Source organism: Pongo pygmaeus, chromosome 20, assembly GCF_028885625.2.
Source record: "Pongo pygmaeus isolate AG05252 chromosome 20, NHGRI_mPonPyg2-v2.0_pri, whole genome shotgun sequence".
NCBI classification, from domain to species: Eukaryota; Metazoa; Chordata; class Mammalia; order Primates; family Hominidae; genus Pongo; species Pongo pygmaeus.
The window spans coordinates 2,938,107-3,203,557 of record NC_072393.2 but is presented as its reverse complement, the minus strand read 5'-3'; the positions used below and the strand labels follow the sequence as shown (position 1 = coordinate 3,203,557).

The 265,451-nt window shown below is 54.2% G+C and overlaps 6 protein-coding genes and 2 long non-coding RNA genes across 28 annotated transcripts; 2 read left to right on the top strand and 6 right to left on the bottom strand.

Annotated features, from left to right (window-relative positions):
• Nucleotides 1–26,920: 26,920 nt before the first annotated feature.
• On the top strand, nt 26,921–37,577 carry LOC134738820 (uncharacterized). The gene is made up of 3 exons (XR_010124936.1): nt 26,921–26,997; nt 30,793–31,034; nt 37,332–37,577. It is a non-coding gene; the product is annotated as an uncharacterized LOC134738820 (long non-coding RNA).
• CELF5 (CUGBP Elav-like family member 5) lies at nt 37,303–111,843 on the bottom strand. 17 transcript variants are annotated; one of them, XR_008495623.2, is made up of 13 exons: nt 111,558–111,816; nt 84,002–84,084; nt 61,018–61,069; nt 58,964–59,092; nt 56,549–56,628; nt 53,288–53,434; nt 52,349–52,490; nt 52,118–52,264; nt 49,660–49,722; nt 48,596–48,679; nt 43,961–44,063; nt 40,852–41,019; nt 37,303–39,278 (listed from the first exon to the last, which is right to left on the bottom strand). XR_008495623.2 is itself a non-coding variant. In XM_054461779.2 (13 exons), exons 1-12 carry the CDS (start codon nt 111,814–111,816, stop codon nt 40,892–40,894), a joined length of 1,458 nt encoding a protein of 485 aa, XP_054317754.1. In that variant the 3' UTR covers nt 37,303–39,278; nt 40,852–40,891. The 17 variants fall into 17 exon arrangements, 15 of the variants coding, with proteins under 15 accessions (XP_054317754.1, XP_054317757.1, XP_063513849.1 ...); XM_054461779.2 differs by having other exon boundaries at nt 43,961–44,104; XM_054461782.2 differs by having other exon boundaries at nt 43,961–44,104; nt 61,021–61,069; nt 111,558–111,790.
• Nucleotides 111,844–126,986: 15,143 nt separating this feature from the next.
• NCLN (nicalin) lies at nt 126,987–150,886 on the bottom strand. Of its 4 annotated transcripts, none has more exons than XM_054463093.2 (15): nt 150,271–150,886; nt 143,874–144,064; nt 143,174–143,318; nt 140,261–140,355; nt 137,573–137,653; nt 134,911–135,014; nt 132,716–132,804; nt 132,416–132,555; nt 131,809–131,987; nt 130,533–130,620; nt 130,381–130,419; nt 130,146–130,309; nt 129,318–129,371; nt 129,100–129,178; nt 126,987–128,940 (listed from the first exon to the last, which is right to left on the bottom strand). In XM_054463093.2, the coding sequence occupies exons 1-15, from the start codon at nt 150,452–150,454 to the stop codon at nt 128,881–128,883; spliced, it is 1,692 nt and encodes a 563-aa protein (XP_054319068.1). In that variant the 5' UTR covers nt 150,455–150,886; the 3' UTR covers nt 126,987–128,880. The 4 variants fall into 4 exon arrangements, with proteins under 4 accessions (XP_054319068.1, XP_054319069.1, XP_063513872.1 ...); XM_054463094.2 differs by having other exon boundaries at nt 130,146–130,306; nt 150,271–150,867; XM_063657802.1 differs by lacking the exon at nt 137,573–137,653 and having other exon boundaries at nt 150,271–150,611.
• A 3,792-nt stretch (nt 150,887–154,678) lies between these two features.
• On the bottom strand, nt 154,679–157,825 carry S1PR4 (sphingosine-1-phosphate receptor 4). Its single transcript, XM_054463092.2, has one exon. It carries the CDS (start codon nt 157,695–157,697, stop codon nt 156,543–156,545), a length of 1,155 nt encoding a protein of 384 aa, XP_054319067.1. The 5' UTR covers nt 157,698–157,825; the 3' UTR covers nt 154,679–156,542.
• A 10,251-nt stretch (nt 157,826–168,076) lies between these two features.
• GNA15 (G protein subunit alpha 15) lies at nt 168,077–197,537 on the bottom strand. Of its 2 annotated transcripts, XM_054465728.2 has the most exons (8): nt 196,975–197,062; nt 188,461–188,558; nt 184,497–184,681; nt 182,932–183,086; nt 181,332–181,460; nt 177,807–177,936; nt 173,946–174,099; nt 168,077–169,053 (listed from the first exon to the last, which is right to left on the bottom strand). In XM_054465728.2, the coding sequence occupies exons 3-8, from the start codon at nt 184,641–184,643 to the stop codon at nt 168,827–168,829; spliced, it is 942 nt and encodes a 313-aa protein (XP_054321703.1). In that variant the 5' UTR covers nt 184,644–184,681; nt 188,461–188,558; nt 196,975–197,062; the 3' UTR covers nt 168,077–168,826. The 2 variants fall into 2 exon arrangements, with proteins under 2 accessions (XP_054321703.1, XP_054321702.1); XM_054465727.2 differs by lacking the exon at nt 188,461–188,558 and having other exon boundaries at nt 196,975–197,537.
• Nucleotides 197,538–201,999: 4,462 nt separating this feature from the next.
• On the bottom strand, nt 202,000–202,716 carry LOC129020323 (large ribosomal subunit protein uL29-like). Its single transcript, XM_054464498.2, has 2 exons — nt 202,589–202,716; nt 202,000–202,261 (listed from the first exon to the last, which is right to left on the bottom strand). Exons 1-2 carry the CDS (start codon nt 202,714–202,716, stop codon nt 202,000–202,002), a joined length of 390 nt encoding a protein of 129 aa, XP_054320473.2.
• Nucleotides 202,717–210,375: 7,659 nt separating this feature from the next.
• On the top strand, nt 210,376–212,728 carry LOC129020217 (uncharacterized). Its single transcript, XR_008495783.2, has 2 exons — nt 210,376–210,875; nt 211,069–212,728. It is a non-coding gene; the product is annotated as an uncharacterized LOC129020217 (long non-coding RNA).
• Nucleotides 211,478–241,370, bottom strand: GNA11 (G protein subunit alpha 11). Its single transcript, XM_054464263.2, has 7 exons — nt 240,944–241,370; nt 225,498–225,682; nt 222,368–222,522; nt 220,710–220,838; nt 216,918–217,047; nt 216,612–216,765; nt 211,478–214,474 (listed from the first exon to the last, which is right to left on the bottom strand). Exons 1-7 carry the CDS (start codon nt 241,077–241,079, stop codon nt 214,284–214,286), a joined length of 1,080 nt encoding a protein of 359 aa, XP_054320238.1. The 5' UTR covers nt 241,080–241,370; the 3' UTR covers nt 211,478–214,283.
• Between the last annotated feature and the right edge of the window lie 24,081 nt (nt 241,371–265,451).

The window sequence follows — 265,451 nt, the reverse complement described above, 5'->3', positions numbered from 1 at the left end:
ATGGTGAAACCCCATCTGTACTAAAAAATATGAAAATTAGCCGGGCGTGGTGGCAGGCACCTGTAATCCCAGCTACTCGGGAGGCTGAGGCAGGAGAATCGTTTGAACCCAGGAGGTGGGGGTTTCAATGAGCCAAAATCGCACCATTGCACTCCAGCCTGGGAGACAGAGTGAGACTCCGTCTCAAAAAATAAAAAAAGAAAGAAAGAAAGAAAGAGAGAGAGAGAAAAGAAAGAAAAGAAAAGAAAGAAAGAAAGAAAAAGAAAAAGAAAAAGAAAATGGATAGAAATGCATCGGGTAAATAAAAGGGAAAAGAAAGGAACCGAAGAATGAAAATCACAGGATAAACCCTTCAATAATTTGAGACGGCCATGGAAGAAGATGTCATGGTCATGTGCTTCCCTCTAGTGACAACCACAAGTATCGCGGCCATTCATCACAAATTTCAGAGGGCTGCCCATCAGAATGGCTAATACTCAAGCGCGTTTAAATGCTGCAGTGATTTATTGCACGGATGCATCGCTTACAAAAAAGAAAAAAAAAAGAAAAGTGCCTCTCAATGCTTATTCTGTTTATTTCCAGTATTTTCCCACCACAAACTAGGTGGCGCTGAATATTCTTTTTTCTTTTTTTTTGATGGAGCCTGGCTCTGCCCAGGCTGGATGGAGTGCAGTGGTGCGATCCCGGCTCACTGCAACCTCCACCTCCCAGGTTCTAGCGATTCTCCTGCCTCAGCCTCCCGAGTAGCTGGGATTACAGGCGCCCGCCACCACACCCAGATAATTTTGGTGTTTTTAGTAGAGATGGGATTTCGCCATGTTGGCCAGGCTGGTCTCAAATTCCTGGCCTCAGGTGATTCACCCACCTTGGCCTCCCAAAGTGCTGGGATTACAGGTGTGAGCCACAGCACTCAGTCTTAATATATATATACACATATATATATACACATATATACATATATATGTATATATATATATTTATTTAATTTTGAGACAGAGTGTCACTCTTGTCACCCAGGCTGGAGTTCAATGGCATAATCATGGCTCACTGCAAACTCTGCCTCCCAGGTTCAAGTGATTCTCCTGCCTCAGCCTCCCGAGTAGTTGGGATTACAGGTGTGCACCACTATGCCCAGCTAATTTTTGTATCTTTAGTAGAGACGGGGTTTCACCATGTTGACCAGGCTGGTCTCGAACTCCTGACCGCAGGTAATCCACCCGCCTCGGCCTCCCAAAATGCTGGGATTACAGGCGTGAGCAACTGCACCCCATATTTATAGAGCCACGATCTCACTATGTTGCCCTGACTGGTCTTCAGCTCCTCGCCTCAAGCAGTCTTCCTGTGTCAGTCTTCCAAAGTGTTGGGATTATCGGTGTGAGCCACTACACCTAGCCTTATTGTAGTTTTAACTTGAATCTACCTTCCTATGAATCAGGGTGAACATTTTCTCATATATTTTAATTAATTTATTTATCTATTTTTTATTATTTATTTTTGAGACAGGGTCTCTCTCTCTGTTGCCCAAGGCTGGAGTGTAATAGCGTGATCTCGACTCGCTGTAACCTCTGCCTCCCGGGTTTAAGTGATTCTCCTGCGTCAGCCTCCCGAGCAGCTGGGACTACAGTCATGAGCCACTATACCTGGCTAATCTCTGTATTTTTTATGGAGACAGGGTTTCACCATGTTGCCCAGGCTGGTCTCAAACTCCTGAGCTCAAGGAATCCTCCCAACTCGGCCACCCAAAGTGCTGGGATTACAGGTGTGAGGCACTGTGCCCAGCCATTTTCTCACAGATTTAAAGTCCATTTTTATTACTCTTAGGTATTTTCTGTGGTGATGTGTTCATATCCTTTGCATATTTTTTTCAGTTGATCTTTTCTTATTGATTTGTAGGAACCGTTTACATATTTGTTGCCTAGTAAAATTCTTTTGCAAGTACATTGCAAATATTTCTATAATGTTTGCTGTTGTTGAGGATATATATATAATGTGTTTGTGTGTACACATAATTGGATTAGAAACCAAAGTATAACATTAATCTGTACAAATCCATACTGATAGAGATTGTTGTTTTTAGATGGAGTCTCACTGTTGTCACCCAGGCTAGAGTGCAGTGGCACGATCTTGGCTCACTGAAACCTTCACCTCCCAGGTTCAAGTGATTCTCCTGCTTCAGCCTCCCAAGTAGATGGGATTACAGTTGCCTGCCACCACACCCAGCTAATTTTTGTATTTTTAGTAAAGACGGGGTTTCACCATGTTGGTCAGGCTGGTCTCAAACTCCTGAACTCAGTTGATCTACTTGCCTCCGCCTCCCAAACTTCTGGGACTAGAGGTGTGAGCTACTGCACCCGGCCATTCAGTGCCAATTATGAGCCATGCCCTCTGATGAGGGGTGCTAGAGGCCCTGAGAAGGCTAGGACAGAAGTATCTCCCTCCTTGCAGTTGAGTGAGGAACAGAGACACCTGCCAAGTCACATACAGAATGATTGCAATGTGTGTGTGTGTGTGTGTGTGTGTGTTACGTTCACAAGAATGGGGCCGGGTTAGACACTACAGCAGGAGGACCTCCTTTAGTTGGGGGAGGGGTGTTCTGGATGCCATTTGAGTTGAGGCCAGATGGAGGAGGCACAGCCAGTTTGTCTAATGGGAGGTGGAAGGGCATCTTGAGCAGAAGGCACAGCCTGTGCAAAGGCCCTGGGGCAGGACCATGCCTGGCATGTTGGAGGAACAGCAAGGAGGCCTGCGTGGCTGGAACAGAGAGAGTTAGCAGGGAGAGAGGGAAGAAGGGAGGGCAGCGAGAGGATGGGGCAGGTCATGTGGACCATGGGGAGGACTTGGGCTTTGACCCTGAAGGAGGCAGGAACCATGGAGGGTTGTAGGTAGAGGAGGGACAGGACCTGATCCAAGTGCTCACAGGCGCCCTCTGGTGGCTGCTGTGGGGAGGACAGACTGTGGGGGGTGAGAGCAGAGGGAACTGGACTGGTCCAGGCACACAGTGACGGTATTAAGTGAATTTATCTCATTCCTAGGGGCCTCAGTGACCCCCTCCCTAAAATGGGGATGAACATCTTGCTGGCATTGATTGGCTTATTTTGAGAATTTGAGGACCAGATTCAACCCTGTGCCCAGTACATAATAAAGGCTCAGTAAATACCAGTTCACCCACAATTGTTCATTTAATCCTCCCAACAGGGGCCCAGCGAGATGGCTCATGCCTGTAATTCCACCCTTTGGGAGGCCAAGGTGGGAGGATCACTTGAGGTCAGGAGTTCGAGACCAGCCTGGGCAACATAGTGAGACCTCCCATCTCTACTAAAAAAATTAGCCAAGCATGGTGGCATGCACTTGTAGTCTCAGCTACTTGGGAGGCTGAGGTAGGAGGATCGCTTGAACCCAGGGAATTTGAGGCTGCAGTGAACTGTGATCGTGCCACTGCACTCCAGCCTGGATGACAGAGTCACATCTTGTCTCTAAAAAAGAAAAAAAAATTCTCCTAACAGCCTTATTTTACAAATGAGGAAAACAAGGCACAGAGAGGGAAAGTGACTTCCCCAAGGACACACAGCTAATGTGGCAAAGTGAGGTTTTGCTCTCAAGGCCTCCAGGCAAATAGGATTATAGATAAGGGTGGTTGGATACTTCTGATGGGATTTGACCTAGTCCAGGAGGGCTTCCTGGAGGTGATGACATTGGACCTGAGACCTACAAGATGAGCTGGAGCCATCTAGCCAAACTGAGGGAGAAAGGACGTCTCAGCAGGGGCCACAGGGGTGCAGGGGTCCAAGTGGGTTCATCTCCAGAGCTCAAGGTCATCCCTTTGCCTGCCTAAGCCCTCCCCAGCCTTGCCATCACTGCCACCCTCTGGCTTTGTGGGCTGCACCCCCTCTCCCAGGGACCACCCCCTCCTGCTCAGATTGGGTGGCTGGTGAAGACCCCCCACCCCCCCACCGCCTCCAGCTGGTAACAATCCCCAGAAAGGGATCATTAAGTGCCCGGCTGAAGCCGCCGATCACCAGTGCACAGGCACTATTTTAATTTTCCACTGATTTGTCTGCGGTAGGCCCCCCAGAGCTGAGCCATGTGTGTGTGTGTGGTGGGGTGTGGGGGGGGCGGGGATTTCAAGTCCCAAAGCCATTTATGGGGAAGAGGGGTAGAGGAAAGGACTTGGGTGGGGAGGCCTCACAGAGAGGCAGTTACAGGGGCAACTGGCACAGTTCCTGCTCCCTCCCCAAATCTCCTCTTCCTGGCCCTGATGTGGGGGCTTCCCAGGGCTGTGCCTTTGCCTTCACACTCAGGGCAGCCATTTCTGTCTTCAGGCTCCACCTACCCATTGATCCACCCACACATGCAGCCAACCAACCATCCATCCATCTATCCACCACTCCCTTCATCCCTTTATCCATCTATCCATCCACCTCCCCATCCGTTCACCCATCCACCCAGCCATCCCTCTACCCATCCATCCATCCATCCATCCATCCATCCATCCATCCATCCATCCATCCCTCTACTCATTCATCCATCCATCCCTCTACTCATCCATCCATCCATCCATCCATCCCTCTACTCATCCATCCATCCATCCATCCACCCATTCATCCATCCGTACATCCATCCCTCTACTCATCCATCCATCCATCCATCCATCCATCCATCCATCCATCCATCCATCCATCTGTCCCTCTACTCATCCATCCATCCATCCATCCATCCATCCATCCATCCATCTGTCCCTCTACTCATCCATCCATCCATCCATCCACCCATCCATCCATCCCTCTACTCATCCATCCATCCATCCATCAGTCCAACACTCCCTTCATCCCTTTATCCATCTATCCATCCACCTTCCCATCCATTCATCCATCCTTCCCTCTGTTCATCCATCCATCCATCTATCCATCCATTCATCCATCTACCCATCCATCCATCCATCCATCTATCCACCACTCCCTTCATCCCTTTATCCATCTATCCATCCACCACCCATCCATCCACCCATCCACCCATCCATCCCTCTACTCATCCATCCATCCACCCATCCATCCATGCATTCGTTCATCCATGCATCCATGCACCCATCCACCTACCCATCCATTTGCCCATTCGTCTGTCCATCTATCCATCCATGCATCCATCCATCAGCCCATCCATTCATCTCTCCACTCATCCATTCACTCACTCAGCCATACACTCATCCATCCTTCCATTCATCCACTCATCCATCCATCCATCCATCCATCCATCCTCCATCCACCCACCCATCCATCCATGCATTCATCCATCCATTCATCCATGCAACCATCCACCTACCCATCCGTTTGCCCATTCATCCATCCGTCCATCCATCCAGCCATTGATTCATCTCTCCACTCATCCATCCACTCATCCATCCATCCATCCATCCACTCATCCATCCATCCAACCATCCAACCACTGATCAATCCATCCATCCATCCACCTCCCTCCCATTCACCCATCCATCCATCCATCACTCTACTCATCCATCCATCCACCCACACACCCACCCACCCACCCACCCATCCATCCCCTTATCTAGCCATCCACTCATCCATCTGTCCACCTATCAACCCACCCACCTATCGACTCCTGCCTCCCTCCCTCCATCCAATTCACAAGCAGTTACTGATCGCAGATGTTCTAGTCATTATCTTAGACTCCAGCAATCTCTCTCCCTTATTCAGCTTCTTCCAGGACATTCCTCAAGGTCTCCAGACTCAACGTCTTCCTAAACCCCCTCCTCCTTCCATGTCCCCATCTCAGGGACAATTCCACCATCACTCCCCATCCCTGAGTTAGGGATCTCTGGCATCAGCTCCATCTTCTCCCTCCTCCTGGCTCCCCATAGTCTGTCCATCCCAACATCTGCTCACTCTCCCCTTAGATCCTCTCTCCCATCTGTCCCCCGGTCCTGTTCACTCAGACACCTCCCATGGCTCCCTATTACCCTAGAGAGAAGGCCCCACCTCCACAGCCTGGCATTTAAGACCCACCCATTACAGCCTGGCCTTACATGTCTCTCTTACCTGTCTCCCCAGCCCCTGTTTTAGCTCTGTCACACCCGGGCACATTCACACCACCACACCTTTGTCTGAGCAGTTCCTTCTGCCAGGAATGCCCTCCCTGCTACCTTCTTGTGTTGAAAGCTTTAGCATCCCTCTGGGCCTGGCTCAAATGCCACCATCTCCAGGGAGCCCCTAGCCAGTGACTTCTCTCTGCCCAGTGGGTTTCTATCAAAGGACAAGGTGCCTCCGCCCTGCTAGGGGGTTCATGGAACCTTGCAAAGTCACCAGCTGCAAAGGTGGGCAAAACCACGTGGCCAGGCAGCTATGAGGACTTAGCTGTGGCTGGGGTGGACACACGACACCTGGGTGATGTGACCCCTGGTAGCCATGGCTTCATATCACTCCCCATCACAAGTGGCAGAGTGACAAGTTGGTCCCTCTGCTCAGCTGATCCAGAGAGTGGCCACATTACCTTGGTCGCTTCCCAGCTACCTCCTGCAGTGGCTGCCCCTTGCAAAGCCTCAGTTTCCCCATCTATAAAATGGTGATAATAATAGTTCCTTCCCTATCAACTTGTTGGGAGGATTGAAGGAGATACAACATGGGAGGCTCAGCCGGCTGTGACTCTAATTGGGCGTTATCTCAGGAATTGTTCGGGGCTCTGACGTTACGAGAATTTGCTGTGTGACCTTGGGGAAAGTACTGCCCCTCTCTGAGCCTCAACTGTCCCTTCTCCAGTGACTTCTGGGGTGAGCAGTGGCTGAGCTCTGCCCTTCTCCTGAAGGGACAGACTCAGTGGCTTGCAGGGGAGGGTGTGAACGCCTTGCCATTTATCTGCCCTGGGGAAGAAAAGAGTGAGGAAAGACCTAGGTCGGATACGAGGAGGGACTTCCAGATGGTAGCGGGAGTGGTAGGAACTGGAGGATGGGGTCTGGTGGGCTTCAGCATGTTCTACTTGATCTGTGGCTGGGATGGGAGGCCTGGCTGGGTGGAGTGAATGAGCCTTCATTCACTCACTTACAAAACCCATTCATTCATTCATTTATTCATTCACTGAGTTCCCGCTGACCTCTTTGCTTGCTCAGGCAAGCCCCTGAGGTCTGTGGCCAGGAAGTCTGGGTTCGAATCCCAGCGCTGCCTCTCCGAAGCCCTGTGGACACAGAAAGTCGCCTTGCCGCTCCGTGCCTCAGTTTCCCCATCTGTAAAGCGGCGGCATCTTGGTGGCCCCTCTCTGGGGTTGAGGGTGACAATGATTCTGCGTCCCTCGCGTGGCGGTGCCCACCGCCTCGGCCCATCTCTCTGAGTCTCCCCACCCTTCCCTTCCTCACCGCCGACATTCCCAGCCCGGCGCTCCGGGAAACATTCCGTGGTTTGCGGCAGACTGTCCGGCTCCTAGGCGCCTCAGATGTGGGCAGAGTGGGCGGCGGCCGGGCGGGCGCAGGCCAGGGGGCTGGGGAGACGAAGCATCTCGCGGCCCCCCACCAGCGCCGGGCACACAGAGGGGGAGGTGGCGGGTGGCACTCACGGATGGGCACAGGGAACCACTCAGTGGATGGGGGAGGCCTGCTCTGCCCACAACCCTCCATGGCTCCCTAGGGTTTCTGGTCCCAAACACCACATCCACCCCGGAGCCCACAGTGCCCTGCACAACCTGCCTATCCCCTCCCTGCCCTCCCCTTCTCCCTCTCTCTCCCTCCTCACTCTGCTCCAGCCACGTGGGCCTCCTGGCCGTTCCTCTAACACACCAGCCCAGTCCTGCCTCAGGGCCTTTGCACGGGCCATGCCCTCTGCCCCCACCAAGACTTTGTGTCCCTTGAGATGGCTCAGGCTGCAATGTCACCTTCCTGGCCCACTGGCTGCCTTTTCTAATTTCTTCACCATCCTCCTCTCAATTTAAAATTATCTCATGCATTATTCATTTTCTCTTTTACTGTTCTCCATGCCGGGCCAGGAGCCCAGGAAGGGCAGGGCTGGGTCTCTCTGGTTCACCACGGACTCGTAATAGGCACTCACGGCATATGTGGAGCCACCACGGAAGTCCTTCTGGAATCTAACCACAATCTCTCCTGCTTTATCTTTGTGACTATTACTCAGTTCCTGACCTGGGCAGGGCCCTTAACAGTTTGCAGGATACCTCCATGGTCATCAGCATATTGGATTTCCCACAAAGACCCTACTGGGGGGAAGGGCGGCTCTGCTGTGCATACCTCCGCCTGCTTTACAGACGAGGAAACTGAGGCACGGAGAGCTGACGTGACTTGTTCTTTTTCTGTTTTTTTTTTTTCTTCTTTTTTGAGATGGAGCCTCGCTCTGTTTCCCAGGCTGGAGTGCAGTGGTGGGATCTCGGCTCACTGCAATCTCCGCCTCCTGGGTTCAAGCAAGTCTCCTGCCTCAGCCTCCTGAGTAGCTGGGACTACAGGCACCCACCACCACCCCTGGCTAATTTTTGTATTTTTAGTAGAGACGGGGTTTCTCCATATTGGCCAGGCTGGTCTCGAACTCCTGACCTCGTGATTCACCTGCATCGGCCTCTGAAAGTGCTAGGATTCCAGGCATGAGCCACCGTGCCTGGTCTCTGTGTGTGTGTGTGTCTGTGTGTGTGTGTGTGTGTGTGTGTGTGTGTTTGTTTCTAGAGACAGGGTTTCACTCTGTTGCCCAGGCTGGAGTGCAGTGGCACGATCGTGGCTCACCGTGGCCTCAAACTCCTGGGTTCAGGCGATCCTCCCACCTCAGCCTCCTGAGTTGCTGGGATTACATGCATGTACCATCACGCCTGACTAATTTTCATATTTTTTTTTTGTAGAGATGGGGTTTTGTCATGTTGCCCCGGCTGGTCTCAAACTCCTGGGCTCAAAGGATCCTCCCATCTCAGCCTCCCAAAGTGTTAGGATTACAGTTGTGAGCGACTGCCCTGCCACGACTTGTTCTTGGAATGAATGAACAGATAAATGAATGAACTTAGCTACATTATGATTTTCCCAGGCCCAGGGAACTTTTGCTTTTGTGGGCTCTTTCCTTCATAAAAAATAGAATTGTTTAAAATGATCTTTTATGGGCTGGGTGCAGTGGCTCACGCCTGTAATCCCAGCACTTTGGGAGACTGAGGCGGGTGGATCACCTGAGGTCAGGAGTTCAAGACCAGCCTAGCCAACATGGCGAGAACCCATCTCTACTAAAAATACAAAATTTACCCAGGCGTGGTGGCGGGCACCCGTAATCCCAGCTACTCGGGAGGCTGAGGCAGGAGAATCGCTTGAACTGGGGAGACAGAGGTTGCAGTGGGCCGAGATTGCACCACTGCACTCCAGCCTGGGCGACAGAGCGAGACTCTGTCTCAGAAAAAAACAAATTTCTCTTTTATGGCTGCATGAGCACACAGATGAATAGAATCCAGGCTGGATGCATAACCATGTATTCATTATTATCACAGTTATACAATACATTAAAATAGGAATATTTTCATGAGCCCTAAAGGTCTCGGGAGCCTTGTGCTGTGCCTCCTGTGGTTCTGGGAGATGTTAACTCTGCCTTGGGATTTGGAGGCTAAGGCTGAATGCCTGCCCAGTATCCTCTCTCTCCATCCAGCTCCACATTTTGAACCCTTCGTGGATCCTTCATTCACCCTGGGAGCCTGGCTGCTCTGAATGTAAAGGCATCTTTTGAGAATCACCTGGTCCACTCTATTTAAAAGAATGGAGGCTGGGGCTGGGTGCAGTGACTCACGCCTGTAATCCCAGTACTTTGGGAGGCTGAGGTGGGCGATCACCTGAGGTCAGGAGTTCGACACCAGCCTGTGGTGTGCTGGCTAACACGGTGAAACCCTGTTTCTACTAAAAATACAAAAAATTAGCTGGGCGTGGTGGCAGGCACCTGTAATCCCAGCTACTCCGGAGGCTGAGGCAGGAGAATTGCTTGAACCCGGGAGGCGGAGGTTGCGGTGCGCTGAGATTGTGCCACTGCACTCCAGCTTGGATGAAAAGAGCAAAACTCCGTCTCAAAAAAAAAAAAAAGAATGGAGGCTGGGTGCAGTGACTCATGCCTGTAATACCAGCACTTTGGGAGGCCAAGGGGGCAGATCACCTGAGGCCAGGAGTTCAAGGCCAGCCTGGTCAACATGGTGAAAACTCATCTCTACTAAAAATACAAAAATTCACCAGGCATGGTGGTGCATGCCTGTAATCCCAGCTACTTGGGAGGCTGAGGCAGGAGAATCGCTTGAACCCAGGAGGCGGAGGTTGCAGTGAGCCGAGATGGTGCCACTGCATTCCAGCCTAGGCAACAGAGTGATACTTTATCTCAAAAAGAAAAAAAAAAAAAAAGAATGGACTTTCCACCAACAGAGGCTTGCATGCCTCCTGTGACGGATGCCTCATTACCTTTCACACACTCAGGAGAAAGCACTTACGGAGGTCAAGCTGATCCCTGCGGAGGCCAGGCTCTGCCCTCTGCTCTCTTTAGCTTCTTCTGCCTTAGGGCAGCCCTGCCTAGGGAGATTTTGAGACCTGACTCTTGGGTCCTGCTGCTTCAGCTCTTGTGTTTGGGAACCCCCTGCATGTGCGGTTGATCCTGTGGGAGGGCGCAGGTGACCCAGCTCTGAGCCAATGCCAGAGAAGTGTCAGGGAGAGCTTGGAGAGCTGAACTGAATTCCACCCCTAGGCATCTTCTTTTCTTGGGCTAAAGCCCTGAGTCTCTCAGTCTTTCCCTGAAGGCTGCCCTATCCGCTTTCCCTTTCTGGACATACTCCAGTTTGATACCTCCCCTTGACTAATGAGTGGGTCCATAACTTTCCCTATACTGGGGCTTCTATCTCTATTGATAAGACCTCAAGTTTGCACTGAAATGTTCTCTTTTTCTCAAACTGCCAGTTCTGCTTGGCTCGCTAAGGACTCAGGAGATGGAGATGAGGAAGGGCTCCCCACCTCCCCCGCCTCTGACCTCTGGCCTCAGGCCCTTCTCCCACTCCCAGCTCTGTTCTTCACTTGCTGGATGACTTTGAGCAAATCACTCAACTTCTCTGGGCCTTCAGTTTAATTGCCAAGTCCCAGCCTTTTTTCATCTGAAACCCGCTCCCTTCCCTGCACCTCCAAGTCCCCATCATCCCTCGCCTAGAAGCCGCCTCAGCCTCCCCTGGTCTCTGGCTGCCACATCAGCCCCCCAGCCACCCTTTCTCCCCACAGAAGCCCAAGGAAGCTTTAAAAATATAAAATAGGTCCCGTCCCTCCTCTGCCTGCAGCCCTCCGTGGCTCCCACCTTCCTCGGTGTCACAGCCCAAGTCCTCCCAGAGGCCATCAGGTCTGCATGACCTGCCCTGTCCCTTCCCTGCCATCTCCTCCTCCCTTTCTCCCCCTCCTCACTCTGGTCCAGCCACACAGGCCTCCTCGCTGTTCCTCCAACAGGCCAGGTGCGGTCCTGCCCCAGGGCCTTTCCACATGCCATGCCCCATGCCTGGAACTCTATTCCCATTTCTCTTATCTGAATGAATTCTGTCATCCACCAAGTCTCAGTTCAGATGTCACCTCCTTAGGAAAGCCCTCCCAGATTGCCTGGGCTCACTCAGGCCCCCAGCGCCTTCTCACTGCTTCCTCCTACAATCGTAGTTCACTCCTACTTTGTGCACAGATATTTTTATCATCTGTCTCCCGCTCTGGGACATTTGCCTCAAGAAGGCAGGGACTTTTTTTTCCTGTCTGGGTCACTGCTGTGTCCCCCGTATGGAGAAATGGGGCCTGGGGTACAGCGAGTACTCAAATGTTGGTTGTATGAAGAATGAAAAGTGAAACCAATGCAGGACACTCCCCAGGGCTGTGGGAAAGGTCTCTCTCTCCTTGTAAACCCGGAGACTTTGGTGCTTAGAGACTAAGGAAACGACCCCAGATGCTCTGACCCCACCTGAAGCAGACACACCCCACAGACAGCAGCTATGAGAGGTCACAGCAGGTCATGAGGTGCCATGTCCCACCTCGAGGCCCAACTTTCCTTGGTGACCCACAGAGCACCTGCCATGAAACCCGAGAAGTCTAGGCCGCACACCATTTCCCTGATGGGAGAACCTGTGGGCCAGAGAGGGTAAGCCACTCTCCCAAGGTCACACAGTAAGCCCAGGTTGAGACACACGTCTGTGTGATGCAGAACTGTGTTGACGGGTTTTCAAGTTCCCCATGGATCACCAGCCAGCTCCCAGACAGCTGGACGGACTGACGGACTGAGAGGCGGACAGTGTGACAGTCTCACGCGGACCCCAAGGGCCGTGGACACTGGCCCCCAGCCAGGCTCCATAACTGTGCCCTGTCTTATACCCAGAGCTGCCCCGGAATTGCTTCTTACCCCATCCGGCTGGGTCCCAGTTTCAAGGGACGTGGCCTTAATCGCCCCCCACCACCACCACTGGAAGCTTCCGGAAGGGTGCCCAATCTTAGGGGTGAAGCCATAGTCCTCCTCTGGGCCAAAGCAGGCGACAGCCCCACCCCACCTTCCCTCGGCCCTTGGCCATCATCCAGCCAGAGCAAGGAGGGTGTCCACCCCGTTTTCTGGGACCACAGGGCACAGAGGCAGGCGGGGGCTTGGCCGGGGTCACACAGCAGCCCAGACCCTGGGCCTCACACTCCCCAGCCCGCTGAGACCTCCCCACCCTCAAAACATCCCATCACAGGCCCTGGGCCCAGCACAAGCATCTCCAGGACCACTGATCCTCTGCAAAACCGTCCAAGGGAACGGCCACCCTGGTGCCCTCGTGGGCTACAGAAACAGGCACTTTCGGGCCCTTAGCCCTGCCTGGGCAGCCCCGGACTCATCTCCAGGTGGAAGATGCAGGAATTATTCTGCTCTCCATGGTCTGGGCTCGGTTTCACCACCTCAGACCACCTTCCCCGACTTCACAGCTCCCCAGTGAGGGGGTCACCGCCACCCACAACCACGCCTGGCTGGAGAAGCCTCCTCGGCCGCCGGCCACCCCCTCCTGCCCCCGGCCCCGGGCCACGGCGGGCCCCGCTCCACTCACCATCCACCACATTTTAGCCGTCGTGTCGTAGCACAGTTGCCATTTGACCGAGGTCTCTCCCGGCTTGCTGGACACGGGGGGTCCGGGCACCTCCATGCTGGGGCGGACGAAGAGGGCGGCCCCGAATCGCCTTATGGGGACCGGAGTGCGGGCTGGGCCGGCCGCCTGGGATGCAGGTCCGGGCACCGGGCTTCCATGCTGCCGTCACACAAGGAGCTTTTCTCTGGGGAGTCGCAGGAGGGTGCCGGGGACACTGGGAGCTGGAGAGCATAGACGAGAGAGTGAGAGAGAGAAAGAGAGAGAGAGACAGAGAGAGAAGAGAGAAGAGAGAGAGAGAGGCAGGAGGGCTTGGGATGCGTTAATCTGAGACACACCAGACCACTCAACTAAGTGACCACCCACAGCCCGGCGAGGCTGTCACAGGCCGTGTGTGTGTGTGTGTGTGTGTGTGTGTGTGTGTGTGTGCAGCAGCCGTTGGTGCAATCAGACGGGGCCATGGATTTGTGAATGAAGCTCAAGCTCTGATTGGAAAATCCCCCCTCCCGCCTCCCGGAAGGAGCGTGGCTTCTCCCGCCTGCCCACCACCTCCATCAGGGACAGACGGATGCGCAGGACCCGGCAGCCTGGGGCGGGAGGGGGAACCCCCCCCCACCGACCCCACCCCCCCCAACCCCCACCCACCTCCGCTTCCCAGATGCCAGCCGGGAGGGTGCCCCTGTGAGCATGCTCCAAGGCCTCCGTTAGCTCCGGGCAGAGCTCAGCTGTCTTCATGGGACCCTGGAGGGGTAAGTCTTTTTTTTTGGAGACAGAGTTTCACTCTTGTTGCCCAGGCTGGAGGGCAATGGCGCAATCTCGGCTCACTGCAACCTCTGCCTCCCAGGTTCAAGCAATTCTCCTGCCTCAGCCTCCTGTGTAGCTGGGATTACAGGCACCTGGCCACCACACCTGACTAATTTTTGTATTTTTAGTAGAGATGGGGTTTTGCCATGTTGGCCAGGCTGGTCTCAAACTCCTGACCTCAGGTGATCTGCCTGCCTCGGCCTCCCAAAGTGCTGGGATGACAGGTGTGAGCCACCGCGCCTGGTCAAATCAAGGTACAAAGGGTAAGTCTTGAGAAATGAGATAGGAAAGGGTCTCTCTGCATGCAGGAAGGGGCTGGAGTATGAAGCCCCTGGGTTTGGAGAGAGGAGGCTTGGTGTTGGTGTTCTGGCTGCGTGATCTCGGATGAATCGCTACATATCTCTGGGCTTGAGTCTCTCTCTTGAAAATGGTAAGAAGGCCAGGTGCAGTGGCTCATGCCTGTAATCCCAGCACTTTGGGAGGCCAAGGCGGGAGGATCACTTGAGCTCAGTTTGAGACCAGTCTGGGCAACATGGCAAGACCCTTGTTGCTACAAAAAATAGCTGGTTATGGTGGCTCACGCCTTGCTACAAAAAATAAATGTATAGCTGGTTACGGTGGCTCCTAGCACTTTGGGAGGCCAAGGCGGGAGGACCACTTGAGCTCAGCAGTTTGAGACCAGCCTGGGCAACATAGCAAGACCCCTGTCTCTACAAAAAATAAATGTATAGCTGGGCGCGGTGGCTTACGTCTGTAATCCCAACACTTTGGGGCAGCCGAGGCGGGCAGATCATTTGAGGTCAGGAGTTTGAGACCAGCCCGGCCAACCCATCTCTACTAAAAATACAAAATAATTAGTCAGGCATGATGGCGCTTGCCTGTAATCCCAGTTACTTCAGAGGCTGAGGCACAAGAATCATTTGAACCCGGGAGGTGGAGGTTGCAGTGAGCCGAGATTGCACCACTGCACTGCAGTCTAGGCAACAAGAGTGAGACTCTGTCTCAAAAAAATAATAAAATAAAATAAATAAATAAATGTATAAATAATTTTAAAAAGAAAACAGCAAATAATCACTGAGAACAAGGGTGGGACAAGATGTAAACCTCACAGAAGGAGATATGACTGTCACTATTTTTTTTTCCTGAGGTGGAGTCTTGTGCTCTGTCACCCAGGCTGGAGTGCAGTGGCGGGATCTCGGCTCACCGCAACCTCCGCCTCCCGGGTTCAAGCAATTCTCCTGCCTCAGCCTCCTGAGTAGCTGGGACTACAGGAGCCTGCCACCACCATGCCTGGCTAATTTTTGTATTTTTAGTAGAGACGGGATTTCACCACCTTGGCCAGGCTGGTCTTGAACTCCTGGCCTCGTGATCCCCCCGCCTCAGCCTCCCAAAGTGCTGGGATTACAGGCGTGAGCCACTGCTCCCAGACTGACTGTCACTATTTTATCTTCTCCTTCCTTCTCCTGGCCTCCAAGCAGAGACAAGTTGTGGGGTTCGGGTGGTGGGGGGCGGGGGGGTTCCTTTTGTTTTATAATGTAACAGTCGCTGTGCATTTATGGAGGATGAAGTGTATGCCCAGGTAAGGTGAGAAGGGGCTGGTCACTGGTGTGTGTGTGGGGACTGGATGTCTTGGCCCGCAGGTAGCAGGAGGGACTGCAGATAGACTGCAGGAAGAACTTCCCTGGGGAGGGACTGCCCCTTAGCTCTGAAATGGCAATGACAGGGCCTGCCCGGAACTCTTCTGGCCTCCGCTTTTCTGTGTCCTCTCTGAGTGCTCGGAGGAAGTGGAGGCTGAGCAGCTGGTGTGCGACGTGAATGAGGACCAGGCGCCTCGCTGTGGAGTTGGGGCTGAGGATGGGGTGGCGTGCTAGGGAACGTGGCTGCCCCAGTCTCATCTCCTCTGCTCAGTCCCCAGCACCGTGGGGGAATCTTCCTAAAGTGCAGCTGTGGCTGGTTTCCTCCTCTCTTGGCCTCCCTTCGTGGTCTCCAACATAAGAACCCAATGGAGACTGGACCCGGCTTCCCACTCGTGCCCGCCTCTCGCTAATGCATCTCACCTTCCCACTTCCTGATGATACCACGTTCTTCTACAGCTCCGAGCCTTTGCTTCTGCCTGGTACGCTTTCCTCTTTGCACCACTTAGCGACTCCTATGCATCCGTCAAAACCCAGCCCCGACATTGCCCCAACCCTTGAGGACAGAGACAAAGGGAAACAGAGATACAGAGACAAACGGAGGGACAGAGATAGAGGGACAGAGACGGGGAGAAAGTTGGAGAGAGACAGAGAGAGGAAGGCGAGACACCCAGCCATGCCACGCCCACTGTCTGGGCCACAGGCTCTGAGCTCCCACCCTGAAAAGCCTGGATTAGCAGTCACATTCTGCTCGATAGGAAGGTTCCCACAAGACCCAGCCCTAACCCCAAGGGCTTGAGATTATCTGCATCCAGTACAGCCTCCCCCAGCCTGGGGGGCTCCTGGAGGGCAGGACCCGGGTCTGAACCCTCACTGGGACCCCAGCGTTCCCTGGGACTCCAGCGTTCCCTGGGACTCAGCTGTGAGCACAGTAAGCACCTACGATGCTTGACAGGGCAGGTGTATGGGAGAGACCCTATCATTTGAATAGTCGATATTAATAGCAATGGCTTGGCTGGGTGCAGTGGCTCACACCTGTAATCCCAGCACTTTGGGAGGCCGAGGCAGGTGGGTCACTTGAGGCCAGGAGTTCGAGACCAGCCGGGCCAACATGGCAAAACCCCATCTCTACTAAAAATACAAAAATTAGCCAGGCGTGGTGGTGCATGCCTGTAATCCCAGCTACTTGGGAGGCTGAGGAAGGAGAATTGTTTGAATCCAGGAGGCAGAGGTTGCAGTGAGCCAAGATTGTGCCACTGTACTCTAGCCTGGGTGACAGAGCGAGACTCTGTCTCAAAATAAAAATAAAATAAAATAGCTGGGTGTGGTGGCTCAAGCCTGTAATCCCAGCACTTTGGGAGGCCGAGGCAGGCGGATCACGAGGTCAAGAGACAGATACCAACCTGGCCAACATGGTGAAACCCTGTCTCTACTAATAATACAAAAATTAGCTAGGTGTGGTGGCACGCACCTGTAATCCCAGCTACTCAGGAGGCTGAGGCAGGAGAATCACTTGAACCCAGGAGGCGGAGGTTGCAGGGACCTGAGATCGCGCCATTGCACTCCAGCCTGGCGACAGAGTGAGACTCTGTCTCAAATAAAATAAAATAAAATAAAATAACTCCCCTGGGCCCCCAAGGTTGCTTTCCTGCTTTTTCTTCAAAGCGCTGATGACTATTCCCTATTTCTTGCCTGTCTCCCCCAGTGGGGTGTTGATTTCAGGAGGGCCGAGAATTATGTTGGTATCATTCACTGCCTGGGCCTCAGTGCCTGGAACAGTGCCTGGCTCAGAGCAGGCGCTCAGTAACAGATCTGTTGAACGCGGGAATGTATGCATGAATAGAAAGTCAGGGTTTTGCAAATATTGGAGTTTCCTGCTGATTTTCGCAAAAGGCATTTTCATCCTGGCACTAAAGATGGAGGCCTGGCAAAGGACTGGCTGGTGTGTGGGGAGGGGCGAGGGGAAGGGCTGGGCGTGAGCTTTCCTGGCCCTAGTGGGGCCATGCCTCGGCCATCCTGCCCAGCTGAGGCCAGCAGAGCCCGGCCCAGCGGACGCAGTTCGCCCACATGGAGGCCCCCGCCCCGTAACTATAATTTGCCTCAGTACCTTGTGGTCGTAGGAGACAATTACCCCACAGATGTGCGGTTGGAGTCAGGCATTCAGACGGCGGGTCAGAGCCCGGGCCTTGGCGGAAGGCAGATGTGGGAGGCAACCTTCAAACGGGAAGGGAGAGAGAGAGAGAGAGAGAGAGAGATGGAGACAGGGAGACAGAGAGAGAGATGGAGAGATGGAGAGAGAGAGATGGAGAGATGGAGAGAGAGAGAGAGAGAGAGATGGAGAAAGAGAGAGATAGAGAGAGAGATGGAGAGAGAGAGATAGAGAGATGGAGAGAGATAGAGAGATGGAGAGAGAGAGAGATGGAGAGAGAGAGAGATGGAGAGATGGAGAGAGAGAGAGATGGAGAGATGGAGAGAGAGAGAGAGATGGAGAGAGAGACAGATGGAGAGATGGAGAGAGAGAGAGATGGAGAGATGGAGAGAGAGAGAGATGGAGAGATGGAGAGAGAGAGATGGAGAGATGGAGAGAGAGAGATGGAGAGGGAGATGGAGAGATGGAGACAGGGAGACAGAGAGAGAGATGGAGAGATGGAGAGAGAAAGAGATGAAGAGATGGAGAGAGAGAGAGATGGAGAGAGGGAGAGAGAGAGATGGAGAGATGGAGAGAGATGGAGAGGGAGATGGAGAGATGGAGAGAGAGAGACGGAGAGATGGAGAGAGAGAGTTGGAGAGATGGAGACAGAGAGAGATGGAGAGGGAGATGGAGAGATGGAGACAGGGAGACAGAGAGAGAGATGGAGAGATGGAGAGAGAAAGAGATGGAGAGATGCAGAGAGAGAGAGAGAGATTGAGAGAGAGAGAGATGGAGAGAGAGAGAGATGGAGAGATGGAGAGAGAGAGAGATGGAGAGATGGAGAGAGAGAGAGATGGAGAGATGGAGAGAGAGAGAGATGGAGAGATGGAGAGATGGAGAGAGAGAGAGATGGAGAGGGAGATGGAGAGATGGAGAGACAGAGATGGAGAGATGGAGAGAGAGAGAGACGGAGAGATGGAGAGAGAGAGATGGAGAGATGGAGAGAGAGAGAGATGGAGAGGGAGATGGAGAGATGGAGACAGGGAGACAGAGAGAGAGATGGAGAGATGGAGAGAGAAAGAGATGGAGGGAGAGATTGAGAGAGAAAGAGATGGAGAGAGAGATGGAGAGAGGAGGGAGAGAGAATGAGAGAGGGAGAGAGATAAAGGAAGGGAGGGGAAGAGAGGGAGGGAGGGAAAGGGAGAGAGAGATGGAAGGAGGGAGGGAAAAGGGGGAGAGAGAATGAGAGAGGGAGAGAGAGATGGAGAAATAGAGATGGAGAGAGAGATGGAAAGAGGGAGAGAGGGAGGGAGAGAGAGATGGAGAGACGGAGACGGGAAGATAGAGAGAGAGATGGAGAGATGGAGAGAGAAAGAGATGGAGAGAGGGAGGGAGAGAGAGATGGAGAGAGGGAGGGAGAGAGAATGAGAGAAAGGGAGAGAGAGGGAGAGAGATAGACAAAGGGAAGGAGGGGGAGAGAGGGAGGGAAGGAAGGGGAGAGATGAAAGGAGGGAGGGAGAAGGGGGAGAGAGAATGAGAGAGATGGAGAGAGAGAGAGATGGAGAAATGGAGAGAGAGATGGAAAGAGGGAGAGAGAGATGGAGAGAGGGAGGGAGAGAGAGATGGAGGGAGGGAAGGAGGGAGAGAGAATAAGAGACAGGGAGATGGAGAGAGGGAGAGAGAGATAAAGGGAGGGAGGGGAAGAGAGAGGGAGGGAGGGAAGGGGAGAGAGATGAAAGGAGGGAGGGAGAAGGGGAGAGAGAATGAGAGAGAGATGGAGAGAGAGATTGACAGAGATGGAGAGAGATGGAGAGATGGAGAGAGAGATGGAGATAGAGAGATGGAGAGATGGAGAGAGAGATGGAGAGATGGAGAGATGGAGAGAGAGATGAAGAGAGAGATGGAGAGAGATGGAGATAGATGGAGAGATGGAGAGATAGATGGAGAAATGGAGAGATGGAGAGAGAGATATGGAGAGAGGGATGGAGAGAGGGAGGGAGAGAGAGATGGAGAGAGGGAGGGAGAGAGAGATGGAGAAAGGGAGGGAGAGAGAGATGGAGGGAGGGAGGGAGAGAGAATGAGAGAGAGGGAGATGCAGAGAGAGAGAAAGGGAGGAGGAGAGAGAGGGAGGGAGGGAAGGGGAGAGAGAGACGAAAGAAGGGAGGGAGAAGGGGAGAGAGAATGAGAGAGAGATGGAGAGAGAGAAAGAAAGAGATGGAGACAGGGAGGGAGGGAGGGAGAGAGGGATGGAGGGAGGGAGAGAGATAAAGGAGGAGAGAGAGATGGAGGGTGGGAGAGAGGGATGGAGGGAGGGAGGGGGAAGAAGAAAAGAGGGAGAGGGAGAAAGGGAGAGAGGGAGGGAGAGAGAGGGAGGGAGAGAGAGAGAGGGAGAGAGAGAAGAGAGAGAGAGGGAGAGAGAGAAGAGAGAGAGAGGGAGAGAGAGAAGAGAGAAAGAGAGAGGGAGGAAGAGAAAGAAACAGAGAGAGACATCATGGAAAAACACAGAGATGAGAGGCAGAGAAACAGAGACATGCGCAGAGAGGCCGGGAAAGACAGAGACACACAGAGACATGCAGAAAGAGTGAAAGAGACAGAGGGGAGAGAGACAGAGACAAAGATACAGAGACAAGGAGAGACAGCAAGATTTAGAGGGAGATAAACGGTGATAGAGAAAGACAGAGACATAGAGATAATGAGACAGAGAGGGAGAGAGTTAGGGAGAGAGAGAGGCAGTGAGAAAGACAGATGGGAAAGACAAGCCACCCAGCCGTGCCCAGTCAACGGGGTGGGCTGTGGACCGTCCACTGTGTAGCATAGCCTATGCCCCCACCAGAGACACCCGGTTGACCAGCCACATTTTCCACTCTGAGAACTGAGGCCCAAGAGGGTCAGCCCAGTGATCAAAACTGCAGCAGCTGCTGAGCTGGGCCAGCACCTGGATCTTCGTGAGGATCCTCCATCTGCACCACACCCTGAACCCCGGTTCCTGTCCCCCAGTACCAAGGACAGAGGGCCCAGGTCTACATGGTTTTTTTTTGTTTGTTTTTTAGATGGAGTTTCACTCTTGATGCCTAGGCTGGAGTGCAATGGCATGATCTCGGCTCACCGCAACCTCCACCTCCCAGGTTCAAATGATTCTCCTGCCTCAGCCTCCCAAGTAGCTGAGATTACAGGCACCTGCTGCCACACCCTGCTAGTTTTGTATTTTTAGTAGAGATGGTGTTTCGCCATGTTGGCCAGGCTGGTCTCAAACTTCTGACCTCAGGTGATCCACTTGCCTCGGCCTCCCAGAGTGCTGGGATTACAGGTGTGAGCCACCGGGCCTGGCCTGGTCTACAAGTTTTTACCCACTCCATGCCTCTGTTTCCCTAGCTGAAAAACCAACAAGCCAGATTAGGACAGCCTCTCAATGCTGTCACTCACAGAGAACCCTTCTCATTTTATCTGTGTCCAAGTATTAGTGAAGATTTTTCTTTGGATCAAACTGTTTGTTTTAAAAGACTTAGATATATTTAAAGAGAAAAGAATAACGCCTCCCTGGCACTGTAGTCTGCCGTGAGTCAAGGGCGGGTCCAAAGATAAATGTAATAAAAACCTCCTCAACCTTATCATACTCTAACCAAACACCAAGCCCAAAGTCTGCTCTGTTTGTAAAAAAGATAAGCAAGAATTAGAGAGGTGTTAAAGACAGGTTAGGAGTATCCAAGAGCCGCAGGCGAAGAGCAAGTGATCTAACATAGGTATAATTGGAATCCCAGAGGAGAAGGAAGAATAGGGCAGCTGAATGTTTTCACAGAGAATGGTCAATAATTTTCACAGATCCAGGAGGCTCAGAAAACACCAAACAGAATAAATATCCTCTAAGAGACATACCCAGACATATATTCAAAACGCAGAAAATTAAAAATAAAGAGAAAAACAATTTTTTTTTTTTAGATGGAGTCTCACTCTATCACACAGGCAGGAGTGCAGTGGCACAACCTCAGCTCACTGCAACCTCTACCTCCTGGATTCAAGTGATTCTCCTGCCTCAGCATCCTGAGTAGCTGGGATTACAGGTGTGTGTCACCACACCCAGCTAATTTTTGTATTTTTAGTAGAGATGGAGTTTCACCATGTTGGCCAGGCTGGTCTTGAACTCCCAACCTCAGGTGATCCACCTGCCTTGGCCTCCCAAAGTGCTGGGATTACAGGTGTGAGCCACTGCACCTGGCCAAAAATAGGGAGAAAATTCTCTCTCTCTCTCTCTCTTTTTTTTTTGTCAAGACAGAGTCTCGTTCTGTTGCCCAGGCTGGAGTGCAGTAGTGCAATCTTGGCTCACTGCAACCTCCACCTCCCAGGTTCAAACGATTCTCCTGCCTCAGCCTCCCAAGTAGCTGGGATTACAGGCACCCACCACCATGCCTGGCTAATTTTTGTATTTTTAGTAGAGACGGGGTTTCACCATGTTGGCCAGGCTGGTCTCAAACTCCTGGCCTCGTGACCCACCCACCTCAGCCTCCCAAAGTGCTGGGATTACAGGCATGAGCTCCCACACCTGGCCAAAAGAAAATTATTGGAGGCAGCAGAGGGAAAAAAAATGACCCACTGCATTCAGAAAAAGAAAAGAGAGTTGGGAGAGAGAGAACAACAGGTTAGGTGTGCTGTAATCCTGACAACACTTTGGGAGGCAGAAGTGGGAGAGGATTGCTTGAGGTCAGGAGTTTGAGACCAGCCTGGGCACCATGGCGAGACCCCACCTCTACAAAAGCTTTTAAAATTATCTGGGCATGGTGATATGCACCTATATAGTCCCAGCTACTTGGGAGGCTGAGGTGGGAGGATCACTTGAGCCCAGGAGGTCGAGGCTGCAGTGAGCCGTGATCATACCATTGCACTTCAGCCAGGGTGACAGAGCAAGACCCTGGAGAGAATTAGAGAGAGAGAGACAGTGAGAAAGATAGACGGGAAAAAACAAGGCATCCAGCCATGCCCCGTCAATGGGGTGGGCTGTGAACCTTCCACTGTGTAGCATAGCCTATGCCCCCACCAGAGACACCCGGTTGACCAGCCATGTTTTCCACTCCAATAACTGAGGCCCAAGAGGGTCACCCCAGTGATCAAAACTGCAGCAGCCACTAAGCTGGGCCAGCACCTGGATCTTTGTGAGGATTCTCCGTCTGCACCACACCCCCCACCCTGGTTCCTATAATACTAAAAATGCTAAAATGCCAAAAAAAAAAAAAAAAAAGAAAGAAAGAAAAAGAAAAAGGAAAAGGATAACAGCAGACTTCTCATCTGAAACCACGCCAGTAAGTAGACAACGGAGTAACATTTTTAAAGTATTGGCAGAAAGGCCAGGTGCGGTGGATCACGCCTGTAATCCCAGCACTTTGGGAGGCCGAGGCAGGCAGATCATGAGGTCAGGAGATCGAGACTATCCTGGCTAACACGGTGAAACCCTGTCTCTACTAAAAAATACAAAATATTAGCCAGGCATGGTGGCGGGTGCCTGTAGTCCCAGCTACTCAGGAGGCTGAGGCAGGAGAATGGCATGAACTTGGGAGGCGGAGCTTGTAGTGAGCCAAGATCGCACCACTGCACTCCAGCCTGGGCGACAGAGTGAGACTCCGTCTCAAAAAAAAAAAAAAAAAAAGTATTGGTAGAAAAAAGACTGTCAACTCAGAATTCTATACCCAGTGAAATCATTCACAAATGAAAGAAAAATGGAGACTTTTTTTAGCAAACAAAAACAGAAAATTTATGATTAGCAAGAAAATCACTTTAAATATAAATATATCAATAAGTTAAAAGTAAAAGAAATGGCCAGGCATGGTGGTTCACGCCTGTAATCCCAGCACTTTGAGAAGGCAAGGCAGGCAAATCACGAGGTCAGGAGTTTGAGACCATCCTGGCCAACATGGTGAAACCCTCCCATGGGTGCCCTTCCATATGGGTGCCCAGCCCATATTCTTTAATTATATTCACTAAGATAAGCCAGAAAACAAACCTTAATACATTTAAGAGCATTCAAATCATCTAAATTATGTTCTCTAACCATAATAAAATTAAATTAGATGTCAATAACAAAAATATAAGCCCCTCCATCCTTTCCCTTGCTTCCCACCCTCTCCCCTCACCTCCCCCATGCTTTTCCCTCCTGGCACCACCTCCCACCCTTCCCTGGTCCCATCCCTCACTTTCCGCCACCTTCCCATTCTCTCTCTTGTTCTCCTGTTTCTCCCTCCACCTGCTCCCTCATTTTATCCTCCTGGTCCCTCCCACCCTCTTCTCCCCCATCTCCATCCTCTCTTTTGTTACCTCCCCTTCCACTTGCCCCCTTGCTTCTCTCCTCTGCCTCCACCCACCCGCTTCCCACCCTCTTTGTCCTCTCTCTTGTCTCCCCCTCACCCTCCCAAATAATAAGAAGAAAATAACAAAAATATTATGTAAAAAGGCCAGGTGTGGTGGCTCACACCTGCAATCCCAGCACTTTGGGAGGCTGAGGCAGGTGGATCACTTGAGGTCAGGAGTTCGAGACCAGCCTGGCCAACACTGTGAAACCCCGTCTCTACTAAAAATACAAAAATTAGCTGGGCGTGGTGGTGCATGCCTGTAATCTTAGCTACTTGGGAGGCTGACTGAGGCTGGAGAATCGCTTGAACCCAGGAGGTGGAGGTTGCAGTGAGCTGAGGTCGTGCCACTGCACTCCAGCCTGGGCAACAGAGAGAGACTCCGTCTCAAAACAAACAAATAAACAAACAAAACAAATATATATATACACACACACACACACACACACTTACATATATATATGTTAAAAAAATCTCCAAATATTTGGGAATTAAACAAATAATTCTTAATAACCTAGATCAAAGAACTCATAAGAGAAACAAGAAAATACTTTAAATTCAATGATAATAAATTAAATATTATACATCAAATTTTGTGAGATGCAGTTAAAACAGTGTTTAGAAGAAAAATTATGGCATTAAGTGCTTATTTTATTTTTTAAAGTCTCAAATCAATGATCTAAACTTCTACCTTAAGAAACTAGACAAATGGCCAGGCATGGTGGCTCACACCTGTAATCCCAGCACTTTGGGAGGCCGAGGCAAGAAGATTGCTTGAGCCCAGGAGTTTGAGACCAGTCTGGGAAATATAGCAAGACCTCGTCTCTTTAAAACATAAAAAAATTTAAAAAAGATTAAAAATGTAAATGTGACTGCCCCCTCTGCTCCAATTAAAAACTCTCTTATAGGCCGGACGTGGTGGCTCACGCCTGTAATCCCAGCACTTTGGGAGGCCAAGGCAGGTGGATCACGAAGTCAGGAGCTCAAGATCATCCTGGCTAACATGGTGAAACCCCGTCTCTACTAAAAATACAAAAAAAATTAGCCGGGTGTGGTGGCGTGCACCTGTAGTCCCAGCTACTTGGGAGGCTGAGCCAGGAGAATCGCTTGAACCAGGGAGGTGGAGGTTGCAGTGAGCCAAGATCACGCCACTGCACCTGCACGCCAGCCCAGGCGACAGAGCGAGACTTTATCTAAACAAACAAACAAACAAACAAAAAACCTCTTATGTCTCCCTAGTGCCTTTGAGATAAAGACCGATGTCTTCACCTGGTACCTGCAGCCTATGACACTTTTGCAGTCAGACCTCTGTTAACTTCCCACCTCTGTTCACCCCAGACTGTCCTGTGAGTGGAAAGGGGGTGGGAAGAAGTTTGCAGGTTTTGAGGAACAACAAGGAGGCCCGTGTGGCTTCAACAGATTGAGTGATGGGGAGAGAGGAGGCGGGCAGGGCAGCGAGGAGACGGAAGGTCTTGCCGGCCTTACAGGTCACAGGGAGTCTCTGACTCAGAGGAAGTTGGGAGCCATGGAGTGCTGTAGGCAGAGGAGGGACAGGCCCTAACTCGGGTGCTCACAGTCCCCCTCTGGTGGCTGCTGCAGGGAGGACAGACTGTGTGGGAGGGGGTGGAGCCTAGGACCAAGGCAGAGGCAACTGCACAGGTCCAGGTGGGCAATGATGGGGCTGGACCCAGGCAGAGGAGCAGGAAGAAGTGAGCGTTTGAGGATGGAATAGTGAGGGCACGGGCAACAGGACCTGCTGATAGACTGGAGTTGAGCAAGAAACAAAAGATCCAGGATAGCATCAATGTTCGGCTCCAGCACCCAGAAGAATGGATCTGCCGGGCCGGGCGCGGTGGCTCACGCCTGTAATCCCAGCACTTTGGGAGGCCGAGGCAACGGATCACGAGGTCAGGAGATCGAGACCATCCTGGCTAACATGGTGAAACCCCGTCTCTACTAAAAATACAAAAAATTAGCCCGGCGTTGTGGTGGGCACCTGTAGTCCCAACTACTCGGGAGGCTGAGGCAGGAGAATGGCGTGAACCCAGGAGGCGGAGCTTGCAGTGAGCTGAGATCACGCCACTGCACTCTGGCCCGGGTGACTGAGTGAGACTCCGTCTCAAAAAAAAGAAAAGAAAAGAAAGAACGGAACTGCCATCAGCTGAGATGCAGACAACGAGGGAGGAGCAGGATTGGGGACAAAGGACAGAGTTTTGTCCTGACTAGCAACCCCTTAGCTGTCAGAGATTAGGGCTGGGTTCATTTGAGGCTTTGATGGAGGACAGACAGGCAGAGAAAGCTCAGACCCTTGTCCCCAATGATCCTGCATGGGAGCCCCTGCGACCAGAGCCGGGAGCTGTCCGCGACCCCCGGTGCTGAAGCTCCCATTCTAAGCAGGAACTCCGGAGCCCCCGCTGGAGTAGTGTCTGGCATGGAGTGAACGCTCAAAACGTATCCCTGAATTTCACCCAGGGTGGCAAAGCGATTTTAGCGTCATTGTTCTGCGCTGGTTTCTATGTCCTGCACGCCCCAACCTGCATTTTACGGACATGCAAACTGAGACCATGACAGGTTGCTGCACCTTTAAAAATCACGCAATGCATCACTTTATTATTATTATTATTTTTGAGATGGAGTCTGGCTCTGTGGCCCAGGCTGGAGTGCAATGGCACGATCTCGGCTCCGCCTCCTGGATTCAAGTGATCCTCCTGCCTCAGCCTCCTGAATAGTTGGGATTACAGGCGCCCGCCACCACAGCGCCCGCCACCACATCTGGCTAATTTTTGTGTTTTTAGTAAAGACGGGGTTTCACCATGTTGGCCAGGCTGGTCTTGAACTCCTGACCCCAGATGATCCGCCCGCCTCGGCTTCCCAAAGTGCTGGGATTACAGGCGTGAACCACTGCGCCCGGCTACGTAATGCATCACTCTTGACGTCACAATCAACCAGGCTCTGAAGACAAATCCGAGTTCAGGCTGTGGATTGGCTGATCCCTCATGAATATGTAGATTACTCTCACCTTCACCTCGCTCTGGTAGATTCAGAAAAGTGAGGGGGCGGAGAGGAGGTGGGGCTGGGGGCGGGGCTGGAAACTGTTCCTGTGAGGGTTGGGGCAAGTAGTGGGGCGGGGCGAGGCACTGCGGACGTGGTCAGAATTTTTGTACATTTCGTTCCCTGCCTTCTCCCCAGTACCTTTCTACAACAGCTCCTAGTACCCAGTAGGTGCTTCATAAATGTTTATCGACTCTGGAATCCAGTAGGAGTGATGCCTGAGAGTTCACTTTTCTGAACGGGGAGGAAGTCCTATTTTGCATATAATGTGATAGTATCATTGGTATCATTCATCTTGATCTGCTCAGTTCTGGATGTTTTCATAATAACCTGAGCCCAGGCTGGGCGCGGTGGCTCACGCCTGTGATCCCAGCACTTTGGGAGGCCAAGGCGGTTGGATCAGGAAGGCCGAGGGGGGCAAATCAAGAGGTCAGGGATTCGAGACCAGCCTGACCAATATGGTGAAACCCTGTCTCTATTAAAAATACAAAAATTAGCCGGGTGTAGTGGCACACACCTGTAATCCCAGCTACTCGGGAGGCTGAGGCAGGAGAATCTCTTGAACCTGGGAGGCGGAGGTTGCAGTGAACTGAGATCACGCCACTGCACTCCAGCCTGGGTGACAGAGTGAGACTCCGTCTCAAACAACCAACCAACCAAAAATTATGTGTATATATATATATATATATATATATATGCACACACACACACATATATACACACATATACATTATATATATATACACACACATATATACATATGTGTGTGTATATATGTGTGTGTGTGTATATATATATATATCGTGAGCCCCGTCTTACAAATGAGGAAACTGAAGCTTGGAGAGAGAATGCAAGGCTTAAGGGCATGCACGTCTTAGGTCAATCAGCAAATATTGAGGACCCAGAGGTGAGCAACTCCAGTTCCCTTGGTCAAGGGACTCAGCTCCTATTTGGCCCTCAGTTTTACCCCCACACACCCTGCTTCAGTCCTCTGTGTGGTTTCGAGGCCACAGTTGAGGGGCTCTCTGTTTGCTAACTGGGACCTAGGTAATTCCTACTTCTTTTTTTTTTTTTTAAGATGGCGTTTCGCTCTTGTCGCCCAGGCTGGAGTGCAGTGGCGCAATCTCAGCTCACTGCAACCTCCACCTCCCAGGTTCAAGCGATTCTCCTGCTTCAGCCTCCTTAGTAGCTGGGATTACAGGCATGCACCATCACGCCTGGCTAATTTTGTATTTTCAGTAGAGACGGAGTTTCTCCATGTTGGTCTGGCTAGTCTGGAACTCCCGACCTCAGGTGATCCGCTCACCTCGGCCTCCCAAAGTGCTGGGATTACAGGCGTGAGCCACCGCACCCGGCTAGTAATTCCTACTTCTACACCCACCTTTGCTAACGCCATGCCCTGTGCCTAGCAGGTCACGGGTGTCCCCATCCCAACCCAGCATCTCCGACCTCCAGGGTGGGAACGGAATGTTCCAGGCTGGGGAAACCGCACGTGCAAAGGCCTGGCAGCCGAACCACATTCAGTTACTGGAGAGAAGAGGGGAGGAGGCGCGGGGCCGACCTTGCAGGCTAGAAAGTTTGCACGGGGCAACTTTTGCGTCCCAGGAGAGAAGCCAGGGAGTCCCCTCACCGTCTCCCTCCGAGCTCAATAAATCCTGCACATTTCAAGCCAAGGCACAGAGGCTGAACGAAGGCATGGGTTTTTGCTGTCCCCTGCTGGTCGCTGGAGCGAAAGCATCCGGAAAGTAATTAAAAAAAAAAAAAGAGTCGTTCTGTCGCCCAGGCTGGAGCGCAGTGGCGGGAACTCGGCTTACTGCAACGGCCGCCTCCCGGGTTCAAGCGATTCTCCTGCCTCAGCCTCTCGAGTAGCTGAGATTACAGGTGCGCACCACCACACCCGGCTAATTTTTGCATTTTTAGTAGAGATGGGGGGGGGGGGTTGCCATTTTGTCCAGGCTGGTCTCAAACCCCTGATCTCAAGTGATCCGCCCGCCTCGGCCTCCCAAAGTGCTGAGATTACAGGCGTGAGCCACCGCACCCAGCCGGAAAGTGAATTTTTAAGGGTTGATTTATTTTAAAACTTCTGCAGTGCTTTCTCCGGGCCAGGAAGGACTTTATACATATTAACGCTTTGTGGGCTGGATTGGCCTTGTTTTCCAGAGAGAGAGAAAAACTGATCCCCAGAGGATTCAGCTACTGGCTCAAGGGCACACAGCCATTAAATGTTATAACCCGGTTTCGAACCTGGGACAGTCTGGTTCTAAACTTAACCATTATGCTTTTAGTGCATTTATTAATAGTAAGCAGGTATCATGTGCTAGGCAACAGGGAACAGAAAAACAAAACTCAGCCAGGTGTAAGGGCTCATGCCTGTAATCCCAGCACTTTGGGAGGCCAAGGCAGGAGGATCGCTTGAGCCCAGGAGTTCGAGACCAGCCTGGGTAACATGACAAGACCCCGTCTCTACAAAAAATACCGAAAAAAATTAGCCAGGTGTGATGGCATTCATCTGTAGTCCCAGATACTTCGGAGGCTGAAGCAGGAAGATTGCTTGAGCCCCGGAGTTGGAGACTTCAGTGAGCTATGATTGTGCCACTGCATTCCAGCCTGGGTGACAGAGGGAGACCCTGTCTCAACATAAAAACAGGCTGGGCGCAGTGGCTCAAGACTGTAATTCCAGCGTTTGGGAGGCTGAGGCGGGTGGATCAGCTGAGGTCAGGGGTTCGAGACCAATCTGGCCAACATGATGAAACCCCATCTCTACTAAAAAAAGACACACCCACCCACACACACACATACACACACAAAAATTAGCTGGGCATGGTGACCCATGCCTGTATTTTCAGCTACTTGGGAGGCTTAGGCAGGAGAATTGCTTGAATCCAACAGGTGGAGGTGGCAGTGAACAGATACTGAACCACTGCACTCCAGCCTGGGCGACAGAGTGAGACTCTCTTTCAAAATAAGTAAATAATTTTGAAAAAAAAAAACCCACAACATTAAAACAAAGCCAAACACACTTACTGTGCACTCATACCATCCCATCATGAAACCCGCCAGGTTGTGTTGGGTAGACAGACATCAAACAAGCCAGCGCATACATAAGCAGGGGGTTATAACTGTGATCCCTGCAGTGAATGAGAAGGGAGGGGAACCGAGGCAGGAGTTAACGGGTCACAGGTTCAAATCCTGGCTCCACCACGTACCAACTGTGTGGCCTTGGGTTTTCCTCTCCACAAACCTGCCCCTCCGTTTTCTCATCAGCAAAGTGAGAATTATAATCAAAACCTACGTTGTTGGTTGGTTGTGGTGAGGACAAAAAGAGTTGATCACAAGCTGCACATAGCGGGTATTCAATAGACGTAAGGCTTTACTGTGTGGCTGTAGCATGCTTTGGGGGAAAAGGAAGCTACCAGAGTTGTAAAGAGTAAATGTTTGCAGTGGGCACAGCGGCTCATGCCTGTAATCCCAGCACTTTGAGAGGCCCAGCGGGGAGGCTTGCTTGAGCCCAGGAGTTCGAGACCAGCCTGGGCAATAGAGTGAGACCCCGCCACTACAAAAAAATAAAAGAATAAACTGGGTGCGGTGACGCACACATTTGTAGACCCGGCTACTCAGAGGGATCTCTTGAGCCCAGGATTTCAAGACTGGACTGAGCTAGGATAGTGCCACTGCACTTCAGCCTGGGCAACAGAGCGAGACCCTGTCTCAAAACAAACAAGCAAAACGTCAGTGCAGTCTCTCTTTCTCTCTCTCTGTCTTTTGGATCACACTCCAGGAAAAACCAGCCGCCATGCTATGAGGATGCTCAAGTAGCACTATGGAGATTCACACGTGGCGAAGAGCTGAGGCCTCCCACCAATAGCCACGTGAGGGAGCCAGAGTGGGAGCGGCTCCTCCAGCCCCAGTCGAACCCTCAGATGTGACAGCCTTGGCTGCTGACAGTTTGCAATCTCATGAGAGACCCTGAGCCAGAACCACCCAGCTAAATCAGTCCTGGACTCCTGATCGACAGAAATGGTGTAGGTCAGATAATAATGTATGTTTTAAGCTGACAGACTGGGGGGGTGGGTAAATTGTTATGCAGCAACAGCTAACTAATGCACCCTATATGTCACTTAGCCTATGCCTCAGATGAGCACTTATAGCATAGCTAGTGTTCCTCTGTCCTAAGCACATCCTCGCTCATTCTTAAGGAGACACTCAGTGGTAGAATTGGTGTATTTTATTTTATTTTTATTTTTTAATATTTATTTATTTATTTGAGATGGAGTCTTGCTCTGTTGTCCAGGCTGGAGTGCAATGGCACAATCTCGGCTCAATGCAAACTCCACCTCACAGGTTCAAGTGATTCTCCCGCCTCAGCCTCCCAAGTAGCTGGGATTACAGGTGCCCACCACCATGCCTGGCTTATTTATTTATTTATTTGTTTGTTTATTTATTTATTTATTTGAGATGGAGTCTTGCTGTGTCGCCCAGGCTGAAGTGCAGTGGCGCGATCTCGGCTCACTGCAAGCTCCGCCTCCCAGGTTCATGCCATTCTCCTGCCTCAGCCTCCCAAGTAGCTGGGACTACAGGCACCCGCCACCACGCGTGGCCAATTTTTGTATTTTTGGTAGAGACGGGGTTTCACCGTGTTAGCCAGGATGGTCGCAATCTCCTGACCTCGTGATCCACCCGCATCAGCCTCCCAAAGTGCTGGGATTACAGGTGTGAACCACTGTGCCCAGCTAATTTTTATATTTTTAATAGAGATGGGGTTTCACCATGTTGGCCAGACTGGTCTCGAACCTCCTGACCTCAAGTGATCTGCCTGCCTTGGCCTCCCAAAGTACTGGGATTACAGGCATGAGCCACTGTGCCCAGAATTGGTGTATTTTAAGGGTGCACATTCTAAATGTTTAACAACATTGGATTAAATTAAAAGCTTATATTGGCCTATTTCAAACAATAACCTGAATTCTAATCTAATACATTTGATTTTGGGCCACTACACAGCAGCTAAGAGAATGCCAGAGAGCCAGGGTTTAAGTACTGATGTGCAGCTTCAGGCGGGTCCCTTAACCTTTCTGGGCTTTCATTAACTTGTAAAGTGGGGATAGTATTAACACAACATACCTCAGGGAGTAGGGGCGGGTTAAATGAGTTGAGTTATATAAAATGCTTAAACCAGGCTGAGTGTGGTGGCTCATGCCTGTAATCCCAGCACTTTAAGAGACCAAGGCCAATGGATCACCTGAGGTCAGGAGTTTGAGACCAGCCTGGCCAACATGATGAAACCCCATCTCTACTAAAAATACAAAAATTAGCTGGGCATGGTGGCAGGTGCCTGTAATCCCAGCTACTCAGGAGGCTGAGGCAGGAGGGTTGCTTGAACCCGGGAGGCGAAGGTTGCAGAGAGTTGGAGGTTGCAGTGAGCCAAGATTGTGTCACTGCACTCTAGCCTGGGTGACAGAGCGAGACTCTGTCTTAAAAAAAAAAAAACAAAAACAAAAATAAAAACCCTGTCGGGCGTGGTGGCTCACGCCCGTAATCCCAGCACTTTGGGAGGCCAACGCAAGTGGATCACGAGGTCAGGAGATCGAGACCATCCTGGCTAATAAGGTGAAACCCCCCATCTCTACTAAAAATACAAAAAAATTAGCCAGGCATGGTCGTGGGCACCTGTAGTCCCAGCTACTCAGGAGGCTGAGGCAAGAGAATGGCGTGAACCCGGGAAGCGGAGCTTGCAATGAGCTGAGATCACATCACTGCACTCCAGCCTGGGCGACACAGCGAGACTCCATCTCAAAAAAAAAACAATAAAAAAAAACCCAAAAAATAAAACATAAAATGCTTAAACCAGTATTATATGATTGAACATTCTTTTTTTTTTTTTTTTTTTCGACAGGGTCTTGTTCTGTTGCCCAGTGGCGTGATCATAGCTCACTGCAGCCTTGACCTCCTGGGCTCAAGCGATCCTCTTGCCTCAGCCTTCTGAAAAGCTGGGACCACAGGCCTGCACCACCACACCTGGCTAATTGTTTGATTTTTTTTTTTTTTTTTTTTTTTTTTTTTTGAGATGGAGCCTTGCCCTGTCACCCAGGCTGGAGTGCAGTGATGCAATCTTGGCTCACTGCAACCTCCACCTCCCGGGTTCAAACGATTCTCCTGCTTCAGCCTCCCAGGTAGCTGGGATGACAGGCGCCTGACACCATGCCCAGCTAATTTTTGTATTTTTTAAGTAGAGACAGGGTTTCACCATGTTGGCTAGGCTGGTCTCAAACTCCTGACCTCATGATCTGCCGGCCTCAGCCTCCCAAGCTGTGGGATTACAGGCGTGAGCCACTGCGCCCAGTCTGTTTGATTTTCTTTTGTACAGACAGGGTCTCTCTTTGTTGCCCATATGGTCTTAAACTCCTGGGTTCAGGCAATCCTCCCGCCTCAGCCTCCCAAACGGCTGAGATTACAGGCATGAGCCTTGGCGCCCAGCCTGGTTCAACATGCACCACAGCAAGACCCCGTCTTTACAAAAAGAGTCTAAAAAATTTTGTGGAGGATGGTGGCGCATGCCTGTAGTCCCAGCTACTTGGGAGACTGAGGCAGGGAGATCACTTAAGCCCTAGGAGTTCGAGGCTGCAGAGAGCTATGATTGTGCCACTGCACTCCAGCCTGGGCAGTAGAGCAAGACCGCGTCTCTAATCAATCAATCAATCAATCTATTGTGTAGCAACTGTGGGTGAAGGTATGGACCAATCGGAACCCTCATGAACAGTCCGTGGGAATGTAAAATGGTGAAAATGCCGCTGTGAAAAACAGTTCGGCGGCTGGGCGTGGTGGCTCACACCTGTAATCCCAGCACTTTGGGAGGCCAAGGTGGGCAGATCACCTGAGGTCAGGAGTTCAAGACCAGCCTGGCCAACATGATGAAACCCAGTCTCTACTAAATACAAAAATTAGCTGGGTGTGGTGGCGTGTGCCTGTAATCCCAGCTACTCGGGAGGCTGAGGCAGGAGAATCGCTTGAACCCGGGAGGCGGAGGTTGCCGTGAGCTGAGATCGTGCCCCTGGACTCAAGCCTGGTGACAGAGCAAGACTCCATCTCAAAAAAAAGAAGAGGAAGAAGAAAGAAGAAGGAGAAGGAGAAGGAGAACGAGAAGGAGAAGGAGAAGGGGAAGGGGAAGGGGAGGAAGAAGAAAAAAAGAAGAAGAAGAAGAAGGAGAAGGAGAAGGAGAAGGGAAGAAAAGAAGAGGAAGAGGAGGAGGAAGAAGAGGAAGAAGAAGAAAAGAAGAAGAAGAAGAAGAAGAAGAAGAAAAGAAGAAAAGAAGAAGAAGAAGAAGAAAAGGAGAAGGAGAAGGAGAAGGAGAAGGAGAAGGAGAAGGGAAGAAAAGAAGAGGAAGAGGAGGAGGAAGAAGAGGAAGAAGAAGAAAAGAAGAAGAAGAAGAAGAAGAAGAAAAGAAGAAGAAGAAAAGAAGAAGAAGAAGAAGAAAAGAAGAAGAAGAAGAAGAAGAAAAGAAGAAGAAGAAGAAGAAGAAGAAGAAGAAAGAAGAAGAAGAAGAAGAAGAAGAAGAAGAAGAAGAAGAAGAAGAAGAAGAAGAAGAAGAAGAAGAAGAAGAAGAAGAAGAAGAAGAAGAAGAAGAAGAAGAAGAAGAAGAAGAAGAAGAAGAAGAAGAAGAAGAAGAAGAAGAAGAAGAAGAAGAAGAAGAAGAAGAAGAAGAAGAAGAAGAAGAAGAAGAAGAAGAAGAAGAAGAAGAAAGAAGAAGAAGAAGAAGAAGAAGAAGAAGAAGAAGAAGAAGAAGAAGAAGAAGAAGAAGAAAAAAGAGAAGAGGAAGAAGAAGAATTATTATTATTATTTGGCAATTCCTCACAAAGGTCAAACATGGAGCCACCATTTGACCCAGGAATTCCACGCCTAAGAGTCTACCCAGGAGAACTAAAAACACACGTCCATGCAGGGACCTGTCCATGAAGCTCAGAGCAGCAGGCTCCTAATAGCCAAGACGTGGAGGCAACCCAGGTATCTACCGAAGGATGGATCAGGACAGCATGGCCCGTCCACACACTGGAATATTACTTAACCATGAAAAGGAAGGGGCCTCTGACCCAGGCCACAGCGTGGATGAACCCTGAGGACCTCGTGCTCAGTGAGAGAAGCCAGACACGAAAGGCCACGCAGTGTGTGATCCCATCTTTCTTTCTTCTTTCTTTCTTCCTTTCTCTTTCTTTCTTTCCTCTTTCTTTCCTTTCCTTTCTTTCTTTTTCTTTCTCTCTTTCTTTCCTTTCTTCCTTTCCTTTCCTTCCTTCTATTTCTTTCTTTCCTTTCTTCCTTTCCTTTCCTTCCCTTTCCTTTCCTTCCTTTCCTTCCTTCCTTCCCTCTCTCTCTCTCTTTCCTTCCTTTCCTTTCCTTTCCTTCCTTCCTTCTCTATTTCTTTCTTTCTGTCTTTCTTTCTCTTTGAGATGGAGTTACACAGTCTCGCTCTTCTTGCCTAGGCTGGAGTGCAATGGCGTGATCTCGGCTCACTGCAACCTCCACCTCCCGGGTTCAAGCGATTCTCCTGCCTCAGCCTCCCAAGTAGCTGAGATTACAGGCATGCACCACCAAGCCCAGCTAAATTTATATTTTTAGTAGAGACGGGGTTTCTCCATGTTGGTCAGGCTGGTCTTGAACTCCCGACCTCAGGTGATCCACCCACCTCGGCCTCCCAAAGTGCTGAGGTTATAGGCGTGAGGTACCACACCCAGCCACATGATCCCATTTCTGTGAAATGTCCAGGACAGGTGGACCCATAGGGACAGGAAGAGGATGTGTGGGTGCTGGGGGGTGAGGAAGGGGGTAGGAAGTGACGGCTGATGAGGACAGGATGTCTTTTGGGGTGATAGGCTGTTCTGGAATTAGAGGTGGTAGTGGCACCACATTGTGAATGCACTAAAAACCGCTGAAGTGTACACTTTTAAATGGGTAAAATGGTAAATGCTGGCTGGGCACAGTGGCTCGCGCCTGTAACCTCAGCACTTTGGGAGGCCGTGGTGGGTGGATCACTTGAGGCCAGGAGTTCAAGACCAGCCTGGCCAACACGGTGAAACCCCATGTCTACTAAAAATACGAAAATTAGCCAGGTGTGGTGGCGCTCGCCTGTAATCCCAGCTACTTGGGAGGCTGATGTAGGAGAATCGCTTGAACCCAGGAGGTGGAGGTTGCAGTGAGCCAAGATCGCACCACTGCACTCCAGCCCGGGCAACAGAGTGAGATCCTATTTAAACAAAACAAAACAATAAATAAATAAAATGGTAAATTCTGTTATGTGAACTTTACCTGCATTTTTTCAAAATTGTATAGTTTATTCTATAGTATCTCTCTGCCCCACTGGACTGTCTCCATGAGGGCAGAGACCAGAGCAATCTTAGTTAAACAACTGCTGGCTGTGGGCCGCGGCTCACATCTGTAATTCCAGTGCTTTGGGAGGCAGAGGCCAGAAGATCACTTGAGCCCAGAAGTTCGAGACCAGCTTGGGCATCATAGTGAGACTCCATCTCTACAAAAAATATAAAAATTAGCCGGCTGTGGTGGTGTGTGCCTGTAGTCCCAGCTACTCAGGAGGCTTAGACAGGAGAATTGCTTGAGTCCAGGAGCTTCAGGCTGCAGTGAGCTGAGATCATGCCACTGCACTCCAGCCTGGGCGACAGAGCAAGACTCCATCTCAAACAAACAAACAAACAAACAAACAAAGCTGTACTATGATCAAGAAATGCATCTGGCTTCAGCAGACAGATCCCAGATACCCAATCATTAGAGCCGGTATCTTTTTTTTTTTTTTTTTTTTTCGAGACAGAGTCTCACTCTGTCACCCAGGCTGGAGTGCAGGGGCGCGATGTCCAGCTCACTGCAAACTCTGACTCCCGGGTTCAAGTGATTCTCATACCTCAGCCTCCCGAGTAGCTGGGATTACAGGTGTGTGCCACCAAGCCTGGCTAATTTTTTTGTTATTGTTGTTTTTTGTATTTTTAGTAGAGGCGGGGTTTCACCATGTTGGCCAGGCTGGTCTCAAACTCTCAACCTCAGGCAATCCACCTGCCTCGGCCTCCCAAAGTGATAGGATTACAGGTTTGAGCCACCACACCCGGCCCCTGGTATCTATATCTATATGTGGTTTCTCTGAATATCCCCTCCTTCAACCCCTCACCCTAGACCTGAATTTCTCTCCAGCTCAGGTGCTGGATGGGGCCAGATACACTTGGTCTGTGTGGATGACAGAGAGAGGAAAGAAAGAGGAGAGTCAGCCTTTTAGCAAGTAAAACTTTTATTAAATAAATTTTTAGTTGTTTTTTTTTTTTTTTCCAGACCAAAGAGAGGCGTTTTGGACATTAAGACGCTTTGCTGCTTCTCACCTGAAACACGTAACAGGAACACCAACCTCTCCAGCCACGGGAAATCTTCTTTGACACAAAACTCAAACCAAGTCAACCCAAAGTTCCAAGTTCTTTGCTTTCTTTTCTGTGTGTGTGTTGGTTTGTCCCAAAAGTCAGTTTGCAAGTTGAAACTTCATGAAATTACTCGTAGCAGAAATAAAGTACATTGTACAAATCACGCAGGTTTGCGATGTGGAGTATAAAAATGGTATTTACAGCCAGTAAACATGGACCAGAAAGACACGTACAACTGCACACCAGCACACACTCCCAAGCAGGCCCTCGGGGGCCTCGGCGGGCGCCGCGGACACGGGTGGGGCCCCCTCGAGGCAGATTGGCACACACTTGCACACGGGGACACACGGAACACAGGCACGCTAGAGGAGAGTCTCGAAACAATTATCAAACTCTGGAATATCGAAACAAGTTGGTTCAGAAGATTTTTTTTTCTTTTCTACTTTTTTTCTTTTTTCTTTTTTTTTCTTTTTTTTTTTTTTCCTGTGTGGTTTCCCCCACCCCACCACCCCCCCTCCGGGTCAGTCAACACATTTTGGTAGAAAGAAAAGGAAATGCTTGGTTTTTTTTTTTTTTTCTTTTTAAATGTTTTTTTTTCTTTTGAGCTTATTAAGTTATCTGGCGCCTCATTTGGTAAGAGGCCTTGCCGGATGTCCAAACGATCTTGATTCTGTGCTTTGACATGGGTGTCGCGGATTGGGCAGCTGTACAGAGGCATCCCCACAAAGACCCCCCATCCCACCCCACTCCCAACTAGGAAACAAAAATCCATTGTGGTTTGATTTTTCCCCCCATCTTTTTCTTCTCTTTTCTTCTTTGTACCTGCTCAGAAAGACCGGAAAAAAAGAAAAAAATCTCTGTAGAGGTATGAAGGTCATTATCAAGTTCGTCTCCAGTTAAAGGGGTGCTTGGCCGGTCCGGGGTAGGGTCTTCCGCTACGCTTGGCAATCCTGGTTACAAGACCTTAAATTCGAGGCTGGTGATTCGAAGGCAGGGACGATGGCTGCCTGGCCTTGGGAGGGGGTGGTGAGGGGCAGGGGGGCTCCCCCCAACCCTGTCCGCCCCCCCCCCCCGACGGAAAGCTAAGGGCTATTGGTCACATGAGTAAGGCTATGACTCGGGTAGGGGAGCAGAGAAGGGCTGAGGCAGGCCAGAGCGTCTCTGTTGTACCTATATCCATCCGGGAGGGCAGGGCTCTGGGACGAAGGGGCAAGGTGGGGTCTGGAGGCTGCAGCTAGGACCAGGGACACTGAAGCTGGCAGAGCCCAACGGCCCTGGAGAATCGGTGGTGGGGGGTGCCAAAAGTCCTGGAGGTATATTGTGTTGGTGGGTTTCTGGTGGGATGTGCCAGCCGGGAGGGGGTGGGGGTGGGGGTGGGGCACCTGGTACGTGTTGTCCGGGGTCCCGCCAACCTCAGCCCTTCCTGTGTCCCTGCTGAGTGACTGGCCCAGGGTCACTCTACTCGGATGGGAGGAAGTCGGAAAAGTTTGGTCCCATGATCCGTACTCAAAATATATATATACTGTCTATAGATCTATATATATATGCATATATATATATAGGAAAAGGTGTGATTTCGTTTGGGGAAGTCACCAAGTTTTGTGGGAAGAAGCGAGAGCGTTTCCCAAAGCAGGGGGCGTGTGAACACTTCTGTCCCCGATTCAGGAGCCTCCCTCCACCCCCGCGCCTGCCCCAGGACAGACCCCAAAGGCCCCTCCCCACTCCGGTGGCCTCCAGTAGAGGGGCGGGGCAAGGGGAGAAGAGGGGAGGAAAGGGCTGGTGTCCAAAGAACGGTTGGAATTTATGGGAAAGTCCTGGATCGGTTGGAAGCAGAAAACCCTCCTGGGATGGGAAGGCCCCTCACCTGGGGGAGAAGGGACGGGCGTTAGGGAGTGATAACGGGGCCACACAGGTGGACACCACCTCCCCACCCTACTCCACCCGGCCAGGCTGGGATCTAGGAACCAAGGGGCTCCCATCATTTCCAAAAGAACAGATCCCACAAAGGCCAGAGTTCAGAGGCCAACAAACCCAGCTTTCAAAGAACTTAATGTCACCATCACCAAGCCCGTTTCCTCCTCCTCTGGCAGCTGGGGACAGATATTTCTGTTTATTTTCTATCTCTCCTTCCCCACCCCCTGCCATCTGAGGCCCGTGAAGGGGGTTTCTCTCCTGTCCCCCATCCCCCATTTCTGTTCATTCACAGCTGCGTCCCCGAGCACTGGAACAGTGCCTAGCACATAATAGATGCTCAGTTAAACAAACAAAAAAAAAAGGTGCAGACTGAGAGTTAAAAATGAAGGGATCGCAGAGAGCAGCTTTGGATTTTGCTTCTGGTTGGCAGTTCCTGAAGGTGCGTTCTGTGCAGGTAAACACTCCCAAATCTGTGTGTGCTGACCCGGGAGAATGTGAAAAGGCCAGACAGCTTCTAACTGAGCACCTACTCTGTGCCAGGCCCTAGGCGAGGCTCTTTGATGACGACGGCGATGGTGATTTAAAAAAAAAAAAAAAAAAATCACAACGAATCATCCAGAACTCTTTAGGTGGTGGGTTCTGGGCTCGGCTGTGAAAAGATGCCCCACTCCGTTCCCTAGGTAGACCGTTTCCGCCATCTCTGGGGAGATGACTTTCTTGAGCCCATTTTACAGATGAGGCTCATCAAGGTTTGAGACCCACGGTTAAGTTTCCACAGTGGCCCCACAAGGTTTACTATTCATCCCCCCGCAAAAAAATGTTGAGAAAGTGGTTTGCCCTGATGGCAAAATACACTCTGGGTTTTGTTTTGCTTGTTTTTCTTGCGTGATGGTGGGTGGGGCACGAATCCCACTTTTCCATCAACTCATTGGGTAGGAATGACACCCAGTGAGGGGCTGCTTGTCCCAGGGGAACTGGTGGAAATGGAGCAGGGACACTGGAAGCTGTCAATGTCAACTGGACTGGGCCCTGAGCACTGTCCCCACCTTCCACACTCCAGTCCTGGTTCCGAGTTGGGGTCCAACCTTAGGGTTTGGGGTCTGGGGTGGGCACTTGGCATTTCCGTCTGGTGTTGGGTTTTTCAGCAGGGAAAACAGATTCATAGGACAGAACAGAACCCCCTCCCCACCGCATCCCCACCCCCAGAGCAAAGCTGGCCTCTCAGGTGAACTTCTATTCATCCCTCAAAGCCTTCTCCGGGAAGGATTCCCTAACCGACCTCACTGGGCCCTGGCTCACCTCAGTCCCCACCCCACTCCCACCCTCTGCTCCAGCCCCAACCACAGGGGGATTGGGGGTGTCTACATCCAGCTCTGCCCCCACCAACCCAACCCGGAGGTTTCTTGTAGCCTCTCGAAGCATCACCCCACCTGGGGAGGGTTTGGAGCATGAAGTGGGCCACGGGAGGGGGTTTCAGACAAGACGGGGGGCTTGGGCAGGGGTGGGGCCGCCTGGCGGCTCACCTGGGCCATGCCTACAGCCTCAGGGCGGCTGTGGGCGCGGTCAGTAGGGGTGTCCCGGGTCTTTAGGCCGCTTCAGCTGGACTTTGAGCCTCTTCATGCCGATCTGGAAGCCGTTCATGGCCTGGATGGCTGCCTGGGCGCTGGCCGGGTTATCAAAGCTCACGAAGCCTGCAGAAACCAGGGTGGACCTCCATGGTTGGTGCTGCGGGTGTCCTCGGCTTGTTCCTATGCTGTGGCCCTGGCTTCCCAGCTCACAGGGTCCTGGGCAGGCCTGCGTGCACACCTGCACAGGCCAGGGTGTGTATGGTGGAGGATACACAGCAGCCCTGGCTTTGTTCTGACACCTCTGGACTTGTATACCTCTGAGGACGGGGCACTCACTCCTTATCTTGGGGTCGGCTGTGCTGAGACTTCCCAGCTGGTATAGGGGTCAGGTGGGGCTTCCGAGGGTCCTGGAGGGCCACCTTCTCCCCGTCTTCCCTCGAGAGCATGCCTGCCTCCTTCCAAGCCCTCTGTCCAGCCAGGATCTGTGTCTCCAGCTGACTCTGTGTGTCTGCATCCTTGTCTCTCTCTTTTTTTTGCAGAAGGGAGAGGGGACAGGGTCTCACTCTTGTCACCCAGGCTGGAGTGCAGTGGCGCAATCTCAGCTCACTGCAGCCTCCACCTCCTTGGCTCAAGAGATCCTCCTGCCTCAGCCTCCTGAGTAGCTGGGACCACAGGCCCGTACCACCACGCCCAGCTAACTGTCTCTGTTTCTCTCCCCCCTCTCTCTGTCTCTCTCGTTCTCTATCTGTCTTGAGTCTTTTCTTCCTCTCCCTCTCCTTCTGTCTCATCTCTGTCTGTCTCTTTCTCTCCACCTCTGTCAGCGCCTCTGCTCCAGTCTCTGTCCAGAGGCCATCAGAAATACTCCACCCCATGGCCAGGCGTGGTGGCTCACGCCTGTAATCCCAGCACCTTGGGAGGCCAAGACGGGCAGATCACCTGAGGTCAGGAGTTTGAGACCAGCCTGGCCAAACCCTGTCTCTACTAAAAGTACAAAAATTAGCTGGGCATGGTAGTGTCCACCTGTAATCCCAGCTACTCAGGAGGCTGAGGCAGGAGAATCGCTTGAGCCTGGGAGATGGAGCTTGCAGTGAGCTGAGATCGCATTGATGGCGCAAGACTCCATTTCAAAAAAAAAAAAAAGTTAAGGGCTGATCCTTTAAACAGGACAGTGTGAGGTTAAGAGTCTGGTCTTCGGCCGGGCGTGGTGGCTCACGTCTGTAATTCCAGCACTCTGGGAGGCCGAGGCGGGTGGATCACCTGAGGTCGGGAATTTGGGACCAGCCTGGCCAACATGGTGAAACCCCATTTCTACTAAAAATACAAAAATTAGGCAGACGTGGTGGCGGGTGTCTGTAATCCCAGCTACTCGGGATGCTGAGGCAGCAGAATCACTTGAACCCGAGAGGCAGAGATTGCGGTGAGCTGAGATCGTGCAATTGCACTCCAGCCTAGGCAACAAGAGCGAAGCTCTCTCTCAAAAAAAACCAAAAAACAAAACAAAAAAAAGAGTCTGGTTCTACTCTGGGTTCTTCTACCTCTTTCCTGCTGTGTGACTTTGGACAAATTGCAGCCCTTTTCAGAGCCTTAATGTCTTCTGTCTTTGGGTACAAGGAAGTCCTCCCTGAGGCCCACAAGGCCCTGGACACCCTCCCCTGTCCCCTCTCCATGTTCCTCCTCCTCCCTCTCTCCCCCTCCTCCCTCTGCTCCAGCCACATGGGCCTCCTCACTGCTCCTCCAACACATCAGGCACGGTCCTGCCTCAGGGCCTTTGCATGGGCTGTTCCCTCTGCCTGGGACACTCTTCCCCCAGATTTCCCACGCCTGGTGCTCCTCATTCAGGTCTCAGTTCTTTTTTTTTTTAGTTGGAGTCTTGCTTTATCGCCCATGCTGGAGTGCAATGGCGCGATCTCGGCTCACTGCAACCTCCACCTCCACCTCTTGGGTTCTAGTGATTCTCCTGCTGCAATCTCCTAAGTAGCTGGGATTACAGGCACCCGCCACCACACCCGGCTAATTTTTTTGTATTTTTAGTAGAGACGGGGTTTCACTGTGTTAGCCAGGATGGTCTCGATCTTCTGACCTCGTGATCCGCCCACCTCAGCCTTCCAACGTGCTGGGACTACAGGTGTGAGCCACCGTGCCTGGCCATTTTTGTTTTTTATATGAGACAGGGTCTTGCTGTGTTGTCTGGGCTGGAATGCAGTGGTGTGATCATGGCTCACTGCAGCCTCGACCTCACGGACTCAAGGGATGGTCCCACCTCCATCTCCCGAGTAGCTGAGACTACAAGTGTGCACCACCAAGCGTGGCTAATTTTTTTTTTTTTTTTGTATTTTTTTTGTAGAAATGGGGTCTTGCTATGTTGCCCAGGCTGGTCTTGAACTCCTGAGTTCAAGCAGTCCTCACACCTCAGCCTCCTGAGTAGCTGGGACTACAGGCACACGCCACTAAGCTCAGCTAATTAAAAACATTGTCTTTTGTAAACACATGGTCTCATTATGTTGCCCAGGCTGGTCTTGAACTCCTGGACTCAAGCAATCCGCCCACCTCAGCCTCTCAAAGTGCTGGGATTGGCCGGGCGCGGTGGCTCATGCCTATAATCCCAGCACTTTGGGAGGCCGAGGCAGGCAGATCAAGTGGTCAGGAAATGGAGACCTTCCTGGCTAACACTGTGAAACCCTGTCTCTACTAAAAATACAAAAAAAAAAAAAAAAAAAAAAAATTAGCCGGGCGTGGTGGCGGGTGCCTATAGTCCCAGCTACTCGGGAGGCTGAGGCAGGAGAATGGCGTGAACCCGGGAGGCAGAGCTTGCAGTGAGCCAAGATTGCGCCGCTGCACTCCAGCCTGGGCGACAGAGCAAGACTCTGTCTCAAAAAAAAAACCAAAACAAACAAAGTGCTGGGATCACAGACGTGATCCACTGTGCCCGGCCACATGCTGGTTCTGATTGTGAATGATTATTTCAGCACAGCCCCGTCCCGAGGCTGACCAAAACCCTCCCCTTCCCTGTCAGGGGGCAGGCGAGGGAGGTGGATGGGGAGGGGTGTCGTCGGTGGCCACTCACCGAAACACTTGCTCTGGTTGGTAGCTCGATCCATAAACACCTTGGAGGAAATGATATTGCCGAAGGGTAGGAACATCTGCGTCAGCTCCGTGTCTCCAAACTCCTGGGGGAGGTGGTAGATAAACAGGTTACAGCCCTCGGGACCTGCAGGTGGGGGAGAGAAAGACATAAAGCCCCCAAGGAGAGGAGGCGAACCCCCCCGGGGGAGGGGCACAGGTCTGGAGCCCGCATCTGGCTTCTCCAGCTGTCGGGAGAGGAGTGCCTCAGACACCCAGAAAGAAGGGGCCTGGGCACGGGCTGGGGAGGGAGACGGAACACACCCACCCCTTGCCTGCACAGTGCCATCTCACACTGGGTACTCCTCACCAAAATGGTCCTCAGACTCCAGGTAACTGACAAGACCCAGGGGATCCCCTGCTCCCCAAAGCCCAGATCAACCCTCAATCTCTGACCCCAGATACCTGCAAACCCCGAGGAAGGCCACCCTCCAGAAAATCCCTCCCTAAACTTCAAACTCCGGATCATTTACAAAAGTCAGATGAGCTGGTTGTGGAGAATAAGGAAACTTGGTAATATCTTTGCAATAATAATAATAAGTCTCTAAAATAAAACTCATTTGTAGAACTCTGGTGTTCAGCCACCATGCCTCGCTAATTATTTTTTATTTTTTATTTTGAGACGGAGTCTCACTCTGTCGCCCAGGCTGGAGTGCAGTGGCGCAATCTTGGCTCACTGCAACTTCTGCCTCCTGGGTTAAAGAAATTCTCCTGCCTCAGCCTCCCAAGTAGCTGGGACTACAGGTGCCCACAACCAAGCCCGGATAATTTTTATATTTTTAGTAGAGATGGGGTTTCACCATGTTGGCCAGGCTGGTCTCGAACTCCTGACCTCAAGTGATCTGCCCGCCTTGGCCTCCCAAAGTGCTGGGATTACAGGCATGAGCCACTACACCCAGCCTGGCTAATTTTTGTAGAGGTTTCACTATGTTGCCCAGGCTAGTATGGAACTCCTGGGCTCAACCGATCCTCCTTCCTCAGACTCCCAAGGTGCTGGGATTACAGGGGTGAGCCACTGCGTCTAGCCAAAAAAAATTTTTTTTAATTTTCCTTTCTCAAACTCCAGCTAGGGATAACTCCCCAGACCTTGGATAATTTTCGAAACTCAGATGATGCAGAAACAAAATCAGGTGAAATAAAAAGATAATTCTCTGGTCCCCAGTCCCAGATATCCTAAAACTACAGCTAATTAAACTACAACATAATACACCAACCATAAATAATTCTTTTTAAGTTACAAATAATCCTCTAAATTGTCCCCTCTCCAAATCCCAGATGGATGGCTAATATAAAAACTATAAATAACAATAGCATTTCAAACCTTGTTCATCTGAAGCCTTAAACAGTCCCTCAAATCTGCTGCTAATCCCAAACCTAAAAATGACCTTCTTCCATTCCCACCCCACAACAAGAGGAATCCCTGCCCTTGCCAGCAATGGATATTTTTTTTAAGAGACAGGGTCTCTTTGTTACCCAGGCTGGATTGCAGTGGCACAATCATAGCTCACTGCAGCCTCTAACTCCTAGATTCAAGCAATCCCCCCACTTTGGCCTCCCAAGTAGCTGGGACCACAGGCACGCACCACCGTGCCTGGCTAACTTTTAATTTTTTTGTAGAGATGGGGTCTCACTATGTTGCCCAGGCTGGTCTCGAACTCCTGGCCTCAAGCGATCCTTCTGCCTTGCCCTGCCAAAGTGCTGGGATCACAGGTGTCAGCCACTGCACCTGGCCAATGCTTGCTTTCTTTTGTTTTGTTTGTTTGTTTTGAGATGGAGTTTTGCTCTTGTTGCCCAGGCTGGAGTGCAATGGCGTGATCTTGGCTCATTGCAACCTCCGCTTCCCAGGTTCAAGATATTCTCCTGCCTCAGCCTCCCAAGTAGCTGGGATTACAGGCATGCGTCACCACGCCCAGCTAATTTTTGTATTTTTAGTAGAGACAGGGTTTTGCCATGTTGTCCAGGCTGGTCTCGAACTCCCAACCTCAGGTGATCTGCCTGCCTCAGCCTCCCAAAGTGCTGGGATTACAGGTGTCAGCCACTGCACCCAGCCAATGCTTGTTTTTGAAATGCAAGTTTGTTCCAATGTGACCGAACAATTTTGAGCATAACCCGAATTTTGCATTTGTTCGTGCACTGCTTCATCCCCACCAAAAACTGTCGGCGACCACTGAAAACCGCATCCAGCTGCACTGACCTTCAGAAGAAACTACATGCTGCATGCCACACACCCTCCGACAGCCCCCACAGTGTGCTGTGAGCTGCACCTTCCCCATCCAGGGTCATGCTATCTGTCTGATTTCAGACAACCCTCCCTCCACCGTTTCACAGTCACACGCAACAACCCTTTCGATGCTGTTTCCATGTGCACATTCTAGGTCTTCTCCAAGGCCAAGCACGGTATTTATTGTAGTCTCATGCATTTCTAAACCACATAACATGTAGAAAACAGTGCTACCATTTCTACTAGGTTCCCATCTTTCTTTTCTCTTAACGTGTCGCTGATAAAGGTTTTTGATTTTGTTGTTGTTTTGAGACAGGGTCTCCCTCTGTTGCCCAGGCTGGAGTGCAGTGGCATGGTCTTGGCTCACTGCAGCCTTGACCTCCTGGGCTCAAGTCACCCTCCTGCCTTGGCCTCCCAAAGTGTTGGATTACAGGCGTGAGCCACCATACCCAGCCAGCTTTCCCCTGTTTTTATTTTTTAAATTTTATTTATTTATTCATTTATTTTTGAGATGGAGTCTCGCTCTGTTGCCCAGGCTGGAGTGCAGTGGTGCAATCTTGACTCACTGCAACCTCTGCCTCCTGGTTCAAGAGATTGTCCTGCCTCAGCCTCCCCAGTAGCTGGGATTACAGACACAGGTCATCACGCTTGGCTAATTTTTGTATTTTTAGTAGAGACGGGGTTTCACCATGTTGGCCAGGCTGGTCTTGAACTCTTGACCTCAGGTGATCTGCCCACCTCAGTCTCCCAAAGTGCTGGGGTTACAGGTGTGAGCCACTGCACCTGACCATATTTTTTTAATTTTAATTTTAATTATTATTTTTTGAGACAGAGTCTTGCTCTGTCACCCAGGCTGGAGTGAAGTGGCACAATCTTGACTCACTGCAAACTCTGCCTCCTGGGTTCAAGCGATTCTTGTGCCTTAGCTTCCCCAGTAGTTGGGATTGCAGGTGCACACCACCACGCTCGGCTAATTTTTTGAATTTTTAGTAGAGAAAGGGTTTCACCATGTTGGCCAGGCTGGTCTTGAACTCCTGAGCTCAGGCAATTCATCTGCCTCAGCCTCCCAAAATGCTAGGATTACAGGTGTGAGCCACCTCGATTGGCCTACTGTTTTAAAACTTCATTTAAGTGAAGTCTTTTGTATGGGGCTTCTTTCACTCAATATTCTGCCTATGAAGTTACTCCATGTTGTTGTGAGTATTGGTTACTTATCCTTTTTCACTGCTGTATAGTGTTCCATCATGCAGCTCCATCCTAATTTATTTATCCATTTACCTGTTGATGAACACCTGGGTTGTTACCAGCTTGGGATTTTTTTCTTTTCTTTTCTTTTCTTTTTTTTTTGTGAGACGGAGTCTTGCTCTGTCGCCCAGGCTGGAGTGCAGTGGCGCGATCTCGGCTCACTGCAAGCTCCGCCTCCTGGGTTCACTCCATTCTCCTGCCTCAGCCTCCCGAGTAGCTGGGACCACAGGTGTCCTCCACCACGCCCGGCTAATTTTTTCTATTTTTTTAGTAGAGACAGGGTTTCCCCGTGCTAGCCAGGATGGTCTCGATCTCCTGACCTCGTGATCGGCCCGCCTCGGCTTCTCAAAGTACTAGGACTACAGGCGTGAGCCACTGCGCCCGGCCGTCTTTTTTTTTTTTTTTTTGAGATGGAGTCTTGCTCTCTCACCCAGGCTGGAGTCCATTGGGGAGATAGTAGCTCACTGAAGCCTTGACCTCCTGGGCTCAGTGATCCTCCTGCTCCAGCCTCCTGAGTAGCTGGGACTACAGGTGCACACCACTACACCTGGCCAATTTTTAATTTTTTTGTAGACATGGGTTCTTGCTAAGCCAGGCTGGTCTTGGACTCCTGGGCTCAAGTGATCCTCCCACCTTGGCCCCCAAAACGCTATGTAATTACAGGCGGGAGTTACCGCACATGGCAAGAACTGTATGGATTTGAACCCTGACTCTCAGACTCCATAATCGAATCCCTCCCTCCTTCGACAGCCTTGGCTTTACTGGGGAGGCCTCATTACCTGATACCTCATCGTGCCATGCCCCAGTCTCAAAAAGGGTTTCCTTTCCAAAAAATCCAGAGAATCACTCTTGGTTCTGGAGAGGGCTGGTAGGAAGTCACTGCTATTCCTACGGGGTCGGGGCGAGCATTGTTCTCTTTTCGGAGGAGGAAACAGAGAGGGAGATTCCCAGGGGTCAGCGGCTGCACCGGGACTAAACTCTGGCCTGTCCAGCCTCCAGGCCGCACTCTCAGCCCCGCGGGTCCCAGAGGCCCGGGCCGGGTACGGAGCCTGCAGGTGGACAGGGCGGGCAGAGGGCGGGGCTGGCGCCCAGGGGAGGTCGCGGCCGCCTCACCTTCTCGCTGCTGCTGCTGCAGGAGGGGCGGCGGCTGGGGGACGCTGTGCGCGATGGGCGTGATGGCCGCGGTGGGGTACATGGCTGCGGAGACCGGAGCGAGACACAGGGCGAGGAGGGGCGTGAGGCCACGTGGGCGGCCTGGGCGTCTGGGAGGGGAGGGGGCGGGGCCATAAGAGAGGGTGGGGCCAAGGCAGGAGTGGGTGTGATCATGGCTTTTGTGGGGAGGGTTTGGGGGCGGGGCCAGGTCAGAGGGCGGGGCCAATATCACAGACGAAACGGGGCGGGACTATTGCCTGAGGGGCGGGGCCATGGTGGAGGGCAGGGCCAATAGCGAGACGGGGCGGGGATGGGGGGTGGGGGCGGACCCCATGGCGTGAGGGGATGGGTATAGGGGTTGGGCCTCAGCAGAGGGCGGGGCCAAGGCTACAGGACAGTCCACAGTGGGTGGGACCATTGCTTGAGGGGTGGGGTCACAGAAGAGGGCGGGGGCAAGACCGGGATGAAGGACATGAGAGGGGCGGGGCCATGACTTGATGGAGGGCTATGTGGGCAGGACCATGAGTTGAGGGGCGGGGCCGCAGCAGAGGGCGGGGTCACAGCCAGGCCTTAAGAAGTAGAGCCAGAGGTAGGAGCAGGGCTTTAATCAGAGAGGCGTGGTCAGAGTAAAGGCAGGACGTGAGGGGCGGGGCTAGGAGCTGCACGAGGGAGGGTAAGGGGCAGGGCCGAGAGCTGGGGTTGGGTCAGAGCTAGAGACGTGGTTAAGGGGAATTCCCTCTCCCCAGCACAGAACACGAGAGGGTGAGGCCATGGGTAAACGCTGTCCTTAAAGGACAAGGGAAGGTCCTGTTTGCGGGTATAGGTGGTGGTGGGGTGGGACCAGTAACAGGGCCAGGGGTTGAATACAGGACAAGGGGCAAAGGGTGGGCCCTGAGGGGCGGGGCCAGAGGTAGGAGGCGTGGCTAGGCACAGAAGAACGACAAGTCCGGGGCGGGCCCTGGGGGGCGGGGCCCTAGGCGGGGGCGGGGCCAGGGCCCAGCGCGGGCACGCGGGCGGCCTCCTACCTGTGTACTGCTGGACACCGGAGAAGGCAGGATGCAGTGTTTCGGCCACAGTCGGGCTCTGAGCTGCGGGCAGACAGAGGGGCTGAGTGGGGCGGGGGCAGCAGAAGTCTTCCATCCACCCCCGATCCTTAACAGCCGGAAGGACAGCAACAAACACTCCGCCCAGCTTCTCCTCTGTGCTAAACCCTCTGTAGGACCAGGAAGCTGAAGCCGAGGAAGGTGAAGCCACTTGCACAGGGCCACTCAGATAGCAAATGGCAGAAGCTGAACTGGAATCCGGGTTTCTCGGACTCCAGAGAGTTCACCATCGTCCCCATCTCCCTCTCCCTATCCCGACCCCTTTGCCTCCCAAGGGAACCCTTCACTCCTCTCTACTCCCTGGATTCACCAGGACTTCAGCCTCCACCTCAAATCACCACCTGCCCCCATCCCCTGCCCCGTCTCCCTCTCCACATGAGTTTGCTCATCAGACACCCTGTGGCTCCCCCATCCAACTGTAGCCTTCCTGCTACCGCTAGGGAAAGGGGTACGGGGAGGGAAGAGGTTGTCCAGGCCACCAAAGCTGATGCTTCTGGGGAAAAATTCAACCAAACAATTCTGCTCGAATGGAGAGTGTGCTAGAGGGCAGGGGATAGTGGTGGTGACTGTGACTCCAAAGGGGTGGCAGGATGGAGTTCACTTTGTGGGCAAGAAGCAGTTCTGTATCTTCACTGTGGGAGATACACAAGTCCGCATCTGTGACAAAATGGCAATTAACCGCTCCTGCACACACACACATACACGAACAGAGTGCATGCAAAAAGTCATGAAATCAGCTGGGTGCGGTGGCTCACGCTTGTGATCCCAACACTTTGGGAGGCTGAGGCAGGAGGATCGCTTGAGTCCAGGAGTTTGAGACCAGCCTGGGCAACATAGCAAGACCCTCATTGCTTTAAAAAAAAATAATAATAAATCAGCCAAACATAATGGCACGTGCCTGCAGTCCCAGTGACTCAGGAGGCTGAGGTGAGAGGTGAGAGGATCGCTTCAGCCCCGGAGTTCGAGAGTTCAAGGCTGCAGTGAGCTATGATCACGCCACTGCACTCCAGCCTGGGCGACAGAGTGAGACTCTGTCGCTAAATAAATAAATGGTGAAATTTGAATACCGTCTGGAGTTGAATTAATTGTATGGTGCCAGTGTTAGTTTCCTGGGTTTGACAGTGACCTGTGATTAGATAAGCTGTTGGCATCAGGGAAGCTGTGTGAAGGGTACCTGGGACTGCTCTATGGTATTTTGGTAACTCCCTGTGAACCTCCAATCATTTCAAAATAAAATGTTAAGGCCAGTTGCAGTGGCTCACATCTATAATCCCAGCACTTTGGGAGGCCGAGGTGGGTGGATTGCTTGAGCCCAGGAATTTGAGGCCAGCCTGGGCAACATAGCAAGATCCCGTCTGTACAAAAATTTAAAAATTAGCCGGGCGTGATGGCGCATGCTTGTAGTCCCAGCTGCAAGGAAGGCTGAGGTGGGAGGATTGCTTAAGCCCCAGAGATGGAGGCTGCAGTGAGCTGTGACGACACCACTGCACTCCAGCCTGAGTGACACAGTGAGACACTGTCTCTAAAACTAAATAAATAAAAATAATTAAAAAAATAAAAAGTTAGAAACAAATTCTCCTACATGGTGGAAAGACAGATAACTTACTTCACATAAATTAGATGTTGGAAAATGTTTGCCCTAAAATTGTAGGTGTAGCATAGAGAAAGGAAGGACCTCTGCTTCATGAAAGCAGGTGCAGCCTAAATCAGTGGGTCATTCATTCTGTATTGAATGAATAAATGAATGAATCCAGGCATTGATATCTCCCCAAATGATACAGATGAATAATTAAGATTTATGGGCTGGGTGCAGTAGGTGGATCACCTGAGGTCAGGAGTTCGAGACCAGCCTGGCCAACATGGTGAAACCCCATCTCTACTAAAAATACAAAAATTAGCCGGGCATGGTGGCATGCATGTAATCCCAGCTACTTGGGAGGCTGAGGCAGGAGAATCACTTGAACCTGGGAAGCGGAGATTACAGTCAGCCACTGCAATGCAGCCTGGGCGACAGAGTGAGACCCGGGGTGAAGCCTTTTGCACACGGATTAAATTGTCAATGCCACTCCCTGAGACTACTGATGTTATCTGCCCCATTTCCCAGATGAGCAAACTAAGGCTCAGGGACGTAAAGAGCCAATCCAGGGTCACTGAACTGGAATTTAAGCTCAGAAACATCCAGATGCACCGTTTTAATGTGTTACTACCGTGCCACGCCCTCCCTTCCTGTGTCCACAGCTCTTATCTGCTCAGCTGAGACACACTTTTTCCTGCCCTTCTGTTCCCTGGGCACTGTGACGTAGGGACTCATACTTGTTCTGGAAACACCACCTTTATTCCCCGCCACTCTCCTAGGCCCCAGAGGACCACCCCAATTTACCTGGGTAGGGCACAAGGCCATTGGCATAGACGGTTTCCAGGGCGGGGTGCCCACCTGGAAAGGGCACAACACCTGCAAAGCCATTGGTGATGGGAGCCACGAGGCCAGGCACAGCGGTGGTGCCCAGCAGCGGGGGTGAGTGCAGCCCTGCAGAGCAGAGGAGGGTCATGGGGAGGCCGGTTCTGGTTCCGGCCCTGCCCACCCATCCTTGGGCACCTGGAGGAGGCTCACCAGAGGCAGGAGCGATGGGTGTGGCAGGCAGCCCGTTGAGGCTGACGGCGCCTATCTGCTGGATGTGACAGGGTGAGAAGGCCACGCCGGGACTCAGGTAGCTGCCCGAGGTGGACAGGACTGTTGTCTGCTGTTGCATGAGCTGGGGATGAAGAGATGTCACAGTTGGGGTGACATCTGCCCTGAGATCATGGCTTATGAGGGGAGGCTTGGTCCCCCAGTTACTAGTGAGGAGGTCAGGTTGGGTATTTTGGCTCAGGCTGAGATCAGAATTGGAGCTCAGACTGGAATCAAGGCTCAGCCTGGGAGCAGGGATGAGTTAGGAAGTGAGGCTCCGGCTGAGATCAGGACTCAATCTAGTCAGGAGTTGGGGCTCAGCCTGGGATCAAGGCTTAGCCTAGGATCAAGGCTCAGTTAGAAAGTGAGACTCAGCCTGGGACTAAGGCTTAATCTAGGATCAAGGCTCAGTTAGGAAGTGAGGCTCAGACTGAGATCAAGGTTCCATCTAGGATGAGGGTTTAGTTAGAAATTGAGGCTCAGCCTGGGATCAGGGTTCAGTCAGGAGCTGGGGCTCAACTTGGTATCAGGTCTCAGCCAGGGTGGAGCTTGATCAGGTTAGGTCTCATTTTGGGGTCAGTATGGATTTGGAGGTTCAGCCAGAATTGGGCCTAATTTAGATGTAGGGCATAGCCAGGTTCTAGGGCTCAGTCCAAGATTGGGTGTTAATGTGAGATTAGGGCTCAGTCTTCTGGATTTAGGGGCTCGATCTGAGCTTGGTCTCAATTTGGAGTTGGGGTTCAGCCACGCCAGGAGAGGACCCTGAGTCAGGGAGGTGGAGGAGAGGCGGGAGATGGGCCAAGAGGCGGGAGCCCCCGACAGAGTAGACAGAGACTGAGAGAGACGGAGCCGGAGCCCCGAAGCTGTCACTGGGTCACTCACAGCCTGGGCGTAGGCACTGTAGGGGCTGAAGGGCAGTGTGAGGGACGGCGTCAGGATGCCCAGCTGGCCCACCATCTGCTGCATGCGCCGGAGCGTCCGCTCCTTGTCCGTGTCGGCGAACTTGACCACCAGGCTGGAGGAGGCTCCCTGCAGGGGCAGCGGCGAGCAGGGAGGGAAACGGGCTGGGAGGTAGCCAGGACTCTGGGGTCCCTGGATTCATGTTAGCTCAGGCCTCCTGGGTGAGGGGTGTAATGCCAGTGGCTGTTGGCCATGTCCACGGGCCCCCACCCCAGGAGCCAGGACCACAGCGAGGACTGCGTGGAGACCAGCATCCTGGGCCCAGCAGCATCTGCACAGGTGCAGCGCCCAGGCCTAGGAGGCTGTGATGGGGCACAGGTGGGGGCCCTGACTGTCAGCCACACACTCAAAACAGATGGAGAATCCCGCCGCTGGAGAAGAACAGGGAGGTACAGGTGGAGGCACCTATGACTTCCGCTCACCTGAGAACAGGTGAGAAACCAGCTTCCGAAGGAAAATAGTGGGCTCAGGTGGACGAACCTGCCATTGTCACCCCACACCTGAAACTCCAATCTCCAGAGATGAACAACTGGGGCACAGATGGGTGACCCTCCAACTCTCACCCACACCTGAGAACAGGTGAGACTCCAGCCACAGGAGAGGAACAACGTGGGACAAGTAGATGATCCTGACTCTGTCCCCCATGCCCTGGAGCTAGCAGGCAGTTCAGATCCAGAATTTTTTGTTTGTTTTGTTTTGTTTTGAGACGGAGTTTCACTCTTGTTGCCCAGGTTGGAGTGCAATGGCGCGATCTCGGCTCACTGCAACCTCTGCCTCCCAGGTTCAAGTGATTCTCCTGCCTCAGCCTCTTGAGTAGCTGGGATTACAGGCACCCGCCACCACGCCCAGCTAATTTTTTTTTATTTTCAGTAGAGACGGGGTTTCACTATGTTGGCCAGGCTGGTCTCTAACTCCTGACCTCAAGTGATCCGCCCGCCTCGGCCTCCCAAAGTGCTGGGATTACAGGCGTGAGCCACCACGCCCGGCCCCAGCCCCAGATTTTTGTGCCGTTTGCAGGCAGATGAACCTGTGGCCCATCTACCCAGTGGACAGCGGTGGACAGTAGCCACTGGTGGGGACTGGGGGCCCTGCTTTGCTGGAGCACAGACAGAAACCCATGTGACTGCCATCCCACTCCATGGCTGTGCAGTTGCCACAGGGCTGGGCTGAAATCCACCAACAGGCAGCCGTGGGCAGTTGAAGCAGCGGTGAGCGAGGGAGTGTCTGTCTGTGCAGTCAGGACGCTGCAACATGTCCTGATATCGGTAACAAGAGAAGCCTGGTGGCCGGGCACAGTGGCTCATGCCTGTAATCCCAGCGCTTTGGGAGACCAAGGTGGGCAGATCACCTGAGGTCAGGAGTTCGAGACCAGCCTGACCAACGTGGTGAAACCCCGTCTCTACTACAAATACAAAATTTAGCCGGGTGTGGTGGCGCGTGCCTGTAATCCCAGCTACTTGGGAGGCTGAGGCAGAAGAATCGCTTGAACTCGGGAGGCGGAGATTGCAGTGAGCTGAGATTGCCCCATTGCCCTCCAACCTGGGTGATAGAGCGAGACTCCATCTCAAAAAAAAAAAAAAAAAAGAGAGAGGCCTGGGCCCAGGGGCCCAGGAGGCCATTCCCACCCCTCACAAACCAGCCCACACCCCGACTCTGGGGCTCAAGAAGGAAAATATCTTCCCCTTCGACCAGCTCCTCCCTGGTGGGCTGGCTCCCATAGGATGCACCCTGTAGCCTCCCTGTCTTCGCTGACCTGCCCCCTCCAATAGAGAACTCACTCCTCCAGACACCTACCAGCCCTGTCCTGGGACATCTCTGAGCTTGGGAACACTTGCCCTTGTGCTGAACTAAGCCCCTCCCCTGGGTTTTAAGAGCTGAGAGAGGTGGCTTGTTCCTCTCAGGTCCCATCTTCCTTGTAGCAGATTTGGAGATGTGTGTGCAGGAACGATGGCTCCTGGGGACTCCTTCCTCAGGGGAAGGGCCGTCCCCAGTGCCTCCTTGGTCCTACCCAGCCTCTCACTGCTGCAGACCCTGGGACCTGTCCCCAATCCCCACCCCTCCCTCAACCGGTGAGTCAACAGGCCCCTCATCCATTCTCACCCTAATGTCTGTTTTCTGATCAGCCCTCCTCCCTGTCCACCTGGTCCCAGCTCAGGCCTCCTCCTCCCTCAGCTGGACCTTGGCCTAGCCTCCTCTTTGGCCTCCCAGCCTCCAGTCTTGCGCCCAGCCCATCCTCTACATTAGCCCCAAAGGGATATTTGCAACCGACCTGGCCTGTCTCCTCCCTCGCTCTAAACCGTCTATGGCTCCCCACTGCCCCAGGAGAAAGTCCAGGCTTCTCAGCCTCGCATTGCGGCCCCATCTTCTACGGCTCCTCCGGGCTATCTGTTGCCACCTCCCAGCCTTTCTTCTTGTCAGGGCCTCTCCTGGCCTCAGCAAATCCAACCCAGGTGTCATCCCCTCCAGGACACCCTTACATGTACACACATACACACTCACACACTCACAACCTATACTCACACAGACCTGCATATGCTCACAAATGTATATACAATCACCAACAATACTGACACACTCACAGTCATGCGCACACGCAAACACACACACAAACCTGCCAGCAAACGCACCTGCAGATGCACACACATGCGCTGCAGTGAGTATGCCATGGCCCAGGCATACACACACGCTCACACACGTAGAAACACACATGTACACTCACATACACGCACATGCACTAGTATCTCTACACTAGCACACAATGGCACACTTATCCATACATATTTACGCACACCCCTCATGCACATAGCACTCACATAACACTCGCCTACTAGTAATGACACACTCAAACACGCACTCACACACACACATGCATGCAGTCTCAGGCACACTCACACCCAAACATGCACACTCACCCACATGTACACACTTGTAATACATCCATGCACACACATACACTTCGCTTGCATACTCACCTCCACATCTCATCTACACACACTCACGCATATATACCCACTCCAAGGACCACAGCCAGGGACTGCGCCTGTTTCTCCACCTGTGCCCCCTCTGAAGGACAGCCAGGGGCTATTGGATGACAGCGACGGTAGGAATATGGCCTGTTTCATCCCTGTCCCCCTCACCCCTTTCCCACTCCCACCCCCACAGCCAAGGGTAGCTCCAACTCACCGGCATGGTCTGGCTCCCATGCAAGGCGTGGATGGCCGCCTGTGCCTCCGTGTGGGAGGAGAACTTCACGAAAGCACAGCCTGCTCCAAGAGAAGAAGATGTAGAGGGTGATGGGGTCACAGGACTGGCTGAGCGGGGGCCACAGGAGAGGGGACACAGAGACCTACATGGCCAGTGTCAGACACATGCAGCCAGTGAGAACTGATAACAGAAAGACAGCCAGCCGTTTGCTCAGACGGACAGCTGGACAATCAGCCAGATCAAGGTTCAGAATGGAGGAGAATCGCACAGACAGACAGCCACAGAGTTAGACAAACAGCCGGTCACCCACACAGCCAGCCAGCCCGCCATTTCTTCATTCAGTCCAGCAGAAGGTCAGTCAGCCATCCGGATAGCTGGTTAGATGGTCAGTCACAGAGTTTGTGAAGCACACAACCAGATGGACGGTGCAAGGCTGGGAACCGTCAGGGAGGAGGTCCCGTCCATCAGAACAAATGACAGGGACCAAGGTCCAGAAAGTTATGATCAGATATGCAGAGTTAAAGTGACAGACCGCCGGACACACAGTCCTATGGGCAGAGTCATCAGGGACACGCGCAGGTCCAGACAGACAGACCCTTCCGACCAGAGCCAGACAGATGGAAATTATCAACCTCCAGACCTGAGCAAACCCAGACAGAGCCACACAAGCAGACAGACCACCAGAGACCACCAGACACAGGCTAATGCAGACGGACAGCCACACACACAGAGACCACCAGACACAGGTGAATGCAAACACAGTCCCATGGACAAAGTCCAGAGAACAGACACAGGCCACTGGACCTGGCTCCAGACTGGTAGAGTACTATGGAAGGGCCAGCCATATTGTGGGGGGAGGGGGTGGAATATTCTGGAATTACATAGTGGTGATGGTTGCACGGTTTTATGAATAGAAAAAAAGCACTTCATTGTACATTTTAAAAGGGTGAATTTGGTGGGATGTGGAAGACATCTCAATTTTTTTTTTTTTTTTGAGTCGGAGTCTTGCTCCGTTGCCCAGGCTAGACTGCAGTGGCGTGATCTCGGCTCACTGCAACCTCTGCCTCCCGGGTTCAAGCAATTCTCTGCCTCAGCCTCCCGAGTAGCTGGGATTACAGGCTCCTGCCACCATGCCCAGCTAATTTTTGTATTTTTTGTAGAGACGGGTTTCACCATCTTGGCCAGGCTGGTCTTGAACTCCTGATCTCGTGATCCACCCGCCTCAGCCTCCCAAAGTGCTGAGATTACAGGCATGAGCCACCGCGCCCAGCCCTCAATTTTAAAAAGGAAGAACCAGGCAATGGTCTGAAACCATCGGAAACATTCAGTTCTAGTAAGGTAAGAAAGACCAGAATGGAGTCGGTCCCAGATGATGAGCTCTGTGGACAGAGACCGCCAGACACCGTCATTTGGACTCTCAGGCAGGAAGATAGCCAGACAGTCAGACACAACCAGAGACCACCAGTCAGTCATATGGACAAATCACATAGAACCAGGAGGAAACAGTTCTACGAATAGTCAGGTGGAGGAATCTGAGACCACAGGGCACAGGTAACTCTGTCCCTGGAGAAGCCCCGCCCCTCCCCAGACCCCGCCCCATCACAAGGCCACGCCCCTGCATCCCTACTCACAGGCAGCACCTGGAGAAGCCACACCCCCTCCCCCAGACACCGCCTCATCCCAAGGCCCCGCCCCTGCATCCCCATCCACAAGCAGCCCCTGGAGAAGCCTTGCCCTTCGCCAAGACCCCGCCCCATCCCAAGGCCACGCCTCTGCATCTCCGCCCACCCCACCGCAGCCCCGCCCCTCTTCAGGGCCCGTCCCCACAGCCAGCATGCAGAGAGAGCATGCAGGTAGGATCAAGCGGGACCAGTCTCTGCTCCACCCAACCCCTGTGAACCAGCCCCTTCCAGCCAGCCCCAGCCTCCTATGGGCCTGGCCCCGCCCCACCTGGCCAGCCCCACCCCCTATATGCTCAGCCCCGACCCTTCCCAGGGCCCCTCCCCCTGGAGCCAGTCCCTCCTAACCCTACGTATTTCACCCCTCCCTGCAGCCCTTCCCCTACCCAAGACCCCACCCTTGCAGCCTCACCCACAGACTTCATCTCCGGAGAAGCCTCCGGCCTCTCCAGGGCTACATCCTTAGAGCCAGCTCCTCCCCACCCTGCAGCCCCACCCCCTCCCCAGGCCCTGCCCCTGCAATTCCGCCCCTCTCCAAGGCCCCGCTCCTGCAGCCTCCCCCACGATTCCACCCCTGGAGAAGCCCCGCCCCTCCCCAGTGTCCCACCGCAGAGCCAGCTCCTCCCCATGCTGCAGGCCCCACCCTCCCCACAGGCCCCGCCCCCAGATCTAGCCCCGCCCCGCTCGCAGTCCCGCCCCGGCCCCCGTCCGTCACCTTTGCTGCTGCCGTCAGGCCCCCGGAGCACTGTGCACTCGTCAATGACCCCGAAGGGCTGGAACAGCCGCAGCACGTCCTCCTCCGACTGCTGCTTGTTCAGCATCCCCACGAACAGCTTCCGGTCCCCTGTGGGCGGCGACACCCACCTCAGCCGAGTCCCCGGCTTCCGGGAGGGCCTCCGGGATTCCTCCCTCCCTCCAGCAGAGTGGAGGCGGCAGGGCAGGAAGACGCGGCGCCCGGGCCCTGCCGGCTCTGGTTCTGCGCGTGCGAGGGAGGACCCAGCCGCGCCCTTTCCCTGCCCCGGATCTCTCCACCCTCCCACGGGCCCTGCACGCTCCCATCTCCCGGCCTTTGCCCAGGTGGCGCCCCCGCCTGGAATGCCCTCCCTGCAGTCTTTTGGGGTCTCTGCTCCACTGCTCCCCCTCCAGGCGGAGACGACCTTTCCCTCTGGTGCACTCAGAGAGCCCGCACCGAGTACTAGGGCTAGGAGCTGTCTCGCCGGGCCTGGGTCCCTGTCTGTCTGTCTGTCTTTCTGTCTGCTCCCCGGACCTGCCAGGCGGAGGTGGGCACTGATGGTCCCCGCACTTTCATGGTGCCCAGCAGAGGCCCCTGCCCAACTTTGTCGGGATCAAGAGGGGCCAGGCAGTCACCATCTGTGGAATGGAGTGAGGGTTCACGTGCTCAGGGGACCAGGGTCCTTGGCAGGCTGGACCCCCTGCTGGGTGGGGCTGGGCTGGAACCTGGTCTGAGGCCGGAGCTGGGCCAGCCTCTCCTGTGTGAGCTTTGCCCCCTTGGGTAACTGCGTGCTCCCTGGTAATGGGGAACGTGGTGGCTTCATCTCCTAGGGACGGTGAGCTGGGTTACTATGGAAACCGCTCTCGGCAGCTGTCACTCATGGGGGTGGGAGGGAGAGAGAGAAACTAGCAGAGAGATTGAGAATCAGGGAGAGAGAGAGAGACAGATCAGAGAGAGCACGCGCGAAAGAGACTGTGAGAGACAGAGAGAGAATAAGAGGGATGAAGAGACAGAGAAGAGAAAAAGGAGAAGGAGATACAGAGGGAGATGGAGAGAGAGAGAAATAGAGACAAAGATGGAGATATACAGACCCCACCTCGCTACTCCCTGTCCCACACTGGCAGCCAGGGTGGAGAGTGTGAAAGGGGCTCCCATCCCAGAAGGCCTTTACCAGACTCCTACATATACCTACGTATCCTAACACTCCTGCCCCACGCCTCCACTCAACCAAATCTGGCTGCCCTCCTTCAGTCTCCACTTGAGATGGAGAGGAAATATACAAATTTCCAATAATGACTAGACTTGGGTCCCATGGGAACAGCTGAGTATGCCCCCGCCATGGGCACACCCTGACACCAAGGTCCAGCCCCACACAGACACCACTGGCCCCAGCCTGCATGTCTGCCCACATGCCCAGCCTCCAACAGTCAGGCACACATGTGCAAACACACACACCCATGCGCAGGCTGGGCACACGCACATGCACACAGGCAGGAAGGCATCCCCACCGCATACCACACATGTGTGCTTATGTGCACCAGCTGCAGAAACACAAATGCACGTGTGCACGTACTCACACACATCTGCACACAGGCATGCCAGGTGTGCACACTCATATACACACACATTTAAGCATGCACACATGAACACACACATTTTCACACGGAGACCCCAGAGAGCAATCCACAGCCCTTCAGGTCGCCATTGTCTGTGTCTGAAGCCCCCCAGTTATTGCACCCTGAAGGGAGTGGAGTATTTCAAACTCAGGGGAAGGCAGCTGGACCTGGCTAGACCCCCCATCCTCCCTTGGGGCCTATGGACATAGCCCCTTTTGCTCTCTGGAACCTGCCTCTCCCCCCACCAAGAGGTATGTGAGCAGGCATGCGACTGCTGCATGCTTTGGGGCAGGGAGGCCAGTTCCAGATCCACAGGCCTCGGCCACTGCCCCTTTTGCAGGATAGAGGAAGGAAGAGATTTTCCTTCTTCTCCCATTTCTCCGCCAACCCCCAGCCTGGCAGCCATGGAGAGATGACAACTACCTCCGCGGCTTTCGCTGTCCGCAGGCTTCACCTGGATTGGCCGCGCCATCTGCAGAGAGAGGGGGAAGGGAAAAGTCAAGCTCAGCAGTGGGGGTGTGGTGGGCAGGGGGTTTTGCCTGAGCTCTGCGGGGCAGCCCTGCCCACCTCCCACCACCAGCCCTCGGCACCCCACCACCCCACTAACACCCCAGTCAAAGAAATTACACACGGTCCCACCTACAGCAGAAACTGTGTGGCAAACTCTTAGCCCTCAAAACCCAACAACAATATCCCTTCCTCCAGGAAGCCTCCTTGCTTCCCCAAATGTGATAGGCCCAATTCCTCCAGTCCCTTTATATGATGTGACTTTGCAGTTCCTACCATCAAGAACTAGAGTCTATTTTCCCACTCCTGGCACCTGAACTTGGCCAAGTGACCTGCTGTGACCCATAGAATGTGGTGGAAGTTAAGTTGTGGGAGTTCTGAGCCTAGGCCTCAAGAGACCTTGTAGCTTCCACTCTTGGAACCCTGAGACTGCCAGGTGGATAAGCCCAGGAGGAGGCCCCTCCTCCTCAGTAGGGGAGGAGGAGGGGCCTCATGGAGACAGAGGCCTCTCTGACAGTCACCTCAGGGGAGTGAGGCCATCCTGACCCAGCTAAGCCCAGTCAAGTCTCAGCTGACTGCAGCAGCTTGAGTGACCCCAGGAGAGCCCAACAGAAGAACCATCCAGCTGAGCCCAGACCAAGGTTTGCAGAATCGAGAACAAATATAATGACTGGAGTAGTTTGTTACTCAGCAGTGCTGACTGATACACCAAAGTAGCTACATTTAGCCACATCTCCCAGGAGCTTTGGGTGGGGTCATGCCAGGAGCTTTGGGTGGGGACATACCTGAGTGGACCAGCCTGCCATCTGGATTCATTGTTCTAGACACTTTTGTCCCCCACCCCAGGCATTGAAAATGATATTTAATGAAAAAAAAATTCTCCCTTGCACCAACTCTCACAACATACCAAGTCCTAGGTATGAGCTATTTTGGATATTTGAGAACAGGCTCCAGGGATGTGAGAGTTGGGGAGGCATTTGCATCTCCACTGGTCCTGGGACACAATCCTTCTCCCAACCTGATGTCTGTGGCAAACTCCTACTCAACCTTCAAAACCCAACTTAAAAGCCCCCATGCAGGGACTCTTCCCACTCTTCTGGGCTCCTTCCTCCCTCTCCCTCAGGTTGGAAGTGTCTATGTCTTGCCCTGTCTCTCTCCAGACAGGGAACCACATCATCTCCCCACATGGGGAAGGACACATGGAGGAACTGGAGAAACCTGCTGAACAGAACAGGCCAGAAGGAAGTGGCCAACTTCCACCAACACAGAAAGGCATCTGGAATGGGAATGAGTGCTACTCTCAGACCTTTTTCCAAGTCAGACAAACTTGAAATAGATCCCCATATCCCCTGAGCCCTATGGGTTCCAAAGTGCTCTTTCTGATCTTCTGACTTGTGAGTTTCAGCAGAGAATACACTTAAAAAAGTGCCAGGTTTTCTTTTTTTTCTTTTCTTTTCTTTTTTTTTTTTTTTTGGGACGGAGTCTCACTCTGTTGCCAGGCTGGAATGCAGTGATGTGATTTCAGCTCACTGCAGCCTCCACCTCCTGGGTTCAAGCAATTCTCCAGCCTCAGCCTCCCGAGCAGCTGGGACTACAGGCATGCGCCAATACATCCAGCTAATTTTTTTGTATTTTTAGTAGAGATGGGGTTTCACCATGTTGGCCAGGATGGTCTTGATCTGCTGAGTTCGTGATCTGCCCGCCTCGGCCTCCCAAATTGCTGGGATTACAGGCATGAGCCACTGCACCCGACCAAATGCCAGGTTTTCTAATCACAGCATAGCTGCCCAAGAAGCTTCAGAGAGAGGTGCAATTTTCACCCCATTCTACAGATGTCAACATTGAGATTTCTGTTATTTGTCTAAGAGAGAAGTTATTTGTGTAAGGTCATGGTGAGTGAAGAGTTTCTGGACTCCAGATTCAGTGATCTGTCCACCCACTCCCATAAATAAGGCCTCCTCCCCATTTTTGGACCCCCAAAGTCTCCCCACTGAGCTCTGTCCCTCGTGATCTGACCCCTTCTCTAAGACCCATTCCCGCTCCATGCCCACTCTTCCACCCTGAGCAACCCCTCATTTTGCACTCCCTTCCTCAGAGACCCCTCTGGATTTCCACCTCCCACCCCCTCAGCTTCCCTCTTCTCACTGAGCCTCTCCTGCTTCAGAGGCCCTTCCTCATCTCTGGGTCCCCTCCCCTCTCTAAGACCCTCTCCCATTCTGACACACTCCTTCCTGAGTGTATGTCCCGGGCACATATGCTTTCCTCAATTTGAACTCAGTCTTTGGGGCCCCAGAAACCAAGAGGCCCCTGTCTCCCTGATCCTGTGCCCCCAATCCTCCCAGCCCAACCTTCCTGCCGCCCAGCCGCACCCTCAGAGGGACCCTGACCACCTAGGAGAGGAAAACCTCCATGCTCTTCCCCCACCCAGCCAGCTGGACCCCTTTCCCACCCCACATCACCCATGCATACACACCGGGGCCCTTTCCACCTGGGTACCACACCCTGCTAGGCTGGAGGCAGGAGGGGAGATGGTTTCAACCAGATGGGACCAGCTTCTGGGCTGGAAGGGGGGGGTGCCAGGGGAGGTGGGGAGAGATGGGGGGCACCTGCAGGAGCTCCAGACTCCCGCTCCCCCCACCCCTCCCACCCCACCTCCGTTGGCCCTCACCTCCTCCCCCCTCCCAGCACCTTGGGCAGATGAGGATGGGGTTGCCATGGCAACGCTGATTCACCACACGGAAGCTGGCAATTGTTGTTGCCATGGAAACCGCCTCTTAGGGGCGAGCCCAGCTCCTGCCTTGCACAAAAGAGATATTTAAATATAATCTTCTGGAGATGGACGAGGGAGGGAGGGAGGGAGGGGCGGCCGCGGGGAGAGAAGCTGCCCCCATCACCGAACCCTCCACCCCCACCTTTTTCTGGGGTTGGGGGGCTGGTGTACCTGCTCCCCATCTCCCCCACCCGCCACAGAGCCTGGGACCTTCCGCCTCCTACTGGGAGGTCCCTTCCCCCCACCGCTGGGTCAGCTCGGGGAGAGGGTCGGCCAGGGAGAGGGGGTTCTGGTCTGGTCCAGAGAAGCCAGTTGAGTAGCCCCCTCCTCTCCAGGCCTCCACTATAAAGCCGAGCTCCGCGGCCCGGCCGTCCCCACCCCGCGGCCCGGCGCCCGCCTTACCCACCGGCCTGGAGACGCGCGCCAGGCTGGCATCCACGTGCCGCCGCCCGCCCGCCCGGCCGCCCCGGGCGCACAGGCGCGCACCCGCCGCACTGCACGCTCGGGCTCCGCGCCGCGCGCCCTGCGCCCGACGCCCAGGCGGGCCCTGCCCGCGCTGCCCGCCCGAGCCGGGAGGAGGCGTGCCAGGCGGGGATCTGGGTCTCCCCACACCCCACCCCTCCTGTCGCCCCTGCCCGTCCATCTGGCTCTGCCCACCTCCTCCCGGCTCCCTCTCTCCATCTGTCCCACCGAGGTCTCTGCCGAGTGCACTCCCTCCCTCCTCCACCTTTTCTGGCTCCCCATGACCGCGTCCCTTCCCTGACCCTTCCCTTCCTCTCCGTTTCTTCAGCAACATTCCTGCTGTGCCCCATGCCTCTCTGGTTCTGGGGCCCCCAAGGCTGAGTCCAATTTTGGAACTCCAGGAAGGACCCTTCACCAGCCTGGCGGAGGGGGAGACAGAGCCAGACACAAACTCTCCCACGGGGTCAAGGTTGGAGCTGGGAGGGCTGAGGGTAGAGGAGAGTGAAGAGCCAAAGGCTGTCCTGGGTCTGCCCTGAAGATGGAAAATTCACTGTGAATTTTGGAGTAGGAGTCGGAGTCTGGAGCGGTTGGAAACAATTTTTCATGTTGGAGCAATACCCACATCTGCTGACCCATTTAGTCTTAAGACAACTTAATGAGATGAAAACATGCATTTCCATTTTACAGATGGGCAAACCAAGACCAGAAAGAAGGGAGAGGTCGGGAGGCCAAGGAGGGAGGATCCTTTGAACCCATGGAGTTTGAGGCCACAGTGAGCTATGATCGCTTCCATTGCACTCCGGCGTGGACGACAGAGCCAGACCCCATCTCTAAAAAAGGGAGAGGGGGAACGGAGAGGGGCCCTAAGGACCCAGACATCCCTCCAACCAAGGAGTCCTATGGGCTGGGGAGCGTTTTGGCACTGTGGGTATGGGTGGGCTTGCACTGGGTGGCCGAGAGTCCTTTCTGTCTGACCTGTGTATGCTAGAGATGGGGAAACTGAGGCCCCTTGGGGGGTGGGGAATGGGAATGACTGCAGGAGGAGTGTCTTGCAGTGAGGCTGGGGCAGCCAAGGAGTCTCCGGGATCTGCAAAGTTGTGCCTTTAGAAGAGTAGAGGTTCAGAGGAGGGGCCGGGCGTGGTGGCTCACGCCTGTAATCCCAGCAGTTTGAGAGGTCGAGGCAGGTGGATCACCTGAGGTCAGGAGTTTGAGATCACCCTGGCCAACATGGTGAAATCCTGGCTCTACTAAAAATATTAAAAAATTAGCTGGGTGCGGTAGTGCACGCCTGTAATCCCAGCTACTCGGGAGGCTGAGACAGGAGAATCACTTGAACCCGGGAGGCAGAGGGTGCAGTGAGCCAAGATTGTGCTATTGCACTCCAGCCTGGGCAACAAGAGTGAAACTCCATCTCAAAAAAGACATTCAGTGGAAGCCCCAGATGGGTTATTTCCAAGTGGTGTGGAGAGAAGGAAGGAAGGTGGAGCCCTAATCTGGGCTGCCCCAGACACCCATTGACCTTTCTCCCCTCCCACCTAGGCCCCAGTCCAGCCTCTCTGAAACACCCAAGCCAAGCCCCTCCCCTGCTCTAAACGCTGCTGTGGCTCCCTATTGCCCTCTGGGTAGAGGCTCAGCCCTTGATCCTGGCATTTGAGGGCCCTTTGCTGCTCAGCCCCAGTCATTCCTCCCCACTCCTCCTGCCATGGCCCCCTGAAAATGGCTGGTGACAGAATGCACCCCCGCTGCACCCCATCCTTACCCCTCAAATGCCACCTCCTCCCTGAAGTCTTCCATGCTCTCTCTCCATCTGCTTCCATTGCCTTACCCAGGCGTTACCTCAATTACGACCCCTCCCCACTAAACACACACACTGCCCCTCACTCGGGGGAGCTCCGGTGGGAGGCAGGGACAGAAGTGCACTGAGCTGTGTAACCCTCCTTTTCCCGCCAAGACCCTTAGCCCAGGGTCCACAAATGACAGCGGAAATGATACATGGGTTTGTAGACTCCTCGGAAAGCAAAACCCAGGCTCCATCCCCATCAGCCAAGAGTATGCCGGGCACAGTGCCTGGCACGGGAAGTCACCCAAGAGCGGGTGCCAGGCAGTGTCTTACAATTTGGTGTCTGCACAGGCCCAGAAAGATGACACGACGCCCCGAGTCTCGCAGCTTGACGTGCCCAGGATCGTTCATTCATTTATTCATTATTCATTCATTTATTCTGTGCCTGTGTGCTGAGCTCGGATTCTGCGTTCAGCACCTGACAGGCCTCACCTTACAGAGTCCTCCAAACACTTCTAGGGGCCAGGTGTGGTGACTCACACCTGTAACCCCAGCACTTTAGCACTTTGGGAGGCTGAGGCGGGTGGATCACCTGAGGTCAGGAGTTCGAGACCAGCCTGGCCAACACAGTAAAACCCCATCTCTACTAAAAATACAAAAAGTAGCTGGGCATGGTGGCGGGTGCCTGTAATCCCAGCTACTCGGGAGGCTGAGGCAGAAGAATCGCTTGAATCCAGGAGGCGGAGGTTGCCGTGAGCCGAGATCAAACCACTGCACTCCAGCCTGGGCGACAGAGCAAGACTCCATCTCAAAAAAACAGAACAAAACAAAACAAAAATCTGCTTCTAGGGCCCCATTTTATAGATGACGAAACTGAGGTCCGGGGAGGTGAAACTGTCACACTGGGCATCTTAAGGCCCCTTGCCCATTCTCAGGTTTGGTTTGACTCTGGGCCAAGTCCTGCAGCATGGAGGTAAGCAGGGGAGGTAGGGGTCCTGCCAGGGGACCACCTCGGTGACCCCTGTGTGCACAGAGAGGGGTTTCAGGAGGGCAACATTACTCAAGGCAGCTACCACATCTGAGCAGTGAAGGACACGCAGACGGACAAATTCATCTTTTTCCAGGGCAATCAGATGAGCAGCAGGGTGGCCGAGGGTGCTGGGATGTCCCTCAGTCCCCAAGACTTTTGTAAAGAAAGAGACAGCAAAGTCCCAAAGGTCCTGGCCCCTCCCTCACTGGCCAAGGGACAGAAGCTGGACCCTCTGCCCCTCCCCGCACTGTCCCAGTGTTGGGGGGCTCTCTGTCTCCAGGAACCCCAGGCTCTGGCTTTGGGGATGGGAAGTGGCATCCGGGGCTGTGATGGCCCAGCCAGCAGCTTCCCCTGGAATCTGAGCCTCGATTCCAGGGTCCCACGGTCCATTCCAGGATCTATTCTGGGATTCTGTTATTCAATTTCGGATCCTATTCCAGAATGCTGAGAGTTGATTAAACTACGTCCCCCATGGACACTGCTGTCACACTCGTGCGGGAACCAGAAAGCGGGGGGTCGCCCTCGCTTCAGAAAGCAGCAGTATCGGGCCAGGCGGTTGGTGGGGGGGCTCCCCCGTGCCAGGAGGAGGGGGTAGAAGGTGGAAAGTCAAGCAAATGACCTGGATCACTCCCCTCCTGGCTTATAAAGAGACAGAAGGGTCCACTCGTACTGTCCCCCAACACACACACACACGCGCACACACACACACACACGCATGCACACGCACACACAGAGGTGTTTTCTTGGGTGGGGGAAGCAGGGCACAGGAGAGATGGTGGCTGTCTTGGTGTCTCACGTGACCCAGTTCCTCCCTGACTCCCAGGCTGTGCTCGTGCGGGCGTGTGCAGGCACGTGAGCCGCCTGGGTGGGCTTTTCCAGCACAGGGCGAACCTCGTGCTTCAGCTCCCTGCGGAGGAGCCATCAGCAAGAGCTCAGATGAGCAAGCATGCTCAGACGTGGCTGGCAGGCCAGGGGGGTCTTCCTCCCCAGCAGCCCCCATCTGCCCCTCACCAGCCTCCCATTCTCACTCCAAAAGGCTGGCTCCATTTCTGCAGGCATTCCCGGGAAAAGGTGGCACACCCCACAGATCTCAGCTTTGCTAAGCAGATGGGTGTTAGCCACAGAGGCTGATGATCCTGGGGACACACTTGAGAGAAGTGTGATGTGTGTCCACCAAAAAACAACCTTGAGGATCTCTATTTGTCTCAGCAGACACTGGAAACAACCCAAGTGTCCCCCAACAGGGGAACGGATGACGGATGAGTAAATGACATGTTTGCATTCTGGAATACTAGACAGCAATGAAAAAGCCCAAGGCGCTGATACACACAGCAACACACGTGATTCTTTCTTTCTTCTTCTTCTTCTTTTTTTTTTTTTGTACTGGGTCTCGCTCTGTCACCCAGGCTGCAGTGCAGTGGTGCAATCATAGTGAGGTAGGAGGTGAGACTCGACTCAGGAGGCGGGGCTGAGATACGGGACCAAATTGAAGACTAGCTAAAACAGGGATGGAGTCGAAGCAGCTCTCCCTGAGACATGCCCACCAGGGTGCCATGTCCATTTACTGTTGCCACGGCAACACCTAGACGTTACCGTCCTTTCCATGGCAATGACCCAATGACCCGAAACTTCCCACTCTTTTCTTAGAAATTTCTGCATAATCTGTCCCTTAATTTAAATGTAATTAGAAGTGGGGGCCGGGCATGGTGCGCTCACGCCTATAATTCCAGCACTTTCAGAGGCCAAGATAGGCAGATCACCTGAGGTAAGGAGTTCGAGGCCAGCCTTACCAACATAGTGAAACCTGGTCTCTACTAAAAATACAAAAATTAGCTGAGTGTGGTGGTGGGCACCTGTAATCCCAGCTACTCGGGAGGCTGAGGCAGGAGAATCACTTGAACCCAGGAGACAGAGGTTGCAGTGAGCTGAGATCACGCCATCACACTCCAGCCTGGATGACAGAGTGAGACTCCATCTCAAAAAAAAGAAAGAAAAATGAAAAAGAAAAGAAAAGAAAGTAATCAAGAATGGCTGCTGCATAGAGCAGCCGCCTGGGCTGCTTGTCGGCTATTTTTATGGTTACTCCTTGATCATATGCTAAACAAGGGATGGATGATTCATGAGCTTTCCGGGAAAGGGGTGGGCAGTTCCTGGAGCTGAAGGGTCCTCCACTTTTAGGATAATTTCCTGACATTGCCATGGCGTTTGTAAACTGTCATGGCGTGGGTGGGAGTGTCTCAAGATACTGTCTCAAAAAACAGCGAGACTCTGTCTCAAAAAATAAACAAAAAACAAAACCAAGTGGGTACAAATATACCTGCAGAACTGCCTCTGAACTGCTGCTCGGGGCTCACTGCCCACGGGGTGGCCCTGCTCTGCAGAGAGCAGGACCTCCACTGTCGTTTACGCTGCCGCTGCAATAAAAGCTGCTAACATCACCAGCTCGCCCTTGAATTCTTTCCTGGGTGAAGCCAAGAACCCTCCCAGGCTAAGCCCTTGTCTGCTCTGCATCAATAGCTCACTGCAGCCTCAACCTCCTGGGCTCAAATGCTCCTCCCACCTCAGCCTCCTCAGTAGCTAGGACTCCAGGCACAAGCCACCACACCTGGCTAGTTTTCTTATTTTTTTGTAGAGATGGGGTCTTGCTATGTTGCCCAGGTTGGTCTGGAACTCCTGGGCTCAAGCAATCCTCTGGTCTTGGCCTCCCCAAAATGCCGGGATTACAGGTGTGAGCCACTGCACCCGGCCTTCCATAGATAAATCTCATCATCATTAAATTAAGTAAAACAGGCCAGGCCCAGTGGCTCGTGCCTGTAATCCCGGCACTTTGGGAGGCCGAGGCAGGCAGATCACTTGAGGTCAGGAGTTCGAGACCCACCTGGCTAACATGGTGAAACCCTATCTCTATTAAAAATACAAAAAATTAGCTGGGTGTGGTGGCAGACGCCTATAATCCCAGCTACTTGTGAGGCTGAGGCATGAGATTTTGAATCAGGGAGGCAGAGGTTTCAGTGAGCCAAGATCACGCTACTGCACTCCAGCCTGGGTGACAGAGTGAGAGTCTGTCTCAAAAAAGAAAAAAAAAAAGTTGGGGTGCAGTGGCTCACGTCTGTAATCCCAGCACTTTGGGAGGACAAGACAGGTGGATTACGAGGTCAGGAGCTCGAGACCATCCTGGCTAACATGGTGAAACCCCATCTCTACTAAAAATACAAAAAAATTAGCCGGGCATGGTGGCAGGTGCCTGTAGTCCCAGCTACTTGGGAGGCTGAGGCAGGAGAACAGCGTGAACCCGGGAGGCTAAGCTTGCAGTGAGCCGAGATCGCACCACTGCACTCCAGCCTGGGTGACACAGCAAGACTCTGTCTCTTAAAAAAAAAGAAAAAGAAAAAGAAAAAAAATGAAACAAGAAAGCACACATAAAAGATGACAGACTATTATCCCACTTATGTTAGGTTAAAAGGAAAACAGGCAAAAAAAAAAAAAAAAAAAAAAACACCTAGTGCTTTAGGGACATATTTATAAATGGCAAAACCATGGAGAATTTTGTTTTTTTTTCAGATGGGGTGTCACTATGTCGCCCAGGCTGGTCGCAAGCTCCTGGGCTCAAGCGATCCTCCTGCCTCAGCCTGCTGAGTAGCTGGAATTCCAAGGGCACACCACTGTGCCCAGTAAAACCACGAAGAAAAGCAAAGGCGTGTTACCAACAACCAGATAGTGGCTCCTTCAGCAGAAAGAAAAGGGTTGGGCTTAGTAATACGGCATGGGGTGGATTCTAGAGGACCAGCTGGGTAGTGGTAATCAGGGTGTTTGTTTTGTAAGTATTTATGTTTCATGCACTTTTCTGTAAGTGTGTGTACTACTTTTATTTATTAATTAATTTATTTTCGAGACTGAGTCTCACTGTATCGCCCAGCTTGGAGTGCAGTGGCACAATCTCAGCTCACTGCAACCTCCACCTCCCAGGTTCAAGCGATTCTGCTTCTTCAGCCTCCCGAGTAGCTGGAATCACAGGCACCCACCACCACGCCCGGCTCATTTTTGTATTTTTAGTAGAGACAGGGTTTCACTGTGTTGGCCAGGCTGGTCTTGAACTCCTGACCTCAGGTGATCCGCCCGCCTCAGCCTCCCAAAGTGCAGGGATTACAGGCGTGAGCCACCGTGCCCGGCCATGTGTAGTACTTTTAAATAGTTTAAGAAATATTTGTTTATTTGTTTGTTTGTTTGTTTTTAGAAACAGTGTCTTGTTCTGTTGCCCAGGCTGGAGTGCAGTGGCACAATCTCGGCTCACTGCAACCTCTGTCTCCTGGGTTCAAGCGATTATTGTGCCTCAGCCTCCCGAGTAGCTGTGATTACAGGTACGCGACACCACGCCTGGCTAATTTTTTGTATTTTGAGTAGAGACAGGGTTTCACCATGTTGGTCAGCCTGGTCTCGATCTCCTGACCTTAGGTAATCCCGCCTCTGCCTCCCAAAGTGCTGGGATTACAGGCATGAGCCACTGCGCCCAGCCTGGTCTCCCCTCCCTTTTTTTTTGAGACGGAGTCTCGCTCTGTCGCCCAGTCTGGAGTGCAATGGCGCGATCTCGGCTGACCGCAACCTCCGCCTCCCAGATCCAAGCCAATCTCGTGCCTCAGCCTCCCAAATAGCTAGGATTATAGGCGCCTGCCACCATGCCCAGCTAATTTTTTGCATGTTTAGTAGAGATGGAGTTTCACCATGTTGGCCAGACTGGTCTTGAACTCCTGACCTCAAGTGATCTGCCCACCTCGGCCTCCCAAAGTGCTGGGATCACAGGCGTGAGCCACAAATTTATCTATATTTTTTAATTTTTAAAAATTTTTTGAGACAGTCTCGCTCTGTCGCCCAGTCTGGAGTGCAATGGTGTGATCTCGGCTCACTGCAACCTCTACCTCCTGGGTTCAAGTGATTCTCCTGTCTCAGCCTCCCAAGTAGCTGGGATTACAGGCATGTGCCACCACGCCTGGCTAATTTTTGTAATTTTTGTATTTTAGAGTTTCATCATGCTGGCCAGGCTCCTGACCTCAGGTGATCCACCCCCCTCAGTAGTCTCATGCTGGGATTACAGGTGTGAGCCACTGCCCTTAAGTGTAAATTTAAATCTTTACACTGGCCCTTAAGTGTAAATTTAAATCTTGCCTTTCTCTTGCTTTAGATTCTAGACTCTAGATCTGTGCTGTCCGATATGATCCAGATCCTGGGTCTAGAATATTCTAGACCTATGCTGTCCATGATACAGTAGTTGACCTCTCTGGTCTAGAACAGTCTACATCCCATATGGTAGCTGGGCACCAGTCTAGAACACTCTGGATCTGTGCTCTGTAACCCAGCAGCTGCGCCCGGTCTAGAACATGCTGGATTGCACTGTCCAGTACTGTAGCCATTAGCCACATGTGGTGGTTTAAGTTTAAATTTGAAATTACTAAAACTAAGTAACATTAAAAATCAGTTTCTTGGCCGGGCGCGGTGGCTCATGCCTGTAATCCCAGCACCCTGGAAGGCCAAGATGGGCAGATCACCTGAGGTCGGGAGTTTGAGACCAGCCTGGCCAACATGGAGAAACGCCATCTCTATTAAAAATACAAAAATTAGCCGGGCATGAGTGCCTGTAATCCCAGCTACTCGGGAGACTGAAGAAGGAAAATGGCTTGAACCAAGGAGGCAGAGGTTGCAGTAAGCCGAGATCACGCCACTGCACTCCAGCCTGGGGTACAGAGCAAGTCTCCGTCTCAAAACAATAAAATGAATAAAATAAATGAATTTAAAAAATCAGTTTCTGAGTACACTTGTCCCAATTCAAAGGCTCAACAGCCACACGGAGCTAGTGATGAGCACACTGCACAGCACAGGCAGAGAACGTATCCACCATTGCAAATGTTCCATGGATAGCGCTGGCCTAGAACAGGCTTCAGAAAACTTCAGTCCATTCTGGGCCCCTCCTGTTTTTGTTTTTATTTTTGTCTGAAACAGGGTCTCACTCCATTGCCCAGGCTGGAGTACAGTGGTGCAATCCTAGCTCACTACAGCCTCAACCTCCTGGGCTCAAGTGATCCTCCTCTCTCAGCCTCCCAAGTAGTTGGGATTATAGGTACACGCCACCATGCCCAGGTAGTTTTTAAAATTTTTTGTAGAGATGGGGGTCTCTCTATGTTGCCCAAGTGGGTCTCAAACTCCTGGGCTCAAGCAATCCTCCTGCCTCAGCCTCCCAAAACACTGGGATTACAGGTGTGAGAACCACCAGGCCTGGTCTTGAAAATTATTAATGAGCTATTTCACACCCAGTCCAATTTTTTCATACTAAATGTTCAAAATCTGGTGTATATTGTTCTCTCACAGATTTGGAAATTTAATTTCTTTTTTTTTTTTCCAAGATGGAGTCTTGCTCTGTCGCCCAGGATGGAGTGCAGTGGTGTGATCTCGCTCACTGCAACCTTCATCTCCCAGGTTCAAGCAATTCTCCTGCCTCAGCCTCCTGAATAGCTGGGATTACAGGCGTGCACCACCATGCCCGACTAATTTTCGTATTTTTAAGTAGACAAGGGGTTTCATCATGTTGGCCAGACTGGTCTTGAACTCCTGACCTCGTGATCTGCCTGCCTTGGCCTTCTAAAGTGCTAGGATAACAGGCATGAGCCACTGCACCCGACCCGGACATTTAATTTCTATCAGCAACCCTTGATCTGTAGGTGCATTTTGTAAAACTGATGAAAAAATAGAGTCACGGCCAGGCACAGTGACTCACACCTGTAGTCCCAACACTTGGGAGGCTGAGGCAGGAGGATTGCTTGAGCCCCAGAATTTGAGACCAGCCTGGACAACGTAGCAAGACCTTATCTCTACAAAAAAAATTAAAAATTAGCCAGGTGGCCGGGTGCAGTGGCTCACGCCTGTAATCCCAGCACTTTGGGAGGCCAAGGCGGGCGGATCACGAGGTCAGGAGATCGAGACCATCCTGACTAACATGGTGAAACCCCGTCTCTACTAAAAATACAAAAAATTAGCCAGGCATGGTGGCAGGCACCTGCAGTACCAGCTACTCGGGAGGCTGAGGCAGGAGAATGGCATGAACCCGGGAGGCGGAGCTTGCAGATCCGAGATCGCGCCACTACACTCCAGCCTGGGCGACAGAGCAAGACTCCGTCTGAAAAAAAAAAAAAAATTAGCCAGGTGTGGTGGCACACACCTGTCATCCTAGCTACTTCGGAAGCTGAGGCAGGAGAATTGCTTGAGCCCAGGAGTTTGAGGCTGCAGTGAGCCATGATCTTGCCACTGCACTCCAGCCTGGGCAACAGAGCAAGACCCTATGTCTAAAAATAAAATAAAATAAAATACATATATATTTAGCCAGTCTTCGGTGGCTTAAGCCTGTAATCCCAGCACTTTGGGAGGCTGAGGCAGGAGGATCATTTGAGATAGGGAGGATCACTTGAGGTCAGGAATTCGAGACCAGCCTGGCCAACATGGCGAAACCCCATCTCTACTAAAAACACAAAAATTAGCCAAGCGTGGTGGTGGGTGCCCGTGATCCCAGCTACTTGGGAGGCTGAGGCAAGAAAATTGCTTGAACCTGGGATGTGGAGGTTGCAGTGAGCCAAGATCACGCCCCTGCACTCCAGCCTGGGTGATGGAGAGAGACTCTGTCTCAATAAATAAATAAATACATAGAAATATATAGACTGCATGTTAAAATGATAAGAATTGGGATATATTGGGTTCAAATGAAATACATTATCAAAATTAATGTCACCTGTTTCTTTTTTACTTTTTAAATATTGCTCCTGGAACATGTTAAATTATATATGTGGCTCACATTCTGTTTCTATTAGATAACACTGTTCCAGAACATCACCTGATCCTTATCTTCCTAGGCAAGGTCTCCTACCCAGGCACTGTGGACATTGGGGCCGGATCATTCTCTGGAGTGGGGCCATCCTGGGCCCTGCAGGGTGCTGAGCAGCGTCCCTGGCCTCCACCCACTCCATGCCAGGAGCACCCCCAAGTCGTGACAACCACAAATGTCCCCAGACATTGCTCAGTGTCCCCTTGGGGCTGGATCACCCCTGATTGAGACCCCCTCCCCAGGTTAGGGGATTCCACAGACCCCCAAGAGACTCTACGTCCCATGACCGTCTACCCTGCTGAGGTCCCAGGAGGCTGCACACATTAAAATCCGCACCCTGAGTGGGGAGGGAGAGAGGAGGTGAGTCCCAGGAGCTGGGGTCCCCCTGGTTTCTACCGTCTACCCCATTGGGAGCTTATTCTGGTGTCTGATGTGAGCAGGGAGAGGATTCAACTTTTTCCCCAAAGTAATGAACACAGGATCTCTCCCCCTGGGCATTGTGGACATTGGGGTTGAATTGCTCTCTGGGGTGGGGCCGTCCTGGGCACTACAGGGTGGTGAGTAGCGTCCCTGGCCTCCCCTACTCCATGCCAGGTGCATCTCCTCCCCAAGTCGTGACAACCACAAATGTCCACAGACAGCAGCCAAGGTCTTGGGGCGGGGGCAGGATCACCCCGGTTGAGACCCCTCCTTACCTAACCTGACCCCCTTCGTTAGCTGACAGAGGCTCCCATGAGTTGCCACTCAACAGCAGGCTGGGCATGTTCTGGCCTCCAAATCTTGGTAAGTTTTGTCCCCACTCACCCCCATCTCCACCTCCATCTGTCAAAACCCTTCCATCTCTTGACTCATCCCAAACATTCCCTCCTTCAAGAAGCCGCCCTGTCCGCCCTTCACTAAACTGTCCACGCAGGCTGCCTGCTTCTCCCTCAGGGTGCTGTCCCTGGGTCACCCTGACATTTGGCCATTGGTTCTGTGGTCAGCCCTGGAGTGAGTTAGATGGTGGCTCCCCAAAAGATAAATCCAGGCTGAGCACAGTGGCTCACATCTGTAATCCCAGTGCTTTGGGAGGCTGAGGCGGGAGGATCGCTTGAGCCCACGAGTTAAAGACCAGTCTGGGCAACATAGCAAGACTCCATCTCTACAAAAAATAAAAAACTAGCCAGGCGTGGTGGCATGTGCCTGTAGTCCCAGCTACTCAGGAGGCTGACGCAGGAGGATCGCTTCAGCCTAGGAGGTCAAGGCTGTAAAAAGCTATGATTGCAACACTGCACTCCAGCCTGCGCGACAGAGCAAGACTCTCTCTAAAAAATAATATTAAAAATAAAAAATTATATATATATAATTTATATATATATTAATTTATATATATATAATTTATATATATATTAATTTTTATATATATATAATTTATATATACCCAAATCCTAGCCCTGGGGATCTGTGGATGTGCCGTTATTTAGAAAAGAGGTCTTTTGCAGATGTAATTAAATGAAGGATCTTGAGATAAAATTATCCTGGATGTAGGCTGAGCCCTAAATCCAACGAGAAGTGTCCTTCTAAGAGAAAAGCAAAGGGACACAGACACAGGCTGGGCGCAGTGGCTCATGCCTGTAATCCCAGCACTTTGGGAGGCCAAGGCAGGAGGATCGCTTGAGGTCAGGAGTTTGAGACCAGCCTGGGCAACATAGGAAAACCACTGTCTCTACAAAAAAAAAAAAAAAAAAAAATTTTAATCAAAAATTTTAAATTTAAAAATGACAGGGCTGGGCGTGGTGGCTCATGGTCGTAATCTCAGCACGTTGGGAGGCCAAGGCGGGTGGATCACCTGAGGTCAGGAGTTGGAGACCAGTCTGGCCAACATGGTGAAACACCATCTCTACTAAAAATACAAAAATTATCCTGGCTTCTTGGCTGGCACCTGTAATTCCAGCTACTTGGGAGGCCGAGGCAGGAGAATTGCTTGAACCTGGGAGGTGGAGGCCACAGTAAGCACAGATCGTGCCATTGCACTCCAGCCTGGAAAACAAGAGCAAAACTCTGTCTCAAAAAAAAAAAAAAAAAAATCAGCCAGGTATGGTGGTGTGCACCGGTGGCCCTAGACTTGGGAGTCTGAGATGGAAGGTCAAAGCTGTGGTGAGCTATGATCGCACCACTGCATTCCAGCCTGGGCAACAGAGTGAGATTCTGTCTCAAATAAATAAATAAATAAATAAAAATGGAGGCTGGGCACGGTGGCTCATGCCTGTAATCCCAGCACTTTGGGAGTCCGAGGCAGGTGGATCATCTGAGCTCAGGAGTTCGAGACCAGCCTGACCAACATGGGGAAAGCCCGTCTCTACTAAAAATACAAAAATTAGCAGGGCGTGGTGGCGCACGCCTGTAATCCCAGCTACTCGGGAGGCTGAGGCAGGAGAATCGCTTGAACCCGGGAGGTGGAGGCTGCAGTGAGCCGAGACTGCACCATTACACTCCAGCCTGGGCAACAAGAGCGAAACTCGGTCTCAAAAATAATAATAATAATAATAATAATAAATAATAATAATAATGAAAACAATCAAACCAGATCGTTCCTCTGCTTGCTATTCTCCCCTGGTCCCAGTCACCCTTGGAATAAAATTCAAGCTGCTCACTGTGGCGGTCCTATCTGTGCTTCCTCTTCCCCCTCTCCTCCACCCACTTTCCCTTTCACTCCCCGTCACTCACTCTTCTTCACTCCTCTGACCTCAGTAGTCCTCACATGCTTCGGGCATGGTCCAGCCTCAGGGCCTTTGCACTGGCCGTTCTCTCTGCCAGAAGCGCCCTTCCTGCAGAGAGTGCACAGCTCCCTCCTCTCCAGGCCATCTCCTCAGAGAGGGCTTCCCTGACCACCCTATCTAAATGGAACTCCCGGCCAGGCACAATCTGGTGGCTCACGCTTGTAATCCCAGCACTTTGGGAGGCTGAGTTGGGAGGCTCACTTGATCCCAGGAGTTCGAGATCAGCCTGGGCTACATAGTGAGACCCCCATCTCTGCAAAAAGTTTAAAAATTAGTGGGGCGTGCCATGATTTATGATCATGCCATGAGCTATGATTGTGCCAATGTACTCCAACCTGGGCGACACAGCAAAACTTTGTCTCAGAAAAAAAAAATAATAAGGCCAGGTGCAATGGCTGACGCCTGTAATCCCAGCACTTTAGGAGGCCAAGACGAGTGGATCACTTGAGGTCAGGAGTTTGAGACCAGCCTGGTCAACATGGTGAAACCCCATCTCTACTAAAAATACAGAAACTAGCATAGCATGGTGGCACATGCCTGTAATCCAGCTACTCGGGAGGCTGAGGCAGGAGAATCACTTGAACCCAGGAGGTGGAGGTTGCAGTGTGCCGAGATCGCGCCACTGCACTCCAGCCTGGGCGACAGAGTTAGGCTTCGTCTCAAAAAAAATAATTAATAATAATAATAATAATAAATGAAACCTCCATCCTGAGTCATTGCTCTGAAAGTCACCCCATTTCTTATCTCAATATTGTTCTCACTGGCTTGCTTATTTTCTGTTTGTACTGTATCCTCATTCTGCCATAAGTCAGATGCTCAGTAAATGCTGAATGAACAAAGGGGTTTGGAGGACTCAGCCCAGGGACTGCCCTTGAGGGGCTCCCAATCTGGGGGAGTCAGAGCCAGACACAGACACCCCCAGCCCTGAGAGGTCAGGGATGAGCAGAAGGAGGAGACAGCCGGGTGTTACCTTGAAAGTAAGGTAGAAATTCTCCAGGCGGGAGAGGCAGTTACCCACGAGTACTTTAGGGGTGGGAACCCTGGCTGGGTCATTAGTGTCTGGGGAGTGAGAAATTTTTAGAAACTAAGGGTGACCAAGGACCAGAATATAAGGGCTTAACAACTCCAAAAATAGTATCCACTTCGCACCTTTCCTTTTTTTTTTTTCTGAGACAGGGTCTTGTTCTGTCACCCAGGCTGGAGTACAGAGGCGTGATCTTGGCTCACTGAAACCTCTGCCTCCTGGGTTCAAGTGATTCTCCTGCCTCAGCCTCCCAAGTAGCTGGGATTACAGACCCCTGCCACCACGCCCAGCTAATTTTTGTACTTTGAGCAGAGATGGGGTTTCACCATGTTGGCCAGGCTGGTCTCGAACTCCTGACCTCAGATGATTTGCTCGCCTCGGCCTCCCAAAGTGCTGGGATTACAGGCATGAGCCACCGCGCCTGACCCACCTTCACATCTTTAAATATTCTCTGCAGCCTGGTTAGGTGGAGAAAGTGCTACCCATATCGGAGATAAGGAAAACTGAGGTTTGAGGGGAAAGACGCTTGTTGAAGATTACACAGCCTGGGAGAGGGGAAGCTAAGATTTGAACTCAGGAGAACACAGAGGTGGAAGCAGAGAGAAGACAACAAATGAGAGGGCAGGATGTGGGGGCCATTGAGCTCTGGGGGCGAGGAGGAGGGAGGAGAAGAGGCTGATGCCCAGGGACTGAGGGAGAGAAACTGGTTCAAAAAAAGCAGTCAGGGGGCAAGTGGGCTCAATGGCTAACGCCTGTAATCCCAGCACTTTGGGAGGCCGAGGCAGGTGGATCACTTGAGGTCAGGAGTTCAAAACCAGCCTAGTCAATGTGGTGAAACCCCGACTCTACTAAAAATATAAAAATTAGCCAGGCTTGGTGGCTCATGCCTGTAATCCCAGCTACTCAGGAGGCTGAGGCAGGAGAATCACTTGAACCCGCGAGGCAGAAGTTGCAGTGAGCTGAGATCAAGCCACTGCACTCCAGCCTGGGTGACAGAGTGAGACTCTGTCTCAAAAAAAATTGGGGGGTGTGCCATAGCCAATTTGAGCCCCATTGGGTCTAGGGGGATGGGGACTGGGTGATGGCCACAGGAGTCACTCAGGAGATGACCAGTCGCAGAACTGGTGATGGGAGTTTAGCATAGCGTGGGGTAAATAGTAGGTGCTTGATAAAAATTTGGTGGATGGATGGAAAGAAGTGTAGATGGGTGAATGGATGTGTGGGTGGATGGGAGGATAGATAGGTGGATGGAGGTATACATGAATTAATAGATGGATGGGTGGAAGAGTGAGTGATGAATGAATGGATGGATGGAAGGGTAGATGGATGGACAGATGAATGGATAGACAAGTGGGTGGATGAGTAATGGATAGATGGATGGATGAATGGATGGATGGATGGGTGGATGGATGGATGGATAAAAGGGCAAATGGGTGAACAGATGGATGGATAGATGGGTGGGTGGATAGATGAGTGAGTGACTCAATGGATGAATGGTAGATGGATGGATGTGTGGGTGAATGGATGGGTGTGTGGCTGGAAGGGAGAATGGAGGGATGCATAATAGATGTGTGGGTGGGTGGGTAGGTAATGAGTAGATGGGTGAATGAATGCGTGGATGGATGGATGGATGGATGAATTGATGGGTGGATGGGTGGATGGATGGGTGGATGAATGGATAGAAGAATGGATCAGTGTGTGAATGGAAGGATGAAAGGGTAGATCAGTGGATGGATGGATAGATGGGTGGGTGGATGGATAGATAGATGGGTGGGTGGATGGATAGATGGATGGATGGATGGATGGATGGATGGATGGATGGATGGATGGATGGATGGATGTGTAGATGGATGGATGTGTGGCTGGATGAGAGGATGGGTGGATGATGGATGCGTGGGTGGGTAGGTGGATGAGTAGACAGATGAATGAATGGATGGATAGGCAGGTAGATGGATGACAGGTAGGCAGGCATGTGGACACATGGGCAGATGGGTGATGGGTGGATGGAAGGGTGCATGGATGGTTGGAAGTTATGAATTTATGGGTGACCCAGGAGAGTAGGCATGGAGAGAAGGACAGAGTCCCCTCAAGATGGATGCAGAGAAGGAGATGCTGGTGATTGTGGCATCTCCTCATCTCAAAGTGGACTCAGATCCAGGACACCAGCCTGGCAAGAAGGGCATGAGGTTTCATGGCTCTTGGTCCTTCCACCCTCTTCCATCTTCCCTCCTGGCTGCCAACAGAGTGCAGAGCTCAGTTTTGGCCCCCAACAAGAAAAGAACAAGTTCCAAGGTCCCTAAGGCCTCAGACAATAGAATAGAGACTGGGTTTGTGTCTCAGTTACCTTCATCAGGGAAATGAGGACAAAGGAATGGGGGAGAAGTGCTTAGCTGGGAGGACTCCTTAGAAGCTTTGGTAAATCTCCATGTATGTACAAATTTCTCTGGACAGAAGGACCAGAGCTTCCACCCAGGACCTGATGCCATGCAAAAACATGGTTCACTAAACTTAGATGAATTAGGCAACAGCACAGGGTCTGGAGTCAGACTATGAAGGTCCAAATACCCACTCTGCAGCTTGCAGGCTGCCTAACCTTGGACAAGTCCAGTACTGAGCTGGTTTGTTCCTTGAGTTCCTCCCTCCACCTTTTCCCACCCTGCTCTGCACCCCTGGGCTCCTGGTGCTAGAATGTGGTGGAAATGATGGTGTGTAATTCCAAGGCTAGGGCTTAAAGGGGACTGTGGCTTCCTCCTTGATCACTCTTTGGTTATGTGCACTGGGGGAAGATGCCATGTTGTGAGGAGGCTCAAGCAGCACTGTGGAGAAGCCCACGTAGTGAGAAACTGAGGCCTCCTGCAACAGTCACTAGAGGGAGCCAGCTTGGAAGCAGATTCCTTAACCACAAACTCCTGCTGATATCTTGACTGTAACCTCCCTGAGCCAGGATCATGCAGCAAACTCAGTCCCAAATTCCTGATCCCTGGTAGCTGTGAGATAACAAGTGCTTATTGTTTGAAGTCTTTATTTTGGGGATAATTTGTTATGCAGCAATAAATAACTAATATGGTCCCTAGAACTCTGCTGTGCCCCTGGGCACTAATCTGTATGGACTGACCTGCCCTCCAGCTTCTGGTTGGTTTGATTTTTTGATTGGTTGTGGGGTTTCTTTCTTTCTTTTCTTCTTCTTTTTTTTTTTTAATGTATTTTTTTAGCTTCTGGTTGGTTTGGGTAGGCACCAGCAGAAGATCCAAGATGAAGAGTGAATTCAGGGAATTTACTGCAGACTCTAGCTCACTTTTGCACATGCTGTTCCTTCTGCCTGGAGTGCCCTTCCATGCCATCTTTCAGGTTTTTTCTCAAATGTCACATCCTCAGTGAAGCCCTCCATTGAGCACCTTCTCTATAGATTGCTACCCCACTCTGCCCTGTTATTCTCTTCCAGTGCTGGAGATCAGAGAGGTTAAGTCACTGGCTCACTGTCACACAGCAAGGATGGAGCTGAGCAACAAGCCCACAGATGTGGCCACCAGACCCTACACTCTAACTTGCATCACATCACACCCAAAAGAGGGGCTCTCTATTCTTCAAGACCAACCAGAGGCCACCCCCAGGCCCAGAACCTTCCAATGCTCATGGAGAATCAAGTCAAACTCATGCCATGACCTCGGGTCCCTGTAAGGTGCACGTCAGATTTCCTACAGTCAGCCAAGCATGAAGGCTACGAATGCCCTGATGTCCCTAGAGGCTGAAAGGTCCCTGAGAATTCCAGAGGGAAGGGTGAGCTCCCTGCCCCAGAGCTCACAAGGTGGGGCACCATGGCTCACCGTGGTTCCTTCAGTCTCCATCAAGAGGCACGGCCTGGGGACCCGGATTGACTGGCTCAGGGAGACCACGCATCCTTCACTGGGGGCAGGGGCCTCCTGCCCACCCAAAGAGGACAAAGCTGACCAGGAGAGACTCGTCAGCCTGGGTGTGCTGGCTCACACCTGTAATCCAAGCACTTTGGGAGGCCGAAGCAGGAGGAGCGCTTGAGCCAGGAGTTCAGGATCAGCCCGGGCAATATAATGAGATCCCGTCTCTACAAAAATTAAAAAATTAGCCAGGTGTGATGGCATGCACCTATAGTACCAGCTACTCAGGAGGCTGAGGTAGAAGGATCACTTGACCCCAGGAGGTGGAGGCTGCAGTGAGCCATTGTACTCCAGCCTGGGCAACAAAGCAAGACCCTGTCTCAAAAAATAAAAATAAGGAGAGACACATCAGAGACAGCACCCAGGCCAGCCTCCTCTGCAGACAGAAATAATGATCAAGAAGCCCCTGTGTTGGCCAGGCTTCTTGATCAGCACTTTGGGAGGCCGAGGTGGGCAGATCACTTGAGGTCAAGAGTTTGAGACCAGTCTGGCCAATATGGCAAAACCTCGTCTCTACTAAAAATACAAAAATTAGCCAGGCATGGTGGCGCGTGCTTGTAATCCCAGCTACTTGGGAGGCTGAGGCAGGAGAATCGCTTGAATCTGGGAGGCGGAGGTTGCAGTGAGCCGAGATCATGACACTGCACTCCAGCCTGGGTGACAGAGCGAGACTCCATCTCAACAACAACAACAACAACAACAACAACAACAACAAAAAGCCCTTGTGTTAAGGAACTGTGGCTCCATTTGCACCATAAAGACAAGCGAGGAAAATCCTTTTCCTTTTTATAGTGAGAAGCAACCATGGTCTACCTTCTCCCCATGGTCCACAGAGCCCTCAGCGACCAGCCCTGTCACCTTCCCTGCCCTTCCCTCCTTTCTTTCTCCACCTCCTCACTCTGTTCCAGCCACACGGGCCTCCTCCCTGTTCCACCAACACGCCAGGCATGGTCCTGCCCCAGGGCCTTGGCATGTGCTGTGCCCTCTGCCTGCTATTGCTTCTTTATCCTTCAGGTCTCAACCCAAAGACACTGACACACTGGGCCAGGTGCCCTTGTGCAGTATACAAGCTGCACAACCACACACAACCACTCTGGTATAAATTATAGAGCACAGCACACAGTAGGCACTCAATAAATGCACACTGTTATGATGATTTCTATCCCTCTGCTCCTCATACCTCTTTCTGAGTCCAGAGACACACAGAGTTCACAGCCAATCTCAGGAGGAGCCTTGGCTCCCACCCCAAGCTGAGAGCCAGCCCCTGTCCCCTCCTCCCCAGACACCACACAGGACTCACTCCGGGCAAGGTCTTCTGCTCGTGCAGGGCAGTCTGAGCTTTGATGGCGGAATCCCTGGCACAGTAGGTGAGGAAGGCACAGCCTGGAAGGGAGAGAAACGGGGTGTTAAGAGCGCACAGGCACACCCATGGTCACAGCAGCACCGGTCACAGCAGCACCACCCACAGTGGCCACTAGGTGGAAGCAACCCAAGCTTCCATCCGCAGATGCATAGATCTACACAAACTGGTGCATCCACACAACGGAATATTATTCAGCCAAGAAAAGGAAGGGAATTCTGACACAGGCTGCAACATGGATGCACCTTGAGAATGTCACTCTCCGTGAAATAAGCCAGACACAGAAGGACAAATCCTGTGTGATTCCACTCCTAGGAGATCCCTAGAGTCATTAGATTCACAGAGACAGAAAATAAAATGGGGAAGTGCCTGGGGCTGGGGAGGGGAAGGAGGACTGAGTGTTTCATGGGGACAGAGTTTCAGTTTGGGAAGATGAGAAAGTTCTGGAGATGATGGTGGTGATGGTTGCACAACCATGTGAATATGCTTAATACCACTGAGCTGTGCAATTTTTATTTTTACTTATTTATTTTGAGAGGGAGTCTCACTCTGTCGCCCAGGCTGGAGTGCAGTGGCACCATCTCGGCTCACTGCAAGCTCCGCCTCCCGGGTTCACGCCATTCTCCTGCCTCAGCCTCTCGAGTAGCTGGGACTACAGGCACCTGCCACCATGCCTGGCTAATTTTTCGTATTTTTAGTAAAGGCGGGGTTTCACCGTGTTAGCCAGGATGGTCTCGATCTCCTGACCTCGTGATCTGCCCGCCTCGGCCTCCCAAAGTGCTGGGATGACAGGCGTGAGCCACCGCGCCCAGCCTGAGCTATGCATTTGAAAACAGTTTAAGTTGTGTGTATCTTACTACAATTTCAAAAAATAAAAACAGAAGACGATGCTGAAGCCACCATGTTTTGGGGGGGGACAGTCGAAGTGGCTCAGTGTTTTCCACCCCTTCCACCCCTGCACACACACACCCCTGCACACACACACACCCCCCTGCACACACACACACACCCGCACACACACACACCCCTGCACACACACACACACCCCCGCGCACACACACCCCCGCACACACACACACCCGCACACACACACCCCCGCGCGCACACACACCCCTGCACACACACACACCCCCGCACACACACCCGCACACACACACCCCTGCACACACACACACACCCACACACACACCCCTGCACACATACACCCCTGCACACACACACACACACACCCGCACACACACCCCTGCGCACACACACACACCCCCGCACACACACACACCCCTGCACACACACACACACACACCCCGGCACACACACACCCCTGCACACACACACACACCCCTGCACACACACACACACACCCCTGCACACATACACACTCCTGCACACACACCCCTGCACACACACACCCCTGCACACACACACACTCCTGCACACACACACCCCTGCACACACACACCCCCGTGCACACACACACCCCCGCACACACACACCCCCCGCACACACACACACCCCTGCACACACACACACCCCCGCACACACACACCCCCGCACACACACACCCCTGCACACATACACCCCTGCACACACACACACCCCTGCACACACACACACACACCCCCGCACACACACACCCCTGCACACACACACACACACCCGCGCACACACACACACACCCACGCACACACACCCCTGCACACACACACACACACCCGCACACACACCCCTGCACACACACACACACACACCCGCACACACACACACCCCCACACACACACACCCCTGTGCACACACACACCCCCACGCACACACACACCCCTGCACACACACACACACCCACAAAGGGTGAGACCAGGAAGAAGGAGAGGAGGTCCAGCCATTAACAAAGTCAGTGGCTGAGCTCAGAAAAGAGTTGCTGAGAGCCCTGGACAAGGTGGGGTGAGAGGAGTGGGCAGAGGGGCTGCCCAGCGGGGAGGATGGGGAGGGCACTAGTGGTCCCAGAAAGATGGAAGAAGGCCTGGCCCTGGGATAGGGAGCAGTGGGCTCTGCCACTGACCAGCACTGTAGCCTTGGACCATGCGCTCCCCCTCTCTGGGCCTCACTTTCCCCTATCAGAGGGAGAGGGGATGGTCTGAGAGGACCACAGCTTGGACCAGCCAATGGATGGGGGTGGAGCTTGAGAGGGTGTGGCATGGTGGCAGAAATCAGGACCAATCAGGAGAGGCGAGGGGCAGGGCCATCCCCTGGAGTGGCCCAGAGTGAGGCTGTGATTGGATGACATTAGGGATGGGAGGCAAGGGATGGGGCCAGCCCATAGAGTGGCCCAGAGTGAGGCTGTGATTGGGCCACATTAGGGATCGGAGGGTGGAAAGCGAGGGGCGGGGCCAGCCCTCCAGTGGCCCAGAGTGAGGCTGTGATTGGGCGACATTAGAGGTGGGAGACCAGAGACGTTGACAGAGACAGAGACAGGAGACGAGCAAGTCAAGAGAATCCGCCCTCGCCCTGAAAGCCTAATTAGATCAAAAGTATTCTGAAAGACGTTTCCCCGAGGTGGGGTAGGGATTGCACACAGGAGGTCAGGGGTCCTGGGATGGACACAGGGGACTGAGTGGACCTGTTTGGGGACCTGTGAAATGAGACCATCGTTGGCTGCTCCGATGTTGTCAAACCCTCGGTTCCCCCTCAAACCCCGCCCCCTATGGTCCCTGGTCTCCCAGGGACACTCTGTACGGAGCTCCACGGTGTCCACTTCTGCTCCAGGCAGGAGCTAATTAAAGTGGCCACCTGCTGGTCGCTCCCACCAGCTGGGCTGTGTGGTGGGGAGGGGGTAGGGAATCCGAGGGAATCCACCCCAGGTCCCAAAAGTCCCCTGGAACCCTGGGGGTACCAGGCAGAGCTGACAAAGGTTTCCAGCATTAAAAAAAAAAAAAAGAAAAAAAGTTTGTGGTAGGAAAGAAAAATGGTACGGCTGCTGCAGAAAACAGTTTGATAGTTCCTCCAGAAACGAAACACAAAATTACCACGGAACTCAGCAATTCCACGTCTGGGTGTATATTCAGAAGAACTGAAAGCAGGGACTGGAACAGAGATATTTGTATAACAATGTTGACAGCAGTAAGATTCACAGTGGCCGAAAGGCGGAAGCAACCCAGGCGCCCATTCACAGATGAAGGGATCGATACAATATGGTCAACCCACACAGTGGAATATTATCCAGCCACAAGAAGGAAGGAAATTCTGATACCTGATACAACGTGGGTGAACCTTGAGAACACCATGCTCAGTGAAATAAGCCAGACACAAAACGACAGACAGAGGAGGACCACAGACCCAACAGAGTCACAGAGATGGAAATGAGGATGGGGGGTGCCAGGGGCTGGGGAGGGGGAAGGGGAGTGAGTGTTTCACAGGGATACGGTTTCAGTTTGGGAAGATGAGAACGTTCTGGAGGCCAGGCAAGGTGACTCTCGCCTGTCATCCCAGCACTTTAGGAGGCCAAGGCGGGAGGATCAATTGAGCCCACGAGTTGGAGGCTGCAGTGAGCTATGATAGCACCACTGCAATCCAGCCTAGGCAACAGAGTGAGACCCTGTCTCTAAAATAAAATAAAATAAAAGTTCTGAAGATCAGATAGTGGTGATGATTGCAGAACAATATGAATGTACTTAATGCCACTGAACTGTATGCTTAAAAATGGTTAAGATGGGCCGGGAGCGGTGGCTCACACCTGTAATCCCAGCACTTCGGGAGGCAGAGGCCGGTGGATCATCTGAGGTCAGGAGTTCAAGACCAGCCTGGCCAAAAAGGCGAAACTCCATCTTTACTAAAAATACAAAAAAAAAAAAACTAGCCAGGTGTGGTGGTGGGCACCTATTATTCCAGCTACTCGGGAGGCTGAGTCATGAGAATCGTTTGAACCCGGGCAGCTGAGTTTGCAATGAGCCAAGATCACGCCACTGCGCTCCAGCCTGGGCAACAGAGCAAGGTGCTATCTCAATTAAAAAAAATGTTTTAATGGTACATTTTATATTATGCATATATCACCACAATAAACATTGTAATTGGGAATATTACCAACATACCCCTCTGAAAAGTGCAGAACATGTAAGCGTGCAATGTAACAAATGATTATAAATCCATACAACCATCTCTGTGTCTTGGGTCAAGACATAGAAAGTGAGACCGGGCGCAATGGCTCATGCCTGTAATCCCAGCACTTTGGGAGGCCGAGGCGGGAGGATCGCTTGAGTTCACAATTTCAAGACCAGCCTGGGCAACATGGCGAAAACCCATCTTTATAAAAAATACAAAAATTAGGCCAGGCGTGATGGCTCACCCCTGTAATCCCAGCACTTTGGGAGGCCGAGGCAGGTGGATCACGAGGTCAGGAGATCGAGACCATCCTGGCTAACACGGTGAAACCCTATTTCTACTAAAAATACAAAAAATTCGCCGGGCGTGGTGGCAGGCGCCTATAGTTCCAGCTACTCAGGAGGCCAAGGCAGGAGGATCGCTTGAGCCCAGGGTGTGGAGGTTGCAGTGAGCTGTGATTGTACCACTGCACTCCAGCCTGGATGACACAGTCAGACTGTCTCAACAACAAAAGTAGAAAGTGGCAGCCACCATGAAGCCACCAGAAGTCCTAGTGTCCCCCACCCCAGCACAACCCCCTCCATCCTGCAGGGGTAACCACCCCAGCTCTTGTGTATGCTTTCATGATGCTGTCCCCACCATGTGCGCATCACGTATTAATGTGATTGAGTGTTTCCTGTTTTTTGACTTATATAAACGAAATCATAGCATAGGTCTGCCCTTGCGTCTGGCTTCTTTCATTCAATATACAGTCAACAGCATGTGGTTGTGTGTATCAGGAGTGAGTTCCTTTTTGTTTCTGGGTAGTATTGTGTCCTATGAATAGACTACAAATTGCTTGTCCATTCTCCCATGGGTGGGCATTTGGGATATTTGCTATTTGGGGCAATTATGAATAAAGTTGCTCTGCAACAGTCTTGTCCAATATTTTTTTTTTGAGACAGGGTCTTGCTCTGTTGCCCAGCCTGGAGTGCAGTGGTGTGATCACAGCTCACTGGAGCTTCCACCTCTTGGGCTCAAGTGATCCTCTGGCCTCAGCCTCCCATGTAGCTGGGACCACAGTTGCATGCCACCACACCCAGCTTTTATTATTATTACTATTATTATTAGAGATGGGGTCTTGCTATGTTGCTCAGGCTGGTCCTGAACTCTTGGGCTCAAGTGATCCTCCTGCCTTGGCTTCCCAAAGTGCTGGGATTATAGGCATAAGCCACTGCACCCAGCGTTGTCCATATATATATATATATATAGATAGATAGATAGATAGATATAGATATAGATATAGATAGAGAGAGAGAGAGAGAGAGAGAGACTGAGTCTCAATCTGTCGCCCAGGCTGGAGTGCAGTGGCGCAATCTCAGCTCACTGCAACCTTCCCCTCCTGGGTTCAAGTGATTCTCCTGTCTCAGCCTCCCGAGTAGCTGGGATTACAGGTGTCCACCACCATGCCCAGCTAATTTTTGTATTTTTAATAGAGACAGGGTTTCACCATGTTGGCCAGGCTGGTCTTGATCTCCTGATCTCAAGTGATCCACCTGCCGTGGCCTCCCAAATTGCTGGGATTATAGGTGTGAGCCACCGCACCCGGCCTTGTCCATATATTTTAATGCAAAAAGCATACCCAGGAGGGAAATGCTGGGCATAAGACAGGCGTGTGTTTAACTTTCATCCATTCCTTCAAATCGTTTTCTGAAGTGGGTTGTGCCTATGTCGGGCTCTATTAGTGCTTCATCTTCACTAATGCTTGGTTTTTGCCAACCTTTTAAATGTCAGTCATTAAGGTGGGCGTGCAGTTGTATTTCATTGAGATTTTAATGCACCTTCCAAGAACTATTAATGAAGCTGGGCACCTTGTCACTTTGGGGGAGCTCTTCACAGAGTCTATGTGCTCATCTTTCCTGTTGTCATTGTTGTATGTGATGGTCTATTCTTGATGTTTGTTTTCCGAATTTTATTCCCCAAGCTCTTCAAAAGAACTACACTAAGACAATGAGCCCTAAGGCCTGAGAGAAATCAGGTTTGATTGGCAAGAAATTGGGCTGCAGGCAGATGTAAAATAAGGATAAAAAACTTTCTTCCTAGGTTCCTTTTTTTTTTTTTTTTTTTGCCTGTGGACTCCTCGTCTGCAGGGTTTGGAGGGTGGTGGCCCGAGAAGGGTAGGGAGTGGGTAGGTGCCCTGAGCAACACTTAAGGCCATCAGCCCCAGGGTCTGGGAGCTCTGCAGTGAAAGGGAAACACCACACACACACGCACACACACACAGATGCATACACACACCACACACACACACAGATGCATACACACACACACACACGCACACACACAGATGCATACACACACCACACACACGCACAGATGCATACACACATGCACACACACACAGATGCACACACACACCACACACATGCACAGATGCATACACACATCACACACACACATGCACAGATGCAAACACACACCACACACACGCAGACAAGACACATGCACAACACACACACAGATGCATGCACACACCACACACTACACACACACACGCACAGATGCATACACACACCACACATGCACACACACGCAGACAAGACACATGCACACACCACACACTACACAGGCACAGGTGCATGCACACACCAAACACTACACACACACAGAGGCATACACACACAACACATACACACACGCGGACAAGATGCATGCACACACCACACACTACACACACACGCACAGATGCATATACACATCACACATGCACATGCACACACAGACAGGATGCATGCACACACCACACACCACACACACACGTACAGACAGATGTATGCACACACCACACACAAGTATATGCAGACAAGACACATGCACACACCACACACTACACACACACACGCACAGATACATACACACACCACATACGCACACACATACGCAGACAAGACGCATGCAAATACCACACACACACGCATAGATGCATGCACACACCACACACTACACACAAGACACGCACAACACACCACACACACATGCACAGATGCATACACACCACACACTACACACACAATGCATGCACAACACACACTATGCACACAGATGCATACACACACCACACATGCACACACACGCAGAAAAGACACATATGCACCACACATAGATGCATGCACATACCACACACTACACACACACATGCACAGATGCATGCACACACCACACACATCACACACAATGCATGCACAACACACTACACACACACACTCATACACAGATGCATACACACACACGCAGACAAGACGCATGCACACCACACACACAGACGCATGCACAACACACACACAGATGCATGCACACACCACACACTACACACACAGGTGCATGCACACACCACGCACTACACACACATACACACAACGCATGCACACCACACACACTACACACATACAGATGCATGCACACACCACACACTACACACACATACACACAATGCATACACACCACACACACTACACACATACAGATGCATGCATACACCACACACTACACACACACACAATGCAATAATGTATGCACACCACATACACTACGCACACACACATACTGCATGCATACCACACACACACTCGCACGCACAGGCCCATGCACACGCCACACACAGACGCATGCTCACAAAAGCCCGCCCTGCCGCTGTCCCTGGTGCTGAAAATCTTCCTTACGGCTTCCGTGATCTCTTGGCCCAACCTCTTCTTGGCCTCTTTGCTTGTCGTTTCTAGCTGGTGAAAATGCGTAATGTTTACCCACCCCTGGATAAATAGAGCTTTGATTCACGGTTCCTGTTATGGGCTGAATGTGCTTCTCCCCCTCTCCAAATTCATCATTTGCAGTCCTAATCCCCAGGACCTCCGAATGTGACTTTATTTGGAAACGGGGTCATTGCAGATGGAATTAGTCAACATGAGGTCATCAGGGTGGGCCCTGATCCAATAAGACTGGTGCCCTTATAAAAAATGGAAAAATAGACACAGAGACACGCACAGGCAGGGGGACGTGAAGATGGAGGCGGAGATGGGACGATGCCTTTACAAGACAAGGAACGCTACAGGGGAACGGCCTGGAATAAATGCTCCCTCACAGCCTCAGAAGGAACCAGCCCTGCCAACACCTTGATCTCGAACTTCTGGCCTCCAGAACTGAGCAAAAATAAATTTCTGTTGTTTAAGCCACCCTGTCTGTGGTGTGTGGCTACGGCAGCGCCTGCAAACTCGTACAGTTCCCCATCAGCACAGACGTGCAGTGATGTTAATAAAGTCCATTGGGCCAGGTGTGGTGACTTACACCTGGAATCCCAGCACCTTCAGAGGCCGAGGCAGAAGGATCGCTTGAGCCCAGGAGTTCGAGACCAGCCTGGGCAACGTAGTGAAATTCCATCTCTACAAATAATTTCAAAAATTAGCTGGGTGTTGTGGCATGTGCCTGTGGTCCCAGCTACTCAGGAGGCCAAGACAGGAGAATCACTTGAGCCTGGACAGTCGATACTGCAGTGAGGCATGACTGCGCCACTGTGCTCCAGCCTGGCTCCAGCCAAGGTTTTGCAACATAGCAAAACCTTGTCTCAAAGAAACTCCACTGATATTTAATGTTAATAAGCTTATACCCAGAAAAAAATAAAAAACACACACATACACAAATACCTCAAAACAAAAAAATTAAAAACCAAACAAAAAAAAGAAAAAACTGAAAAAGAAAAGAATAAGCTTATACTCTATACTAACTCATTTAATACTCATAGTAGCCCCTATGAAGTAGCTGCTGGCATTGTTCCCATTTTACAGATGACAGACGAGGGCACAGAGAGGGGAAGTGGCTTGCCCAAGGTCACACAGGTGGTAAGTAGAATGTTCAGGCTTTATTATTATTATTATTATTATTATTTGAGATGGAGTCTCGCTCTGTCGCTCAGGCTGAAGTGCAGCTGCACCATCTCAACTCACTGCAACGTCCGCCTCCCAGGTTCAAATGACTCTCTTGCATCTGCCTCCTGAGTAGCTGGGATTACAGGTACCTGCCGCCAAGCCCAGCTAATTTTTTTTTGGATGGAGTCTTGCTCTGTTGCCCAGGCTGGAGTGCAATGGCACAATCTCCGCTCACTGTAACCTCCGCCTCCCGAGTTCAAGCGATTCTCCTGCCTCGGCCTCCCAAGTAGCTGGGATTACAGGTGCCTGCCACTGTGCCTAATTTTTGTATTTTTAGTAGAGACAGGATTTTCACCATCTCGGCCAGGCTGATCTTGAACTCCCGACCTCATGATCCACCCACCTCAGCCTCCCAAAGTGCTGGGACTACAGGTGTGAGTCACTGCGCCCAGCCATTTTTTTTTGTATTTTTAGTAGAGATGGAGTTTCACCATGTTGGCCAGGCTGGTCTCAAACTGCTGACCTCAGGTGATCTGCCTGCCTTGGCCTCCCAAAGTACTGAGATTACAGGCATGAGCCACTGCACCCAGCCAATTTTTTGCATTTTTTAGTAGAGATGGGATCTCACCATGTTGGCCAGGCCGGTCTTGAACTCCTGACCTCAAGTAATCCGCCCACCTCAGCCTCCCAAAGCACTGGGATTACAGGTGTGAGCCATCGTGCCCGGCCAAATATCGAGGGCTTAAATCTAGGTAGTCCAGCTCTGCAGACCATGCACTAACCACTGAGATCCACTGCCTGGTGTTCACATCTTTTCCAAAATTCTCCCCCGAGGAATATGAGGAAGAACACAGCCTCTTGCCATACCTGCTTCCCTAGAAATAACCTTAAAATAGTGCCACCTTGGGCCGGGCGTGGTGGTTCATGCCTGTAAACCCAGCATTTTGCGAGGCCAAGGCAGGTGGATAACCTGAAGTCAGGAGTTTGAGACCAGCCTGCCCAACATGGTGAAACCCCATCTCTACTAAAAATACAAAAATTAGCTGGGCGTGGTGGCGCGTGCCTGTGGTTCCAGCTACATGGGAGGTTGAGGCAGGAGAATTGCTTGAACCCGGGAGATGAGGTTGCAGTGAGCCGAGGTCGCACCATTGCACTCCAGCCTGGGCAACAGAGGGAGACTCTGTCTCAGACAAACACACAACAACAACAAACTAGTGCCACCTTTCTCAGAAACATGGCGCTGGACCAAATGCTGAGGGCCCTGTGGATCCCATTTCAACGGTGAGCGCTCTGGTTGGTTGCATCCTAGACCCAGAGGGACCCCCTGAAGGAAGCCTCAGCCTGAGCCACAGCTTATCCCCCACCCACGCCAGGTGAGCCTCTCACCGTGTCTGAGCCCCAGCCACTCCCACCCCCCACACCTGCCCCAGATGGCAAGGGCACCAGAGCTAGGTGTGCAGCCTCTCTGCACACCTGGAGAGCCTTGGGGTTCTGGAGGGGGTAGACAGGGAAGTCCCACCTGGGATCAACGGTTCAGAATGCTCAGTGATTGGCAATCTGCACCCACTCTATTTTCAAAGCCTGGACAAGAACTGATCTTTAGGCCGGGTGCGGGGACCCATGCCTGTAATCCCAGCACTTTGGGAGGCCGAGGCGGGTGGATCACAAGGTCAGGAGATCAAGACTATCCTGGCCAACACGGTGAAACCCCATCTCTAGTAAAAATACACACACACCCACAAATTAGCTGGGTGTGGTGGTGCGTGGTGGTTCGTGCCTGTAATCCCAGCTACTCGGGAGCCTGAGGCAGAAGAACTGCTTGAACCAGGGAGTTGGAGGCTGCAGTGAGCTGAGATCGTGCCACTGCGCTCCAGCCTGGTGACAGAGCAAGGCTCCATCTCAAAAGAAAAAAAAAGAACTGATCTTCAAGTTCATAGACAATGCACTGCACACAAATCTCTTGAGACCCAAGGGTATATCAGGGATCAAGGTGGGGGATCCTTGGGGAACATGAGATCTGCTCAATGGATAAGTTTCTCCAGCCCAGGCAGCTGGGGACCTCAGCCCGAAAGGACACTCCAGTCTCCAGTCCAGGAAAATGCTCTTTTTTGGGAAGTGATTCTCTGTGATCCTCCTGCTAGGAGGAGGCAGAGCCTGGCACTCCTCTCCCCTCCACTCTGTGTGGTCAGCCCGGGCCAAGAGAAGGGCAGGGCTGGGGACGCTCTGAAGGCAGCGTGGTTCTGCTTGGAGAGGGCTTCCTGAAGGATGCTTCTTGGAGCTGGGGCCATAGAGGAAGAGCCTGCCTGGTGTGTGAGACATAGGCTTTCAGAAGTGTGTGGTAGGGCCGGGCGTGGTGGCTCACGTCTGTAATCCCAGCACTTTGGGAGGCCGAGGCAGGTGGATCACCTAAGGTCAGGAGTTCAAGACCAGCCTGGCCAACATGGTGAAACCCCCTCTCTACTAAAAATACAAAAATTAGCTGGGTATGGTGGTTCACGCTTGTAGTCCCAGCTACGTAGGAGGCTGAGGCACGAGAATGACTCTTGAACCCGGAAGGCAGAGGTTGCAGTGAGTCGAGATTATGCCACTGCCTTCCAGCCTGGATGACAGAGTGAGACTCCATCTCAAAAAAAAAAGAAAGAAGAAAAAGAAAGGCCAGGTGCAGTGGCTCACCTGTAATCCCAGCACTTTGGGAGGCAGAGGCGGGCGGATCATTTGAGGTAAGGAGTTCAAGACCAGTCTGGCCAACATGATGAAACCCTGTCTCTACTAAAAATACAAAAATTGGCTGGGCGTGGTGGCCTGCGCCTAAAATTCCAGCTACTCAGGAGGCTGAGGCAGGAGAATCACTTGAACTTGGGAGGCAGAGGTTGCAGTGAGCCGAGATCTCGCCACTGCGCTCCAACCTGAGCGACAGAGCAAAACTCTTGCCTCAAAAAAAAAAAAAAAAAAAAAAGTGTGTTGCAGGAGATGGGGGATGCCATTGGAGGGGACAGATGAGGGTGAAACAGGCAAAAAACTGTGGGACTGATGTCGAGGGCAGTGGGAAGCCATGGAAGGTGTTTGAGCAGGGGTTGGACACAGTCAGAGGTGTGTGCGGGAAGGAGCCTCCTGGGGCCAGCACAAAGAAGGGACTGGAGTGCAGGACAGAAGCCTGGAGGCCAGCGAGGGCGCGGAGTAAAGGTCAGGATGGGAGAAGGTGAAGACTAAACCAGGGGGCCATGGGGACAAAGACAGGAAAATCTAAGGCAGGGCTTTGGTGGGCGACGAGGGGAGGGGAGGGAGGAGGCAAAGATGGCTGGGATGCACTTGGATGGTGGGGTGTGAGGATGTAATGGGTTGAATGGTGGCTCCCTGAAAAAGAGCTACATCCATTCTGAGCCTGGGCAACATAGTGAGACCCCAACTCTACCGAAAAAAAAAAGTTAGCCGGGCATGGTGGCTCACATCTGTAGTCCCAGGTACTCAGGAGGCTGAGGCGGGAGGATGGCTTGAACCCAGGAGTTTGAGACGAGCCTGGGCAACATAGTGAGACCCCATCTCTAGTAAAAATTAAAAACAATTAGCCGGTCATGGTGGCACACACTTGCCATCCCAGCTACTCGGGAGGCTGAGGCGGGAGGATTGCTTGAGCTCAGGAGTTTGCACCAGCCTGGGCAATGTAGTGAGACCTTGTCTCTAATAATAAAAAAAAAAATTACCTGGGTGTGGTGGTTCACACCTGTAGTTCCAGCTACTAAAGAGGCTGAGGCGGGAGGAGCCCTTGAGCCTGGGAAGTCGAGGCTGCAGCAAGCTATGATCATACCACTGCACTCCAGCCTAGGTGACAGAGTGAGACCCTGTCTCAAAAAAATTAAAATTAATTTTATAAAATTTTAAAAAAGAAATAGCCACTCTGGAACCTGAAATCTGACCTGATTTGGAAAAAAAGACTTTGTAGATTTCAATAAGGAACTTGGGATGAAGTCATGCTAGATGAAGGCGGGCCCCAAACACAAGGACAAGCGTCCTTAATTTTTAATTTTTATTTTTTTTTTTGAGATGGAGTCTCGCTCTGTTGTCCAGGCTAGAGTGCAATGGTGTGATCTTGGCTCACTGCAACCTCCGCCTCCTGGGTTCAAGCAATTCTGCCTCAGCCTCCTGAGTACTGGGATTACAGGCACCTGCCGCCACACCCTGCTAATGTTGTATTTTTAGTAGAGACAGGGTTTCGTCACGTTGGCCAGGCTGGTCTTGAACTCCTGACCTCAAGTGAACCACCTGCCTCGGCCTCCCAAAGTGCTGGGATTACAGGTGTGAGCCACCGCACCTGGCCTCAAGTGTCCTTATAACACAGAGGAGAGGAGACGCAGATGCAGAGATGATGGAGCAGAGACCACAGTGATGCGTCCACCAGCCAAGGATACTTGGAGTCCCCAGAAGCTGGAAGAGGCAGGAAGGACCCTCCCCTTGGAGAAAGTGAGGCCCTACCCACACCTTGATGACTGATTTCTGGCCTCCAGGACTGGGAGAGGCTGTTCCAAGACCCCCAGTTTGTGGTCATTTGTTACGAAAGCTGTGGGACAACAAACCCAGGTAGGAACCCAGGAGGAGGTGCACTTTGGAAGAAAGACATGAACCCTGGTTTGGGCCCTGCGGGATCTCAGGGTTTGGGGGATATCAGAGGGAAGTACTGTCAGAAGGGTTTGAACCAGAGCAACTCCATCTTGAATAGGAGCTTAATAACTGGGATTACAACTCGTGCCACTACTGCCCGGCTAATTTTTTACTTTTAGTAGAGAAGGGGTTTCACCATGTTGGCCAGGCTGGGTCTTGAACTCCTGACCTCAAATGATCCATCCGCCTCGGCCTCCCAAAGTGCTGGGATTACAGGCGTGACCCACGGCGCCCGGCCAAGTTAGATATTCTTTTTTTGTTTGTTTTTTTTTGAGACAGAGTCTCGCTCTTTCTTCCAGGCTGGAATGCAGTGGCGGGACCTCGGCTCACTGCAAGCTCTGCCTCCCAGGTTCACGCCATCCTCCTGCCTCAGTCTCCCGAGTAGCTGGGACTACAGGCGCCCGCCATCGCGCCTGGCTAATTTTTGTATTTTTTAGTAGAGACGGGGTTTCACCGTGTTAGCCAGGATGGTCTCTATCTCCTGACCTCGTGATCCGCCCGCCTCGGCCTCCCAAAGGGCTGGGATTACAGGCGTGAGCCACCGCACCCGGCCTCAAGTTAGATATTCTTAATCACGAGATGAGATAGGAGGTTGGCAGAACGGTATCAAAAGATACAGGTCATAAAAACCCTGCTTATAAAACAGGATGTGGTAAATAAGCTGCCAAAACCCACTCAAACCAAGATGGGGGTGAAAGTGACCTCTGGTCATCCTCACTGCTCATTACATGCTAATTATAATGCATTAGCATGCTAAGAGACACTCCCACCCGCACCATGACAGTTTACAAACGCCATGGCAACGTCTGCAAATTATCCTAAAAGTGGAGGACCCTTCAGCTCCAGGAACTGCCCACCCCTTTCCCGGGAAACTCATGAATAATCCACCTCTTGTTTAGCATATGATCAAGGAGTAACCATAAAAATTGCCAACAAGCAGCCCAGGCGGCTGCTCTATGCAGTAGATATTCTTTATTACTTTCCTTTTTTTTTTTTTTTTTTTTTTTTGAGACGGAGTCTCTCTCTGCCGCCCAGGCTGGAGTGCAGTGGCGCGATCTCAGCTCACTGCAAGCTCCGCCTCCCGGGTTCACGCCATTCTCCTGCCTCAGCCTCCGGAGTAGCTGGGACTACAGGCACCTGCCACCACACCCAGCTAATTTTTTGTATTTTTAGTAGAGACGGGGTTTCACCATGTTAGCCAGGATGGTCTCGATCTCCTGACCTCGTGATTCACCCGTCTCGGCCTACCAAAGGGCTGGGATTACAGGCGTGAGCCACCACGCCTGGCCGGAGTAGCCATTCTTTATTACTTTACTTTTTTTTTTTTTGAGATGGAGCCTCGCTCTGTCGTCCAGGCTGGAGTGCAGTGGCACGATCTCAGCTCACTGCAACCTCCGCCCCCTGGCTTCAAGCAATCCTCCCACTTCAGCCTCCCGAGTAGCTGAGATTACAGGTGCAGGCCCGCCACCACACCCAGCTAGTTTTTTTGTATTTTTAGTAGAGATGGGGTTTCACCATGTTGGCCAGGCTGGTCTCAAACTCCTGGCCTCAGGTGATCACCCACCTCGGCCTCCCAAAGTGCTGGGATTGTAGGCATGAGCCATCGCTCCCGGCCTAGATTCATTTTTGTCCTTCCCCTCCCCGCCATGCCTCGCTCAGAGTCATTCAATATTCCTGAGCACCTACTATGCACCGATGGTGCTGGGGAAACAGAGACAAGGAATACATTGCTGTTCATCCTCTCCTTCTCTCCCCAGCCAGGATCTCCCCTCCCATCTCAACCCCTTTGATCCTGAACGTCCTGCATGGCAGGGGTCCCCAAGTTCTTAGTCTTTAACTCAGTTCTGTAATCTAGTGATTAGAGATAAGGATCAAAGCCAGCTCAGTACCTTTCTGCTGTGTGCTCTTGGGCCAGCCACTTAACTTCTCTGAGCCTTCAGTCTCATCCACCAAATGGGAACCACGAGGCCACAGATGCACTGAAAAGGACACAGGACCCTCCCTTCTCCACCTACTCAGCTTTGCTGCTCATCCTCTCCACTTCCTCCTCCACCTTCCCAGCCCAAAGTTCTCCCCAACTTCACTAGGAAAACAGACAGACGGGCTCTCTGTCCCCTTTTTACTGTCCCTCAATGCATGTATAAATGCCTTGATTCTTGTTCTGAGGCCCTGGTGTCCTCCTCCTGGACCCCTACGTCAACCATGCTGCCTCCAAATGAGGTCCAGCCCTGCTGGCTGTGGCTCCTCAGCCTCCATGCTGCTGCCTGCTTCTCTGCACAGCCTGACATATGGGGGTTCCTTGGGGCTCATTCTGGACCCTGATCTCTCGCCCAGGCATCTTGACTCCTATGGCTTCAGTCCCCATCACTACACCAGGAATTTCCCCATCCATACACCCACCCAACTGTCCACCCATCCACTTGTCCATCATCCAGTCAACTATCCTCCCACCTATTCATCCACCCACCCATCCATTGATCCATCCACCCACCCACCTATTCATCCACCCATCCATTGATTCATCCATCCACCCACCCATCCATTCATTCATCCACCCACACATCCACACATCCATCCATCCATCCATCCACCCATCCACACACCCACCTATTCATCCGCCCATCCATTCATTCACCCATCCACCCACCCACCTATTCATCCATCCATCCATTCACTCATCCATCCACCCACCCATCCACACATCCATCCATCCATCCACTCATCCACCCATCCACCCACCCACCTATTCATCCACACATCCATCCATCCACCCACTCACTCACCCAAATATACACCCATTCACCCACCACCCACCATCCACCCATCCACCCATCCACCCACCCACCTATCCACCCACAATTCATTCACCAATCCACCTACCTATACATCCACCCACTCACCCATCCATCCATCATTCATCCACCCATCCACCCATCTATCCATCCACCCATCCATCCACTCATCCACCTACCCACCCTTCTAACTATCCATCCATCCATCCACACACACATCCATCCATCCACCCATTCATCCACAAACCCTTCCATCCATCCACCCATTCATCCATCCACCCATCCATCTGTCCACACATCCATCCACCCATCCACCCATCTATCCATCCACCCATCCACCTACCCCCCTTCTATCTCTCCATCCATCCATCCATCCATCCACACACCCATCCATCCATCCACCCATTCATCCACAAACCCTTCCATCCATCCACCCATTTATCCATCCACCCATCCATCTGTCCACACATCCATCCATCCATGAATCCATCCATCCATGCACCCACCCACCCACCCATCCATCCTCGCGTGATGTTCAAAGCACTCTTTTAGGCACTGGTGACACAGCAGTACACGCAAAGGTGAAAATCTCTGTGCTAATGAGGCTTACAGTCTATTAGGAAGGAGAAAAAGCAAATAAAATTAAAAGTGATATATATCGTATGTTAGAGGTCTTCATTTGCACAAGAAAAAAAAAAAGGAAAGCAGGAAAAAGGAACTTGGAGTTCTGGGAGTGACTAGATTACAAATCCTGCCATCACAGGGGTTTCACAAAAAAAGGTGAAGCTTACAGAAGAGAAAGGAAGGAGCTATGTGAGTGTCTGGGGGAAGAACGTTTATGCAGAGGGCACAGCCCATGCAAAGGTCCTGGAGCAGGACCGTGCCTCGCCTGTTGCAGAAACAGCAAGGAGGCCAGTGTGGCTGGAGCAGAGTGAGTGAGGAGTAGAGAGGGGGCAGGGGATGGTATGAAGGGGATGAGGCAGGTCATGCAGGACCTTGTGGGCCTCGGGAAGACTTGGGCTTTGACTCTAAGGGAGGTGGGAGCCACGGAGGGCTGCAGGCAGAGGGACGGGTCCTGATGCAGGTGCTCACAGGTGCTCTCTTGTGGCTGCTGCGGGGAGGACAGACTGTGGGGCGCGAAGGTGGGAGCCAGGGACAAGGGCATAGGGACTGCACTGGTCCAGGTGAGGGATGAGGGGGCTGGACCAGGTGAAGGCAGAGGAGAGAGAAGTGGGCAGATTCTGGAGAGGTTTCAAAGGCAGAGCCATCAGAATCTGCTGATGGAGGGATAGGAGGTGCGGTTGTTGTTGTGAGAGAGGGAAGTCAAGGGCATTCCCAGGTTTTGTCCTAGGTACCTTCAGGCCTCATCCCCAGGACACTGCACTGTGCGCCAACTGCCCAATCCAGGTCACTGGTGTACCCTGGACCAGGGTTTCTCAGCTTCCACACTGTGGATGCTTGGGGCCGGATCATCTGTCACCCTGGGCGCTGTGGGGTGCACATTCCTGGCCTCCACCCACTCAGCACCACTCGCAGCCAGAAGCACCCCCAAATCATGACAACCACAAATGTCTCCAGACATTGCCAAGTGTCCTAGAATAACTCCCATTGAGAACCACATCATGGCTGGGCGCGGTGGCTCACACCTACGATCTCAATGCTTTGGGAGGCCAAGGCGGGAAGATTGCTTGAGCTCAGGAGTTTGAGACCAGCCTTAGCAACATAGTGAGATGCCAATCTCTTGAAAGAGGGAGGGAGAGAGGGAGAGGGAGAGGGAGAGGGAGGGAGGGAGAGAGAGAGAGAGAGAGAGAGAGAGAGAGAGACAGAGAGACAGAGAGACAGAGAGAACAAACCACATCACTAGATCCCTTCCTCTTCCTCATCTCCCTTGCCAAGAGCTGGTGAATTGACCTCCCCTCCTCTACCTGGGCCTCCATTTCCCTATGTGTCCAAGGTTCTTCTGGTGGTTCCTAGCTTTGCTAGAGGCACGCCCTCTGGTCCTTCCCCCTAGCGGAGGGTCAGGGACAAGAATGCAAATCCTCTTGGATATAAAGACCCCACCCTCAAAGGCTGCTGGGAGAACGGAAGGGCACTGAGGGGCCTGCTCCACTCTGTCTTCCAGCTACCTCCAGGCACCACCACCTTCAGGAGCTCCTCAGAAGAGCCAGGCATAAGCCTAGTGGCAGAAGCTTCCTGACACATTCTAGGGCCTTCTGTGCCTTAGTTTCCCCATCTAAAAAATGGAGGACCCAGAATCCACATTGTCCAGATTCCCCTAAGAGACCCTATCCCTGCCCCTGCCACAGGTCTCCATGGCTCCACCTCTCTTGGGGTAAAAACCAAAGTCCTTCCAAGACACACAGAACCCGTTCAACAACCTGCCCCACTCCCTCTCTGCCCTCTTCTCCTCCCTCTCTCCCCCTCCTCACTCTGCTCCAGCCACAAGGGCCTCCTTGCTGTTCTTCCAGCATACCAGATGTGGTGGTCCTGCCTCAGGGCCTCTGCACTCTACCTGGAACGCCTTTCCCTTGGTTGTAGAACAACAGCCTTCCCATCTGTCATCCAGGTCTCATCTCAAACGTCACCTCCCAGAAAGGCCATCTCTGGCCCCCAGGGAAAGCTGTCATCTCCCGACACACATCTTCAGTTGGTTCACAGCAACTCATACCTATCTCAACTTATTTGTTTCCTAGTTTATCGTCAGTCTCTCCTACCCCATGAATTGCTTTATGTCCTCAAGCCTCGCTCAACGGCTGGCACACAATACAGACTTAATAAAGTTGTTGCCTTTTTAACTTTGAGACAGGGTTTAGATCTGTTTTCCAGATTGGAGTGCAGTGGCATAATCGTGGCTCACTGCAGCCTCCACCTCCCCAGGCTCAAGCCATCCTCGCACCTCAGCCTCCCAAGTAGCTAGGGCTATAGGCACGTGCCACCACGTGCAGCTTTTTTAAAAAATTATTTATTTATTTATTTATTTATTTATTTATTTTTTATTTCTATTTTTTTTTTGAGATGGAGTTTCACTCTTGTTGCCCAGGCTGGAGTGCAATGGCACAATCTCAGCTCACCACAACCTCTGCCTCCCGGGTTCAAGCGATTCTCCTTCCTCAGCCTCCCGAGTAGCTGGGATTACAGGCATGCACCACCACACCCGGCTAATTTTGTATTTTTAGCAGATATGGGGTTTCTCCATGTTGGTCAGGCTGGTCTCGAACTCCCGACCTCCGGTGATCCACCCACCTTGGCCTCCCAAAGTGCTGGGATTATAGGCGTGAGTCACCACGCCCAGCCTAAATTTGTTTTTTGTAGAGAAGTGGTCTTGCTATGTTGCCCAGGCTGGTCTGGAACTCCTGGGCTCAAGCAACCCTCCCACCTCAGCCTCCCGAAGTGCTGGGATTACAGGTGTGACGCACCGCAGCCAGCCTGTTGACTATTGTGACTGCCTGACCATTTATGGAGAACACCTACAATATGCAAGTCATTATTCAGGTTAATTACATGAATCACACCACATGTAATTAACACGTAATTAACCACATGTAATTTTTTTTTTCTTTACAGACTCACTCTGTAAAGGGCTTCATTCCATCACGCAGGCTGGAATGCAGTGGTGTGATCATAGTTCACTGTAATCTCTAACTCCTGTGATCAAGCAATCCTCCCTCCTCAGCCTCCTGAGTGGCTGGGACTACAGGTGCACACCACCACACCTGGATATGGTTTTTATTTTTTGTAGAGACGGGTCTTGCTGTGTTGCTCAGGCTGGTCTTGAACTCCTGGGCTCAAGGGATCCTCCCACCTCAACCTCCCACAGCAATGGGATTACAGGTGTGAGCTACCACGCCTGGCCACATCATATAAATTAGTTCCAATTTTGACAACTGCTCTGTGAACTAGCTGTCTGTATTATTTCTCTTTTACAAAGTAGCCAAGGTTCAGAAAAGATGAGGTGACTTTTTCAGGATTACACAGAAATTAAAAAATGGAGCCAGGATTGGAACCAAGCCTGTCTGAGAGCAAAGGTTATGAACATTCGTATTCACCAGGTGAGGAGGAAGGTAGTAAAGGTTGAGGAAGTATCCTTCCATCCTTCAGTCTATCCCATCTTCTATCCATCATCCATCCATCCCATGCACCCATCCATCTATCCAGTATTATCTAGTATTCCATTCACCAATTACCCATCCATCTTTTCATCCATCCATCCAACCATTAATTTCTCCATCTACCCATCATCCATCCATCTATTCATTCACTCATCCACTCATTCATTCATGCATCCATCCATTGACCCATCCATCCATCCATCCACTCATCTATCCACCCACCTACCCATCCATCCATCCATGCACTCATTGACCCACCAACCCACCCACCCACCCATCCATCTGCCCATCCATCGCCCCCCCATCATCCACCAATCTATTCATCCGCCCATCCATCCATCCACCCACCTGCTCATCCATTCACCCACCAATCCATCCATCCATCCATCAATCTACCATCCATCCATCCACCCACCCATCCATCCATCCACAAATCCATCCACCCACTACTCATCCATCCATCCATCCATAAATCCATTCATCCACCCGCCCACCCATCCATCCATCCATCAATCCATCCATCAATCCATTCAAACCTTCCACTGGTCTACCCACTTTTCTATCCATCAAATCCACCCATATCTAGAGTCACTGTCACCCATTCATCCATCCATCCATGTCTGTATCCATTGATTCACATATCCATCTCTCCATCCATCTGTTAGCCAGCCCATCCATTCTCCAATCCCCAGATCCTCTCATTTCCTCATGCCCTTGTTCATCCACAAGCTCACTTCCAAATGGCAAACAAGACCCAGTTTCTGCCCTCCTAGAGCTTACATATCACTGATGTTGACTATGACCCCAGACCAACTGGACTCCTGCTAGGCCAGTGTCTTCCAAACCTAACAGCCCCTCCCTTTGGCCCTGATCATCTTAAGTTCAAGGACAGCCAGCCTCCCTGGATGGCTCTGACCCTGGTCTATGTTTCCAAAATCATGTTTCTTTCTTTCCTTCCAGGGCGGGTCAAAGCTCAGGCTGGGAGGCGTGAAGCCCAGCTGTACTGCTGTATAACTTGGGCTGGGTGTTGCCCCTCTCTGGGCTCCGATCTCCTCCTCTGGTTCACATGGAGGAGGGGAACTTGGTTCTCTAAGAGCCAATGTAATCAGAACACACATCTGCTTCTTTGTATTTCTCTCTTCCCACACTGTGGGCCTCACCCCAACTGGAAGCTTCTATTTTGTCCATTCAGGTGTGAAGGAAATGAGCATATTTTGAGCAAGGCTGGGAGGTTGGGAAGAGGCTGGTGGTGGCAATGGGAGTTAACAGGATGTGAAGCCCACTTCCCATGCAGGTCTGCCTGAGTTCCTCCCTGCTCTAAACTCTTCCATGGCTCCCCAGTGCCCTCAGGAAAGAGTCCAAGCTCAGTCCAGCATCAGAGGCTTTCCTGGTCCAGCCCATGCTGACTCTCCAGCCTCATCTCCCACACCTCATCTAATCCGTCCTCTACCCTAGCTGTGCAAATTCTTCATGCCTCCAGGCCTTCATAGATCCAGTTCCCTCTCCCTATATCCAGGAAGTCAAGACATGTACCTATCTTGTTCACTGCTGTGTTTCATGCCCATCATAGGGCCTGGAACACAGTAAGTGTTTCTGTGAATGCATAAGTAAAATGCTTTCTCCACCTGGAAAGCTCCTATTGATCCTTCAAAGCCCCATTTCTAATGCCCCTCCTCCAGGCAGAGCTCCCACTTCATTATCCAGTTCCCTCAACCCTGCATTCCTCCCTCTGACCCAACCCAGACCACTGGACTATAGGTGCCAATGTCTAGCTCTGGCCTCAGACCCCTCTTGCTCAGTACGAGGTAAGGCCACAAAGGGTTTTCAAGGAGTGTTGTGTGAATGAATAAATGAATGAATGAATGAATGAGTGTGGTCCTACCAGGTGTTTCCAATGGCCAAGGTCTCACTTGCCAATTTGAGGGGTGAAAGAGAGAGACACAAGCCCACTTCAGAGATAACCTCCTGGGTCCAGCCCCAAGCTAAGACCCCTTGGAAGAGCCTCAACAGGTGAGCCCCACAGAAGAAGGGGACCCTGAGCTCCCAAGCCCCTCTGCTCCTTTCCTACCAGGGCAAAAACTCCATCCTCCCTGCACCTGAGCTTCCCTGGAGTTAGTGCCCCTCTGGGCCCTCGCACATTGTCAGGAACACCTTTCTCCATCAGTGCACCCTCCTCACGCTTCGGGCCTCAGCGTCGTCATGTAACAAGCCCGCTCCCACTGACCAAGCACATACTCTGTGCCCGGCCTCATGCCAAGAGCCTCTTCTGTTCTCTGCTCTCCCTGCCACTTCTGCTCTCACCTCCCTCATTTCCTCTGAAACGGGAAGACCCACTGCAGCTTGGAGGGATGAAGACACCTGCCCAAGGCCACAGGATGCAGAGAAACCAGACTCATCTCAACTCCAAGCTCTCAACGACTCTCCTACACTAACTGCCTCCTCCAGGCAGCCCTCCTGGCCTCCACCCCTGCGGGGGCAGGGCCCCCCTCTGGGCTGTCACTGCTGGTGTGTGTTTTGCCATCATATTCCTGAGCTCGGTGCCTTGTAAGCCCAGTTCCTCAGCTGTCTCCGTCCCCTAAACTGGAATCTGGTGGGAGAAGAGGTCTGGATGGGGGTAGGGATGGCAGATTTTATCTGTTTTGCCCAACCCAGTAGCCCAGGGTCTAGAACAGGGCCTGGTACACAGCAAGCGCTCAATAAATGTCGGTCATACAGGTAGACGGATTAACATCTAGCCCACTCCATCATGAATCCTATAAGGAATTCTGTTCACACCAAATGTCCAGCTCTGCATAAATGCTGGAAAACAGTAGGCGTTCAATAAATGTTCTTTGCCTGAAGTGGGGGGCGGGGGCAGGGAGGTGCAGAAATGATGTCACAGTCACAGGTGTGAGGCTCCGGGGCCTTATGAAAGTCTGTTAAATAAATGAGAAAATATGCAGCAGGGGAAAATAAGGCACAGAGAGGGGTGCGCCCAGCTTGAAGCCACACAGCACCCCAGCAGGGGTCCTTCCCAGGCGCGCGCTCGCGTGCGCGCACACACACACACACACACACACATACACACACGCCGGCCAACCCTGCCAGCCGCACTCAGCCCCCTACTGCTGTCCCCACCACCACCAGGAGTGCCAACTGCTCCCGCGGTCCCCCCGCCAGGCTGCCCAGCCTGCCTTCTCCCTGGGGCTGGTGCGTCACACGCGGAATCTCACGCCTCAGAGCTCAGCCTGCTACAGCCTCCTCCTCCCCTCCTCCCGAGTCGAGCCGGCAGCTGGTGCTCCCATGGAAACCGCGGGCCCCCACCTGGGCCCCCGCCGGGCCCCCCCCACCTGCACCGTCCCCCAACGCAACCTCCGCTTTAAGACAAATATTGTCATTAACATGCAAATGTATATGCGATTACCATAAACGGGGGCCCAGTGGCAGCGGCGGACCAGTACCACCGTGGGCACCTTCGCCTGGCAGGGTGGGCACCCAGGCAGCCACCATCCGTAGACAGGGGCAGCCACAGCTCCAGAGGTGTCTGCCTTGGAGGGAGGGTCCCCGGGGCAGGAACTGCAAGGGGGCCAGCGGGAGCCCCAATCCTAGCCTCCAGTTCCTGGCCTGAGGCCCTGGCCTGGGGTGGGGGTCCTTCCTGGGGGAGGTCCCCTCTCTCTGGATGGGGAGTTCTGGCAGGAGCAGGCTTGTGGTCTTCCTGTGGGCCTTTATCTCTCCGCAGCCCCCTCCCTGTCTGTGTCTCTCTGTCTCTGTCTCCGTCTCTCTGTGGGTCTCTCCATCTCTCTTTCCCTGCGTGTCTCTCTCTCTCTCTCTCTCTCTGTGTCCTCATCTCTCTCTCTCTCTCTTAAAAACAAACCCAGCGCCCCAGGGCCTGCCCTCTTTCGGAGGACCACCTCGACGCATCCTTCTCCCCCTACCCCTGCCCCGCTCCTGGATGAGGCCTCCTGCCTTTCTCTGAGTCTCAGCACGGCCTCTAGGAATCTGGCTGCCCCCACACCACCTTCGGCCAGGCCAGCTGTGGCTGTCAGGTGTCATGAGCCCCTCTGTCCCCAGCACCATTTTTGGGGGCCTCACTCTCGCCTTCGGGGAACCTGTCACCCCTATGTCACACAGATACAGGCACAGCTGCTTCTCCTGGCCTGGGAGGAAGGCAGGGGGGGTAATGGGGGTCTAGCTCTGGTAAATGTGGAACCCAGGGTATGTCTCTCCAGCCCTCAGTTTCCCAGAAATGTGCTGTCACTCAGAGCTCACCTCCATGGCGATGGCTTCCACAGGGAAATCAAACAAGTCCCTGCAACCTGGACACCAAGGAAGGGCTAGAGGTGGCACCAGCTGACCCCCTCCGGGCTTGTACCAGGAGCCGGGTGCACCTCCGGGGTGTTCTCATCCCACCCCACTCTACTCCTTACAGATCTCCTGTGCCCAGTCTCATGGGCCCCGCCGGGCATCCAGGGAAAGGGATTTCTCTCCAGGCCTGGGGTCCACATCCCCAAGGCCCTGCCGCTCTGAACAGGCACATTATATACCATGCCAGGGCTCCCAGAAACAGCCCTAATAAGGTCATCTTGGTGGCAGGTGTCTGAACTCACACCTCTCCCCAAAAATCCTGACTTCCCATTCACCATTCCACCTCCCTTCGGCCAAGGCCCAGAGAGGGCCCAGAGAGGGCCCAGAGAGGGGCAGTCACTAGCCAGAAGTCACACAGCTGAGCCCCAAATGCAAACCTGGATCACAGATGCTGATTCTGAAGACACCCCCCGACCGTTTTGTGCCAAGCACCTGCAGGTAAAGACCAGGTGAAGTCCAGCCAGGCCCCACACAGGTGGGGATTCACTTCCCCGAGGGCACTGGACCCATTTTCAACACGAGGTGAAGCCCCTGTATCTCACACACAGATGGACCTGGGACCCCTAAAAAGTGGAGGGTGATTGCCGGCTGTCCTGCACACGGCTTCTCAATTCTCACCCTCCAAGGAAAGCCCGCAAATGGGAAATACCCCCGAGGTACCCCAGGGACCCCAACATTCTCCAACCTGTAAAAAAAGAACTAGGGATGCGTCATGGTCCTGCTCTGTTGACAGCAAGGAAACTGAGGCTCAGGGCCAGGTGAAAACCCAGCCCCAGCCCCTCCTTCACCCCTCACTTCTCCCGTGCCCAGGTTTCCCAGAGATTTAAAAATAAGAAGGAAAAAAAAAAAAGATGAAGAAGTGTCACTAGGATGCTCCAGTCCCTGCACCCCCACCTGTCTCTCCGACCTAGAGCTCAACCAGCGGCCTTTCAATGCAACCGTTTGGGGGGCCACGTGGACTCCCCCATTCCCACGGGAATCTTTCTAGAAATGGGTGCTCTGGGTGTACCCAGGGGTGGGGGCGTGTGGGAAAAGCCCACCTATCACCTCTGGACTCCAGAGATTGACTTACGGGGGCCGCATGGGAGCCCCTCTGCCCTCCTAGGCCACATGGAGGAGTTAGATTTTTCAGGCCCAATTTTGTGTGTGTGTGTGTGTGTGTGTGTGTGATGGTTGGTTTTGAAAAGAGATGGGGAATGGGGAGGGGTTTCTTTCCTCCCTCAAGATAACCAGCTGGAGGGTATGGCTGAAGTGACAGGCCTGGGCCCCATCTCACCAGACCCTCCCTAGGGCTTTCTTGAACCCATCCTTCATTCATTCATTCATTCATTCATTCATTCATTCATTCATTCAATAAACATGCATTCATGCTTACCGAGCACGCAGCGCTGGGGAAAAAGTGGGTCTAAAATAGGTCATGGGCCCCGGTCCTTCCCCAAGGCCTCTCCAGGGTCTTCCTGGAGGATGGGAGGCGGAGGGCCAGGGGTGACCAGCACAAAGCCTTTGAAGTGGCACCCCCAGTCCCCAACACCTGACCGCAAGGCTGTCAAAGCCACCCCAATTCAGACGCTGGGCCCATGATGGGAACTAAGGGCTGGGGATACAATTGCTGGACACCCCCACCCGGGATGCCATGGGAGGGAGAATCCGGTGGGAGGGAGGCAGACAGGCCTGAGGCCGCCCACGCCTCCCTCCTCCTCCCTGTCCACCCCAGAATTTGGGCTCTGCCCAGATGGACACGTCCAAGCTCATTGTCTTGGGCCTGAGACCCCAACACATTGCTAAGAGGCTCGGCCAGTTTCAACTTGAGCCCAAGGTGGAGGCGGGGGAGGGGGAGGGCAGAGAAATGGAGGAGAGAATGCTGATCCACGCGGAGGTAGTGGGGCCAGGGGGTAGGCAGCGACGGGAGCCTCTCTGCCACCCGAGGCAGGCGAGGCGGGCGCGTCCCCCCGAGCCAGGCGCCCCCAACCCGTCTTCCTTTGTAGTTACCGATTAGCCTGGGGTCCTGGGCATCCGTGTCCCCCGCGGCCGGACCTGCCCCGCCGGCCTGGCTTTGTGAAAATAACCAAAGCAATGGAGTCCGCAGGTGCAAACTTCCCCGACGGGGCCTGGGGAGGCTGAATGAATGGGGGTGGGGGGGCAGGGAGGGGTGCCGGCGTTCCCGAGGCTCCCCTGGCAAACGGGCAGGAAAGATTGGGGTGAGGGAGGGAGGAAGGGGTGGGGGTCTGGGGGATGGAAGGGTGAGGGAGGGAGGGAGGGAGAGAGAGGGTGCTGTGGGGGGAAGGATGAGAGGTCGAGGGAGATGGGAGAGAAGAGAAAAGGAGAGAGAGAGGGAGAGAGAGAGGGAGAGAGAGAGGAGATGCCGGAAGGTGGGGAGGGAGGGAGAGGGGGCGGAGGAGGGGAGGGGGCCCGCTCGGATCTGTCAGCTGCACCCCCAGAGAGGGGAGGAGGGGTGGGTGGGAGGGAGGGGGTAAGAACCGATGCTCCGGCAGAGGCAGGCAGAGGAGGGAGGTGAGCAAAGGAGGGATGGTGATGGGGGAGAGAAGATGCCGGAAGGTGGGGTGGGAGGCGGAGGGAGGGGAGAGGGGGGAGGGGGCCGGGCGCCCACCTTTGTGCATCCCCGTGTAGGGGTCTTTGAGCACCGTGAGCTCGTAGATGCGGCCGAACTGCTCGAAGAGCGGCTTGAGGTCCTTCTCGTCCAGGTGCCGCGGGATCTGGCCCACGAAGAGTTTGATGGCGTCCAGGTCCTTCATGCCGTCGGGCTGCCCCCCGGGGGGCTCGGGCCCGCTGCTGCCCACGGGCGAGGGCCGCGGCTGCAGGAGCTGCTGCTGCTGCCGGCGCGCCTCGCTCTCCGTCAGGCGGGCCATGGCGGGCGCGGGACCGAGCCGGCGGCGGCGGCGGGCGGCGGGCGGACTCGCAGCTGGAGCGGCGGCCGCGCCTCCCGCCTCCCTCCCGGGCCCCCGCGCCCTCCTCCCGCCCGCGCCCGCCCCGGCATCGGGACCACAAAGGCGGCTCCGCAGCGGCCCCTGGCGGCCGCGCAGCGCGGGGCAGCCGGCGCCTCCCCGCATCCCCGGGCCGCGGGGGGAAACTGAGGCCGGCAGGCCCCGGGCCCCGCCTACGGGTGGGCGAGGGCGGAGCTGCGGGCGGGAAGGGCCTTAGCCGGCTTCCCAGGGGGCCCCGCCGGCTCCCGCGGAGGGCAACGGCCGGAAGAATGTCAAAAGTTGCTGGGGTAATGTAGGGGGCTTGTCGTCGAAAGCGCCCGTGATCCTTAAAGTAGGTAACTCATCAATAATAGTAATAACACTAATAATATGGCTGGGCGCGGTGGCTCACGCCTGTCATCTCAGCACTTTGGGAGGCCGAGGTGGGTGGATCACTTGAGGTCAGGAGTTCGAGACCAGCCTGGCTAACATGGTGAAACCCCGTCTCTACTAAAGAATACAAAAATTAGCTGGGCTCGGTGGCGGGGGGCGCCTGTAATCCCAGCTACTCAGGAGGCTGAGGCAGGATAATCACTTGAACCCAGGAGGCGCAGGTTGCAGTGAGCCAAGATTGTGCCATTGTACTCCAGCCTGGGCAACAAGAGCGAAACTCCGTCTTGAAAAAAAAAAAAGAAAGAAAACAACAACTAATAATAACAACACTAATAATAATCAAGAGCAAGACAGAAAGTGCTCCCAGTAATCCCGACAGCACAGGAGAAACGGTGAAAGTATCTTCCAGTTCTATAGGATGCTTACACATAGAAAGTGTCCTTGGCCCTTTAAGTATGTAACTCATCAATAATGTCATCAACAAGAAGGGAGGCTGGCTCGCACTGATAATGACAGGATAGGAGAAATACTGAAAGTATCTCCCAGCTCTAAAGTGCCCGTGATCCTTTATGTATGAAACTCATCAATAATATTAATAATAATAATACGTGCTGGCTGTGGTGGCTAACACCTGTAATCCCAGCACTTTGAGAAGCAGAGTCAGGAGGACCACTTGAGCTCAGGAGTTGGAGACCAGCCTGGGCAACATAGTGAGATGCCATTGCTGTAAAAAATAAGAAAATAGGCTGGGCACGATGGCTAACACCTGTAATCCCAGCACTTTGGGAGGCTGAGGCGGGTGGATCACCTGAGGTCAGGAGTTCGAGACCAGCCTGATCAACATGGAGAAAACCCTGTCTCTACTAAAAACACAAAATTAGCCGGGCATGGTTGTGCATGCCTGTAATCCCAGCTACTCAGGAGGCTGAGGCAGGAGAATCGCTTGAACCTGGGCGGCGGAGATTGCAGTGAGCCGAGATTGCGCCATTGCACTCCAGCCTGGGCAACAAGAGTGAAACTCTGTTTGAGAAAAAAAAAATAGCCAGGAGTGGTTGGTGTGCACCTTTGGTCCCAGCTGCTTGGAGGCTGCGGTGGGAGCATCGGTTGAGCCCTGGGATATTAAAGCTGCAGTGAACCAGGATCACACCACTGCCTCTGGTCTAGGTGACAGAGTGAAATCTTGCCTCAAAAAAAAAAAAAAAAAAACCTTCCCAAAGATGTCTCAAAATTAAAGCCCAAGTCCTCCCTGAGGCCCACAAGGCTCTGCGTGTCCTGTTCTGCCTCGTCCCCACCTTCCCCTGCTCCCTCTCTCCCCCTCCTCACTGCTGCAGCTACACAGGCCTCCTCGCTGTTCCTCTCACTTGTCAGGTGCGGTCCTGCCTCAGGGCCTTTGCATGGGCTGTACCCTTTGTCTGGGATGACCTCTCCCCAGATGATGTGTGGCTCATTCCTTAATTCCCCATCACTTTCTCCATCTACCTTATCTAAAACCACTCAGTCACCATTACCTCCTTTCTCAGCCTTCTTTTTCCCTCCATAGAGTTACACCCATCTAAAATTTTATTTTCATTTTTATTTTTATTTTTTTCAAGATGGAGTCTCTCTCTGATGCCCAGGCTGAAGTGCAATGGTGTGATCTTGGCTCACTGCAACCTCCACCTACCAGGTTCAAGTGATTCTCCTGCCTCAGCCACCTGAGTAGCTGGGATTACAGGTGCACCCCACCACACCCAACTAGTGTAAAATTTTATTAACGTACTTATTTATTTATTTATTTATTTATTTATTATTGAGACAGAGTCTCGCTGTGTCACCCAGGCTGGAGTGCAGTGGCATTATCTTGGCTCACTGCAACCTCTGCCTCCTGGGTTCAAGCAATTCTCCTGTCTCAGTCTCCAGTGTAGCTGGGATTACAGGCATGTGCCACCACACCTGGCTAATTTTTTTTATTTTTAGTAGAGATGGGTTTCACCATGTTGGCCAGGCTGGTCTCGAACTCCTGACCTTAGGTGATCTGCCCACCTCAGCCTCCCAAATTGCTGGGATTACAGGCATGAGCTATTGCACCCAGCCTAAAATTTAATTTTTAATTCTTATTTTATTTATTTTTTGAGACAGGCTCTTGCTCTGTTGCCCAGGCTGGAGGGCAGTGGTGCAATCTCGGCTCACTGCAACCTCCGCCTCCTGGGTTCAAGTGATTCTCATGCCTCAGCCTCCCGAGTAGCTGGGATTACAGGCACTCATCACCATGCCTGGCTAATTTACAATTTTATTTATTTATTTATTTATTTATTTATTTATTTATAAGGCAGGGTATCACTCTGTCACCCAGGCTGGAGTGCAGTGGCATGATCATAGCTTGCTGCAGCCTTGACCTCTTGGGCTCAAGCGATCCTCCTGCTTCAGCCTCCGGAGTAGCTGGGACCACAGATGTGCATGCCACCATGCCTGGCTAATTTTTAATTTTTTTGTAGAAATGTAGTCTTGCTATGTTGTCCAGGCTGGACTCAAACTTCTGGGCTCAAGCGATCCTCCCACCTCAGCCTCTCAAAGTGCTGGGATGACAAGTGTCAGCCACCATGCCTGGCTTTAGAGGACATTCTGTCCTCTAAATGGAACACAACTCAGCCATGAAAAAAAAAATGAGGCTCTGACCCATGCCATACCTTGAGGACATCATGCTTGGTGAAAGATGTCAAACACAGAAGACCACACAGTGTGTGACGCCATTTGTATGAAATGTCCACCCGCGTTAGAGGGGGAACTGAGGCCCAGAGAGCTCCAGTGGCTGGTGCAAGACCACAAGGTAAGAGAGCTGGGATGTGAACCCACGAAGCCAGACTCTAGAGCACACACACTTCCCACCATCCCATACCATCTCCCCACGCGTCAGGCAGCTGAGCCCCAGTTTCCTTATTTGCCAAGCAGGACTAAAGAGAGAGGAGAGGGGCCCGGCACAGTGGCTCACGCCTGTAATCCCAGCACTTGGGGAGGCCAAGGCGGGCAGATGATCTGAGGTCAGGAGTTGGGGACCAGCCTGGCCAACATGTCAAAATCCCGTCTCTACTAAAAATACAAAATTAGCCGGGCGTGGTGGCGCGCACCTGTAAGCCCAGCTACTTGGGAGGATGAGGCAGGAGAATTGCTTGAACCTGGGAGGCAGAGGTTGCGGTGAGCCGAGATCGCGCCACTGCATGCTAGCCTGAACGACCAAGTGAGACGCCATCTCAAAAAAAAAGAGAAAGGAAAAGAGGATATGGTGAAGGCCCTGGTCTGGTGCGGATTCATGAGCTAAAATGTGGGCTTAGCAGAGTGTCTGGGAGCTTAGCTCAGTGAATGGCTATTTATCATTGCTGTTACTGGCAGCCTCCTGGCCGCCCCCAGATGGAACAGAACATCAGGACTGGGTGACGAGCAGAGCTGGGCAAGGGGTCAGGGTTCCTCCCACAACATCCTGCCACTCGGCCCAGCACAGACGCAGGTGCTTAGACTCAGCTGAGGCTTGGCCGGGCACAGCGTGGCACTGGGGCTGGTGGAGTCGGCCAGGAGACACAGGCTTCGTCTCCATGGAGACTCAAGCAGGATGCTCAGAGCCCCATGAGCCTCTGGTGTTCTGGGAGAGTCCTTAATAAGAATTTTAAAAATCACGCCTGGCGAGGCGCAGTGGCTCACGCCTGTAATCCCAGCACTTTGGGAAGCCAAGACAGGTGGATCAATTGAGGTCAGGAGTTCGACACCAGCCTGGCCAACATGGTGAAACCCCGTCTCTATTAAAAATACAAAAATTTGGTCGGGTGCGGTGGCTCATACCTGTAATCCTAGCACCTTGGGAGGCCGAGGCAGGCAGATCACGAGGGCAAGAGATTGAGACTATCTTGGCCAACATGGTAAAACCCCATCCCTACTGAAAATACAAAAAGTTGGGCATGGTGGTGTGTGCCAGTAGTCCCAGCTACTCGGGAGGCTGAGGCAGGAGAATTGCTTGAACCTGGAAGGCAGAGGTTGCAGTGAGCCGAGATTGTGCCACTGCACTCCAGCCTGGGCAACAGAGCGAGACTCCATCTCAAAAAAAAAAAAAAGAAAAATCATGGCTGTAATCCCAGCACTTTGGGAGGCCGAGCTGGGAGGATTGCTTGAGCCCAGGAGTTCCAGACTAGCCTGAGCTGTAACATAGCAAGACTCCATCTTTCCAAAAACACAAAAATTAGCCAGGTGTGGTGGCAGGCACCTGTGGTTCCAGCTACTTGGGAGGCTGAGGTGGAAGGATCGCTTCAGCCCAGGGAGGTCCAGGCTACAGTAAGCCAAGACTGTACCATCGCACTCCACCCTGGGCAACAAGAGCAAAACTCTGTCTCAAAAAGAAAAGAAAATCAAAAGAGAAACTCACAAACTCCTATGAGCCAAAGATGCACTTTTTTCAGCCTCTTCCTCCTCTTTCTTCCACCCAAAACAAGAGCCCAGTCAAATTCGGGTCTGACTTCTGGGCACTTAAATCCAGCATTCTGCCTCCTGAATTTCATCCCTGGCACAGCTAAGGGGGTGGGTGAGCATGGAGAACAGCAAGGCTGTGAGCCTGGGTACATCTGGATACCACAGGCCGGCTCCCTGACTTGTTAGCGGATACAGTCTGGTGGGCATTAGTCACTGCAGGATGCCCGTGCCATGGCTGTTACTGAGGAAGTAAAGCGCGTGGGAGTGGCAGGGCATGGTGGCTCACACCTGTAATCCCAGCACTTTGGGAGGCCGAGGCAGGCAGATCACCTGAGGTCGGGAGTTGGAGATGAGCCTGGCCAACATGGTAAAACCCTGTCTCCACTAAAAATACAAAAATTAGCTGGGCTTGGTGGCGGGTGCCTGTGATCCCAGCTATTCAGGAGGCTGAGGCAGGAGAGTCGCTTTAACCTGGGAGGCAGAGGTTGCAGTGAGCTGAGATGGAGCCACCGCACTCCAGCCTGGGCAACAGAGCGAGGCTCCGTCTCAAAACAAAAAACAAACAAACAAAAAGGAATCTGCAAGCCTTTTGTTCTTCTTCCTCCTCCTTGGCCTCCTTGGGTTTTTCTTTCTTCTTCTTTTTTTTTTATTTTTTTTATTTTTGAGACGGAGTCTTGCTCTGTCGCTCAGGCTGGAGTGCAGTGGCGTGATCTCGGCTTACTGCAAGCTCCGCCTCCCGGGTCCACACCATTCTCCTGCCTCAGCCTCCCGAGTAGCTGGGACTACAGGCGCCCGCCACCACGCCCGGCTAATTTTTTGTATTTTTAGTAGAGACGGGGTTTCACCGTGTTAGCCAGGATGGTCTCGATCTCCTGACCTCGTGATCCGCCCGCCTTGGCCTCCCAAAGTGCTGGGATTACATGCGTGAGCCACTGCGCCCGGCCTTTCTTTCTTCTTCTTTTGAATTTTTCTCGTCTTCCCACGACGACCGTGAATCACTTTGGAATCGAGAAAGTCTAAAACTTGAAAACAGGAAAGGAAGCAGAGCCGATTTAGCAGTCACGGCTGTCAGATGGAGGATTTGGGTATCGAAGCCAACACAGCTTATTCTTTTCTCTTCGGTGCTCAAAGGAATTCAGAGCTTCTCAAAGCCAACTGGGCTCACTGGCTGCCTGGTCTCAAACCCACGCCATGCGGTGTCACGGTGTCTCTGCCTTGCCGGCCAGCACATGGACCCCCACCCGGGCCCCCATGCCCGTCCAGCTCATGGTGACACCAACTGTTTATTTGCCACGTACCAGGCACGGCGTCCTCCATGCACACAGCAGGAACTGTCATCCCCATTTCTCAGAGGCGCAAGTCGAGGCACCCAGAATTTCGCAGGATGCAGCTCATGTTTTCCACCTTCACGGATTTTGCCAGAGCTGTGGGCCCCGGGGGCTATTTATCTATTTTTTTTGAGACGGAGTCTCGCTGTGTCACTCAGGCTGGAGTGCAGTGGTGCGATCTCGACTCACTGCAACCTCCGCCTCCTGGATTTAAGCGATTCTCCCGCTTCAGCCTCCTCAGTAGTTGGGACAACAGGCGTGCGTCACCGTGACTGGCTAATTTTTGTATTTTTAGTAGAGACGAGGTTTCACCACATTGGCCAGGCTGATCTCAAACTCCTCACCTCAGATAATCACCCACTTCAGCCTCCCAAAGTACTGGGATAACAGGTGTAAGCCACCATGGCTGGCTTATTTTTTTTTTCTTTTACAACAGTGATAAAATACACATAACAAAATAATACACTTAACCATTTTGTATTTTATTTTATTCTTTTGAGACAAGGTCTCACTTTGTTGCCCAGGCTGGAGTGCAGTGGTACAATCACAGCTCACTGAAATCTCAACTTCCCGGGCTCAAGTGATCCTCCCACCTCAGCCTCCCGAGTAGCTGGGACTACAGGCTTGAGTCACAATGCTGGCTAATTCTTTTATTTTTTGTAGAGATGGGGTCTTGCTATGTTGCCTAGGCTGGTTTTGAACTCCTGAACTCAAGGAGTCTGCCTGCCTCAGCCTCCCAAAGTGCTGGGATTACAAGGATAAGCCACTGCACCTGGTTTCCTTTTTTTTTTTTTTTTTTTTTTTTTGAGACAGAGTCTTGCTCTGTCACCCAGGTTGGAATGCAGTGGCGCGATCTCAGCTCACCTCAACCTCCACCTCCCGGGTTCAAGCAATTCTTGCCTCAGCCTCCCAAGTAGCTGAGATAACAGGTGCCGGCCACCATGCCTGGCTAATTTTTCTGTTCTTAGTAGAGACGGGGTTTTGCCATGTTGGCCAGGCTGGTCTCGAACTCCTGACCTCCGGTGATCCACCTGTCTTGGCCTCCCGAAGTGCTGGGATTACAGACGTGAGGCACTGCGTCCAGCCTGACCTACTTCTAAGCGCACAGTTCAGCAGCGTTAAAAGCACATTCACGTGGCTGTGCAACCATCACCTCCACCTTCTCCAGAACTTTCTCATCTTACCAAACTGAAACTCTCTGAGAGTCTATGAAACACTCACTCCCCATCTCCCTCTCTAGCCCCTGGCATCCCCCATCCTACTTTCTGTCTCTGTGAATTTGACGATTCCAGGGACCTCCTAGGAGTGGAATCACACAGCATTTGTCCCTCCGTGTCTGGCTTCTCTCACTGAGCCTGAGGTCCTCAAGATGTCTCCACACTGTAGCCTGTGTCAGGATTTCTTCCTTTTCATGACTGAGTAATATTCCACGGTGTGGATGGACCACAGTGTGTTGATCCATTCTTCTGTCCACCGCCCCTTGGGTTGTTTCCACCTTTGGTGTTATTGTGAATCGTGCTGCTGTGAAGATGGGTGTACAAATATCTCTTCGTGTCCCTGCTCATGATGACGCTGACTGTTCATTTGCCACGTACCAGGCACGGTGTCCGCCATACACACAGCAGGAACTATCATCCCCATTTCTCAGAGGAGCAAGTCAAGGCACCCGGAATTTTGCAGGATGCAGCTCATGCCTTCCATTTTGCTGGGAATATACCCAGGAGTGGGAATGCTGGCTCCTACGGCAATTCTATTTTTAAATTTCTTTTTTTTTTTTTTTGAGACAGAGTCTTGCTCTGTCACCCAGGCTCGAGTATAGTGGCACGATCTTGGCTCACTGCAATCTCCACCTCCCGGGTTCAAGTGATTTTCCTGCCTCAGCCTCCCGAGTAACTAGAATTGTAGGTGCATACTACCACACCTGGCTAACTTTTTTTTTTTTTTAGAGATGGAGTCTTGCTCTGTGCCCCCAGGCTGGAGTGCAGTCGCGGCGATCTTGGCTCACTGCAAGCTCTGCCTCCTGGGTTCACGCCATTCTCCTGCCTCAGCCTGCCGAGTAGCTGGGACTACAGGCGCCCGCCACCATACCCGGCTAACTTTTTGTATTTTTAGTAGAGACGGGGTTTCACTGTGTTAGCCAGCATGGTCTCGATCTCCTGACCTCGTGATCCGCCTGCCTCGGCCTCCCAAAGTGCTGGGATTACAGGCGTGAGCCACCACACCCTGCCACACCTGGCTAATTTTTGTATTTTTAGTAGAGACGGGGTTTCACCATGTTGGTCAGGCTGGTCTTGAACTCCTGACCTCAAGTGATTCACCTGCCTCGGCCTCACAAAGTGCTGGGAAAACAGGCTTTTTTTTTTAATGGTAGCCATCCTAATGGGTGTGAAGGGCACTAGTACTATTTGATGTTTTCCTTGATATCAATCAGCTGTTTTAAAAATGCTTAATTTGTGGCCGGACGCGGTGGCTCATGCCTGCAATCACAGCACTTTGGGAGACCGAGGCGGGCAGATCACGAGGTCAGGAGATCGAGACCATCCTGGCTAACACAGTGAAACCCCGTCTCTACTAAAAGTACAAAAAATTAGCCGGGCGTAGTGGCGGGCGCCTGTAGTCCCAGCTACTCGGGAGGCTGAGGCAGGAGAATGGCGTGAACCCGGGAGGCGGAGCTTGCAGTGAGCCGAGACCACGCCACTGCACTCCAGCCTGGGTAACAGAGCCAGACTCCATCTCAAAAAAAAAAAAAAAAAAAAAATGCTTAATTTGGCTAGGTGGCTGGCGTGGTGGCTCACGTCTGTAGTCCCAGTACTTTGGGAGGCCAAGGCAGGAGAATCGCTTGAGCCCACGAGTTCCAGACCAGCCTGGGCAACAAAGAGAAACCCTATCTCTACAAAATTACAAAAATACAAAAATAAGCTGGGTGCAGTGGCACATACTGGCAGTCCCAGCTACTTAGGAGGCTGATGTGGGAAGGTCGCTTGAGTCTGGGAGGTCTAGGTTGCAGTGAGCCATGATTGTGCCACTATACACCAGCCTGGGTGACAGAAACACCTTAATATCTCTTAAAGGAAAATTTACACCACTGGCTAAAAAAAAAAACAAAAAAAAAACTTAGCCAAGCGTGGTGGCGGGCGCCTGCAAATTCCAGCTACTCGGGAGGTTGAGACAGGAGAATCACTTGAACCCAGGAGGCGGTGGCTGCAGTGAGCCAAGATCACACCACTGCATTCCAGCCTGCGTGACAGGGCGAGACTCTGTCTCAAAAGAAAAAGAAAGAATTAAATGTCTAGCGTGGAATCAGGGAGGCTGGGCAAAGTCTCCAGGCTCTTCCACTGTCTTCTCCTCAGCCCAGCAGGCATGCCGGCTCCCTGGTTACTCGCCCCTGCTGGGGCCCATCCTCACCTGCTCTGTGGCCTCAGGTAAGTGCCATCCATCTCTGGACCCTAGTTAAACCAGGGACCTAAACCTGGGCCCTTTTCGCCCACTCCACTCAGTACGTGGCTAATGGCGTGGCCCTCAGATTCGTCCAATCCGTGTCTGAACTCCTTGTGCTCAGCCTCCGTGTTACCATCTGTAACATGAGCATCTTAAAAGCAATTACCCAAGTCTGGGCGCGGTGGCTCACACCTGTAAACCCGGCACTTTGGGAGGCCGAAAGAGGTGGATCACCTGAGGTCAGGAGTTTGAGACCAGCCTGGCCAACATGGTGAAACTCCATCTCTACTAAAAATAACAAAAATTGGCCAGGTTCAGTGGCTCATGCCTGTAATCCCAGCACGTTGGGAGGCCGAGGCAGGTGGATCACACGGTCAGGAGTTCAAGACCAGCCTGACCAACATGGTGAAACCCTGTCTCTACTAAAAATACAAAAATTAGCTGGGTGTGGTGGCGTGCACCTGTAATCCCAGCTACTCAGGAGGCTGAGGCCGGAGAATCACTTGAACCCGGGAGGCAGAGGTTGCACTGAGCTGAGATCGCACCACTGCACTCCAGCCTGGGTGACAGAGCAAGACTCTGTCTCAATAAATAAAAATAAAAAAATTAGCCGGGCATGATGGTGGGTGCCTGTACTCTCAGCTACTCGGGAGACTGAGGAAGGAGAATTGCTTGAACCTGGGAGGTGGAGGTTGCAGTGAGCTGAGATCACGCCACTGCACTCCAGCCTGGGCAGCAAAAGCGAAACTCCATCTCAAAAAAAAAAAGAAAAGAAAAAAAAAAAAGCATCTACCCAGGGACCCGGGCACGGTGGCTCACACCTGTATTCCCACAGCTTTGAGAGGCTGAGGCGGGAGGATCACTTGAGGCCAGGAGATCGAGGCCAGCCTGTGCAAATAGCAAGACTCCATCTCTACAAAAAAATATTAAAAATGAGAAAGATACATAGAGTGGACAGCGCCTCTGGAGAGAAACTGTGCTGGTTTCAAGAAACATTAGCTGATGTTTTATCAACTTAAAAGGCCTCCAGGAAGAGATCATGGCCCCTGGACCTGGCCTCTTTGGGGTATTGGGAGGGAGTACAACATCCTTGCTGGGAGGACGTCTTTGTCTTCCTCGTTCACTGCTGCCCAGGGTTGACCGGGGCTAAAGTGAGGGCTGAGGGCACCGAGGGAGCCCTGGGAAGAGACCTCACATGTGCCTGACATGGGCAGCTCGATGTCATTTTTTTTTTTTTTTTTTGAGACAGAGTCATGCTCTGTCACCCAAGCTGGGGTGCAACGGCACGATCTAAGCTAACTGCAACCTCCGCCTCCCGGGTTCACAGGATTCTCCTGCCTCAGCCTCCCGAGTAGCTGGGACTACAGGTGCGCGCTACCACGCCCGGCTAATTTTTGTATTTTTAGTAGAGACGGGGCTTCACCATGTTGGCCAGGCTGGTCTCCATCTCTTGACCTTGTGATCCGCCTGCCTCGGCTTCCCAAAGTGCTGGGATTACAGGCGTGAGCCCCAGCGCCCAGCCTCATTTCATTTTCGTAACTGTCCTCTGGCTGCTGGTGACCTTTCCAGATTCAGTGAAGGTCAGACACCACTTCTGCTCTCCTTACCCTCCCCTTCCCCCAGGAGGCCCTGCATGGCCTGAAACCTCCCTGCTTCCTCCCTCTCCCTCCTCCCTCTCCCCTTCCTTCCTCTCTCCCCCTCCTCACTCTCTCCCCCAGCTCACTCTGCTCCAGCCACACGGGCCTCCTCGCTGTTCCTCCAACACACCAGGCGCGATCCTGCCCCAGGGCCTTTGCACCAGCTGTACTCACTGCCTTAATCATTGTCCCCACATTTTCACATGATGTAATAATCCTTGTTATCCCAATTTCACTCAAAAGCCCCCTCCAGGCCGGGAGTAGGGGCTCACGCCTGTAATCCCAGCACTTTGGGAAGCCGAGGCAGGCGGATCACAAGGTCAAGAGATGGAGACCAGCCTGGCCAACATGGTGAAACCCCGTCTCTACTAAAAATAAAAAAATTTAGCCAGGTGCCTGTAGTCCCAGCTACTCGGGAGGCTGAGGCATGAGAATTGCTTGAACCCAGGAGGAGGAAGTTGCAGTGAGCTGAGAACCCGTCACTGCACTCCAGCCTGGGTAACAGAGTGAGACTCAAACAGGCCGGGCGTGGTGTCACACCTGTAGTCCCAGCACTTTGGGAGGCCGAGGCAGGCAGATCTCCTGAGGTTAGGAGTTCGAGGTCAGCCTGGCCAATATGCCAAAACCTGATTGCTACTAAAAATACAAAATGTGGTGGCATACCCCTCTAGTCCCAGCTACTCGGGGAGGCTGCGGCAGGAGAATCGCTTGGACCCAGGAGACAAAGGTTGCAGTGAGTCAAGATAGGGCCTCTACACCCCAGCGTGGGTGACAGAGCAAGACTCTGTCTCAAAACAAACAAACAAACAAACAAGACAAAACCTCAAAGCCCCTCCTCAGGGAGCCCCCAGTGTGGACTGAATTGTAAAACAGCATCCATCCATTGATCACCATCTGAAGGCAGCCCGCCCACTTGACCACTTATTACCCATCTCCCACAGCGGACTGCGAGCCCCATGGCATCTGGGCCAGCGTCTCTTGCACATGCCTGTATCCCCGAGCCTGGCACAGGACCTGGCAGAGCAGAGTTCAAGTGTTCGCTGAATCGATAGTTGAATGAAACTAATCCGGCCGGGCACAGCGGTTCATGACTGTATTCCCAGTGCGTTCAGAGGCCGAGGTGAGAGGATTGCTTGAGGCCAGGAGTTCAAGACCAGCCTGAGCAACATAGCAACATCTGATCTCTACAAAAATATTTTAAAAATTTAGCTGGGCATGGTGGCATTTGCCTGCAGTCCCAGTTACTTGGGAGGCTGTGGCGGGAGGATCACTTGAGCCCAGGTCAAGACTGCAGTAAGCTATGATTGCACCACTGCACTCCAGCCTGGGTGACAGAGCAAGACCCTGTTTTATGTTTTTTGAGTCAAAGTCTCGCTCTGTCACCCAGGCTGGAGTGCAGTGGCATCATCTTGGCTCACTGCAACCTCCGCCTCCCAGGTTCAAGTGATTCTCCTGCCTCAGCCTCCTGAGTAGCTAGAACTACAGATGCGTACCACCACCCCCGGCTAATTTTTATATTTTTAGCAGAGACGGGTTTTCATCATGTTGGCCAGGCTGGTCTCAAACTCTGACCTCAAGTGATCCTCCTGCCTCGGACTCCCAGAGTACTGGGATTACAGACGTGAAGCCACCATGCCCGGCGTGAAACCCTGTCTCAAAAAAAAAAAAAAAAAAAGGAAAAAGAATTACCTGTGTATGTTAACAGGGAAGATGATGGGCTGGCTTTTCCTCTAAAATGGGGTTTGCCTGGGTCCACAATGGGGCCAAAGCCACCTTCTGCCCGCACAGAGGTGGGCAGCCACTGTCCACTCTTAGCCCTGCTAAGCTCCTGAATCACGCAGGACCCCAAGAAGGTCAAAGCCCTGGGCCCTAGAGCCCCCTGAACTGGTAAAATTTGGTCCAGGGAGGCACAGCCCCCATGCCCCAGGGCCACGCAGCACATGGGGGCCGAGCCTGGCCTCTGCTCGCCGCCCAGGGAAGCCCAAGTACGGCCCCCACCATTCCAGCCCCAGTGGCAGGCGGCCCCATGCTCTGGGGTCAGGTAAGTACTGCCCCCACCATTCCATCCCCAGTGGCCAGTGGCCCCATGCTCCGGGGTCAGGTGAGCCTTTCTTTTCCTGCAACCCTGCCCTGCCTGCCTTTTGCTCTGGGTCCATCCCATCCCTCCCCTCCCTCCTGAACAAGCTTCTCCTGCCGCGTGTTTTGGTGAGGCAGAGACCCTGTGCTGGGTTTGAGGCTCTTCTAGGGGAGAGCCAATTCCTAGGGGACCCTGGCGGGTGGGGTGGGGCCCCTGCCTGTTTCTGAAGTTCCCTGGTCTGAGAAGAGGCAGCTTGACTGCGGGGATGTGGGTCTTGCTCAGGAAGCCCCCAGCAGTCCAGGTCTTGGTCCAGGCCACACACTGGTTCTGGAAGCATCTTTGTAGCCCCTCCTCTGTGCTCCAGGAACACAGCGGTGGAGGGGGAACAAGATGAGCCCACCCTTCTCTGCCTCCACCTGGCCCAGCCCCAGCATCGCCCACCTGCGCCAGCCCAGTCACCTCTACCAGGTCCTAGGCTAAACCCTCGCCACCTCCGTCTGTCCTCCCTGCAGCAGCCGTCAGAGGGCGCCCGGGAGCACCCGAGTCAGAACCTGTCGCTCCTCTGCCCGCAGCTCTCCATGGGTCCCACCTGCCTCAGGGTCAAAGCCCAAGTCCTCCCCGTGGCCCACCAGGCCCTGCACAACCTGCCCTGTCCCCTCCCCACCCTCACTCCCTCTGCTCGAGCCACACAGGCCTTCCTGCTGTTCCTCCAACACGCCAGGCACCGTCCTGCACCAGGGCCTTTGCTCAGGTGAGCTGTGCCTCCGCTTGCAATCTCCTCCTCCAGGTTTCACCCCGGCTGCCTCCTCATTCAGGTCGCAGCTCAGACACCATCCCTTCCAGCCACAGTCCGCAGGACACTGCCCCCTTCCTCTGCTGCCCCGGCCTCCCCACGCCCCCACCTCTCCCTGCTTCATCTTCTCACCAGCACATCTCTGCCTCTCCTCCTTCCCCGAGAGCACGGGATCTCAGGCCAGGGACACATGGCAGCTCCACCAGCGTTTACTGAGCCTGACAACTGGGCAGGCCAGGAAGGGGCCTGGGCACCAGGCAGAACCGGGGACGGTCCCCGGGGCTTCTGACCAGGAGGGACCAACCCTAGTTCTGCACCTGCTGTGCAGGTTCTCAGTAAACCAAAGAGTATGGTGCCCTGCTGGGACCTCTCTGAACCTGGGGTTGGGGTTGGAAGCCGACTTCACACAGCCCACTGCCCGCCGTCCAGGGTTGCAGAGTCCTCCCAGATTCATGTCCAAAAGAACCTCAGCCTTTAGCCTCAGTTGGAAATGGGATCTTGGCAGAGGTCATTAGTTAGGGGGAACATCTTCCTGGAGCAAGATGGGCCCTGATCCAACGTGACGGAGGTCCTTGGAAGACAGAGACAAGGCGGGGGCTGGAATGACGCGGCCACAAGCTGAGGATGCCGGGAGCCCTAGAAGCTGGGAGGAGAGGCAGGAAAGACCCGCCCTGGGGGCCCTGCCCACACCCTGACTTTGGACTTGGGGCTTCGGAGGCACTGAGGGTGGATTTCTGGTGTTCTGAGCCCCATAGTTGGTGGTGCTTCGTGATGGTGGCCCAGGAAACCGGTCCTGTGCATCACCCACAAGACCCTGTACACAGGCCCTCCTCTCCCGCACGGCCCAGCAGCCTTGGGCACAGGCCTGGCCCACGACAGGCTGGAGCCTCACTCCAGCAGGGGGCAAGTCAGTGACGTATTCTCCACACAGCCCTGCCCCTACTGTCAACCCCTGGAGGAACATGAACCCCCAACAGTTGTCACAATCCAATTCTCACAGCCCCCAGACCAAACACTGGTGGCGATCATTCAATATGGCTTTATTTTCTCATCGGCCGGCTGCATCCCACACCAGCCTGAGCCCCAGACGGTCAGTCAGTGCATCCATCCTGACGACCTGTCCAGGAAAGAAGGAAGGAAGCTCCCTCCGAAATGCTGGCCCGGTGGCACCCAGACAGGAGCCTGCTGGCACGCACGCAAGCACTCCCCGAATTCTCTCACGGTGATAAGGTGGCAGCTGCCTGGGTCCCAGAGTCTCAGCACAAGTGCCCAGAGGCCAGCGGTGATGGGCCCTTGAGCAAGTCTCTGGAGGAGGCGGGCAACCCGCAGGGCAGACAGGGGAGAGGAGGGTCCCCTGCCAACCTGGAGGAAAGAGGGGTGGTTGTCGCCTCACCCCTCCAGGCTGCAGGTTCTGGAGGGCAGAGGTGCTGGCCGAAGAACTGGTGGCCAAAGTGAGACCCCCTGGTCCTATCTGGACAGAACCCCAGGCTCCCATGGGCCGGCCCAGGTCCCTCGGACAGCAAACAACTCCCTGGGCCACCGAAGGGAGATGGCTGCGGGTGCCAGGCCAGGACTTGCCCAGCTCAAGTCCCTTCCCCACCAAGCCTGCTCGGCACACACTGGGTAGGTTATATTGCTAAAGAACGGACACACCGGGGTCTCCCTGAGCTCAACACGGGCCTCTTTCCCTCCCACACTCACACGCGGCGCCTGGTCTGCGGGGTGGAGGGTTCTGTCCAAGGTTTCCCGGGGGCCCGGACCTGCCTCTCCGAGTTCCAAGAAGGGTGGCCCCAGAGGCCATGCCCCACGTTGTCTCCTTCCCAGCAAATGTTCTCACCTGACGCCCCCACCCCGAACACATCCTTTCTATAGATGAGGAAGCTGAGGCCCAGGGCGGGGAGTGAGGGGAGGAGCCACGAGGCCTCCCCGGGCCACCTCCTTCCTCCCAGTAAGTACTCCACCCACACCCAGTTCCCCAGGGAGGACCGACTGGCTGTGGCAAAGCCCGGATGGCCTGGGGGCCCAGTACCGAGCCCAGGAAACACCAGGCACTGGCTCAGGACTCAGGGCAGGGAGCTGGGCCAGGGCCAAGCAGGTGAGGGCCCTGGGAGCCGGGCTGGGGCCGCGGAGGCACAGGGGCCGGAGGGACGGGCTGGGAGGAGAGGAGTGTGGGGTAACAGGGGTTGGCAGTGGGTCGGGGGTCGGGGAGGCAGGGGCCCTGCCAGCCCCCGACGAAGCAGAGGCTGTCAGCGATGACATCAGACCCTGCAGTCGGAGAAGGGGAAGGCTGGGTGGTGCAGCTCCCTGAGCCCACTGTGGGGGGGACAGGTCGCTGAGACTGCATGGGGAACAAAAGGCTCCAGTGGGGCTGGAATCCCGGAACCCCAGGGCTGGCACTGCCCTCCTCCAGGCAAGAGGGAGCAGAGATAAATAACCATGTCCATGCCACCGTCGGGAAGCAGGAGGGGACGTCCGAGGACAGACGCGGAGCGGGGAGCAGGTCGGGCCTGCAGTCCAGGCCCCTTGCGGCAGGAGGCGGTGGGTGGAGGCTGCGCGCGATCGGGCAGGGGGTCCCGGCGTCTCCTCTTTAATCGTGCATGTGTGCTTACACCAGACAGAGGGCGGCCAGCTCCCAGAACTGCGGGGCTCGTCCGCAAGTCCGTAGCCTGGCCCCGGGATGTCTCCCAAGCTCTCCTCCAAGGAAGTTCAAAGACAAGGAAAAAAAGAAACAATCCCCCCCAGTCTTGGAGAGCAACAGAAAAAAGCTCTGTAATTCAGTGTTTCGACCACCGCCGGGGAGGGAGAGGGCCCCTGTCCCCGCAGGGCCGCCCGGGGCGGGACAGTGTCCACTCACTCGTGCTCGGCCCCAAGGACTGGGGAGCGGCGGGGGCTCCGGCTGTGGGGGTGGCTGTGTCACTGTGTCTTGGCCTTCACGAGCAGCCTCTGGACGGTCTTGTAGAGGAGGCTGAAGTGCTGGGGACACAGCAGGAGGGAGTGAGGATGCGGGCGGGGCCAGAGCCCCAGGCCATGTGACTCTAGGCTGAGCCAGGGGCCACGATGCACTTGGAGACGCCCAGCCCAGCTCCTCCCGGCGGGCGGCCCCTGCCCCACCTAAGCCTGGGCGCTGCTCACCTGGACAGCCACGTAGGCCATGCCGAGGTAGGCAGCAATGCCAACGGCCAGGAGCAGGTCAAAGACGGCTGGCTTGACTCTGCGGAGAAAACAGGGTCCCTGCGGTCAAGGATGGTGCGGGGCAGTAACGTGGCCCCCTAGACCCCCGTGGGCTGCGGTCCCCTCGGCTGTAACCCGTAGAGGGTGAAGGGCTCCAGGTCCCGCTGGCCACCACTCACCTGTACGCATTCATCACTTGCTTCAGCTGGTCGTAGAAGACAAACTCTGGGTCCCTGGGGAGACAGCACTTTCTCAGGGTGCACCACTACGCCCAGCTAATTCTTAAAAAAAGGGTTTGTAGAGATGGAGACTGGGCGCGATGGCTCACACCTGCAATCCCAGCACTTTGGGAGGCTGAGGCAGGTGGATCACTTGAAGTCAAGAGTTCGAGACCAACCTGGCCAACATGGTGAAACCCCATCTCTACTAAAAATTAAAAAAAAATTAGCCGGGCATGGTGGCGGGTGCCTGTAATCCCAGCTACTTAGGAGACCGAGGTCCGAGAATCACTTAAAGCCGGGAGATGGAGGTTGTAGTGAGACAAGATCACGCCACTGCACTCCAGCCTGGGCGACAGAGCGAGACTCCGTCTCAAAGACAAATAAATAAAAACTTTAAAAAGTTTGTAGAGATGGGGTCTTGCTATGTTGCCCAGGTTGGTCTCCAACTCCTGGGTTCAAGCGATTCTTCCGTCCCGGCCTCCTAAGTAGCTGGGATTACAGGTGCCCACCGCCATATCTGCCTAATTTTTGTATTTTTAGTAGGGATGAGGTTTCACCATGTTGGCCAGTCTGGTCTTGAACTCCTGACCACAAGTGATCCACCTGCCTCGGCTTCCCAAAGTACTGGCATTGCAGGCATAGCTGCCGTGCCTGACCCTCGTCCCATCCTCTCTTTGTATCTGCTCCACCTGGCATCCCCCAGGGGTGAGGGGGTGGCAGATGCAGTAGGGGGAGGTCCCCCTCGGCCCCAGGCTGAACGGGGCCAGTGCGGAGCCCCAGCCTCACCGCTTGTCGGCCTTGACGTGGTGCTGCTTGACATCCTTCAGGTAGCGGCTCAGGTGGTGCTCCAGCGTGCTGAGGAAGGTGCTGTCCTTGTCCACCAGCTGCGCGGCCCGGGGCTGGTTGGTGAGCCAGTCCATCACCGAGTCCAGCTGTTCCTGCTGGATCTGCTGTAGGGACGGTGGCCGTAGTCACGGCCTGGCCCCGCCCACCCACCCACCCCCCGGCCTGGCCCCCTTACCATCTGCTCCGTGAACACCGGCATGTCTGGGGGTGTCCCCTGCGGAGAGAGGAGGGGATGGCCCTGAGTCCAGGCCCCTGCAGCGGGGCTGGGGCCAGGGGTGGGGCCGGGGGCGGGGCTGGGGCTGGCGGCACCGAGGGCTCAGGGCTCACCTTCTCCGTCAGGTTGTAGATGACTCGAGTCAGGGCCTCCGCGATGATCCTAGTGTTACGGGTCAGGGTCTTAGAATCCACCCGGGACCTTCACGATTCAAAAACAATGTTTTAAAATGTGGACTTGGGGCTGGGCAAGGGAGCTCTCACACTTGTAATCCCAGCACTCCAGCCTAGGAGACAGTGAGACTCTGTCTTTAAAAAAAAAAAAAAAAAATTAAGCTGAGCTTTAACTACTTGGCTGACATGTAGACGCAGATTCACCGGGGGCCCCCCACCTCCAGGCCCCTCGCCCTGACCCGCCCCTGTGCGCAGGTGAGGCTCCCGCCCTGAGGCCTTGGTTCCTTCTGACTCGGTTTTCTGCTCTTCCAGAATTTAAACCGGACTATTCCGTCCTGGTGGAAGAATCCATTCTGGAACCCTCTACAAATCCCAGGTGGCCCTCCTGGGCTGACCCTTGGTGGTCTTGAGAGAGCTCAGCACAGCTGGGACAGCCGTGCACCCACCCTCATTTCCTGGCAATCTTTCCTGGCTGGTGGGCGACCGCCACCTCCATCCTTTCCAGGACTGCGATTACCCACGGATGTGGCCCTCCCTCCCACCACTGGCTTCTGCAGGCCTCCGACGGCTGAGCTCAAACCACTCCTGAGGGCCCAGTGACCGCAGAGCAGAGTGGATGAACGGGAAGGGTCTATGCCGGGACTGCGGGCGCTGGGGGAGGAGACGGCGCCCACCTGCTGGTGCCAGGACTGGCCGGGAGTGTGCCTGGGGTGGCCAGACTGTTCCAGGCTCCACAAAAGCCTGCCTAGGGGATCACATGATGGCAGAGAGACGGGCAGGACACAGGGTCAGAGGACACAGGAAGCCAGACACACAGTGCCCCAGAGGGAGGCAGGGCGAGGAAGGGCTGGGGTGTGGTGGGGGTCCAGGCTCCCCAAGACGGTGGCCGGGGCCAGGCAGGACTTTCAGGCTGTGGCAGGGCCCTGAAGAGGCCCAGAGGCAGGAGCTGCTTGCTCCTAATTCAACAGGTGACGGGGTCTGGGGGTCCTATATGGGGCCACGACCCCAGGCTGCTAGCCTCGCCCTCCCTAGCCCCAATAAGGAGCTTGCGAACGGCCTGACCGTGCAGCCGGCCTTAGCCATGCACCAGCCCCTTCCCGGCAGCCTGTGGGTGGAGGCCACTCCCTCCAGGCTCTCATGGCCCATGAAGTTGCGACCTGTGGCTCAGCCCCCAGGAAAGCCCTAGGAGGGGCCGGGCAGGCGCTGCCGCGCTCACCGCACGTCCATGATGCTGCTGCGCTGGCCGTCACGGTGGCTCTCCAGGTGGGACAGCGTGAAGGCGGGCAGCCGGCGGATGGCGAAGCGCTCGTGCTCCCAGGCCAGCACGTCCTCCGCCAGGTTGATCCGCTTGTGCACCATGGAGAACCGTACCTCGGGGAACTGGTGCGCGGCCACCTGCAGCCGGAGGCGCCATTAGCAGAGGGCGGGCGGGGATGGCGGCCACCCCAGCCCACTCCCCAAATGCTCCAGGGGCCTCCCAGAACCCCCGAGGGTGCAAAATGAGGAGAAATCCACCTGCCCCTGGGGTCCCCCTAAGGCCTGCTAGAGCCCCGGTGGGCGGTGAGCGCTGGGTAAGGAGGGACAAGGGGATACCCTGGGACAGGACGCCCCAGCCCGGCCCTGACGCAGTGTGCCCCTCAGAGCCCCAGGGGCGGACAGCAAGGACACCCCAGGACAGGACACCCCAGCCCGACCCCGACACAGTGTGGCCCTCAGAGCCTGAGGGGCGGACAGCAAGGACACCCCAGGACAGGATGCCCCAACCCAGCCCCGATGTGTGTGCTCCACAGAGCCCCGGACCCATCCGTGAAAGGGGCACCCACCGTCTCCAGCTCCCGCAGGAAGGCATGCTGCAGGGTGCCCTCCCGGGGCGGCTTGGACACGTGCAGGTGCAGGCTGCTGCCCCGGCCCACGGTGTCCAGGCACAGCACGAAGGCCACGTTGTCCTGAAGCAGGCTGGAGTCTGCAGGACACCGAGAGCTGGCGGGGCAGGTGGGGACCAGGAAGTGGCCCCAGGCCCTCCCTCTGTGCCTCCTGGCTGCCCCCACGGCAACCCCTGGCCCTCCATGCCTCCCCAAAGCACCACCACCGTGGCACCCCCACCCCCACCCGGGGCCGCTCACCTGTGTGATCCAGGTTGTCTTCCAGCCAGCGCTTGGTTCCCTGGTAGTTAAACTTGCCTCCTCCAGAAGCAAAGAACAGGAGGTTGTACCTGGGAGAAAAGACCCAGTGTTAGCTTTGACAGGCAAGCGCCTGGGATGGAGGAGGGACCCGGCCAAGTCACAGGTCCCCCAGGAGGGGTATGAAGGTCTCCCCAAAGTAGGAAATCCTGACCAGCCCCTTAGGGCGGGGCATGACCCCTCAGCCCTGTGGACACTGGGGCTGGATGGTTCTGAGGTGAGGCTGTCCTGGACACTTCAGGGTGCTGAGCGGCATCCCTGGCCTCACCCACCCGATACCGGGAGCTTCCCCCCAATGACAACTGCAAATCGCTCAGTGTCTCCAGGCAGCAGGGCCACCCCACATTAGGCCCCAGCTCTAGAGGCTTCTCTGAGCCCAGGAGGAACCGGGGTGAACGACCAGGCAACAGACACCAGGAGATCAAAAAAATAAAATCTATTCACTTAAAGAAGAATTATTTTTTTGGGGGGGACCGAGTTTTGCTCTTTTTGCCCAGGCTGGAGTGCAATGGTGCAGTCTCGGCTCACTGCAACCTCTGCCTCCTGGGTTCAAGCAATTATCCTGCCCGAGCCTCCCGAGTAGCTGGGATTACAGGCATGCAGCACCACACCTGGCTAATTTTGTATTTTTAGTAGAGACAGGGTTTCAACATGTTAGGCTGGTCTCCAACTCCTGACAGGTGATCCACCCGCCTCGGGCTTCCAAAGTGCTGGGATTATAGGCATGAGCCACCCAGCCAGGCCAAGAATTCTAATGGAACACAGCCTGGGCTACTAGAACGGTCACCAGGGTTAGAGAAGGAAACTGCTCAGCACGCCCCCTACCCCCATCTTCCCACATCTGCCCCGGACTCTCTCCAACCCAGCTCCCCTCTGCCCCAGAAACCCAACCTCTCCCCAGCTGCCAAGAAGCCCCCCGGGCCTGGCAGACCCATTCACACGTTTTTGACAGCATGAGCTTCTCAAAAGGCATCCGTGGGGGGCTGGGGAAGAGGTTCTGCAGTTTAAAAAAAAAAAAAAGTTTTGGCTGGACATGGTGGCCGACACCTGTAATCCTAGTGCTTTAGGAGGCTGAGGCAGGAGGATCGCTTGAGGCCAGGAGTTCGAGTCCAAGTTCCCGCCTGAACCTGGACGTGACTCCCGGCGTCTTGTGACTGTCAGAAGGCTGAGAAACGTCTCAGCCACAGTGGCCCTGGCGTCTCTGAGCTGCTGACACAATGACTGCAGCAGTACCGTCTCGGGAGCAGGTGACTGGGCCAGGGTCTCACCCGGAGGTGATTCCACCCACCCCGCACAGGAGACAGTCATGTCCAGAGACATCTGTGGTTGCTACGTCTGGGGGTGCTCCTGGGATGGAGTGGGTGGCACCCAGGACACAGTCATGCACAAAAGACATCCACAGGGCCACGGGGACGAAGCCTGCATTCATCATCTGGGGAAAAGTCGAGTCTGCCCCCTGCTCAACCAGACACCAGGATAAACTCCCGACGGGGTAGACAGGATAAACCAGGGGGACCCCAGCTCCTGGGATTCACCTCCTCTCTCCCTTCCAACTCAGGGTGTGGATTTCAATGTGTGCAGCCTCCTGGGACCTCAGCGGGGCAGATGATCACGGGACACAGTCTCTCAGGGGCCCGTGGAATCCCCTAACCCAGGGAGGTCTCAACCAGGGGTGCTTCTGCCCCCAGCGGAGAGTGGGAGATATCTGAGGGCACCTGTGGCTGTCATGACTATGGGGTTTTCCTGGCATGGAATGGGTGGGGCAGGGATGCTGCTCAGCACCCTGCAGTGCCCAGGATGGCCCCCACCCCAGCAAAAAATCCGGCCCCGACTGCACAGGGCTGAGGGGATCCCCTAGTTCTAGGGCCCTTAGCCGGGCGTCTCTAACACTTGCAGCTGACAGCACTCCCAGCAGGCTCCTGGGGCGAGCAGCAGCCAGGCCCCGTGGGACTCCAAGAGAGGGAGCCTGCGAGGGCTCAGCTTAGCCCTCGATAAATAAGGCACCCCAGTTCCCGGGCTCAGGCCCACTTCAGGGCCAGGAGGCTCCAGAGAAACATGTGCAGAGGCGCCCGGTGGGCAGCGCTGTCCGGCAGTGTGGCCCCCGCGCCCCCGTCCCCCTGCCCACCCCCGGCACTCACGCGGCATGCGTGCGCTTGTAGGTGTAGAGCCGGGAGAAGAGGCGTGCCAGTTCCAGCAGCACGGAGACACCGCTCCCGTTGGAGTCCGCGCCCAGCGACAGCCACTACAGGGATGGTAGAGGCAAGGCCACAGTCATCCCCGCCCGGCTCCCACACCCCATGACCTCTGCCCACAGCAGCCGCGGTCATCTCTGTGCTGTCCCCCAGCCCCTCTGCCATGTCCAGTAGGCAGCTGGGATCGCTCCCCTCCTGTATTCAATCCCCGACTGATGGCCTGGGGTCTGCAGGGCCCCGCCGAGCCCAGGACTCTCCTAGTCCACCTCGGCTTGGCCCGCGCCCGGGAGAAGCTACATGCAGAATTTGGAGCCCGGGGCTGGGCCAGATTCGCTCACGGAGGGCAGCATCTGTCCAGCCCTGGTCTTTGTGCGGGGTCCCCTCTGTGGGACCAGCCCTTCTACCCTCGAGCCCCAGCCGTGGGGAGACCTGCACAGCCCGACCACATGCCTTTCCCACCCTTGGATGCACTTTTGTGATCTAAAAGCAGCATTCTCAATAAGGCCACACTGCTTCTTAGACATTGCAATGGCTTGGGACCGTCCCAAGGCCGCAGCATATAAAGGGGACCTCGGTGGCACTAAATTCAGGGGGACAATAAACACCCTCCTCAGTGAGAGAAGCCAGATCCAAAAGGCTTTGTACACAGTGTAGGATCCGTTCCTAAGACCTGTCCAACAGGCCAGTCCACAGGCACTGGGACGGATGCACACATGCCGGGGTTCCGGGGCTGGGGAGGGGACCAGGAGTGACAGCTGATGGGGCGGGGCTGCTTTTTGGGGTGATGGAATGTTCTGGAATTAGAGGTGGAGACCGTACAACTTTGGATGTACTAAAACCCACTCGTACGCTCTAAAATGGTGAACTTTATGTTCTACCATTATCTCAAAAAATAAATTTGGCTGGGCTTGGTGGCTCAGGCCTGTAATCCCAACACTTTAGGAGGCCACGGCGGGCGGATCACAAGATCTGGAGTTCGAGACCATCCTGGCCAACATGGTGAAATCCCATCTCTACTAAAAATACAAAAAATGAGCCAGGTGTGGTGGCACACGCCTGTAGTCCTAGCTACTCCGGAGGTTGAGGCAGGAGAATCGCTTAAACCCGGGAGGCGAAGGTTGCAGTGAGCCCAGATCGCGCCACTACACTCCAGCCTAGTGACAGAGCGAGATTCCGTCTCAAAAAAAAAAAAAAAAACATAACTAAATAAAATAAATTTAAAACAAAAAAAGCTTCAGAGGGGACAATGAGGACAGAGAAAGGCAGCGGGCACGGTGGCTCATGCCTGTAATCCCAGCAGGTTAGGAGGCCGAGGCAGGTGGATCGCCTGAGATCAGGAGTTCAAGAGGCATTGCCCTGAGCAGCTTGAGTTTGTGTGGGCCCAGCAGGACCAGGCATTCTCAAGGCTGGGGGCCTGGCCCTCCAAGGGGTGGTGCACTCAGCCAGGCAGCAGATCCGCCCCGACCCTCCACACTCTGTCTGGTTCAGCTGATTTGTGTTCAAAGGAAGCAGGGCTGGGCGTGGTGGCTCAGGCCTGTAATCTGAGCACTTTGGGACGCTGAGGCGGGCGGATCACGAGGTCAGGAGATCGAGACCATCCTGGCTAACGTGGTGAAACCCTGTCTCTACTAAAAATACAAAAAATTAGCCGGGCGTGGTGGCGGGTGCCTGTAGTCCCAGCTACTCAGGAGACTGAGGCAGGAGAATCACTTAAACCCAGGAGGCAGAGGTTGCAGTGAGCCGAGATTGCGCCACTGCACTCCAGCCTGGGGGACAGAGCAAGACTCTGTCTCAATTAAAAAAAAAAAAAAAGAAGGAAGCAGGGTGCTGGTTGACACCGTGGTGCACGCCCGACCCCACTCCTGCTCAACCCATGCTGAGCAGAACCAAACTTGTGCCGCAGGCCTGAGACCAGGAACCTGCACCAGGGCCCCCGACCCTCGCTGACAGGACAGGCTCTGCAGCCAAAGCTGTTCCTGCAAACACCATGGTTTACGCACAGGCCCTGCTTCCCTCCGGAGTCCGGAATCCCGACATGGGCCAGGCAGCAGGGGCTGCAGAACCAGCCCCCATAGGAACCGGGCGCTGGATCTCTGGAACCCCCGCTGGTGACAGTGCTTTGGGCTCAGCAGATCACTCAGCAGATCACTGCTGAGGATGAGGCGTGTCCCACGTGACACACGGGGAGAGGACCTGGAAGCCAGGACTGGCCTCCCCAGCTCACCGCACGAGCCTTTCCCTTCGCGGACTCTGCTACGTGCTCCATGGCCTCTTGCTGGGACAAACCACAGCAGCGAGGAGGCCTCGTGTGGAGCCACAACACCCAGGGCTGGCTCGGGGAACCCTGACTCAGACTCCCTGGGCTCAGCCTCTGACACAGACACCGCTGTGCCCTGGGACCTGGGACCCTGGGGCAAGAGCCAGGCCTGTTTCAGCCCCACGACACCCACCCTGAGGCCCTCGCGGGGACAAGGATGACAGGCAAAGGCCATCATGGGGAGAACCGCTGACCCCGGCTGCCATCCCCTACAGGTGCTTTGCCTCGGCACTGGCCTGGAGCCAGAGTCCAAGCCCTGTGGGGTGGGGGGATGGGGACACACATACGTACGGGGGCCACTCCAAACGCGTCGTAGTGGGCAACGATGACGATGGTGGGAAGGTCCTCTCCGCCCAGCCCCGTCAGGCGCCCCTGTGGAAAACAAGCAGGGGAATGGCCTGGCTGCTCCCGGGGCAGGTGACCCGTGCGTGGGGCTTGGAGACCCCTCCCCTCTGGGCCACGTGGGGCCCGTCTGCTGGGTGCCAGCATCGGCCTCAGCACTGAGGACCACAGGAGGTGCCAGCCTCTGACTCTGGCAGCCCCAGGGAGCTCCTCCAGGGAGGAGGTAGAGCCGGGAACAGGGACCCACCCCTGCTCTGGCCCTCAGGTCGAAATCTTTAAAAATCGGGGAGAGCAAGAGGATAAGTTTTTTTGTGTCTTTTTTTTTTCTAAGACGTAATCTCACTCTGTCACCCAGGCTGGAGTGCAGTGGTACGATCTCGGCTCACTGCAGCCTCCGCCTCCCGGGTTCACGCCATTCTCCTGCCTCAGCCTCCAGAGTAGTTGGGACTACAGGCGCCCGCCACCACGCCCAGCTAATTTTTTGTACTTTTTAGTAGAGAGGGGGTTTCATCATGTTAGCCAGGATGGTCTCGATCTCCTGACCTCATGATCCGCCCACCTCGGCCTCCCAAAGTGCTGGGATTACAGGTGTGAGCCACCGCGCCCGGCCAGGAGGGTAAGTTTTTATAGGAACGGGGCTGAGCCCCTCAGGAGGATAACTGCAGGAATGGGGCTAACCCCTCAGGAGCGTAACTGTTTGTAGAAACGGGGCTGAGCCCCTCAGCCAAGCATTCGGGTTCCTTCAGGGTCTGTATGCACCCCTCCCTGCCTCTTACCCCACCAAAGTTGGATTCTGCTCTAGCCCGGGGGCCAGCAGACTTTCATAAAGGGCCAGAGGGGATATTTTCAGCCTTGGGGACCAGACGGTGTCTGTTACGACTACTCAGAAACTGCCATGGATGGTTTGCACATGCATCGGCATGGCTGTGTGCTGTAAAACTTTATTTACACAGCCCAGCACGGTGGCTCATGCCTGTAATCCCAGCACTTTGGGAGGCCAAGGCAGGCAGATCACCTGAGGTCAGGAGTTCCAGACCAGCCTGGCCAGCATGGTGAAACCCCGTCACTACCAAAAATATACCCCGTCTCTACCAAAAATACAAAAATTAGCTGGGCGTGGTGGCAGGCACCATAATCCCAGCTACTTAGGAGGCTGAGGCAGGAGAACCGCTTGAACCTAGGAGGCGGAGGTTGCAGTGAGCTGAGATCGCGCCATTGCACTCCAGCTTGGGCAACAGGAGTGAAACTCCATCTCAAAAAAAAAAAAAAAAAAAAAGAATTACAAAAGATCAGCTGGGCATACTGGCACATGACAGTAATCCCAGCTACTCGGGAGGCTGAGGCAAGACAATCGCTTGAACCTGGGAGGCAGAGGTTGCAGTTAGCAGAGATCGCGCCACTGCACTCCAGCCTGGGTGACAGAGAGAGACTCTGACTCAAAAAACAAAAACAAAGAAGCAAAAACTTTATTTACAAAAGCAGATAGAGGGCCGGCTGTGGCCTGGGGACTCCCCGTCTGGCTGCGGGAGTCTACTTGCTGTTTTTGCAACATGATTTTCCACTTGGAGATCCTTCAAAGGCTGAACTCAAAGCCCAGCTGCCAAGAGGGCTCCGCTCACAGGAGAAAGGGCACAGCCAGGGAAAACGGAGTCAACACGGCCCCATGGGATCTGGAGCCCAGCACCCGTGCCACTGTGGAGTGATGCAGGCCAGGCTACCAGGTCTCATTGCGCACTAACTGGCGTTGGGAATAGGACCCGCCTCCCGGGCCCACAGTACAATCCAACAGGAACAAACAGAACAGCCGTCAACAAACCCCAGGGCTCCTCCGCCAAGGCCTGTGTATGGGGAGCCGGGGCCTCCAGGACACTTTCCCCACCCCGGCCTAAGCCAGTGCTTTTCCACTCGGGCTCCCCCGGACAAGGCCTGGGTCCCTATAACAGCAAGCACGTCTTGTTCAGGGCTCCCCCAAGAGTGAGACAACCCCTCATCTGTGTGGACTCATCTGCGCCCCTCACCGGCGCCATCCTGTGGGGAAATGCTAGAGGAGTCGGTGCTTTCTCAGGTTTTAAGGCCCCTGCCAGTGCTGCAGCAGCAGCGACGCAGGCTTCACCCTCTGGATCTGCCTCGATGCAGCAGCGATGCAGGCTTCACCCTCTGGATCTGCCTTGATGATCTGAGCGGCTACTTCTGCACCGGCAGCTCCCCACCCTCTCTTGACTTCTGGTGATACCCCAGGGTGCTCGGAAGGGTCTGTGAGGACGCAGCGTCTGGGCTGAAGGGTGAGGTTATGTGACGAGAGGGGGCTGGTAATGCTGCAGCCTGGAGGGGGCTTCCTGGGAGGGTCAGCCGGTGCAAAGGCCCTGGGGGGGGAGGAGGCCCATGATGGAAGGAAGGAGATGGGCTGGGGGCTGGCAGGGGCCTGGGTACTCCACAGAGTGACTCCCCGGCCAAGTGAGGAGTTTGGGTTCCTTCAGCTGCCAGCGGAGCCACAGGAGGTTTTCAGCCAGGCAGGGGGGCGATCTGACCCCAGTTTCCCATCAGAGGCTCCCCTCTAGTATGGCTAAGCCAGGGAGCCAGGCGGATGGCAGGGACCCCTGGGGACGCGGGACCAGCTCCGGGGCAGGCGGCACTCACCTCCACGCTGGCGATCAGCCAGTCACTCACGGCCTTGCTCTGTACCCCGCTGGTGACCATCTGGAAGCCGTTGGCAGTGGCCGTGCGCAGCAGTACTGGGGAGAGGGAGAGGGTGCGTCAGCCTCGGCCCAGCCAGGGCCCCAGCCAGGGGGCGTCCCCAGCACCGACACCCCAGGTTGGGGGCTCGGGCAGAGCCAACCAGCCGGGTGTGGGGATGTGACCAGCAGATTTCGATACCACGTGATGCCCGTGCTCCCCCTAGGACAACCTTCTCTCGAAATTATTCACATCTCCTTTCTGGAACGTTCTGCTGGGGAATTTCTCCTCCGTGCCATTCTGATCCTTTCCTCCCGGGCCCTCAATAACAGCTGTTCACTTAGGGACTTAGGGCCAGGGCCTGCCCGAAAATGCCTGTGAGTTCACACAGCTTTGAGTCTGCACTTCTGTGCTTTAAAGCATTTTAAAAACACAACTTTTTTTTTTTTTTTTTTTTTAATTTGAGACAAGGTCTCATGCTGTCACCCAGGCCAGAGTACAGTGATGCAATCATGGCTCACTGCAGCCTCTACCTCCCAGGATCAAGCGATCCTCCTGTCTCAGCCTCCCAAAGTGCTAGGATTAGACCTTGTAATCCTAGTGTAATCCTAGTGGCATAAGGCACTGCGCCTGGCCTAAAAATACAATCTTTTGAAATAAAATAAGAGATAATAAAAAAGAATAAAATAAAAATGAAAACACAATTGTCATGGGTATGTAAGATATGATCGGCCAGGCGGTGGCTCACACCTGGAATCCCAGCACTTTGGGAGGCCAAGGCAAGCGGATCATAAGGTCAGGAGATCAAGACCATCCTGGCTAACATGGTGAAACCCCATCTCTACTAAAAATACAAAAAATTAGCCAGGCGTGGCGGCGGGCACCTGTAGTCCCAGCTACTCTGGAGGCTGAGGCAGGAGAATGGCGTGAACCTGGGAGGCGGAGGTTGCAGTGAGCCGAGATTGCACCACTGCACTCCAGCCTGGGCAAAAGAGTGAGACTCCGTCTCAAAAAAAAAAAAAACAAAAAACAAAAAACAAAAACCAGATATGATCACTGGCGGAGGCATGCTCCTGACAACTCTCTGTAATTTTTTTTTTCAAGTCGGAGTCTCGCACTGTCACCCGGGCTGGAGTGCAATGGCACAATCTCAGCTCACTGCAACCTCTGCCTCCCAGGTTCAAGTGATGTGATCTTCCCACCTCAGCCTCCTGAGCAGCTGGGACTACAGGCATGCACCACCACACCTGGCTTTTTTAAATTTTCTGTAGAGACAAGGGTCTTGCTATATTGCCCAGGCTAATCTTGGACTCCAGGCCCTCAATCGATCCTCCTGCCTCAGCCTCCGTAAGTGCTGGGACAACAGGTGTGAGCCACTATGCCTGGCCCTCAACATCATTTTTACCAGCTGCATAATACTCCACCAAGTAGAAGATTCCTCCTTCAGGTTGCAGTGAGCTAAGATTGCGCCACTGCACTCCAGCCTGGGCAACAGAGTGAGACGCCATCTTAAAAAAAAAAAAAAAAAAAAAAAGAAGACTCCTCTTTCCTTCTTCTCTAACAGGATACTTAGGTATTAGGTATTTGCAGAACTATACTCTTCTATTGCCACAACAAAAATGGCCATTGTCAAGACTCTTCATCTAGACCAGGGGTTGGGAACGTTTTCTGCAAAGGATCAGATAACACTTTCGGCTTTGCAGGCTGGATGGTCTCTGTCGCAGCCACAGCAACTCAGTTCTGCTGCTGGGAAGGCCACCGTGGACTGTGCAGAAATGAACGTGGCCCAGTGCCAATAAAACTTTATCAACAAAAACAGGTGGCCCCTGGGCCGGTGTTAGCCAGCTCTGGATCTAGAATTCCACTGATCTGGCTGTGTAGGATGAATTTTTTTTTTTTTTTTTTTTTTTTTTTGAGACAGACTTTTGCTCTTGTTGCCCAGGCTGGAGTGCAATGGCGTGATCTCAGCTCACCACAACCTCCGCCTTCTGGGTTCAAGCAATTCTCCTGCCTCAGCCTCCCAAGTTGCTGGAATTACAGGCGCCTGCCACCACATCCAGCTAACTTTTTGTATTTTTTTTAGTAAAGACAGGGTTTCACCAGGTTGGCCAGGGTGGTCTCGAACTCCTGACCTCAGGTGATCCACCCGCCTCGGCCTCCTTTATTATAGCTTGAAACCACAGCACCAAACTGTTTTTGTTGGGGCTGGGCCAGGACACACCTGCCTGTCACACCCTGTTCTCTGCGGCCCTGGGCTCTGGCCTCCCTTCTCAGCCCTGCTCCCCCAGTAGCTGACGACAGCCCCAGGGAGGCCCCTCAGCTGCCTTCTCCAGTTCCTCTTTCTCCTCGCTCTCCACAGCGGCCACTCCCATCTTTCCCCACCACAGGTCCCACCACAGAGCTCCGGGCTCCTGCTCCGAGCTCGCTGCCAGGGCACCCGTTCACGGGGCTGGAGGAAAGAAAGGCGTGTGCCCCTTCTCCATAACGACACCGCCGACGTGCCCACACTGCCCACTCGAGATGTGATGCTGAGAATGTCCTCGGCAGGTAGAGAACTGAACAGATGCCCATGTGTTTCATAAACCCCGAGCCCCTGAGGATGGGAAAGGCTCCTCCTGAGTCCGTGGTTCTGGTCTTTCGTGTGCACAGAGCCAGCAACTGGGTGGCGGGACAGGCAGCTGCAAAAATGCAGAGTCCCAGGTCCCAGCCCAGAGGTGGTGACACAGCAGGTCCATACAGGGCCCAGGAACCCCCACCGTTAACCCCAGCGAAGGGATGCCACACGCTGAGGGCAGAAACAGCCCAGGGTGACCGCAGCCCTTGGGACGGGGACACCTCCCCACGTCCATGGCTCCCGTCCCTGCAGCCAGAGCCCACCTTCAGCAGCAGAAGCAGAGCCCTGGGAGGCGGAGGCGGCCTGGGTCTGCTCGTAGATGGACAGCAGGGCCTCGTCCTCCACCGCAAAGTACACGGGGACGATGGTCTCCATGGCCAGCATCTCGGGCTCGATCTCCATGAATTGCTGTGGAGCAGACGCACACTTAGGGGGCTGCTGGCCTGGCGGGGGTGGCAGGGTAGCAGGGGGCCCAGTGACTGTCCCTGGAGGACATGCAGGCTCTCAGAGGGCGGCATGAACCATGGGGCACTCACAGAAAACCAGGGCTTCCCCCATCCCACCCACCCCTTCTCATCTGCAAAAGTATCTTCACCCAGGGCGTCTGCTGGATTCTACCAGGTCTTGTTCACTCAAGGCAGGGTCTCCTGTGCAGCCCTGTGGACCCCGGGGCCAGATCACTCTCTGGGGTGGGGCCATCCTGGGCACTGCAGGGTGCTGAGCAGCATCCCTGGCCTCCACCCACTCCACGCCAGGAACGGCCCTCCCTGAACACCTCCGGTCATCACCCAGCATCCTCTGAAGACAGAATTGCCCCTTGGAGATCAATGGAGCAGAGGAACAGTCCATCCTACTTTCCAAAGGGCTGAGAGAGGCGAAGCGACCTGCCTAGGGTCACACAGTTGCCTCCAACTCCTGCCCCAGCTCTGGACCCCAGCCGGGCGGGGCAGGGCAGACGCTCACCCGGACGACGTCCTGGGGCACGGCGGCCATGGCCCTGGGCAGGATGATGACCACGGCGCCCGCCGACTGCCGCAGGGCCTTCTGGTACTGCTCGTAGGAGAAGTCCAGTAGCCGCATGAGCACGCAGCGGCGGCTCAGCACCTCCGCCGCCATCGTGCGCGCCTCCGTGTTCAACACTGCGTTCCGCGTGCCTGTGGGCACAGGGGCGGGGTCGTGAGCCTCGGCAGGTGGCCAGGCCGATGGGAGGGGACAGATCCAGGCCAGGGACCCACTCAGCAGCCCCAGCCCCAGCCCAGAACCTGGAAGACCACCGATTCGAGAAGCTCCCAGGGTCCCCCCAGCCTGCCCCCCACACACCGGGTCATGGGGGCCATGAACCCGTACCGGGCCCATGCCCATGGGCTCAGTGCCACATTAACCCTGGGTCTCAGACCTCTTGAGAATCTTTGTTTTTTGGTTTTGTTTTTGAGACAGGGTCTCTGTCACCCAGGCCGGAGTGCAGCAGCACAGTCTCGGCTCACTGCAGCCTCCATCTCCTGGGTTCAATCGACTCTCCTGCCTCAGCCTCCTGAGTAGCTGGGATTACCGGCGCCCACCACCATGCCCGGCTAATTTTTCTATTTTTAGTAGAGACAGGGTTTTGCCTGTTGGCCAGGCTGGTCTCAAACTCCTGACCTCAGGTGATGCTCCCACCTTGGCCTCCCAAAGTTCAGGGATTTCAGGCGTGAGCCTCCGCGCCTGGCCCCTTTCTAATGAGAGCAGAGCCCCTCCTCCCGGGAGAAATCCACACTTCCCACCCCCACACCGAAGTCTACACAGGATCCTAGACCAGGGCTTGGCAAACCTCTTCTGCAACAGACCAGAGAGTGAGTATTTCCGGTCTGTGTCTCGACCACTCAGCTCTAAAACTGCAGGCTGAGTGCAGCCATACACAACAAGTAAGCCAACAGGTGGGACTGTGTGCCAACAAAACTCTCACCTAGGCCAAGGGCAGGCTGGGTTCAACTCCTGTTACAGGGGGTCCCAGCTGGGGACCGCTCCCCTGAAGCCTGTTCATGGGCCCCAGGTTAAACCCCTGTGTTGAGCCACGAGACCAGAACGGAGCGCCCTTCAGGCTCGCCTGCTCTAGGACCACCCTACCGCGCCTTGGACATGTAAGCTTCCTAGAAATCCAGGGGCTGGGGCGGCAGGAGGCTCAGCAGCTTGGGCTATGGTATCTCTGGGGCGAGGCGGAGTCTTCCCCGGAAGGCCAGGGCCGTCGCTGAGAGCCTGGGGCTGTCGCTCCATCACGGGCTTATTCACTTCTGCGGTGGCGCTCCCCACCGTCACCGCTCTGGAAACTCGCCAGGGCTCCTGGTTTCGCTGCTGCCTTTTGCTTCCTGGGACTGCTCTTCCCTCCTCTCTCAGCAAAACGTCCTCCACCCAACAAGACGCAGCTCAGGGGTCCCTGCTCTGCGCACCTGAGCTGCACACGCACCCCCCACTTCCTGCCACTTCACCCCTGCAAGTCTCAGCACCGCGACGATCTACCTGCTGCCTGCCACGCACCGCGACGGCCACCTGAGTGGCCCTGGAAAGACCCTGGAGAGCGCCAGCCCCTCTAAAAGGGCCACCCGCGTTCAGCTGCGGACGTGGACCTCAGTGGACCACACCAGAAGCTAGAAATCCCGATTCTTACGTCACATCACCCAAATGTTAAAAGACAAGCAATGATCTAAAACATCTCAGCGCTGCACAAGCCAACAGGATGCCACGCAAAGCACGCAAGCAGACCTGACGCAGGGGGGCTGGGGGTGGGCCTGACGCAAGTGGGCCGGGTGCAGACCTGATGCAGGGGGGCCGGGTGCCGACCTGACACAGGGGGGCCAGATGCAGACCTGACACAGGGGGGCCGGATGCAGACCTGACGCAGGGGGGCCGGGAGCAGGCCTGACGCAGGGGGGCCGGGGGCGGGCCCCAGGGCCTCCTGTGTGAGACCCGTGCAAGAAGCACCCAAAATCACGATGCCCAGGGCCGACTCCGGCATCCCCGTGGGAGCCAGCCGCGCTCTGAAGGTGGATGCTGGATGCTGGGGACCCTCATTCTCTCATCTCCCCACAGACGCAGCTCTTCCCGGGGCCTGCAATGAGCCTCGGGCTTGGGGCCAGGGGCGTGCATGAGTCCCCAGCTCTGTGTCCAGCAATGTCCTGTCTGGGAAGCGGCGGGAGGGAAGCAGCCTGCTCCAACGGGGTGTCCGATGGGCTGAGCTGGGTACATGGGGGGGGTCAGGCGGGACACAGAAGGGACACAGGTCTCAGGTGGGAATGGGCGGGGTCTCGGGTGCAGCACAAGGAGGTGGGCACAGAGAACCAGCTCTGAGGCCTGGGATGGAGGAGCCACAGGGGGCCATGAGCCCTAGGCCCAGCAGCCTCACCCCTGTTCCCCTCTCAGAGCCTGACGTCACCAGGCCTGCTGAGGGCCTTTCCTCTTCCCTTGGGAGGCCCCTCAGGGACGTGGCAGCAAAGACCTCGAGGGAGTCCTTGGGGCTCCTGCAGTGCTGGGAGCACCCCTCCCCTGCACCCCACCTGCCCCCACATGCCCTGGCCTCCCAGGGGTGACTCGAATGTCACCCCTTTGGGGCCGGGAGATGAGGCCCACTGGCAGGCACCCCCGTTCTCCGGGCCTCGAGCTCCTGCAGGCAGGATAGGGAGTGAGCGAGGAGGGAGAAGGGAAGGAGCAGCAGCAAGTCAGAGGAATGGAGGTGGACACCAGCACCCGGAGCTCCCTGAAGGCCACGGCCTCCCACTCCGAAGCCCCGCCCATCGGAGCCCCGCCTCGCGTCAGCACCAGCCAAGGCCATGCTGCCCTCCGGATCCCAGCCCCTGCTCGCTTGGGGCCCAATGGCAAGGGCTCTCTGTGGCCAAGGCCCATCTCCCCAGGAGCACAGATGGCCTTGGGTGGCCCCAGCCTCCCTCGAGGGCCAGGGTCGCGCCGGGTGGCCACAAGCTAGTGTGGACACGGCTCTCTGCAGAGGCGAAACCAGCACCAACTCCCTCAGACCCGCGTCTGAATGGGCAGAGGCCACTTGTGGTGGACGCCATGGAGGGCACCGGGCATCCTGAGAGAAGTCACCAGTTGGCGTGACAGGACTGGACCTGAACAGTGGCCTGGGCACCTGTCTATCTATCGAGGGCCAGACGGCCAACCTTTCCCCTCTCGGGCCATAGGGCTCTGGCACAATCACTGAGCTCAGCTGTTTCTGCGTGAAAGCAGCCAGAGACAAGATGCCAATGGATGGGCATGACCACGTGCCAATAAAACTTTATTAACAACAACAGGCAGAGGGCCAGACGTGACCTACAGGCTGCAGTTAGCTGGCTCCCAGATGAAGGAGTTTTGGCAAGTCTGATGGACTTGACGGGTCCTGGGAGCTGGGCGCTCCAAGGGGTGCTAAGGTTCCCACCTCACATGGGCCATAAGCTCAATGAGCCCCACCTGCTGTGAACTGCCGCCGAGCCGAGAAAGCCTTCACCCAGCAGGGCCAGAGTCCACTCCCAGGAGAGGGGCGCTGTGCACCTGACCAGTGAGACCCAGAGATCACACCCAAACACAAAGGGCACCGCCCCGCCCTGCGTCTCTCAACAGCAGCAGGAAGGAAGTTGGGAAAGGAATCCCCAGTGAGTAAGGGTTGCAGCTCCTCCGGGTGGCGGGCCCGGGGGTAAAAGCACACCGGGAAGATGTTGGTGGAGGGTGGCCTCAAAGGCAGCACGCTGGGGCTTCTCAAGGGCCTGTCCAAACCACCCCCAGTCTCTCAGGGGAGGCCAGAGCGACACAGAGGGGTGTGCTGGCCAGGCCTCGCCTACCCTGCGAGAGCTGGACTGTGCTTCCCAGGGCGCAGATGAGGAGCATGGAGGCTGAGGCAGGGCGGCTGCCCCATGGGCTCCTCCGCTCACCCCACGGACCAGCTGGGCGAATGCCAGATACAGGGAAAGCCGGGCCCAGCTTCCTCACTAGAAGAAAAGCTGGGGGCCAGGAAGGAGGGTACAGGGGAGGAGACCAGTGAAAAGAAGACTCAGAAGAAAACCCAGGATTGTGCGCAAAGGCCCCAGAGAAGCAAGGAAAGACAGCAAGGACTGCAGGGGAAAGGGAGGGAGGCGCCACCAAAAAGGGGCCAAGAGAATCGGGGAAGGACAGTGGGGTGAACATCAGGAGGCTGCGGTGAACAAGAGGCCCCACAAGGAAACTGGGAGGGACTCTAGGAGGCTGGAGAGGGCGTCCGTCTGGCTGGGGAACGGGAGGACACCTGCTCACTCAATAGACAACATGCGTTCCTGGGCAGCCTCGCGGGGAGAGAAAAGAGGCCCACACCTGCCCGGGGACATTGTAGCAGCCACCAGATCACACCTGCCCGGGGGGCTGGAGGGAGGCTGGGTGAGCTGGAGGCCCAGATAGGAGATGCCAGGAGTGTGAACAGGGTATCTCGAGTTCTAGGAGTGGGGTCTTTGGGGTGCAGACTGCCCTAGAAACCCCACGGAAGCTGCTACGAGACCCGCAGCCACGCATGGCTACCTGGGTTTATTACTTTTAAGCAGCACTGAAAATCCTGCCCCCCCGGTTGCACAGGCCGTGTTTTGGGGGCTCGGCAGCCTCCTGTGGCTGGTGGCTCCTGTGGCTGGTGGCTCCTGTGCCAGGCAGCAAAGATGGAGGCGGTTCTACAGGATGGTGCCCGTCAGGACCCTTCCCCCGGGAAAATCCCAAGCAGCACAGAAAACGCGGTCACTGCATGAGGAGCCCCTGGCCTTCCACTCCCACCCTCCAGAGCCCGGGCCTTAGGTTTACACCACCACTCTGGCCCCAGGGCGCTTCCCCTGGACACTGTGGACATTAGGGCCGGATCGTTCTCTGGGGTGGGGCCGTTCTGGGCACTACAGGGAATTGAGCGGCATCCCTGGCTTCCACCCACTCCATGCCAGGAGCACCCGTGGTCGTGACAACCACAGATGTCCCCAGACATCACCCAGCGTCCCCTGGGTTGATAACAATGGCTCTAAGTAAAAAAAATCGTTAACTCTGGGGCAAAATGGGACCTGAGGCCAAAGTCTGGTTCCATCTCCAGAGATGGGATCCCCAATGGCTGGCAGACGCTGGGGGTCCCCGCGCCTCAGGCTGAGCCTGAGATGTGACGAGAGGGACCAGTCCAAGAAAATCCGGGCTGGGAACTAAGGGGGCCGGGAGAACATGTGGACGGGACTCCTTCACAGGGGAGGCCAGGCCTTGACTTCCAGGGACCTGAGGGGCCAGGCTGAAAAGAAGAAAAACCAGGGACCAGAAGGTTCTGGAATGACAGGGACAGCTATAGCCAGGAAAAGACAAGGGGATGTGGAATGGTCTAGACACTAGGGTCAGGGCCACGACGCGAGGGGGCGAGGCTGTTGAGTGGGAGACTTGCAGAATGCAAGGGCAAGGGGGTGCGAATTTGGAAAGGGATGAGGAAATCCTGGAAAGATGGAACAAGTGGGGTTTTGGGAAGTGGGTGTGAGGAGGCTGAGCTGAGGGCGTGGGTATGCATCAAAGGCGGGACAGAAAGGGGGTTAAAGGGAACCCCAGGCGAGTGGACTGAACTCGGGACGCGGGAGGAGGCCAGGGAAGCTGGGCTACCAGATTCTGAAACACGACTCACGAACTGGGACCAGAGAGCGTCAGGGGTCTGGGGACAAATGGGTCCTTGACGTGGGGGCCGGTGACTAGAGCAAGAAAATTCAGGGGGGTTGAATTTGGGCACTGGACAAAATGCACTTGGCACCCAGGGCCGTGGGAGGGGGTGGGGAATGCTGGACCACCGCGTCGGGTGGCTCAGCCTGGCAGAAATCAGTGCAGGGACCTTTAACTCCAAACGCAGTCAGCTAAAGGCGGGAGGCCTGGGAACACGGACGTTACCCAGTGGATCCAGAGACCAACCAGATGGTCTCCAGAACGGGACCCTGGGAGCTGGAGGTCAGGACGGGAGCGTCTGCTCAAGTGAGCCCGGACCAGGAAGCCTAGGGGGCGGAGGGGGCCCAGGAGGGAGAAACTCGGCAAGGCAGGCAGACGTCGGCCCAGCTGGGGACAGGAGAGAGGGGACTTAGGGCTCCAGGGGCGCGGGACGCTTGGCCCGGCCATGGGTTCCGGGGCAGGGAGGCCTAAGCAGGGGCCGGGGGCTGTGGGAGCGAGCGCGGGGGAGGTCCCTGGGCGCTAGGCAAGGAGAGCCGGAGTTCCAGGGCGCCCGGGGATCCAGGGCGGCAGGGCTCTGCCACGCCTGGGGCCTGAGCATGGGTCGGGCAGCCCAGGCCGGAGCTAGGGATCGGCCTGGGGCTGGCCGGGCCGGAGTGGCGTGGCCGGGGAGCCCCGGGAGCCCCGAGGGTGGGCCGGGGACACGCACCGTAGGGCTGGCCCTGCAGGTCGTACTGCTGCATGCGGTACACGGTGAACTCGTGCGCGGCGTCGGCGGCGGGCAGCGGCGGCGCCACCAGCAGCAGCACGGCGGGCAGGAAGACGATGAAGCCGAGCGGCAGACAAGACGCCTTCAGCATGTTCTCCAGCACCTCGCCCGCTTCTTCCAGCATCCTGGCCGGCGGCGGGGCCGCGCAGGGCGGCAGCTGGGACGGGACGGCGGCGGCGGCGGCTCCCGCGGACTCACCTCGGCATGGGTAGCCGCCGGGGTCCTGCGGGCGCCGCGCCGGGCAGCCCGCACTCGCCCTGAGGTCCTGTGGGCACCGCCGCGAACCGCCCCGCCAGCCGCGCTCCCTGTCGGGAATTGTAGTCCGTCCGGCGCTCGCGGTGCCCCGTGGGAGTTATAGGCCCACTCTGGGACTCCCGGAAGGTGCGGCAGGCTGTTCGGCTAATACCGTTGAGGTTTCACATAAACTCCAAGTTATAAAATGCAATAAAATGCTTTAAAAAACTATTTCGCGATATCACTTTCTTAACCTTGTCTTTGGCGTTGGGGGAGCTGAGGTGAGGGGCGAAAGTTGGGGACAGGACGTGACCTTGCGACCTGGAAGGAAGTTGGGGATAAACAGAAAAGGAAGTGCTCTCTGACGCGCTAGGTCTTCTGGGAGTTGTAGTCCCATCAAACACACAAAGGGTCACGGGAACTGTAGTCGTCCTGGCAGAAATTGCTGAGAAAAACAAAAATCACTTAAAACTCCCAAGGATGCAGATGTCAAACTCCACGAGGGCAAAGACTTTTGTCTGTTTTGTGCATATGATGTATCCCCGGCATCTAGCACAAGACCTGACGCACGGCGGGTGGCCTATACCATTTTTGAATGAATGAATGAAAAATAAAAAGTCATGATAATCAGTTCCTAAGGGAGGCCGCAGTGGGTTGTGGGACTTGTAGTCTGGAGCCTGCGGTTTGTGCAGGGGTCGGTGGCAGGTATTTATATTTATCTTTATTCATATTTGGGGCATACTTATACTAAAAAAGTATTTGTTGTTCATCAGAAATTTAAAGTTAAAACCCAGTGTCTCAGGGCTGGAGGTACGTAAGGAACGTCCCTTTGTACAGATGGGGAGACTGAGCCCCAGGGTGCAGCAGACAGCAGCCCTGGCTCTCAGCACATTATCATCCCAGGCTCCGTACAGCTGCCTAAGGAGTCAGGGCTTCCTTTCTGTCCCAAGTGAGAAGTGGCATTTGTGCTGATTAAGAGCCTAGGCTCAAATCCCAACTCCTCCATTTCCCAGCTGTGTGGCTTTGGGCCAGTCGCTTCACCTCTCAGAGTCTCAGTTTCCTCAGATATAATGATAAAGAATCAAGCACTCTCCCTGCCAGCCGCATGTGAGAATTCTGTGTGTTTATTTATTTATTTATTTATTTTTGAGATGTAGTCTCTGTCACCTAGGCTGGAGTGCAGTGGCTTGATCTCAGCTCACTGCAACCTCCGCCTCCTGGGTTCAAGCAATTCCTGTGCCTCAGCCTCCCGAGTAGCTGTAAATTACAGGCGTGAGCTACCGCGCCCGGCCGGAAAGGGAGTTTCTGAGCGTGCTGCTGGGTCACTGAGCACCTACTGTGTGCCAGGCCGTGTGGTGGGTGCCGGGGACACACTAAGGACCCTGGCAAAGCCACAATATCTACCGACACGGAGCTCGAAGTCCAAAGGAGGAGATGGATTGTGTGACCAGGGGTGATGGGAGCTGGGATAGAGGACACACAGGCAGCTGGGGGAAGCCCAGAGGAGGCCTAGGGAGGAGAGGAAATCAGGGGAGGCTTCCTGGAGGAGGTGACACTTAAGCTGAAACTCAAAAGATGAGCCAGAGCAGATGAGTGAAGAACAAGGGAAAGCTGTGCCCAGTATAAAGCAGAGCTGTCATGCAGGGAACACAGGCAGCTGTGGGAGCCTAGAGGAGACCTAGGGAGGAGGAGAAATCAAAGAAGGCTTCCTGGAAGAGGTGACGCTAAAACTAAGGTACAAAGAATGAGCAGGCAGAAGTCGAGTGACGAATGAGGGAAGGTGCAGGCTAACAAGGCCCCTCTATCGGGGCAACAAAGGTTAAGCGAAAAGCCCCCAGACAGGAAGGACCAAGAAATAATTCAGCTCAGCTGAAGCAGGGCAGAGGGGGCAACAGGGTCAGCCAACACAGGCCCAGAAGGCAGACAGAGAGCTCCAGGCCGGCTCAGACTCCACTTATCCCAAATGCCACCAACACCCCACCCTGCCTGCTGTGGTCCCCACTAAACACACAGAGAACAGGAATCAGGAAAAGATAAGAACTACCCTAGCTTATCATGCCTGCAGAGGGGTGTTTGGGACTTCACTGGTGAAGTGGCCGGCTACAGTTCCATCTGTCTGCAATTGGCCAGCCACAGTAGCTCATGCCTGTAGTCTCAACACTTTGGGAGGCTGAGGCAAGAGGATCACTTGAGCCCAGGAGATCGAGACCAGCCTGGGAAACATAGCAAGACCCTGTCTCTCTCTCTCTCTCTTTTTTTTTTCTTTTTTTCTGAGACAGAGTCTCGCTCTGTCACTCAGACTGGAGTGCAGTGGCACGAACTCAGTTCACTGCAACCTCCGCCTCCCGGGTTCAAGCAATTCTCCTGCCTCAGCCTCCCAAGTAGCTAGGATTACAGGCATGCACCACCACGCCCGGCTAATTTTTGTATTTTCAGTAGAGACGGGGTTTCTCCATGTTGGCCAGGCTGGTCTCAAACTCCTGACCTAACGTGATCCACCTGCCTCGGCCTCCCAAAGTGCTGGGATTACAGGGGTGAGCCACGGCGCCCAGCCCCGTCTCTACAAAAAATATATAAATTAGCCAGGTGCGGTGGTGTGCACCTGTAATTGCAGCTACTTGGAAACCCAAGGCAGAAGGATCACTTGAGCCCGAGAGATCAAGGCTGCAGCGAGCTGTAATCACACCATTGCACTCCAGCCTGGGTGACAGAGCAAGACCCTGTCTCTAAAATATAAAAGAAAATAAAGAACTGTCCCGTCAAAATCTACATAATCACATCCTAACCCCCAGGACCTCAGCATAGGATGTTATTTGGAAAATAGGGTTGTGGCAGATGGTGTTAGTTAAGATGAGGTCATACTGGAGCAGGGTGGGCCCTTAATCCCATATGACTGGTGGCCTTATAAAAATGGGGAAATCGGCCAGGCACGGTGGCTCACGCCTGTAATCCCAGCACTTTGGGAGGCTGAGGCAGGTGGATCACCTGAGTCAAGAGTTCGAGGCCAGCCTGGCCAACATGGCAAAACCCCGTCTCTACTAAAAATACAAAAATTAGCCGGGCATGATGGTGCATGCCTGTAGTCCCAGCTACTCGGGAGGCTGAGGCAGGAGAATCGCTTGAACCCAGGAGGTGGAGGTTGTGGTGAGCTGAGATCGCGCCACCGCACTCCAGCCTGGGCGACAGAGCGAGAGTACTTCTCAAAAAAATAATAATAACAATAATAATAATAAATGTAAAAATAGGAAAATGAGCCGGGCTTGGTAGTGGACTCCTGTAGTCTCAGCTATTCAGAAGGCTGAGGTGGGAGGATCACTTGAGCCCAGGAGTTTGAGACCAGCCTGGGCAACTTAATGAGACCCTCATCTCTTTTTTTTTTTTTTTTTGAGACGGAGTCTCTCTCTGTCGCCCAGGCTGGAGTGCAGTGGCCTGATCTCGGCTCACTGCAAGCTCTGCCACCTGGGTTCACGCCATTCTCCTGCCTCAGCCCCCAGAGCATCTGGGGCTACAGGCGCCCGCCACCACGCCCGGCTAATTTTTTGTATTTTTAGTAGAGATGGGGCTTCACCGTGTTAGCCAGGATGGTCTCGATCTCCTGACCTCGTGATCCGCCCTCCTCGGCCTCCCAAAGTGCTGGGATTACCGGCGTGAGCCACTGCGCCCGGCCCCTCATCTCTTAAAATAAAAAAGGTTGAAGGAGTTGGGGGAGTTTGGATACAGACCCACGGAGGGCGCCTCGTGGAGATGGAGGCAGAGATGGGGCTGACACTTCTCCAAGCCAAGGAACATCAAGGACGTCGGCTACCAGCAGGACCTGGGAGAGGCCTGGGCAGATCCCCGTAAGCCTCAGGAGGACCCAGCCCTACTCACACCTTCATCTCAGACTTCCGGCTTCCAGAATTATGACAGCATAAATGTCTGTTTTCAAGCCTCCCCGTCTGTGAGACTGTCATGGCTGCCCTAGCAAATCAATACACTGAGAGACTAAATTTTTAACTTTCATTTAATTTCTTTTTTGTTGTTTTTGTTTGTTTTGTTTTTTGAGATGGAGTCTCACTCTGTCGCCCAGGCTGGAGTGCAGTGGCGTGATCTCAGCTCACTGCAACCTCTACCCTCCGAGTTCAGGCGATTCTCCTGCCTCAGCCTCCCGAGTAGCTGGGATTACAGGCGCCTGCCACCATGCCCAGCTTTTTTTTTTGTATTTTTAGTAGAGACGGAGTTTCACCATCTTGGCCAGGCTGGTCTTGAACTCCTGACCTCGTGATCCACCCACCTCGGCCTCCCAAAGTGCTGGGATTACAGGCGTGAGCCAATGCGCCTGGCCTAACTTTCATTTAATTTCAATGAATTTTCTTTCTTTTTTTTTAAATTTTTTTTTTAGAGACAGGGTCTCACTCTGTCACCCAGGCTGGATGGCAGTGGCACGATCACGGCTCCCTGCAGCCTCGACCTCCTGGGCTCAAGTGATCCTCCCACCTCAGCCTCTTGAGTAGCTGGAACCACAAGCATGCACCACCATGCTCAGGCTAATTTTTTTAATTTTGGAGGATTTTTTTGTAGCGATGTGGTTTCGCTATGTTGCCCAGGCTGGTCTCGAACTCCTGCACTCAAGCGATCCTCCTGCCTTGGCCTCCCAAAGTGCTGGGATTACAGGCGTGAGCCACCACGCCCAGCAATTTCCATGAATTTTCGATAGCCGTGTGTGCCTCACGGCAGCCGTATTAGTGAGTAAACGGCCACCACACACCACATTCCCCATCGTACAGTGGAGAAATAATGACTTAAAGCAGAACTGCCTGAGCCCAGGCGGCGGGTGGAGTGGATTCTGACTCCCTCTGCCCAGACACTGGACTGGACGGGACTGGCTTGGTCCTGGGAGGAGGTGGGCGAGAGCTGTCTATGAGCTGCAGGTGCTGGAGGCTTCCGGATTTACATCTGCACTGAAACTGCGGCCACCCGCTCCATGGGGCTACCGAAATATAAACAGATTCAAATTAAACACAACCTACACTTTGAAATTCAGTTATCTGCTTGCACCGTAGCCCCACGGGGCTGGCGTCTCCCGTACTGAATGGTGTGGAGCCGGAACGTCTCCACTGGAGTTTCACGGGACACGCAGCCGTCAGCCCCTGTGGCTGGCACTGAGCATGTACCATCAACCTTGTGCTTCGGCTTCAGTGATTAAACCATTTTACCGACCGGGAAAGCCGAGGCCGTTCATGCTGAAGGGGATGTGAGGGAAGATTCCCCCAGCCCAGGAAGCCAAGGTGGCTGCCTCTGCCAGCCCCAGATACTGGGTCCCCAAAAGATGCAGAGGCCAAAGCCGGGGCACGGGCCCTGCCATTTCTAAAGGGGAAGTGAACAAGAAGAGGCGGCATTAACTGTCATTGTCACCCCACTTCCCGCAACGCCCAGAGGTTGTCCACACACACACACACACACACACACACACACACACACTCCACCCTCACAGGGCACTGGCCCATGGCCCTCTCTAGCAAAGACACACCTGGCTGCCCCTAGATCCACAGCACCCCTGAGCCACGGCCCCCACACATGCACGCACCGGGGAATAAGAGGCTGCAACATCACGTACCATGAACGAACTTCAATGTTACCAGGGCGTGCATCCCACAGTCCACCCCTTGCAGCCTGGGAGCCCTACTGAGGCCCAGAGAGGGGCCGGGACTTCCCCAGAATCACACAGAAGCGGCGGTGTGGGGAACCCACTCGCCCCCACATCAGGGCGCTCTCTGCTCCTACGGGGAGGTGGGGTGGTTGCCTCCTTGTCCAGGGTGACCACGGGAAGCCCATTTGACGTCAGAAGGCCCGAGAGGCCACGGGGAAGACCACGGGGGCCTGTCCCGTTCTCCACTCCCCATCCAGGCGAGGCTGCGTGCACACAGCTTTCTGCACCCCGGGAGGGCCTGCCTGGCACGCACCCGGTGGCTGCACCGTCCATACGCAAGGCTGCAACCTCAGATGCTCCGCACGCTGGAGATGCTGGACAGGGGCTCCCGCATCCGAAAGCTGAGCGAGCGGGAGCCGCGAAAGCTGTCCCTCGGCCTCAGAGAGCTGTCGGTGGTGGAAGCTCCGGAGTGAGCCTCAACGGCCCGGGCCAGGCAGTCCCCGGGCCCTCGCATGCCCAGCCGGAGACACCCGCAGCAGAGGAAGCTGAGCACGGCTCTGCACACCTCCCTGCTGCGGAAGGAGTAGATGATGGGGTTGACCGCCGAGTTGAGGACGGCCAGGGCCAGGATCCAGTCCATGCCCCGCAGGTACTCCTGGGCCCAGAGGTTGGAGCCGAAGACGTCGGCCAGCAGCAGCCCGAAGAGCGGGCCCCAGCACACCAGGAAGGCCAGCAGGATCATCAGCACCGTCTTCAGCAGGCGGCGGGCCTTGCGGCGGGCCGCTGGACGTGGGGCCTTCTGCCCACTGGCCTGCACCAGGCGGAAGATGGCCCCGTAGAGGCCCATGATGGTGGCCAGGACGCCGGCGAAGATCACCAGGCAGAAGAGGATGTAGCGCTTGGAGTAGAGGGGCAGAAGGCTGGAGCAGCGGTCAAAGGTGCACAGGCAGTTCCAGCCCAGCAAAGGCAGCATCCCCAGCAGCGCGGCCAGCAGCCAGCAGAGGCCGATGAAGCCGTAGACGCGGCCGGTCTTGGTGGCCCCGCTCTCGGCCACCGGCCGCACCATGGTGGCAAAGCGCTCCCCGGCAGTGAAGAGCAGGCTGAAGGTGGAGGCGGCCAGGGCGGTGAAGAGCAGGCCCTCCCGTAGGAACCACTGGGCGGGCGCCAGACGGAAGGTGCGGGCCCCCGACAGCAGCACGTTAGCCAGGTAGGCCGCGCCCGTGAGCAGGTCACTCAGCGTGATGTTCACCAGGCAATAGTAGACCCAGCGTCGCGACCGCATGTGGCTGGTGATGGCCGCCAGCACCAGCAAGTTCTCCAGCACCACCAGGCAGCTGGCGGCCACCGACAGCCCCCGCAGGGCCCCCAGGCCGCCGTCCTCCGGCCCCCCGCGCCCGGCCAGCCGGCCCGAGTGGTTGTAGTGCAGCACGATGAGCCGGCTGTGCCCGCCGGCTGCCAGCTGTTGGCAGGACTCGGGGGCCACCGGGGTCCCCGTGGCGTTCATGGCCTCCCCCGGGGGCTGACTGAGGCCCCGAGGCAGGGTGGAGCCACCCGACTTGCTGGTCTTGGTTTCCTGTTATTTGAAATTTCCTGTTATGTTCAAGGTACCCTCCAGGGTGGAGGTAAGGCCGAGGACAGGGAGGGGCACCCCAACGGTCGGCCCCCACCCGGGCTCCTGGAGCCAACACGCTGGGGCCACCCCGGCTGTGAGACCCCCCCCACCCCTGCCCCGGCTGCCTCTGGCTTTCCTGTCCTCGAAAGCTAGAGACCCGCAGGGAGCCCCAGAGCTGTCAGTCACGGAGGGGAAATGGGTCCCCACTTGGGATGGGCCACCCCTCTCCAGCCGGACGACTCCTCCCCGCCAGTCCTGATCACCCCCAAAACACCCATCGGCTCCACTGAGGTCTCCCTAAATGCTCCAAGGACGCTCAGCACACAGCAGGTGCTTAATAAGTGTCAAGTGCCTGCATGCCCTTGAGCACTGACTCATCCGACTTGATCTCCTCAACAGGGCCTGATGCATTACAGAAGAGGAAACTGAGGCCCAGAGAGCCTGATGCGTTACAGAAGAGGAAACTGAGGCCCAGAGAGCCCGATGCGTTACAGAAGGGGAAACTGAGGCCCAGAGAGCCCGATGCGTTACAGAAGGGGAAACTGAGGCCCAGAGAGCCCGATGCGTTACAGAAGGGGAAACTGAGGCCCAGAGAGCCTGATGCGTTACCGAAGGGGAAACTGAGGCCCTCAGAGGCAGCCTGAGGCCAACTTTCTGCCCATGGGAGGACACGCACGTCCAGGGAGAGGGACCCCCAGGGACAAGCTGGTAGGGTCTCGGGGCCAGGCCCCCATTCTGGGATTCATGGTTGCCTTTCCTGCCCCTGAGCTCACCCTGCTGGGAGCAGAGCTGCTGGCCCCCTGAGGCAGCCCCCCACTGGGACTGAGGTGCATAGGAAAAGTAGGGACTTGCTCACCCCATCCCCATGGCCCTGCTGACGACGGCTCACAGTGACTCAGCCTGAGGTGAGGTGGCTGTGGGTCTAAGTGGGAGACACACCCTGCCCTGGCGTCTGAGAGGGGAGGTAGGCTCTGCCCTGGTGTCTGAGGGGGGAAGCTTGGACCTGCCTGGGGTCTGAGGGGGGAGGGTTGGTCTTGCCCTGGGGTCTGAGCAGAGAGGCTCAGACCTGTCCTGGAGTCTGAGTGGGGAGGTATGGCCCTGTCCTGGGTCTGAGGGGGGAGGCGAGGCCCTGCCCTGTAGTCTGAGGGGTGAGACACACCCTGCCCTGGGTCTGAGGGGGGAGGCAGGCCCTGCCCTGAGGTTTGAGGGGGGAGGCTTGAACCTGCCTGGGGTCTAGCAGGGAGGGTTGGCCTTGCCTTGGGGTCTGAGTGGGGAGGCTCAGACCTGCCCTGGTGGGGGAGGCAAGGTCCTGCCTTGGGGTCTGAGTGGGGAGGCCTGGCCCTGTCCTGAGTCTGAGGGGGGAGGCGAGTCCCTGCTTTGGGGTCTGAGGGGAGAGGTGAGGCCCTGCCCTGGGGTCTAAGGGAGGAGGCAAGGCCCTGCCTTGGGGTCTGAGGAGGGAGGCTCAGCCTTGCCCTGGGGTCTGAGGCATGTAGGGGCTTGGACATCATCTGTCATGGATGGAGTGTGGGGTCTCTGCTCTCCAGCTCCCCCAGTGCCTGTGACCCCCCACTCGTCCCCATCCAGAAGGCCTTGGGGTGTGGGGTGATTTGGGAAATAATGCAAGCCCCAGAAGTGTGAGTAGGACCCAGGATAAGTCCCTGCTGGGCGCCTCCTCCTACCCGCAATCACCCCCAGGCCAGGCCCACTTACCACCAAGCAGGGTCCTGAGGGGCCCCACCTGCGCTGTGTCCCCCCAGGAGCCTGTGGTCTTCAGCCTTCCTGAGACAATGGTGTCCTTGGCCTCAGGGTGGGGGCAGCTACACTAATTCTACTGGTAAGGTGTCCTGGAAGGGTCACAAGTGTACTGTGAGGACACAGGTGTCCCATGAGGGCTCAAGTGTTGAAGGCCAAAAGAGTGAGGGTTGTGATCAACTCAGTGTACCACTGGAGGCTACATGAGTAAACAGCAAACTGTTCTCATGAAAGCAGGATGTTGGCAACTGACAAACTGCGTCTGCCGCCCAGAAGGAATGCTGAGGGCAGTCACGCCCCAGGCACAAGTGTTTCTTGCAAATAGGCAAATCTGAAGCCTGTTAGCAATAACGTAAATGTGTGATCAATCAAGCAGCTGGCCAATCGTTTCCTCCTCTCTGCTCTTTCTACCCAATAAATACGAAGGGCTGTAGAAGCTTGGGGGGCTGCCTTTGCTCACTAGAAGCAGGGAGCTCTCTTCTTCTTCCCCTGGCCCCTTCCTTTAAAACAGTTTTTTTTGTCTTAAGTTTTCATTTCTACATGCGTCCCCTCGTTCAGTCTTGTAATGATGGTCTCAAGTAGTAACAGTAGTAACTGTCGTAGTGACAGTCTCAGGTAGTAATCGTGGCAGCCACACACAGGCGTCCCATGAGGGCACAGGTGTCCCATGAGGGGCACAGGCGTTGCATGAGGGGTACAGGCATCCCATGGGGGTACAGGCGTCCCATGGGGGTACAGGCATCCCATGAGGGGTACAGGCGTCCCATGAGAACACAGACGTCCCATGAGAACACAGGCATCCCATGGGGGTACAGGCGTCCCATGAGGGTACAGGCGTCCCATGAGAACACAGGCATCCCATGGGGGTACAGGCGTCCCATGGGGGTACAGGCGTCCCATGAGAACACAGGCGTCCCATGAGGGGCACAGGCGTCCCATGAGAACACAGGTGTCCCATTGGGGCATAGGTGTCCCATGAGAACACAGGCGTCCCATGAGGGGCACAGGCGTCCCATGAGGGCATAGGCGTCCCATGAGAACACAGGCCTCCCATGAGGGGCACAGGCATCCCACGAGAACACAGGCCTCCCATGAGGGCACAGGCGTCCCATGAGAACACAGGCGTCCCATGGGGGTACAGGCGTCCCATGAGGGGTACAGGTGTCCCATGAGAACACAGACGTCCCATGAGAACACAGGCGTCCCATGAGGGGCACAGGCGTCCCATGAGAACACAGGCGTCCCATGGGGGTACAGGCGTCCCATGAGAACACAGGCGTCCCATGAGGGGCACAGGCGTCCCATAAGAACACAGGCGTCCCATGGGGGTACAGGCGTCCCATGGGGGTACAGGCGTCCCATGAGAACACAGGCGTCCCATGAGGGGCACAGGCGTCCCATGAGAACACAGGCGTCCCATGGGGGTACAGGCGTCCCATGAGAACACAGGCGTCCCATGAGGGGCACAGGCGTCCCATGAGAACACAGGTGTCCCATGAGGGGCACAGGTGTCCCATGAGAACACAGGCGTCCCATGGGGGTACAGGCGTCCCATGAGAACACAGGCATCCCATGAGAACACAGGCGTCCCATGAGGCGCACAGGCGTCCCATGAGAACACAGGCGTCCCATGAGGGCACAGGCGTCCCATGAGAACACAGGCATCCCATGAGGGCACAGGCGTCCCATGAGAACACAGGCGTCCCATGGGGGTACAGGCATCCCATGAGAACACAGGTGTCCCATGAGGGGCACAGGTGTCCCATGAGGGGCACAGGCGTCCCATGAGGCGCACAGCGTCCCATGAGTGGCACAGGCGTCCTGGGAAGTGGGGGCACCCTAGGGACGGCAGGGCTGGCAGGAAACGGGGGCTGATGGCAGCACATGCTGGGGCCCCATGGCCCCTCCCTTTGCTTACAGCTCAGTTCTGAAGCAGGACAGTGTTGGGAGGCACCAGGCGAGGAACTGACTGGGGAGGCGGCTGCCTTTTGTCACTGGAGGTCACCAAGCAGAAAGGGGATCTGGAGAGGGATGTGGGGCTTGGGGAGGAGGGGCCGGCAGCTGGGAGGTGAGGCCAGGAGGGAAACAAGCAGCCAGGTCTTGCCCAGGTGCTGCCCTGCCCAATGAGTAGACAAGTGAGCCTCAGTCCAGCCTCACATGACTCAGGCACCTACACAGAGAGACATTGTGTGTTCTGAGGTTGAGTGCCTCATGATGGACTAAGCCCTGATCCCAGGCTAAGCCCCCTATGCTCGACTGAGCCCTGATCCTAGGCCCAGGCCCCTACTCTGCACTGAACACTGATCCGAGGCTTAGTCCCTCATCCTACACTGAGTCCTGATTGCTGAGTCCCAGGCCCAGCCCCCGTCCTAGACTCAGCCTTGATCCCAGGCCCAGCCCCCCACTCTGTACTGAGCCTGCATCCCAAGCCCAGTCCCCATCCTAGACTGAGCCCTAATCCCTGGACTGAGCTCTCATCCCAGGCTCAGTCCACATCCTAGACTGAGCCCTAATCCCAGGCTCAGCCCCCTATCCTGGAATGAATGCTGATCCCAGGCTCGGTCCACATCCTAGACTGAACCCTAATCCCAGACATAGCCTCGAATCCTGGATCAGGACCCCCAAGTCCCAAGCCCAGCCTCCATCCTAGACTGATGCCTGACCCCAGGCTCAGCTCTGACTCCAAGATGAGCCCTGATCCTGGCTGAGCCCCAATCCTGGACTGAACCCTGATCCCTGACTGAACCCTGACCCTGACTGAGCCTATGATGATGGACAAACCCACACCTTGACGCTTGATCCTGGTTAGAACTTGCTCCTGGACTGGGCCGGGCACAGTGGTTCACACCTGTAATCCCAGCACTTTGGGAGGCTGAGGCAGGCGGATCACTTGAGGCCAAGAGTTGGAGACCAGCCTAGCCAACATGGCAAAACCCCATCTCTACGGAAAATACAAAAAAAACTAGCAAGATATGGCACAAGCCTATAATCCCAGCTACTTGGGAGCCTGAAGCATGAGAATTGCTTGAGCCCAGGAGCCGAGATCATGCCACTGCACTCCAGCCTGGATGACAGAGCAAGACTCTCTCCAAAAAAAAAAAAAAACTTGCCTGAGTCCTAAGCCTGATTGAACCTTGACCCCAGCTGATCACCAGACCCCAGGCCCAGATAGCACATTAGGACCAAAGTAAAGCGCTCTCAGAAGTCAGCGTTTAGCCTAACTTTAGGCCAAGCTATCTGACCTTCTACCACAAGTTAATCACCTGCCTCCTGGGAAAAAGGCTTTATGTGCATTAAAACTTATTTAATCTGGCTGGGCGCAGTGGCTCACACCTGTCATCCCAGCACTTTGGGAAGCTGAGGCAGGCGGATCATTTGAGGTCAGGAGCTGGAGACCGGCCTAGCCAACATGATGAAACCTTGTCTCTACTAAAAATACAAAAGTTAGCCAGGTGTGGTGGCACATGCCTGTAATCCCAGCTATTTGGGAGGCTGAGGCAGGAGAATCGCTGGAACCCGGGAGGCAGAGGTTGCAGTGAGCTGATCGAGCCACTGCACTCCAGCCTGGGAGACAAGAGTGAAACTCCATTTCAAAACAAAACAAAACTTAATCTAACCACTCTCCTCACACTGCAGAAGGGCAGGCCCCTCTTCTAGAAATTCACCCTGAAGACAGGGCTGTAACAAGAACAAGTACATGTGCAGAAGGTCATTGCCTGAAGTGCTATTTGTGAATGCACAACGCTGGGTTCAACCTGGATGTGTATACACAGGACAGAGGTGGATGAATGAACTATGCCACAGCCCAGAGAGGAGGGCTTTGCAGCTGTGCAGAAGAACAAGAACCAGCTCCATGAATGGAATGCAGTGCTTGCCGGGACATGCTGGGATTTCAAAATTTTTATTTTATTTATTTATTTATTTAGAGATGGCGTCTCGCTCTGTTGCTCAGGCTGGAGTGCAGTGGCACGATCTCAGCTCACTGCAACCTCCGCCTCCTGGGTCCAAGTGATCCTCCCACCTCAGCCTTTCTAGTAGCTGGGACTACAGGTGTACTCCACCTCGCCCAGTTAATTTTTTCGTTTCTTTTTTTTTTTTTTTTTTTTTTTTTTTTGAGACGGAGTCTTGCTCTGTCGCCCAGGCTGGAGTGCAGTGGCATGATCTCAGCTCACTGCAACCTCTGCCTCCCGAATTCAAGCGACTCTCCTGCCTCAGCCTCCTGAGTAGCTGGGATTACAGGCACCTGGCACCCTACACGGCTATTTTTTTTTTTTTTTTTTTTTTTTTTTTGCATTTTTGGTAGAGATGGAGTTTCACCATGTTAGTCAGGCTGGTCTTGAACTCCTGACCTTAGGCAATCCACCTGCCTTGGCCTCCCAAAGTGCTGGGATTACAGGCGTTGTTTTTTGTTTTGTTTTGTTTTGTTTTTTTGTATAGATGAGGTCTTGCTATATTGCCCAGGCTAGTCTTGAACTGCTGGGCTCAAGCAATCTGCCCGCCACAGCCTCCCAAAGTGCTGGGATTACAGATGTGAGCCACCATGCCCAGGCTTTTGTGTAGTTTTAAGCCCTATTTGTGCTTTCTATATTGAAAGATAAAATTGATCAACAAGGATGGAGGGAAAAGCTTAAAGATGGAATATCAGTAGAAAACAAGTGAACCAAACTGTATTTCAAATGAAAAACGTAACCACATAGAGATAGAAAAGAATCAGCCTGCGGAACTTGTATACACAGTACTCACTCTAAAGACAAAAAGAGGCTGGGCACGGTGGCTCACGCCTGTGATCCCAGCACTGTGGGAGGCCAAGGCGGGTGGATCACGAGGTCAGGAGTTCAGCACCAGCCTGACCAACATGGTGAAACCCCGTCTCTACTAAAAATACAAAAATTAGCTGGGCGTCGCAGCGGGCACCCGTAATCCCAGCTACTCGGGAGGTTGAGGCAGGAGAATCGCTTGAAACCGGGAGGCAGAGGTTGCAGTGAGCCGAGATTGCTCCACTGCACTCCAGTCTGGGTGACAGAGGGAGACTCTATCTCAAAAAAAAAAAAAAAAAAAGTTAGCTGGGTGTGGTGGTGGGTGCCTGTAATCCCAGCTACTTAGGAGGCTGAGGCAGAGAACTGCTTGATCCTGGGACGCGGAGGTTGCCGTAAGCCGAGATTGTGACATTGCACTCCAGTCTGGGTGACAGAGTGAGGCTCTGCCTCAAAAAAAAAAAAAAAGAAGAAGAGAGACAAAAATAATTGCAAAGAAACTTTGACCTTTATTTAGCAGATTTGTCATTGGGGAACGTATGGGTGTAGCAATTTTGAAACTATCATGTGTTTTACAGGACTGAGCAAAGTAGCAAATACAAAGATATTATTAGGAACTAGGGTCTTTGCTGGGAGAGAAAGATGTAAATATGACCTGAGAGAATGCAAGAAAGAACCTTTGCAGGGTTAAATAGGACTTCAAGTTTCCCAGCCTGTGCAACACAGCAAGACCCCATTTCTACAAAAAATAAAAATGAAATACCATGGGTGTGGTGGCATGTACCTGTGGTCCTAGCTACTTAGGAGGCTGAGGCGGGAGGATTGCTTGAGCCTGAGAGGTTGAGGCCCTGGTGAGCCATCAGTGCTCCACTGCACTCCAGCCTGGGTGATGGAGCAAGATCCTGTCTCTTAAAAAAAAAAAAAAGGCCAGGCATGGTGGCTCACGCCTGTAATCCCAGCACTTTGGGAGGCCAAGGCGGGTGGATCACGAGGTCAGGATTTCGAGACTAGCCTGGCCAAGATGGTGAAACCCTGTCTCTACTAAAAATACAAAAATTAGACCGGGCACGGTGGCTCACGCCTGTAATCCCAGCATTTTGGGAGGCCGAGGTGGGCGGATCACGAGGTCAGGAGATCAAGACCATCCTGGCCAATATAGTGAAACACCATCTCTACTAAAAATACAAAAAATTAGCTGGGCATGGTGGTGCACCGCTGTAGTCCCAGATACTCAGGAGGCTGAGGCAGGAGAATCGCTTGAACCCGGGAGGTGGAGGTTGCAGTGAGCCGAGATTGTGGCGCTGCACTCCGGCCTGGGCGACAGAGCGAGACTCTGTCTCAAAAAAAATAAATAAATAATACATAAATAAATAAATACAAAAATTAATCAGGCACGGTGGTGGGTACCTGTAATCCCAGCTACTCAGGAGGCTGAGGCAGGAGAATGGCATGAACACGGGAGGCAGAGCTTGCAGTGAGCCGAGATCACGCCACTGCATTCCAGCCTGGGCGACAGAGTGAGACTCCATCTCAAAAAAAAAAAAAAAAAAGAGGAAAGAGACTTAAGAGACACAGCACCCAAGCGCCATGCATGGGCTTTGTTTGGGTCCTGACTCCGACCATCCAATGGTGAAAAGACATCTGCATCGTATGATCGCCAGGGATGAGACGTTTTGTCATGATGAACCCAGTCAGGTGATGCCCTGAGAGGCTCTGACATCCCTTTCTGTCACCAGCAAACCTCACACCAACCTAACCTGAGGAACGGCTCAAGAAACAACCAAGCAAAACTCCTCCGACGTGTCACAAAGGAAACTGAGGCACTGCCCCAGAACAAGCAGAGGAAGGCGGCTCACAGCGATGTGGGATCCGGGATTGGATCCTGGCCCAGGAAAGGAGGACGGGAGCGAGAACCCGCCACATTCTAATAAGGTCTACACATATGTTCGTTCATAGGACACTTGCTGATGTGAATTTACTGGGTTGTGCTAGGGTTACATAAGAGGTAAGAGGAAGCTGGGTGGAGGGCGTTTGGGAACTGTGTACAACTTCTGCAACTTTTCTGTGAGTCTAAAATTCTTGCAAAACAACAACAAGAGGCAGGGCGCGGCGGCTCACGCCTGTAATCCCAGTACTTTAGGAGGCCGAGGCGGGCGGATCACAAGGTCAGGAGATCGAGACCATCCTGGCTAACAAGGTGAAACCCCGTCTCTACTAAAAACACAAAAAATTAGCCGGGTGTGGTGGCGGGCGCCTGTAGTCCCAGCTACTCGGGAGGCTGAGGCAGGAGAATGGCGTGAACCTGGGAGGCGGAGCTTGCCGTGAGCCGAGATCATACCACTGCACTCCAGCCTGGGCGACAGAGCGAGACTCCGTCTCAAAAAAAAAAAGAAAGATAGGATGTGGTGAGAAGGGCTGTCACCACTGAGGTCTTCCTCCCTGAAACCCATCACCCCAGTCTGACCAGCAGCAAAATGTCAGACCAAACTCAGTGGAGAGGGTTTCTATAACATACTTTTATTTTTATTTATTTATTTATTATTTGAGACAAGGTCTCACTCTGTCACTCAGGCTAGAGTGCAGTGGCAGGATCTTGGCTCACTGCAACCTCCGCCTCCCGGGTTCAAGCAATTCTCATGCGTCAGCCTCCCAATTAGCTGGGATTGCATGCATGCACCACCACGCCCGGCTAATTTTTGTATTACAAAATACCTTTTATAGTTGAAATGTGGCTCCCCTAAAAAGATATGATCAAGTCATAACCCCCGATATCTGTGAATGGGACCTTATTTAGAAATACGGTCTTTGCAGATGTAATCAAGTTAAGATGGGGATGACAGGCTGGACCCTGATCCAGTGTGACTAGTGTTTTTATAAGAAGAAAAATGAGGCCAGGCGTGGTGACTTATGCCTGTAATCCCAGCACTTTGGGAGGTCGAGGGAGGCGGACCACTTGAGGTCAGGAGTTTGAGACCAGCTTGGCCAACATGGTGAAACCCTGTCTCTACTAAAAATACAAAAATATGGCCAGGTGTGGTGGCACACACCTGTAGTCCCAGCTACTCAGGAGGCTGAGGCAGGAGAATTGCTTGAACCCAGGAGATGGAGGTTGCAATGAACTGAGATTATGCCACTGCACTCCAGCCTGGGCGACAGAGGGAGACTCCATCAAAAAAAAAAAAAAGTAGCCAGGTGTGGTGGTGTGTGCCTGTAATCCCAGCTACTCCAGAGGCTGAGGCATGAGAATCGCTTGAACCCAGGAGGCAGAGGCTGCAGTGAACCGAGATCGCACCACTGCACTCCAGCCTGGGCGACAGAGCGAGATTGTCTCAAAAAACAAACAAAAAACCACAAATGTGTTCAACGTAGGAACAGGCTCCTGCCTCTGTCAATTCCAGGTGTGTGAGCTTAGTCAAATTACTCCACTTCTCTGTGTCTTGGTTTCCTCGTCTGTAAAGTGGGGTGCTATGGCTTGCACCACAGAACACTGCCCTGAGGCCTTCTCAAAGCTGGGTGGTGGCTGCTACTGGAATTTCTGGTCAGTGGCCACGGAGGGGTCTGCTTCAATGTCCCCCCAGCCAGGGACGGAGGTTGGACTCCACGTCCCGGTTTGCAGGACTCACAGCCTCCACAGTTCTGGGTACCATGGCCAGGACAGGTGGGTAGAAGAGAAGTATAACTTTTTTCCTTCCTACTCCACGTTGCTCCCCGCACTGTAACCACTGCCCCCTGGGACAGGTAAGCCGAGAAAGGAATGCAGAGGGGATAAACAGGACGCTGGCGACACAGCCTCTAAGAAATCTTTAATTTCAGCCCGCACGGAGCCCTGCAGAAGGTGAGGGAATAAATACAAAAGGTTAAGATGCAGCATGCCCAGCCCCCAGCCTGCAAGGGATGGGGGGATGCTTGTGGACCGCGATTTCTCTCGTCCGCAAACCGGGGCAGGACACGCTGTGAGCCACCGAGCTCTGAAAGGGACAGTGTTTTCCAGCGGTCTGTTATCCCTTGCAAAGGGAAGTCCCTGCACCCCTAGTCCGCAGGTTCCTGGAAGGCGTTCCTTCTCCTGTCCACTAGAGCGCGCCAGAGTCCACGCCCGAAGGCGCCTGAAGGATCTACTAGCCCCATCCCAGGGTCTGCGTCACCCACAGAGGGTCCAGAACCCTGCCCAGGAGGTGACATGCCCGGAGATGGGGGTCCTGAGAGATGCCCACCCACCCAAGTCCTCAATCCCCTGATTTTTTCACCTTTTCATCCACCCTGGCATCCCAAATGGCCGTTTTGCTCCTTCCCTTTCAAAGGAGGGAAACTGAGTCAAGCAAGGGCAGGAGTACCCTGGGGGGCGGCTGTCCTGGTGAGAGGCAGAGAAGAGAGCGGCCAGCAGCGGGCCGTCCGTCCCCCGACTCACTCGCGTGTGGGCCGAGACTGGAGAGGTAGACCAGGGACATAAGGGGTCCCTGCAGCCACCCGCACCTCCCACCCGCCCGCCAGTGCCGCCTGCCCCAGGTGGGGCCTGGGTCACAGCAGGTTGATCTCGTCCAGGTAGCGGGCGAGCACCGAGTCCCGCACGTCCTTGAAGACCTTGCGGATGTTCTGTGTGTCTGTGGCACATGTGTAGTGGCTGAAGAGGCGTCGGGAGCGCGCCCCCTTGTTGCTGCCCTCGGGGCCGTCCACGCAGCCTGTGTACATCCTCCTGTACATGTCCAGGATGAACCTCTTGGCTGCCTCGGCATCCTGCTTAGGGCCTGGGGAAACAGAGTGCGGGAAGCGGGTGAGGACCCTACCTCTTTGGACCCAGGGGGCCTCTGGAGACCTTCTTCCCCGTAACTAGCGCTGAAGGGCCCCAGGGATCGCGCCTGTCATTTTTCTGCGCGTTGACTCCATCTTTTGTAGTCATAGCTGGTCACATGACTCAGGCCCAGCCAATGGGAGCACAGGAGATTGTCTCACACGAGTCATGTGACCTGAAATGGACCAATGAGACCCAGCTCTGGGACTTTGGGTGGAACTGTGTTAAAGAGAGACACTCTCTTGGCTTCGCTTCCAGGCAGTGCAGTTGGAAAACTGGAATCGCAGAGACAAATATTCCAGGACTGTAAAGATGGGGGCATCAAGGCCAAACAAGGGGAAGAGAGTCCTTTTTTTTTTTTTTTTTTTCTTGAGATGGAGCCTCGCTCTGTCGCCCAGGCGGGAGTGCAATGGCGAGATCTTAGCAGTACCTGGGATTATAGGCGCCTGGCACCACGCCCAACTAATTTTTGTATTTTTAGTAGAGATGGGGTTTTGCTCTGTTGGCCAGGCTGGTCTCGAACTCCTGACCTCAAATGATCCGCCCGCCTTGACCCCCCAAAGCCCTGGGATTACAGGCGTGAGCCACTGTGCCCAGCCCTGCATAGGGTTTTAACATGAAGATTAAACAAGCTATGTGGAGTGCTTCCACCAGTGCGGTAGATGTGTTAGCTGCTGTTATTAATTTTATTATTGTTATCATTATTATTATTATTTTGAGACACAGTCTCGCTCTGTCGCCCAGGCTGGAGTGAAGTGGCGTGATCTCGGCTCACTGCAACCTCCACCTCCTGGGTTCAAGAGATTCTCCTGCCTCAGCCTCCTGACTGGGATTACAGGCCCCCACCACCACACCCAGCTAATTTTTGTATTTTTAATAGAGATGGGGTTTTGCCATGTTGGCCAGGCTGGTCTCTAACTCCTGACCTCAAGTGATCTGCACGCCTCAGCCTCCCAAAGTGTGGTTTCTTATCATTATCACAAATATTATTTAGCACAGCGAAGGGAAGGGCTGAGAGTCAGCAAAGGGTGCACCAGCCACTTGTGCTGGGAGACAAGGATGAGTCACGGGTGGTTCCCTTTGACTTGAATGAAAAAATATCTACCTTATCCTGTTCCCAAATTCTCTAAACTATGAGCTGGTTCCCAGGGCTGCTCGGCAGGGAAGAGGGGCTGTCCAGGCCACCATCATGGAACAACTTGACAACTATCTCCCAGACCCTGTATCTTGTGGGTATGATTGGCTAAATTTGGCCTCATGGGCTCTGAGACATGACAAGACCAGGGGTCAAAACCTGGTGACTTCACCAAAGTTTATGTTTACTGATTGTGGACCTGGTGTCAAGCATGTACTAAGGACTCATCTACTATAGTTGCTTGTATATTGAGGTGAACAGTGTCCCCCAAAATTCATGTCCACCTGGAACCTCAGAATATGACTTTTAGAAATCGGATATTTGCAGATGTAATTAGTTAAGTTAAATTAGGTCATGGCCAGGCATGATGGCTCACGCCTGTAATCCTAGCACTTTGGGAGGCCAAGGCAGGTGGATGACAGATGTGTGGTTGGGCCCAGGAGTTCCAGATCAGCCTGGGCAACATGACGAAACCCTGTCTCTACAGAAATATACAAAAATTACCCAGGTGTGGTGGTGTGCGCCTGTAGTCCCAGCAACTCAGGAGGCTGAGGTGGGAGGATCACCTGTGCCCAGGAGGTTGAGGCTGCAGTGAACTGTGATCACACGACTGGACTCCAGCCTGGGCAACAGAGCAAGACCTTGTCTCAAAAAAAAAAAAAAAAAGAGGTCATACCAAAGTATGGGCCCTACATCCAATGACTGGTGGCCTTATAACAACAGGAGAGGACACATAAAGGCATGGTGAGAAGACAGCCATGTGAACACGGAGGCAGAGATTGCAGTGATATGTCTACAAGCTAAGGATTGTAGGCCACCACCAGAAGCTGAGAGAGAAGCATGGAATGGATTTTCCCTCAGAGCCTCCAGAAGGAACCAACACTGCCAATACCTTAACTTTGGACTTCTGTTGTTTTCTGTTGTTTTAAGCTACCCAGTTTGTGGTACTTTGTTACGGCATCCCCAGGACATGAAGGCAAGTTATCTCCAAGATGGCTGCCGTCACTTCCTTCCCTCCCTGTATGCATGTGTCATTCTTCCTGCAAGAGGTGGAGTCTCTTTCTTTTGAATCCAGGCTGATATGAGTGATGTGCTTGACAAATAGAATGTGGCAGAGTAACGTCTGACACTTCTGAGGCTATCATGAGAAGCAGCTTCCACCTGGGCTGAAGTCTGTCTACCCTGAGGCAGCCATATTGTGAGTAAGCTCAAACCATGTGAGGAGGCTGTGGATCATGAGGCCCCAGATGGAGAGAGAGAGAACAGGGGAGGTGGAAAAGGAGAGAGAGACTAGAAGAAAGGGGAGGAGAAAGAGATGAGATGGGAGAAGGAGGCAGGGAGAGACACAGAGAGAGAGGCCAAGAGTGCCAAGAGCACCAAGGCACCAGACATGTGGGGGAAGAAGCCATCTTGGAAGTTTATCTCCAATCCCGTAGAGCCCAGCTGATGTCACATGGATCAGAGATGAACTTACCCAGCTCAACCCTTCCCAAATTCCTGACCCACAAAATCATGAGCAAAGGAAAATGGCCAGTTTAAGTCACAAAGTTTCGGGATGGTTTGTTACTCGGCAGTAGCTAAGCAGGACATTTCTGCCACCACACTTTATCCTCACAGTGGTGTTCTGGGGAAAGCGCTAGTGAATATGTACCTTCCCCACGTTGGTCCCTGGATTAACCACAACTCTGCCTCCCCTTTGTAAAATATACTAAGTGGTGCCCAACACTAGATGGTGTTTCTTTGTAGTTTCCCTGTGGCCCTTTCACCCTCTGGGTGGACTGAGAGTTTGTTCCCAAACCTGTTTTTGCCCGTTGTACGTGTCTTGATTCATATGCAATTAAAAGAAACGTTATGCAAATCTGTAGCTACAAGTGCCGCATGAAAGAAGGTCGTTGTATTACAAAACTAAGCTGTGTGCTTTGGAAACATTGTTCAAGGCTCTGCTTTTAAAAATTAAAGAAAAAGGCTGGGCGTGGTGGCTCACGCCTGTAATCCCAACACTTTGAGGCCGAGGCAGGCAGATCACCTGAGGTCGGAAGTTCAAATCCAGCCTGACCAACATGGAGAAACTCCGTCTCTACTAAAAACACAAAATTAGCCGGGGTGGTGGCTCATGCCTGCAATCCCAGCTACTCGGGAGGCTGAGGCAGGAGAATCGCTTGAACCCGGGAGGAGGAGGTTGCGGTGAGCCAAGATCGCACCATTGCACTCCAGCCTGGGCAAAAAGAGCAAAACTCCATCTCAAAAAAGAAAAAAAAAAGAAATTAAAGAAAAAATAGGCTGGGCACGATGGCTCACGCCTGTAATCCCAGCACTTTGGGAGGCCGAGACAGGTGGATCACAAGGTCAGGAGATTGAGGCCATCCTGGGTAACACGATGAAACCCCGTCACGACCAAAAATACAAAAAATTAGCCAGATGTGGTGGCAGGCGCCTGTTATCCCAGCTACTAGGGAGGCTGAGGCAGCAGAATGGTGTGAACCCGGGAGGCAGAGCTTGCAGTGAGCTGAGATTGCGCCACTGCACTCCAGCCTGGGAGGCAGAGCAAGACTCCGTCTCAAAAAACAAAAAAAAAAATTAAGGAAAAAATGGATTAAAGGAAAAGAAATTGCTATCCAATTAGGGATAGATTAGATGACTATGAAAGATTAGAAAAAGAAACGTTCTGGCCAGATACGGTGGCTCACGCCTGTAATCCCAGCACCTTGGGAGGCTGAGGTAGGTGGATCACTTGAGGTCAGGAGATCGAGACCAGCCTGACCAACATGGTGAAACCCCATCTCTACTAAAAATAGGACAGGAAACTACTAAAAATTTGCCAGGCTTGGTGGCACGTGCCTGTAATTGCAGCTACTCGGGAGGCTGAGGCAGGAGAATTGCTTGAACCCCGGAGTTGGAAGTTGCCATGAGCCAAGATCCCACCACTGTACTCCAGCCTGGGCGACAGAGTGAGACTCTGTCTCAAAAAGAAAAAAAAGAAGAAAGAAAGAAAAGAAGAAGAGTCATTCTTAAAACCTAGGCAGTTTCTGGAAATAGTAGACAATCTTTCCAGATGTGCTTTACAACAGTGACCTCTACATAGCAAACCCATGCGCGAAGGATCTTGGCTCAAACCCCAAATGTTGGCCAACAAGCATAAAATAAAATGTTTGGCCGGGCGTGGTTGCTCCTGTCTATAATCCTAGCACTTTGGGAGGCTGAGGCGGGTGGATCAGGAGGTCAAGTGATCGAGACTATCCTGGTCAACATGGTGAGACCCCGTCTTTTTGTACTAAAAACACAAAAATTAGCTGGGCGTGGTGGCGCGCACCTGTAGTTCCAGCTACTTGGGAGGCTGAGGCAGGAGAATCGCTTGAACTCTGGAGGGAAAGGTTGCAGTGAGCCGAGATCACGCCACTGCACTCCAGCCTGGTGACAGAGCAAGACTCCGTCTCAAAAATAAATAAATGTTTAAGGTGTACATGATATGCTACGTCTTTTTAGAATTCCTCACTTTACTCAGTTCCAAGGGCCTCTGCTATTTTATTCCATTCCACAGAAGGGAAAACAGATTCAATGAGGTTGGGCCAGTGGATGGAGCTGAGTCTAGAACACGGGTCTGATCCTATGTGAAACTTCTGGTGACTCCAGGCTGAAGTAGAGCCTGGATTAGCATCTCTCTTCGGAGCTGCTTTTGGGAGTTGAAGGGTATAGAAAGTTCTAGAACTACTTACCCTGGAAACTGGGGAAATAGGTAGCCAGGTGGGAGGTGGGGATTTTCTCCTCCAGGATGTCGGTTTTGTTGAGAAAGAGGATGACAGATGTGCTCTTGAACCAGGGTAGTTCCAGGATAGTCCCAAACAAGGCAAGGCTCTCCTTCATGCGATTCTGTGTTGGGGGCAGAAGCAGGTTAGTGCTTCAACCAGCCAGCTCGGATAGGAAACCCTCCCATCGCAGAGACGGGGCTGTTAGCTCCAGGGGCGTGGGCTCACCCCTACCTTCCTGGCTGGGGCTGAGGCGGGTGTGCCCGTGTTTCTGTGTGGACAGCTGCCTGGGTGTGCCTAACATGGTTTTGTGCCTGTGCTGGTCGGAAGTGTGTCGTCCCAAAATTCATGTCCCCCCAGAGCTTCAGAGTGTGACCTTATCTGGAGAGAGAGTCTTGAACTCCTGGCCTCCCAGCATGCTGGGGTTACAGGCATGAGCCACCACACCTGGCCTGGAGATAGGGTCTTTGATGAGGTCGTTAAGGTGAGGCGATACTAGAATATGGTGGGCCCCTAAGTCCATGACTGCTGTCCTTATAAGAAGAGGGAGACCTGGCCAGGTGCGGTGGCTCATGCCTGTAATCCCAGCACTTTGGGAGGCCGAGGCGGGCGGATCACCTGAGGTCAGGAGTTCGAGACCATCCTGGCCAACATGGTGAAAACCTGTCTCTACCAAAAACACAAAAATTAGCTGGGCGTGGTGGCGCACGCCTGTAATCCCAGCTACTCGGGAGGCTGAGGCAGGAGAATTGCTTGAATCCGGGAGGTCGAGGATGCAGTGAGCCGAGATCGCATCACTGTACTCCAGCCTAGGCAACAACAGCGAAACTCTGTCTCAAAAAAAAGAAGAAAAAGAAGAGGAAGAGGAAGAGGAAGAAGACCTGGCCGGGTGCGGCAGCTCTTGGCTGTAATCCCAGCACTTTGGGAGGCCGAGGCGGGCGGATCACCTGAGGCCAGGAGTTCGAGACCAGCCTGGCTAACATGGTGAAACCCCGTTTCTACTAAAAATACAAAAAATTAGCTGGGCATGGTGTCGGGCGCCTGTAATCCCAGCTACTCGGGAGGCTAAGGAAGGAAAATCGCATGAACAAGGGAGGCGGAGGTTGCAGTGAGCCGAGATCGCACCACTGCACTCCGATTTGGGCGACAAGAGCGAGACTCCGTGTCAAAAAAAAAAAAGAAAAAAAAAGTACAATAAGGTCTCAAATGCCTTGTGTTATGGGGTATATCATGTTTCCCCAAAATCCATACATTCAAGTCCTAACCCCCTAGAACCTCAGCATGTGACCTTCTTTGGCACAGGGCCACCACACATGGAATTAACCCAGATGAGGTCCTACTGGAGTAGGGTGGGCCCTGATCCTAGATGACTGGTGTACTTATTAAAAGAGGATATTGGCTGGGCACGGTGGCTCATGCCTGTAATCCCAGCACTTTGGGAGGCTGAGGTGGGCAGATCACCAGGTCAGCAGATTGAGACCATCCTGGCTAACATGGTGAAATCCCGTCTCTACTAAAAATACAAAATAAAAATTAGCCGGGCGTGGTGGCAGGTGCCTATAATCCCACCTACTCGGGAGGCTGAGGCAGGAGAATGGCGTGAACCCGGGAGGCGGAGCTTGCAGTGAGCCGAGATCGCGCCACTGCACTCCAGCCTGGGCGACAGAGCGAGACTCAGTCTCAAAAAAAAAAAAAAAAAAAAAAGAATATTAGCTGGGTGCAGTGGCTCACACCTGTAATCCCAGCACTCTGGGAGACTGAGGCAGGTGGATCATTTGAGGTCAGGAGTTCGAGATCAGCCTGACCAACATGGTGAAACCCCCGCCTCTACTAAAAATACAAAAATTAGCCGGGTGTGGTAGCACCCTCCTGTATTTCCAGCTACTCGGGAGGCTGAGGCAGGAGAATCACTTGAACCCAGGAGGCAGAGGTTGCAGTGAGCTGAGATCATGCCCATTGCACTCCAGCTTGGGTGACAGAGCAAAACTTCACCTCAAAAAAAAAAAAAAAAAAAAGATACTGACCAGGCTCAGTGGCCTGTGCCTGTCATCCCAACACTGTGGAAGGCCAAGGCAGGAGGATTGCTTGAGCCCTGGAGTTTGAGACCAGCCTGGGCAACATAGTGAGACCGCCATCTCTACAAAAAGTTTTTCAAATTGGCCGGGCATGCTGGCACACACCTGTAGTCCCAGCTACTCAGGAGGCTGAGGTGAGAGGATTGCTTGAGTCCAGGAGTTCCAGGCTGCAGTGAGCTATGATCACACCACTGCACTCCAGCCTGGGTGACAGAGCAAGACTCTGTCTCCAAATAAAAAGGAGGAAGTTTACACACAGACGTGCACACAGGGAGGACGCTGTGTGTGAGGCAGAGGCAGAGATGAGGGTGACACCCCTACAAGCAAGGATCGCCAAGGATTGCCGGCCACCACTAGGACCTGGGAGAGGCTTGGGGCAGATTCTCCCTCCTCAGAAGGATCCAGCCTTGACCACGCTTCCCTCTCTGACTTCTGGCCTCCGGAACTGTAGAGAATAAGTATCTGTTGTTTAAGCTGCCGTGTCTGTGCAGCTTTCTTACCAAAGAGCTAGGAAGCGAGTCCATTTCATGTGGCTAGACTAGAGGACAAGCAGTATCAGGATGACCTAAAATTCATTCTGTCTCATTCAGCCTGAAAGTCAAAATTATATCATCTGACCCAAACTGTCTCGGTGAAACCTCAACCCTTACAGTCACGCCTTGCAGGTAATAATGCACCTGAGCTTTGGGCTCAGGGATTAAGCAGGAGAAAAGTTCACATTTGGAAGAGAAGAAGCGGCCTCGGGCCTTTGTGGACAGAAACAGAACATCGCCCCTGCGGGGAGACCTGCTCTCCTGGGCCGGCTGTGCTTGCCTGTGTGCAGGCGGCCATGTCTCTCTCGGGCTTGAGTGTTCCTCGGTGCGGGCAGTGCTTGTGTGGCTGTGCGTCCATGTGTGACTCACTCAAGAATGTGTTTGTGAAGGGTGTGACAGAAGCCCTGGTGTTCCATGGTGCGGCCAGTGTGTGGATGGGAATTCCCACGTGTGTGAGCCCGTGTGTGTGCAAGTGCATGTGTGTGCACACATGTGTGTATTCATGTGCATGTGTGTGCATGTGTGTGCGTGTGTATATGTGTAGTGCATATGCACTTGTACGAGTGTGTGTGCAAGTGTATGTGTGAGCACACATGTGCGTGTGTGTGTGCATGTATGTGCGTCTGTGCATGTGTGTGCGTGTGCATGTGTGTGCGCGTCTGTGCGTCTGTGCATGTGTGTGCACGTATGTGCGTGTCTGTGCATGTGTGCATGTGTGTGTGCACACATGTGTGTGCGTGTGTACCTGTGTGTGTGTGCATGTGTACGTGTGTGCGTGTGCATGTGTGTATGTGTGCGTGTAGTGCATATGTGTGATGTGTGTGTTCGTGTGTGTGTGCACGTGTGTACATGTGCGTATATTGTGCATGTGCATTGCATGTGTACATGTGCCTGTGTCCCGTGTGTGCACGTGTGTATGTGCATGTATTATGCACGTGTCTGTGTGTGTGTGCGTGTATTGTGTATGTGCATGTGTGTGTGTGCACTGTAGTGTGTGTGTGTGTGTGTGTGTCTGGGGTCCTGACCAAACAAATGCTGTAGGTCTGTGTCTTGGGTTGCTGCAATCTGACCACAAAAGGCTGAAGGGTCAAGTTCATAGCCATGCTGGGCACACACAGGCCCATTCAAGAGCAGGGACGCCTCCCTTTCTGCACCAGAGCTTCCTGCTCAGGTGAGGGTCCCTGGGCCAACAAGTGGGCAGAGTGAGGGAGGCGGTGGTGCACCTCCTGGTTGTTCTCTTCTAGGCACTGGTCGTATTCACTCAGCGAGGCCAGGTAGATGAGGGCGATCACGTTCTCGAAACAATGGATCCATTTCTTACGCTCTGACTTCTGGCCGCCGACGTCCACGATCCTACAGGGAACAGAGGTGCCCCCTGTCAGAGCTCAGGACCCTGCTCCGTGACACCCCCAACCCCCATCACGTCTGGGATATGCCAAGATCCATAACAGCAACAGCAAGAATAGGTGCTAGCCTCTCGCGGATTTGCCGTGTCATTCCCGCGAGGCAGGGATGAGTCTTATGCCCATTTTATAGATGAGGAAGCTGAGATCCAGGGAGCAGAGGGGACTTTTCCAAGCTTCTACTGTGCTGGGCTGCCTGCTTTCTACCCCCACATTAGAGGATAGCAGGTTGGACAGATCTGAGACGTGCCCTGGTGCTAGCTGGGAGACCCGGAGGGGGAAATTGCCAAACATCTCCAAAACTCAGTTTTCCCATCTGTGCTATGGGGCTCCTGTGATCTGGCTGGCCATGGGTGTGTCCAGCAGCCACACAGATGGGAATGAGGGCTGTTCCCAGAGCACACGTCCTCCTCTCCATCTGTGGCTCAGCCCCACGCACCGCAACAAAAGCCTGAACCCTGCCCCCACCTTCCTGTTCTCTCTCTTCTGAGAAATGTGGGTCGCTGATAACCATCTGTGCGTCATTTCCCTGGGGATGCAACCGTTACTCGGGAAGTGCCAGAGCAGAGGCTTTGGACGGGCCTGGGCCAGGGCCTCAAGCAAGAAGGGACTTGCCCCATTGCACAGGAGGGGAAACTGGGACTGATGATGAAGCAGTTACGCTGCAGCTGCTGGATGTGTCTCCTGATCCCTGAGACCCGCTCCTCCCATGTGTCCTCAGAGTCCCTCAAACCCCACATCCAGAGCCAGACGGAGTAAGCAGCCGTCGAGAGGGGGCTCTGGAGACTGAGACGGGAGTGGGGTCAGCAACTGGCCAGTTGGGAACTGTGGGCATCACCTCTCATCTCGGGTCTCAGTGTCCTCTGAGCCCTCACTCCATTCATTCGTCTCACTCCTGGGCCACACCTAAAAATCACCTCCTTGGCCCAGACTTCCCCATGATTTCCCAGCCTCTACCTTCACTCCTAAACTTTTACCAACCCACCCACCCATTCATTGATTTATTCACTCATCCATCCACCCATCCACCCACCCACCCATCCATCCATCCATCCATTCATCCACTCATCCATCAATCTATCCATCTACCCATCTACACATCCATCCATCATCCACCCACCTGTCCACCCATTTACTCAATCCAGCCACCTACCCATCCATCTCTCCATTTACTCATCCATCCATCCATCCACCCATCTGTCCACCCATTACCCATTTACCCATCCATCCATCTACCCATCTATCCACTCACTCGTCCCCCCATCTACCCATCCACCCACCCTCCCACCCATCCACTCATCCATCCATCCTTCACTCACCCATCCACCCATTCATCCATTCATCCATCACCCGCCACCCATCTACCCATTCATTCATCCATCCATCCACTCATCCATCCATCCATCCATGCATTCACCCACCCATTCGTCCATCCCACCCACCCATCCATCTATCCACTCATCCATCCATCCTTTACTCACCAATCCACCCACCCATCCATTCACCCATCACCCATCCACCCATCTACCCATTCATTCATCCATCCACTCATTCACCCATCCATCCACCCATTCATCCATCCGTCCATCCATCCCATCCATCCGTCTATCCACTCATCCACCCACTCATCCATTCATGTATCACCCATCCACCCATCTACCCATCCATCCATCCATCCATCCACTCATCCCTCTTTCAATCCATCCATCTATCCATCCATTCATCCATCCACCCACTCATCCATCTACCCATTGATTCATCCACTCATCCATCCTCCCACTCCATCCATCCACTCATCTATCCCTCAACTTATCCATCCATCTATTCATCTATCCATCCACTCATTCATCCACCCATCCATTCCCTTCCATCTTTCTTTTTTTTTTTTTTTTAAAGATTCCCAGACCAAATATCTCTCCCATAGAAGTCATCCTTGGGTACTAACACTATTATTGTGTCCCGAGTTGGTTCCTTCTGGTGTGTTCTTGGTCTCGCTGACTTCAAGAATGAAGCCGCAGACCTTTGCAGTAAGTATTACAGCTCTTAAATGTGGTGTGGACCCAAAGAGTGAGCAGCAGCAAGATTTATTGTGAAGAGTGAAAGAACAAAGCTTCCACAGCGTGGAAGGGGACCCGAGCGGGTTGCCCCCATTCCATCTTTCCAACCATCCACCCACATTTACCAACTGCTACTCTGACCTTTAGCTATTCACTAAAGAAGCAGAAGAATCAAACTCAGCCCCTAACCTTGTGAGGCTCTCCATCGTGTAGAGGAGACCCACAGAAAACAGACAAATTATGAACCTTCCTAGTAAGGACTATTGAAGAGGCCAAAACAATAGGTTTGGGGGATTTAGGGAAAGGAAGGCCAAATAGGGGTAGGTCAAACAGAATCCCTGTCTCTGGGCATCACTTTGCACCCCTGCTCAGCTCCCTGCCATCAGCCCATGGAAACAGATCTTGCTAAGTTCACCAGTGACCCTCTAACTGCCAATCCCAGCGTCATTCTTCTCACTGTATTCTTGACCTTTCCTTTCCTGACCTTTGACATCGGCCATTGCTCTGCTGGGTTAGGGTTAGGGTTAGGGTGCTGCACTGGCCATTCCCACCTCTGTCTGCCAGCTAAGGTGGTGTCCAGCCACCTCCCCAATCCCCCTAGGCCCCTCAGACTCAACCTGTCCCAAGGGACTCCATCACCACCTTTTCATCCTCCAGCCCACTGGCTCCACTGTCTACCCCCATCACCTTGACAAAAAACTCAGGTGTCATTTTTGACTTCCTGTTCTAATTCCCACACTCATCCAGTCCTGCCCTTTCCACATCAGAAACAACTCTTGCCCATCCCTTCCTTTCCATCCCCACACCCACTGCCCTGGCTCCTCCTTTTTCTGAGTTTCCTGACTTCCAGCCTCACCCTCTAGTCCATCTCCCAGTGCTGATGACTACAGGGATCACCTCTGAGCTCCCCAGACCAGGCCTCCCCAGACCAGGCCTCCCCAGACCTGGTCCTGACTGTATAGTCTCTATTTCCTCCTCCCCAGCAGCCCCTTCAGGGTTAGGACTACTGAACTCCTATTCATCTTTCAAAACCCCATTAATGTTCCCTCCTCCAAGAAGATATTCCCTCCTGGAGCTCTGATGCCTCAACCTGGGCTCCTCCAGGTCCCAGTCCTGACTACCTGGGGGCCTGGAGGTGTCTACATGGAGCTTTGCTTCCCCTAGCTTGGCAGCTCCTTGAAGGCTGGGACTAAGAAACTCCTACTCATCCCTCAGGGCTCCAGCTCCTTTGCCCTTCCTACAGGAAGCCTTCCCTGCCCTCTAGGCTGGGCCTAGGTGGAGCGCTCACCGCAGGTTGGTTTTCTGCACGGAGAAGCAGTACTCGTTGATGCCAGTGGTGGGCATGCGGCTGCGGAGCACGTCCTGAGCCGTGGGGACGTAGCCCTCCTCGGTGATGCGCTCCAGGTGGGACAGGTAGCTGCAGAGCGAGGAGTCCTGAGGCCCAGCCTTGCAGCCAGCCTCCCTTTGCTTCCCAGGCCCTACGAAAGGCCCAGCAAGGACCCTGCTGGGGGAGGAGAGCTCCCTGGGCGGGGGTGGGGTCCCTGGAGTTGGCAGATGGCCCAGGAGCATCCCCGACCCGAGGCAACGGAGCCCCAAGGAAAAGCAGCTTCACACGCAGAGCAGGGTGACCCGAAGGATGGCGTGACATGAGGAACGGCCTCATCGAGGAGTGGTGTCTTCCAGGAGAGCTGCTATGCCAGGGGTGGAGCTGCCCCAAGAATGCTGGTAGCCTGGGAACAGTCTTCCCAGACATCAAGCCACCTTGGACATCCACCATCACACCTAGTACAGGATCCCACTAGGAATAGGGTCACCCCCAGAACAGGGTCTCCCCTGGAACAGAGTCCCCCCTAAAACAGGGTCACTCTAGGAACAGGGTCCCCCCAGGAACATGCTTCCCCCAGGAACAGCGTCCCCCCAAGAACAGGGTCACTCCAGGAACAGGGTCCCCCCAGAATAGGGTCTCCTCAGAAACAGGGTCACCCCCAGAAAAGGGTCCCCCCAGAACAGGGTCCCTTCTAAAACAGGGTCACTCTAGGAACAGGTTCCCACCAGGAATAGGGTCACTCCGGGAACAGGGTTATCCAGGAATAGGGTTCCCCCAGGAACAAGGTCCCCCCAGGAACAGGGTCCCCCCAAGAACAGGGTCACTCTAGGAATACAGTCCCCCCAGGAACAGGATCACCCCTAGGAACAGGGTCACTCCAGGAAAAGGATCAACCCCAGAACAGGATCCCCCAGGAAAGAGGGTCTCCCTGGGAACAGAGTCACCTCCGGGAACAGGGTCCCCCCAGAAACAGGGTCATCCCTGAAACAGGGTCCTCGCAGGAACAGGGACTCCAAGGCCCAGAGTCACTCTAGGAACAGGGTTCTCCAGGAATAGGGTCCCCCCAGGATCAGGGTTCCCCCCAAGAACAGAGGCAGGAATACGGAATACGGTTCCCCCAGGAACAGGTTCACCCCTGAAACAGGGTCCTCGCAGGAACAGGGACCCCCAGGCACGGGTCACTCTAGGAACAGGATCCCCCCCTAGACCAGGGTCTCCCCAAGGAACTGGATTCCCTCAGGAACAGGGTCACTCCTAGAACAGAGTCCCCCTATGAATAGGGTCATTCCAAGAACAAGATCACCCCCAGAACAGAGTCCCAAGGAACAGGGTCCACCCAGGAACAAGGTCATTCCACGAAGAGAGATCCCCCAGGAAAAGGGTCACCCCCAGAACGGGGTCCCTGGGAATTAGGATCCCCCTGGAAGGACCTCATCCTGGAGCAGGACCACCTCACAGCCCATCTGCGCCCACAATATCTCCTGCTGCAGGAAGCCATCCAGCCTGGCCCCTGCCCTCAGCCCCTCCCCACGCGCCCATCCCCCGCAGACCCCAGACTCACTATACGGCTGAATCGAGCAGGTGGAATTCCCGCCGGCGCTCATAGCAGGCTCGGATGCCGGCATCCCTCCACAGCCACTGCATGGCCACAGAGTAGCGCTTCTCAAACGTGGTCACTTTATAGGGGTCCTGGCTCATGACCAGGCTAGCGTGGTGCTGGGGAGGGAGGATGGGGACAGTTAGGGTAGCCTGTCTGAGTGGGGCTGCCCTCCCCAGGCATCTCTGCAAGCCCCTGTGTCCCTCCCTGAAACACGCTCTCTTCCCACTGCTCTTCTTGTTCCCCAGAGCTCCCGAGCCCCCCACACACTTCTAATTTGTCCTCCGTCTGTTCTTGCATGGATCCCCAGAGGGAAGACCACAGGCCACCACATGAGGAGCTGCAGAGGGCACATGTGCTCAGGCGAGCGCAGGCTCAGGGGAAGCATGGCACCCACAGGGGTCAAGGGCCTCCTTGGCACCCAGCCCCGCTCTTTACACTAGCTGGCTCCCAGGAAGCACGGCACTCACAGTCCCCCCATTCTACAGATGAAGCGACTAAGACACAGAGCACTGAAGCAATCTGCCCCTCAGAGGCCCCCCCAGAGGCGCGTGAACCCTGAGCTGCCCGCCAGGCTCTGGGCTTCCCCTTCTTTTCCCCAAACAGCCCTGGCTCCCTCCAGGCACTTGTGTTGCTTAGACATTTGTGATGGACTCTGAGTGTTGTGTGTGCATTTCTCTGTGTTTGTTCATGTACAAGTGTGCTCGTGTGTGTGTGTGTATAGATGTACGCATGTGCATGGGTGTGTCTGGGTGTGTGATTTGTTTGCATATTTGTGTGTTAGGCATGCGCATGTATCCTTGGCTGCATTTGTGGGTGCATGCATAGGTGTGCTTGCACGTGCATTTGTATGTGCGCACACATGTGCGTGCATGTGCATGGGGGGATTGCATGCAGGTATGTGTGTATCCTTGTGAGTTTGTGTGTGTGCATGTGTGCATGTGTGTGCATGTGGGAATTTGCATGCATGCTTTTGTGTGTGTGTGTGCGTGTGTGTGTGCGTGCATGTGGAAATTTGCATGCATGCTTGTGTGTTTGTGTGTGTGTACATGTGCATGGGCGTGTTTGGGTGTGTAAATTTGTGTGTGCACTTATTTGTGTGCATCTGTGTTGAGGGCATCTGCATGGATCCTTGTGTGCATTTGTGTGTGTGCACGTGTGCACGTGTGTGCATTTATGTGTGTATACTTATGTGTGCACTTGTATGTATGTACACATGCACGCGTGTGCATTCATTTGTGTATGTGTGTGGGTGTGTGCATGTGGGCATGCGTGTGTATCTTTGTGAGCATGTAGGTATGTGTGTCCTTGTGTGCATGTCTGTGCATGTGTGCATACATGTGCGTGTGTGCATTTATGCGTGTATACTTGTGTGTGCACTTGTATGTATGCACATATGTTTAGAGGACATGGCCCTGCCCCAGGGTCTGGGGACCCTTCCCTGCCCTGCCCTGAGGTCTGGAGAACTTGGCCCTGCTCCGGGGTCTGGGGAAACCTGCCCTGGACCCCTGCCTGCCCTGGGGGCTCACCTTGCTCTCGGGCCTGCTGAATGGGATCTGCAGCCGCTCCATGGCCTCAATCATGGCCCGCATGGACACGAAGATGTTCTGGTAGACCAGGGGCCGGAAGCCCTTGCGCTCCTCCTCCGAGTAGCCGGCGCCGTGGATGATCCGCATCTGCTTGATGAAGGTGCTCTTCCCGCTCTCACCAGGGCCTGGGGACGGAGCAGCAGAACCGCTCAGCCCTCCACGGGACTCCCACCCCCAACACCCCCAACCTCACGTCAGACACCCCCAACTCCACGCCAGGCCTCCTGGGTTCAAACCCCGGTGCAGCCGGGGACTCACTCAGTGAGCCTAAGCTAACGGCTTTGCCGCTCTGTGCCTTGGTTTCCCCATCTGTAAAACATGGACCTCAGGCTGGGCACGGTGGCTCATGCCTGTAATCGCAGCACTTTGGGAGGCTGAGGCAGGCGGATCACCTGAGGTCGGGAGTTACAGACCAACCTGGTAAACATGGCGAAACCCCATCTCTATTAAAAATACAAAATTAGCCGGGTGTGGTGGCACACGCCTGTAATTCGAGCCACGCAGGAGGCTGAGGCAGGAGAATCGCTTGAACCTGGGAGGCAGAGATTGCAGTGAGCTGAGATCACACCATTGTACTCCAGCCTGAGCGACAGAGCGAGATTCTGTCTCAAAAAAACAAAACAAACAAAAAAACAAACAAACAAAAAAAACAAAACATGGACCTCAACAGACCATGCCTGCTGCATCAAACGGAGGGCCAAATGAATTGATTATAAAATGCTCACGGTAAGGGTTGCAAACTCCGGCTCCTCGAGGGCCAGATCCAGCTATTTTTGTGTGGCCAGAAAGTTTTTGTGTTCTTTTTTTGTTTTTTTTTTTTTTGAGACGGAGTCTCGCTCTGTCGCCCAGGCTGGAGTGCAGTGGTGCGATCTCGGCTCACTGCAAGCTCCACCTCCCGGGTTCACGCCATTCTCCTGCCTCAGCCTCTCTGAGTAGCTGGGACTACAGGCGCCCGCCACCATGCCCAGCTAATTTTTTTGTATTTTTAGTAGAGACGGGGTTTCACCATGGTCTTGATCTCCTGACCTCGTGATCCGCCCGCCTCCGCCTCCCAAAGTGCTGGGATTACAAGCGTGAGCCACCGCGCCCAGCCAGTTTTTGTGTTTTTAATACTTTTTATGGTTATGGTTCTTACGGGTTTTTTTCTTTCTTTCTTTTTTTTTTTTTTTGTTTTTGTTTTTGTTTTTGTTTAGACAGAGTCTCTGTTGCCCAGGCTGGAGTGCAATGGCGCAATCTTGGCTCACTGCAACCTCCGGCTCCCAGGTTCAAGTGATTCTCCTCCTTCAGCCTCCCAAGTAGCTGGGGTAACAGGCGCGTGCCACCACTCCTAGTTAATTTTTGTATTTTTAGTACAGTTGGGGTTTCACCATGTTAGCCAGGCTGGTCTCAAATTCCTGGGCTCAAGTGATCCGTCCGCCTGGGCCTCCCAAAGTGCTGGGATTACAGGCATGAGCCACCGTGCCTGGCCTATTTTTATTATTTATCATAACAATACTAATATGTATTATTATTTGCTACAATAATTTCAGGTAGAGAAACTTTTACGAAAGAAATTACATAGGATAAATAGGGCAAGGAGTAATTAGGTGACTACGATAGCCACACAGTCAAAGAAGGCCTCTCAGTGGAAGTGATTTGTGAAGGCTGGAAGGTCACTGTCAAAATCTTAGAGGGCACACTAGGCGATGAGAACAGCTCGTGCAAAGGCCCTGGGGCAGGGCCGCACCTGGCATATTGGAGGAACAGTTAGGAGGCCCTTGTGGCTGGAGCAGAGTGAGGAGGGGGAGAGAGGGAGGAGGGGAGGGCGGGTTGTGCCGGGCCTTGTGGGTTGCAGGGAGGTCTTGGGCTTTGACCCTGAGGGACGTGGGAGCCATGGAGGGCTGTGGGCAGAGGGGGGACAGGCCCTGACTCAGGTGCTCACAGGCGCCCTCTGGTGGCTGCTGCAGGGAGGACAAGCTGTGGGGGTGGTCGGGGGGAGCCCGGACCACGGCGGTGGGGACTGCGTTGGTTCAGGTGAGCAGCCGTGGGGCTGGACCAAGGTGGCTGTCATGGAGCTGGAGAGGAGAGGACATATTTGAGAGACATTGAGGAGACACAATCAACCTGACCTTGCTGACAGATGGTACAAAATCGCAGGGTCCTTGCAGGACCAGCCACAGAATTTCTGGGGCTGGGTGCAAGCTGAAACTTCAGGCTCTTCTGAGCCTGGAACCCTCTGGGACAGCCCAGTTCACGCACCTGCCAAACCGGCCCTGGGTCCGGGATACTGATGCTGGAGTCTTCAAGAGCCTGGGACTAGAGGTTCAAAGACCCCAGCTCAGCTCCCCGCTAAGCTCTGACATCCCAAGGCTGCCCTTCCCCCCTCTGTGTCTCAATTTTCTCATCTGTAAAATGGGTGTGATCCACCAGGTGGGAGGTGGGGGCTGGAGGCTTGCCCAGCATCTCATCTGTCTCCTGGGGGCACCAGCATGGGCCCCATCCAGCGATGGGAGAGGGTATGGTACTGCTTCTGCCTCCAGGGTTGGCGTGCAGAGGGCGGGGGTGGGGGTCGGTGCAGGCAGAACTTGATCGAGCAATCAGCAGCAAAAAGGGAAGGAGTGGCTTGGTTGGGGTCCAGAAAGAGGAAATGGGAGCAGAGGAGAAGGCCAGAGCAGGGAGAAGGCGCGGGGGTGTCACCTCCCATCTCCCCAAAGGGCTGTCTCCAACACTTCCAACTCCACCTAGCAGGTGCCACCTGCACACTGGAGAGCCATGGGGGCAGGTCGGGGGTGGCCGCCTCGCCTCTCCAGTCCTCAGTTTCTCCAGGGGTCATATCTATTTGGCTGAAAGTCAAGAAACAGGCTTTTCTCGGCTGGGCACTGTGGCTCACGCCTATAATCTCAGCATTTTGGGAGGCTGAGGTGGGCAGATCACTTGAGGTCAGGAGTTCAAGACCAGCCTGGCCAACACGGTGAAACTCCATCTCTACTAAATATACAAAAATTAGCGGGGCGTGCTGGTGGGCGTCTGTAATCCCAGCTATTCGGGAGGCTGAGACAGAAGAATTGCTTGAACCTGAGGCAGAGGTTGCAGTGAACTGAGATCTTGCCACTACACTCCAGACTGGGTGACAGAGTGAGGCTCCGTCTCCAAAAAAAAAAAAGGAATAAAGAAAGAAAAAGGCTTTTCTCCTGCTGTAAAGGACGTTCGCATGGAAATTGGGAAAACTGGCAAATTGCAAATCAGGACTGTGTGTTAGCGGGGGGCGCTGTGTCATGCTTTTGATCAGGGTCCCGCAGTTTTTCCTTCTCAATGCGACTCAAACTCGCTGAGTATTTAGGGAGGAAAATGTATCAGGGGCTGGGCACGGTGGCTCATGCCTATCATCCCAGCACTTTGGGAGGCCGAGGCGGGTGGATCACCTGAGGTCAGGAGTTCGAGACCAGCCTGACCAATATGGTGAAATATAAAAATTACTATTAAAAATAGAAAAATTAGCTGGGCGTGGTGGTGGGCACCAGTAATCCTAGCTACTTGGGAGGCTGAGGCAGCAGAATTGCTTCAAACCAGGAGGCAGAGGTTACAGTGAGCCGAGATCACATCACTGCACTCCAGCCTGGGTGACAGAGTGAGACTCTATCTCAAAAAAAAAAAAGTACCAGGTCTGCAACTTAGTCGAAAATGGTTCAGAAAACAGTGTATATGCTTGGGCACGGTGTAGCGGTTCCTGCCTGTAAATCCAGTGCTTTGGGAGGCTAAGGGAGAAGGGCAGCTTGGTCCAAGGAGTTCAAGACCACCCTGGGCAACATAGTGAGACCCCATCTCTACAAAAAAAAAAAAAAAAACCATATATATATATATACACACATATAAATATATACACATAAATATATGTATATATTTAGTCAGACGTAGTGGTGCATACCAGTAGTTCCAGCTACTCATGAAGCTGAGGCAGGAGGATCATTTGAGCCCAGGAGGTTGAGGCTGCAGTGAGCCATGATCACACCGCTGCGCTCCAGCCTGGGTGACAGAACAAGACCATGTCTCAAAAACAAAAAAAAAAGTTTCCAAAAAAAATTAAAACCTAGGGCCAGGTGCGGTGGCTCACGCCTATAATCCCAGCACTTTGGGAGGCTGAGGCAGGCAGATCACGAGGTCAGGATTTCGAGACCAGCCTGACCAACATGGTGAAACCCTGTCTCTACTAAAAATACAAAACCCTGTCTCTACTAAAAATACAAAAATTAGCTGGGCGTGGTGGTGCGCACCTGTAATCCCAGCTACACAGGAGGCTGAGGCAGGAGAATTGCTTGAACCTGGGAGGCGGAGGCTGCAGCGAGCCGAGATCATGCCACTGCACTCCAGCCTGGGTGACAGAGCCAGACTCTGTCTCAAAAAAAATAAAAATAAAAAACTACTCGAATGACAACATCCCCCAGGTCCACAATCTGAAATTCTCTGATGCAGAGCTGTGAGAGCTTCAGATTCCAGAGCTTATTTCATGTTAGGATGGGGACATGTCAACTCACTAATATTCCTGCAGCAGAATGTAGGAATGGAGTCAGCGCAATAAACAAACATCCTCCCACCCGTTTCTTTGAGTTTCTCAGGGAGATGCTATGGGGGACCATCCAGTTTTTGGAGCTTTGGCTATTTGGGGCTAGTAGCAGAGGGGATTGTGAGCTTGCTGGCCCTTGACTGGGTGTCCCTGGTGAGCTAAGAGCTGGAGTCTCACCATCTCTCCTAAGCCTCACCACGAGAGGGGGGAGAGGGGGACAACTCTTTTTTTTTTTTTTTTTTGAGAGGGAGTCTTGCTCTGTCGCCCAAGCTGGAGTGCAGTGTCGCAATCCCAGCTCACTGCAAGCTCCGCCTCCCGGGTTCACGCCATTCTCCTGCCTCAGCCTCCCGAGTAGCTGGGACTACAGGCGCCCGCCACCGCGCCTGGCTAATTTTTTGTATTTTTATTAGAGACGGGGTTTCACCGTGTTAGCCAGGATGGTCTCGATCTCCTGACCTTGTGCTCCACCCGCCTCGGCCTCCCAAAGTGCTGGGATTACAGGCGTGAGCCACCGCACCCGGCCAAGAGGGGGACAACTCTTAGCCCCGTTTTCATACGGGGAAACTGAGTCTCGGGGCCGTTGAGGGAATTGCTGTGGGTCATACAATTCCTTCGATGGTCCTGGTGAGTGGCAGACTGGGATTCAAACTCAGTTCTGTTTGAGTCCAGAGCCTATGGGCTTTTATTTTTTTTTTATTATTATATTTTTGAGACAGGGTCTCACTCTGTCACCCAGGCTGGAGTGCAGTGGCTCGATATTGGCTCACTGCAACCTCTGCCTCATGGGTTTCAAGCGATTCTCCTGCTTCAACCTCCAGAGTAGCTGGAATTACAGGTGTGCACCACCATGTCCAGCTAATTTTTGTATTTTTAGCAGAGACAGAGTTTTTGCCATTTTGGCCAGGCTGGTCTCGAACTCCTGGCCTCAAGGGATCCACTCGCCTTGGCTTCCCAAAATGCTGGGATTACAGGCATGAGCCACCTCGAGCCTATGGGTTTCTAAATTATTATACCTGGAGGTTCCTTTACCCTGCCTGAATAATTATAACAATCAATAAAAATTACAGCGAGCATGATTTAAATCTTACCGTCTTCCCAACACTTAGCCCAGAGACTCTATGGATCCCCAGTTAACCCTCATAAATTCTATGATTTTCCCATTTGCAGATGAGACACGGAGGACCAGAGAGGTTTAGTGACTTGCCTTGGGTCACACAGCAAGTGGAACCCCAGGGGAGTAAACTTGGGGTCGTGTGAGTCCTTCACCAACAAAATGGGACACAGCCAGTCGAGCTGGGGTAGGCGTCATTAACATGTCAGTTAAAGTGATGTTTTTACGGACTCTGGGAAGCTCGACAGCTCCTTGGGGTGCGGCATTGAGCACAACTGCTGATGACTGGACTTTTTGAGCTCCTGTCCCCCAATTGCCTTCCAGCCCTCAGATCTTCTTCTTCCTTTCTTTTACTTTTTGTTTTTATTTTTATTTTTTGATATAGAGTCTGGCTCTGTCACACAGACTGGAGTGCAATGGTGTGATCTCAGCACACCGCAACCTCCACCTCCCAGATTCAAGCGATTCTCCTGCCTCAGCCTCCCAAGCAGCTGGGATTAGAGGCATGCACCACCACGCCCGGCTAATTTTTGTATTTTTAGTAGAGACGAGGTTTCACCATGTTGGCCAGACTGGTCTTGAACTCCTGGCCTCAAGTGATCCACCCCTCCTCAGCCTCCCATAGTGCTGGGATGACAGGCCTGAGCCACTGCGCCCAGCCAGGACTGGACCTTTTGAGCTCCTGTCCCCCAGTTGCCTTCCAACTCTCAGATCTTCGTTTGCCCCAAAAGTGCAGAGAACAAACAGAAGTCTCAGCAGGCAACAGTTGGCCTTATTTTGTGATGCACTGATTTTTTTTTTCCTCTTCTGCTTTGTTATAGGAAATAAATGATAATCCTGTTGCCACCCGCAACACAAATTTGGTGACTCAGGGATGGGTCATCACCCGAAGCCTGAAGAGCTGCATCAGAACCCCCTCTTTGCAGTCCCTTGCTGTCCTGAAGCCGCAAAGGATTCTGGGACCTCTCCAGTGCCCCCCGACCCCCAGACAGCCCCCAGCTCCTGGATAGAAATGGGGGGAGTGATCTGTTTTAGGACACCCCCAAAGGCCATGCGGCCCAGACGGGAAGTTCCTGCTTCCTCCTGGGTACGGAGGAGGAGAGGAGGAAGTGGAACTGGCAGATGCCAGGAAGGAACTGGGTTAACTGTGCCAAGCCCCAGTCATCACAAGGCAACTGGAGCCAGCTATGTGCACAGAGTCCAGCACCAGGCCCTCACAGGAAACGCAGCTGCTGGGGAAGTGGGGAGCCAGGCCAGGCAGCCGCAGGGGCAGGAGGCTCGGCCTCTCAGTCCCGCTCTGGCTCAGACTAGCTGCTGACCCCCAATAAATCCTGCTGCCTCCTTGGGCCTCATTTTCCCCATCTGGCACTGGGTTCTGTGGTGTTTCTGTCCCCCAAGGCAGGTGAAGGGGGCAGTCCGGAGCATGGACTTTGGAACCAGAATTCTAGGTGCGAGTCTCAGCTGTGTGACCTTGGGCAAGTCACTCTGCCTCTCTGAGCCTCAGTTTATCCTTTGGGGGAAACTAGCAGTGCCTGCCTCAAAGTGCTAAGAACAGGCCGGGCACAATGGCTCATATCTGTAAGCTTGTCACTTTGGGGAGGCCAAGGCGGGTGGATCACCTGAGGTCAGGAGTTCGAGACCAGCCTGGCTAACATGGTGAAACCCTGTCTCTACTAAAAATACAAAAATTAGCCGGGCGTGATGGTGCACACTTGTAGTCCCAGCTACTCAGGAAGCTGAGGCAAGAGGATTGCTTGAACCCAGGAGGCAAAGGTTGCAGTGAGCCAAGATCGTGCCACTGCACTCCAACCGGGGTGATAGAGTAAGACTCTGTCTCAAAAAAACAATACAAAATTAAATTTTTAAAGTGCTAAGGACATAACTGGTCCCTTTCACAGCTTTATTTTCTTGTTGTTGTTGTTGTTCGCTTTCTTTTCTTTTCTTTTTTTGTTTTTGTTTTTGTTTAGAGACTGGGTCTTGCAATGTTGTCCAGGCTGCTCTTGAACTCCTGGGCTCAAGCGACCCTCCTGCCTTAGCCTCCCAAGTAACTGGGACTACAGGCATGTGCCACCATACCCGGCTCACGGCTTCATTCTGACTCTCCCCCTTCCCCAATATGAGGGTTGCTTCATGTCAGGGACAGACCCACCCCCACCCTGGTCCTTTTTGCCATCTTCCTCAAAATTATCAGCCACCTCCAGGTAAAAAAAACAGCTTTTGGATTCAATTCCTGTTTCCAAGAAGGGACAGAGGTCTGGAGGCAGCCCTCAGACCTGCCTCCAGGGATGAGGTGGTTTAAACCACAGTCCACAGTGCTACATCAGTGCCTGGGGACATGGATGACATCCCCTGCCTTCCATCGGTAGAAGGAGCTTCCTGCTTTGGGGCTGGCTGAGTAGTGCCCAGAGTGGTATGTGGAAGGGACTTTCCCAGCTCCAGGAAGATATGATACAGTGTCAGGGGGAAGTTCCCCCCAAAAATAATTCATTCATTCATTCATTCATTCAGCATTTCTTGAGCATCTACTATATGGCAGGCTCATTGTACACCTGTGCTAGATGCTGGAGACACAGGGATGAAGAAGACAGATGTGGTCCCTACCCTTTTGTTGCTTGCTGTATAGCTGTAGAGATAAACAATAAACAAGTAAACAAATAGTGAGGGCCAGGAAGAAAAATCAAACAGAGTAAGGGGAAGGAGAAGATAGGACTATCTTTATAGCTAGGGTAGTCAGGGAGGACTTCCCTGAGGAGGCGACACTTGGGTTGAGACCTATGTGGAGTGAAAGGGCCAGCCAGGCAAAGGTCAGGGATAAATGACCTTGAGGTATTCGAGGAAAGAGCACTAAAAGTGATAAACCCCTAGCTTGATAGATCAAGAAAAAAATGAGCAAAGGCAGAAATGATCGATTGCAAGAGCAAAAGAGAGGACATCACTGCAGATCTTACAGACAGTAGCAGGAGAACAAGGGAATGTTATAAATGTTATGCCAATAAATTTGATAACACAGGCAAAATGGACAAATTATTTGAAAGACACAAATGATCAAAACCCACACAAGAAGAAGTAGATAGCCTAAGTAGCCCTATTTATTTAAAATAATAAGACATATCGATATGATATGTCATAATATGACATAATATGACACATTAATATGTCAAATATAGATAGATAGATAGATAGATAGATAGATAGATTTTTTTTTTTTTGAGATGGAGTTTCACTCTTATTGCCTAGGCTGGAGTGCAGTGGCATGATCTTGGTTCACTGCAACCTCTGCCTCCGAGTTCAAGCAATTCTCCTGCCTCAGCCTCCCGAGTAGCTGGGACTACAGGTGCGCACCACCACACCCGGCTAATTTTTGTATTTTTAGTAGAGACGGGGTTTCACCACGTTAGCCAGGATGGTCTCGATCTCCTGACGTCATGATCTGCCCACCTCGGACTCCCAGAGTGCTGGGATTACAGGCGTGAGCCACCGTGCCCGGTCTTTTTTTTTTTTTTTTTTTGAGACAGAGTCAGCTTTGCTCTGTCACCCAGGCTAGAGTGCAGTGGCATGATCATAGCTCACTGCAGCCTCGACTTCCCAGGCTCAAGTGATCCTCTCACCTCAGCCTCCCAAGTAGTTGGAACTACAGGTGCGCACTACCATGCCTAGCTAATTATTTTATTTATTTATTTTTTTAGAGACAGGGTCTTGCTATGTTGCTCAGGCTGGTCTCAAACTCCTAAGCTCAAGCGATCCTCCCACCTAGGCCTCCCAAAGTGCTAAGATTACAGGAATGAGCCACTATGCCCTGCTGAAATATTCTTTTATCTAGTTCAGTAAGAGGGATCAAGGCTAGAGTTGAAAGGGCCCTTGACTGGGTGCAGTGGCTCATGCCTGTAATCCCCACACTTTGGGAGGCCAAGGTGGTAGGATCACCTGAGGTCAGGGGTTCGAGACCAGCCTGGCCAACATGGTGAAACCCCATCTCTACTAAAAATACAAAAATTAGCCAGGCGTGGTGGCAGGCGCCTGTAACCCCAGCTACTTGGGAGGCTGAGGCCAGAGAATCACTTGAACCTGGGAGACGGAGATTGCAGTGAGCTGAGATCGCACCACTGCTCTCCAGCCTGGGTGACAAAGCGATACTCTGTCTCAAAAAAAAAAAAGAAAAAAAAAGGCTGGGCACGGTGGCTCACGCCTGTAATCCCAGCAATTTGGGAGGCCGAGGCAGGCAGATCACGAGGTCAGGACTTCGAGACCAGCCTGGCCAACATAGTGAAACTCCATCTCTACTAAAAATACAAAAATTAGCCGGGTGTGGTAGTGCACACCAGTAGTCCCAGCTACTCGGGAGACTGAGGCAGGAGAATCACTTGAACCCAGGAGGCGGAGGTTGCAGTGAGCTGAGATCTCACCACTGCACTCCAACCTGTGGGACAGAGCAAGACTCAATCTAAAAAAAAAAAAAAAAAAAAAAAAAGAAAGGCTGGGCACGGTGGCTCACGCCTGTAATCCCAACACTTTGGGAGGCCAAGGCGGGTTGATCACCAGGTCAGGAGTTCGAGACCAGCCTGGCCAACATGGTGGAACCCCATCTCTACTAAAAATACAAAAAAAAAAAAAAAAATTAACTGGATGTGGTGGCGTGTGCCTATAATCCCAGCTACTCAGGAGGCTGAGACAGGAGAATTGCTTGAACCCGGGAGGCGGAGGTTGCAGTGAGTTGAGATCGCACCATTGCACTCCAGCCTGGGTGATAGAGCAAGACTCCGTCTCAAAACAAAATAAAAATAAGAAAAGAAAAAAGAAAGAAAGGGCCCCCAGTGAAGGTGCAGTTCCTGGGGGTCCCCTCTGTCCCATTCGATGTTCTCTCTTTCCTCTCAGGCTGCCTCTTCCCACTGAACGACGAAGGGACAATGGCGACCATCACAGGCTGATCAAGCTCTTTGCCCGGGGCAGACACACGTGAGTCCAGAAGACTTGAGACCTTCTCCAGCCCCCAGCCCAGAGCTCGGGGATCCCAGGAGACCCTCCCAGGCTAGCATCCCTGGGCTTAGGCCAATGGGGCCATAATCGCGAAAGGTAGTTGGGGAAACAAGCTATGGGAATGAGAAAACCCTGAGGTTTCAGAGATCAGAATTTTTTTTTTTTTTTTTTTTGAGATGGAGTTTTGTTCTTGTTGCCCAGGCTGGGGTGCAATGGTGCAATCCTGGCTCACTGCAGCCTCCACCTCCCGGTTTCAAGCGACTCTCCTGCCTCAGCCTCCCCAGTAGCTGGGATTACAGGCACATGCCACCACACCCGGCTAATTTTTTTGTATTTTGAGTAGAGATGGGGTTTCGCCACGTTGGCCAGGCTGATCTCGAACTCCTGGCCTCAGGTGATCTGCCCGCCTTGGCCTCCCAAAGTGCTGGGATTACAGGCGTTATTTGTTTATTTATTTATTTATTTAGACATGAGTCTTGCTCTGTCATCCAGGCTGGAGTGCAGTGGCATGATCTCAGCTCACTACAACCTCTGCCTCCCGGGTTCAAGTAATTCTCATGCCTCAGCCTCCTAAGTAGCTGGGATTATAGGTGTGTGCCACCATGCCCAGCTAATTTTTGTTTGTTTGTTTGTTTTAGGTGGCATCTCACTCCGTCGCCAGGCTGGAGTGCAGTGGTGTGATCTTGGCTCACTGTAATCTCTGCCTCCTGGGTTCATGCGATTCCCCTGCCTCCGCCTCCTGAGTAGCAGGGACTACAGGTGCGCACCACCACGTCTGGCTAATTTTTGGTATTTTGGTAGAGACAGGGTTTCACCATGTTGGACAGGCTGGTCTCGATCTCCTGACCTTGTGATCCACCCGCCTCGGCCTCCCAAAGTGCTGGGATTACAGGCATGAGCCACCATGCCTGGCTAATTTTTGGTATTTTAGTAGAGACAGGGCTTTACCATGTTGGCCTGGCTGTGTCTTGAACTCCTGACCTCAAGTGATCCCGCCCGCCTGGGCCTCCCAAAGTGCTGAAATCACAGGCTTGAGCCACCGCACCCAGCCAAAGTTCAGAATCTTGAACCGTTACTGATGTCGACTCCCTCATCTGAAGCCTCCACATGGAAGCCATCACCCTGTTTTGTTTTCTCCTAGATAATTCTTGTTGACAGAATTATTTTATCTGCTTATGAGTTTACAGACTAAATGTCTTGGCTCCTTCATGGGAAATGAGATCCAGGAAAACAGAAATATCTTCCCCTGTTTGGCTGCTGTGTCCCTGGGAGCTACTCAATAAATCTTGAATGAATGAATAATGAATGAATGAACCAATGAACCAATCAATACATCCTTTCTAGCCCCCAAACGAGCCCTAGACAAGCCCTCTCCAGCCATGGCAGGGAGGTAAAGGCGAGAGGGAGCGTCCTGGTGAAGGAGAGGCTGGAGCCGGCCCCTCCCTTGCAGGCGGGCTGGCCAGAACGGGTTGCACACCTGAGCTCATCATTCCCTCGCCGTGACACAGACAGGTAGGGCGTGCTGGGCCTGCCCGGCAGGGGCCCGGTGGAGCCACGTCTGCTATTGTGTATGCCCCACGCAGTGGACGGGCCTGGGCACCTGGCCGCTGGTTGCACGTTGGACAAGGAACTTGGCTTCTCTGAGCCTCAGTCTTTCTCATCTGGAAAATGGGTTCCAGGCTCCCCATTCCCTGGGAGGAGGCGAGGGCTCCACGATGCCAATGTCCGACCTAGCCTGATACGCCTCCTTGCCCCGACACCCCCTGCTGGCTGCCCACCGACCCTGGACTCACCCAAAAGCAACAGCTTCAGCTCCCCGCGGTCCTGCTTCTTCTGCTCCAAGAGGATCCTGTTGATCTCCTGGTCTACCCGGGCGGCGGCCTTCTCATCCTCTGTCAGGCACCAGGGGCAGCAGCGCCAGGTCAGCGAGCGGGCCATGGTGCGGTGGCCTCAGTCAGCACTGGGTGGCATCGCCCCCAGGCCCCCGCTGGCCAGGGCAACCCCCAGCCCAGCCGGCCCTGGAGAGGGCTCCGGGCAGCCGGGTGCACAGGGAGGCTGCCTTTTTCTTGGGGGTCACCCCCCAGGGACCTAGACTTCCTTGCCTGGAACACCCAGGAAGCCCGGCTCGGCAGTTGCAAGGCTTGAGTGCTGGGAACAGGGTGGGGACGGGAGAAGGTGGGGAGGCCAGGGCTCCCCGCCCACCTCCAGACCTGCTCAGACCCGGCCCGACAGGTTGACGGTGAAGGGTGCCGGGAGAGGGTGAGGTGGGGGCCCCAGGGAGGGCGGGACGGTGGCGGGAAAACCCCCACCGCAGACTGAGTCCTGTGTGACCAGCAGGGCCCTTCTTCCTCCTTCTGGAGAAGGGGCGGATTCTCCTCAGGCTTCACCCAGAGCTGTCCCCCTCCTCGGAGCCAATCAGGAACCGTCAGACCCATGCTACTGCTGAGATATATATACATATACATATATATATATATATGTATATATATATATATGTATATATATATATATATTTTTTTTTTGAGACAGAGTTTCACTCTTGTTGCCCAGGCTGGAGTGCAGTGGCACGATCTTGACTATGCAACCTCTGCCTCCCAGGTTCAAGCAATTCTCCTGCCTCAGCCTCCTGAGTAGCTGGGATTACAGGCATCCACCACCATGCCGGGCTAACTTTGGATTTTTAGTAGAGAAAGGGTTTCACCATGTTGGGCAGGCTGGTCTCAAACTCCTGACCTCAGGTGATCCACCAGCCTTGGCCTCCCAAAGTGCTGGGATTACAGGCATAAACCACCATGCTTGGCCCTTCTGATATATTTTTAAGAAACAGCTCAGGCCAGGCGTCACGGACTGTTTCCAGTGACTCTGCCCTGACTTTAGGTGATCTGCCCTGCAGAGGTGGGTGGCTCACCTGAGGTCAGGAGTTCGAAACCAGCCTGGCCAACATGGTGAAACCCTGTCTCTACTAAAAATACAAAAATTAGCCGGGTTTTAGCTCACATTAGCTGGTTTTATATTCACATCACCCTGTATAGTTACTACTGTCATCCCTGTTTGACAGATGAGGAGGTTGAGGCATAGAGCAGGGGAGCGACCGCCAGGGCTGGCACAAGGCAGAGCCGGGAGCCCATCCCTCACCTGCGGGGCCCCAGAGTCTAGGCGCCTACCAGGCAGATTCCAGGCAGGGCCATCCCTTCATTGTGCAAGCAATCATGGAGCACCAACTGTGTGCCAGGCACGGTAGTCAAGAGACACAGATCCCAGACCTCCTTACCTAAGGTTCTAGTTAAAGAACAGATGATAAAATAAATTTTAGGCTGGGCCCGTTGGCTCACGCATGTAATCCCTATACTTTGGGAGGCCGAGGCGGGCGGATCACGAACTCAAGAAATCGAGACCATCCTGGCCAACATGGTGAAACCCCGTCTCTACTAAAAATACAAAAATTAGCCAGGCGTGGTGGCGCACGCCTGTAGCCCCACCTGCTCGGGAGGCTGAGGCAGGAGAATCACTTGAACCCAGGAGGCAGAGGTTGCAGTGAGCTGAGATCACGCCACTGCGCTCCAGCCTGGTGACAAAGTGAGACTCCATCTCAATAAAAATAAAAAATAAAAGAATAAAAAATTTGACCAGGTGAGTGCAAGAGCTCACATCTGTAATCAAAGTACTTTGGGAGGCCAAGGCAGGAGGATCACTTGAAGTCAGGAGTTCGAGACCAGCCTGGCCAACATGGAGAAACTCCATCTCTACTAAAAATACAGAAATTAGTTGGGCATGTTGGCACGCACCAGTACTCCCAGCTACTTGGGAGGCTGAGGCAAGAGAATCACTTGAATCCCAAAGATGGAGGCTGCAGTGAGCCAAGATCATAACACTGCACTCCAGCCTGGGCAACATAGTGAAACCCTGTCTCCAGAAACAAACAAAACAAAACTCACTCTCTCTCTCTCTCTCTCTATGTATATATATACACACACACACACATACATATATACACATACATATATATACACAATATATATACACGCATACATATATACACACATAAAAGTATATATTTTAATATACATATATGTATATTATAAATAAAAATATATATGTGTATATATATACACACACGTAAAATATATATATATTTTTATACACCTGAGCCCGTTGGATGGTGAAAAATTCTGCCAGAAAAATTAAGCAGAGATGTTGTTGGGGAAGGTTCAAGGTTGTTGCTCTAAATGGATCAACAAAGGTCGCACAGACAAGTGATATTCAGGATCAGGAGAAGTCAGACAGGCAGATCGGGTATAAAAGGGACTTTGGGAGTGGACCTCACTGGTCAAGATCTTCCCAACGAGTGCCATGAGGCCGCCCTGACCTGATCCCTCTGGGACTTCAGGGCCCTAGGGGTGGGCTGGTGGCTGGCAGCTTGGTAAAAGCGTTGCTGCTTCCTAGATGCTCAGAGCCAGAGAGTTTGAGTGAAGATTCCCCACCCCCATTGACAGGCTGTAGAAAATTCTAGAAAGTTCTGGATCAAAACTCTCTTCCCCAAGAGATACACGTAATTCTTGTACTTTGGGGGCCTCTGGTCCCTTTACAGATAGGGCAAGGCTCAAAGAGAGCGAATGATGTGCCCAGGGCCACACAGCCATTGGCAGCCACCATCCCCACCTCCTCCCAGACACCGGGGCTCGGTGACAGCCGTTGATGCAGCTTCACCAGCTCAGCACAAACGTGTGGTTTTCTCCACTGTTGATTCATAACGAATGGCAGATGGGAAGTACGATAGGGGCCCCCATCTGGTCACTGGGGCTGGAAGGTGCCATCTGCCCACCCAGCCACCCACCTTCCCACCTCCAACCAGATAGCAGCAACGAGGGGCACTCCCACCCAGGACAGGTGAAGAAACGCAGAAATAGGTCGTGGCCGTGCAGATCTTCCAAGGTGGCTGAAACAGAAATGACCAGCAAAACTGGGAGACAAGGCTGAGCCACAGGCCCCACAGGGTGAGCCCAGCGGGCCACTCTCCTAGCATCTCCCTGTGACATTTTTGGACAGGACACCAGCACCCGCCATCTTCACAGCCTGGACCAGGGTGGCAGACCCTCTGTGGCTCCCACTGGCTTCAGAATAAATGAGCCGGCTCCCTGGATCCAGGGTCCAGGCTCTGCCCACTTCTTCACCTTCTGAACAAACCTCGTTTGCAGTTCCCTAAACGGGCTGAGCTACTTCCTTGCCACATGCTGAGCATTTGTCGTGTATTATTAGCTCAGTTGGGAACACCAGGGTGAACTTCTGTGTGTAGAAAATATTTCTTTCAGAAAACGCATAAAACCTGAATGTATCACCTAATAAATTGTTGTGAAGCTGGTATCCACAGGATCCACTGAGGCCAAGACTAAGGACATTTTCAGGACGGGCGCAGTGGCTCACGCCTGTCATCCCAGCACTTTGGTGAAACCCCGTCTCTACTAAAAATACAAAACTTAGCCAGGTGTGGTGGTGCACACCTGTAATCCCAGCTACTTGGGAGACCCGGGCAGGAGAATCGCTTGAGCCTGGGAGGTGGAGGTTGCAGTGGGCTGAGATCGTGCCACTGCACTCCAGCCTGGGTGACAAAGCAAGACTCTGTCTCAAAAAAAAAAAAAAAGAAAAGAAAAAGAAAAAAAAAGACCTTAGCCCCACAAAGACTGCTAGTGTTTTACCCATAGTGATCTCCACCTTCCCAGCAGTAACTACCATTCTGACTTCTGTGGTATTAATATTTATTTCTGGATTTGGGGGATATTTTTTGCTAATAAGATTTATTTCAGTTGGGCATGTTGGCTCATGCCTATAATCTCAGCACTTTGGGAGGCTGAAGTGGGAGGATTGCTTGACCCCAGGAGTTCAAGACCAGCCTGGGCAACATAGTGAGACCCTATTTCTTTTTTCCTTTTTTCTTTCTTTTTCTTTTTTCTTTTTTTTTTTTGAGACGGAGTTTTGTTATTGTTGCCCAGGCTGGAGTGCAATGGCTCGGTCTCAGCTCACTGCAAACTCCACCTCCCAGTGAGACCCCATTTCTAAAAAATAAAATAAAATAAATTAGCTGGGGGTGGTGGCTCATGCCTGTGGTCTCAGGTACTCTGGAGGCTAAGGTGGGAGGATTGCTTAGGCCAGGGAGGTTGAGGCTGCAGTGAGCTATGATCGAACCACTGCACTCCAGCCTGGGTTGACAGAGCAAGGGTCTGTCTCAAAAAAAAAAGATTTATTTTGTTTTTAATTGTCTAAATTTATGTAGCATTGTATTTACTTTCTTTGGTGTATGGTTCTATGAGTTTTTTTATTTTTTATTTATTTATTTATTTATTTATCTATTTATTTTTTGAGACGGAGTCTGTCTCTGTCACCCAGGCTGGAGTGCAGTGGCGCCATCTCGGCTCACTGCAAGCTGAGCCTCCCGGGTTCACGCCATTCTGCTGCCTCAGCCTCCCGAATAGCTGGGACTACAGAAGCCCGCCACCAAGCCGGGCTAATTTTTTGTATTTTAGTAGCGACGGGGTTTCACCGTGTTAGCCAGGCTGGTCTCGATCTCCTGACGTCGTGATCCGCCCGCCTCGGCCACCCAAAGTGCTGGGATTACAGGCGGGAGCCACCGCGCCCGGCCTGGTTTCTATGAGTTTTAACAGCTGTAGAGAGTCGTGTAAATTACTGCTATAAACAGGATACAGGACAGAGTAGTTCCATCACCTGAACAACTCCCTCCTGACCTTGGATTGGCTCTTTGTGGCTATGTTTTTTGTTTTTTGTTTGTTTGTTTTGGTGTTTTTTTTTTCTCAGCCAGCTGTGCTTTATTGACAACGCGCCACTGGGGCCTGGACCGCGCACTTCCGCATTGGGGACAGCAGCCCCCTCTGCTGCTGCTTCTTGATCGTCAGGTTCTCCTCGTGCTTGCTGAGCCGGCGGCGCACGGCGCGTGTCTTCTTAGACCGCAGCGGGTCCAGGTGCTCGTACTTCTTGCCCTTGTAGAATTTCCCGAGGTTTTCTGTCTGCATCTGGTTAATAACTGTGAGAACACGGGCAATGGATTTGCTGACGACTCGGATCTTGGTTTTTTCTGTTTTGTTTTGTTTTTGTTTTTGTTTTGAGACGGAGTCTCGCTCTGTCGCCCAGGCCGGAGTGCAGTGGCGCGATCTCGGCTCACTGCAAGCTCCGCCTCCCGGGTTCACACCATTCTCCTGCCTCAGCCTCCCGAGTGCGTAGCTGGGACTACAGGCGCCCGCCACCACGCCCGGCTAATTTTTTTGTATTTTTAGTAGAGACAGGGTTTCACCGTGTTAGCCGGGATGGTCTCGATCTCCTGACCTGGTGATCCGCCCGCCTCGGCCTCCCCAAAGTGCTGGGATTACAGGCGTGAGCCACCGCGCCCGGATCGTAGGGAGCTTGGAGGCCGCGCCGCCTGTCACTTTGGCGACGCGCAGCTGGGACAGCTCCACCTTCAGGTCGTCCAGCTCTTTCAGCAGCTCCTCCTCCTTCCCGAGAAGTTCTTGGGCCTTGATCTTGGCCATTGCTGCACAGGCCGCCGACGCCGCTCGCTCCAAGGGAAAGAGCTGTTGCTATGTTTTTTATTTTGTTTTTTGAGACAAAGCCCTTCTCTGTCGCCCAGGCTGGAGTGCAGTGGTGCAATCATGGCTTACTGCAGCCTTGAGCTCCTGGGTTCAAGCGATCTTCCCACCTTAGCCTTAGGAGTACTGCGCACCACCACCATCTAATTTTTTTTTTTTTTTTTTTTTTGAGACAGAATCTCACTCTGTTGCCCAGGTTAGAGTGCAGTGGCACGATCTCAGCTCACTGCAACCTCCGCCTCCCAGGTTCAAGCAATTCTCCTGCCTCAGCCTCCCGAGTAGCTGGGATTACAGGTGCGAGCCGCCATGCCTGGCTAATTTTTGTATTTTTAGTAGAGACAAAGTTTCCGCCCTGTTGGCCAGGCTGGTCTTGAACTCGTGGCCTCAAGTGATCAACCCATCTCAGCCTCCCAAAATGCTGGGATTACAGGCGTGAGCCACCGCACCCCACCCTAATTTTTTTATTTTTGTAGAGATGGGTTTCTCTGCGTTGCCTAGGCTGCTCAGGAGCTCCTGGCCTCCCACCTCAGCCTCCCAAAACATTGGGATTACAGGCGTGAACCACTGCACCTGGTCCAGAAAGTAGCTTTTGAGACTGGCTTCTTTCAGTTAGCATTTGCGATTCCTCTGTGTTGCTGAGTGTATCAGAAGTGCGTTGCTTTGGATGGTCCAGTGGTATTCCCCTGTGTGGATGCATTCCTGTTTATCCAACCGTGAGGGACATTTTGGTTGCTTCCAGTTTGAGGTGATCATGAACAGAGCTGCTATATACATTTGTGTACTTTTTTTTTTTTTTTGAGACAGAGTTTTGCTCTTGTTGCCCAGGCTAGAGTGTAATGGCGTGATCTTGGCTCATTGCAACCTCCCCCTCCCAGACTCAAGTGATTCTCCTGCCTCAGCCTTCCGAGTAGCTGGAATTACAGGCGTGTGCCACCACACCTAGCTAATTTTTGTATTTTTAGTAGAGACGGGGGTTTCACCATGTTGACCAGGCTGGTCTTGATGACCTCAGGTGATCCACCCACCTCAGCCTCCCAAAGTGCTGGGATTACAGGCATCAGACACCGCGCCTGGCCAATGATATTTTTGTTGTTGTTGTTTAGCTGTGGTTTGTTATAGATGCCCTTTATCAGGTTGAGGAAGTTCCTTTCTACTCCTAGTTTGCTTAGAATTTTTATCATGAATGAATGTTGAATTGTATCAAATGTATTTTCTTTATCTATTGATATGATCATGTGGTTTTTCTTTAGTCTGTTAATATGGCAAGTTATATTGACTGATTTTCCAATGTTGAGCTTGTCTTGTATTCCTGGGATAAATGCCACCTGGTGGTGAGGTAGTTTTCTTTCTATATATCGCTGGATTTCATTATTTCACTTGCTAATATTTTGTTAAGGATTTTAGTGTCTATGTTTTTGAGTATACTGATCTGTAATTTCCTTGTACTGTCTTTAATTTTGGTATCAGGATAATACTGGCCTCATAAAATGAGTTGGGAAGTATTCCATCCTCTTCTATTTTCTGAAACAGATTGCAAATAATTTGATGTTATTTTTTTCTTTAAATGTTTGATAGGATTCACCACTAAAACCATCTGGGCCTAAAGTTTTATTTTATTTTTTATTTTTTATTTTTTGTTGTTGTTGTTTTTTGAGACAGAGTCTTGCTCTGTTGCCCAGGCTGGAGTGCAGTGGCATGATCTTGGCTCACTGCAAGCTCTGCCTCCTGGGTTCACGCCATTCTCCTGTATCAACCTCCCCAGTAGCTGGGACTACAGGCACCCACCACCATGCCCAGGTAATTTTTTTGTATTTTTAGTAGAGACCAGGTTTCACCGTGGTAGCCAGGATGGTCTCAATCTCCTGACCTCATGATCCGCCCACCTCGGCCTCCCAAATGTTTTATCCTTTAGAAGACTTTAACTTCAAATTCTGTTTCTTTAATACGTATAGGACCGTTCAGGTTTTCTGTTTCTTGAGTGAGTTTTGGTAGCTTGTGTCTCTCGAGAAATTGGTCCATTTCCTTTAAGTTGTCAAATTTATGTGCATACACTTATCTGTAGTGTTCCCTTATTATCCTTTAAATTTCTTTAGGGCGAGTAATGATATCCCCTTCTTTGTGCCTGTTGCTGGTAATTTCTTTCTCTTTCTCTTTCTCTCTGGGGGGTGAATCTAGACTAAAGGTTTATCAATTTCATTAATTTTTTTTCAAAGAACCAGCTTATGGCTTTATTGATTTTTCTATATTGTTTTTCTATTTTTTATTCCATTGATTTCTATTCTATTATTTTCTCTTTAGTTTGTGTGTAGTTTGCTCTTCTCTTTCTAATTTCTTGGGAGTAGAAGCTTAAAATATTAGATCTTTCAGGCCAGGCGCGGTGGCTCACAGCTGTAATCCCAAAAATTTGGGAAGCCAATGCAGGTGGATCACCTGAGGTCAGGAGTTTGAGACCAGCCTGGACAACATGGAGAAACCCTGTCACTACTAAAATACAAAAATTAGCCGGGTGTGGTGGCAGGTGCCTGTAATTCCAGCTACTCAGGACGCTGAGACAGGAGAATCACTTGAACCTGGGAGGCAGAGGCTGCAGTGAGCTGAGATTGCACCACTGCACTCCAGCCTGGGCAACAGAGGGAGACTCAGTCTCAAAAAAAAAAAAAATTAGACCTTTCTTCTTTTCCAATATAAGTATTTTAATGTTATAAATATTTCTCTAATCACTGCTTTAGCTGCATCCCACGCATTTTGGTAAGTTGTATTTTCATTTCCATTCAGTTCAATGTCTTTTCTAATTTCCCTTGAGGCTTCCTCTTTAACCCATTTAAAGTAATGAGTTGCTTAACTCTCAAATATTTAAAGACTTTTCAGATACCAATCATTCTGTTACTGATTTCTAGTTTGATTCTGTTATGGTCAAAGAACATGCTTTGAATGATTTCAATTATTTTATTTTTATTTATTTATTTGAGACGGAATCTTGCTCTGTTGCCAGGCTGGAGTGCAGTGGTGCAATCTCAGCTCACTGCAACCTTTGCCTCCTGGGTTCAGGCTATTCTCCTGCCTCAGCCTCCCGAGTAGCTGGGATTACAGGCGTGAGCCACCACACCCAGCCTGATTTCAGTTATTTTAAATTTGATAAGATTTGCTTTGTGACCAAGAATATGGCCTATCTTGGTGAATATCCCATGTACTTTTGGAAAGAACATACAGGCCGGGCACTGTGGCTCACGGCCGTAATCCCAGCACTTTGGGAGGCTGAGGCAGGAAGACTGCTTGAGCCCAGGAGATTGAAACCAGCCTGGGGAACTTGGTAAGACCCCATCTCCTCAAAAAATTGAAAAATTAGCCAGGTGTGGTGGCACATGCCTATAGTCCCAGCTACTCAGGAGGTGGGACAGGAGGATCATTTGAGCTCAGGAATTAGAAGAGGCAGTGAGCCACTGCACACTCCAGCCTGCAAGACAAAACAAGACCCTTCTTTTCAGAGAAAAAGACGAGAAAAGAACATATATTCTGCTGTTGTTCATTGGGGTGTTCTATATAAATGTCAGTTAGGTCAGTGTGATTGACCATGGCATTCAGATCTTCTGTATTCTTGCTGATTTTCAGTCTGCTTCTCCTATTGGTTACTGAGAGAGAAGTGTTGAAGTCTGGAAGCATAATTGTAGATTTGTCTATTTCTCCTTTTTTTTTTTTTTTTTTTTTTTTTTTTGAGAGAACCTTGCTCTGTCACCCAGGCTAGAGTGCAGTGGCACGATCTCAGCTCACTGCAACCTCTGCCTCCTGGGTTCAAGTGATTCTCCTGCCTCAGCCTCCTGAGTAGCTGGGATTACAGTCACCTGCCATTATACCCAGCTAATTTTTTGTATTTTTAGTAGAGACGGGGTTTCACCATGTTGGCCAGGCTGGTCTCAAACTCCTGACCTCGTGATTCACCTGCCTCGGCCTCCCAATATTTCTTCTTTTAATTCCGTCCATTTTTGCTTCATATAGTTTGTAAACACACATTTAGGATTAATATGTCCTGCCGGGCATAGTGGCTCACGCCTGTAATCCCCACACTTTGGGAGGCCACGGTGGGCAGATCGCTTGAGCTCAGGAGTTTGAGACCAGCCTGGGCAACATGGTGAGACCCCGTCTCTACCAAAAATACAAAAAATTAGCCAGCCATGGTGGCATGCGCTTCTGGTTCCAGCTACTCGGGAGGCTGAGGTGGGAGGATCACTTGAGCCCAAGAGGTGGAGGTTGCAGTGAGCCAAGATCACACCACTGCACTCCAGCCGGGGTGACAAAGCAAGACCCCGTCTCAAAAAGAAAAAAAAAAAAGATTAGTATGTCCTTTTGGTGAATTCATCCTCTTACTATTTATTATGTAATGTTCCCTCTTCCTTGCTTTTCTTTATAGATTTACAATGGACTTTTTAAATCCTAAAAATCAGCCAGACGTGGTGGCTCATGCCTGTAATCCCAGTACTTTGGGAGGCCAAGGCGGGCAGATCGCGAGGTCAGCAGTTCGAGACCAGCCTGGCCAACATGGTGAAACCCCCGTCTCTACTAAAAATACAAAAAATTAGCTGGGTATAATGGCAGGTGACTGTAATCCCAGCTACTCGGGCAGCTGAGGCAGGAGAATCACTTGAACCCGGGAGGCAGAGGTTGAGGTGAGCAGAGACCGCACCATTGTACTCCAGCCTGGGCAGCAGAGCAAGACTCCATCTCAAAAAAAATAAATAAATCCTCAAAATCATGGTGAATTTTTGCCAGTTTTGAACTTTATGCACACAGAATTACATAAAATGACTTCAGGTATGTCTGGCTTCTATCATTCCACGTGATGTTTGTGTGATGAACTCATTTTGTACATGGTTGTGGTTCATTAATCCTGATTGCCATAGACTATTCCTCTGGATGAATAAACTACAATCTATTCATCCATTCTACTGTTGATGGGCATTTGGTTAAATTTCAGTTTGGGGCTGTCATGAATAGGGCAGCTATGGGCATTTGGTACATGTCTTTTGTGATTATATGTGTGGCTTTCTGTAGATAAATACCCAATGGTAGAATTGCTGGGTTATAAAGTATTTCGTAGATAGTAACTATCTTTTGCCAAAGTGCATGCACCAATTTACACTTCCAATAACTCCAAGATTTTGCTTTTTTTTTTTTTGAGACAGAGTCTCGCCCTGTTGCCCAGGCTGGAGTGCAGTGGCGCAATCTTGGCTCACTGCAAGCTCTGCCTCCCCGGTTCATGCCATTCTCCTGCCTCAGCCTCCCAAGTAGCTGGGACTACAGGCACCCGCCACCACACCCGGCTAATTTTTTGTATTTTTAGCAGAGACCGGGTTTCACAGTGTTAGTCAGGATGGTCTCAATCTCCCGACCTCATGATCTGCCCGCCTCGGCTTCCCAAAGTGCTGGAATTACAGGCGTGAGCCACCACGCCCAGCCACCTTTTTTTTTTAGAGAAAGTTTCACTCTGTCACCCAGGCTGGAGTGCAATGACACGATCTTGGCTCACTGAAACCTCTGCCTCCCGGTTCAAGTGATTCTCCTGCCTCAGCCTCCCGAGTAGCTGGGACTACAGGCGCCCACCACCACACCCAGCTAATTTTTGTATCTTTGGTAGAGACAGAGTTTCACCTTGTTGACCAGGCTGGTCTCGAACTCCTGACCTCAAGTGATTCGCCCACCTCAGCCTCCCAAAGTGTTGGAATTAGAGGCGTGAGCCACCACGCCCGACTAATTTTTGTATTTTTAGTAGAGATGGGTATGAGCCACTGCACCCGGCCTATTTGTTTATTTATCTTGAGGAGTCTCACTTCTTCGCCCAGGCTAGAGTGCAGTGGCATCATCTCGGCTCACTGCAACCTTTGCCTCCCAGGTTCAAACGATTGTTGTGCCTCAGCCTCCCAAGTAGCTGGGACTACAGGCATGCGCCACCACAGCCGGCTAATTTTTTGAATTTTAAATAGAGACGAAGTTTCACCATGTAGGCCAGGCTGGTCTCGAACTTCAGACCTCAAATGATCTGCCCGCCTCAGCCTCCTAAAGTGCTGGAATAACAGGCATGAGCCACTGCACCCTGCCTCCTCGGAATTTTTAAACAGGGACCCTGTGTTTTCATTTTGTTCCAGGCCCTATGTATTCTGCAGGGGGTGCTGGAGCTGCCTGCCCAGCTGAACAGGCTGGGGCTGTTGTCAAGACCTAGGAAGGACCGGCCAGCCGTCAGGGCAAGCTGCCTCAGGCAAGACGCTCACCCTCTGTGCCTCAGTTTTCCTTTTAGGATGGGCCGGGGGCTAGGGGCAGGCAAGGAGCTGTCTGGGGCGACTCCTGCTGGCCACTGGGGGTACTACACGCACCTGCGATATCCATGCCGGGCCCAGCTCCCCTCAGCCCTCAACGCCCCTTAGCTGACTCCCCCACCTCTGCTTCTGCCACCTGGTCCACCCCTATCATCGCCACCTGCACCAGCCTAGTCCCCTGGCTCCCGCCCTCGCCCCTGTCTGTCCTCCCAGCAGCAGCCACCAGAGGCCGCCTATGAGCACCTGTCAGGTCCTGTCCCTGCTCTGCCTGCATCCCTCCACGGCTCCCACCTCTCTCTGAGGGTAAAAGCCCAACCCTCCCTGCCCTCCCCGCTCCCTCTCTCCCCTTCCCTCCGCTCCAACCACACGGGCCTCCTCGCTGCTCCTCCAACACACCAGGCATGGTCCTGCCCCAGGGCCTTTGCACAAGCTGTGCCTCTGCCTGGCTCACCCTTAGGCCACAGCGTGGCTCCTTCCCTTCCTGTCTCCCAGGATGCTACTCACGCACCACTTTCTCAGGATTTTCCTGTACAGTCCACCAGGAACAGCCCACCAGAATCAGCCACCATTGGCTGGCCGCGGTGGCTCACACCTGTAATCCCAGCACTTTGGGAGGCCAAGGTGGGCGGATCACCAGAGGTCAGGAGTTCGAGACAAGCCTGGCCAACATGGTGAAACCCCGTCTCTACTAAAAATACAAAAATTAGCTGGGTGTGGTGGCGGGTGCCTGTAGTCCCAGCTACTCAGGAGGCTGAGGCAAGAGAATTGCTTGAACCCAGGAGGCACGGGTTGAGGTGAGCTGAGATCGCACCACTGCACTCCAGCCTGGGTGACAGAGCTAGACTTCGTCTCAAAAAAAAAAAAAAAAAAAAAAGCCACCATCTCCCCATCCTGTCCCACTTCCGTGCTCCATTTCTCTTCCTAGATGAAGTCATGCTGGTGCATGCCACCCTCTCCGCTGTACTGTAGTATCTAGGGCAGTGTCGGGCCCAGCAAGGGTCCTCAAGGCCTGACGGACAGGCCTATCAGACTCAATGAAACTGAAAGAGGATGTGGGGAAATTGCACCCTTGTGCACAGCTGGCGCGATGTGACAGGGCACAGCTGCTGTGGAAAACAGTCGGGCGGCTCCCCAAAAAATTAAAATAGAGGCCGGGCGCGGTGGCCCACGCCTGTAATCCCAGCACTTTGAGAGGCCGAGGTGGGAGGATCACGAGGTCAAGATGGAGACCATCCTGGCCAACATGGTGAAACCCCATATCTACTAAAAATACAAAAATTAGCCGGGCGTGATGGCGGGCACCTGTAGTCCCAGCTACTCAGGAGGCTGAAGCAGGAGAATTGGTTGAACCCGGGAGGTGGAGGTTGCAGTGAGCCGAGATCGCACCACTGCATTCCAGCCTGGCGACAGAGCGAGACTCCTCAAGGTGCATCCAAAAAAAGAAAGACCAGAGGACCCAGCAATGCTACCTCTGGATGCACACACACAAGGAAGGACAGGACGGACTCAAACAGAAGCTTGCACACGCAGGTGCACAGCAGCACGACTGCCAACAGCCACAAGGTGGAAACCACCCAGACGTCCATTGATGAGAGATGGATCAACACAGCGTGGCCCATCCACACAGTGGAATATTACTGAGCCACAAAAAGGAAGAGAATCCGGACACGGGCTTCAGCATGGATGCACCTTGAGGACATCACGCTCAGTGAGAGACGCCGGAGACACAGAAGGACACACCCCGCATGGTTCCACTCCTAGGAGGTCCATAGAGCCTGAGATTCACGGCGACAGAAGGTAGGATGGGGGGTGCCGGGCGCTGGGGAGGGGGACAGGGAGTGAGTGTTTCGTGGGGACAGAGTTTCAATTTGGGAAGATACAAGTTCTGGAGAGGATGGTGATGGCTGCACAAGCGTGTGGATACACTTAATGTCACTGAGCTGTGCACTGAGAAATTTGTTATTTGTATTTTACAATTTTTTTTCAAAAGGAAAAAATAACTGAAGGAAGGCTGCAGAGGTCCCACATCCGCAGCTTACAGAAACGGAGGCCTGGAGGGCATGGCTTCCCCACTGGCGCCCTGGAAGGTGAGGGGCAGGCTGGCCTGGGACCTGGGCTCCTCCCCGTCTCACTCCCTTGTCCCCAGCCCCCAAACAAGGTGGCGTTTCCCAAGCGGGTTGCTCTGGCCTGGTGCTAGTGAAATGAACTTGTAGTGAAGGGTCAAACAAGATGACAGGGAAGGGGCCCCGGGACACCGTGCGGAGGCACCCAGGCGGCCCCACTGAGGTCAGGCAATGCCCTAGGCAACTCCAGGGCTCCTGGGGGCCAGGCCTCTGCACACTCCCCCCCAGCCCCCTTCGAAGGCCAACAGGAAATAAACCAGAAGGGGGCCGCCAGCATTTAGGAACAAAATTTATTCCAATTTAAAACAGAGTTCATTTCAGGAGAAAGATATGAAAAGTCGACTTCCATCGGTGTCTGGGTTAAGGGTCAGGGCCAGTGGCTGTGGGAGGTGACACTGAGCCGCTCCTCAGCCCCTCCTCCCATCCCCGACGCGCACAACACATGCATTTCAAATGGTAAAAGGCTTAAAAACAGCTTGTATAGAATATTCTTTTTTAAATAGATTAAGGTTGAAATTGTCTGAAATCAGGACTGTGTAATATACAAGTATCACCGGGTCCCGTCCACCAGGCCAGCCACAGGATCCGCTGCCACCACTGGGGGACACTGGCATGGGGATGCCCCCCTGGGGGAGCCGGGGGACCCAGGGCATGGGTTCGCAGTGGCCGGGCGGGGGCTGCTGCCGCCTGGGCATAACATGGTCGGAGAAGGTGGTCGGCACTCACAAGAAAGCGTTGGCAGGTGAGATTCACCAAGGTAAAAACACACCCCACATGTGGCCCCATAAGTGGCAAGGGTGGGGGTTGGCTGTCCCTGCCCCTGGGTGCCACTGGCACAAGAACCACTGCCTGGGACTCTCCTGGGGCAGGCACCCCTGACCCGGGCCTGCAACACCTACCTCCACTTTTTTGGGGGGCAGGAGATCAGGCACTCAGACCCAGAGGATCCAGGCCAAGACGTTTTGGTGGCCCCAGCCCAGCTCTGGGATGCTTGGCACGGCCCCCTCCCTGGGAAGGCCTAATACTTAGCCCCGCAGCGCCCCGGCCTCTGTGCTGGGCGACTCCACCCTCAGGCCACAGCCAGGTCACCTTGTGCAATCTGGGCCCTCAGAGATGCCACAAGCACAGGCCCCCCAGAGGGCTCCGCTGCTGGAAAAGGTTGCAGCGGCCCTGCCAGGGGTGGCCCCATCTGCTCCCCCAGGGCACCGCCGGGCCCCAGCACTCGCCGTGGGGGGCTTCTGGCGCCAACCCTCTTAGGTAGACACCTGCACAAAAAAAAGATGCTTCTGGGTGAGACAGAAGTGGTGTGGGGAAGTCGGTGGGGGTCCCGCCAGCCCCGTCTCCCCATGGGGCTGATCACCAGAAATGTAGCTGCCCTGACCTGGTCTCCCCTGACCCCTCCACGGGGCTCCCCGCTCTTCTGCCCCTGGAAGCCAGCAGACAGCCCTGCAGACGAGGAGGCCAGGGCAGGCCTGACAGTGGCGGGCAGGCAGGCGGCAACTGCTGGTCGGGGTGGTCATATTTTGGGGCTTTCGTCATCTGTCGAGGCCAGAAGCAGCTGTGCAGGGTCCCGGCGTGGCGGCGGGCGAAGGCAGCACAGGCGATCCATCCCTGGGACAGCCGTGCGAAGCCCGGAACCACAGGGCGCCGTAGTGTTCAGTCAACAGCAGACGAAAAAGCCACCTCCCCACAGTCCCCTCGTTCCCCACCTTCCGAGTCTCTCAGGGAGAACCAGTCTCGGTGCCTCAGTGCCTCAAGGGGCCCCGGGAGGCGGCCCCCGGGGCTGTGGCTCAGTGCGGCGTGGCCTGGCGGGCTCCCCCTCGGGCCGTGGCTGTGGCCAGCCAGGCCTGGAAGCTGCCAAGGCCGGTGCCTGCCGCCACCTTCCACGCGCCCCTGGCCAAAGTGCGAGTGCTGGCTTCCCGCTCCCCGGGGGCGGCGCTCGGGGGCAGGCACAAGTGCTTGGGACAAGGCCACTCAGAGCTGCTGGCCACGTCCCTCTCTCTGCCTCTCGGGTACACACCTGAGAATATTCTGTAAAAGTCCCCACCCACCCTCACTCTTTCCAAATTGGTGACATCACAAAGTGGAACGAAACAGAAAGAAACGCCCCCATCCAAGTGGTCTTTCTCCCAGTGTCACCGGGGGACCATCCCTCCAGCCGCCCAGCCCATGTGGGCTCCGGTGGGGTACGCTCCAGCCAGGACAGGGTGGCCGTGCAGCCCTCCGGAGTCCCCGGGCAGCCCCAAGCGGCCAGTGTTGGCCCTGGAGGAACAGCCCAGAGGAGCCCCCATGGCTCCAGCCCGGGGACCCTTCCCAGCCTCTGCAGAGGGACGGGGAACCCGGCTATGAGAGAGGGCGCAGGGCCTTTCTTCAACCTGCGAGTCAGGTGTTCTTTTCCCTCAAAAAAAAAAAAAAAAAAAAAAAAAGGATAGGCACTTCCCAGGGTGGGCGACTGAGGGAGCCCCCCACCCCCTCTTCAGGAGTCCAGTGGGCAAAGCACAGCGTTGATTTGTGAAGAGGCGAGGTGCGCTGGGCATCAATAACTTAAAAAAGGGGAAAAACGTCCGTCTCCGAGTCTCCACGCCTTTCGTGATGAAGAAAAGAAGCGGGCAGGAGGAAGAAAAAGCAGGTGGGGTTGGAAGGACAGCCATGGGGGGCTGCGGGATGGGGGCGCATGACTGGCTGCGGGGCGGGGCCCCATGCTGGCTGGCAGGGGCTCTGTGAGGCCCAGAGTCACTGGGGGCACGGGACGCTTGGGTGTTTTATGTTTCGTTGCTTTTTTTTTCTTTCTTTTTCTTTTTTTTTTTTTAGAAAAAAGCGAGCCATAAGTCAAGGCCAGAAAAAGGCTGCCTTTGCTGTTGACAAAAGGTGAGAAGGTGCGCGAAGTGTACGGAGGGAGAGATGTACATCCCCTGATAACTGTGAAATAAAAACCGTTTGTTAAAAATATGAAAAAAAAAATCTCCTCCCGCGGGCAGAGGCCCCGGCCCGGACTTGGCAGCGCCACCCGCCCGGCAGCCGCAGGCTCCGTGGAAGGAAGGTCCTGCCCCGTGTCTCCGCCCCATCTCCCGGGCCTGGGCGCTCAGACCAGGTTGTACTCCTTGAGGTTGAGCTGCAGAATGGTGTCCTTCACAGCCGCAAACACGAAGCGGATGTTCTCCGTGTCGGTGGCACACGTGAAGTGTGAGTAGATGATCTTGTCGCTGTCGGGGTTCAGGTCCACAAACATCTTCAGGATGAACTCCCGCGCCGCCTGGGCGTCCCGCTGGGGCCCTGGGGGAGGGCGGAGGGTGAGGCTGTGCCCCAGCCCGGCCCAGGGCGAGGGACACGTGGGCCCCTTTGTCACTCCCAGGGGATGAGTGAGTAAGGCCCATGGCCCACCCAGCTCGACCTCCAGCCCAGAGCCCACTGCATGCCTGACGGGCCGAAGCTCCCCTCCCTCCCCGGGTAAGCTGCGGTGCCAATCCCACTGCAGCCCCAGGGCACTGCTGTCACGGCCCAGGCCTCCAACTTGGGGCTCTGCACCCCCCACTGCTCCCTCTGCTCAGCCCTCTGCTGGCTTCTATCCACTCAGCTCCACAGCCACAACCTTCCAGGGCAGGCCTCTGGCATGGCTGCCCTGCGAAGGCCCAGGGTGAGAGGAGAGGCCCCCAGGACTGGGCACAGAGCCCACAGAGCAGGAACAGCGGCCCCCCCCCACCCATGGCACCCCTGCTGCAGGCAGTGCCTTGGAGATGTCCCGGGGCTCCAGCAGGGGTGCTGTTTCCCCTCCACCACCCTGGACAATGCGGGCCACCCGCCCAGTAACTCCTGCCTGCCCCGGTGGAAAGGCCCCTGGGGGTGTTCAGGGGGCTGCTCTGGGGACTGGCAGGACAGAGGTCCATGCCCCAGTCCCTTGGCCTCCCCCTACCAGGGCTCCCTGAGCCCACAGGACAGGCTGCCGGGCAGGGGCCACGTGCGGCTGGAGCAGGTGCAGCGCCCCCCGCCACTCCCCTGCCCAGGGACAGCAGGGCCCTGTGCCTGCAGCCAGCGGCCGAGGCTACACTATGTGCCAGACCCCTCCCTCCCGCTGCACATCCAGAGGTAGGGCACCCTGAGGGGTCCTCCTGAAGCTGACACCCGAGACTCACGGGAGGAGCACAGATCCGGGGTGGAAACGAGGGCGCCAGAGCTGCCCGGGGCCTCACTGTGCCTGGCAGGGACAGCTCTGAGTGGTGACAGCGCTAACGGCAGCCACTGACCACACAGACGAGGGCACACAACACCCTCCCCGGGCCGTCATCCCCAGGCCCACAGAGGGCTGGGCATGTGAAGACCCTCAGTGCTCAGCTGCCCTGACACAGCCCTGTGGGGCAGGGGCCACGTAGGGAGGGAGGGGTCCAAGGGTGGGGGCACTAGGACACAGAGGAGGATGCAGGGACTACCACCAAGGTCCCCACGGGGCTGTGCTGGCAGTGTGCATGAACACTTCCTGTGAGACCCCTCCCATATGAGATCACCTATACAGGACACCCCCATACGACAACTCCCTCCTGTACAAGACCCACCGATACAAGACTCCCCCTCCCATGGTGCCCTCCTTGTACGAGACCCCTCCCACCTGAGATCCCACCCCCACGAGACCCCTCCCACCTGAGATCCCACCCCCACGAGACCCCTCCCACCTGAGATCCCACCCCCACGAGACCCCTCCCACCCGAGATCCCCCTGCCCTACGAGACCCCTCCCACCTGAGATCCCACCCCCACGAGACCCCTCCCACCCGAGATCCCCCTGCCCTACGAGACCCCTCCCACCTGAGATCCCACCCCCATGAGACCCCTCCCACCCGAGATCCCCCTGCCCTACGAGACCCCTCCCACCCGAGATCCCCCTGCCCTACGAGACCCCTCCTACCCAAGATCCCCCTGCCCAAGACCCCTCCCACCCAAGACACCCTGCCCGAGACACCGCCCACCTGAAACCCCCCTGCCCGAGACCCCTCCCACCTGAGATCCCCCGCCCGAGACCCCTCCCACCCGAGACGCCCCTGCCCGAGATCCCTCCCACCCAAGATCCCCCACCCGACACCCCTCCCACCCAACACCCCTCCCACCCGAGATCCCCCGCCCAAGACCCCTCCCACCCGAGACCACCTGCCTGAGACCCCTCCCACCCGAGACCCCTCCTGTATAAGGAGTCCCTGCATTAGCAGATCTCCCACAGGTGTAAGACACCCGCGTTGGAGAACTCGTTCCCATACAGGCCCCCTCACACGAGACCTCCCTTCCCTGAGACCCCACTCCTGTACATGACACCTCTCATCAGACACCCTCCCTTAGAGCTCCTGGCCTGTATGAGCTCCTCTCCCATACCAGCCCCCACCCCGTAAGGCCCTGCCCACGGGCCCCCGTGCCGCAGCCCGGCGCACCGTCGAACTCAGGGAAGTAGTCCACCAGGTGCGAGTACAGGATCTTGTCCTCCAGCAGGTCCTTCTTGTTGAGGAAGAGGATGACGGAGGAGTTCTGGAACCAGGGGTAGGTGATGATGGTCCGGAACAAGGCTTTGCTCTCCTCCATCCGGTTCTGGCGGGAGCAAAGGCAGCGGGAATCAGAGGGGCCCTCCCTGCTGCACACAGCCCAAGGGGCAGCTGAGGGGACCCAGGTGAGGGGACCCAGGCTCGGCGGGTGGGGAAGGCCCGGCCCCCAACGCTGCCCCTGCTCAGGGCAGGGCCCACCTCGTTGTCCGACTCCACCAGGACTTGGTCGTATTCGCTGAGGGCGACGAGAAACATGATGGATGTCACGTTCTCAAAGCAGTGGATCCACTTCCTCCGCTCCGACCGCTGGCCCCCCACATCCACCATCCTGAAAGGACACAGCGCCAGGACTCAGCCACCTGGGGCCCCAAGGCCCAGTCTGCAATCGCAGGACGGCTCCCACCCAGGCCCCTCCTGCCACACCAGACTGACAGCGGCTGGAGCAGGAAGAGCACCCACTGTTAGAACCAGCAAGGACGCTCTCAGAGAGCGGCCACACCGCCTCCGGGAGTGACCACTGCAGACCCTTCCCTCACTGGCAAAGGGGCCTGAGGCCACTGGGCCCAGGGAAGCGGGCGCTAGTGTGGGGGTATAAGGAACCCAGAGGATTCTGGGTGCCAGCTGCTGCGGGAACCTGTGATGGGTGCCCAGGGACCCTATGTCCGGCATCTGGATGTCACCCTGAGCACAGAAGCCTTTCCCCTCACTGGGGCCAGGGACACAGATGTTCACCAAGCGTCGCTCGCAGGAGTAAACACTGATGCCACGGTTGCTCCCTGCAGGGACCCTCCAGTGACGGCTGCAGAGGGCAGAGTTGCCGGTATCCTCCTGGGGCAGAAGAGCAGGCGCAGCGCCCCACCCCGCGTGGTGAGCAGCTCAATCTCACACTCTCAGGCCACACACAAGCGGGAGAAAGAAAATCAGCTCAGACGATGTCTGCGGGCGTGCGTTCCTTACGGGACGTTTGCCTCTTTCTACTTGTGACTTCTCTAAGTTTTCTATAATAAGGAAAGGCACTTTGGTCTTCTTGAAAGAATACAAAGGCAGAAGCGGAGAGTGCCCCTCAGGCCTCGGCCCCAGGCCCCAGGGAAGGCCGGGGTTCCTGCAACTCTGCCGAGGAGAGCGGGGCTGCCTTGGGCATGTGAGTGGTGAAATCCACCTGGTCTGGTCTGCGGAGGAGTCCAGCAGGCACAGGTGGATGACAGATGTGCCAGGTGACTCTAAGGGACAAGAGGGCCCGCACCAACAGCTGCGGCCGGGCGGGAGGGCAATGGGTGTGCCGACACCAGGCCACAGCCCGTCTGGAGCGCGAGGCCTCTCCTGCACGCCTGTGGCGGCTGGTGGGGCTGGGATCCGGGTCCCCCCGTGTCTTGTCCCCACCTGAGGGAGCAGGAGCCTCTCGTCACACACTGGGACGATCCCACCAGCCTTCAAGGCCTCTAGACAGGGATCAGGCCTCCAGCTGCACCCCACAGCACCTGGCCGGCCCTCTGCCGGCTCGTGGTGGACAGTGGTGGCTGACAGAGAAACAACAGCAGCAGAGAAGTAGGCTCAGGACGGGGGTCTGCACCCAGCACAGAGGGCACAGCTGGGCCGGGCGCGGTGGCTCACGCCTATAATCCCAGCACTTTGGGAGGCCGAGGCGGGCGGATCACGAGGTCAGGAGATCAAGACCATCCTGGCTACCACGGTGAAACCCCGTCTCTACTAAAAAATACAAAAAATTAGCCAGGCGTGGTGGCGGGCGCCTGTAGTCCCAGCTACTCGGGAGGCTGAGGTAGGAGAATGGCGCGAACCCGGGAGGCGGAGCTTGCAGTGAGCCCAGATTGCGCCACTGCACTCCAGCCTGAGCGACAGAGTGAGACTCCGTCTCAAACAAACAAACAAACAAACAAAAAAGAGGGCACAGCCGGAGCAGCCGGAGCCAGGAAGGGCCCGGAAGATGGTGGGGAGGAGGTGACACACCCGGCCTGAGCTCAGGGAGGGGACAGGATATTTCTGACAGAGGACACAGAGGCCTGCGCTGTTAAGAGGCCAGCATGGGGCTTCGAGGGGACCCTGAGACACGAGGTGGGGAGGGGACATTCGTGCCACACCCTGGCCTGTGCCCGCTCACCTCAGCTTTATCCTGGGGTCATGAGCCCCGTGTGAATAAAAAAGAAGAAAAACTTGAATTCTCGTAACAATATATACCATCGCCCATGTCCAGAGAAGACATTGCAGCTTCTGAGGGCCCAGAGCCTGCTCGGGTCCCCGGGAACCACCCCAGAGCTTGGTGTTCCTTGGCTTGTGGCCACGTTGCTCCATCCCTGCCTCCATCTTCACACCGCATCCTCCCTGCCTGCGCTGGGAGGCCGAGCTGGGAGGACAGGTGGGGAGAACAGGCAGACGGCAGGGGGTGGCACCCCCAGCCCTGGGGTGGGTCTCAGGGCAGGGCCCTCAAGGAAAACCCCACAGACTTCCCGGAACCCTCACAATGGCCTCAGCAGTGCACCAGCTGGGTGGGGACACCCTGGCGGGGAGGTGCCATTCCCTCATGAGGACCAGTGCCAGGACGAGCTTGTGATGCAGGGGAAGGCACCCGCAACTGGAGCCACCGCGAGGCCCTCCAGGACAGAGCCGGCTAGCGCCACACACGCACGAACACCAGAACCCGGGGACAGCTCTGATCTGGAAACAGGGTCTGTGCGGATGTCACTGGTTAGGATAACGTCACACAGAGGTAGGGTGGCCCTGGCCAAGGACAGGTTATAAGAGAACAGAGACAAAGGCGCAGGCGGGGAGGATGCCGCATGAGGATGGGGGCAGGGATGGGGCAGCGCGGCCACAAGCCAAGGATGCGGCCACCACTAGGAGCCAAGTGAGGCCTGGGCAGATCCCCTCGGCCTCAGAAGGACCCGGCCCCGCCCACACCTGCAACTCAGCCTTCTGGCCTCCAGCACTGGGCGGGAATAAAGGCCTGTGGTGGGAGTCTCACGCCCGACACCAGCAGCCCAGGACAGGCACACATAAAGCCGGGACCTCGGCGCTGGAGATGTTATACCGGTCCAGGAGCCAGGCAGGCAGGGTCCACGTTCTCAGGGACAGCAGAGTCCAGCCAGCTGCGCAGCCTACCGGCACAGGACCCACTGAGGGTCCCCAGGGAGAACTCAGCTCTGCTGGCCGGCCCCCAGCCACAGGGGACCTGGAGCCCCGGAGGCCCGGCAGGATCCGCAGGGGCAGCCCGTGAAGAACAGAATCCACCCCACACCACCCAGCTCCTCCACCCCAGCCTGGAGCCCTCCTCCCCTCTCAGTCCCTATGACCCCTCCTTCCCTCGCAGCCTCGGTCCCCATGAGCCCCCTCCCCTGGCAGCCTCGGTCCCTATGACCCCTCCCGCACCCTGCGGCACCCCCTGCTCCGGCCGGCACTCCAGACCCCAGCCCCATGCTGGCTCCATCTAGGCCCCCGGCCCGTCCTGGAGGCCCTGTCAAATGTCTTCCCTGCCAAGTCTCTTTGGCTGCCGGTCTGGATGGATGTGGCCACATCCCCCCACACCCCCACAGCTCCTTCCCTGTGTGGCCCTGGCTCACACATACTTCGAGATAAATCTTATCTCCCGACCTGGTCAAACACACCCTGAGGATGAAGACCAGTGGGCTTTCTTTTGTTTAGTAAGACGAAACGGCCTCCCTCTGTCGCCCAGGCTGGAGTCCAGTGGTGCCATCATGGCTCACTTCAGCCTCAACCTCCTGGGCTTGATCGATCCTCCTGCCTCAGCCTCCTGAGTAGCTAGGACCACAGGTGCACACCACCATGCCCGGCTAATTTTTAAAATATTTTTTAGAGATGAGGTCTGGCTATGCTGCCCAGGGTGGTCTCAAACTCCTGGACTCAGGCGATCCTCCCGCCTTGGCCTCCCAAAGCACTGGGTGCACAGGCGTGAGCTGGCACACCGGGCAAATGAGCCTCTCAGTACCCCCTCCCCGCCTGCTGTGGCCCGGGCGGTACCGGAAGATGATGTTCTCCAGGTCGAAAGGGTACTCGATGATGCCGGTGGTGGGCACGCGGACCCGCAGCACGTCCTGCTGGGTGGGCAGGTAGCCCGAGGTGGCGATGCGGTCAACGTCGGTCAGGTAGCTGCAACACAGAGGGGGGCACTCAGGCCGGCTGCCGGGGGCAGGGGGGCAGGACAGGGACACAGCACCCAAACCAGCGGGAGGACAGGAAGCCACCAGGAGGGGGCGGACCGCGCACTGCACCACCTACGGCAGTGTCTGAAGCAGCCCGGAGGGCTCGGGCCAACGGAGACCCTGGGGTCGCGATACGAACCTCCCAACCTCTATCCTCTCTGGGGTCTCAGGGGACAAAAATGACCCAGCACAAGAGAAAGTCCCAGGACGAGGACTTCAGCTGGTTTGGGGGGTTTGTAGTAGAGCTGCCCAGAGACGGCTACCAAGGAGGGAGACGGTGACCCAGGGCAGGGGACTTCCCGAGAGAGGCCTGGCTGGCCCTGGGATGAGGCTTCACAAACAGGCGCATCATTAGGAGAGTCGCAGCTGCAGAGGAGGCTGCAGAGGTCACAGCAGACCCCCGTGCCCATCTCCCTGCTGCTCCCTGTACGCGGGTGCGGCACCCACCAAGAGCAATGAGCCAGTGTCTACGCAGCGCAGCTACTGAAGTCCACACTTGATTCCAGCTTCCTCGGTTCCCCTCATGCCTTTTCCTGCCCAGCCCACAACGCCTCTCTGGGACCCCACCCGGCATTTAGCCGTGGCATCTCCTGAGGCTCTCTGGGCTGGGACAGTTTCCCGTTTCTGACACGCTGGGCAGTCCTGAGTGGGGCGCCCCTCGAGTGGTCTGACTGGGGTGGGGGCTGTAAGAGGCTGGGGAGGCCGGGTGCCTGCTCAGACCTTTCCGGCACCGCGCGGAGATCCTGGCGAAGGTTTCGTTCCAAGTGCTTGGTTATCTGGGCCCTCCCACAGCCTCCCAGAAGCAGGGAACACACGGAGGACGGGCAGGAGGGGCGGGGGACAGGCCCGTCCCTGTCCCCTTAGGGTCTCTTCCGGTGCTGGGGGAGGGCCGGGGCCTCTGCCTGCCAAGCATGGAGGGCAGCAGTGCACAGCCTGCCGCGCGGGGGCCTTCGCCTGCAGCCACGGCCCGGCCACCTGTCAGCGCACAAGTCACCCCCTATCCCAGGCCCAGAGACTGGGAGAACCCTGACGTCAGTCAAGGTCACAGCCAGTCACTTAGTGGGAGACGTGGCTCTGGGGACGATGCCACAGGCAGGAGCGACACGGCCCAGAGTGTGTCCACCTCCCATGCCACGGCCCTCCTAGGAGACCGTGGGTTTCCCCCACAGGCCACAGGCCGGGCTCCAGCACCGAGGGTGGCCAGGAGCTCAGTCCTGACCCAGGGAGGGCAACGGCAGGGCCAGGCATACAAGCAGGCCAGTGTCACACAGAGTCCACCGGCTCCTGCCAAGGTGTGGCCCATCCAGGGATCTGCTCTGGTCCTTCCGTCCAGCCAGGTGGCCGGGGCCCACCGTGTCCCTGCCCCCGGCGAACAGGCAGGGGGCACCACAGATGCCGCGGAGGGCTTCCCGAAGGGTCCCAGGCTCCGGCCCGCAGCTGCCGTTCCCAGGCCGCCGGCGGTACGGCCGCACTTACTACTTGGCGGAGTCGGAGAGCTGGTACTCGCGCCTGCGGTCGTAGCATTCCTGGATGCCCGGGTCCTCCCACAGGGTCTTGATGGCGCTGACGTACTGATGCTCGAAGGTGGTCACCTTCTCCACGTCCACCTCCCGGATCAGGAGCGCATTGGCCTGCGAGGCGGGCAGGGGAGAGGTCGAGAGCTTGCCGGGGCCACACAGCCACCAGAAAGCTCGTGACGGCCCCTCTTCCAGGCCTTGGCTGGCCCGGGCAGCATTCTGCAGGCTGCGCAGTCAGGACCACTGACAGTTTCGTGTGAACACGTGTCAGAAAAACTCGAGGCCGCCTGGCGGTGTGGTTCCTCCAAACAAGGCGCCACAAGCAAAGCCTCCTGGCGGCGCTGTCTGCAGGGTGCTGCGGAGGCCAGGCTTCGATTCACTTCTCAGAGGTGGGGAGGGGACAGTGTGGGGAACAAGCACCCGTAGGACACACACGCTTCAAACCCAGGACCCACAGGAGGGCAGTGCAGCACCAAGCACAACCAAGCACGATGACAGAACAAACCCACAGCCCCAGCACTCGCTGCCTCGAATTCTCCAGACACACCGGGAGGCAGGAAGCCCAGTCACAGGACGTTGTAACCAGCGGCATCGCCCGCAGTGTGCAGCTCCAGACTCGGTTTCTGCCCCGCCGGCTTCTCTCTTTCGTCGGAAAAATGCTTATCAAACATCATCAAGAGCAGACACCACACCCGGTGCTAAGGACGCCGTGTGGCCCCCAAGCTGCCGCACTCAACAGTTTACATGGACCCCAACACGAGCCGCCTCCCCCTCACAGAACCCTGGGCGGCCGGTGGCATCAGGCCCCAGCTTGCTGCCCTGTCACAAAGGAAGGCCAACCACACAGACACGTGCTTGCACACACACGTGCACACCCTTTGGGGCAGACACTGTGGGGGGCCGTCCTTTCCCCTCCTGATGCTCCGTGTCCCCGTCCCCGGGGCGCACAGGCCGACATGACCAGCCCCAGTTTGGCTGAGGGACTGGGGAGGGGACATACTGGGTGGGACCCAGATGGGAAAGAAGAGAGTCTTGCCCTGGGCTCTGGGAGCCAGGGGGCCCTCCCAGGCCCCCCAGAGTGGAGACTCAGCCCTTGCTTGTCCCCTCTGAGCAACGCTCCCTGGCCCCGACTCCAACTTCAGCCCTCCCCTTACACTGCCCCCAGCCTCTCAAACTGGGCTGGGATAAGCACACCTAGGGGGACTTGGAAAAAGAGACACAAACCCCAAAAATTCCACTCCCTGGAAACTTCCAGATTAGGGAGCAGCAATCTGCTTCTGCAGAGAGCCAGAGAGCACACCCAGCTTTCCCGACCACATGGACTGTCTCCAGCACTCAACTCTGCTGCTGCTGCTGAAGCACCATGGGCAACATGGCAGAAATGGGTATGTGCCAATAAAACTTTATCAACAAAATCAGTCTGCACTTTGCAGACGCCTGTTTCAGAAGCTGATGGAGATCTAAGCCCAAATATGAATGTGGACTCTCAGAGAGGGCTACAGCTGGAAGAGATCACAGCGGAAGACAGGGCAAGTGGCAAATCAAGATCTAAGGGCAAGAGCCTCACCCCTGAAAACACGGCTACAAAAGCGGGATCAACGGCCCCTCGGCTGGGAGGCCCCAGGGAGGCCACTGGCAGGAGCCACGGCTGCATGGCTGCTAGGCCTGCCCCATAGGGCGGCCACTGGGGGAAACTCTCTGGACGCTTCTCAGAAGGCAAAGCCAGAGTCACCCTGGGACCCAGCAATTCCGCTCCCAGGCGTAGCATGCAACTGAGGGAAGGGAACACGTCCACATAAACACATGTCCACAGACGGTCATGGCAGCTCCGTTCCCAACAGCCCACACATGAAGGCGCTCAAATGTCCGCCAGGGGGTAAATGGGCAAATACACGGTCCCTCCATGGACTGGGACATGACTCAGCCATGAACAGGGACAAGGCTCTGACCCAGGCCACTGTGTGGATGCACCTTGAGGACGTCACGCTCACTGAGAGACGCCGGACACAAAAGGCCACACGGCATGCAATCCCATTTCTATGAAATGTTCAGGACAGGCCGATCCACAGAGGCAGGGAGGGGATGTGTGGGTGCCGGGGCTGGAGGAGGGGGTGGGAGTGACGGCCGATGGGGAAGGGGCTTCCTTTGAGAAGATGAAATGTTCTGGAATCCAACAGTGGTGATGGCTGCACAACTACGCAAACATATCGAAAACCACCAAATCATACACTTGAAGCAAGTGAAGTGCACAGAATGTGAATTATAACTCAATAAAGCTGTGATTTAAAAACAGGGCATCAAACGACCTCTACTTTATCAAAAAAAAAGAAGAAAAAAAACCAGGGCGGAGGCCAGGCATGGTGGCTCATTCATACCTGTAATCCCAGCACTTTGGGAGGCCAAAGCAGGAGGACTGCTTGAGCCCAGGAGTTCAAGACCAGCCTGGGCAACATGGTGAAATTCCATCTCTACAAAAAATAAAAAAATTAGCTAGGCGTGGTGATGCACCTGCAGTCCCAGCTACCCGGGAGGCTGCGGTGGGATCACCTGAGCCCAGGAGGTCCAGGCTGCGATGAGCCTTGACCATTCCACTGCACTCCAGCCTGGGCGACAGAGTGAGATCCTGTTTTCAAAACAACACAAAACAACAAAAAACAACAGTGTGAGAAGGTGAGAAGTACAGCCCCATGGGTGAATGTGAGGGCCGACACGAGGTGCCTGGTAGGCTGCTCAGCCCGGGGAAGGGGCCGGAACCAGGAGCTCACGCTGCTTACTCCCGAGGCGACCTGGGCGAGCGGCTCACCTCACAGGGCCTCCGCTTCCCCACCCGCAGGATGCGGGCGTCCACAGCTACTTGGGAGGGAGGCTGTGGGGCTTGGCCATGCAATGCCATCACAACTCTCCAGCTGGCCCCCAGGAAGGCAGCAGTTGCTGTTTCCATGTCCATGACAGGAACGGATGGATGACCAGGGTAGCCTGGGCCGGCCGGGACCCCCGGCATGGCCCCACCCTGGCAGCGCGGCCACCGTGCTTACCACCGAGCCCACAGCTGCCCAGGCGCTCCCCTTCCCAGGCGCCCGCAGGCTCACCTTGTTCTGCTCGTACTTGTAGAGGATCTTGAGCGTCTCCATGGCCCGGATCATGGCCTGCATGGCGGTGAAGATGTTCTGGTAGACGAGCTTGGTGAAGCCACGCTTGTCCTCCTCCGAGTAGCCGGCGCCGTGGATGATGCGCATCTGCTTGATGAAAGTGCTCTTCCCACTCTCGCCCGTGCCTGGGGGACGGGGAACGTGAGGGCGGGCGGCAGCCGGGGCTCGACTCTCGTGCTGCTGCCCCCTCTTGCCCAGACCCCGCCGTGCTGCAGCGCCCAGCACAGGAAACCAAGGCACGTGAGGCTGACCATCTCTCCACCAGACACCACAGCCTCCTGACTCCTCGGAAAGAGTTTACAAAGCGCCCTTCCCATCCTCCACCAAGCCAGGGTCTTATTGGAACCACCCCTTTTCCAGAAGTTCTGCAAGGACACACTTTCCTGGGGGCCAATTGTTGGTATTTACGTCAAAGACCACACGGTCTCAGGCCAAATCAAGTCACACGGCACCAGCCCCGCAGCTGGGACTGTGCAGGTCCACCACGGTCACACCAGTTCATGACCAACGCTCGCCAGAGGGACAGCGCACAGATGCGGCGGCGGGGCCCTGACAGATGGGCTCACCCAAGGGCATCCCTGCACAGACCACCCCCAGGGCTGGGCGCCCCCTTCCCCAGAGCTTTGCTCAGCGGCCACAGCCACACTGCCCCCTGCGCGCCAAGCACCCACAAGGCTCTCCCCTCTCCCTCTTGGCGCTGTGGCGGGGTCAGCCAGGACCGTTGTGCCTGCCGCAGGCGGCTCTGAGCACAACCCTGAACCCCTTTGCGTCTCCATGCCTGCCACAACCTTGCTAATACCCACGATGCTTCCAGAGACAAGTATGCTACCACCCCGTCTCAGAGATGGGCACACTGATGGTCCCAGGGCCCCAGAGGATCAAAAGGATTAGCAAGTCAGCCTGGAAAAACTGTCGGGCAGGGGGCCCACATGGCCAGCTGTCTCTCCACCCCAGCCTCCAGATGAGCCCCCCACGCATTCTGGGTGACATAGGGGTCCTCACTGCAGCCCCAACACTGCCTCACTCCAGCCCCTCTCCTGCCTCTGCCTCTCACTACCTGGTCACCTCCTGGGCAGAGACTCCATCTCCCCACTTTTCACCCTCACATGCTGGGATGCCAATGCTGGGTTTTCCAATGTGTCCACAAATCTCTGATGCTCATCCCTTCCAATATTGGAGCCTAATTCCCCTCCCCTTGGGCATGGGCTGGACTTAGTGACCTGCTTCTAGCAAACAGAATGTGATGGAAGTGGCAGTGTGCCATCTCCAAGGCTAGTTCACAAAAGGCACAGGGCTTCCTCCTTTCCCTCAGTCTCGGGTCATGGGCTCTGGGGTAGGCAGCCGCCATGCTGTGAGGACCCTCAAGCAGCTTCACGGAGAGGCCCACGTGGTGAGGAACTGAGGCCTCCCACCAAGAGCCATTAGAGGGAGCCAGCTTGTGAGTGGCTCCTCCAGCCCCAGTCCAGCCTTCAAATGATGTGGCCCTGCTTGGCTGGTATCCTGACTATAACTTCTGAGAGACCCCAAGCCAGGATCACTCAACAAAGTGCTCCCACATTTCCAACCCTCAGAAACTATCTGAAATAAGTTTTGTTAATTTAAGTTGCAAAGTTTTGGGGTGACCCCATTACACAGCAATAGTTAACTTCTAATTTCTAAAAAGAGACTGCCTCAACTCCCTACTCAGGTAATAACCCTGCTCAGGCCTCCCTCCCAGCGTGCCCCCAGCCCACTTCTCCAGGCTCGCCTTCACCACCCTGTGTCTCTGAATCTTCTGGCACCTCCCCACTTCCTCACACGTCCTACGCTGTACCCTCTGCCCACAGTTCTGTTCCAATCACAGCTGCCGAAAGGCTGCCTGGTGCTGGGACCCAGCTCACTTCCTCTCACAGCCTCTGCTCCAGAAAGCCCCCGAGCCCCAACACAACTCTCCCTGTGGTACTTTCTGGAACCTTCCTTGCTGCCCACAGTAGATATCATTGCGCAGGTGCCTGTCGCGGGCCCCCTCGCCTGGCAGCTCCTGGAGATGAGACAGGCTGCGTGTGTCCCACAGTGGCCACAGTGCTGCCTTCGGGAGGCCCTCGACAAAGCCCAGGAACTGCCCACAGCACCTGAACTCCCTGTGGGGGGTCTCGCAAAACACCCGACACATCCCGAGTGGGGAGCCCCAGTGGCGGCTGCCTCTCCCCAGTACTTTTCTCAACCACCCTGAGTCCTTTTCAGAAGAAAGAAAATTGATTTTGATTGTCTCAGGTAGTAATCTGCCTCCCAGCCCTCACCTCATCCACAAAAGGTCAAACCCACCCAAGTTCCGGGACAGGAGGAGTGAGGGTGAGTGTGAAGGTGAAAACACCTTCTCCCCGGAGGGACCCCCACACGCCCTTCCCTCACTGCGCCCTGAAGAGAAGGGCGGTGGCATGGAGGGGATGCAATCTGAGGCCAGGGATCCTCGGCCTCAGCTCTACTGATGGGTGCTGAACCCTGGGCCCTGAGGGGTGCTCAGCAGCAACCCTGGCCCCCACCCACTCCATCTCAGGAGCACCCCCCCGAATTGTGACAACCACAGATGTCCCCAGACACTGCCAGTGTCCCGTGGGTCAAGACTGCCCCCAGATGAGACTCTATGTCTAACAAAACGCTATTACAAAAGATGGCTGCTCCGTGGGTTTGTTTGGAAGGGTGTTGCACCTGGAAACAGCAAACACTCACACACACTGAAAGCCACACCTGACACGAGACCAGCACACACTGCAAGCCTGCACCCCGGCACAGGCCCCATGCAGCAGGCAGGAGGCGAGGAGGGCCCTGCACTCAGGTCAGAAGGCGCCGCACCTTGGTAACTTTGCATCCAAGACACAAGGTCCCTCAGGCCATAAACACCTCAACTATGAAACAGAAAAGCAAGCCTCAGCTCTCAGCGAGGATGCGGGGAAGACCAAGACGGCTGAGAAGGAGTCTGAAACGCCACAGGTCACTGCCCAGATGAGAACTGGCTCGGTACTACTGTTTGGGGTTGTGTTTTGTTTTTTCAGATGGAGTCTTGCTCTGTTGCCCAGGCTGGAGTGCAGTGGCGCAATCTTGGCTCACTGCAAGCTCCGCCTCCGGGGCTCAAGTGTTTCTCCTGCCTCAGCCTCCCAAGTAGCTAGGACTACAGGCATGCACTACCACACCTGGCTAATTTTGTATTTTTAGTAGAGATGGTGTTTCTCCATGTTGGTTAGGCTGGTGTCAAATTCCTGACCTCAGGTGATCTACCTGCCTCGGCCTCCCAAAGTGCTGGGATTACAGGTGTGAGCCACCGTGCCTGGCCTGTTTTGCGTTTTCTAACGAAGGCAAAAATGACAACCACGGCCCTGGCTCGCCAAGTACCCCCATGGAGCTCTGCAGAGGCAATATGGGTACACTGATGGGGGAGGGAGGTGGTTCACACCTATGCGCACATACATATATGCACAAAATGCACACGTGCACACCACACATACATGTATGCATGCATGTACATCCACACACACGTGCACACATGCATGTACACGTACACACACATGCAGCCCGTACACAGCTGGGTGGCTGCATGCTAACCCATGTGCACCACTCCTGCTGGGTGGAAGCCACCCGTGTCTCCCACATAACCCACCAAAGCCAGGAGAGGTTGCAGAGGGAGGCAGGAGCCCAGCAGGAGCTCTGGTGGCCCTGAGGTGCTGGCCACTGTTAAGCCCAGCCGTACAGGGGCCAAGGATGAGGCTCTGGACAGCACTCAAGCCAGGCAACGTTACTACGTTTGGGTTTTCAAGATGCTTTGGCCCCAGCCTGCTTTTCAAGTCGCCCTGTCTCCCCGCGCCAACTCAGCTGCTGCCGCCTTCGATCACACAGCGCCTTGGAGCTGGGATGCAGGGGTCCACCACACACAGCAGACCCAATGTCTGGATGCCTGGGTCCTGCCTGAGACCTCACACCCCGCGGCTGGGGCTCAACATCCAGGGTCCTGGTCAGCAGAGGCTCGCTCCCACCCGACCGGCCGCCATGTGGCCCCAAAGCAACCGCCCCAACTCGGGCTTCAGCCCACATGGCTCCACCCTGACCCAGCCTGCCCCGCCTGAAGCCACACTCCCCCTGAAAGACATCTGAGCTGGAACGCTCTTTTGGCTCCAAAATCTTCAACAGCTGCCCACTGGAAAGAAATGCCAGCCCACTCCTCCCAAGACAATGTGTGAGCCCCTCTGAGATGGCGCCTCACTCTGGACTCGTCCACAGCCCCCTGCCATCCCTCATCTCCCGGTCTCAGGCCACTGCAGGGCACCTGCCAGGGCAGAGCCTTCTGTCCACTCCTCACCACGCACATCAAGCACCACAGCAGCTTTACTCGTAAAAGCCAAAAAACCGAAGCTCCAGAGACCCTTCAGCAGGTGCACGGGTGCAAAGACCCCACGCACAGACCGCTGCTCGGCGCTGGGCAGGAACGGACCACTGACCACACCGCCACCCCAAGGGCAATGCACCAAGTGGTCCCACCCATAGCAATGAATGTCTGTGATCCCCCCAAATTCCTGTTAAAATTCTCACCCCTAAGACAGTGGTCTTGGGAGGCGGGATCAGCTTCTTCCGCTGCGGAGCTCTGGGGGGCTCTTTCATGAGGGCACTGATGGTTCCAGGAGGGATCCCATTCGCATGAGGACACAGCAAGAAGGCACTGCCGTCTACGAACCAGGAAACACAACCACTCCCTACACCAAATCCACAGCGCTGCTGTCTATGTACCAGGAAGCGCAACCCCCCTTCCCCCCACCCCCCCAAATCCACAGAACCTTGATCTTGGACGTCCAGCCTCCAGAACCATGAGACAAACTCAGGTAGTTTATAAGCCACTGTGCCTGCAGTATTGTCACAGCAGCCCGAGCTGACTGAGACGGTGACAAAATGTTAGGAAAAGAGGACACTGTGGGAAGCCGGGGATCCGGCCAGGGGTCCAGACATGAAAGGGCAGCTGGGAGGGTCCTGCAGGACAGATGCTGCCTGGCCCCTGCCTGTGGCAGGGGAGCACACACTCCACAGGTGATGAGTCAAACCCAACTTCACATGCACCCCTCCCACCCTCCCTCCTTGCCACGAGGCCACACCCACCACCGGGTCCCGCTGTGAGACCCCCAGGTTCCTGCCTCACACTGGGTCTGGAGCTGCTGAGCTCAGCCTCCCAGGAGGCCGTCGTGGGCACTGGCAACTGTGTGCGACACTTGCTGCAGCACCAGAGTTAAATATAAACTACCCCTTCAATCATGTCCTTCCCCTTCCCAAACGCCCGGAGAACTCCCATTGCAGAAATCCAAAGGCCTGGTGTTCAGGAAGCGCCCAGCACCCCCACAGCACAGGCCCTTCGAGGGTGGCTCTGCCATTCCCTCCTCAGTGAGGTGTGGCAGTCCCCGTCTGCAGCCTGCCTCATCAGCTTCCCGAGCACAGGGGCTGTGGCTGCCTTGCCCACCTGCACCCCTAGCCCCTATGCAGAAGGCGCTGTGTACATGTTTCCTGAGCGAACCGAATGAACCTGGCCCTGGTCCACGGTGCTGGATCCCTCATGTCCCCATTGGGTCCCCAGCACTCCAGTGCCCGTCAGGATGGACCTGACTGCGTGTCACCAGCCATGGCTCCTGGGAGAATGGGGCCCACATCTCCCACACCTGAGGGAGCCTAGGTCTCCGGGAGGCCCCCACATAACCACAAGCAAGGTGCTTTGCCTCTGCAAGCATGGTTCCTGGTGGGCCTGCCACAGGCCACCCCACAGTGGACCCCAGATGCTAGGGAGCCTGCAAGAGGCACATCCTCAGGTGCACTCAGCACGCCACCACTAGGAGGGGCCAGAGTCCGCCCACTGCTCCCACTGAGCCAGCAGCTTCCAGAGGAGAAAACCACCCTCCCGACTGGACCCGCTGGCCAAGATCTGGAGAGGCCAACCAGGAGGAACGAAGTCTCTGCCCCGGCTTCCTTTTCCCCAGCGGGAAAGGAAAACGGAAGAAAAGGAGGCTCCAAGCCCCACAAGAGGGCGCAGCCCTGAGAGCAGGAGCTGGGGGCTCATCTGATGCTCAAGATTCAATGCCGGGTGCGGTGGCTCACGCCTGTATCCCAGCACTTTGAGGCCAAGGCATTTGAGGTCAGGAGTTCAAGACCAGCCTGGCCAACATGGTGAAACCCCGTCTCTACCAAAAAATTTACAAAAATGACCAGGCACGGTGGCTCACGCCTGTAATCCTGACACTTTGGGAGGCCAAGGTGGGCAGATCACGAGGTCAGGAGATCGAGACCATCCTGGCTAACACGGTGAAACCCCGTCTCCACTAAAACTACAAAAAATTAGCCAGGCGTGGTAGCGGGCGCCTATAGTTCCAGCTACTTGGAAAGCTGAGGCAGGAGAATGGTGTGAATCCAGGAGGCGGAGCTTGCAGTGAGCTGAGATTGTGCCACTGCACTCCAGCCTGGGTGACAGAGCAAGACTCTGTCTCAAAAAAAAAAAAAAAATTACAAAAAAAAAAAATTAGCTGGGTGTGACAGTGGGCGCTTGTAATCCCAGCTACTCAGGAGGCTGAAGCAGGAGAATCGCTTGAACCCAAAAGACAGAGGTTGCAGTGAGCAGAGATTGTACCACTGCACTCCAGCCTGGGTGACAAGTGAGACCATGTCTCAAAAAAAAAAAAAAAAAAAAAGATTCAAGGTTGGGTGCAGTGGCTCACACCTGTAATCCCAGCACTTTGGGAGGCCAAGGCAGGCGGATCACCTGAGGTCAGGAGTTTGAGACCAGCCTGGCCAACATAGTGAAACCACATCTCTACTAAAAATACAAAAATTAGCCGGGTGTGGTGGCAAGCTCCTGTAATCCCAGCTTCTCGGGAGGCTGAGGCAGGAGAATCACTTGAACTCAGGAGGCAGAGGTTGCAGTGAGCTGAGACTGCACCACTGCACTCCAGCCTGGGCAACAGAGTGAGACTCTGTCTCAAAAATAAATAAATAAATAACAAATAAAAATAAAAAATATATAAAGATTCAAGTAAGTAACCCATGACCTCAGTGGCAGGGCTGAGACCTGGGAACCGACACCTGGGAGTCAGACTTCCAGGGTTCCAGGCTGCTTCCCGTCTATGACACCTAAGCCGAGCCCCACAGTGCCCAAGACTGTGAGATGTGGGCCTAGAAGCCAGGAAGCCCCCACCGGGCTGCAGGGAGGCCGGGCCAGTGCACACACCGGGAGCAAGGCCAGAGCCACAGGGCCCCACCTGGGCGATGCACACGACCGTTCGTCAGCACCCATGAGAAGGCGGGTTGGTGGCAGCCCACGCGTGTGCATGCGTGTGCCTGTGATCTTGGCTCTTGGAAACAGCCGGGAAATCTAACCCTGGCCACGAGCTGTGCCGGCGGGTGTGGGATCAGAGCCAGGCAGCAACCTGACGAAGGGGCCCGAGGAGGGGCAGCCCTCCTGCAGCGGAGGACGGACGCCCCTCATCCAGCTTCACAAGGGGCCTCATGCCTGCCCCGCTTCAGTCTCAGAACCCCAGGAGGTAGACAGCACCTCAGCGCCTGATTGACTGGAGGGGAAAGTGAGGCACGGAGAGGACAAGCTGCCTCCCTGAAGTCACACGACCCCTAACGGCAGGGCCCGAACAGACTTGGGTCTCCGGGCTCCGCAGCTTATCCCCGGCAGGCAGCCCAAGACGTGCTCTTCTGTTCCAGCATGCACCCTCAGGCAGGGAGGCGAGAAGACAAGGAGGCACCCTGAGAGAAGAAGTGCACCCGGCCAGCCCCGCTGCTGAGGCTCAAGAAAGAGCTGCCCCGAAACTCACTACCCCAGGTGGGGCATGACAGCCAAGGGCAGCGATGGCAGGACAGCCTCTGGACTGGAACCCAATCCCATCTCCACAGCAGCAGAGTCCCCAGGTGCCTCAAAGGTGCAGACACTAACTGCCCCTCGCCAGTCAGGGGCCATGCCACCTTGTTCTATTCCCACTGAGGCTTCCGTGCAGACTGGCTCCCAAGTGGGAGTGACACCCCCCCCCCTCCACTGGAAGTGGATGGTGTCACTCACCCACGTTTTCTACTTTTTTGTTTGTTTGTTTTCTTTTGTTTGTTTTTTTGAGACAGAATCTCTCCCTCAGTCGCCCAGGCTGGAGTGCAGTGATGCAATCTCGGCTCACTGCAACCTCTGCCTCCTGGACTCAAGTGATCCTCCCACCTTAGCCACCCAGGTAGCTGGGACTACAGGTGCACACCACCAAGTCTGGCTAATTTTTTGCATTTTTAGTAGAGACAGGGGTCTCGTCATGTTGCCCAGGCTGGTCTCGAACTCCTGGACTTGAATGATCTGCCTGACTCGGCCACTCAAAGTGCTTGGATTACAGGCGTGAGCCACCGCACCTGGCCATACAAAATTTCTGAGCTCCTGTCTCCTCACGTGCTGGGTCTTCCCACAGCCATTACTGAAGCCCCCTGACAGCCTGGGAAACTGGTCCCCAGCCTCGCCCAGCCCATCTAACCCAGTTGTGGGCACTGGCCCAGACATCTCCACCTGGGGAACAGGGACAGACCCCCACCCCTGCCCAGCTCACTGACTGTCGCCAAAGAGTCTGGGATGAGATCGCTGATGGGGGAAGTGCAGGAGTCTGGAGGCCCAGGCCCCCTCTCCAGACATCTGCCCAGGCCACCAGCAAGGGCCTGACCGGTCAACCCTCGCCCCATCCAGTGGGACGAAGGCTGAGCAAACCAGCGTGGCTGGAGAAAGGGCTGCTTCATTCATCCCACAGGTGGGCCCGGCCCCACCACAGCCCTGGGGGCTTCATTCATTCCACAGGTGGGCCCGGCCCCACAGTCCCTGGGGATTAGGACAGGCAACAGAACAGCCACATCTCTGCAGGCTGCACAAGTCCCGCTCGGTGGCGGGGCCTAGCACCCATCAGTGTGGACACAGTTAACAACAGCAACAGACACAGCGCCCTCCAGTTTGACCACACCCTTCAGCCCCCCACCCTACTCCGTCCCTGCAGGGCCCCTGAAACATCAGGGTGACCACACAGGTTTGACAGAAGAGAAAACGGAGCCTGGGCCGCCAGACAGTGCGGTACCCAGAGCACCAACTCCGAGGTCAGACGGGGACAGAAACCTGGGCCAGCACCGTCCCTCCTGGAGCCTCCCAGGCCTTGGGGTCCCCATGTGGATGCCATCCAGGGAGCACCACCGCCCAGGGTTACTCGGCAGCTTTTCGGTGCAAAGCAGCCAGCAGGAAGGGCGGCCACAGGGGACAGGAGGGCTCCCTCCCTGCTGTCTGCTGCACTGGCCTCATCTCATTTAATCCTTCAACAATCCTACAGGGGGAGGGACATCTTTCCCACGTGACCGATGGGGAAACTCAGGCCACGAGAGGGAAATGACTCGCCCCTGGCTCCCTCCAGAGTGTGCCCCCACTGCCCCGTGCTGGCCAGCCCAGGGCAGCCCAGGCCACAGGCAAGACTCAGAAAGTAGCTTCTGAGAGCCAGCTGCACACTGTCCCCGGGGACCCCTCCTGCCCGGTGCACAGGCCCACAGGCAGGTGGCAACCGAGCCTGCCCCAGCAGAGACCCCTGGCGTGCACCAGGCCAGCCTGCAGGGCGTTGGAGAGTGCCGGGCCACTCCTCTCCACTTCCCTGCGTGATCTGCCTTCAGTCAGCCAATGACGGTCACTCGCCAAGCATCTCTGAGGCCTGCACAGCTCAATGACACGGGCAGGGAAGCAGGGAACCAAGGACACGCAGCTGACGACGGCCACGAGAAGGGAAGGGGGCTGCTAAGACACACGGGTCAGGGGTCCTGCTCCCAGGGACACTAACCGATGTCTGGGGACTTCTGTGGTTGTCACAACTGGGGGGTGCTCCTAGCCTGGTGTGGGTGGAGGCCAGGGACGCTGCTCAGTACCCTGCAGTGCCCAGGACAACCCCACCCCAGAGAATGATCCAGTGTAAAACACCCATGGAGCTGAGGCTGGGGAATCCTGATCAAGGTGTCTGTGGGCAGATCCCAGATCCCAGGGCAGGATCCCCCACGGAGCAGTTTCTCACAGAGCACCCAATGTGTGCCACACACGCCAGGTGCTGTGGACGCGACAAGATATCACCATGCTGGCAGCAGGAGCAGCAGCCAGCATTCAGTGGGTGCCCACGTGCGGTGGGATGGGGATCACCACCGAGTCCTCACCCCACTGCCCCCTGAGGAAACTGAGGCACAGACCTGAAGTCCCACAGTTGCAAGAGGCAGAGGTGGGCTCTGAACCTGAGTCTCCCCAGGCCACGTACCTGATCCGGACACCACACTGCTCCCAGGCCCTGCAGGTGGCCCGAGGACCCACCCACCAGTGCTGTCCTGAGAGCGCCTGTCGGCAGGCTGTGGGAGGCCAGGCTGGACCAGGAACCCCCACAGCAGAGACCATCGGAGGCTTCTGACCCAGAGGCAGGGAGTGGGGATGGAGGGTGGGAGACTGGACCACAGACATCTTGACAGCGGGGGAGGGATGTGGCCAGGCCCAGATGACAGCGAGAGTCTGGATCCAGGGCAGCCAATTCTGGACAGTCCAGAAGATCTGCCAGGTGCCCTACAGAGGACAGACACGGTGGGAGGCCCCCCTGGGGGGAATGCTCCACGCAGGACCTGGCGGCAGGAGCTACATGCACCTGCAACCACCTGCACGCCAGCAAACCGGCACTTAGGATCCCGGTTCTGCGAAAGGACTTAATTTCTGCCAGATAATGACCCTGCACGTGGGCCTTCCCAGAACCCCTGGCTGTCCCTAATCGCATCCACCGCTCTCAGTCACCCAGGTGGGCAAGCCACACAAGGCTTCCCATCCTCCACTCACAAGCTGGGGTGCCCAGCGGGGAGAACACAGCCCTGCTGGGGACCCAGAAGGGGCGCCGGGTCCCAGCTCTGTCTACAGGGTAGGGCCGAGCAGGCCCCGAGAGCGCCCCTCTAAGATCCGTCCGACTCCGCCACACACCTCTCCAACCTCCTGATGCCACGGCGTCCTCCCCGTGCTGCCCAGGGTCCCGGTCCCAGACAGAGACAGGCTCCACCACAAGACTCAGAAAGTGAAACCTCTCGTGGTTAAATCTCGGAGGAAAGCACTTCCTCCACTCTCACCACAGCAGTGGCAGAGCCGGGCAGGAGGCTCAGGAGGAAGCTCCATGGAGCTCACAGCTGTGGAAGGGAGCTTCCCCGACCATGCCCGGGAAAAGCAGACCCTTTCAGCCACAATCATCATAACTGATTACATGTAAACGCAAAGGACGTGAGAGCAGGCCCGGACCGAGTCCCCATGTCTCCCCAGCCTGGGCTCGGGCTTGGGAAGTCAAGGTTGGACGAGGCCATCCAAGGGCGCTTCCTGCTCCCAGAGTCTTCTGGGACACGGCACAGCCACCCTGCCAGGCGCCAGAGGCCACGCTCCACGCCTCCCAACACTAGGCCAACAGAGGCCCGGCCCTTCCCGTGGGGCCACCGCACCCCATGCTGGATCCCGGGCCTTGTCACTGCCCCGTGGGGGCCGGCGCAGGCCGGACAGGAAGCCTCCGGAACTAACCATCCTGCTTTATTTAGAAAGCCTGGAGCCACTCCGGCTCAGCCTCGCTAGCAGCCTCAGGCTCCGGGAACAGGCACTGGCGTTCATTCCCATGGAAGTCCCCACGTTTCCAACCACAAACCTGCCACAAGGAACTATACGGGGGTCCCCTCCACAGTTTACCAGGGAGACGGAAACCTAACAGCCGAGGGCTGCCCGTGACAGGCAGCGGCCCAGCAGGCCTGGGGAATGGGAACTCAGATCCAAGAGCTCTCGGCGGGGCCTGCAAGAGCTCTCCAGGCCACAGGGCGGACGCCGGGATGGCGGCGGCGCGGCACGGAGGCTGGAGCAGCGTGTGCACTAAGTGTTCAGTACATGCTCGCCACTCCTGTTCCCATCCACAGCTGTCACCAACATCAACAGAAGTGTTCATAAGGACAAACCTGGAATACCATGGGTATAAAACAATATATGCATTCACACCCATGCATACACTGAGTAGTGAATTCACACACACGGCTTTGACCATGCATAGAAAAATACTCTATAAGCACTCATGGAAACTTCTGACAAAATAATTTGCACTGATTATCCCTCAGCTTTGCCAAAAGCATTTTACGTTGTATGCTACCACACAGTAAAGGGTCTCAAATGGGGGCAACATGCCCCCCAAGGGACAGTGGGCACTGTCTGGAGACATCTGTGGTTATCAGGGCTTGGGGGAGCTCCTGGCATGGAGTGGGTGGAGGCCTCGGACACTGCTCAGCACCCTGCAGTACCCAGGGCAGCCCCACCCCAGAGACCGACCCAGCCCAATGCGCACAGGGCCCCAGGGAGACCTGTTGTATGTAACGGAGAGGCCCATTTGAGGCGTGAACAGCACATTTTAGCCGCTGCGGGAGAGGCGGCACGGCAGCCGGAGCCCCGTCCAGCTCTAGGGCTCCATAAGGTCCCTCCCCACCCCGAAAACAGGGCACGGAACGTCCTCGCCAGGCTGACCGACCTCACAGGCCATGTGCAGCCCCAGGGAGGCAGCGGATGAGAGTGAACGGACACGGCGTTCTTCCAGAACATGCTCCACCTGGTTGCAAACCCAGGAGTCAGGGCAGGGCCCTGGAGCCTGGAAGGAACCAGCACCACCCACATATACGAGACCCTCCTGGGCCCCAGATGCCACAGGGGTGCGGTGGCAGGCCCCGCCTCCCTCCCCGACATCCACTCCACATCGCTGTAGGGGCGCCATGGCGGAGAAGGAGGGATGGAGCCCCCACTGCTAAGGGGCAGGGGAGGAAAGAATTCTAGGGAGAGGCAGACCCGGCTTGGCTGGGCCTCCTGCGGAGCGCCAGGACCTCCACCCAGAGGTCTCTGAACATTCCATGGGCCGCAGGCGCCATAGCCACCTGCTGCAGCCCAACAGCCCCTTCCTCCCGGGGAGCCTCGGCCCCACCCTCTAGCTGCTCCCTGAAACACGGGGACAATCGCAAGCTCGGGGCTGGCCTACTGGGATAATGGAATGAGTTCCCACAAGCAGGCAGGGAGCCTGACAGAGGTCCCCTCCCCTGCACCCTGGGGCCCCAGCCCCTGGACCTCAGGTGGTCAAAGTCCTCCCAGCAAGGGGCCCTCCAGCTGGGATGCAAGATTGCTTGGACGGGAAGTTTTCTGAGGGTCTGTCGCATCAGATTCCCAAAGGGGTCCCTGGCTCCAACTCCTTGGGTGTGAAGCCCTCCCAACCCCCTGGCAGCCCTGGCCCTCTGCATGGCACTGACACCAGTCCTCCTTGGGTCGCATGTGAGCTCACGTCTTCCTCACTGTCCTATCTGCCCCGCCTGGCCCTGAGCCTGACAGCAACCTCCCATCTTACAGGCTGATAGGGGTCAACTTCCAGGCTCACAGAGTGGGAGGGGTGGGACTGCAGACAGAGGTGCTCCTGCAGCAGACACCCCCGAGCCACAGGCGGGCACTGGACAGAGGATGTGGGAAGGGCCGCATCACTTCCAGACTTGCTCCAAGCAGCCAAGGCAGCAGACACGGGAGCCCCTGACCTTCGTCCTTGAACCCTGTGTCAATCTCAAGTCCAAAGTGCAGGCACAGAAGCCTGGGTGCACGCGGGGAAAGCGGTGGGGGTTCTGGAGGTCACAGAGCCACAGGGCAAAGCCACCTGGTAAGATCTTTATGACACCAGTAATTACTAACTCCCCTCCATCCAAACGAAGTCCATGACCCACTACAAAAGCCAGCCAGTGCCACTCTGTGCAAAGTGCCACCACGCGGGCCCCACTGCACATTTCCTCCAAACGTGAGGGCCATAGCTCTGCCTTACTCGCGTCCCCTGGAAAAATGGCCCATTTTAGAACCCTTAGGTAAATCCAAACACAAGTTTGGGGAAAAAAATCAAGAAGGCATTTCATCCAAGGCACCTCTCTAACCCGGGACACGGAGGGCCCTAAGAGGCTCACAGCAGGAGAGGCATTGTATTCCCCACACAACATGCGACCTGCCTCCTCCCCAGGAGCCACCGCCACCAACACGCCCCCTCCTCCGTCACCGCTGCCTCTGCACGCATTTCCGACCTTCCCCGCCGCCCCGCCCCCGGCCCAGGAGCTAACCTAGGAGCTCCGGAGGGCAGGGGCGGGGCAGGGCAAGAGTTTCTGTTTTGTAAACGACTGAAGGGGCCCTTATTTAGGGTGACAACACTTTACAGCTGGCCCGACTGGCTCCCTGCAGCAGGTGTGCCTTGGGGAGAAGGAGGTTCACCAGCAAACCTTCTCCAGGACGGTGGGGAGGAGCCGGCAGGTAGGGGGCTGCTCCCAGCGAAGACTCAGCGTGGCTCCTACCAGGCCTCTAAGGAAGGGGGCGGGGGAGGCTGCCGAGATAGCTGCTTGGGACAACAAGCAAAGGCTCCCTCAGGTGTCAATCGCCCCACCCTCAGCTGAGCAGAACCCTGAGGAGAGGAAAGGCTGTCTTTTTCCCACAGGGTGCATTCCAGCCAAGAGGAGTACGGGGTTTCCCGGAACAGGAAGGCAGGAGGATGGCCCTGAAGGGAATGGGGGGATAGGGGGCACGGAGGAGTCTTCGGGGGGATGGGGGGTGTACGGGGCCTGCATGGAGGGTACAGGGCTCTGCCTGGAGGGAAGGGTCAACGCGGGGCCCTGAGAAGTGAGGGGTGAGTGTGCCCTGTGGGTTACAGCCCAAAAGTCTGGCCCTGAAGGGGTAGCGAGGGGTGGGTACTCCGGTGGGGTAAGGTCAGAAGGTCCCTGTGCAGGGAGAGACTGGTCCCTTGAGAAGGGACAGAGGGCAAATCCTGAAGAGTCCTGGAGGCCCAATGTGGACGGCAGAAACTGGGAGCTGACCTAGGAGGGATCGGGGGCCTGATCCAGACAGGACAGACACGGGCTGACACCGGAGGGTCCCTGGTGCCAACGTGAACAGCACAGGCAGGGGCTGACCCCGGAGGGTCCCAGGTGCCAACACGAACAGTTAAGGCAGGGGCTGATCCCAAAGAAATCAGGGGCCCGGAGCTGACCTCGGAGGGTCCCGGGTGCCGACCTAGACGGCAAAGGCAGGGCTGACCCCAAAGGGTCCCGAGCCGACCCGGACGACACAGGCAGGGCTGACCCCGGAGGGCCCCGCCTCGACCAGGACAGGCAGGGCAGGCACAGGCAGGGCTGACACTCGAGGGTCCCGCGAACCGGACAGGCAGGGAAGGCACAGGCAGGGCTGACCCCGGAGGGTCTCGCGACCCGGACGGCACAGGCAGGGCAGACCCCGGACAGGCAGGGCAGGCACAGGCAGGGCAGGGCCCGCAGCCGGCAGGCCCGGGTGCCGCACTCACCGAGCAGCAGCAGCTTGAGCTCGCGCCGGGCGTCGCGCTTGTCCCGCCGCAGCTGCTTCTCGATCTCGGCGTTGATCCGCTTGGACTCCTTCACCTCATCGCTCAGGCAACACGCCATCATGGACTCCAGAGTCATCGTCCCGGCCCCGGCCGCCGCGGCCGCCTGCCCGCCGCCGCCCCCCGGCCCCCGGCCCGGCCCTGGCCGGAGCCGCCTCGGCCGCCGCCCGCCGCGGCCCTCCGGACTCGGCCCCCGGCCCTCGGCCCCGGGCCGGCCCGCCCCGCCTCGGCCGCCGCCTGGCGAGCCGCCGGGTCCCCGCTCGGGCCGCGCCAGCCGCGGACTCCCGCGCGGCCGCACTTAGCCCGCGCCGCCGCCGCAGCTACCGCCAACCGCAGCCGCCGCAACCGAGCGACAGCGCCGGACAACCTAGCCGGCTGGGAGCGCAGCCCGCGACGGGCAGACGGTGCGGCCAATGGGAGGGGCCGGCGGCCAAGCGCGCCCACCGTGGGGGCGGGACTAGCGGCCTGGGCGGGGCATTGGCGGGCGCGAAAGGGGCGGGGCGGGGCGAGGGCGGGGGGCCCGCGGGTTTGGTTGCGCCGACGTGGGAAGGGGGACGCGCAGCCGGGAGCCGGGGCGGGGCCGCCCGGGATTGTGGGAATGTGGCGGACTCGGCCGGCCAGGCTCGGCTCCGCTCGGCTCCGTTCGGCCCCGCTCGGTCCCGCTCGGCTCGGCCGGCTCGGCCGGCTCGGCCCGCTCGGCCCAGGCGGGGTGGCCGAGGCGCGCACGCGGCCGCTAGGCTCTGTGTGTCTCCAGGTTCCTGCGCAGCAGTCGCTGCCCCCGGGAAGCGCCCTGACATTGCCTGACAGGAACCTTCACTCATCCATTAAAAAGCGTTAATGGAGGCCGGGCGCGGTGGCTCACTCCTGTAATCCCAGCACTTTGGGAGGCCGAGGCAGGCGGATCACCTGAGGTCTGGAGTTCGTAGACCAGCCTGACCAACATGGAGAAACGCCGTGTCTACTAAAAATACAAAATTAGCCCGGCGTAGTGGTGCACGCCCGTAATCCCAGCTACTCGGGAGGCTGAGGCAGGAGAATCACTTGAACCCGGGAGGCGGAGGTTGCAGGGAGCCGAGATCACGCCATTGCACTTCAGCCTGGGCAACAAGAACGAAACTCCGTCTCCAAAAAAAAAAAAAAAAAAAAAAAAAAGGGGCCGGGCACGGTGGCTCATGCCTGTAATCCCAGCACTTTGGGAGGCGGAAGCAGGTGGATCACGAGGTCAGGAGATCGAGACCATCCTGGCTGACACGGTGAAACCCCGTCTCTACTAAAAATACAAAAAATTAGCTGGGCGTGGTGGCGGGCGCCTGTAGTCCCAGCTACTCGGGAGGCTGAGGCAGGAGAATGGCGTGAACCCGGGAGGCAGAGCTTGCAGTGAGCCGAGATCACGACACTGCACTCCAGCCTGGGCGACAGAGCGAGACTCTGTCTCAAAAAAAAAAAAATTAAAAAGCGTTAATGGGACACCTACTGTGTATCAGGCATTAATGGAACACATTCTATATGCCAGGCACAGACCAGAGATTAATGCAGTGCCTGCTGTGCATCAGGTGTAAATCAGGCCTTACTGCAGTGCCTGCATTATTCCAGGCCAGATATACGCATTAATGGAATGCCTGCAGGATACCAGGCACTGCTGTAAGCCCGTTAAGCTAACCCTACCCAAGTGATATCTTTTTTTCTTCTTTTTTTGAGATGGAGTCTTGCTCTGTCACCCAGGCTGGAGTGCAGGGGCGTGATCTAGGTTCATTGCACCCTCTGCCTCCCAGGCTCTAGTGCTTCTCCTGCCTCAGCCTCCCGAGTAGCTGGGATTACAGGTGTGCCACCATGCCTGGCTAATTTTGTATTTTTAGTAGAGAGCGGGTTTCGCCATGTTGGCCAGGCTAGTCTCAAATTCCTGACCTCTAGTGATCTGCCCTCCTTGGCCTCCCAAAGCACTGGGATTATAGATGTGAGCCACCTCGCCCAGCCATATCTTTATCCTTACTTTGCAGATGAAATGGAAGTGGCCACCAGAATTTATAAAAACATGTGTGTTCCCACCACCTTGCTGACTACTGAAAACTGTTTTCCCTCTCTGGCCTCCTTGGCCAACCCCTGCGCATCCTCTCCGTTTCAGTTCAGACGTCAGCTCCTCAGGGAGACTTCTCCTGACTCCTCAGACCAAGCCAGGTACCTTCTCTTGAGCCACAACTTGAAATTGTATATTCTGGCCAGGCGCTGTGGCTCCTGCCGGTAATCTCAGTACTTTGGGAGGCCAAGGCAGGTGGACCACTTGAGCTCAGGAGTTCGAGACCAGCCTGGATAACATGGCGAAACCCCATCTCTATTAAACATACAAAAAATTAGATGGGTGTGGTAGCACATGCCTGTAATCCCAGCTACTCGGGAGGCTGAGAGGATCAATTGAGCCCAGGAGGCAGATGTTGCAGTGAGCGGAGATGGGGCTACTGCACTCCAGCCTGGGAAACGAGAGTGAGACCCTGTATAAAAACAAAACAAAACACCAGCGTGGTCAACATGGTGAAACCCCCTCTCTACTAAAAATACAAAAATGACCCGGGCGTGGTGGCGGGCACCTGTGGTCCCAGCTACTTTTGCTGAGGCAGGAGAATCACTTGAACCCGGGAGGCAGAGGTTGCAGTGAGCTGGGATCGTACCACTGCATTCTAGCCAGGGCAACAGAACGAGACTCCGTTTCCAAAAAAAAAAAAAAAGGCCGGGTGTGGTGGTTTATGCCTGTAATCCCAGCACTTTGGGAGGCCGAGGTGGGCAGATCACCTGAGATCGGGAGTTCAAGACCAGCCTGACAAACATGGAGAAACCCCGTCTCTACTGAAAATACAGAATTAGCCGGGCACGGTGGCTCATGCCTGTAATCCCAGCTACTTGGGAGACTGAGGCAGGAGAACCTCTTGAACCCGGGAGGCGGAGGTTGCAGTGAGCTGAGATCGCACCATTGCACTCCAGCCTGGGCAACAAGCAAAACTCCATCTAAAAAAAAAAAAAAAAGCAGGGTGTGGTGGCTCATGCTTATAATCCCAGCACTTTGGAAGCCCAAGGCAGGCAGATCACTTGATGTCAGCAGTTTGAGACCAGCCTGGCTAACGTGGCAAAACCCTGTCTCTATTAAAAATACAAAAAAATTAATGGACACCTGTAATCCCAGCTACTCAGGAGGCTGAGGCAGGAGAACCTGTTGAACCCAGGAGGTGGAGGTTGCAGTGAGCCGAGATCACACCACTGCACTCCAGCCTGGGCGACAAGAGTGAAACTCCATCTCCAAAAAAAAAAAAAAGAAAGAAATTATATATTCTTCTGGGTGTCTCTCTGTAGACTCAGTTTCCCAAATTGGCCATCAGCTCCATGAGGTCAGAGCCTGTCTAGTTCACCTAGAACAAAGATTGGCAAACCACAACCCTCGGCCCTATAGCCCATAAGCTCAGAATGGCTTTTACTTTTTTTTTTGAGATGGAGTCTCGCTCTGTCGCCCAGGCTGGAGTGTAGTGGCACGATCTCAGCTCACTACAAGCTCCGCCTCCCGGGTTCATGCCATTCTACTGCCTCAGCCTCCCGAGTAGCTGGGACTACGGGCACCCGCCACCACGCCTGGCTAATTTTTTTGTTGTATTTTTTAGTAGAGACGGGGTTTCACCGTGTTAGCCAGGATGGTCTCAATCCCTGACCTCATGATCCACCTGCCTCGGCCTCCTAAAGTGCTGGGATTACAGGCATGAGCCACCATGCCCAGCCTGGCTTTTACATTTTTAAACGGTTTTTAAAAATTAAAAGAAAGTAATATTTCGGTACACATAAAAATTATATGGAACTCAAATTTCAGTGTCCATGTACAGGGTTTTGTTGGAAGCCAGTCACATCCATTGATTTCCATACTGAGTGTGGCTACTCTTAGCCCACAGGGCAGCATTACAAGAACTCTTAAAAGATTTCCTATGTGGTCCCTTACAGAAAGAGACCTAGAATGAGGCTCTAACACACACTAGGTGCTCAATCAATGTATTTGGAATGATGGGAAAGGAATAAAAGAGCCTGGTCTAGGAAGAGTGGCTCATGCCTGTAATCCCAACATTTTTGGGAGGCCAAGGCAGGAGGACTGCTTGAGGCCAGGAGTTTGAGACCAGCCTGGGCAGCATAGCAAGGCCCCCACACACACATCCTACGAAAGTAAAAATAAAATTTGCTGGGCGCGGTGGCTCACGCCTGTCATCCCAGCACTTTGGGAGGCCAAGGCAGACAGATCACCTGAGGTCAGGAGTTCAAGACCAGCCTGGCCAACATGGTGAAACCCCATCTCTACTAAAAATACAAAAATTAGCCGGGCACGGTGGCTTGCACCTGTAGTCTCAGCTACTCCAGAGGCGGAGGCAGGAGAATCGCTTGAACCCAGGAGGTGGAGGTTGCAGTGAGCCGAGATCACACCAGGAGGTGGAGGTTGCAGTGAGCTGAGATCGCACCACTGCACTCCAGCCTGGGCGACACAGTGAGACTCTATGTCAAAAAATAAAATAAAATAATGAAATAAAATTAGCCAGGCATGGTAGCGTGTGCCTGTAGTCCCAGCTATTCAGGAGGCCAAGGCTGCAGTGAGCCATGATTGCACCACTGCACTCCAGCCTGGGTAACAGAATAAGACCCTGTCTCAAAAATTGAAATTAAGGCAGGTGCAGTTGCTCACACCTATAATCCCAGCACTTTGGAAGGCCAAGGCAGGAGGATCACTTGAGCCCAGGAGTTCAAGATCAGCCTGGGCAACATAGTGAGACCCTGTCTCTAAAAAAAAAAGACAAAAGGGAAGATATTAAAAATGAATATTAGAGCCTAGATTGTTCTTGGAGCTGGAAATTCATTTTAAAGAGGAGGAAACTGAGGCACCATTGCACACGACTTCGCTGACTGTGGCGCCTCTCCCAGCCCCTGACGCTGCCTGACCTCCCCACCACCTCCGCCCTCTACCTGGCCCTTCCCAGGTTCCAAATGTCAGGAGCCTATCCCTTATCTTCATAGGTACACCTTGATATACCCTTCTCCCCTGTCTTGAGATAAGAGGGCAAAGGCTTGAGATAAGAGGGCAAAGGGAGGGTCAAAGTCTCCGTTTATCAGTTCCTTGGGTGTGCAGGAAGATTAGCTCACTTTTTTTTTTTTGAGATGGACTCTTGCTCTGTCACCCAGGCTGGAGTGCAATCAATGGCATGATCTCGGCTCACTGCAGCCTCCACCTCCCGGGCTCAAGCGATTCTCCTGCCTCAGCCTCCCCAGTAACTGGGACTACAGGCACCCCCACATCATGGCCGGCTAATTTTTGTATTTTTGTAGAGACAGGGTTTCACCATGTTGGCCAGGCTGGTCTTGAACTCCTGACCTCAGGTGATCCACCCACCTCGGCCCCCTCAAAGTGCTGGGATTACAGGTGTGAGCCACTGCACCCGGCCAAAAGATTAGCTCCTTGAAAAGCTCATCTTTTGGGCTTCCAATCCCACCTCAGCTGCATGTGTAGCCAGGGGGCTCCTGGAGTTCCCGCCTCAATAGATCAAAGCTCCAATTGCATGTGAAACTTATAGCCAGAGGGCAAATTGTGGCCCAAAACATTGTCACTCACTTGGCCAGGCAGAGTGGCTCATGCTTGTAATACCAACACTTTGGGAGGCCAAGGCGGGAGGACCGCTTGAGCCCAGGAGTTAGAGACCAGCCTGGACAATATAGTGAGATCCTGTCTCTGTTAAAAGCAACAATATATGGCCGGGCGCGGTAGCTCATGCCTGTAATCCCAGCACTTTGGGAGGCCGAGGTGGGTGGATCACGAGGTCAGGAGATCAAGACCATCCTGGCTAACATGGTGAAACCCCGTCTCTACTAAAAATACAAAAAATTAGCCAGGCATGGTGGCAGGCGCCTGTAGTCCCAGCTACACGGGAGGCTGAGGCAGGAGAATGGCGCGAACCCGGGAGGCCGAGCTTGCAGTGAGCTGAGATCGTGCCACTGCACTCCAGCCTGGGCGACAGAGCGAGACTCCATCTAAGAAAAAAAAAAAACTAATATTGTCACTCAGGCCTCAGCTAAAAACACCTCCCCCTCCAATGGGTCCTACCTGAAAATCCGTAACTAATGCCACCCCCACTCCAAGCCCTCCCTCCTGTCACGTCCTGTTGAGTTGCCTTCATAGCCCTTTTTGCAGCTTGAAATTATCGTATTTATCTCTTTATTCATTGATTACCTCTCCCGCCATGATACAGGGTGTCTCTCTCTTTCTTTCTTTTCTTTTTTTTTTTTTAAAGACGGAGTTTCACTCTTGTTGCCCAGGCTGGAGTGCAATGGCACGATCTCAGCTCACCGCAACCTCCGCCTCCTGGGTTCAAGCGATTCTCCTGCCTCAGCCTCCCCAGTAGCTGGGATTACAGGCAGGCACCACCACCCCGGCTGATTTTGTATTTTTAGTAGAGACGGGGTTTCTCCATATTGGTCAGGCTGGTCTCGAACTCCTGACCTCAGGTGATCCGCCTGCCTCGGCCTCCCAAAGTGCTAGGATTATGGGCTTGAGCCACCATGCCCGGCTTTTTTTTTTTTTTTTCTTTTGAGACAGGATCTTGATCTGTCGCCCAGGCTGCAGTGCAGTGGCACAATCTCAGCACACTACAGCCTTGACTTCCTGGGCTCAAATGATCCTCCTGCCTTAGCCTCCCGAGTAGCTGGGATTACAGGTGCCCACCAATACACTCAGCTAAATTTGTTTAATTTTTTGTAGAGATGGGATCTCACTAGCTTGCCCAGGCTGATCTCAAACTCCTGGGTTCAAGCAATCCTCCCTCCTCAACCAGTCTCTGCCATAACACCCTGTTCTTTTCTTTCAGATACTTTGTCACAATTTGAAATGGGATCTATTTATTGATGATTATTGATTGGGCATCTGCTATGGGCCAGGTACTAGACCGGATATTTACTTACTTTTTTATTTTCACTTACTTTTTTATTATTTTTTATTTTTTTGAAATGGAGTCTCACTCTGGCTGGAGTGTAGTGGCGTGCTCTCGGCTCACTGCAACCTCTGCCTCCCGGGTTCAAGCGATTCTTATGTCTCAGCCTCCCAAGTAGCTGGGGTTACAGACATCCACCACGCCCAGCTAAGTTTTGTATTTTTAGTAGAGATGGGTTTCACCACGTTGGCCAGGCTGTTCTCGAACTGCTGACCTCAAGTGAACTGCCCGCCTCAGCCTCTCAAAGTGCTGGGATTATAGGCGTGAGCCACCGCGCCCGGCCTTGAGCAATTTTTTTTTTTTTTTTTGAGACGGAGTCTTGCTCTCTCGCCCAGGCTGAAGTGCAATGGCGCAGTCTCGGCTCGCTGCAACCTCCACCTGCGGGCTCAAGTGATTCTCCTGCCACAGCCTCCCAAGCAGCTGGGATTACAGGCGTGCGCCACCATACCCGGCTCATTTTTGTATTTTTAGTAGAGCTGGGGTTTCACCATGTTGGCCAGGCTGGTCTCGAACTCCTGACTTCCCCACTCCTGATCTCCCCACCTCGGCCTCCCAAAGTGCTGGGACTACAGGCATGAGCCAGCGCGCCCAGCCTTGAGCATTTATTAAAGAAACTCCGTGGGCCGGGAGCAGTGGCTCACGCCTGTAATCCCAGCACTTTGGGAGGCTGAGTTGGGCAGATCATGAGGTCAGGAGATAGAGACCATCCTAGCTAACACAGTGAAGCCCTGTCTCCACTAAAAAAATCAAAAAAATTAGCCAGGCCTGGTGGCAGGCGCCTGTAGTCCCAGCTACTTTGGAGGCTGAGGCAAGAGAATGGCATGAACCCGGGAGGCGGAGCTTGCAGTGAGCAGAGATTGCGCCACTGCACTCCAGCCTGGGCAACAGAGCGAGACTCCATCTCAAATAATAATAATAATAATAATAATAATAAAAGAAACTCCATGGAAACCCTCTCCTGGCTGCAGGGCTGCCCTGGGCATTGCTGGGAGGAGATCCAGTGGGGAGCAGGACCAACAGTTGGGGCCAGGCTCAGGGACTCACGCCTGTAATCCCAGCACTTCAAAAGGCTGAGGTAGGATAGCTAGAGGCCAGGAATTGGAGACTAACCTGGCCATCACCACAAAACCCCATCTCTACAAAAAAATTAAAAATTAGCTGGGTGTATTGACGCATGCCTGTAATCCCAGCATTTTGGGAGTCTGAGGTGGGAGGATTGCTGGGGCCAGGAGTTTGAGGCTGCAGTGAGCTGTAATTGTGCCACTGCACTCCAGCCTGGGTGACAGAGTGCGACCTTGGCAGAAAAAGAAAAGAAAAGGCCAGGTGCATTGGCTCTCGCCTGTCATCCTGGAACTTTGGGAGGCCAAGGCAGGCGGATCACCTGAGGTCAGGAGTTTGAGGCCAGCCTGGCCAACATGGTGAAACTCTGTCTCTACCAAAAAATACAAAAATTAGCTGGGCATGGTGGTGGGCACCTGTAATCCCAGCTACTCAGGAGGCTGAGGCAGGAGAATCACTTGAACTCGGGAGGTACAGGTTGCAGGGAGCTGAGATTGCGCCACTGCACTCCAGCCTGGGCAACAGAGTGAGACTCCTTCTCAAAAAAATAAAGAAAAGAAGGAAAAGGAAAGGAAGGGAGAAGAGGAGAGGCGAGGGGAGGGGGAAAAGAAAGAAAGAAAAGAAACAGGCCAGGCGCAGTGGCTCACGCCTGTAATCCCAGCACTTTGGGAGGCTGAGGCAGGCGGATCACCTGAGGTCAAGAGTTCGAGATGAGACTCAACATGGAGAAACCCCATCTCTACTAAAAACACAAAATTAGCTGGGCGTGGTGGTGCACACCTGTAATCCCAGCTACTTGGGAGGCTGAGGCAGGAGAATCGCTTGAACCCAGGAGGTGGAGGTTGCAGTGAGCTGAGATTGCGCCATTGCACTCCAGCCTGAGCAACAAGAGCGAAACTCCGTCTCAAAAAAAAAAAAAAAAAAAAAAAAAAGAAAAGAAAGAAAAGAAACAACAGAACAACATCATGGGGGTCTTCCATTCTCAGTGCCTACTGTGTGCTGGGAACTGGGCCAGGACCCAGAAAGCCTCCTGTGGGTAAGATGGGGAAACTTAGGCCCATCAAGAGTTGGGGAGTTGACCCTGGGCCCCAACCCGGAGCTGAATACTGACTCCAGCGTCCCCACCCAGAGGCCCAGAGTGACAAAGTCCACACTCACAGCAGTGCCTTCATGGTGTAGGAGGCCCCTCCCTCCCTCCTCAGCTCCCCACAGCCTCCTCCCTTCCTTGTGGCCTTGGTCTCCTGGACCTTGAGGAACTGGATTTTATGAGGACCCGGGGTGAGAACAAGGCCATTTCCTGGCACAGAGCTGCGAACGAGGACAAAGGTGACGGGGACACAGGCTGAGGACAGGCAGGGTGCAGGGGCACCTGTTGCCAGAACTACAGCTCTGGAGTCAGGGGGCAGGACCCTCCACACCCAAACACCAGCCCCTCCAGGCCTCAGGGTGGAAAATGAGCACTCATTGCCTGCCATAAAGAAAATTGGCCGGCGCGGTGGCCCACGCCTGTCATCCCAGCACTTTGGGAGGCTGAGGCGGGCGGATCACCTGAGGTCAGGAGTTGAAGACCAGCCTGGCCAACATAGTGACACCCCGTCTCTACTAACAATACAAAAATTAGCCAGGCATGTTGGCGGGCACCTGTAATCCCAGCTACTCAGGAGGCTGAGGCGGGAGAATGGCGTGAACCCGGGAGGCGGAGGTTGTAGTGAACTGAGATCACGCCACTGCACTTCAGCCTGGGCGACAGAGCAAGACTCTGTCTCAAACATTAAAAAAAGAAAAGGAAAAAAGAAAATCATCAGGCCAGGCTCGGTGGCTCACGCCTGTAATCCCAACACCTTGGGAGGCCGAGGCGGGTGGATCACCAGAGACCAGCCTGGCCAACGAGGTGAAACCCCATCATCTCTGCTAAAAATACAAAAATTAGCCGGGCGTGGTAGCAGGTGCCTGTAATCCCAGCTACTCGGGAGGCTGAGGCAGGGGAATCTCTTGAACCCAGGAGACGGAGGTTGCAGCCAGCAGAGATCGCGCCATTGCACTCTAGCCTGGGGGACAGACCAAGACTCTGTCTCAGAAATAAAAAATTTAAAAAATGGTCAAGCTGGGCATGGTGGCACATGCCTCTGGTCCCAGCTACTTGGGAGGCCAAGGCATGAGGGTCACTTAAGCTCAGGAGTTCAAGAGCAGCCTGGGCAACACAGCAAGACCCCATCTCTACACAAAATAATAAATGAGTAAGGCATGGTGGTGCATGCCTGTGATCTCAGTTTCTTAGGAGGCTGAGGTGGGAGGATCAATTGAGCCCAGGAGTTTGAGGCTGCAGTGAGCTATGATCGCACCACTGCACTCCAGCCTGGCACACAAAACGAGAACCCCTGATCTAAAACCAAACAAAAAAAAGGGGAGCAACAAATTCTCCTCCGTGACTGGTGGGAATGTGAAATAGGATGGCTACTTTGGAAAAAAGTCTAGCAGATTCTTTAAAAAAAAATTTTTTTTTTGAGACGGAGTCTCACTCTGCTGCCCAGGCTGGAGTGCAGTGGTGCGATCTCAGCTGACTGCAAGCTCCACCTCCCAGGTTCACGCCATTCTCCTGCCTCAGCCTCCCGAGTAGCTGGGACTACAGGCGCCCGCCACCCTGCCCGGCCAATGTTTTTTTGTATTGTTTAGTAGAGACGGGCTTTCACTGTGTAAGCCAGGATGGTCTTGATCTCCTGATCTCATGATCCGCCCGACTCGGCCTCCCAAAGTGCTGGGATTACAGGCGTGAGTCACCGCGCCCGGCCAGATTCTTTTTTTTTTTTTTTTTTTGTGACGGAGTTTCACTCTTGTTGCCCAGGCTGGAGTGCAATGGTGCAATCTCGGCTCACTGCAACCTCTGCCTCCCAGGTTCAAGCAATCCTCCTGCCTCAGCCTCCTTAGTAGCTGGGATTACAGGCATGCGCCACCATGCCCGGCTAATTTTGTATTTTTAGTAGAGCTGGGGTTTCTCCATGTTGGTCAGGCTGGTCTCGAACTCCCGACCTCACGTGATCCTCCCCCCTCAGCCTCCCAAAGTGCTGGGATTACAGGCATGAGCCACTGCACCCGGCCTTTGCAGATTCTTAAAAATTTAAACAAGATCAGCCAGGCGCAGTGGCTCACGCCTGTAATCCCAGCACTTTGGGAGGCTGAGGTGGGTGGATCACCTGAGGTCGGGAGTTCGAGACCAGCCTGACCAACATGGAGAAACCCCATCTCTACTAAAAAATACAAAAATTAGCCAGGTATGGTGGCGCATGTTTGTAATCCCAGCTACTCAGGAGGCTGAGGCAGGAGGATCACTTGAACCTGGGAGGTGGAGGTTGCGGTGAGCCGAGATCGTGCCATTGTACTCCAGCCTGGGCAACAACAGCAAAACTCTGTCTCAAAAAAAAAAAAAAATTAAACAGGATCTAGGGCTGGGCGCCGTGGTTCATACTTGTAAACCCAGCACTTTGGGAGGCCGAGGTGGGTGGATCACTTGAGCTTAGGAGTTCAAGACCAGCCTGGCCAACATGATGAAACCCCATCTCTGCTAAAAATACAAAAGTGGCCGGGCGGGGTGGCTCACACCTGTAATCCCAGCACTTTGGGAGGCCGAGGTGGGCAAATCACGAGGTCAAGAGATCGAGACCATCCTGGGTAACATGGTGAAACCCCATCTCTACTAAAAATACAAAAATTAGCCAGGCATGGTGGCACGCGCCTGTAGTCCCAGCTACTTGGGAGGCTGAGGCAGGAGAATCATTTGAACCAGGGAGCCAGAGGTTGCAGTCAGCCAAGATCATGCCACTGCACTCTAGCCTGGGCAACAGAGTGAGACTCCATCTGAAAAAAAAATATTAAATAAATAGATAGATAAACAAATAAAATAAACAGTATCTATTTATATTTATTTTAAATAAATAAACAGGATCTAGCCATTTCATTCCTAGGTATTGTGCCAACAGAAATGAAGGCATGTCAATACAGATGCCTACACTCCATACTAACAACAGCCATGGTTTATGCTGCTGGCAACTGGGAGTCCGGCTCTCTGGTTCTCATCTAGCACACCCTCCCCAGGCTGTGTGACTTTCAGGGGGAGACTTGCCCTCTCTGAATCTCCATCTCTTCATCGGTGAAATAAGTGTAGTGATAAAAATTTCCATATACCAATGGGCACATGGAAAGTTGCTTGGCCAGGCCTGGTGCCCCACACCTGTAATCCCAGCACTTTGGGAGGCTGAGGCTGGAGAATCGCTTGAGCCCGGGAGTCCAAGAATAGCTTGGGCAACATATCGAGACCCTATCTCTACTAAAAATACAACATTAAAAAGTAGCCAGGTGTGGTGACATGCACCTGTAGTCCCAGCTACTCAGGAGGCTGAGGTGAGAGGATTGCTTGAGCCTGGGAGGTTGAGGCTGTAGTAAGCTATGATTGCACCACTGCACTCTAGCCTTGGCAACAGAGCAAGTCCTTGTCTGAAAAAAATAAACAGGCTGGGCCCCGTGGCTCACACCTGTAATCCCAGCACTTTGGTAGGTCAAGGCAGGCAGATCACCTGAGGTCAGGAGTTCGAGACTAGCCTGGCCAACATGGTAAAACCCCAACTCCACTAAAAATACAAAAATTAGCCAAGTATGATGGCACATGCCTGTAATCCCAGCTACTCAGGAGGCTGAGGCAGGAGAATCCCTTGAACCCAAGAGGCAGAGGCTGTGGTGAGCCAAGATCTTGCCACTGCACTCCAGCCTGGGTGACAGAATGAGACTCCATCTCAAAAAAAAAAAAAAAAACTTCCTTTCTAATACCACCTGCCCTTGAAATCTTTCCTGGGTGAAGCCAACAACCCTCCCAGGCTAAGCCCCAATTTTGGGGCTCACCTGCCGTGCAGGGAAGACAGGACTTGGCTCGTCAAGCTGAGGGAGGATAGGGCTGGGCCCAGGTGGAGGCTGTGCACATGTGGAAAAGTTTTGGGGCAGATAAAAACACAGACCCTGCAACCACAATCCCTGGGTTCAAATCCCCACTCTCCCTCCCAACTCCATGACCTTGAGCTGTGACCTTGAACCAGGGACTCATCCTCCCTCAGCCTCCATTTCCTTTCGGCAAAACAGGGATATAAGAGTTACCTGTGGCCGGGCTCCCGCCTGTAATCCCAGCACTTTGGGAGGCAGAGGCAGGTGGATCACCTGAGGTCAGGAGTTTGAGACCAGCCTGGCCAACAAGGTGAAACCCCATCTCTACTAAAAATACAAAAATTAGCCAGGCGTGGTGATGCAAGCCTGTAGTCCCAGCTACTGGGGAGCTGAGGCAGGAGGCAGGAGAATCACTTGAACCTGGGAGGCAGAGGTTGCAGTGAGCCAAGATCACACTACTGAGCTCCAGCCTGGGCCACAGAGCAAGACTCCATCTCAAATATATATATGTGTATATATATTAAATCTAGCAGGGTGCCATAGTGCACACCTTAATCCCAGCTACTCAGGAGGCTGAGGAGGGAGGATCACTTGAGCCCAGGAGGCCGAGGCTGCAGTGAGCCATGATCGCGCCACTGCACTCCAGCCCAGGCGAGAGAGCAAGACCCTGTCTCTAAAAACTATATATATAAGTAAAGAAATGCACTAAATCCGAACGAATGAATGAATGTTTTGGTTAAGCTCCTTGATTATCCCAATTCTGGCTTCGGGCAAATAACTGAGCCAAGACTTTCTCTTTTAAAAAAAACAAACATTAGAAACCATTTCCTCCTGTGAGCAGGTTGAGTTTCTTATTCCCAAGTAAGGGCAAAACAGATTGCACCCAGGGCTGCAGGCTCTGGCCATGCACACGGCCTCCTACAAAGCTTCTGCCCACAGGCTCATCTGATCTTATGATTCGGGAAACACCCCGGACACGGGGTCACAGCTCAGACTTTGCCCCGCCTTTGCTGAATTAGACTGTGCAGAGAGTCAGCCCCAGGAAGCTGCATTTGAAACAAGCCCATTCTGAGCCCAGGGAGGTCTGAACATCCACAGACATCCCCACGCACAGCCAGGGACAGCTCGTGCCCGGTTTCTGCAGACATGGATTTAGTGGAGAAGCCTCTTCATGTTAAATTCACACTGAATTATTGTTATTTTATTTATGTATTTATTTTTCTGATGGAGTCTTATTCTGTTGCCCTGTCTGGAGTACAGTGGCACAATCTCGGCTCACTGCAACCTTCCTCTCCCGGGTTCAAGCGATTCTTGTGCCTCAGCCTCCTGAGTAGCTGGGACTGCAGGTGCGTGCCACCACGTCCGGCTAATCTTTGTATTTCTTAGTAGAGCCAGGGTTTCACCATGTTGGCCAGGCTGTTCTTGAACTCCTGACCTCAAGTGATCCTCCCGCCTCAGCCTACCAAAGTGCTGGGATTACAGGCATGAGCCACCACACCCGGCCTTCATAACTGAATTCAAACCTGAGTCAGGGCCTGTCCCTCCTCCACTCACAGCCCTCCCTGGCTCCCACCTTCCTTTGGGAAAAGCCCAAGTCTGTCCCATGGCCCACAGGGGCCTGCACCAGCCCCTCCCCGTCCTCCCCTCCTCCCTGTCTCCCTTTCCTCACTCTGCTCCAGTCACACACAGGTCTCCTTAGTGTTCCTCTAACTAGTCAGTTACAGTCCTACCCAGGGCCTTTGCACAGCCTGTGCCTTCTGCCTGGAACTCTCTACCCACAGTGTGAGCTCTGTCCCTACACAGTCTAGCTTTGTCTATCCCTGTTACCCCTTCTAAACCCCTCCTTCTGGGCCTGGCCAGGTGTCTCATGCCTGTAGTCTCAACATCTTGGGAGGCCAAGGCAGGCACATCACTTGAGCCCAAGAGTTCAAGACCAGCCTGGGCTTGTCAAAGAGAACCCATCTCCACAAAAAAATAAAATAAAATTTGCCAAGCATGGTGGCACACACCTGTAGTCCCAGCTACTCGGGAGGCTGCAGTAATCCCCGCACTTTGGGAGGTAGAGGCAGGCAGATAACCTGAGATCAGGAGTTCGAGACCAGCCTGGCCAACATGGCAAACTCAAACTCCCGTCTCTACTAAAAATACAAAAATTAGCTGGGTGTGGTGATGCATGCCTGCAATTCCAGCTACTAGGGTGGCTGAGTCACAAGAATTGCTTGAACCCAGGAGGCGGAGGTTGCAGTGAGCTGAGATCATGCCACTGCACTCCAGCCTGGGCGACAGAGCAAAACTCCATCTAAAAAACAAAAACAAAAACAAAAAGAGAGAATCCATGAATCTATTTGGAAAATAGACAGATAAATAAAGTGAGAAGAAGGCATTTATATTTATTTATTTATTTTTGAGTCAGAGTCTCACTCTGTCACCCAGGCTGGAGTGCAGTGGTGCAATCATGGCTCACTTCAGCTTCAACCTCCTGGGCTCAAGCTATCCTCTCACCTCAGCCTCCCAAAGTGCTGGGATTACAGGTGTGAGCCACCGTGCCGGGCTACCACTAATTTTTCTTTAATTTATTTTTTTGAGATGGAGTTTTGTTCTCGTCACCCATGCTGGAATGCAATGGCACGATATCGGCTCACTGCAACCTCCGCCTTCCAGGTTCAAGCGATTCTCCTGCCTCAGCCTCCTGAGTAGCTGGGATTACAGGCTCCCGCCACCACACCCGGCTAATTTTTGCATTTTTAATAGAGACGGGGTTTCACCATGTTGGCCAGGCTGGTCTTGAACTCCTGACCTCAGGTCATCTGCCCACCTAGGCCTCTCAAAGTGCTGGGATTACAGGTGTGAGCCTTCGTGCCCAGCTCATTCATTTTTTTCTACAGTGGAAGGGCCTGGGGATGTTTCTGGAGTGCATGATTCCCAGTCGTTATTTTAATTATTATTTTTTTCAATCTGTGGGTGGAGAAATCAATTCAATGGATGATGACCCATATTTATATTTTAAATGAAGTAGAATAGGAAACATCACAGTGCGTGGTGCTTTGCAGAGCAAAGAGTTCTCTTGTGCAACTTTTATTGGGGTTATGCAGGTACTTAAACCTCTGTCCTGAGTACATGTGTGTATATGTGTGTTTGGGAGGCCGAGGCGGGCAGATTACCTGAGGCCAGGAGTTCGAGACCAGACTGGCCCATATGGCGAAACCCCATCTCTACTAAAAAATACAAAAATTAGCTGGGCGTGGTGGCGGGCACTTGGAGTCCCAGCTACTCAGGAGGCTGAGGCAGGAGAATCGCTTTTACCTGGGTAGAGATGTGATGGTCAAGAAAAGTTTACAGCCCCCTCACCTTATATAACTGCTTCTTTCTTTTTTTTTTTTTTTTTTTTTTTTTTGAGATGGAGTCTCGCTCAGTCGCCCAGGCTAGAGTGCAGTGGCATGATCTCGGCTCACTGCAAACTCCGCCTCCCGGGTTGACGCCATTCTCCTGCCTCAGCCTCCCGAGTAGCTGGGACTACAGGCGCCCGCCACCACACCCAGCTAATTTTTTTTGTATTTTTAGTAGAGACAGGGTTCACTGTGTTAGCAAGGATGGTCTTGATCTCCTGACCTCATGATCCGCCCATCTTGGCCTCCCAAAGTGCTGGGATTACAGGCATGAGCCGCTGTGCCTGGCCATAACTGCTTATTTCATAATTTAAATATATTTATGTGTAGGCCGGGCACGGTGGCTCACACCTGTAATCACAACACGTTGGGAGGCCAAGGAGGGTGGATCATGAGGTCAGGAGTTCAAGACCAGCCTGGCCAATGTGGCAAAACCTCTTCTCTACTAAAAATACAAAAATTAGCAGAGTACGGTGGTAGGCGCCTGTAATCCCAGCTACCCGGGAGGCTGAGGCAGGAGAATAACTTGAACCCGGGAGGCGGAGGTTGCAGTGAGCCGAGATCCTGCCATTGCATTCTAGCCTGGGCAACAACAGCAAGACTCCATCTCAAAAAAACTAAATAAAAATAAAATAAAATAAAATAAAATAAAATAAATAAATAAATAAATATTTATATGTGTGATGAGTTGATTCACTAGTAAGGAATTTTTGGTCGGGTGTGGTGGCTCACGCGTGTAATCCCAGCACTTTGGGAGGCTGAGGTGGGCAGATCACGAGGTCAGGAGATCGAGACCACCCTGGCTAACATGGGAAAACCCTGTCTCTACTAAAAATACAAAAAAAATTAGCTGGGTGTGATGGCAGGCACCTGTAGTCCCAGCTACTCGGGAGGCTGAGGCAGGAGAATGGCGTGAACCCAGGAGGCGGAGCTTGCAGTGAGCCGAGATCGTGCCACTGCTCTCCAGCCTGGGCGACACAGCGAGACTCTGTCTCAAAAAAAAAAAAAAAAAAAAAAGAAAGGAATTCTCAGGTGGGGTGATTTTGCACCCCTTGATCAATAGATTGACAGCAGTGTCTGGGGACATTTCTGGTTGTCAGGACTTGGGGAGGAGGTGCTCCTGGCTTGGAGTGGGTGGATGCCAGGGACTCTGCTCAGCACCCTGAGGTGCCCAACACGGCCTCATCCCAGAGAACGATCCAGCCTTGAATGTCCACAGTGTCTAGAATGGGGATCTCTTTGTTAATTATTTGGGGGAAAAATTGAGTCTGTTCCCTGCTCACACCAGACAGCAGAACAAGCTCCCGATGGGCCAGATGGTACAAACCATGGGGACCCTTGGGATTCACCTCCTCTCTCCCTCCCCACTCAGGGTGTGGATTTCAATGTGTGCAGCCACCTGGGACCTCAGCAAGGCAGAGGATCATGGGATGCAGAGTCTCTTGGGGGTCTGCGGAATCCCCTAACCCAGGAATTCTCACCTGGAGGGTGATTCTGCTCCCAGGGGGCACTGGGTGATGTCTGGGGACATCTGTGGTTGTCACGACTGGGGCGTGCGCCTGGCATGGAGTGGGTGGAGGCCAGGGACGCTGCTCAGCACCCTGCAGTGCCCAGGACAGCCCTGCCCCAAAGAACCATCCCTCCCGTAATGTCCACGGTGAGCAGGTGGAGAAAGCATGGATGAGACTCTTTGATTTACTGAGCTGCCCCAGCACACAGCCTGGCACACAGCAGGTGCTCGCAAAGGATTTGTAAGCCGAGGGGCTGCTGTCTCCAAACCCCTAGCGGCCTCGCTCACCCTCCTGGGGAGAGGGCAGATGCAGGCGACCTGAGCCAAGGTGCGCGAGATCCTGATGACACACTGCCCCCGTGTGGGCATCCGTGGAACAGCGGCCGGCGGCACATGCGCCGCGTGGGTGCGGGGTGGGGAGAGTTTGCACCCTGGGAGGTCTCCGCACAGCGCGGCCCGCTAGGACTTTCTGCCACAACGCCCACATTCTAGCTCCGTGGCGTCCCACGTGGTGGCCACTGGTGGCTGCTGAGCCCCTGAACCGTGGCCAGGGCAACTGAAGAAATGCATCTTTCATCTCATTTTTATCTTTATAGAGAGAGAGAGAGAGAGAGAGAGAGAGAGAGACAGCTTGTCACTGCTACCTAGGCTGGAGTGCAGGGCCGCGATCATAGCTCACAGCAGCCTCGACCTCCTGGGTTCAATCAATCCTCCCGCCTCGACCTCCCAAAGCGCTGGGGTTAATTACAGCCTGGCCCGTTTCCATCCATCTCAGTGTAAACGTAAGTAACCATGCATGGTTGGTGGCTATCGAGCTCTGGAATGAGGTCTCTCCCCTGGAAGTTGTGGACATTTGGAGCCAGATAGTTCTCTGGGATGAAGCCGTCCTGGGCACTGCAGGGTGCTGAGCAGCATCCCTGGCCTCCACCCACTCCATGCCAAGAGTACCCACCATTGTGACAACCACAAATGTCCCCAGACATCACCCAGTGCCCCCTGGGAGCAGAATCACCCTGGTTGAGACCCCCTGGGTTATGGGATTCCACGGACCCCAAGAGACTCTGTGTCCCATGATCATCTGCCCTACTGGGTCTAGGAGGCTGCACACATTGAAATCCACACCCTGAGTGGGGAGGGAGAGAGGAGGTGAGTCCCAGGAGCTGGGGCCCCCTGGTTTATGCTGTCTGCCCCATTGGGAGTTCATCCTGGTCTCTGGTGTGAACAGAGATTGGACTCAATTTTTGTGGCTCATGCCTGTAACCCCAGGTCTTTGGGAGGCCGAGGTGGGCGGATCATTTGAGGTCAGGAGTTCAAAACCAGCCTGGCCAACCTGGTAAAACCCCATCTCTATTAAAAATACAAAAATTAGCTGGGTGTGGTCGTGGCCAGCTGGAATGACAGCTACTCAGGAGGCTGAAGCAGGAGAATTGCTTGAGCCCGGGAGGTGGATGTTGCAGTGAGCCAAGATCACGCCATTGCACTCCAGCCTGGGCAACAGAGCAAGACTCTGTCTCAAAAAAACAAACAACAAAAAACCCCACAAAATTTGGCCAGGTACAGTGGCTCACAAATGTGATCCCAACAATTTGGGAGGCTGAGGCAGGTGGATCGATTGAGCCCAGGATTTTAAAACCAGTCTGGGTAACATAGGGAGACCCCTTCTCTACAAAAATATTTAAAATTAGCCAGGCCTGGTGGTGTGCACCTGTAGTCCCAGCTACTCAGGAAGCTGAGCTGGGAGGATCATTTGAGCCTGGGAGGTGGAGGCTGCAGTGAGCTATGATCACGCCACGGCACTCCAGCCTGGGTGACAGAGCCAGATCCTGTCTCTGAAATTTAAAGAAAAAAAATAAGTAATAATAACTGTGCCTACCTTGAAGGCGTGGATCAGTGCTGGGGCTCTGAGAAAATTTGGTAAACCTCAGCCATTTATGATAAAGGGGATGATTATTTTGCTGGGAGGAGAGGTTAGAGGTATCTGAGCACCAGGGAGCAAGAACAGTGGCTCCGGGTCCTACAGGACCATAGTATGTGCCCATAGCCCACTAGATAGATGGGAAAGCAGATAGAGGGGACCAGAGAGGGACAGCCACTTGTCTAGAGACACACAGCCCACCCGTCGCAAAGCTGAGGCTGGCACTTACCCCTTGGGTGTCTACGAGGAGGCAGTGGGGCCTCTGGAGGGCAGGCCAGGTGGGCAGCCACACTTCCCTGCTCCCCACAGTCCCCTGGTATCCCCAGAGAGACATCTGCAGCAGTCAGCCTATTAATCACCTAATTAGTGCACAGCCCCTGGGAAATGCTGGGAACACCTTTTAAAGGCCCTTAAACACCCCAACAGTGACTCACAGTCCTGCCAACACCAGGCTCTCAAGGGCGGCAGCTGGGAGTGCTGGGGACAGTGAAAAGCACAAAAACAAAACACATTTGGCCCAGCGCGGTGGCTCATGCCTGTAATCACAACACTTTGGGCAGCCAAGGGGGCGCGGGTGGCTTGAGTCCAGGAGTTCAAGACCAGCCTGGGCAACATAACAAGACCTCCATCTCAAAACCACAACAGGCCAGGCGTGGTGGCTCATGCCTGTAATCCCTGCACTTTGGGAGACTGAGGTCGGCAGATCACAAGGTCAGGAGTTTGAGACCAGCCTGGCCTACATGGTGAAACACCATCTCTAGAAAAATAAAAAATTAGGCCAGGCGCAGTGGCTCATGCCTGTAATCCCAGCAGTTTGTGCGGCCGAGGCGGATGGATCACGAGGTCAGGAGATTGAGACCATCCTGGCCAACATGCTGAAACCCTGTCTCTACTAAAAATACAAAAATTAGCCAGGTGTGGTGGCGTGTGCCTGTAGTCCCAGCTACTTGGATGCTGAGGAAGGAGAATCACTTGAACCCGGGAGGTGGAGGTTGCAGTAAGCCAGGATCATGCCACTGCACTCCAGCCTGGGCAACATAATGAGACTCCATCTCCCCCCTCCAAAAAAAAAAAAAAAACAAGATTGAAATGGAAAAGTCATGTGACCCAAGATTGGCCAATCAGAGTATTCCAGCCAGAACATAGGGATTAAATCAGGGATGTCATGTCACCTAAGCCTGGCCAATGAGAATGAGTCCTGAGACATGCTGTAATTAAGCAGAAGGAATTGGCTGGAGTTGCTGAGCTGGGAGGATGAAAGCTTACAGCTGCTGGGGAACTGTGTTTGTTTGCCGCCATGGGAGACAGCTGTCCCAGCTATGCACAGTGACACAGGATCCTGATAATGTTGGAGCCCCTGGATCGAGCCATGCCTGAAGTCAGCCCTAATGTCGTGAATGTTCAGTTCCATGGACTTAAGCCATTCCATTTTTTTTGTTGTTATTGTTATTGCTGTTGTCACGTCCACTCAAAAAAATACTATGTGAGAAGAGAGACTGCTGCACTGAGCAAGTTGATGGGGACGTGAGCCAGGATGGTAACCCTATAGTTAGTGAGAACTGATTGGATTCTGGGTATATTGGTAAAGCTGGAGCCAATGGGATTGCTGAGGGATTATAACCACATATGTTTGTATAGTGATTTTATTAATGTCTGGCTCCCCTGCTAGGCTGTAAGGTTGGAGCTATGTGGGTCACTGTATCCCTAATATCTAGACGAAGACCAGGCGTGCAAGTGTTCAATAAAGGCGTGTTGTGTGACAGAGCTCTGGGGGTGGAGAGGAAGGCAGACAAAATCCATGATCGCCCCTTTGTGAGCCACAGTTTCCTCATCTGGAATATGGGGATAATAAATAATTACTGTCAGCCAGGCATGGTGGCTCATGCTTGTAATCCTAGTACTTTGGGAGGCCAAGGCAGGTGGATCACCTGAGGTCAAGAGTTCGAAAGCAGCCTGGCCAACATAGAAAAACTCTGTCTCTACTAAGAATAAAAAATTAAGGCGGGGCACGGTGGCTCACGCCTGTAATCCCAGCACTTTGGGAGGCTGAGGCGGGTGGATCACAAGGTCGGGAAATCGAGACCCTCCTGGCCAACATGGTGAAACCCCGTATCTACTAACATACAAAAAATTAGCCGAGCGTGGTGGCACACACCTGTAATCCCAGCTACTGGGGAGGCTGAGGCAGGGGAATCACTTGAACCCGGAGGTGGAGGTTGCAGTGAGCCGAGATCGCTCCATTGGACTCTAGCCTGGCAAGACTCCGTCTCAAAAAAAAAAAAAAAAAAAAAATTAGCCAGGCATGGTGGCACACATCTTTAATCCCAGCCATTTGGGAGGCTGAGGCAGGAGAATTGCTTGAACTCAGGAGGCAGAGGTTGCAGTGAGCGGAGATCGAGATCACGCCACTGCACTCCAGCCTGGGGGACAGAGCAAGACTCCACCTCCAGATAAATAAATAAATAAATACTAACTCATTCTTTCATTTCACTAAGACCTGATGTTTGCACTGAGTAGAAATTCTTTGCCAGACCCCAAGCTGCGCCCTGGGACACAGCAGTGCAGAAGGCAGTCCCGCTCCTCACTCTCATGGATCTTTCAGGCTGACAGATAATAAAGATGACAACTGACCTGCCTGGTGGCTCACGCATCTAGTCCCAGCACTTAGAGGGGCTGAGGTGGGAGGGTTACTTGAGGCCAGGAATTCAAGGCTGCAGTGAGCTATGATGGCACCACTGTTTTCCAGCCTGCATGACAGCCCAAGACACTGACTAAAAAAATAAAATAAAATTAGGCCAGGCACGATGGTTCATGCCTGTAATCCCAGCACTCTGGGAGGCCAAGGTGGGAGGACTGCTTGACCCCAAGAGTTCAAGACCAGCCTGGGCAACATAGTGAGACCCTGACTCTTGGGAAAAAAAAAAAAAATCAGCCCAGCCAGGCGCAGTGGCTCACACCTGTAATTCCAGCACTTTGGGAAGCCGAGGCAGGCATAGATAAAGTAACAATAAAATAGAGTGATGTAATAACAATATTTTTTGTTTTTTCCATATGACTGGTTATAGAAGGCCTCTCAGAGGAAGTAATTGTCCAGGCCAGGCCTGGTGGCCCACAACTGTAATCCCAGCACTTTGGGAGGCCGAGGCGGGTGGATCACGAGGTCAGGAGATCGAGACCATCCTGGCTAACATGGTGACACCCCGTCTCTACTAAAAATACAAAAAATTAGCCGGGCGTGGTGGCGGGTGCCTGTAGTCCCAGCTACTCGGGAAGCTGAGGCAGGAGAATGGCGTGAACCTGGGAGGCAGAGTTTGCAGTGAGCCGAGATCCGCGCCACTGCTCGCCTGCCTGGGTGATAGAGCAAGACTCCATCTCAAAAAAAAAAAAAAAAAAAAGTCATGTGACCCAAGACTGGCCAACCAATCAGAGCATTCTACTCAGGCTATAAAATTTGTCTCAAGGATGTCATGTGACCCAAGGCTGGCCAATCAGAACATTGTACTCAGGCCATAAGGTGTAGATTAAGAATGTCAGGTGCCACCTGGGTGCTCTGTGCTAAGTACTTCCAGGGTCTTATCTCATTTAATTCTGCAACAACCTGGTGTATCGTCTTAACTCATTCATTTATTCATTAACCCATTCATTTATTCATTCACTCATTCAGTAACTACTTATTGGGCATTTATACTGAGCCAGGCCCTGTTCCAGGTATTGAGGATACAAAAGTGACCAGGACTCACAAAACCCCCTGCCTCCCGGGGCCTACATTCAACAAAGTAAACACACAAACAGCATTACACATCAGACAGTGATGTGTCCCATGGAGCAAGGAAAATGCTGACCTCATTACCTGCACGCAGAATATGGGTTGAGGCCTCTATGAGCTGGGCCTAGTGAGCTGGGCTTCTGAGTGAGTTATGCAAGATTTTTATTTAACATTTTGATATTTTGTTCATTGTGGATTTTTTTTCATTAATTTTGATTTGTTAAAATATTGTTGGCTGGGCGCAGTGGTTCATGCCTGTAATCCCAGCACTTTGGGAAGGGGAGGTCAGTGGATCACAGAGGTTGCAGTGAGCCGAGATTGCGCCATTGCACCAGCCTGGGCGACAGAGCCAGACTCCGTTTAAAAAAAAAAAAGTGAGCCGGGAGTGGTGGCTCACGCCTGTAATCCCAGCTATTCTGGAGGCTGAGGCAGGAGAATGACTTGAACCTGGGAGGCAGAGGTTGCAGTGAGCCGAGATCGCACCACTGCACTCCGGCTTGGGCAACAAGAGCTAAACTCTGTCTCCAAAAATATAAATAAATAAAAGTTTTAAGCTTATCAGCTCCAAAAGGTAGAGGGGGGGATTTCTCTCCTTGGTCACTGCTCAGAACCTCCACTTACAAGCATGCCCGACACAGGGTAAGTGCTCTCTATCTGAAGCTGCATTTGGGAGTGGGGGTGGGGTGACACTAAGGTCTTGAGCAGTCAACTCGCATGGCCTCACGTCACCCGGCCAGGTAGCAGCAGTCCGGGAGCTCAACCCCAGGGCTGGACAGCTGAGCCCTACCTCCACCCGGGCCCAGCAGAGGGAGGTCCCTGCTTCTGCACAGCGGCCACCTGTTTCCTCCCCGGCCTGTGATTAATGGCCATGCAGCCCCATCCATCACGCGCCAGCAC

Coding starts and splice junctions, on each gene's coding strand:
- CELF5 (XM_054461787.2), bottom strand. CDS start 111,816: ATGGCCCGCCTGACGGAGAGCGAGGCGCGCCGGCAGCAGCAGCAGCTC. Junction 53,435..56,548: donor ATGGGAGCCAGACCATGCCG/GTGAGTTGGAGC, acceptor CTGCCCCTGCAG/GGAGCCTCCTCCAGCCTGGT. Junction 41,020..43,960: donor CAACCAGAGCAAGTGTTTCG/GTGAGTGGCCAC, acceptor TGGTTTCTGCAG/GCTTCGTGAGCTTTGATAAC.
- NCLN (XM_054463093.2), bottom strand. CDS start 150,454: ATGCTGGAAGAAGCGGGCGAGGTGCTGGAGAACATGCTGAAGGCGTCT. Junction 140,356..143,173: donor CTCTGCTTCTGCTGCTGAAG/GTGGGCTCTGGC, acceptor CCCTCTCCCCAG/TACTGCTGCGCACGGCCACT. Junction 130,621..131,808: donor AGCAGCATCATGGACGTGCG/GTGAGCGCGGCA, acceptor TGAATCGTGAAG/GTCCCGGGTGGATTCTAAGA.
- S1PR4 (XM_054463092.2), bottom strand. CDS start 157,697: ATGAACGCCACGGGGACCCCGGTGGCCCCCGAGTCCTGCCAACAGCTG.
- GNA15 (XM_054465727.2), bottom strand. CDS start 197,119: ATGGCCCGCTCGCTGACCTGGCGCTGCTGCCCCTGGTGCCTGACAGAG. Junction 177,937..181,331: donor GTGCAGAAAACCAACCTGCG/GTGAGCGCTCCA, acceptor TGTTCCCTGTAG/GATCGTGGACGTCGGCGGCC. Junction 169,054..173,945: donor CTATTTCCCCAGTTTCCAGG/GTAAGTAGTTCT, acceptor CTGTTTCCCCAG/GCCCTAAGCAGGATGCCGAG.
- LOC129020323 (XM_054464498.2), bottom strand. CDS start 202,716: ATGGCCAAGATCAAGGCCCAAGAACTTCTCGGGAAGGAGGAGGAGCTG. Junction 202,262..202,588: donor GGCGGCGCGGCCTCCAAGCT/CCCTACGATCCG, acceptor CAAAACAGAAAA/AACCAAGATCCGAGTCGTCA.
- GNA11 (XM_054464263.2), bottom strand. CDS start 241,079: ATGACTCTGGAGTCCATGATGGCGTGTTGCCTGAGCGATGAGGTGAAG. Junction 225,683..240,943: donor GCTCAAGCTGCTGCTGCTCG/GTGAGTGCGGCA, acceptor CCCGTCCCCCAG/GCACGGGCGAGAGTGGGAAG. Junction 220,839..222,367: donor CTCTCCGACTCCGCCAAGTA/GTAAGTGCGGCC, acceptor TCTGTGTTGCAG/CTACCTGACCGACGTTGACC.